Source organism: Aphis gossypii, chromosome 3 (assembly GCF_020184175.1).
Source record: "Aphis gossypii isolate Hap1 chromosome 3, ASM2018417v2, whole genome shotgun sequence".
In the NCBI taxonomy this organism is placed as follows: domain Eukaryota; kingdom Metazoa; phylum Arthropoda; class Insecta; order Hemiptera; family Aphididae; genus Aphis; species Aphis gossypii.
Window position 1 is genome coordinate 51,249,661 of NC_065532.1, and position 256,172 is coordinate 51,505,832.

General features: G+C 26.5%; 15 protein-coding genes and 2 long non-coding RNA genes across 33 annotated transcripts; 11 read left to right on the forward strand and 6 right to left on the reverse strand.

Annotated features, from left to right (window-relative positions):
• The first annotated feature begins 25,291 nt into the window (after positions 1-25,291).
• On the forward strand, positions 25,292-101,366 carry LOC114122455 (calexcitin-2). Its single transcript, XM_027985123.2, has 7 exons — positions 25,292-25,460; positions 66,565-66,662; positions 75,917-75,969; positions 93,135-93,254; positions 95,126-95,240; positions 99,022-99,119; positions 100,079-101,366. The coding sequence occupies exons 2-7, from the start codon at positions 66,602-66,604 to the stop codon at positions 100,193-100,195; spliced, it is 564 nt and encodes a 187-aa protein (XP_027840924.1). The 5' UTR covers positions 25,292-25,460; positions 66,565-66,601; the 3' UTR covers positions 100,196-101,366.
• LOC114122454 (myosin-J heavy chain) lies at positions 99,341-105,425 on the reverse strand. Of its 3 annotated transcripts, none has more exons than XM_027985122.2 (6): positions 105,034-105,425; positions 103,965-104,029; positions 103,646-103,903; positions 101,958-103,574; positions 101,349-101,531; positions 99,341-99,959 (listed from the first exon to the last, which is right to left on the reverse strand). In XM_027985122.2, the coding sequence occupies exons 2-5, from the start codon at positions 104,013-104,015 to the stop codon at positions 101,391-101,393; spliced, it is 2,067 nt and encodes a 688-aa protein (XP_027840923.2). In that variant the 5' UTR covers positions 104,016-104,029; positions 105,034-105,425; the 3' UTR covers positions 99,341-99,959; positions 101,349-101,390. The 3 variants fall into 3 exon arrangements, with proteins under 3 accessions (XP_027840923.2, XP_027840921.2, XP_027840920.2); XM_027985120.2 differs by lacking the exon at positions 99,341-99,959 and adding an exon at positions 100,043-100,191; XM_027985119.2 differs by lacking the exon at positions 99,341-99,959 and having other exon boundaries at positions 100,776-101,531.
• LOC114122432 (lon protease-like) lies at positions 105,425-134,368 on the forward strand. Of its 3 annotated transcripts, none has more exons than XM_050203245.1 (16): positions 105,425-105,532; positions 129,505-129,589; positions 129,661-129,838; positions 130,663-130,772; positions 130,842-130,998; positions 131,087-131,228; positions 131,317-131,494; positions 131,556-131,737; positions 131,823-131,970; positions 132,067-132,270; positions 132,346-132,454; positions 132,520-132,671; positions 132,733-132,963; positions 133,047-133,229; positions 133,298-133,408; positions 134,104-134,368. In XM_050203245.1, the coding sequence occupies exons 6-16, from the start codon at positions 131,161-131,163 to the stop codon at positions 134,224-134,226; spliced, it is 1,689 nt and encodes a 562-aa protein (XP_050059202.1). In that variant the 5' UTR covers positions 105,425-105,532; positions 129,505-129,589; positions 129,661-129,838; positions 130,663-130,772; positions 130,842-130,998; positions 131,087-131,160; the 3' UTR covers positions 134,227-134,368. The 3 variants fall into 3 exon arrangements, with proteins under 3 accessions (XP_050059202.1, XP_027840888.2, XP_050059203.1); XM_027985087.2 differs by lacking the exon at positions 105,425-105,532 and adding an exon at positions 126,105-126,547; XM_050203246.1 differs by lacking the exon at positions 105,425-105,532 and adding an exon at positions 129,141-129,171.
• LOC114122456 (dynactin subunit 6) lies at positions 116,115-117,984 on the reverse strand. Its single transcript, XM_050203249.1, has 5 exons — positions 117,810-117,984; positions 117,545-117,715; positions 116,798-116,925; positions 116,395-116,537; positions 116,115-116,316 (listed from the first exon to the last, which is right to left on the reverse strand). The coding sequence occupies exons 1-5, from the start codon at positions 117,818-117,820 to the stop codon at positions 116,227-116,229; spliced, it is 543 nt and encodes a 180-aa protein (XP_050059206.1). The 5' UTR covers positions 117,821-117,984; the 3' UTR covers positions 116,115-116,226.
• On the forward strand, positions 118,107-122,709 carry LOC114122452 (valine--tRNA ligase, mitochondrial-like). 2 transcript variants are annotated; one of them, XM_027985115.2, is made up of 18 exons: positions 118,112-118,374; positions 118,452-118,656; positions 118,722-118,968; positions 119,084-119,312; positions 119,376-119,555; positions 119,625-119,749; positions 119,842-119,987; positions 120,083-120,199; positions 120,266-120,500; positions 120,574-120,696; positions 120,762-120,869; positions 120,923-121,082; positions 121,142-121,419; positions 121,503-121,700; positions 121,768-121,882; positions 121,943-122,106; positions 122,238-122,390; positions 122,458-122,709. In XM_027985115.2, exons 1-18 carry the CDS (start codon positions 118,269-118,271, stop codon positions 122,536-122,538), a joined length of 2,970 nt encoding a protein of 989 aa, XP_027840916.2. In that variant the 5' UTR covers positions 118,112-118,268; the 3' UTR covers positions 122,539-122,709. The 2 variants fall into 2 exon arrangements, 1 of the variants encoding a protein (XP_027840916.2); XR_007604887.1 differs by lacking the exons at positions 122,238-122,390; positions 122,458-122,709 and having other exon boundaries at positions 118,107-118,374; positions 121,773-121,882; positions 121,943-122,088.
• A 742-nt stretch (positions 134,369-135,110) lies between the features above and the next one.
• Positions 135,111-140,790, reverse strand: LOC114122433 (RNA exonuclease 5). 4 transcript variants are annotated; one of them, XM_027985090.2, is made up of 9 exons: positions 140,642-140,790; positions 139,578-139,776; positions 138,303-138,445; positions 138,051-138,232; positions 137,626-137,939; positions 136,601-136,795; positions 136,342-136,531; positions 136,137-136,283; positions 135,111-135,552 (listed from the first exon to the last, which is right to left on the reverse strand). In XM_027985090.2, the coding sequence occupies exons 2-9, from the start codon at positions 139,743-139,745 to the stop codon at positions 135,212-135,214; spliced, it is 1,680 nt and encodes a 559-aa protein (XP_027840891.1). In that variant the 5' UTR covers positions 139,746-139,776; positions 140,642-140,790; the 3' UTR covers positions 135,111-135,211. The 4 variants fall into 4 exon arrangements, with proteins under 4 accessions (XP_027840891.1, XP_027840890.1, XP_027840889.1 ...); XM_027985089.2 differs by lacking the exon at positions 140,642-140,790 and adding an exon at positions 139,896-140,154; XM_027985088.2 differs by lacking the exon at positions 140,642-140,790 and having other exon boundaries at positions 139,578-140,154.
• On the forward strand, positions 140,671-151,952 carry LOC114122430 (ATPase family AAA domain-containing protein 2-like). Of its 2 annotated transcripts, none has more exons than XM_027985084.2 (19): positions 140,671-140,819; positions 142,438-142,521; positions 142,585-142,658; positions 142,727-142,849; positions 142,929-143,270; positions 143,337-143,570; positions 145,285-145,787; positions 146,140-146,388; positions 146,452-146,664; positions 147,989-148,170; positions 148,324-148,495; positions 148,686-148,871; positions 148,960-149,240; positions 149,603-150,003; positions 150,359-150,465; positions 150,570-150,633; positions 150,839-150,940; positions 151,072-151,274; positions 151,554-151,952. In XM_027985084.2, the coding sequence occupies exons 2-19, from the start codon at positions 142,445-142,447 to the stop codon at positions 151,617-151,619; spliced, it is 3,579 nt and encodes a 1,192-aa protein (XP_027840885.2). In that variant the 5' UTR covers positions 140,671-140,819; positions 142,438-142,444; the 3' UTR covers positions 151,620-151,952. The 2 variants fall into 2 exon arrangements, with proteins under 2 accessions (XP_027840885.2, XP_027840886.2); XM_027985085.2 differs by lacking the exon at positions 140,671-140,819 and adding an exon at positions 140,881-141,369.
• A 1,695-nt stretch (positions 151,953-153,647) lies between these two features.
• LOC114122434 (cytochrome b-c1 complex subunit Rieske, mitochondrial) lies at positions 153,648-154,661 on the forward strand. Its single transcript, XM_027985092.2, has one exon. It carries the CDS (start codon positions 153,793-153,795, stop codon positions 154,579-154,581), a length of 789 nt encoding a protein of 262 aa, XP_027840893.1. The 5' UTR covers positions 153,648-153,792; the 3' UTR covers positions 154,582-154,661.
• Positions 154,662-157,860: 3,199 nt separating this feature from the next.
• Positions 157,861-166,600, forward strand: LOC114122443 (glycoprotein-N-acetylgalactosamine 3-beta-galactosyltransferase 1-like). Of its 2 annotated transcripts, XM_027985107.2 has the most exons (9): positions 157,861-158,553; positions 160,136-160,187; positions 162,391-162,654; positions 163,282-163,434; positions 163,493-163,628; positions 164,728-164,846; positions 165,038-165,139; positions 165,647-165,804; positions 165,879-166,600. In XM_027985107.2, the coding sequence occupies exons 2-9, from the start codon at positions 160,178-160,180 to the stop codon at positions 166,083-166,085; spliced, it is 1,149 nt and encodes a 382-aa protein (XP_027840908.1). In that variant the 5' UTR covers positions 157,861-158,553; positions 160,136-160,177; the 3' UTR covers positions 166,086-166,600. The 2 variants fall into 2 exon arrangements, with proteins under 2 accessions (XP_027840908.1, XP_027840907.1); XM_027985106.2 differs by lacking the exons at positions 157,861-158,553; positions 160,136-160,187 and adding an exon at positions 161,880-162,027.
• A 3,732-nt stretch (positions 166,601-170,332) lies between these two features.
• Positions 170,333-173,800, forward strand: LOC114122436 (protein Red). Of its 3 annotated transcripts, none has more exons than XM_027985096.2 (4): positions 170,333-170,569; positions 171,428-172,099; positions 172,167-172,590; positions 173,267-173,800. In XM_027985096.2, the coding sequence occupies exons 2-4, from the start codon at positions 171,462-171,464 to the stop codon at positions 173,699-173,701; spliced, it is 1,497 nt and encodes a 498-aa protein (XP_027840897.2). In that variant the 5' UTR covers positions 170,333-170,569; positions 171,428-171,461; the 3' UTR covers positions 173,702-173,800. The 3 variants fall into 3 exon arrangements, with proteins under 3 accessions (XP_027840897.2, XP_027840896.2, XP_027840895.2); XM_027985095.2 differs by lacking the exon at positions 170,333-170,569 and adding an exon at positions 171,127-171,288; XM_027985094.2 differs by lacking the exon at positions 170,333-170,569 and having other exon boundaries at positions 171,147-172,099.
• Positions 173,716-176,120, reverse strand: LOC114122435 (GPI transamidase component PIG-S). The gene is made up of 7 exons (XM_027985093.2): positions 175,819-176,120; positions 175,593-175,699; positions 175,309-175,536; positions 175,080-175,250; positions 174,793-175,020; positions 174,554-174,724; positions 173,716-174,487 (listed from the first exon to the last, which is right to left on the reverse strand). The coding sequence occupies exons 2-7, from the start codon at positions 175,696-175,698 to the stop codon at positions 173,796-173,798; spliced, it is 1,596 nt and encodes a 531-aa protein (XP_027840894.2). The 5' UTR covers position 175,699; positions 175,819-176,120; the 3' UTR covers positions 173,716-173,795.
• Positions 176,121-176,388: 268 nt separating this feature from the next.
• LOC114122451 (CD2 antigen cytoplasmic tail-binding protein 2 homolog) lies at positions 176,389-179,539 on the forward strand. Of its 2 annotated transcripts, XM_027985114.2 has the most exons (6): positions 176,389-176,536; positions 176,615-176,823; positions 176,939-177,102; positions 177,178-177,495; positions 178,771-178,927; positions 178,997-179,539. In XM_027985114.2, the coding sequence occupies exons 2-6, from the start codon at positions 176,682-176,684 to the stop codon at positions 179,182-179,184; spliced, it is 969 nt and encodes a 322-aa protein (XP_027840915.2). In that variant the 5' UTR covers positions 176,389-176,536; positions 176,615-176,681; the 3' UTR covers positions 179,185-179,539. The 2 variants fall into 2 exon arrangements, with proteins under 2 accessions (XP_027840915.2, XP_050059060.1); XM_050203103.1 differs by having other exon boundaries at positions 176,389-176,823.
• Positions 179,540-180,739: 1,200 nt separating this feature from the next.
• On the reverse strand, positions 180,740-210,805 carry LOC114122440 (glutaredoxin domain-containing cysteine-rich protein CG12206-like). Its single transcript, XM_050205095.1, has 5 exons — positions 210,499-210,805; positions 201,801-202,789; positions 186,986-187,219; positions 185,917-185,982; positions 180,740-182,222 (listed from the first exon to the last, which is right to left on the reverse strand). The coding sequence occupies exons 2-5, from the start codon at positions 202,770-202,772 to the stop codon at positions 182,049-182,051; spliced, it is 1,446 nt and encodes a 481-aa protein (XP_050061052.1). The 5' UTR covers positions 202,773-202,789; positions 210,499-210,805; the 3' UTR covers positions 180,740-182,048.
• Positions 182,138-186,154, forward strand: LOC126551519 (uncharacterized). Its single transcript, XR_007605449.1, has 3 exons — positions 182,138-182,282; positions 182,775-182,880; positions 185,362-186,154. It is a non-coding gene; the product is annotated as an uncharacterized LOC126551519 (long non-coding RNA).
• Positions 187,115-201,471, forward strand: LOC114122444 (uncharacterized). The gene is made up of 8 exons (XR_007605450.1): positions 187,115-187,256; positions 192,319-192,386; positions 193,464-193,643; positions 194,823-195,014; positions 195,085-195,146; positions 196,227-196,551; positions 196,629-197,255; positions 201,408-201,471. It is a non-coding gene; the product is annotated as an uncharacterized LOC114122444 (long non-coding RNA).
• A 474-nt stretch (positions 210,806-211,279) lies between the features above and the next one.
• On the reverse strand, positions 211,280-246,335 carry LOC114119262 (guanylate cyclase soluble subunit beta-1). Its single transcript, XM_050205094.1, has 14 exons — positions 246,219-246,335; positions 245,881-245,954; positions 245,688-245,788; positions 244,997-245,115; positions 244,776-244,931; positions 244,515-244,668; positions 243,644-243,801; positions 243,434-243,571; positions 243,244-243,326; positions 242,950-243,120; positions 239,807-240,044; positions 237,157-237,294; positions 236,854-237,011; positions 211,280-211,615 (listed from the first exon to the last, which is right to left on the reverse strand). The coding sequence occupies exons 1-14, from the start codon at positions 246,219-246,221 to the stop codon at positions 211,465-211,467; spliced, it is 1,842 nt and encodes a 613-aa protein (XP_050061051.1). The 5' UTR covers positions 246,222-246,335; the 3' UTR covers positions 211,280-211,464.
• On the forward strand, positions 212,963-229,640 carry LOC126551518 (uncharacterized). Of its 4 annotated transcripts, none has more exons than XM_050205097.1 (3): positions 212,963-213,061; positions 213,962-214,304; positions 228,981-229,640. In XM_050205097.1, the coding sequence occupies exons 2-3, from the start codon at positions 213,967-213,969 to the stop codon at positions 229,636-229,638; spliced, it is 996 nt and encodes a 331-aa protein (XP_050061054.1). In that variant the 5' UTR covers positions 212,963-213,061; positions 213,962-213,966; the 3' UTR covers positions 229,639-229,640. The 4 variants fall into 4 exon arrangements, with proteins under 4 accessions (XP_050061054.1, XP_050061056.1, XP_050061055.1 ...); XM_050205099.1 differs by having other exon boundaries at positions 212,985-213,065; XM_050205098.1 differs by having other exon boundaries at positions 213,005-213,095.
• Positions 246,336-256,172: the final 9,837 nt, after the last annotated feature.

A 256,172-nucleotide genomic window follows, 5' to 3' on the forward strand; every position in this document is an offset into this window, starting at 1 on the left:
TACGTACATATACATATATATATATATATATATATATATATATTATGGTGTATAAAAGCTAAATATTTCAAGTTTCAATGCATTGTCTACTAAAAAAGTTGTATTGTTTTATTATTTCGTGTATCGCATTGCACCTTAAACAGAAAATATAGTAACTTATTAATTAAGTCGTATGTGGTTGCTATGTTGTCAACTGTCAAGTGATGCCATTAGTTACTTGATAAGTAGATGAATTTTTCTTTTTAAAACTCTATATCGTATAGGATTTTAATAAGTTAAGAGTTATAACATTAAAAAAGTATTAATACCCATAATATATAACATAATATTTTTATTACTTGGGTACTTATTATTTGCAGATGATTTTATTGTTATTTTATCATCATTAATATTTTTCATGGTCTTATTCAGTTTTAATTACTAATCTACTGTCGTTAATATTTTTAAAAATGACTGTGTTTAAAAAAAAAGAAGTATAATAAAAATCAATAACTATATAATATTATTTTATCGTATAATATAATATTATTAAATATTTGTTATAGTTTTGTATCATATATTTAACTGAAAATTTTTAGTAAATTATTATCAATGATTTTTCTAAAAATATTCAACAATCTTCAATATAAAAAAAAAAAAAATCATAATATTCAAATATAGTAAATTTAAGCACTAGCCACCTGGGACTTTCATAAACATTTGATAATATTTTCAAAGTTGTTTTCTCCTATTGATAAGACGAATGTCATAATCTAAGCATATGTACCAATATTCTGTCATAGTGTTGACATATGTGATTCATTATTTTTGTTCATCATTATTATTATTATCAACCAAAATAGAAAAAAAAATATTTGATTCTTGAATACCATATATTGTAATGATTTTTTTTCATGGCGAATTGATAAATGTGATTTTGAGTTTTGACATATAAATAAACACTAGTAACGATTTTTTTGCAATGAAAATATTATTCAAGTTACATATAGGTCATAGGTTATATCATAATATTTAGTTGTACGAATATCGTTTATTTAAAATTATTTCCATAAGAAAAGTGATACACTTAATCAAAGTAATATTTTTCTTGTCGGTATTATATTTTATTTGGCATAAAATAATAAATAGCGGCGGAGAAAATACTCCAGTGAATAAAGTTACTATAATATAGGTATGTATATGGCTTATCGTATATTATCATTTTTACTAAATCATAATTCTAGTACTTATGGTAAAATAAAAAAAAAGCTTTTATAAAGAGTTTTCCTAAATAAAGTATAATGGTTTTTCTTATAAAAAAACTAATTATTCTATTCTGTTAATAGGAATCACAATAATAATAATGACAATAATAATAGAAAAACAAATTTAATTAAAAAACTAACACATTTCTCGTGTTATCCGTGTTAACTCTACCTTTACTAAAATTCTATGATTGTTATTGTTTATACTTTAAATTACATTTTCGTGAGTCATGATTTCCATTTTTTTTTTTGTTTTCATAATTTTATTAAAATTTGGTAAGGTGACGTTTTTATTTAATTAATTATTATTTATACGTATAAAAGCATCTATAAAGGTTTCATAATATATTAATAAGTGCCTACAACCTACCTATTATTGATCGAAAGGTTTAATATGAATTTTCCTCAAAATCTTATATACTTAAAGATTAAATTTACCCACATGGCGATGGTTACTCGATGATATATTAAACAACACAAGTAACCTACCTATAAATAATGTTATGTTTTGCTGTAAAGTTATTAAGTTATTGAAAATTATATTGTTCATAGTGATGATCTAAAATAATAAACAATATACGCTATTTAATTACACTTTAGGGAGTAGAATCTTTTAATATACATAATACATTTTATAACGTATTGTTATTTATTATTTATACTCATTGCTAATATAGCTTTATTATACAATGGGTTAAAAAAAGTTTTAATAAAAAAATTTTTTCTGATACCTAATAAATAAAAAGTTATCTTCAAACTTATAATTTTACATATTGTAATTGTTAAATTACATTTTTTTTTTATTTTTATTATTCATAACTCATAATAGTTTGTTGATTATGTTCTATTGTTTATATTTCATTTCGTATTTTTATAAAAAAAAATAATATATCACTGGATTTCAATGCGATTATTATTAGACGTAAAATAAAATTTAGTTTGATCAATCATACGTTGTTTTCCTATACTGTCGTGTGTCTGTGTATCATGTTGGCGCCATAAGACACTAATAATTACCTCACATCAGTCCATATCCATGTAGTATTGTAGTGTAACATTTTCAGGGTCTTTATTGAACGGAGATTAATTAATCGTATTCATTTGTGAATTTGTAATATTGCAAAGTTTCTATCAAAAGGTTAATAAAACCCAATTGAGTATGGTTATGTCCGTTTTAGTAAATTAGTAGTGCATCAAAAGGAAGCTAAAATAATGTTAATACAAATGCGGTTAAGCATAAAAAGTAGCATATCGTTACTAGATTAGGTATTCTCATTTTACAATATCTATCCAATTAATTTGTAAAAATATTATAAAATGTATACAAATTTGTAATGAAAAAAAATCAAAAAATCATAGAACTTAAATATTTTACTTAGTAAACATAATATATGTGTGTATTTTTTTGTATCGTCAAGTACCTATTATGATAGCTATATATATGACAATTACTTATCGGATAAGCAAATAGAAATGATTTTAATAGCTTTATTAATTTAAATATAAGATGTAGAAATAAAAAAGCTTGATAACGAGACTGTTTGAGTTAATGAAAATCACTGAAATGATAATTGATAGTGAGCTGTTAAGTATTATGGTGACATTATAAGGACGTACATAAGGGTTAAAATTATGGCTAGAAAGAATAAGGATAACAGATCATATCGAAAGCGAAATACCATAGAAGGTGTAAGACATTATACGTATATAACGTATATAACTATATGGTTGGTGGAATTTTAAGGAGTGTAAAAATCCAAAATAAAGTGACCCACACTTGAACTTCATCTTCCACATATTATAGTAATACATTGCTCATTAATTATACTTAAATCTAAAATTTCATCACTCTTTATACTAGTTGATTTAACTTTTTTAGACATATTACTAAACCTATTCTGAAACATCGATGTTCTCAGCCAGATTTAAATTTTTCACATAGCAGAGAAACTTCTCTTACTAGTAGTAGAGCTGATTTTTGACCGTGAAGCGTGTGCTTTAGGGTTAAATGTTTGAATGTTTTATACACTATATAATAATATAATCTAATATTTTTTTATATTATTCAGCTTGGAAAGATGTTGAAAAAAAAATCAATGGTAGATCAAATATTTTGGAATTCAAACAAAATAACAGCGGTGTTGTTGAGGACATATGAAATTTTTGCCAAATAATGTTGTGCATGATTCTGTACATTTAGTCTTTATATTTCGTTTATATTCCAACCTAACCTTTTGTTATTATGTATATTATTTGTTATATTTATATATATATTGTTTACTCATGTACTATCTATAATTATCTGTACTACTGGGCACTTGCCCATTTTTATTCATTTGAATAAACGTTATTATTATTATTATTGAATAATTTTACCCTGCGCCAATATCAGACCCCATGTTTTGTATAACAACATTTTTCGTCACTGTCCATTTCACAATGAAGACATTATTTAGACATATTCATCGAGTACTAAAATATAAAAAGTAAATAAGTACATTAGGCCCTGCTGTACATTAGTTGTCGAGTGAGTTGCTAATATAGGTCTAATACAATTTAATTTAGAAAAAAAAAATGAATATGAAAAACGATTCTGAGTAAAAACCATAAATAATTGTTTATAGATAACGAGTTAAAAAAACATTTTCGATAAAGCTCTAATCGAAAAATACTTTTTGTTTGGTTTCTTTTCGTGTCATTTTTGTTTTATATTCTGTATAAATATAGATTATTGTTGTACACTTGTACACCCGGCGATGCTCTTATCGGTTGCCTTTTTGTATTTCCCAGTCAGTCATGAATATAATTCTGTAAAAGAAACTGCACCACTGACATTAATGTTCTGTTTTTAATATACAAATATTTATTATATGAAAGTGCATTTAAATTTATTATACTTAATTAATATTCAATCCACACCAGTCACCAATTCGAAACAATTTTATTGTATAATGAAAATGATAATATAAGCATTTGATGAAAATTTCCTAAAAGTATCTATTATTATTAATTTTGAAATACAACAAAATATAAAAATCGTTTGAGAAGAAATAATTATTTTACAGGTGAATATTGAATGTCGTTAACATTTGAACTTGAAATTCTCATAAAAAAATAATTTGGCTTTCCGGTAGGATGTTTCTTTCATGTATAGGTTGATAAACTAATACGAAATCATATATTACATTTTTAAATCTTAAGTAAGTATAGATACAAAAACATGTTATAAATTTCTAACCACAAAATAGTTTACTAATTTTTGTGATTTTTATGAATATTGTCGAAATTCTAACTTTAAACGCTTATAAAAAAATATTGTGCTTATAGATTATCAATACTTTTTAATTAAAAAATTAACGATTTATAAAGAGTTTTTTATTAAAATTTCAAGCATTTATACCGGGGAAATAATTTTTAATCAATTTAACAAAAAAACAAAAAAGATTAAAAATTTCTTATGTCTATATAAAAAGTTTAAAAATAATCAAAATATTTTAAAATTATTAATTAATTTATATAATAAAAAATTATTAATTATCTTAAATAAATAAATAAATAAATATTGGGAGGACTATTGCAATAAACTTATGAAGCTAAGCTCTCCTAAATCCTCCTCACTATCTTATAACCAATTATGCTTTTTTTCTTCTGTATAGTGTATGTAGACGAGAATTAAATCAACTACATAAATTGTCAAGTTACTTGGATAATTTTTTATGCCATCTGTCTAAACTTAATTCATACAATATAAAATATTCATTTATCGACAATAATATAGTATACTTCTATAAAAGTAATTTCCCAATTTTTATTCTGAAAATTTATCCACTTATATACAAATTAATAGATACCTAGACTTCAAAATTAAATTATCCACCAATGATAGCTCACTTAATAATCGTACATTTGATCTTAATTAATTTTATAATAATTGAGACATGAATCAAGTAGGTACCTATATAGTTTTAAATTGAGATAAAAATGATTTAATCTTGATTAATTATACATTTTTTTTTTTAAGTGATTGTGAACAATAATAGATTTATTAATAAATAAAATTATTTTTTATTTATTAGTGACTATTAAAATTTAAATGTATAATATAACGTAATATTTTGTTAGATAGTCACTTAGAATAAAAAAAATAATAATTTATTCCTGAGAACTTTTAAGTTACCATCAAAACAAAGTAAATATTTATAGTTCAAAACATGTACAATGTATACAAGTATTTTGATATTAATATATTTTTCATAGAAGTTCAATTTTTCTCAAAATAATATTTAATTAAATCATTTCATTGTTATCGACATGTAGACAATATTGTTTGCTAAAAAAAATAGTGTAAATATTAATAATATTACGTTCAAGTATTAAATTTTACCAACCTACATCATTTATTAAATATATTAAGTATAAAGTTTTTTAAGCCAAATATTTTGACATTTATAAAATTGAAAGTTTAAAAATATAAATTTTTGTAGGAAATTATAGTTTTTGTATCCATTGATTAAAATGTTTAAGATAAATGTAATTTTATGTATTAACCGTTTTTCAGATGGTAAATTCTTTATTAAAAATGATTTAATTTTTGTTCAAGTCTTGAAGCGAAAGTTGTATCGTAATCTTTTACAAAAATTAATAAATACATACTTAAATATAAATGATGAATTCCCCCATCGAAGAATGGTTGATTGTGTTGACTATATTTTTTCAAAATTTAGAGTTATACCATTTATAAGACCTTACCTAGTTCTAGACAGGCTAATGGCCTACGGTTTTTATTGCGTCAAATTATTCAAACAATGTATTATACAGAATGATTCACAAGCATCATGTTAATATCCATTTTTCTTTTAATAATGTATTTATTTAAATTCTTATTTTTGGAACTTTTAAATATACATTAAGAACATATTTTCAAGCACTTGAGATTTTTCGTACAATTTATGGCGATATAAACTTCTGTTTTTTTAAACGATAACTCCCTTTTTATTGGAAATTATTTTGTGGTTTAAAATAATAATCCTTAAAAATAGTATTACAAAAATTTAATACATTTTTATTTTTTTAAGAAAATTAAATCGTTATTATATTTAGAATTTAATAAATTTGTCTTTTATTCGATGAATGTGATTTGACGACAATGGCAGAGTCATCTACTGTCATCTTTTTCTCTTTGTCTACCCACATCAAGATTTTATCACTAGAGAGTGCTACCATTCACGATTTTTCGTTTAAATTATTTTCATATTTCCAATGATGCTAACGCTAAATTATAGTGTTTTATTTTTACTTTTTTTTACTGGCCTCACTGAGAATAAATTTATGGAAATTATCTTACTTTAAAAATATTTTTATACCTATAAACATAAATAATTAACACATAATAACAAAATTATTTAATATTAATTTCTATTACACCTATTTAAACATGATATATATTTTTAATTTATAGTTATATCAAATCCATTCTGAAGCCAGCGTGTTTCGGAAGATTGGTGTTTTATGGTTTATCTAGGAAGAAGTTATTAATTGCAAATTAATTTTTGTATTTTTTATGATATTTTAAATTTTTTAAATAAATTAATCTGAATTGACTTGTTTATTTAAATATGCTTGATGTGTTAATATTTATATTATACTTAAAATTCTGAGGAGTGATGAATGTATCGATTATATAATGATGCATGTATACACAATTAAATTAAATTAGTAGGTATAAAATTCTTCGATTCTTAACATTGTGATTGGTTTATTGAATCTAGTATATTTAATTTAGATCTAGTTGGTACTTTTTGGAAAATTCTTTATATATTACAAGGTTAGGTTAGGTTATAACTTATATTACAAAAAAAAAAAACAAAAAATAATGAAGAAAAGCGTGAATTTTTACGAAAAACAGCTTTTGACAAAATCGATTTTCTTCATATTTGTTATAATTATTTTAGATTCGGTCCGTAAAATGGTGTGATTTTATGACGTCATGGGTAAAACATAACTTATTTTTAAACACGGAAGTAATTATAGTGTTATGTTATATTTTCTTCATAAAAAAATGTTAGTATTAGTGTGTATATTTCATTATTTTTTTTTTTTTTTAGTATTGCAATATTTTTCTACTATTAGGAGCTGGAAGTTAAGAAGGAAATGTACATTATTTGGGAAAATATATAACATATTAGCGTATCGAATAAATGAATACGTTAAGGCAGCCATACCATTTGGCTATTTGGGCAAAATGAAAACGAAATTATAAAATAATTGCAATCGGCGATGCGCATTGCGAATAGTATATAATATTACTGTTATTATGATTGAATTGAGTATAGCTGCGTTATGTGTATTCTATTGTTTGACCATATAATTTTGACAACGGATGTTGTGTTTCATTTCCGAAGTATTACTACCCTAGAGGAAACTCCACCTTTCTTTTGATGAATGCTAGTGCAAAGTGTGCAAAGGAAAAGGGTTTTGTTCTTTCCTATGGACCAATGATTGAACATGAACTGATAAATTGTAGTTCCAATTTCTCATTATTACATAGTTGCCTCTATATATGTCGATTGTAGGTACAATGGCATTTTATGTCGAACATAGTAGGTTATTGTTTGATTGGTAGGATGGCATACCTAGTATATAATATATATATATATTGTATAAAATATCTTTAGTTACAAATTTTGCCAATTGTACTGTAAGTTACGAGGGTTTTAAATTTGATTTGAGTGACTTTAACACTATTAACTTGTTGACTTTAAATTATTCTTTCAATGTGTTTTTCAAATCATAATTTCAAATACTATTTTGTTAGTAAGACTTATAATTATGAACACTACCCAGTTTTCGAATTTTGCTGTAAGATTATTCGCAAAATATAAACAATATAAAAATTTGTATAATTCGATATTTATCACGGTAATGCGTTCGGTGTATATTTTTGGACGGATATATCGTAGATAAACAGTTTATTATTTTTGGCATAGATAATACTATATTATCTTCATTTTATGTTATCATTGTTTTTTGAATTGTGGTTTGGATATTAACAGCCGAATTTAAATAACGTTTATAAAAAAAACTATACAAAATAGTTAGTAATTTTATTTTGATGCATAATATAAGTAGAATAGATTCAATAAAATATTTTAAGCTTGGTTAGTTATGAAAAAAAATCAAATAAGAATTTATTATTTTATGGACAATTTAAGATTATTTTTAATATGATTTTTATCAATTATAAAATTAGTTTTGATGTGTTTTTTTAACAAAATTATTCATAAATCGTAAATATTAAACAGCCAATGTATATATAACATGTCAGTTCAATTTTATTAATTGATTACGTTAATGCATTATATATTATAGTTATTACCATATTTTTGATGGCATTTGCTAATAGTTCTTTGTATTACACTCGTATAATGCGAATTAATAATCTATAAATGTTAACCATCGGAACAGAAATATACTAGTGTAGTAGTGTGTGAACGAATACTATTATCGATAATGGATTGCTCGGAAGGATCAATCACAAAACTCAGTAACTCAAATATTGACTAACAATAAAATAATTATTTTATCCTTCACCTGAACGATGAAGGATTATGCATATTAATTTGTTTTTCTATAATTTCAACATTATTTATTTCAAACAGTTTTTATTATAGTCATTACATTATTTATTTGATTGTTTCTAACAATTTCCCTTGTATAAATAATGATTTTTTTCTTTTAATAAATCAAAGCAGCGGGTCAGATGATCTGGAATGTACGGACTTACTAGTTACTACAGTGTTTAATATCAAAAGATACATAACTTCTTTTGTTTTTTCTTAATAAAAATATTACAGTTAAACGTAAAAAGTAATTCTTTTTTTAGGTAAACATTCATTTCCTCGGAAAGTTTTAACGTTTCTGAAAATATTTTTTTAGACCATTTGCTATTTTTTATTGTTATATATTTTTTTAATTCATTAGTTTTTGAATGGATAGTAAACATTTTTGTTATATATATCCTAAAGCAAAATATTTTTCTGACAATTAAAATCATTTTTATTAGCTTTTAGTATGAAGAAAACTAATACAGTCAAACAATTATTTATATTGTTAAAAATAAAAGTAATGAAACTTACTATTAGAGTGCATAAATAACAAAAGTATTAATAATAAAATAAATAGAAAATAACATTGTGTTATGGTTATTAATTAAAACCTATACGTAATTAAAAGAAGTTGAAATATATTAGACATTATGAAAAGTATGATTGGTAATAGGTAAGATTAGTTGAATGTAAATAATTAAGGAGAAGTATATTCTTTGGTAACTATAGTATTTGAACTGGATAAAGAAGTGGAATTAGTGGAATGATAAGTGAGTTTAGGTTAGAAATGAATTGTGACAAAGTAACCGAAGTATGTTAAGTATATAGTTTCTGCAAAGGTTTTGGGTTAAAAGCGTGAATCCAAGATCTTGGATATTTGGGGTTTTTCGAATTTTTTTAAGCAAACTTAAATACCAGGCATTTTCCGAAGTTGACTGTGTGGCCATTTTGGTAATTTTAGCTGTTACGATTTTTGGTGCGCGTTCGAATGGTGCATTTCACTAAATTTTACGTATCGAGTGGCATAGTTGCAATAGTTTTGCTATGTTCGAGATATTAGCTGTTATGGGCCACATATTTTTACATGTGATTTTAAATTACCACTTTGGTATCGAATAATGACAATATTATGAATACATTTTTTATTGTCGTTCGGTAAGACATCTATCATAAATAGAAAGAAGCCGCATTTTTATCATGTTTAAAGTAATGCCAGTGCAGAATAAAAGTAGGAACTTAAAGCCAAAAAATGTAGATTTCTAATGACGATTGTGTATGAGCAAAAGCAGCAAGGGGAAAAAGTTCATAAACGAAGATTTTTGAGTTTTTTATCACCATGACGAGGTAACATAAGCGAACTTGATAAATTACGTTGGGTGTATTTGGTGAAATATAGCTATTTATCCGATATTTGTTTTTCAAAGACATTATTAATATTAGGACCGTCGATAATATTAGCTATAATAAATGAACGATCGTATTGTAGCGATAACAAAGCAAAAACGAAACGACGTGCGTCTGTTCATACTGAACTTACGGTCGAACTACAATATCAATAATTATAAATTAAACTTTAAACAAGTAGTTAATTAGTTATAAAACTTTTCGAGAAAATGAGAGTTTACCTTTAATAGAACTACTCTGTACAACAGTTCAATGTCTCAACACATTTATGTACCTATTTTGCCTGGACATTACGCCGTGTCATATTATATTTTAATTCATCAATAACATAAGATATATTCATTTTAAGTTGTTGGTTATATTATACAAACACTTAAAATGAATATAAATTTATGAAAATAATTAGATTAGTAAAAAGTTAGCAATTTTATTATGCGTATATATATCTGTATTCTGTGTTTTTTTTTTATTTATTTCAACAGTATTTATGAAATATCTTAATTATTATTATGTATTTTTGATTTCAATTTTTTTTTTTTTTTTTTTTTTGAATTCGTTTGAGGTGTTCTATTAATATCATTTTTAAATCGTTTATTTTTTTATGTTTATTTTATAATTCTAAATTTCGACAACAATTTAAAGTTTCATATTTAAAGCGTATCGTTTCCTTAAATGTTTGTTGAAATAATTATATAAATATCTAGTAATTAGCTAAGATACTGTTATTATAGTATCTATATAATATACGATATTACAGTTAAAAATCCTTGTATCTCACACTGTTATTAAAATATAGAATAAAAATGACGAGGGAACATATAAAATACGTATTTACATAAATATGATAATAGGTATATTTATTTACATTTTGAAATATTACAGATTTGTATCGATTATTCTGATTGTAAAATGTTTTATGTTTTACGTACCTATATAACATGATGGAGTCAACAAATAAGTACGGGTATTGAGTTTCTTATACAAATAAATGATTTTGTTTTTCAATCAACATATACAAAACCATACGGGTACAAATTGAACTGATTGATAAAAGGTAAAACTATCCAACTTAGTCTGTAATTGTTTATTTTTTAATGTCGTGAATCGAATTTGCAACTGTTTGATTAATTTGTAAAATATACAAGGTATTTTAATTTAAAATTTAAAATAGAGGTTGTTATAAAAAAAAAAAAATTACTTTACTGAAAATTTTTAAGAATTGTTTTACTTAATATACACTTATGTATTACATAAGAATAATAAAAAAAGATATTTAAATAAACAAATAATACTTAATATTAGAATAATAATATTTGTTTTGGTTCAAGCGTAGTAGTAAAAATATTATTATATAATAATTTAAAAGTGTTAACTTTAGACACTATACAGAATATCAAATCTCAAATCTCATGTTAAAATTGAAGCATAGATCAAAACATCTAATATTTATAATAATAGGATTAGTCAAAATAGCAGGATACATATATAAATTAATACATTGTATTGTTGCTGTTTACGTTTTTTTTTTTTACAAAATTTAATGAACATTATTGTTTTTATTCAACGAAATTACATGATTTATGAGATTATAATTTTATTATTCATTCACACCTACCTATTTAGAATGCTTCTTTTATCTTAGAATAATTTATATGAATAACAAAAGGATTTTAGATTTTTTTATCTAAAGTAAAAAAATATTATACTTAAACATATTTTCAGGAAAATTATGGCTGACAAGTAGTGGTTATATTATAATAATAAAATAATGACTATGTTAGCCTGAATATTATACCTTTTAACGAATACTTTTCTAGTATTAGTTATATTAGGTTAGGTTATATATATACACTAAATAGGATTATTGGTTTAGCAGTAAACACTCATTTTTTTGAAAATTATAATTTTATATAATTAATAATTATATAATTTTTTTTTAATATGTTAAAATAATAATAATAATAAAAATAAATAAATAATCTTTATTTCATCGAAGATAAATTGTATTTAGTCATATAAACTCTAAATAAAATATAAATACAATTTTATCAGCTGCACTATATATAAGCACCTATTAGTTGATTATTAATTCAGATTTAGAAATTAAAACATTGATGATTTGTTTTAATAATAAATAAAAATATATATGTTCCATTATTATTGTAGTTGATTAAAATCTTCTAAATTCTAAAAAAAAAAAAAGAAAAAACTTATTTTGTAATAAAACTCTAATTTAGATGAAATTTTTAATTTTAAAAGTGTTTGGAGTTCTTTCTCGGAAATTCTTTAGCTTAAAATCGTCATTATAATACCAATATATTTTTTGCTCTACTTAGAAAAAAAAGTTATATATTAAAATGATAAAATCGTATAAAAAGTACAATGGTGTATCTTTTTATACGTTTAAATGTTAAAACGAATACGAAATATGTAAACTGTTCGCAAACTATCGAATAACAGCATATAAGTATAAAACAATTAATATATAAAACTAAAAAGTTATTTCAAAATGACAAAAGTTAAAGTTTCTTTTCATTTGTTGTACTTACTTCAATAAAATTATTCAGAAGTATTATGTTTTATTAAGTAAGGTTGGGTTAGTAATACTTAAAAGAATAAGATGAAAAAGGCTGAAAGCAATTTTTAAGGTACGATGTTTTTATGTTTTTTTCGGAAGATTTGATACATTCAAATTTTAAATTACAATAATTTCTCAATAATTATCAAAAAATAAGTACCTGTTGAAAATATATTTATAAATAAAATTATTTAATAAATTGCTTCAATTTTTTGTTTCTAATAGTTCATTCTTTAATTATCTGACATTTTATTTTATTTTTTTAATACAACGTGTAATATTGAAGATATTATATAAAACATTATCACAAGAACATATTTCAATTTAATAAAATTTGAATATTTAGCCTTAACGTAAAAATGAACATATTTTAAACAATTTATCATTTCTTGATAACAGTGTAATACGTAAATTAATTTATAGTTCAGCCACGTTGTTTTAGAATTATTAATATTTTTGGTTTCAACAACATAATGAAAATCAATAAATTGTTATTTTTTTATTTGTCGGTAATTTATTTTTATTTTTATGTGCCCGTTCAGAAAATTATTTTGTTTATAAAAAAATTATTTCTATTAAATACAAACTAAGGATACAATTTTTTAGGTAAAAATCTTGAAACTTTTAGAATAGGTACTTCTTCAAGTACGGTTATAAACATAATATAAAAACCAGATTATTTAAAAATAATTTTAAGTTAACTGATCGTTAAAATAATTGGTTTGGTTTTCTGGAATATTATTTGTTTAAAATTAAATGTCAAGTTGGTTTTAAAATAGAATAAATAATACCAGAAACATGTTATGATTTAGAGTAGTTATTGTTTTACTGAATTATAATAATTGAGTGTTTCATATTTTCATTTAAATATAGGTATAATATATAGCTAGCAATTATAATAAATGAATAATTAAAATGTTTGTTTACAGTAATTGAGTGATGTACTAAAATACTGGAAACAATTATTTTAATATGTTTTGAATATATTGAAAATGTAAATATTCTTACTAAAAATACTTGAGTCTATATTGGTGAAATGTGTTGCCAAGAGTAATTTGTACAGGAAACGTTGAGTTAAATGAAATATACTAAGATAATCAATAGCCGTACAACAGTTCGGTAACTTGTATAACGTCGCGCGTCGTTATGCCGGACACGTTACAGGTCAACCCAATAACAGTATTATAATGTATTATATGTATATTATACACAAACAATAACAGTATTTATTACTAAATTATAATTTATTTTATACTTATTTTCTCATATTTAGACACAGTTAAAAAACTTATATAACATTTTAAAGCATAATTTAAGCTGGGAAAAATAATATTAATCGATTAAATTTAAAATTACTCATTTAAAATTAGTATATAAGTATATGATTGAGTGTAAATGATATGTTTAGACTATAGGTACATTTAAATTTACTTAACATATTTTTTTTTTAAATGAATCGTTTATTTCTATAAGTTTTCTAATAACTTTTTTTTTCAAATAATTTTTGTTTAACATGTATTAATAGTTATAATAGTTTAAGTTATGACTAAAAATTAGCTTAAAAACAGCTGATATAGGTTTGGAGTATTTAGCCATAATAGTGACATAGATGACATGTATATTTTTATATATTATATAATAATGATCAATGTATGATATTTATAAACTGTAATAGTTTTTATTTATAGAATAAGTAAATTTGAAAAACTTATATTATTAGTATTTCATTTAATTGTTTTTATGAATACTTAAAAACGGCATCATAATTTTAGATATTTATATGAATTATCATAAAAAATGTATTACTTTTTGAATCATTAAAAATAAATAAATAGTAATACCATATTTTCAAAATTAATTATAATGTTTCAATGATAACAGCATGTTGATAATTATAATAGGTATACCTAATGTATAATATATGACATTCAAAATTGAATAATATAAAGTATCCAAAATGTATTCTCAATAATAATCGAATTACTTTAAAATTAATAATTTTGGAAATAGAAATTACGAGAACCTGTGCGTTGTTACATATAACATAATACAGTTTTAGTACTTAACCTAATTGAAAATGTTATAAATGAATGAATCGTTAAACATTAAAATGCGCTGGAATTAAAAAAAAAAAATTAATAAATGTATTTATGAATACATTTATTTTTATTGGATTTTTAATAAATTTGATTTTCGAACGTAAATTATAGAGAGAGTTTCGAACTTGTAATTCGACCTTTGGCATTCCGCGCGGATGATAATTTATAGCAACATTTACCGAGCTGATAATGTCAATATATTTGTATGCACTAACTCCTCTATGATTCCATTTAAGGTAATCTCATTTAAATGGTATAGGTATAGTGTTCAATATTTCGTTGGCATAGAATTACATGGTTGATTCATTGAGCTTATCGGCCGTATGTCATTATACGCGAGATTTAACAAATATTAGGATAAGCTGAAGATAGCACTGTTTGTTTTTCGTTTTACTGTAATAGGTCATATGCAAATTTTAAAAGAACGAAAGAGAGGTGGATATATTTTTTCTTCAACAATAAAAATTATATGACAAGATAAGTAATGTGTACTTTTAAATGCACGTATGATAAGATAAGACAATGTATTTACATATATCATTAATAAAGTATTAAATGTATTTTGTTTAACAATTTTTACATTGAATATATCTTGGAAGACATATTGCTATTTTTATCTTCGTAGAAATATTTACACATTTTTATTGTTATACGCGTAACATATTTTGATGTTGCTATAAAATTTAATATTAGGTTTAAGTGGGTCTCGGGGTATGATTAAAGTTTATCACTTATAGATATTTTGTTTTTAGTATTCCGAGATGTTACGTTATATTATGTTTCCAATTAAAATAGTTAAGATTCTGAATGTTCCATCGAATTTATTGATTTTATAATGATGTGTATGTTTTTATTTTTACGTTTGTGTATAGACACAATGCATAGTAGAAAAATGTTCTAATTTTCAACTTTAAGGGTGATTTTTCGTAGAAATAATAGGAATTAATTGGCATTTTGTTAAGTTAAAATAAAAAATTCATATAACCTATTTTTAAAAATAATCAAGATTGTAAAAAGTTAATGATGAACGAGAATTTTTTACGTAAAATCGGTTGTCGACAAAATTGATATTGTTTTTTGGTGCAACTCAAAAACAAATTACTATTGATATTTAAAACTTAAGAAAAATGTTTATATTTGTCAATTTCTATTTATGATTAAATATATAATACATATAATAAAATTGATAAATTGTTCAATATTTACAGGTATATTTATAAAACAAATGATTTTAGGAGACATGTACCTATTCTAGTTAGTGACAAAGTATATATTTGATTAAATAATATTTAATACAATGTTTGTACGTAAGTATTACTCACCATTGTAAGAGTTAACAGTGAAAATAACCATAAAACATGAATTATGTAAGTACGTTTAGATATTATACCAACCTTGACATTAGATACTTATAAAATACAGATAATTTTATTACGTGGGCATCCAGTTGTATCAACATACGAAAATATTATCGTAATATTATCTTGTATGTAAAGATGCATGTGTTTTTGAAAATTGAAATTTATTAATATTACATAGAAAAAAATTTTTTTTTTTTCATAATAAATGTTACCACTTTTACAAAATTCTCGAATTTAAAAATAAAATATATTTATTATTGGTAATTAACGACTAAACAGAATAATTTTGTTAAACTTTAACTACTTACTAATACAATTTGAGTAGTTAGTTCTCTAGTTGGTATCTCAAGCTTCGATAACGATTGATTTTAATTTTTGATGGAAAGGTGATTTGACTCTTTAACGTTCTTATTGCTTATTTATGTGGTTATTCCAAGTTAGTTTATTGAGATAATATATTAGTACACCACATATATACTGTAGTCGATTTAAATAAATAAATTACAGATTGCTTTAGACAGTTTTACTATATTTAATATTATAATATATAATTGAATTAAGTTTTAGGTATTATAACGCAATTTTTCAATATATTTTAAACCACATCGATATTAATTAATATATTATATATAATATATATAATAATAAATTACTAGCTACGTATAAAAATTATTTATTTGCAAGGATATTTTGAAACTATTTATTTTGATTTTTGTATCGTATTAATCGGTTAACTGTTAGTGCTTAATTAACACGAGCGATAAGTTATTCATTAGTGACACTTTCAATATAGAGGAAGAAATAAAAATTTTAAATAATAATTTAAAATTCATGAGTAGAAGATCATTTAGTTACAGAACTTCGGATAATAAGTAGTTTATTTAGACTGTTTATTATAAGTATAGGTCATCATAAAATTTTTTTTTTTAATCGACGGTAGTTATTTATTTATTTTTTTTTTTGGTAATTTAAAAGCAGACTTGTTATAAATAATAGGGTTAGTGTGGATTATTAATTTACTGTGAAATCTTTTAAAAACTAAAGTGTTTTTTTTTTGTAAGCTCGTTGGCTGTTGGTAATTTTAAGATATATGTAGAGGTCAACATTTGTCACCCGGGACGGAATGGGTGGCTGTAAGTTGAGTCCCAATATACCTTTTTGACGTATAAATTATATCCTATATATTATATCCTGAGTATTTTTACGCTGTAAATTGTGTCCAAAAAATGTGTTATATAAATGGATAAAAGTGTTCAATTATGAATATAATGGTATTTTAATTCCTATTTTTTCAAAATTGGCACTGTAAATATTAATGTTATAATATTGGTGTTTGATATGGTTATAAATATTAGTTTTTTTTATCAAGTCAACTTAGACTAGAACTTAATTATATTTATGGTTAATATTTACTTCTATGTTATTAATAATTTATTATACAATGGATATTATGTTATATTATAAATTATTACTGAAATGGAAAAAAAGGAAAATATAATTACTACACAAATTCAAATTGAGTTTTTTTATTGATTGGTAACTTTTCCATATTTTATTGAATTCTTTTTTCTTTTTTGAGTTCTGACCTCGAACGTTATATATGTTTAAAATTGTATATATTTTTCAGATTCTTTAAAATCGAATATATTTAAATAATAATTAAATAAACAAATTAATTTTCTGAGAAATACTTAGTATTGTTTGTCATGCGAATTAGTGTTGCTAATACACATAACACATTTTACGGTGCAACGTCAATGTTTAATACTATTTTGAAAAAATGTATAAATTAGAAATTTGTACTCGGCAATCAATTTTAATATTTCATTGCTATAACTATATAAGTTATAATTACTTTAATTTGAATACAAGAATATTTACTCATTAATTCGCGCGCTTGGCTAACTATATTGACTAACTTAATAATATTTAGACTACGGTTTGTTCATCAACAAATATAAGGTATTTATCTTTAAAGTTATTTCGATGGTTTTCGGTAGGACACAATAAATTTACGTGTATATGAACGAACGACGGCTGACTTAACATTATATAGTTGTTGGTTTGACCTTTTATCGGACCGCAATTTACTATTTACCCACGGGCTTCTGTAATGAGGCGATGGACTGATAGATTGGTTTGATTGAACTGGTCAAAAGATTGTTTTGTAAATAGGTAAGTATTTTATTGTTGAGGCTTATAATGTTTGATTTTAAAATATTATAGATTTTATACAATTATTCATGGAAATTATATGCATCACGATGTTTCACTTTTAAGTTATATTCTATGATTAGTATTTTCAGCCTTACGTGATTAATTAAATAAACACATATTAAGTTACAGAAATCTCTAGAAGAGATGCCTTTTCTTATTAAGATTGGTGAAATTTGATTAGATTTCTTTGATGTAACAGTGTAACGTCTACGTAATTTACTGAATACTGAATGAATTTAAATTAAAATCTATGTACAGCATTAGTTATTACTCGGTACTCATTATTAATGAGTCATTAATGAATTGAACTATAGCAACGTTTTTGATTATAATTTCAAAATAATATTATCAGGTTACATAATTTTATTTTATTTTTACTCAAAGTATGTTACAATTATAATTTAACATCACAATTAATCTTAAATATACAGTGATCTGAAGGCAGTTAAATTGGTTACATAATATTTTTAGTAAAATTATAGTGCTATTAAAAATATAAATTAAAAAATTAGACAATAATATTTTATTTTATTTTTAATTTTTTTTATATTCACTGAGTTATAAATAAATTGTATTGCTTTAATTTTAATTGTAATTATATATATATTTTAAAATTTAATGCTTATTTATATTGTACTTTGTATGTAATGTGAAATTATAAAACATCTATTGAATATTGAAGTATTTCTGTTGTAATACATACCTATTACACATATAAATATTCTCCGAAGAAAACAGTAAAAAAAAAAAAAAAAAAGAAAGAAAAGAGAATTTATATAATTACTCTTGTACAACTATAGTGTACAAATATTTTATTAAATATAAATTCTTGAATTTTAGAAATAAAATATACATTTCAGTTATACATACGATTATTAATTTCAAAACATACACCTTATCATTGTTTTTCATAAGTGTATAAAAACCAATGAAAATACGTAAAAGGAATTGAGTGATTGTATATTTGATCGTTTATGTTATAATATTTATTTGAAAGCATCATAAAATTAAAAATAATATTAATAACTACCTATAATACATTTCCACATGGTATAAATGCAATAGAATTTTTTATACAAGTTTATATTTAATAAAATTACTTTAGAATCTTCACTTATTCATACTTATACTTATATTATATTGTAGTGAAATACAACGAAACTATGCAATTTATGGTGTATATAAAATGTACCGAACGCGTTATACTTAAATTTTATTAAAATTCTATATATTATTATGATGCGTACATTTTTAAATTATGACATTTAAATTTTATAAATATTCTGTATTACTGCTAATGATTTATTATTACCTAAGTAAAATAGTAGTATAATATATTCATATAGTTGTACCTATACTAGTTAAAACTAATCTCAACATTGATTCATTTTAACGTCAGATTATTACAATCTAAATTTATATTAAAATTATTAAACCTTTATACTATGCAAATAAGTCATAGTATGAATGTATATTAAAACAATTTTATCTGCGTGGCTGTGAACATTTAAAATTATTCGATTCATAATTTTTTTTTAATTATAATGGTATTATAATTATTATAATTAATTTATAAGAAACACCACAACAAGTTTTTTTTGTCAAGTAGGTATCAGTGATAGTGTTAGTAATTCAGTGTATACAGAGTTTTTATAGTAGAGTACCCAGTACTCGAAAAAGTGATGACGAACGAATAAATTACATTGAATTACTAATTAATTCCTTGCTTTTTTCATCATATAATTTGTAATGTAAAATTCATATTTAGTTATAAACGGAGTTAATAAAATGATATATTTTATTTATATAGTTGTTTTATCATAAACTAAATTTTAAAATTTAAAACTTTGGTATTTAGCTTTGGCTTGATTAAAATTAAAAACACCACTACTTACTAAATTTCAAACTATAACCCAATGTTTAATTTTTAATTAAGTTAGGAAAGAAGATCAATTTAAATTTTTAATTATAATAGTCAGGATTTTTTTAAACATATTTTTCAAAGTTCAAGATAGCTGAGCTGTTAGGAACAATTATTTGAATCAAATGATTGAATATTTCAGTCAATCACTGATTCTTCGACTTGTTTAGTCCCCCACATTGATATATCCTTTTTATTTTAATTTATCATCGAACATAATTCAAACTTTTACATTTAGGTTATTGGAGACAATTTGTTTTGTACATATGCAGTAGCAAATTATTTATGTTGTTGTAAATAATAATTTTTTTCAAATAAAAACCTTGTATATTCACAGTAAATAGAAATTAGTCATGTTTAAATCGTTATTACAAAATGTATAAATTTATAATTGTTTCATTTTTTATGTGTTGTGACTGCACCAGTCATATTTGTATATTAATATTTTAGAATAATTTCATTTACATAGGTATTTATACCAATATGAACTATCATTACTGTATATATAATACACATTTGCTTGAATCATTATAGATAATTAAACTATGAGATTGTTAATAAGAAATTATCAATAATTATGAAAAGTATAGTTAAAATATTTTCAATTATTTTTAAATCCCAACATAAGTTTTATGTTATAATTTATAATTAATACGATAATTAATAATAATAAATGTGTCAGCGGAAGTATAAATTGAGTGGAATAAAAACTAGATAATCTGTTTAAATGTATTATTACATTATACTAATACATTTAAAAGGATACCTTATAAAATCATTTATTTCTTATGAAGTTAATTTTCAATTTTTTTTAGCGGGTTTGTAACAGTTGGGACAAGTTCAATAAAATAAAGAAGTTGGTCACTGGGGACTTAGGATTACCTACAAACATACAACTCATACAAAATATAATTCCGAGACGATTGAAATAAAAACCCATTAGATAATGTATATGAAATATTGGGAAGTGAACATAATAATATGGCAAATAAGTACTGCACTTCTATATTATATATATTTTGTACTCCACTTTTACGTCAATGTTATTGTTCAAAAAATATTAATGTATTGTATTATTGTGTGGTTGAATTATTAAACGACGAAATTCGAAGAAACGATATTTTATACCCATGCACGTTTTTAGGGGATTACACGTTCCCTTTAATCCGAACGGCGCAAATAAATTATGTTAATAATATTAGATGAACAAGCGTCTACGTGATTCTGACATTGGCCTCATTTACTAGAACTATATACATAGGTACACGCGCATTCAACCATTGTTTAACATAATTAATACTAACAAACGTGCACTGTAAAAAAGATTCTACAGTCCGTCAGAGCGAAGGTCGAATAACGGACATTGTGCAGACGCACAGCGAGAATTTAAGTGTAGGTACGGTACGTATTTTAATTTTTGTTTGTACCATGCCGGTATTAATATAATATGGTACATAAAACCACGCAGCACTGCCAGTATTCACGCTAAATAATATAGGAATTATTCTGCTTTTAGTAATTTGGTAAAGTTTTTATTTCTCAACGTTTTTTTTTTTTTTTTTTAATAAAATCTCAAAAAAAAACCTTACATCGGCATTCACGTAAGTTCCGGCATAACATCTGGAATATCAGTAGAGTTAAATATAAATTTAGCAAAATCAACAATATTTCATTGTTTTTAAAACATTTGCCATCAATTCTTGCGATGAATAGCTAAATCTTTAATGCCATATGTTTTCTATTTCGCGTATAATATGCGTATTTATGCGCAAACAATAATAATAATATAATAATATTATGTTTACTAGAATATCTTGTATTGTACCGCTGTGCACGCGTATTATTGTAACCATACGCACTCGATCGGCATTTGTCATCAATCATCATCATCGTATTATTATATTAATACAATATCGAACAGGATTTAAACGCGTGTGTATTAATAGTTGTACGGATATATTAATATTAATATCAAATTTAACCTGCTCGGCTGACACGTCAATGTTCAAAGTCAAGTCCGCCGGATGTAGCGTGACATATCTCCTGTTATATAGTTAATACACGTGTGGCATAAACGCAAATTTGATAAAATTTCATAGGGAGAAAGGGGGTTACTATCAAATTGTTTGAAAATTATATCAAAGCCATTAGTGTCTATAGTGATTTACGAAAATGTAATTGTCGATAATATGACGCTTTGTATCGGTGACAGTGCAAAATATTAAGTTTTTTAAGGTGAAGCATTTTTATTGACATCCACTTCACACCGTGACTAGACTAAAAAAAGATAGATACTAACACGTACATACATTATTCATGATTAATATTTTACTACCTAAGCACCTATTCTATGTAACCATCCACCCTAAGTCTTGAGTACCGTGTCTTTTGATATTACTTATGCGGTATCACTGCGCTGTATTACTTTAATATATTATTTATAGTACTTAAAATACTTACATTATAGGCAATACATTTATTGGTTGACGATTTTCATAAAATTATGTTTATGAAAAAACGCATAAATTTGCAAATGGTAAAATGTATGTTTTCTTACTGGTGTAAAACGGTTGAGCTTTCGTTGAACATCAGCAAATGTAATGCTATGACATTCTTCAGAACGCGTAATAAAATTATCTATTATAACCTAATCAATGACCAAACTTTACGTCATATTGATTATGTAGATGACTTAGTATATTGATTAGAATTACACTTAAGATTTTATAATCACATAGAATACATTACTTGTAAAGCAATACGCATTTCATTTTAGATTTCATCCACTGCCGCACATTACTGGCCATAAGACTTTAATCAAATCCCTGCCTTATAGTATTGAATACTTCACTAGTAAAATCAATCCTACAATATGGATTTGTAGTACCTATATGTTTAAACTCAAAAAAAACATAGAATGAATTGAAAATAATAACAATTTCCAAAACCAGTTTTATTTTTTTGCTGGTTAGTATAGTAAGTTATGTTTTGAAAAGTGAACAATTTTTAGACGATTATGCTGTAGTTTCGAAAAAAATCGGAAAAAAAATTTAAAATATCTATAAAAAAAAAGTGTTGGGCATAAGATTTATTGATAATTTAATTAAAAATTGATGCTATTTGTCTATTAAATACATATAAAAAGATCTTATATCAACTACCAAGTATTGAAGAACTGAGTAGAGAACTAGATAATAGATATTAGATATATATTTAAGTATTTTATTACTTATGTAATGATTCTATTCAGATAATAATACGTTTAATTCATTCAGAAACCAATTTCTTAGACTATTAGACTTAGTACTTACCATTTATTAGAAAATCTTACTTTTAGACCACTATTATTATTTATGTTAATATAATATATTGTGTAATATACACCTATATTCGTGTATTATATATTTATATATTGTAAGTCTTTATTTATGCAATGTGTAAGAATTTCACCAGACGTATTAATGTACAAAATATAAACAAAGGTATTATAATTTGTATTACTCGTATAATATACACATTATTAGTGGAATAATTTTACAATCAATATACAGTGAAACTTCCATACAACGAAGTCTCGCGGGGAACAAAAAGAATTCGTATTATAGAGGAATTCGTTAAACAGACTTAACGAATAATTAACAATGAAGGTCATGATTCTCGATAATAATTCGTTAAACAGACAATTTCGTTAAATGGAAATTCTTTGTATGGAAGTTTCACTGTATTTTAAACGAAACGTAGCCACGTAGGTATACATAGGTAACTTACCTTACATGTATATTATATAGTTCAAACCTTACGAGACTATATAGTGCTGTATAGGGATCGAATATAATATGTATTAGACGCAGCAAAATATAGCGAAGTACCTACTCGTACTAAAATACCTACGTATTAAAATACGGAGAATTCAAATGTGAAATTTTGTCTTGCATATCTTTGAACATTTTCAGGAGTTTCGATAAAACGTTTTCGAAGTAGATTTAACCTTCACGTCGTGTATTATTTGTGCGACTTAACCACAGAACTGAACATTATACGTACAGTTGGGTATAATACCTACACCTATATATAATATATGGTTTTAAATCGGTGGTGCTGCCGGGCGCGCCGAGAGTCAGGAATGGGTGATTAGTCCACAGGAGGGCACAGACACCCCAAAATGTTCAAAAGTCCGTCATCGCGGGGGGTGCAGATTAAAACGTGAACCTCGGTGAAAGGGGGTGGTGGGAAGGGTAAAAACAATAATTAGGGTTTGCTGCGTCAGTGTCGCCCGGCTCTCTTCGGACGACGACGACGACCGATGATAATAATACGGTACGCGTTAACAGGTTTTATCCGCAGTCCGGCCGAGTACTATAGTGTATAGGTGCAAACCAGCTATTGTAGATAAAAAATAAATGATACACACGTCTAATGCGGCGGTGGCTGCGGAGTCGAGTTCTACTTTCTAGGGTCGGCACCAGATGTCGTCCCGTAAGCCGTAGTACCCCGAAACCGTGTGTTTAGGGGGGGAGGGTTTGGCTCGAGAGCACGCTTTTGATGTCCGGACAGGGTGTAGGTCGGCCGAGGGGTGTAGGCATTTAGACGGTGGGACGGGTGTGGAGGAGAGGACGGTAGAGACAGTTAGGCAGCCAGTGCGTACAGGTGGGGTGGTGCGTCCGCGAGACCCCCTCCCCTCGATACTTTTGCCCGGTGCTTGACGGTTGCTCGGGCGGCGACTTTGGCGCGCATACATACACATACCCACACAAACTCACACAAACGCACCCACAAACGCACCCACACGCACACACAAGCGCGCGCACCCGGACCCGTAAACGAATGAACGGGCGCGCGCGCGACGTTACGACACCGGATCACTGCAGCGCACCAAGCAGCAGCGTCAACCGCGTTTCCGGACACCGGCGGCTACTGTACAGCGACAGTAACGAACGACGACCGACGGCGGAAGAAGCGTCAGCCAGACCAAGCTCAGCGCAACAGTTATCACTGCCACCGCCACCACCACCCTCGCCAGCCCCGCATACAGGTAACGTCTATTTCCCGCCGCAGCCACCGAATTAATATCGTCATCGCCTGTAACGTTTTACTCGCACCGTTTTTTTCAAAAAAAAAAAAAAAAAATCCAAAATTATAATTATACGCTTTCCATCGTATTATTGTACAATAATAATATTGATATATATTATCTACACTTGTTGTTTTATAATATAGGTATTACGTTATACAAATATTATGCATATATACCTGTATAATATATATATATGAATAATTTTAATATAATATATGATTAATAAGGTACGTGTTATGTTTGTTGTGTCGTACGACGTGTGCATTATTATTATTATGACACACCGCCACGATTGATGTAGGCAAAATTTAATATTTTTATCGTGCGAAAAGCGAACTGTAACGGTTTAAACCGTTGAATTGCGCGCAAAGTACCTCTTTACGAGGATAAATTATTATGCATCTGTGCGGAACGTCGTATTGTATATTTTTCTAACGGTTATTTTACGACCGGCTTACGAATATGCGAAACGAGACCAAAAAAATGGTTTACGTAATCTTTAGGGAGGTACAGCGACAGCAGAATTTTATTTTATTCATTAATAGTGCGAACGCATTATGTCGATAAGAATCCATTTGTCGATGTCCGTGGTTTATTGTTTATTTGTTTTACGGTTCACGATGTACGAAATGTGCAGTTTATAATATTATTCGACCCCTTCGAAGACTAAGGCGGTGACTTGAATTTTACAATTTTTCACTTTTTTATATGCGGTTGTATTACATCAATAATTTTCATGTTGCAGAGAAAATATATTTTATAATCATATAAATTTACTATACTTTATCTAAAGTGGTACTATTCACTATATATATAAATTTCATATTATGTTTATATACATTTTTTCTGTATATTATGGTTTCGTTTTTTTTCTTAAAACAAGGTTTAAAAAAATATATAGTTATTGTTTATCAAATATATAATGTTTTATTCTCTGTGTATAGCTTGAGAAAATCATAACAAAATATTACATTATAATTTACATTCAAAATATTAAAAAAGAACAAAGTTTATTTTATTTATTCAGGTTAATTAATGTAATAATGTATATATATATATATATAGTTTCAGTAAAAAAAATAGTTATATTGTATTGTTGAAGTGTTTGAATTAATAATTTCATATTCAATCAAAACACAAAAAATATGAATTTTTACGACTATTTATTTATGCACATAAAATTAATCAAGAAAAAAATAATTAATCCATATTTTGTATTATATAATCTAAAAATAAATTTTTAATAATTTAAAACACAAGATTTTAATGGAAAATAAATATAAATAACTTACTGTGAAATTGAAAAATGTATTAAATGGGTTTATAAGGAGAAATTGATTAAAAAAGTGGTTGTTGTCTTTGTTAACTTAGTAATTAACCGACAACCATTTATGTTTGTTTTCTTTACAATTTTGTCTGCTCTACTTTTTGATTGTTATTTCCTTATCCAATTTAATATTTAAAAACAAGTATAATAAATTACTATAGTATAAAGTAAAACATATCGCGTTAATAGTTCATACTCAAAAACTTAAATCTTTGTTTTTATACACTACTCTTTTTAAATTTAATATGTAGATTATTATAGCTATTGTTATATTTTGTATCTTACGTATTATTTATTTTCTGATTCATAGTACCTCAAACAGAATATGTTTTCTATTATATATTTGTTCACGACACAATGACGTGGGTATATATGCATTTTTAAGCTGACTTTTAAGAAAACAAAATTTAATTTTAAAAAGCTCTTCTCGGAGCTATCAATCTAAATCTGGCATACAGAGCTTTATAAGAGGTATCAATAGTATTATATATATATATACATGTTTGGTGTTTTAATATCAAATATATAGATCTATTAGCCATCACTTGGATTTTTTTTTTTGAGTGAAAAATATTTTCCTTGAAAAATCAAGTACAAAACAGTTTTGTGGAACATTCCTTACATTTTCTCAAGTGAAGCAGATGATTGACCAGGGGTTATTTTTAAAACGGGTTGTTCACTTCAATAGTGTTGCAGTTTTTACCTTTTGTGTAGCGTAAAGAAGGTAGTAGTACCGTAGATCTGTAAAATATTCTTTTAAATTTGTTTAATAATGGTTTTATTATTAATTGCGACAGACATTTGTCACAAATAAAATAACCGAATTATGAAAAATGTTTCAAAAATATAGATTTATTTCTTATTTTATAAGTATATTTAATTCGTATTTTAAAATTTAAAAAAAAATATATATTTCCAATGAACATTAAAACTAGGTACGTTATTTTATGCTTCTGTGATTTTTATTTTGATAGGGTATAAAACGAAATTCCCTAAAAGTCGATTTAACGAGAGTACTCTGCGTATTTTTTTTTTTTTTTAGTAAGTGCTCAACTTCTAGTTTCGTTTTATTCTTTCACAGTTCATTAATATCCTTTTTTTATTGTCCTCATTTATTTCAGATGTACTGCAGTTATTGTAATCAATTTACATATAACTGTATTTTTTTAGAAAATTTATAATCGTTACAAAAGTTTTCTTGAAACAAAATTCCTACAAAGTATTACGATACAACACCATTTCTAGATAAAATATTGACTTCTTAACTTCACAAAAAAGTGTTAAGTGCTTCATACTATGTAGTTAAAAGAAACTAGTTATTCTGTTTAACATGTATAATCTATGTAATGTGTCTAAGAATGAATGTTTTACGCACAAAACATACAATACATAAATTCACATGTGTGTGAATTATTTGGTGAATTTCTATTAGAAGGACGAGTGACGATAATGTTAGTCGTAAATCATCAAGTGTCTACAGATTGTGAGTAATAGTGATATGCAATTTATGAATGAATTATTAGTATACCGATTGCCAGGAAATAATTGTTTTTGCATTATTTAACATGATGTGTTATATTTTTCTATTTTTCGATTTTAAATAGTTAAATTAAAGTAGGATTAAAACATGTTATGCTTAAAATGCTTTAAGTATAAAAATCAATTTATAGGCAAAAATATTTAATTTTTAAATACTTAAAAAATGTATATTTAAATAATCTTAAAGTAATAATAAAATAGATTTTAAAGCAAAGTAACTATTCAATTATTATAGTTAAAATAATAATAATTATTAATTAATATTATTATTTTTTTTTATGAGAAATATATTTAAATAATATATTATTTTACATAGATACATTTTCTAATCTTATAATTGCATTTTTTACTTTTTATTTACGGTTGGATTTGAGACCAAATTTTAATAAAAATATTATTTCTACTACTATTTAAACAAACCAATTAATTTATAATTAACTAAATTGGTTAAATATTAATACTTAACTTAATAATTATTATTATGATCCATTATTTAACATTTTAATTCATTTCACGTTATTTTTAAATTAAAAGTTTTATATATTGGAAAACGTCACAGTAGTTTATGTTTTAAGAATAATTTAAGAGAACCATTAAATAAGTTATGTTAATTTTTTAAAAAGCGATGTTTTAAATGAAATTCAAGTAATAGTATTTTGTATTTAGTATTATTTTCAAATTAGTTATTAATTTTTCAGTATTAAACATTTTTTAAAGTTAAGTTAAAAAAAAAAAAAACATCGTAAAACTAATAAATTATTTGTTTTGTTCAGAACCTATAATTGGTATACATTTAATTGGAAAAATGTTCCAAATAGAATCTAAAATTTGATTTTTTTTTGTATATAAATTATTAGTTAAAATATAATATTAGGTATTTACAAATTACAGTGGTTGTATAAAATTTACACACTATATAGGTATACATATTAATAAATCATATTATTAGTAATTTAGTTTCGGATAGTAAAAGATAGAAAAAGTCAAAGCATTGAAATTACTATTGCGGAATAGCTTTGGGGAAGCGGTTAGGGTCAAGCATTACGTATAGCGAAGGTTATAAAAGGATCTCCCTCTATAGTTGTAAAAAAAATTCACTCAACTCTAAATGCGTTTTCATTGAATTAAATATAGAAGCTAAAGCTATATTTAATTGAAATATAATTACAGAGCATTTTTTTAGAAATCAAGGAATTTTCACTTAGAGTTACCTATATTTTCTTCTACACGTTCAAATATATTTATTGATTACATTTTATGTATTGTATTTAATTTATAAAAATTATTTTGAATCATGACAATTTATAATAAACATAGAAATACTGTAAGAAACTCTCCAACATAGGATACATATTTCACATATTGAATAAAATATTATAAACGTGAATCGATTCAAAGCGATTGATTTTTTTATTTGGGAAACAAAGACGGTAAAAAATTCTTGTAAACTAACATAAACTTATATTTAATGTGCTGTAGAGTGCAGATGAATCAAAATAATTTGATAACATTTACAAATGTTGTTTGAGTGAAAATTGAAAGTAGTAAAATGATTGTTTTACATTATAGTAATTTATATACGTAACGCTGCTCACTGATTTCAATGGCATATTCATGTTAGATATAATTTTAATGTACAGTATAGTGGGTCATATAACATATAATTATGAACTAAGAAAAATAAAAAAGAATATTTTTAAATACAGCAATAAAATACGTGACAACATTATAAACATGCATGAACGGATTTATTTAATAAGCCGTTATTTGATTTAAACATGTCATAATGTAACCAAATTAGTTTATTATTTACTATTTAAAATATATTATAGTAGTATTGAAACTATTTAGCGGTAAGTTTATTAGTCATAAAGATAAACTATTTTTCTACAAACAGTATGAAAAAAAGTTAAAATACAATAAATGTATGTACGTAATTTTAATTTGTTTAATGTTATTTTTTAATTCTTCTGTAATATAATGTACAGTATTGTACACGTTTGTTAAAAAAGAATATTTAATTTCTAATTATTGTAATTTAAGGCACACGTACAATTATTATTATTGACGATTAATAGATAAAATAAATTATATACGTAATACCAATAACTATATTGAGAATTACTTTCTATTTATTTGACTGTACGTTTATAAAGCTAATAGGTAATATACAAAAATAATACTTATTATACAAATTTAAACCGATTACTGTTAATACTTGTTGATAATTAGCTATACACTTGATATTGAATGACATGCATTGTCAAAATAACAATAGTCCAATATTTACCTTTATTATAACATTTATGAAAACCTCTTGTGATCTATACATGCATGCCCGGTACATTAACAAGGTCTAAAACTATAAATAAAAATAAACACTAATTAAAATTGGTGAAATTGTTATTATTTGATAACAATGGGAGTGTTTAAATTAATAACATGAAATATCATACAGAATATAATGTATACGTAGGTGCAATATTAAAATATTATGTGTTTACAGTAAAAATATTAACGAATTCGAGTGAAATATACATTAAATAAATTAATATTATACATATTATAAAATATTTTTAAGCTATTATCGTTTTATTCCGATAAGCTTCTGTATTCATGGTATAATATGATGTGATAATACTTTTGATTATTTAATTGAACTTTATTTTAGTATGTTTTATTTAAACTTAATATTTCAATTACGAAATCCGGAATTTTAATGTTAAATTGAAATGAACAATATACCTATTATTAATAATTAATTTAAAAAACATAAATTATCTAAAAACTAATGATACATTAGAAAAATAAAACTATGTAATATAGTCTATCTACGTTTAAAAAATGATAAAATAAAAAATATTTTTTTCTTTTTGGTCGCTTGGAGAATATATATTTTTAGTATTGAAGGTGATTTTATGATGATTTAAAAATTTATAATATAGTTGGGCTCGTGGTGGTGATAATTTGGGTCAATTGAAAATGAGATGGGTTATGTCACAAATTTTGGAGTTGTTGTGTTGTTGCTAGAACTAGGATGATACATTAAGGAGTGTACCGATGGGAAATTGTTCAGTGAGAGTTTAAAGGGATGAGGAAAATGTCATAATGTTATTTCTACTTATATAATTCCTTAAAATACGTTTATAATGAAACCCTACTCAATACCAATAGCTTAATATATAAGATGTAGTATTAAAGCTACTTCAGTTAATTCTATTTTGTTTGTAATAAACGTGATATAATTTGAGCCATTAAAAAAACCCCATGTTCCAGCACAATGAATAATACAGGATGATTTTCATTTTTTTCATTTAATAACACATTTATTCATACTTTAATTTCTGACATTCTTAAATATGCGTTTTTATTAATAAAATGATATTTATAATCTGTATACAACAATTATAAAAAGAAAAATGTATAAAATATTACACGACCTAAGGTTTTAAATGAAAAGGGTGTCCAGAGACAATATTTTAACTTAAATATACTTAAAGATTTTATCTTCTTTAGATTTTATAACAACTTGTACTTTTTTTTCATCAAAATCATTAGTTAATACAAAAATTCATATGAGCTTTCTTTGAAATCATTTTTCCATAATAATATCATATATATACTAACGCCGGACGTATGTTATTTTAATACCTGCTATATTCATTGATGTCATCATTATTAATATTTAATATGACGACATTCGATCCAGTAAAAATGTATCGGTTTTCTCGTTACGCCCCAATCATTAGAATATTTAATGCTCCGTACATAATATGTATATATGTTAATTTTATTGTCGTAACATTATAGATTTTGGTTCGCTGCACCATAATTATCTATAATGACTGTACAGTATATCGATTAGTTGCACGATAAAAAAAAAGGTTGTGTAGTTAGTTTCAGAAACGTATATTGAATAACCGCAACGAGCTTACAACAGGTCGCGGGTGTTTGACCCATAGGATTTGATTAATTTAATTCCGTCGGGCCACGCATTTAATGGTGGCAAACCTAAAGCGGCCAAGAGTTTTAGCCTCTCCCCCAGATTACCCCCATTCTCTTATCGTTGGTCTTTCCCTCTCGCCCCTGTCACTGTGTCACTCACCCCTGCTGCATCTACCTACCCGTTTGGGCGCAACAGGTAAAAGTTTTAATGTTTTGACCTTTGATGGCAACGGCTTTTAAAAACACAAAAATGCAAATTCCGCCAACAGAGCCTTGGCGCATTAGGCTCTGCAATGTATTATATATAAAAATGTATTATCGCCGAGTGACGCGATCGTACTATACAATAAAAAGTCACTGGATTCACAGTTCCGAAGGCCTTTTTTTCCCGATGTTGTGTCGGTCAATATTGGTATACGGAGAGACGGCACAAACATGAATATATTATATTAATATTATTACCAACCGACAGACGTTCTCGTGTGACATTCACATCATATGTCATCAGTTGACCTGTACCTTCCTTCCTTCGGCATTCCCGAGGGATAGCTTTCGCGTTCTCAACGATTTTCCGATAAAATTTTTCACTAACCAAACGTCACTCCGCCATCGTCCGTTGGCCAAAACAGCTGCGAATAATAATAATGGTATGGTAGGTAAGTAGCCAAACGGATGTGGAATGTATCATTCGTGTCACAGTGATTTTCATCCTATTTCTTTGACTTGCGTACCTACACCTTTAAATTAATTATAATAGAAAAAATATTGGACTAATTTTCGTTATAATTTTTTTCTATTGTATATAAGTACAAACGCACCTTACGAATTTCCGATGACAGGTTTCACATATAGTATTTTATTATATTGTCATCTAAGTATATTAGAATATAGTTTTAAAATAAAATTTATTATGTTTGAAAATTCTTTCAAAATATATAAACAGAATATTTAGATTATTATTTTCTATTTTTGAATATATATACTATATATAAAAAAAAGAACATGTGTATTCAAATATTTTAAAAACTTATATTTCTTGTCTTTTATATTTATTTTTATCATAACTGATTTGTTGTATTTTAAAAATTTTATCTTATACATAATTTTAATTTGTGGTTCTCATGAGCCTATACGAAAATTTGTAATTTTTCAAAATGATGTAAATACTCAGCATTTTTAATTTTTTTTTTTTTTTTTTTCAAATAAACGTCGAGCCGCCGAGGCGATCCTGTGTATACGTTTTATGAGCGTCGCGTTGCATAAAAATCTTCACTTCTATCTTTTAAATTCGGAATTAAACCTGACTTCAAGTATGTTCAAAATCAGCACTTCCCATCTAAAATTACCGGACTTGATTCGATAGTCATGACTTTTTATGTTTCGCCCGCTTTATTATTTATTTGGCCCGTCGCGTGCACGCTGCTCGCCGATGTAATCAATTATGATGTTTAACATGCGCGTATAATGCGGCCGAATGGGCTGACGTGCCAGTTCTCTATATACGCCATCAGAGCCGTCTACTACTTCCGATGGCGTTCCAGTGATGGTCGGGGGGGGGGAGTGTGGTGTTTAGGTCAGGCCTAGTCAAATTGTTATTGTCAAGCGATTTATGAACTTCGGCTTTTAACGCCAACAGCTAGAGATTTATGTCGCCGCCCGTCACTCTGCGTCACGTCAGCAGTATTAAACTTACCAAAAACGGTTTTATAGTACTATAGTAGCAATAATTCATAGGTATAGTTCACGCCTTATTTTTTTTTTTTTTTTTTTTTTATTGAAAACGGGATTGATTTACATGATATAATATGCAGTGTATAATACTGGGTAATAAATCTACCTCAGAGTTAATATTTTGTGATAATTAATATTGATCAACTAGTATACAAAGTTGTCTTAGATCGAAATAAATAAATTAAGAATAATGAAACTGTTGATTGGTATTTATTAAGTTTTGGTATTTAATTTTAATTGAATGTACGAAACAACTTCCTATACTTACACAAAACAAATAACCGTAGCTCAATTTTAATTAATCATCAACATTAATTCATTTTGATTCAATAGTAGGTATACATAGTATACATATACATATATATATATATATATATTATAGGTATATAATTATTTATTGAATATTTAATTCTGTCAACATCATAATATATTACATTATTTTACGGATTGGATAGCGAAGGGTACTTTATATCATTCAAATAGTTACAAACTACTTGTGTATTTTTAAGATATTATATTTGCTTGTATTTTGGCATTTAAAATTTGAAAGGTTCGTTGCTCAGAGTTAAATTCACTGTACGTATAATGCAGTAATTAAAATATAACGAGATATGGCTCTCCTAAAGGGTACCGTAATTTTTTTATTTTCTGAATACATCCTAAATGAACAAAAAATAAAAGACAATCTTGGTGGTTTGGTGAAAAATAGTAATTAAAATAAATTTAAAAATAACGGCAAATACTTACTGACAATTCAGTGTCTTATAAATCGTAGAACGTTTTATTTAATTTATATTCATTTAATCAACTCAATTGTTCCTTTTTGAGATATTGAGTAATTTAACCAAATATTTAATACTCATATCGACACATAAAATATAATACATCACCAGCTGACACCATCAAGCCCGTTCTTTAAAATATTGAAATTAATTAATTCAATGTATTTTATTTTATTACTGTTCAATTAAAAAACAATATTATCTTTACTAACTTTTAATTGGACCGTTAACGATTTCAAACAATAGGAATAAGTACAAAATAAATTATTCACATCTCGTGTTAAATTACATATCAGATGAATATTTCATATTCAAATAAAAAAATTTGTCTTCATTTTGTGATTTGAAAAAACCGTTTTATGATTATTGGTGTATAGATCCAATAAATCATAATAAATTAAACTATTTAACTGGTTACAACATTTTTATATCATGTATCAAAAAATATATTAGTGCTTATATTTGTATACCATTACGTATAAGGAATTGTTAAATTTCGTTACATCTCAATGAAACATCAGTTCACTCAAGTTAAATACAATAATATTATTTTATAATACTTTTAAAATGAATACAATACTTAGATATTGCTTTATAGTATAAAATATCCAGAATAGTTTTTTAATGTAATATATATCACCAATGTAAAGAACATGAGATCCATTGAATTTACCTCAAGGATTTTTTTTTTACTTTTAATTCATTTTTCTTTATAACATGCTTGGGTAGTTTTGTACAAGAGATTGGTACCCTATAGGGTAATATACACAGGGTACGTAGTATTATAAGTCACTTCCTTTTTATACGTACAAATCCAATTGAAATCCATTCGGCTGCTTACATCCTCTTGTACTGTATGCTCGTCAGCAGAGAATGTATATTTTCAAAGGTTTACTGAAATGCCGAGAATCTCATGCTGCAACGAGAAACATTTAGGTTAATTTAAAGGCTCACGCGCTGACGTGAAATAAGCAATCTGAGCACATATAGTAATGTATACACTTAAAACTGAAATTCCAAAGATCGGGTTTTATTTTTATGAGATATTAAATACACAGCTATTAATAAACGTTGTGTGCATTTATGTCTATCGGCCTGTAAAATCGTACGCGAAGGAAGCATCTTTTTTAATGTATATAGCTGGAAACCTAGAATTTGTTGAATAAAAAATAATGAATTACTTTTTGAATAAATACTGAAAGTCAACATAACTTCTTTATTTATTTAAATAAATAAAGGATTAAGAACGTTATATTGTTTATGCGCAAACTTATATTAAATAAACAAAAGTATTGCGTTATTTTTATTTAAAAACTAAACAGAAACTTCAACATATTTTTGACTTGACTACATTATTAAAAATATTTTATTATAGAATTAAAAACTTGAAAGATATTATATGATATTTAAAACTATAATTTAAGGTAATTTAAATTTTAAAATGATGGTAACATAAAAATAATTTCTTTAATATTATAGATAAGTATCAAATTATATATGTTTATTACCTCGTGTTAAAATATTATGGTTTGTTTATATTATTTAAATAACCTTAGAACATAACATAACTTGTTAAATAAATTTTTGTAAGTTCTATAAAAATTGATAATTTTAGTTTATTATAATATTATTACTGTTTTTACTAAGTATTCAAATTTTATAGTATAAAAATTTAAAAACTTTTAAAATTGATATACCTCTATATATATTATGTATAAAATAGAATATAGACAATGTATTCAATCTCAAATGAACAATATTATAATTAGATTGTTTTTAATTTTTAGTTTTTAATACTAATTAAATTTAATACTTTCTAATTAATTTTCTTTATTACTATAGTCCTTAAATCGAAATTCTGAGTTGAAAAAAAAAACAGATTTTATTATAAATACATTTTTTTAATTAAAATTTTAAGGAACAATGAGTGTTAAGAAATTTAAACTTCATTAAATATAACTTCAAATTTTTTTGTATAAAAAAAATGTTATTACATTGTTTATGAACTATCAAGTAATTATAATTTAATTCTAGTACCTACATACATAGATAGGTACAATGTACATTGTACATAATAAATACATAAATAATAAATATAATTAAAACATAATAATAATCAGAGGAATTGAAATTAAGAATTAAATAAATTAAATAAATAAAGATTAAATATTTAATAACAAATCTAATAAAAATTCAAGAGTAAAATAAAATAGTATAATAGTAAAATAATAAAATAGTCTTAAAAATATGACAAAAAATGATCTTTTATGTTAACATTCGTTTCGTATCTATCTTTTCAGTAAAATATATTTATATTATTAAACAAGAAATAAAACAATTAAATATATTTAAAAAATAATTTTTATGATATTTTTTAAGAATTTTTTATAATCCTTGATTATACTTTTATAATTTTTATGTTATTTTGTGAAACATCTAAACACTAAATTAAGTTTGTGATTCAAAAAAAATCACATGTATAAAATACAACTAGGTATGGTATTTACTATTTAGTTTAAATTTTAGTTTCTAAACTTTGTTAAAAAAATTATTATCTGTTGGAAAAAATTAATTTTTTTTTAATAATTTAACATTATTTACGTATTTTTTCATTTTTAATTCAAAATTGTATCTTATTTAGTACTTACGTTTTTACTATATTTTTATCCAATGGTCGTGTATTTAAAAACTTAATTAATTTATATTATCACTATTAATTAAATAACGATATCTATATCAAAAAAATATTTTTTTTCTTATTTTTTCATGTAAGAAACAATTCAATTTTCATAAAAACCATACTTATCAATATAAATATCATCTATGTACATTGTACAATTTATAAAGTTATTTTATTAGTTAATAAAATGTAAACACATTTATATACCATTAACTTTAAATTCTTATACTTCTCGTAAATGACATATATAATAATTTACACATAATTTATTGTTAACATGAATTACTACACTAGTTGTTCATGCATGTTAGTAGTTAGTATGTTAAAATACAATAATTAAAAAATATCTTGTAAAATAATTTTAAATTTAAATCATTCATTCAAATTAATTGGATTAAGTGAAATAAATATACTAACGTAAGTACATACATCTCATATTAAAATATAATATGTCTGTTATTATGAACCTTAGATATATCTTAAAAAAGAAACTGATATTTAAAATTTTTGAAGAGTTATATTATACGCTCATAAATATAACAAAAAAAGATATCAGTTTTCCGCTTTTGGAATAGTTTGTTGCGTTGGAAGAAAATATATAGTGATAAATCATACGGTTCCAGGATGGAGAAGGAAATTAAAAAAAGGATATATTTCTAATTGTTTTTTTCTGCTCGTCTTCCTTTTTTTCAACCCTAACCACTGCTTGCGGCTTTACGAAATGAGACGCACTAATTACAGAGAATACCAGTTTAGATGTCGCTATATATTTTAGTCAGTCTCTGAATATATGGTTCAATCGGAAGGAAAAACTATTTTATTTGGCAAATGAACGCAGACGGTGTTGTTTAAATAATTTGAGTACGGACGGTACTAACCCTATCCCTTTCAAACGAACGCTTGATAAAATATATTTTCGATTCGTTGGTGTTTTCTCTAATTTTTTTAATTAAATCTCTGTGCGTGTCTTTGTGACTAATGGCCCGTAAAATATGCGTCAGCCAGAAAATTATTAATCATTTTATTCGTTTATAAAATTTTTCAAGTAGGGCACAAAAACCGTCAATTATTTAACTGGTAAGGAAGGATAAGGCCTAACCCTTTAGCAAAACATTTCTAGGGATTTGTTGTCCAATTTGTGTAGAGATTTACAGCCAATAAAAATAAAATTATATTTGTATCGTACAGTGGTATACAATTTTATATTTCCGTCTATTCTATTAAAAAACAATATCACTGTAACTTGTCATATCGCTTTAGAAATTCATAATTATTAACATTTTTTCGAAATGTTTTTGTTAATGTATTCATGTTAAACATAGTGCAAGTATGGGAAAATGAATTATACTCAATTAATACAAACATAACGTTTTTTGAAAATGGCAAATTCCTACCTAGTAAAAATTTTAAATACAAAACTTTTTGAAGCATTACTTTAGATACATAGGAAACAAAGTTGTCACTACCAGATTTTTGTAAATTTTTTTGCATACTATACTAACAGTTTATTTTGTAAATGATAAATAAATAAATGATTCATTATTTAATATGTTATATATTATAACTATAAGGTTTATGCATCTACTATAAACATTAAACATATATATAGTTAGGGCTCAGATTTTAAAACAAATTTGTTTTTTAATATGAGATATTGATCTAATTTTTATACATAAATTCGTTTCACGTTATTGTGATTCCAAATAAATCAATTTTTTTAGGTAAATACTTTAATATTTTAGTTATGGATTTTTGTATGTTTATTATGCTATTATGATAAAAAAAAAAAAAAAAAATGATTAATAAGAACTGTAAAAACCCAAAATGTGGATATTCGATTATCATTGTTTTCGTTATCGGCTTGTTTATTGAATATATAAAATGTATAAATTATCGATCTATATATAGCCTGCAGTACTTATACGGTTAGTGTGCCTATAACATCGATGTCGATCGTTTCAAAATTTAAGATTTAGTGTTTTAATTTGAAACCATTGGTAGGTATGAAGTTTGTACTGATCACTTCAGTGGATATAAATAGTTCGTTTTCTATGTATAAACAAATTCTGTTGGAAAATAGAGTCAGTTTTACTACTGAAAATCTAAGGAAATACACGGTAAATAATTATTATTTATTTAATAAAAATTAATTTTTCAAATTTTTTTTCGTTTTTATAACGAATTTATGTTAATTTTTGGTCATGATTTTTATTGCTTTTTTAAAACAATTGAGTGCTTTTTTAGTGCTTATTATGCTTTAAAGTTCGAACCCTATTATACATAATATATATTAGGTATGAATTTATAATAAATTAATAATATCTTCATGTACTTCAAGTTGAGGGAAAAAAACTATTTTAGTCATATCTCTCCCTCAAAGAAATCTTAAATTATTATAAAAAATATTTTACACGGTATATCTTTGTATTATGTAAGATTCTTCAGTCGTAAATATCTATAGTTCTCCATTAATGTAGCAAGCATTCTTGCTATACCGAGTATAATAAACTTGAAATAGAATTAAACTCGAAAATTTAGTACATGTTAATAATATTAATTTTCAAATATTACTTTTATGTATATATATTTTTTCTCAGTAAAAAAAAAACTTGTATTTTGACTCGATTTAAGTATATTAAGTATTAGGGCTTAGGCACAATATATTCCAAGTATATGAAAATTGTATTTTAATATTTCGAAAGTTTTGACACTTGCATATATTCAACTTTTTTATGTGTATTCTAACTCTGACATTTTTTTGTCGCAGTAATTTTTGTAATAAGGTATCAGATATTGTTCATTTAAATGTTATATTTAAAAAATATATATTATATTTTTTGAGTTCATACAGTTCAATATAATATTACTACATATTTTGTACTAATCTACGTATCATATTTGAATTTTATTTTTATACACATATAAGCCAGTTATTCTGATTTATTTACGTATTCAAAAATATAACATTTTATGTAGGCAGTAGGTAAATCACAGTGTTTTTAATCTTTAAAACAAAAAAAGAAAAGAAAATTATGTTACTTTTTAGTTTTAATTCATATTTTCTAGTTTAATTATTGTACCTATTCACTCGATTATCAATATTTGTATCCTACACATATGTTATTTTTAAATTGCTCAAACAATTATAATTTTATAACCGTATAAATTTAGTGGTAGGCATTTAATAGTATTGGTTATTTACATTACATTGTTATATGATTTTAATATTCAACGTTCTGAAGTACATCGTAGAAAATAAATTGTATCTCATAAATCATAATAAATAATGCAGAATAATATAACATAATATTCACTTATATTGTTTGAGAATGTGCGCACTTGTTTTTTCTCTTAAAACTTTTTTTCAATGATATCATGCATTTCAATGTACAATTTAAAGTTGAATTATTGTTCAAGAATACAATTTTCAAGTTAAGTATTACTAATATTGAAGCACATTCGTTTTCACGTAACTTTAAAAGTTGTTTCGTTATAGACCAGAATAGTGTATTGCAGTGTACCTATATAATAATATGGCCGACCGGCATTACGATATTCATTTTTTCTTTTTTTTTTTTCATCGATGTTTTACCAACAACGTTATGCACAGGGTTTGCACAATAATATATTATAAAAATAACAATAATAGTATTGTACTATTATATATATATAAATATAAATCCTCGTACATTATAAATATATAGGTAGTTCATGTCATATAATATGCGTAATATATATATATATATATATATGGCGTGTATATAGAAAAATGTATACACGCACACATTTACAATAATATATGTTCTACATATTGCACACATCTCGATTCCCGGACTCGCATCGTACGCACATCCGACGTGCTTACTTTAACCAGCTGTGTGCTTTCGTTCTGGATGGCACGGTCGTGATAAAATCACATTCTGTTCGGTCGTAGAATGCACGAGAGTTGTCGATTCTCGCATTCAAATATTTATTAAAAAGGCACATTTTTATGCGTCACGCGTGTCATTTTACATGGATGATAAAGTACGCGATAATGTTTTATTATTATTATTATTATATTAAAGGTGTACAAATCTAACGGAATAATGTACGGTGAAAAATTCGCACGTATCTAGGTACGCGGTTATATTTTGTGGTGGTTTGTATTTCATTTATTTTTTTTTTTTATCGAAGAGCTAGATTTTATAGACGCCCGCCGGACATAATATATCGTTTCTCCTCCTTAGGGGGGCTACAATGTTATACGCGAGAATAAAATACCGATTCAGATTTAATGTGAACAACATTTGACATGTTTAGGATTTAAATTTCAAGCACGTTTGATGCACAATTTATACTGCAGAGTGGTTGGCCGTACCCGTACAGGCCTGACGTGTAACGTCGTGGTGTTATGGGATTTCCATTATGTGCTAACCATCACGGTCTGGCAGATATTGTAAAAGTTAACTTATCGTCAATTTTATCAACTTTACTTTTTTTCACTAACGATACAATTTACAGTGTTATTATGTATATGTATTGATATTATATTCTACGAAATATTTACACATTTTAAAGCTACGTATTTTTTTTTATTTCATATAAATACTTTTTTTTAATTCCAGTATAAAGATGTACTAATATTTAAAATGGTCAGTGACGTATAATTAAAGGTTAGTTGCTTAAGTTGAAAATATAAAATTAATAATACAATAAATTAAAAGAGGAATGTTAAAATTAGTGATAAAACTAATGACGGATCATATGCTATGTACAATAAACATTTTAAATATCATATTAAAAATAAGTTATAAGTAATAGAATAAAAATTATAAAATAAAAATAATATTTTTAGATGCAATCTTATGCCATTCATAAAATGTATACTGCTAGATTCCATACGATTTTCGTTATTGAATTTTACACTTTCTGGAATTTAATTTGGGCCTGTTACTCAAGAATGCAATTTAATCTCGAGAAACCACAATGTTATTTTTCGTCTTAAGCATTTTCTGACAACATATTGTTTAAAATAACGTTATACGCATTTATATATAATATTACATTGTAACTATTTCATAAACCAATGGTCGTATATTTTTTTATTATTTTTTTCACTTGTTCTAAACGATTTGTTGACAAGGACTTCATTTTTATCACGAGAATAAAAAACATCTTGGTATTTTTTTTTAACTCTTCAACTCTTCTTGTCAAATACATAATTCGGTATGGACGGTATGGTTGATAATGCTTACACTCCATATATTGTATTGGACTTAAATAGTATATACAATTTTATTCCGCATTATAATTCCATATATTATTTCATATTTTAATCATCGACATATATTATACTATTTAGGTTTATCCATGTGTTAAATAACGCAATACAAATGTTTTTTATAATAATCTTATTAATATACATTTATAAAAATTTGTTTGAAATTAATTTTTATTATGATTGAAATTGTTTGTACAACCATCGTATGGATATAACTTCGTGTTTTTTTTTGAAAAATAGAGATTAATGATACAAAAATCACACAAATATAATCAAGTTGATATTATTAAATTTAATGTAGCTAACTATAAATTTTTATATACAATGATAATTATAAAAATTTAGATTAAAAAAATATAATGTATTAATATTTATTAAAAAATAACATTAGGTACACTTAAGATCTAATGAATTGTAAACTATGTTTTTAATCCTGCATAAAGTTTTTTTTACTGCAATGCAGTCATTGCGAGACGAAAAATTAGTCTTAAATTAGTCTTACTACTATTTTTAACCTAAAATTTTCACATTTCCACAATGAAAAATAAGTAAATATTTTACAGTTCTTAATATTCTTAGTTAATATATAAAATTTAGTTTTAAATTTAACTTATAATAAAATATTTTTTAAATTATGTTTATTACATATTATCATATGGTATAAAATATATGATATTGTTCATTAAGTCAATTTAAGTGAATTGTATTCGTATACCTAATGATTTTTTTTTTCTAACAAAATTATTCACTAGTTAACCTGTATGATAATTGTTGTAGGTACCTTACATTTTAAAAATATATACATCATTAAAAATTATCTAAAAATTTCAGCATTTAAAACTTTATTGTATGGATAAAACATGAATATAAATTAAATTGGTCATGAAAGTTATAAAATTAAAATTAATTAATTTTCAATGATATATATAAAATTTAATATTTCAATTTTTTTTTTTTTTAAATTTTTAAAATTAATCTAAATCTATATACCTAGATACAGTTAACACAATAAATAATACATAAAAAAGATACAGGACGGCTTGAATGAAGGGTTAGATTAGGTTGTAACTTGTAACATTAAACATCATTTTTATATTAATATAAATTATTTTACTAAATAGTAAATATATCATTATATAATATAAAGAACACAAATTTAGAGTAAAAAAATTATTACAAAAAAAAAAAAAAATTTCATATTTAGTACAACTAATATAACTTGTGGTATTAAACTATGTATTTAATCATGTGGAAAATAAGCAACTCAAATAGTTCATTCACAGTCATTATAAGAATTTTACCAATATGTTTTTATTTTTTGTGTAAGGAAGAAAAGTATTATCGGCCTACAAAAAATGAAAACATAAATTTTGATTTATTAAATAATATAGTATGTGATCACCAAGTGGAAATTTAAAACTTATTCAATTGACCACATAGAGCTATACCATTATAAATTATATAATCTAACCCATTAGTTTTTATTACTCAAACTATTTTATGTAATAAAACACACTACACTGTAAATAATCAGCATGCATCTCTATCTAAAAAAACATGTAATTCTAAAAACGTACGATATATTTTGTTGTATATGACCTTAAATTTGAAAACGTTCGTGCTTAGAATTTTACTAAGGGGTAATATTTTGAATACAAACATAAACAAATATAAATATATATTTAATTGCATTAGAAGTATAACTTAAAAATATCAAAATCAGTTTTAAGATATTTATTTTTAAATTGCTGCTCGTTAAGTATTATTATATAAATTCCAATTTTTAAGCAATTCTGCAATTCTACGTTGTAGTAAAAAAGTTTAACTAGATAATTTTGTTCACCAAAACTATTCACTTTATTATGTTTTTGAGTATAACTACTTAAATTATCTATTTTAAATGAGTTTCAATTTAAAATAAAGAACAATAATTAACGACCCTTCAAAAGTTTATACAATTATTCTAAAATTAAACTAAGTTGATGAAAATATAATATTTTTTTACGATAATAAGATAAATTTTAAAATGTATTACGTTATTTTTACTATTTATTATTTTAAACATGTATAGTACATATATAACTTTATAATGTTTCCTAAATCGTATAGGTACAATCTAGAAAACATAAAAATTGTATGACTTTTAGTGAATTTCGTATCGAATTTTCATTTCTTATTTAAACAACGATTATATAAATTCCGATGTTTAGAAAACGTTTTAATAAAAGTTTGTTTATTGAAAATTGTGATTAAAACTTTAAAATACTTTTAGTAGCATGTGAATATATACAGTTCTAATTTGAATACTTTTGTAGGTACATATATTTTATTTGATATCCTTTTTAGTTTGATCACCGACCCGTTGAATAAAACTATTCATTAACTGAACCGTTGTCTTCCTATTCGTTTCAGTATTTCAATCCAATTAACATTCTCTCTGGGTCATGGCTTCAGCTTTTATGTCAGCACGTTCTAAATAGTAAAACTATGCCAATGGAAAAAAAAATATTTTAAAACGTTACAATATATGTAGGTGTCACGCACGGTAAAAACATAATATTATATATACAATCGATACTCTAAATGCGTTCATTAATATGTATATACGTACATGTATTTAAGTTTTTTTTGTTCTTAGAAAGTGACCAATTTAATAATATATAACTAGTCAGCAATAATGTTACCCTTAGAGAAAGTTCCTTATGTATTGGAAAATAATTCGTTCTTGGCAAGCATATCCGTAGGGAAAACAATGTTTTCTCTGGTGAACACCAACTCTTACATATAGAAGAAGAACTTGAAAAGTTTTTACTGCCATCGTATGTTTACACGGGATATATTCTTAAAACCCATGTTTATTAGTTCGCCAGCAGTGCGTATGCAGACGGAAATTCTATCTCGTAAAATACAAGCACCTATAATAATAATGTTCTCAGAAGGCTCTTCCAGACCGCATAATATACACGCGTGATACGAGTATACAAGTCGAGATAAATAAATAGCCACTTTTAGGATTGCTCAATATGTATATTAAAATAATATATACATAATATTTAATGCTGCAAAATATTCGTATTTTATTGTTGTTATTATTATTTTTTTAATGCCTATTATTTTTTTACATCTCGAACACTATGTGCATTACACGTTTCGATAAAAAAAACTGCCACGTAAGGAAAAAAATCTTTATACATATATATACTCGTATGGTCTTTGTGTATACCCAACACGCTATGCATAGTGAATATTATAGCCCTGTGTCAGTTCTGCAATGTAACACAATACTCGGTTAACGTGTTTTTTTTCCACCTAACCGTTTCACCAAAGCACATTTTAGAAAATACGATATCTACCACTGGCTGGTATCCTTCAATGATTAGCGTACATGTTATATACTTTCATCTGTTTATACAACTATATAAGTATAAATATATGGGATTCCATTGATATTTTAATATAACTTTTATTGCAAATCTTAGAGATTTAATTTTTTTAGTAAGTAATATAATCCTTAGTTTTTATTTCCTTTAGTTCAAATAATATTGTTACTATATTATACTAACTATCAAACCTATTATAATAATATTACGTACATTTTGCCTTCAAATTATTATTTATCACGTTATTTTTAAATTATGAAACTATTATGAAGCACACGTTGCGTTATTTAAATCGATTTTTTTTTTATCTGTTATCTATAATAAAATTGTAGTCATTTCTGGTTTCCATTAGCAATCTAAAAATCTGAAAAAATATGTTTATAAAAATGCAATAAACAGCAGGGTCAAATATTTCATTTATAATAAATTATATAAATGTATTTATTATTTATTAATACATCCAAATTCCGAGCACGTCAATTTATTTCATACTATAACTAATCAAAATGACAGTGTTTAATTTTTATTTTCACAACCTTAGTTTTTTGTATGTGTTTTTTTTTTTTTTTTTTTTTTATTAAAACGATTTATAAGCCCTTTAGTAATGTATGTTTAATTTTATGTCTAGCCTTAAAATATTAACGTGTTTATCATAATCAAAAATATATTTTAAACAACCTCGTTTAAGTAATGGAGATATAATTTATTTTATATTTTTTACAATCCTACAGTTCAGTAAATTAATAATGTTTACAAAAATTAAAAATAAATTACTTTATGCAATTAAATAAATAATATTATACCATAAAAATAATGATATATTATAATTAATGTATTATTTAAATATAATATCATTATTATATATTATGTTTTATAAAATAATGCGAGTACTGCAGATCTATTTGTTAACATTAACATAAATAGCACGATCTTTATTTTATACGTCACAAAAATTATTGAAAGAACAGAAATTAATTGTAGGTACTATAAATATTTGAAAGTAACCAACAATAATTCGATTATGATTCATATTGAAAAATAACAGACCATTTGCAATTAATTAAAAATTTGTTACACCTTTCAGTATTCGCATCTAATACAATTAGATTGAAATTGTATTTAAATAAATTTATATTTTGAAGTTAGCTCGTTTAAAATACACTGTATATATTTTTAACACGGCGTGTTGAATAGGCAAAATAGGTACATGACAGAGTATAAAATGTATAATATAATACAGTAAATAACTGATATTAATTATACTAAAATACTGTATATACTTTATAACATTAAAATAGATAGCATATTGTGTTTGTTAATTAAAATCTTTTAATTTTATTATTTTTTAAAGACGTTTCATCGTGGTAAAAATTGACAAAAATAAATGCACGAGTATTTAAACTATTATATGTTATTGAAATTAATAAATATTATTAAATATTAATAATTATCGTGACTGTAACATCCATAATATTTAATTTTAAAACAAATATTATAAATACAAATTAGAATGAATTTGTTTTAGATAACATTAATTGAGTGTAGTGAGTTGAGTGTGTTAAAGATAGGGATAGAAGATTAATTAAAAAATTATGAAAAAAATATTTTAATATCAATAATAATTTTTGATTTCATTAAGTGGTTGTATTGTTAAAAAATCACCCAATATAATTATTATAATTTACCTTTTAAAGTGTTCGTCATTAAAGAAAATTAATGAATAAATTATTTCAACTTGGTACTTATAATTTTCATGTACCTAATGCTATCTATGATACTAAAATTTGAAAGATTCATATTTTTATACTTTTGTGTTTATCCATAGAGAATATGCGAATGACCAAACAATTTTTAGTCATAATCCACAAAAACTTTACATTTGAAAATATTTTATCACTTTTTATTTAACGAGCTTAGAATGAAATTATAATACAGAAAGAGTTATAAAATATTCATCTATTAGATTTACCAAGAGAATGAAAAGTTTATGTAATTCTAATTTAATATGTTGAAAAGTCTTGTTTAATGTGCTTGTAATTTATTTCGATGCATCTACGTTTTCCCTTAAAATAAATTTTAGTTTTTTGTAGAATCAAAAAAGTTACATTTAAAATTGGAATAGTACATTTATATATTGTTATATAAATTTTAGACATTAGTATATATTTAATTATCTTATATCCTTATTAATAATGGTCTTTTTTTGGAACCTTATAGTTATAATTTTAAAATGAAATATGTTTTGTAATAATGTTTGTTTAAAATACCTTTACATTATTTTTGACCAATAAATAAAGTCTACACAATATTTTTCTTACTCTGCTCAAAAACCATAACTTCGTTGGTCCCAATTATTGCATCGGACGTTTTTATAAAATAAGTATATATTTACTGTGACTTATAAAAATATTGACGTTTTTCTCTGCCAAATTTATTATCAAATAATAATTGATTTAACACTTTATGTTTCTATTCTTTTATATACCACACACATCCTCGATAATAAGACGAACAAACGAAAATTTTGACGTCACGTCTCTGGGGGATTTGCTAGTCGACGAAGCCACATAATGTCGCAGTTACTTACGAGTTCAAGCTCGTGAGCCAAAGAATACCGCATTGGTTACCGAATGTAAGGCCACCCCGAATGTAGGGCAATCGTTTCGTCAAGCCATCGTGTTGTTATTATTATAATAATCGTCACAAAAGCTCAGAAGTTAATCCTTTAAACAAATTTAAAATGTGTATTTAAACATTCACTTCAAAATCTTTAATTATGGACTATCGATAATAATCTACCTTTTCAATGAACCATAAAATTATAATAGTTAAAAAAACGTAAAAACATATTTTATTGCTCAAATTTAATAATAACTCAAATTAACATTCATTTATTTATAATACTTGCATAGGGGAAAATATAAAAAATAAATTTCGTCTATTTATTTAATTAAAACATTTAACATTTTTTCTTATTAATTATTTGAATTATTTATTAATTATTTTTACAGATATTTATAAAAAAAAATGAATACCAAATATCTTGAAAAACATTTGTATCGAATTAAATTTATCTTGCTATTTACTTTCTCAACAAATATCTTTAAGTTCCAAGTCCTCGTCATCATCATCATCATAATCATTATCATTTAGAGCCTCATTGGCTGTCTGATATAATATAATTCTGACACTGCACCTACCCTGACTCAACCATTTCCGCCACATGCACACTGGCAATCGTTCCAATGCGGCATTTACAACAGTCGCAATATGCGTAGAGCGATTCCCATTCCTTAATTATCATAGTACGCAGGTTGCACATATTATGCAGTAGGTACTCAACTATTACTGCATCGCCAACACATTTGGTCCATTTTATAGCCATTGATCGGGCGGTCCCTGCCGTAAATCACACCAGATAAAAAAATAACTTAAAGTGCACACCTAAAGCACACATTTCCTCTGTACACGTACATCTAAAATTATTAAGACTTTCTTTATTAAGACTTTTGTTACTTTTGAAATATCAATGGTTCAGTACAAGTGCGTGTAACGAGTCACGAATGAAAAATCAAATACAATCATAAAAGATTCGATAAACTTTCTTTTATTTATTCTTTTTTTTACATATAATATAATATAATCTATAATCTATACCCAAATGCACAATCATTACACGAGACACGATTAACAAGATATATCATTAAAAAACAAAATAAAAAAAAACCATAAATAAATAAGTGGAATAATTTTAGAGAACCTACTCCATTAATGGCGTTCGCAAATATATATTTTAATGTATATACTATGTACCTATCTAGCAGATAAAAACATCATTCACGTTTTACGTACTATGTGTCTTGGAGGATTACAAGAAATTGTGAAAGTGGCAAAATTATTCAATTATAAAATCTTTCATGAATATAATCTATATTTTTTATAAATTGTTTAGCTTGTATTCGTGGACAGTTATTAATTTCAAATCAGAATGAATTATATGGTTAAACTGGCTAAAGACTTAGTGAGGGGTATTAATGTATTCTCATACCACAATATTTTGGAAAATTTGTCTTTCATTGAATGCATTTTTCATAAACTTTAAAAAAAAAAATTCTAAATACTCTAAATTATCAATTTTTTTTTCTTTATAATAATAATTTTTATTAAACCATTGTCAATTAGAGTGTAGGAACAAATTATAAAAAATAAAATTTTTACTATTCTGAATTATATTTTGTTTTATAAGCTATAAAATACAAATAAAATAGAAAAGGCATATCATCAAAATGTATAATCTAATATTTAGGTAGTCTAATAATTAAGTTATAGCACAAAATAGAATAATACTCCATATTCTATAAATATAAATATGATTAATACAAACCGGAATTTACTAGAATTTACACTGGGATTTACATTATTATATTTTTTTTATATAGCGAAAATATGAAATATTCAGACTAGAAATACAAAAAGGTTAATACATTTTTTTTTTTTTTTTTTACTAAATGATTAATTATATTTGATATTCATTTAAATTTTTATTTCTAGTGATATAATAATCTAAAACGTTTTATGAAAAAATAACATTTATTTTAATTACCTATTTATAATTTGTTTTCTTATTTCTGAAATTCAATTTAAATGCTTGCATATAAAAAATAAGTTGTTATTGCGATCGTATAATATAAATATATATTTATATATATATATTTGAGAACAGAAGTTACATTTTGTTCTAAAAATAATTTAAGTTATGGCCATTTTTATTCCGTTATGGCGTCGTAATAAATCAAGAAATATATTGAATTATTACATCCACTACAGTATTATTTATTTGGGCCGGAAAATACAAAGTATAGAAACTATAAAAAAAAATGAATAATTTATTTAAAGAATATTCGTATTAAATAACAATATAGTTTGATTTGTATACATTAGTGTTATAAAATATAAAGTATCAAACAATTTGAATATTAATAAAAGTCAGTTAAACTTTACTTGTGATAAAATAAAAGTGAGCAGATGATGGGTACCAGAAACCCTCCACAAGTTTAAATTCAGTGTTTTTACTAAATTAAAAATAAATAACAAATAGAAAAAACACATATTTTTACATAATCAATATATTTATTGCTCGGCTAAGAATTTAAAACTTAAATATTGAAAAGTTAACTTTGAACGCTTAAGTAATATCAATGAAGGATTTTAAATTTGTTAGTTCTTCCGTCATCTAATTTATCACAAATTTAATCATATGATTGTTTTAGATGAATTAAATTGCATCTATTATTTTTTATTAAGTTATCTTTACTATATATATAATATTAATGTGCAACTAACACCTTTTTTTTTAATCAATTTATTTCTTAATAATTTTGAGACTTTGAAAAAATCATGTAATATACTTAAATTATTAATTATTATTATTTTTTTTTTAGTGAGCACTATTTTGTATATAAACTATTAAAAAGGTCTAAACATTTCATGTATCACGTTTAAAGATAAGACATCTATTCTTTATAGAACTTTAAAGAGGTAATTTATTGACTCTCTTAAAATAGTTTGTCTAAGTGTAAAGAAACTACCGACAACTGTTAAACATTTTTGAAGAAAGGATAGTAATCGTGGTTTTTGAAAAATCGTTTTTTGAACGCGAAGATTTATCGTTCTTTTAAATTTAATATTAAAATACACCACTATACTGTACTAAAGTTTTTCTTAAAAGATTTTTTATTTCTTTTTACACTTCTGTAGTACTTATGTAAAATATCTTTCAAAGTTAATCAGATATACAATAAATAAACTAGAAAGAGCAATGTTTTATTAATTGAACCGATTAATTTTATATGTTTTTTTTCTTGACATTCAATATTTGACAAATCTGGATCAATATAAGATATTTCTTAATTATTTTCTATCAATAAATGTTATTTTATATGCTCATTGAAAGATATATGAATATATTACACTTTATAAATCGATATTCTGCAGTTAGCAGTGTTATAAATTTTCAGCTCATACACGCATAGTATTATAATATATGTACCACTGCAAACATAGATTAATAATAAGTACTGATATAGGCTAATTATTCAGTCTCGTGTGATATAATGATACCGCGATCATGACTATTTTGATCCGGTATATTATTCACGTTGTATTTCGCGGCCATTAACGACTTCCATCCACTTGTGTGGTTCGCTTTAAACCCCAACACGTACAGTGTTCATTACCCGATCCGTCATATCCAGCCAGCTGGAAGATAAATATGGAAAACATTTGCTGTGCGGCGGCAAGACACGTTTTGACAGGTTGCGAAATTACATTAAATGAAAACCTCTATGCTACGAGACAAGACAAAGTACCGCGATACTAGTGTTAGCGCGGAAGTATGCGTACAGATATTACATATCATACGATCCATTCATTTGCTCTATCATTTTATACGTAGGTAAGTCTGAATAAATATGTAAGTGTGCGCAGGAGTGGGTGTGTTTATACATATGTGCACACATTTAGACATGTTTAAGAATTCATCAGAGACAAGAACGAGAGCTTTTAAATTTTTAAAAAATATTTGGATCAGTGAAATATACCTTGTGGCGATAAAATAAAATTTATAACGTATGTTCTGAATTTATGTAAAAACTGTATTAATATTTAACGTTGTAGCAGGATGTAGCATATATTATGTTTTAATCATATTCACTTATACATGTTTAGGTATTGGTCAATAATATCCCTTAAACCCAAACTACCTATACCTATATAGTCCTAATTTAATACTAATGTATTTATAATATTCAACTAAATTTTTACAGGTGCATAATAATAATATAGGTTTTGCACTTAAAACTTTTCAAACTAAAAATTTTATTCAATATTTAATATTTGTACAAAACAATATCAATAAAGAAAATTATTAAAAGTTAAAATGAAAATTTGATAATATATTTTACTCTTAGATAGACAAACAATGGGTGCAGTACTATTTATTACATAAGATTTTTATACGTTTCGTGAAATAAAATGTATTTTAATTACATACTTATATTACTTGTGCTTAAAACCATAAAATTTATTTGAATATTTTTTGAATCAAAAGTTATCTTAGAATTGTAAAAAAAACATTTTTTTTTTTTTAGTGAATTCGTAACGTTTTTAATTTAATGACTTTCAGAAAGTTAGTTAATAAAAATATTTTAATGGTTTAAATTATGTCTTACGAGTAAGAATTCATATCATAATACTTTGCCAAAATTTATGATTGGAAAAGAAATATCGAAACTGACATTGACGAAGTAACACAACACTGGTGTGAATGTTATGAGACATGGAGTTATGATGGATCGAGATGAAAATATACGTTCACATTGTACACACGACAACACGCTTTACCAATTGCGCCAGATAAACCGGAGCTTTAAAATATGTGTGAAACCATAGTGTGTTGATGATATCTTTGTGTTGGCGATGTTCATAAACGTGACAGCATAACCGAATGTGGGTAATTTTGTCTGAAATACCATTTACATGTTAGTATGCCTACTTATATAAATGATATACTCTATTTTGATATTTGTTTGGAATTTTAAATTCTGAGTTTTGACTACATAACATTTTCCATCATTAATAATTTTTTATAAACATTAATGCAGATAATCATTTTTTTTTTTTTTCACAATTTGTCAATGTATTACATGTCCTTGCGCTTATACGAGTTGTACGTAAACACGTACATAACTTGATTATAGTTTAATAAAAAGGGTGATAAAATCAAATTATGTTATATTTAACAATAGAAAAAGTTGGCGGTGTTTGATTAAACCGAGTACCAACCTTTGATTAAATTACCAAAACTATAAGAAATATTTCAAAATATTTTAATCTAATAAGATTTTATAGTTATATTCTTGGTCAGTTTATTAGTTCTTAGCTAATTTAATAAATGAATCATTCAGCACTCGTATTCTTTAAAAGATTAGTATTATACATTATTTAAACAGTATAGATTATTTTTTACGAAATAAAAATAATAATATTAATAAACTACCTAAGACCGGTGTCACACTTGCAGAATATCTGCAGCGGATTTTCCTCGGCGGAATAATCGTGACATGTAATGATTTTATTTTTTCTGTGCGGAAATTCTGCTCTAATGTGTCCAGTAGTATTTAAATATATGAATTTCGATATTGCAAAAATTCCGCCGTAGAAAATCCGCTGCGAGTATTCCGCAAGTGTGACACTGGTCTAAATGTAAATATAATATGAACATATTTTAAAAATATTTTTTTGGAAATATCAAAATAAAATACTTAATAACCATTACAGAGTACAATTTATTTGACTGTATAAAAAATATGTATTAAATAAAAATAACACAATTAACTTTTAAAATTTGAATATGCGCCAAAACAAAATGTAAAAGAATTTTACAGCGTTGGTGCTTGATTTCTTATTTATATTTAAAACGTTATTATCCTATTATTAATATTGCTTAACTGGAAGAAACATATTTAACCACATTGTAATTCGATAAAAGTTTTTGTATAATAATTAATGTTTGTACTTTGTAATCAATACATCTTTGTTTATAATAAAATACTGAGCGTAGTATTTTAAAAATATATTTTATAAAAATATTCACCTGTAATAATATAGAGTGTTTAGATTTATTATTCAGCTTTTACTTATAGCTCCCTAGCTTCGTAAAACTAATTCAGTATAAGTAAAACATTTAAATAAATTATTATGTTAAACTTATAACATTCTAACACTATTGCGATTGTTATCAAAGTCCGAACATTTAGAGAAAGTGACGGATATAAATGTTTACATCTAATATTATAGTTGTTTAAATTATATATAATTTTAACACGTACTACAATAGTAACATTCTTGAAGTTATATGATATAATAATAATTAATGCTCGTATACATAACTTTTGAAACTTAGCTCTTTGTAAATTGTGTAACAACAACCCACTTGGAGTGAAATTAACCACAAAATGCTATGTTCTCATTAGTAGACGAGCATTGTTACAGTAATTTAGTCATTGGGAACACTTAAGGATACTGAAGTATACGTTACCAGTGAGTTACAACATTTTTATAAAACTTAATACAATGTTAATATGAAAATGAAATAGATTCAGAAAATCAAAGACTTCTATTAAACCCCCAATATTATTTATAAATCATAAAAAAATAATTAAAATCAAATTTTATATTTTAGTACTAAATCATTTAATTTTTTTTTAATTAATTAATACAATTGTATTTGTTTTTATCTTTTAACAAATATTTAAATGACGTTCAATTTATTATTGAAGTTACGTAAGAAAATGATTTAGTGTATTTCCAAGTAGTTTATTTTAAAACTTCTAAAAATAAAGAGAATAATATAACAATGAATGATAAATGATAAGTTATAAACATGTGCGGTGTTAATACAGAGAATATATTATGTTTATTAATGTATGTTAAAGTTCAACTTAGGATCGTCCCATCATAATTATAATAACTAATAACAATTTAGGCAAGTTTTATAGAATTATAATGATGCTAAGTTTTATAGGAATAGGTTATTAAAGTGAAAACACACTATAAACATTATTATTGGGGATACACAGGAAAAGTGTGTAGGAAATTGCGTTATAGGATAAAGTTAAACCATGACCCAAACTATCCCTTTTCCGAATATTCGCTATTTTTCCAAGCCAATTGAATTACAGTTTCAGAGAACATACATATTATATTTATTTTATAAGCATAATACACAATGCATTGACTATTCTTCAAAATATAATAATAAATTATATGAATAAAACAAAATTGTAATAGAATATTTAATGAAAAAATATGATGATAATTTTTTAAATCAGGGGGTATAATGCTTTTCAAAAAAATAGCAATCTGATTGTTCAGATTTAATAATATATATAATATTGCATAAGCTAAGAGTTCTTATATATAAATAGAATTATTATAGTATTCAATTTTTATATGTTGTATACTTGTATAACATTTTTTGATTTGGACATTTCTCAAAGTATTTTAATTAATATGATCATTTTTAACAAATATTTTTTTCCAACATTTGAAAATAAAACTTAATCGATTCATTCTAAATTATAACTATATAGGACATAGGTACTAGATTCTGAATTGAGCAATTAATGTATTGGTTAGCACGAACCTACGGATCACGGTATCCACTTAAAATAAGATTTAAATATATTAAACTATTATATTATTTTAACTGATAATATAATATAGTTTAACCAACTGTGAAGAAAAAATAAATAACTAAATTCTAATAGTAATATAAATAAAATACAAAAATCCTTGGAAATAAAAGCATCATACGCTTACTCAGCGCAGAATTGTATGCGACTGACGACGGTTTATGATAATAATATGCAAATTTAATACATCTCTTATACAGAGTGATCTCCTCTGTATAGGTATTTCTACCAGGTATAATACTTAAAAACTTTTTATAATGCAGCAGAGTGACTTTTTTTGTCTTTTTAATTGTTACTAATTACCAAAGTAAATATTTATGTACGTAATTAGTAATTTCTAAAAGTTTCATTTATAATATTATCGTTTTATCGTTGATACGAATTATTAATACACGGTTTACCAAAAAAAAAAAAAAAAAACGTAAATTGAAAAAAGATGCAAAATTCAATAAAATACGACCTTCAATATTTACACATTAATACTATTACAAGTACGCAGAATTCAATATATATCGTCGAAAGTATAATAAAATATATTTTAATTGTTCTATTAATTCTAAAACTTAAATACATATTGTTTCCGAAACCGATTTTCTTTACATTTAACGTTTTTTCAATCATAATTGTATAAAATTGTTTTAAGTAGGATAATTAGAACAATAAAATTAATCAACAATTTATTATTAATATAATATATTATTATTAAAAACTATTTTATATAAAACTTAAAATAATGATAGCTATAATAGCTGATGATTGTCTATACCTACTCATTACAAAAATTTGTATTCTACGATATTACGTGAACATTCTATACTTAATAATTCTTCTTTTATTTCACTTACACTTGTATAAGATCATTACTAATTCATAGAAACAAATTAAATATTTTACATTACTTATGAAATTACTATATAAAATAATGTAATTTCCAATAATGATAATATTATTACATTGTTATTTAATTGAGATATTTTACCACAGTTTATAATTCAATAGAAAAATGATGTTAATTATCTTTCAAAATTAAACGAACAATACTAATTTATGTAATATTATTTGATAATATTATATTATTTTATACTCATTCTACATAAATCAACAATACTAAAGAGTAGGGACAAAAATAATGATAAAAAACGGTTATTTCATTTTTTTATTTGAAAATTAATAATATTAATAAGTAAAAATGTTTCATTTTTAACTGAAACAGTGACACGTTTTCATTAATTTGAGTTTGTTGACAAATCAAGTATGTATGTATAATCCAAAATGATTAATTTAGATTTACACAAATAAAATTCAAATTATTTAAAATACTGTTTCGATAGATAATCAATTGGTTTTTATCATGTCATTCAACAACAATTATTTACTCATAAAATATTTTTAAAACATAGTTTTGGAAATAAACAGTAGCGATGTTCAATATAAGCGAAAACCCCGAATTATCTTGACGTCTCTATTTTTAATTTATTTCAATAATTTTTCTTAAAGTTATAGGTACTCAATTGTTTTTATAGCTTTTTTAATTAATGAATTCATATTTATAATTACTGTTAAAATTACCACACTCTGAGTTAATGTATGTTAGTTTATTTATTTTATTTTATGTGTGTTACAAAATACATATGTAATATATATTATTAACACAAGCATTAAATATTACATATATTTTGTATACATTTTAATTTTATAAATGGTAAATTTCAATATTCGATAAATAATTTATTTTCTTTGTATTTTATATTTTGTGTGTTACGTCTTTTTAATTTTTTTTTTATTTCAATGTACAACCAACAATAATATTATTATTGAGCAAATATTTTCATATTTTTAATGGTAAACATTGGAGAAACAACGACTTGATGTTTTTAAAATTCTTAAACTTTATTAATTCGTACATTTTGAAAATCGGTAAGAATAATAAAAGTTTTATGGTTTTCTCATTAATGTTTTGTAACAAGTTTGAAGCATTACTTATTTGATTACGCACAATGTTCTTGTGAAAACAAAAAGAACATTTTCTCATTTTCCAACTTACATCATATCTTTTACGTTTTTGTTTCTGAATAAAAATTATTATATTCATAAAGGAAAACGGCAGAAATTATGAAGGTATAATATACAATAAAATAAATTAACCAAATCGATGACTCATAATTGTAAATTGTGAATACTATATAAGTAATAATTATATACAACTTAGTCTGGCGTATGGTTCGACATAAATTTAGATCCCTAAATTATATACACCTAAGTCGTACAAAAAAAAACATTAACTATGATCATTAAAATATAATATATAAAGTATAAGATATTTTCAAATATAAATTTTAATGAAAAAAATACAAAACCAAAATAATAATATTATTATCATTTACTATACGCAATCATTAATCTCTTTTTAAACTAAGTAATAAAAACATACACATTCTCATGATCAATCAGATGTCACTTAATAGGATATTATTTCGTTATAGATTTTGTCAAATTAAACATGATTTAACATTACGTATTTAAGCTCTCCATGCCAAATACGATCAAATGCCTAAAAAGCATAAGCTTTGATTTTAAGTTATAATAATACGACTGCATTAGAAATAATTCATGTTTTTTTAGTGAATGCTTTGGTCACTTTTAAGGCGCTTAATGTTTTGATGGTTTTTAGGGCATTTAAATCTCTATCCTGAAACTAAATAATAATCGTATTATCATATAAGCCGCACTCCTGCAATGTCTGAAAAGTAATTGATTTGACACAAAAAACGATGTCAACATTTTCGTTCAATTAGATATGAAAATTATTTATTTATCTACGTAGTCGGTTTTTACATCGACGCATATTTTATATTACACTATACCCGTACATAATGTTATTGTTACCTAGTACACAAATACCTATATATACACGCGGTCTGCGCAATAATACGTACTACGACAATAGCCGTAGTAAGTACCTACGGTCGACGTGAAAAGCTAATACTCGGTACAACATAATACACTATACATATTCACATATTATCCGCATTAATCCCGAGTAATCGATGAACATTTCGTCGGTGCCGCGAACGTGACGATATTCGGCCATATCGGCACAATAAACGGGTCCCGGGGCACGTACCTATATGTAATTTGTTGTACAAAACACAGCGTGCGGCGGTGTTAGGTACCTAAATATATATATATATTATATATGCAAATATATATATAGGTATACGTATATATATTATACGTCAAGCCGGTCAGCGAAATTGTTTAAAGACAAAAGACCACCACCGCCGCCGCCGCCTCCTCAGCTACGGCCTGGGCACACGTACGCGTGTATATATAAACACGTCATCATTATTAGGGGATGAAGAGTGTGGGTGGGACGTTAGCTGCGGGTTGGCAGGTCGGTTTTGGAGGGGCTAGTCGGCGGCGATCGCATCGATAAATATTCCCCGAGCGACTTGTTCCGGCCGATGACACATAACAAGTGTGCGTCCGTTAAAAACGATCATCCTTCAATACGTACACAATACATACATTATATGTATATAGGTGGTGCTCGTTAATCACGGGCGCTCGTCTGTTTTTAATTTTCTCCGTCGGTCTCCGTAGCTGTCACGGTTTGGCCGTCGGCGGCATTTGCAATAACCGTGAGCGTAAAGGTTCCGTTTTGAACCGCACGGCCGTAAATTGTTTGTTAAAAACTGTTTGCCGAGAGAAAGAATCACTCGGACTGTTCTATAGGTATATAAGTATAGTCTTCTATTCGAAAGACACAATTTTCACCACGGGAAGACAAAAAGCTACCTATACTATGCCTGCGCAACATCTTTTTAATTTTTTTTTTATACATCACCGTTTAGAATATAATTATAGCTACTTAATATTGTTTCGTTATTTTTATAATCTGAAAACTTGAATAACTTTTTTTCAAAAACGCGATACCGAAAAATAAAAATGATATCCCACGATCCAAGTTCATTTCATTTACATTTTGTTAACTGTTGCTTATTTGGTTATTTTGTTTCGCACGAAACCGTTTCGTAATGTTCATATACCTACTTTTGTTATTACACAACAACTAACAACGGTACTATTATAGGACCGTTAATTATAATTTATAAAGTTCTGAATTTATATTTGAATAAAGGTACCATTTAAATTTTAAGTTTTCTTAAAATTACCAGTATTAAATCTCTCAGGTATACCCATGACTTTATATCGTTGTGTAATATTACTTATTATGTATCATATACATCGGTCGTTGTTGGATTTTTTTTAAAATTCGAAATTGGTTACCGAGCCATGTTCTACTACCAATTGTACTACGAGATTTTTTCAGCGGTAAATATATTAGATTAATAATATACCCTGTTATTATAAAGTGTAATTTAAAAGCCATTTCGTTCAGTGAGTATAAAAATAAATAGGTTTGTATAGCTGGTGAATAAACAGTTGTTCTTGAACAGTGAACCATAGCTCGCAATTTAACTAACTCGAACAATATTATTTTTAATTATTATAATTTAATATACACGACAATACTCAAAATCATATAACCGTTTATTTTTGTTATGGAAAAAAAAATACGGGAAATTCACATTTTTTCGAATTTATACTCTATAAAAATAAAATAATTTATTAAGCTTATGATGATTGAACTCCAAATCCGTTTATAAATTTATTCACCTTTACAGTACTAAGTCTAAAATACTTTAGATATGTATAAACTTGTGGTATAATTTTCTAATTAGAATGCTAAAATATTCTGTATACTCTCCTTCCACTCATTCTACCTGAAGTTTAAATCCATATTTATATCCAGATGCATTTGTTTCAAGACCCAAATTGATGTCCCAGACGTTTTTAATCCCTACTGCATAATGAATATAATAAGAATTAAAATTTAAGATACTTTATAATAAATAATGTTTTAATTGGTATACTTTCCGGATCATTTTTTCTACACGTTTTATTTTATTTATTACATTGTATTAAGTTTATGAATCCCAATAGTTACATTTTATTATGTAATAATGAAAATACTTTTTGGATTGTGTTCGTAAAACTTTTAGAATGTGGTATAAATATTTTAGAAACCTTAAAGTGTATTTCAGTCTTTCAAGAATATATATATATATATATATATATACACATTATGTTTGATATTCAAAAATGTCTTTTATACGTTATTTCATAATTCCTGAATAAATATTTCAACATAATATTAACAAAAAAAAAAATATTTTCACGGGTTTTTTTTATTTTTGTTAGACTTTATGGTCAAGTATTAAATATAATATATATTCCAAGTATTATATTATATGATTTTATATGGTCCGAAATAAATTGATGGATGTTCTTATTGATACTTCTTATATATTTTATTCTATTCAAAACTTATTTCGATTTATCTCCAGAAAATCCTCTCGTTAATGTTGGAATAAAATCATATATTCTTATAAAAACCTAAATTTACTTTTAGTATTTTATACTTGACAACAAATGAGATTGCTTTACGATTTTAGTTCAATATGTGTAAATAACACTATTTATATGTCTACATTAGAACACAATGTATTTTGTTTTTATGCAATATATTATAATACAACAGAGTGAAAATAAAATAAATTAGCCAATATTTTAACAAAAATAAAAGTGTCAGTATTACTGGATGATCATTTCATATTTTATATTTATCGTGACCTATTATTAGAAGTACAAAAATATTATAAGATGAATGGTTAACGTTTCAAATTTATTAAAATATTTTTTATACCGATTTTAACAGGAAAATATGTTTACATGATTTTTATTTAAAAAATGAATGTTTTGCTATTGGTAATTACTTGTAAGTCAAAAATATTGAATCGTTTTTTCATATATTTTACAAAAAATAATGCCCAACTAAAAGATTATAGGTCATAATTTATGACAAACATATTGTTGTCTTATGTATTTACATTCTATAAGTGGGTTCTAACTCCAATAAAAGTATTGTCTATATAAATATATAACATTTATATCCTATAACGGCTATACCTAACCCATATCATTAAAGTTTTATCATTATAGTTTCGTATTCTTTTTACCACCAAATATTTGATAATGTTTGCATAGCTTACACGATTACACGTCTATCAAATAATTGATACATTATATACGTTTTAAGCTTTTGTATAATATTCATAAATAAATTCTATACAAATATACCAAATATACATCATAAATATTTGGGTATAAAAAATATGTGTTATTTAATATTTTGTATGGAAATCAGGTATAGTATTTTTGTACAAAATTCCTTGAAACGTAATTATAGGTAGTATTTGTATATCTACCTACGTATAAAACGTAGCCTACGTACCTACGTATTGTAAATGTTCAAAATATTTTATGATTAATAATAGGTATGTCCCATAAAATTATGTTCAAATCGCCATTGTTTTCTCATGTAGGAATTCGCGTGTGTATGTGTATTTAATATCGATATGATAATATAATTAATTTTGTAAATCAACATACGAAACGTGTTTAAAATATTTCCCTACTAAAATATATATTCCGAAAATGTTTTATACACCCAACGGCTAACACACACGTATGCGTTGTATAAAAGGTTAACGGGGTTATTGAATTTGTACAAAAACAAGGACTTACGTGACGAGCTCAATGATATTCGGTAGGGCGAAAAACCCCTGATTACTCATTATTTATTCAGACCTTACTCAAAATAATATGTACAGGGTGTTATCGAGAGAAATAACTAACGAAATAGGTAGGATCTTGTGATAGAGGCACGGAAAATGAATGTTACCCGGACAAAACGGATGTACTTTATTTTAGAGTTTAGACAGTTATTGTGCCGAAGCCGCATTATAAGAGAGTTACGGCGATGGGGTGGATAAAAGATCAAAATTTCCCCGGGCGGTAAATTATATCCAAGATAACAATATTTCTGACCGTGATGTATACAATTTTAGACATAAGACCCATAAATTTGAACTTTACAAATATATTATTATTAGCCCGGTTGAACAGAAAATAGAAATATATAGTGTATTATGGTGCACACATTATATTTTCATCATACATTTATTATATAACATTATACAACTTATAAAGAACTCTTTTTTATATTTCAATTAATCCAAAAGTAATTTATTACCTATTTTTAATGATTTATGTAACGTATATTAATAGAAACGTAATGAAGATACATTTTTTTATAAAAATTTTATTTGAACTTGATTCTGAAACTATACGAAATATATATATATATATATATATTTAAATAAAATAAATACAAATAAAAAGTTTATAACTCAATTAATTAAAACTTTTAAAAATATTCAAAATATAATATTTTACGGTGACTGGTATTAAAAATTAATTTTCAGTACCTACCTATAATTAATTTTCTTTGAAATAAAATTATGTCATTAACATTCACCGGAGTTTCTTCACAAATTGTCCAAGTAGATATAGGTATATTACATATCTTTTCAAAGTAAAAGTACTTGTAAAGGATAATTATTTAGAATAACATTTATAAAGATATTATTTATTATTTGTGTTAAGACAAAATTCAAGAAAAAAATTTAAATTAAATAATTTTATTTCGTTCTGAATGAATATATTTATACATAATATATAATATATATATATTATTATATTATATTATACATTTATTATAAAAATTGTGATATTACTTAATATTTGTTCTAAATCAGGATCATCTGCAGACATTTTTCTCACTCGCTAAGTTAAACATATAGAATTACCTTACAATGTTATGGATAAAGTTCATATTAGTTATATTTCTTTTCAATAGGTACTAAGAAAATTATAATTGATAATTACAACTTATTGTTATTAATTAAATGTAATATAAGCACTTTTTATTGAACAGATTGAACAGTGAAGTAAAAACATATATTTTATTAAAATCAGAAAAAATATATTTTTTGTTATTATTTCATTATTTGCCAGTTACCATTATTAGTTACAATTTTAAAAAGTTAAATTATTATATTGATTTGAAAAAAATAAAATGTTGCTTCAAAATTGAACTCCATATTATTGATCTTTAAAATTTGTGTTACGAATATTTTTTTCATGTATACTTATTATTACCAGGCATTTGAATACTATAATATTTATATCATTTTTACCATAATATATAAGGTATTATATTTAAAAATTCAAAATTAAATTAAAAAATCATAAAATGTATATTTATAAATATATTAATTTATAAATTTTACCTTGTATCTCCTTACAGGCAGCCCTGTTGTATAAATTATTTAATTTTGGTGTATTGTGTTTTTTGTTAATACTTTTAATCAATAAAGATAAACAGGAATAAAATCAATTGACAATTTATACATCATTATGATGAAACTTTCTAGAGATTGAATATTTTACTGACACCATAAATACTTATCAAACATTTTAATAATATTTCGTTTTAACTTTCATCCTCGACAGCGTTATAAAAGTCACTAAATCTCTTATAAATGCTAATATTATTATAGAGCCTTTCGACATGCTATTTTTCAAACCTGTACTGCCAGAAGAATAACCACAATGAATCTATCATACAGCGTGAAGGGTGAATATATTTTTATTAATATATATTACCTAACGAAATACACAATGACATTTTTGTTATACTGGAGGTCGAAAGATTGTTTTCCGACGAATTTTGCATACCGGATGTCCAAACACGTACCCTAGAGCTAAACGGAATTCGGAAGTGAAGGCTTCGCATCCGGCTGTCGTGAAATTTAAAATTCAAAAACACTACCTCATAACCTTTTGGAAACTTTTTTGTGTTTAGATGACAAAGTACTATTAATGAATTTTGCATTAGCTACCAAAAGTTTTGAACGTGTGTGGTATGAAACACAATATAAACTATTTGCACCATTGTGCAAATCTTCACACTTTTGACATTTTTAAAGCGGATTAGTAAATTATGTTTTTAGTATATTTTAGGAATGATATTTTAAATTTTCTATAATATACTATTTTTTTTAATATACCAGTGATAAATATTTTGGTTGTTTTATCATAATTACATTTATTTATAAATTTTTAATTTGTGTCCGTGTTAATAAATTAGTTGGCTATTTGTTTTAAGTAAAATAGCTTAAACATTTAAACTATTATTTTTTATTAAATCTCATAGCTCAAAAATATAGTTGTTTGTATTAAATTTAAACTAAATGCATTTTAAATTGGAAAACTAATTTTGACGAATGATACATAAAGATAAAAGTTGCAATGAAATGATTTAGGAAAAAGTTTTATTCAGAGCTTAAACGGGATAAGTCTACTACGAGGTTCCTGGATATATTTCCAGTTCTCAAAAGTAGTAGGTGAGAAGTAATTGTGGGCGATACATTTCTGTATCCTAAAGCGAATTTTGGCAGTGATAACATCTATTTGGCTTGGCAGACGTTTCATATGATTTTGTGGAAAATTGGAACGGGGTCTGAAAAAGTTATACTAAGAGCTTATAATAACTGTATAGAATTTGAAAAAATGAGCAAGGCAAAACATCAGTCTCGTTGTTGGGGCAAAACCAAAGTAACTTAGAACCAAAATAAAATGCGAACTTTAGTTTCTATAATTTAATTCTATTTTCTTATGTACCTATAGTACGATAAATATTAGCGGGTAATATAGACATTTGTTAACTTTGCGCGAGTCAGAATAGTTAGACAGAGAAAAACTTAAAGTTCAAATTAATGACATGGTTTTCAATCACATTAACAATCCGTAGAAAATATACTTAACTGCTTTCTTACTTATTTCGATTGTAGAAAATATTTTGCAATGTACTGTATAAAACAATTTATAAGATAAATAGATATTTAAAAATTCAGGTGTTACTTTATAGATATCTCATAACCAAAATACATTTTACATTTATGAATAATATTATATTAAATTAGTATCCTAAAAATATTTATATTTTATATTTTTTATAGAAAAAATGTCAACTGCTCTCTTCTCTGTTTCTTTCTAATTTATCTTTACTATGTGATACTACAATAATGAACAATGGTCTTATACTTGAAAATATTAATGAATGTACTAATAAATATTGTATTAAATTCTCTATAAAAATAATCTACTGTAATATTATGTTTTGTTATTTTAGATAAAAACCCAAGAAAATTTTCAAAAAGCAAACAATAATGTCTTCAATTTCACAATTCAGAAAGAACAAGCTCATGTATGTCTTCAATGTCTTCTTCGGTAAATATGTATTTTTGTTTACATTTTATTATAAATTTATAAACTCTGATATTGATAATATTTTACACAATCCAGTACTTAAAATTGAGTAAAATATTTTATTTTTCAAACCATTTATAAGTTTACTAAAAAATATAACAAATTATTTATTTATTAGTTAACCATGTGTAATATTTCAACCTTGAACTGAAAATAATAAATCATTAATTTTTATATATCGATATAATAATATTATATTATATACAAAAAATATTTTTTATTCTATTTCGGTCTTGTCCAATTCATGTTACAAATACAAGTTCAAAAAAAAATCATATTTAAATTACTAGTAATATTCAATTGAAACATTTTGATAAAACACATATTATAGAATCTTAACACACAATTGATATTTGAGATATCTTCATATTAAATTCATTCAAATGATTCTAACGAAACACATAAACAAGTTATTAATAAAATATTTAATTATTAATATTATTAATAAAATTAGATGATTTTACATTTTAAATTATTAACTTGTCAAGGTAATATTACGAATATTATATTACATTTTATTAATAATAGCAATCATCTATAATTTATAATCTATAAGTATGAATTTACTGTTTCTAGAACTACTCAACTATAGTTGTATAAATGTTTAATTTAAACTTAATGTGTCATATTTAGATATTGTTTAATTTTGATGAATATTGTAACTTAAGAATTCTTGTGTCTCTTTCAAAAACTTTCTTAGAATTCTTAATTACATGTGACATAATACGAGTTAAAGTTGGTTACCTTACTCGTAATATTAATTTTTAATATCATAAACTAAATGTAAAGTTATCATTGCTCAGAAGTTATACAATATACATTATAGCTAAATTCTGTTAAATCTTAACGAGATGAACATTTCTCTTGTTTTATAATATACAATATTATTAACAAATCTAACTAATAACTAATAATATATTTTTATACTAATCAAACTATCAGATATATTGACATATTTTCAACTAGTACTCTATAATTTAGTATCTCTTAATAATTATAGTAAGTGTAATTTTTACTTATTTCTTACTAATGAAAGTATGCAATATGGCGTATAGTTTTTACTATATATGAATAATATAATTTATTATTTATGTAGAATGAATATATGATATCTACTGATCTGTTTTACTCTATTTGGTGGCTTGAAACATTTGGATCCAAGTTTTGAGTTGAACTGAACATAGTATAATTTTTTTATTATTTTTACAACCAATGAATTTATGTACAAATCACTTTTAACCTAATGTAGTAGGAAAAATAAATAACGTTTTGAACTCATACAAATACTCATATAACTAATACGTATATTATACGTATAACATACGTAGGTATTAGGTAATTAAAATAGAATAGATACAACTTATAGCTTTAGATATGGTCATATTATATACTAGTTTAGACTATAATTACTCAATACGTGTTTAACTCGATCACGCCCTGACACATCCAATGGGGATACAAACCAAAAGCCTCTACCCCCCAAACAAAAAAATTGTTTTTGTTTATTAAATTATACACTATTATAGTATATTGTCATGAATATAGATTATTTTTTTCCAAATTTTATTGTAATGTTAGATATAAATTAATAGGTAGTCCAATTATTAATAGTACGTGATAAAGTTAGTGACAATCATCAGACACCGATCGCTATTTCGTTGAAAACTATTTTTAGATTTTAGATTATAGGTATTAGCGATTACGTGGGATCGACTTTGATTGGTAACTACGATAACAATAATAATTACGACTGAACTACTGAAGGCATAAAATTCTCGTTTGGACAATTCAGTTCGTTCGATTTTGCCGTTGTGATAGTATTGTGTGAAATACGTGCGTGTAATAAATAAATAATAAAATGAGTCAAAAACGAAGCAAACCCGCTGGTACTAGTAGCACTCTACTTACCAAAAATTCTGATAGGAATTTGTTTAAGGAAAGTAGGAAAATGATTGCTCCCCCCCCCCCTCCAAAGACAAAAATCTTGGATGTGCCTGAATTCGATTATTAATTTATATTTTAATTTCTTAGCATATTAATTTTGAACACGTTAACTTTCTAACGTCTAATAACTAATAAGTAATAAGTCTTTTAATTATTTATAAATCAAATTATTCTCCAATTGAAAAATTTTAAATAATCAGTTATAAGACTACAATAGTTAACAAATACTGTTTATTTTAAGTTTAAAAGTCCCACTGGTTTAATAATTTAAGTTTTTTGATAAAATAGAGGGTATTTCGTGTCCAAAAAATATTGTAGTCTATTTAAATAAAAAGTAAAATTAGTTAACGGATATTGGATTGTATAAAAAAACATTACTTACCCTTCTTTTGCTCAATAATACAAAATTAATAATACTATAATAATGATATTTTATTGAATTAGACTTGTTGCAGAGTAGAATATTCAATACCATAGTAAATATTATATTACGTGTTAATAACTAAAAAAATTGAAACTTAAATTATATAGTATTTAGTATATTACAAAGAAAATTGATAAAAATTTACTGCAAAATAATACAATGATTTATTTAATAAAATTATTATGCAAAGCTGTAAGAAAAAATAAATTTACAATACAAAGTAAACAAATTACCTAATAAAATATAAACATTATTCGCTGATACAGAACTGTTTTATACTTCATATATTTACTAAAAGCTATATTGAATTTCGCAACGTGTATGTATTCATAATATAATTTCTTAACTAACTTCATGAAACTCAATTTAAATAACAAATAAGTAACTACCTAGTTATATAAATTTCAATAATCCATAAATATCAGTATAATGAATACGATATGTTTACACAAAGACATTTTTTCTCAAATCTACAAATACAAACTTATTGTATCGAAAACTAAGAACTGTAATTTATTCAAAACATAAGGTATAAGCGATAATTAAATAACACAAACACCCTCCCACACAATAATACTTTATATTTTAATAATTTATAATATATCCATCTAGTAACTAATTAGGTTTTCAAATTAAATTACATTAGGTAGGTACCTAATTAAGAATTTTATATTTAAAATTAAAGCATTAAAATATATATAATAAAAACATGAAATAAATTAATTACTAGTACCTTAGGGATAAAATAAAAATACTAAGTTAAAAATTATGCCAGACACAAACAAGATTCGAATTTTTATATTTTATTATATATACAGGGTGATTTACTAATTATGATCGTCCCCTCCCCTAATTTCATAGTCTAATAAATAAATAAAACAGAAATATAGTTTTTGTTCTTATAGTTATTGATTTACACAAAACGGACTTATTAATTATATATCACGTGTATACTGGATATAGATTTAAGTCTTCCACTAATAAATATTTTGTTTAAATTTAGCTTAAAACCTAAGAAAATTAATTCAAACATTATAAACTTAACGTGACTATTCAAATACTAAATGTATACAGTATACGTTCAAATTTGTTTGCAAAACTTGAAAATAAAACTTAGCCTATGTTTTAAATGCGCCTTATTATAGTTATCCAACTAGCATATTTTAACCAACAATTTCAAACTAACATATAATTATATAGGTGTAATGGTTTCAACTTTTAATAATACATACTTAATAAAGTACAAACACCAACTCCGAGTATACAAAATACATAATAGTATAATTAGTATAAGTGAATTACTATTACAGTATTACAACGAATGAGCATTCATTTATCAATTATTAACAACCTATAATTACGTAAAAGTAGTGAAAACTCCAATATAAACTTTTCAAACATAATAAAATAAGTACCTATTTCGAATTGGCCCCGTATAAAGCTGCTTTATTACGGTATAATATATGATAATCTAAAACCTACTCAAAAAATCATTCATCCAAAGTTTTATGTGAACGGTTTTCTCACACAGTATAATTTAATATTGTACTAAATCTGTATTTTATATTTTGTTTATTAAAATAAATATTACACTTGAACAAAAGGTACAATAACATTATTTGAATACTATTAGTTATACTCATTTCAATTTTTATTATACTTGTTTCATTATTTATATTATTCTATAATATCTAATCTTGCCTATACATATTACTGTATTACTATATAAAATTGTAAATTAAAAAAAAAATTTAATTTAAACAATAAAAATTCAAGTTTCAAGTACAATAATGGCGTCTATCAGTCAATCTGCGAATCAAATAAATAATGATCATTTATAGTCTTATAATTTTTCATGGTTTGTGATAGGTTACGTTAAGAACTGCCAAAATATTTCCAACAAAAAAAAACTTTTAGAGTAATGCTTAATAAATTTAATGTTGAACAGAAAACGAAAAAAACCTTATAAAGTCAACTTGTGTAAACCAAATGTTATAATTTATGTATAAATACTAAAACATTAGTCTAAGGTTTATAAAACTGAAACTTTCCCTAGAGATTTATTTAACTGTCTGTTTACTTGCAGTATTTGTTATTAGCAAAATTTATACTGCCAATATAATCCACATTCCCAAGTGTACAAAAAAGTATGGAGTTTATGTTGGATAATTTTGAAAAGCTTTAAATGATTTTATTTTCCTATTTGGTTTCAAAACTTATAAGATATTTAACATAATAATACAATAAAAATGTAATATTTGATAACAATTTTTGAAATAACTAATGTAGCGGATTTGAAAAAAAAACTTTTTAATTTATTGCAGGATAACCATTCATCATTTTTATACATATATAGTATATACGTATATACATGAAAGGTTAACTTTTTATACATTAATTGCATATATATTATTTTTAGACTTTACCATACAAACGAGATAATTAAAGTTATAAAGTATTTAAAACAGGCATAAAGTCGTCTAATCATCCAAAAAATTATTCAAGTTATTGCGTAGTCTCCGTAGCTCATGACATTGATAAATTCAACCAAGATAACGACTGAGAGTTCAGAGTTCTACGGTTACAGTCTGGAGAGGATCTTTTCAAGTTCTTTAAACGATCATATCTGAACTAAAAAAAAATCATCCAGGCAGGACACTATATTTTTCTGAAGTCAACAGTCAGTGACGCATGATCTCTGTATATTTTCGATCAATCGGCAGTGTAATTCGCCGGTGACCGGTGATTGAGAATGTCTTATGTACATTCTAAAATTAGTCGATCAAGGAGAGACTATTTCAAAGTTGAACATTAAACATTTACGAAAAGTACATTGGGACTGAAGTCGATTAGTTAGCACCCCAATTTTTTTAGCGTCTCTCAGTAGGTAGCATTAAACAGTATTCGATTATCGTTACCTACAGTATTTACATAATAATATATTATATTCTTGTACTTGATAACTTTTCTTAAACAATTTTATTCCCATACGTGTTGTTCAATTAATTAATTAACTAAACTTATTTATTTTAGATACAAAATGTTGGTATAAACATTTAAAATAGTAATACGTATTAAATACAAAAACATTTTTTAATAACTTATATTTTAGTTTATAAATAACTTATTGTAAGTAAAAATATATAATTTATTAAAATTAATATCGTGTTTAACCAAAGCATCGATGTTTACATACATCAAACAAATGTTTTCTTAGTCTAATCTATAAATAAATTACTCCATGATTTATCTGCGAATTTTTTAATATTAATGTAAATTTTTTTTTAAAAAAGAAATAAAGCAGTAAAGAACAGCTTTAATAAACTTGGAAGGAAACTAATTTTAATACAATCTAACTATGTTCAATCCCATAGATTCTTTCCTCTCCAAAAATTTAACTTTCTAAAACTTAATACCATGGCTAATTTTAGTCAGATATAAACAAAAAAATTTTCTATTATGGTGACAACTTTTTTTTTATTATTTGAAAACATTCTATGTACACTGTTATAACTGTTATAAGTATAAAAGTTGTATTTAAAATACTTTTTTTTTAATTTATTGTACACTTGTTCAAATACTTTTTAAAATACTATCAGTCATATTCTAAGGTCAACTCTGTCTAGAATACATCAGTTCAATTATATTATTATTTTTCTCGTCCACTATTTGCAGTCGTTCGACCACTTAGTGAATTTTATCGGGATTGTTCCACACTCGGTCGAGTGCTGACTTTCGACTGTTGTCGTCTTCTCTGGTTCATTTCACAATCTCATATTATATTAGTTTCAACAAAAGGTTAAATTTTGGGCTAACACACAAGGAAGCCAGCAGATGAAAATCCAACAAAAAGAGATTAATGGACTGGGTTAACAGATTTATCGTTATCAGTAGTTAAACAGCTTTTACTGAAGAAAAGGTCAATATTTACAAACATTTTTATAGCGTATGGTTTTTGATGTCTCGCGGTTAAATTATGTTAATTTTAAAATGAATGTACTCTATTATCTTAACTAATTTATTATATCGTCTTAGAGAAACCACAGTAGCCCGATAACAGTTTTGTACGAAAATTATGTCAAACGAAGAGTAAATAAAAAAAAAACACTGTTAGTCTGCTTATTTCGGATGCATTAAAAATAATGATACATAGAAATTGTTTAGTACCAGAATATGGTAAAAAATATATCAATTTAGCAAACACAGCAGTTTTTGATGTTTATTCGATCAATCATATTCAATGAAGCATAAATATTTAAAAAGTTTATCATTATACTATAGTTTTTTTTATATATTTATAAATATAATATTTACATTCAAAAATCATAAACAAAACAGTTCATAAAAAAATATATTTCTCGTTAATGTATTACTATAATTCTTTAAAATTTAAAGATAGATGATTGTTGATAATATATTATCTTACGTATAATATTTTTTTATGATGAATAGTAATTAATTAATTTCAATATTCTTGTATATTTAGTATAATATATTCATAATTTCATGATTGAAAAAAATTGACAGAATAAAAGAAAGTTAAAAACATCATAAAATACTTTATTATATAAAAAGTTGCTCCTTAAACTTTTCTATTTTCTGTAGAATTGTTACAAAAATTACAAACCATACAAAATGTTATAATATTTAAACAGAAAAGTTTAGCACTTAGTTTATTAACAGTTTAACAGTGAATAATGTACATTATACATTTTATTATTTTATTATAATCTATTAATATATTTCGTAAAGTAATTTATGCATAAAAGCAATGAAACTAATACATTTATTTAACATAAATGAACAGACAGTATAGTATACTGTTGTATTGAGTTCTTATTTCGCTTCGCTGACCGTGTACCTAAGCTTATATCCTTCCGTTATGTATTAAAATATATAAAATAATTGCGGTTTCAAAAAACGAGTTTAGTTAGATCGTCTTATTTTATAGAACTCAAGCATTGAATTTTCAATATTAAAAAAAATATTGGTACTTATTGAAAAAATAAATGGCCTATTATTACATTTTTTAAAACTTATTCAACATAATATTTTATAGTTCTAGATTTTTTAGCATAGTTTAACTATACATTACAATATAATATAATTAATTGTGAGTTCAGTTTAAAAAAAAATGTATATTTTATTGAAATAATAAAATTTAAACTAAAACCACATAAACATACATATTGCTCAATAACATTCAGACATATATTTATTATACATTTTATAAAATATACCATATTTATTACATCGGTAGTATATGTTTTTAATAACCATTAGCCATTATGTACTACTATTAAGAGGACGCTACACTGGTCATTTTCAGCAGTAGGTAATAATAACTAGGTAGGTAATAGTAAATGAACATGTCTCTTGTTTAACTTCTATAAAAGCTATATCATGTTAATCTAATCTAATTATTAGATTTGAATCTTAACGTGCTCGCATACGTAATTGATTAATCGAAAACTGACAATCAATGTATTGTCAAACTTAATTAGATTGAAATGTTAAATTTACAACAAGTCGCTGATTCAAATTAAATTTTAAATAATTAAAACATATTTTGAACAATACTGTATACTTACTATACTTTAAAGTGTGTTACCTATATATTAATCTATTAGCTTTTTCAATGATGTTTGTTTGTTATTGTATTAGATACTACTTTTAAGATAATACAATAGGTACTTTTTTACAGTTTTACATTTTTTCTAAGCATTAATCCAAAAGCAAAAATATTATATTTAGTATAATATCTGAGATCAAAATAGGTTAAATATACAATTCAGTAGTTTCATAAATAAAATCTTGCTGTTAACATTCTCACTATAAAATGTGTTGAACTAAAACAACAATATATCGCATATACGGTATATTTATTGTAAAATACATTACCTATACATATATACTTTTATAAGTACTTATATATGATTATTTTAAATTTAAAAATATTTGATTAATATATTTATTGTTTAGTAAGTTATAATTATGAATATAATAACATGTTTCTATAATATTGCTATGTATAATCTGTAAAATGAAACTTATATACTTGTTGTGTTTGTCCGTCGCTATTTTAAATTCCATGGTTACCAGTACCATTATTGATTATATAATATAAATATAAAAATACTACAATTTTAAGTACAGGACACAGGTGCATATTGTTGCTTTTGGGAATAATTTATTTCCTTAGTGAAATTATGTAATTTATAGTTAATTGATGCTTCCATTGATATTTTGTTTAGCAGACACGATTTATCACGTGTTATTTATTGTATATAAAAATAAACTTTAATAGGTAGTGTTAAATATTTAACTAACTAACTTTGGGTAATTATTAATTATATTTGATATTAACCCCTGTAATTACGTAATTACGTATAGTTTTCAAGTGACGATCTTACGCCTACCCACATAATATGAATCTAATTAGGTACATTAGTTTATTACTTTGAAGTTATTTAAATAATGAATTATTATTTCAACCTAAATCCGATTTTAAATATTAGTAAATAATATATATATATATATATTATATATTTAATGCCTACAGAGTAGATTATAATAAAATAAGTTTAAAATTAAAAACAACTCATGATAATAAAAATATTGAATTACGAAAACAGTATAAATCGTTTTTCTTAGAATGTCGATAATAATTTTTTTCAAGCACACACTCGTATCCTCCAGCTGTTTCCGCATATGCGATGGCCAACATTGAAAATCTTTTTCCATCGTCAATCTTTCATTATGACGTCTATGGGCTATCGTATAACTGTCAAACACTTGCCCGATGTAATTGGACGATTATTAACCGTTATTTTTTGGTATGTTTCAGACGTCAACTCCAGCGGCACTATCGACAAGAAAGATTTCGAGATCGCTATCGAAGTGAGTGATTACTATTCAATTTTACAATGATAATTTAGTTATGTCGTTACATTTATGCAATATCATCGTGTATGATGACTTTAATAAGGCTGTGAACGAAGGTGTTTAATAATAAATAATTAATAACATCGTGTACAGTAATGTATATTATCAGCAGTACAGTTTTACGTGTTCATGACACTATTCGAGATTAAAAATATAAATATAGATAGTTGTATTTAATTGCTTTTAAATATTGAAACTTTATAATTCGAATAAAGTCAGGACTTAGAACTATAGAAATAATAACTCAATTGAAATTATTAAAAAAATTAAAAATAATGAAAACAATTAATTTAATCCTTCAATGCATTTATGGATTGATAGTAGTTTTGCTTTTATTATTTACACATATTTTACTAATGTTAGTATAGTATATTTTATGGTACATAATAATAATTTATTATTTTAGAAAATGTATTGTCATCTCTCAGAAATATTACATGATCAAGATTTAAAAATCGAATAGAGAAATACGTATAAGATATAAATTTAAGTTTTAAATATTCCAAATATGTATAACAAAAAAAAAATATAAAAAAAACATAAATATAATATGTTAAAAACTAAAAAGTATATATTATCCATATTTTCCTGTAGTAAAAATATAAAATATCCATCATGGATCTAGGAACACCTGGGCAAATAACGTGCATCGGTGGGTTTACGGTAGTTTATCGCAGTTTCCTGATAAACCACAAGAAAATTACAAAAATTACCTCTTTAAAGTACTATTTGTGTAAAATTTCCAATCAATATAGGAGTATAAATTACGAAACTTTAGTAACATTCTTTCTACTTGAAAAGTTTTAACAGACATTGGTACTAAAAAAAGGCATTATTGTAAAATCAATTAAATTTATTGAACCGCACGGAAATTATTAATTTTAGTAAATATACGTTGTGTATTGCTTGCACAATAAATTAAAAATATAAGATGAAATAATGCTACATGGAATATAGTACAACAGTTTTTATATAGATTTAGTATGGAAAATCTCAATTCAATACAAAAAATATAATGTAGTATTTGACTCCATTTTTAAAAATATTTACAATTTTATTATTTGCACACTACTACCAACCAAGCTTTTTATTATTGCATAACTAAATTTATTTCAAAACTTAAGAACTTTTAAATCTATTGTGTAACTCACAAATTAGTCGTTGATTTACTTTTTTAATTAAAAAAAAAAAACACACACACCCAACTGATTCCATGGTGTGATTAAAATAATGAAGGTAAGATTATATACCTAACAATAATATAAACTTTTCAAAAGATAAATTAAGTTGACATATTTCTTTCAAAAAATCTATTTTTATTAGCAATATTATGTTATGACGACTCATTTTATCTTTTACGGTTGATATGTGACACATTAATAAGTGCTTAAATATTTTAACTTTGGTGGTTTATGCTCAACAGATTAATTTAAATTTCATAGTATGTCAATTTTAGATAACTTTTTTATAAAACTCAATCCAGACTCTCAACTTAAAGTTTATTTTTCCATCCATAATATGTATCTCAAAGTTTAAGTTTGAAGGATTCTTGGAATAAAATGTATTTATATTATAGTTTTACGCGTTCTTATTATTTATTATACACTTACGTATACACCATATGTGGCATCCCAAACATTTCAAATTTACGTATTGCGGACATTATCCTCGAATCCAGCTAGTTGAACTATCACGTCCCAAGATTCCATTTCAAATTTAGCTCTAACGTCATGTATAGAATGTCCATATTTGTATTGAAATAATAATAATGTACAATGTACTAAAGTTTTGGAAATTGAAGTTTGATTTGAAGAACGCATGTCATATATATTTTTCAATTGGATATATTTTTTTTTTTTTGAATCATAGAAAATCACGTTCGTCGCATGTGTGCTTTGCTAGACCTTTTTTATAGTTTCGAATGTTACAAAAATAGTAAAATTGTCCGAACAATCTTATCGCAACAAATAACAAACTTGGTATATTTCCAACAAGTCGGAGGTAATCAGATATACCATTACCTCCATAAATTACGTAGTACAAACATATTTCATGGTTTATCACTAATTGTTAATGTAATGTTTGCAAAACAACTTTTAGTCATACCCAATCATTTTTCAAATATTCTTCAATTAGAAAAGTAATTTCAACCTAAATCTAACAACAATCGAATTGTTAAGTGGAGTTAGGGATGTCTATTGGCTTTACAATGATTTGTGTATTGTTTTTATGTTCATATCTGTCATTACGTCATTATTTTTTTTTTATCTTAAATTTTGAAATTTTTTTCTGGAAGCAAATGTAAGCTGGTTGATATTTAAGATAAAATAGAAAGATTAAACCTTAAAAAGAAAAACAGTAAGAAAAAGGCTAATGCATTCTTCTAGCTTTCTTTTTAATTTAATTCCAGTATCTCGGCTAATTAAAAAAATTAAAAACTAAAAATAAATTGATATTTTATTGTGTAGTATGGATTATAAATATATTCCATTAATCGTTAAACGGAGTTATCCAATTTTGTCGTAAACTTTACTCTTTACATAGGTATATAACTTTATATACTTATTCTATGTTGTTTACTTTACTTATACATTTATTCTTTTCAAAATAATCCTCTTCCGTCAAACCACATCGCCATCACTTATCTAACTTTTCCACACACTACCATTACTGTCCTTTTATATTTTTCTTTACAAACAACTATCGTAAGCCTCTTTCCACCTGTATATTACGCAATGATAAATAAAATGCTTGAGCTATACATATTTCACAGTATTTTCTTATAAACGTATTTATTTATAAGTTCAAGTTTTCATTACTTTAGTACACACTACACTTAAAATGTGAAAGTTCATCATTATATTTAACAGTATACAATTTAACAATTTAAAAACTAATAAATAATTGAAAAGTTTCTTCAAAAACATAACACATTTTAAAAATCTTGTCAAGGCAGATAAATAAATTTTATTATAAATAATAATTCTTATCTCAAGTTCAACTGAGATTATAATTTACATAAAACGCCGCAAGAAAACACTTACCTTTAGAGACAATAGTAATTGGACTATGAAATTCTTAACCTTGCAAATAATAATTTAATTATTTTATTGTTTAATTTCTAAACTGTTTCTTTATACTAATCTTTGTGCTAAAATTTAATTTCTTTAATATCTTTGAAATACTTAAGTAAACATTGCAAGTATTTAATACAGAGTATTAAATTGAATTATATAGAGGTTCTAATTACACTGTATTTTAATGCAAAACATTGGTGAAAGTAAATAAACAATAAAAAATAATTTAACAAAACCTTAGATTATAGTTAATTAATTTGTTTAAAAAAAAAATAAGCATACTTACTACATAATACGTTTTATTATAGGTATTTATAGTATATAAAACTCTTATAATAAACAGATATACAATAAAACTTAAATACTTAATGCCCATAATATTGTATACCACTGGAAATAACTTTGGCTATGAAAAATAAATCCAAGGTAATATAATACCATTAAAATTATAGTTGGTAGACATAGTAAGAAATCCAGAAACTTATCGAATAATAAGATAATAACTGATTAAAGTAAATGTTCATTGTATATGAATACAATCTGGTCAATATTATACATTTATACATGACCTCTCGGCTCTCAGAGCACATCAACTGATAGTTTGAAATTTTGAATAGATATTAAATAATGTGGTGAAAAGTATAATTACTTGAAATAATTCAGAACATTTAAAGGCTGCATACGAACTGAGTCCCAGTAAAACCTTTTATGACGAATTGAGTCCCGGGTTGTTTAGGGTATATACCTACCAATTGAGTCAAGTGAAATTTTAGGTATAAAACTAATTGAGTCTATGTTTTAATACTAAGTCCTGTCAAATTAAAAAAAAAAAATACTTTCCTTCTCATTTTTTACAGACTTTCAAAAAATTCTACAGGTATGGTTAAAAATGTTTTTTTTTTTAATATTTTATAATATAAATATATAATAATTTATTATTTTATTATTATTATTTTCTCTTCAGGTATAGGAACTCAATTAGTATACAGCGCATTTAAATATTATGTAATTTATACCTAGGTATACAATATGTTTATGGTGTTTAATTTAAGAAAAAAAATGAAGTTTTAGTTGGATATATGTTTGTAAATACTGTATGTATCACAGGATGACCATAAATCTCGTTATTGATATGTGTACAAAAAAAGTAAAACTTCTACACAAACTAAAATAGCATTTTTATTATTTTATTGTTAAATATTGAGTTGTAAGCCATAACCAAAGTTAATAACTCTATCATTTATAAATAACAATGTTTGTAAAATGAGTGTTGAATGATGACAAACAGTTGTCAACAATAAGAATGTTCTTTAATAGCGTATTGCACAAAGTAATATTTATTACATGTAAATACAGGCGAAAATTGTATCCAAAATATTAAACAAAATTAAAAATTACTAAAATATTTGATTGTTAGTTTTCAGAATTGAACAAAAATTGTTCATTGGGGGTTTTTTTTTTTGTATGTATAATATGTAAATACGGTCACCCTATAATATAGCACTGCAATGCGTTACAGGATTTGCCTTGAAGCAGTTGTTTCACTCTTAAATAAACACCATGTTGGTGAAGAAACCCTGCTGCTTTTATGGTAGACGGTCGTCAGAAAGATAATTATTACAAAAATACAATCTTATTTTATGGTTTTTTTAGTTATTAATGTATTTTCATACAGCATGGAAATGAATAATACAACGGTGTTTACTCATGAAAATAATCGTAATACGGCTGGGGATTTCCGTTTTCTGCCCAAGTGACCCTCACTTGTTATCATCATAATACCATATCTATTTTCCGCCAAAGGTTATATTCCGATTTTTGCTAAAAAGAAAAAAATAAGTTTAAGATATTTTTTGAGAATTCCGTATTATTATTATTATTTCATAGCGGCCGGAAACCGTTAGATATAGGGCATATTACCGCAGACGCTAAAGAAAGCTTCAGACAGTTGAAACCGCAACTATACCGCGAAAAATGTACTCATTAATTTTTAAATTCATTACTGAACTGTGTTGATTTTATTTTTTTGTATGTCTAAAAATATTGAAATAATAACGAGTAAGGAGTAACCGAGGGCATATTATGATAATTTATAAAAATGTGCACACAGCTTAAAATGACTTTACGCGGTGCAAGTACTACTATATACTTTTATAATTTAAAGTATTTTAAAACTAAACTATGTATTATAGTGATGTTTGTAATCATTTAAATTTATATTTTACCTATTGGTGCCGTTTAATACTTTGATACTTTGTTTTATGTAATCTATAGGGCTCGGATTTTAAAACATATGCTTCTTTTTTTATGTATGAGATAGAAATCTAATTTTTATACATAAATTCGTTTCATGTCATTCTGATCCCAAATAAATCGATTTAGTATGCTTTTTTCGGTTTTTTTTTTTTTATGTAAATGCTTTTTTGTTGCTTTTTTCAGTTATTTCAACTGTAGAATTTTTAAATGTTTATTATACTACTATAGTAATAATAAAAAATTGAATAAATAAAAAAAAAAAATGTAAAAACCCAGAATGCGGACTAAATGGTGTGGTGGTTATATTGAATTATTATTGTTTACGTTATCGGGTTGTTTATTAAATATTTAAATGTATCAAACGTATAGATTATCGATCTACATAATATAGCCCAAAGTACCTATACGGTCAGTATGCATATAACATCGATATCGACCATTTCAAAATTTAAGATTTAGTGTTATACTTTAAAACCTCTTGTATGAAGTATGCATCGATCACTTCATTGGATGTAAAGAGTTCGTTTTCTATGTTAAATGTTAAATACTCTGTCAGACAAATAGAGTCAGTTTCATTACTGCAAATCAAGGGAAATACAAGGTAGTTAATTCTTTTTTTTTTTAAATAGTTCATATAACTAGTTACAATTAATTCATATTAATTTTTGGTATTTTTTTTTTTTTTTTTTGCTTTTTTAAAACAATCGCCTTTTTAGTTACTTATTGTGCTTTAAAATTCGAGCCTTAGTAATCTATTATTTCAAGTATTTCGACGCTAAATTAGTGATCTTGATATAATTATATAAAGACTACATGAAATAAAGTAAAGTGAGTCAAATATATAATAATTATTATAATTTAATGGATGTATTAATGGATTCAGTTGTTCTCAAAAAATATCTAAAATAATATATAAATTTTTTTTTTATGAAAATCGGAATATTTATAACGCGGAAAACGGTCATGGTGGTTACCATAGAACGGATTTATATTCAAATACATGTATGTATTGGAGTAAGCTTTTTAAAATCTGATGAGAATTGTCCCCAATTTAGATTATTCTTATTAAAATAACACTAATTGTATTTTGCATATTTAATACATGTTAAACTACACATTTTGTAGTTTTATAGTGCATATTTTTATTCATACAGCACATAAAATGTTTGTTTTATTTTATATTTTCAAGTCCATAGCCACGTAATATCGATAAATTTACGACCGGTCGTTATACCTAAGTATAAGATGACATACTCATATATACATATAAATTATATTAATATACGTAGATAAAGTCATATGAAAGAGTTAAGTGTTCGACGGAAACCAATCAGTCATTTCGTGCGTTTGTGCGTATTATTTTTACGTCTGAAATTGTGTAAGTATTTATGTAATTTTTGATATTTTAGTTCATAACTTAAATAAAAAACCTAAAGTAAAAACTTCAACGAGGAATTGTTTACAGATTTGTAAACAAGCATAAAAATATTTTTAATACCGATAATACAATTTTGTATTGTAATATTTGTGAAATTCCGGTTAACGGAACTACAAAGTTTTTGGTAAACCAACATTTATCACGTAACGTGATAAACATCACAAGAACAATAAATAAAGAATAAAATTTAAAAAAATATAAAACAAAGTTTCATTTCTAATGTGAACGTGGATAACTTTAATGTAGATTTTTTATTTTTGCAAATATTCCTTTATAAAACAGGGCTAATATTTTATAAATTGAAGATAAATTATGTTATTGATAAAGACCTTAGGAAGATGACGAAATATTATTTCTTAATTAATTTAATAAAACATTTTATTTTATTTTATGATTACATTTTAAGTGCATATTTTGAAGCATATCGATATTAAAGTATATTTAAGAGCATATTTTGAGGATTTTTTGTGCATAAAAGTTCCCTGCAGCTGATAAAGGTCAAAGATTACTTTGGCAGAAAGTGGTTACGACCGTACGGGCTGATAGATAAACCACGAGTGATGTCGGTTTAAAGGGTAAAAGTCGACTTAATATTTTGGATAGGTGAAGCCGGCCTAGTGGGTTTCACAAGAGTGTGTAAGATTCGGGCATTTCAATTTACATAATATTATTTTAAATCATACGCGTCAATAGCGAGGGTGATGCGTGGCCTAAAACTAACCGCCGGGCTAAGTTTACGAACTTAAAACAATTTATAATGCAATGCACGTGTGACCTTAGATCGAATTGTTTAAAAAAAAATGAATTTACAACAGGCACGTTTTAATTTATATATTTTCTATACGCGTATCAGTTGAAAGTCTTTGATGCACTTGTTTATTTCCATTAATATTTATGCACATTATTCCGCTATACCTATTCGTTAATACTTAATGTTGTATTTTATATATGATACTTGCCAATGAATAGTTTTCATTTATTTTTTAGTTTCTCTTCGCATGGTTTTATGCTTAAAATCAAAATATTCATAAATCTTTTGAGATAATAATATACCAGCTATAGCGTAACTCGAGGATTAAACAGGATTATGCAGTATACACACTATTATAGTAACAAACAATGTGATTAATTTCATTATTTTACACAATAGCCATTACGAACCTTTTTTTTAACTTTTCCGTGAATGCATTCCGCTATAAGTAATGAGGGTTAGGTAGTAACCATAACAGTCATTATTCAATTATTTATCCAATATATTATTTTATTATTCAAGGTGTAATATTATAATTATTGTTTTTACTGATAATTACAAGTTACTATTTATTTTTGAACCATTTATTTTATTATTGTTTTATAATACCTAATGTAAAGGTATTAATGTGCTCATATACCTTGCCAAAAGCCCATGTCTGTGACACAAAATATTATGTGGCACTGGAATAACATTTGTAAGCACAACCATTATAATTTTATGATTATTATCAATATCAGACTACTCAAAGTTTAGCAATAATGTTGACATGACATATAAATACCTACATAACTATCATAAATAATAAGTATTCAAAACAATGGAGAAGTATTGTATTGTATTGTTGATGATTAGCGACTTGGTGTCATAAATAATAGAAAATAATAACAATAAAAAACTAAAGTTCATTTTACTGTATAAATATATACTTAATAGATTTAAAGTGTGATTTGATTCGAAATTGAGGACACTACTTAAGTATATGGTTATTAATTATTTATTGATATAGATACAAAAAATAATAAATTTTTAAATCTTCTTGTATACATAACTGGGTGAATCTGAAATTTTTAAGTTTGTGATCGTATTAAAAATGTTGACATACAACAACTGCAGGTAACAGCATTAAATCTATTTTAAATAAAATTACTTGAGATATTCATTCAAAAATTAAAGTTATAATTTAGAACTTATAGTTTTATATTACTAGTACATATATTACAAGTAAAATTGCAAACATACAAATATTGTAAATATAAATAAAAATAAAAAACCGTTTAACAATAGTGATTGCTATGTTTAGATTTTTAATTATATCGTAGTAATGCCTAAAGTATTTTAATTCCGCTCAAAAAATGACATTATAAAAAAAAAATAATATGCTTTAGGATATAAAAGAAAATATTAAAATAAAAACTCTTTCATCTCTATATCATAATAACCAGAAAAATGTTTGTCGTTTTATATTTATTTTTAACATATTTTTTTTTTTTTTTTTATCATCTCCCTCTTGCTCTTAGCATTTAATCTTTGAGACATTTCGTAGATTTTTATTTTCTTTCATTTTTGCCCTTTAGCCCACACCACAATCATAACTGTTTCACTGAAACTGTCTGTCACGCAAAGTAAACAACGTTGAACGTTTACTCCAACGCATTTAATATGGTCTTTAACGATTTTTTTAAAACTAAAATTCAATCATTCTGAAATTTAAGAATAAACTAACTTTTAACATGTCTAAGGTAAAAAGAATATAAAAGCAATAAAGTAGAACCATAAAAATCATTATTTAATAAAAAATATCAAATTTTAATTTAAAAAAACCCCGTATTACTAAAATAATATAAATCATTAAGTTGTTTGACTTTTATTTTGCAACTACCAATCATAATTATTAATTGAATTAACTATTAGTTAAAACAATGTTAAAACATATAGAAAATAATGGTTCAATTTTTACTCACATCTATAATTAGAATCATAAGAGATACTCAAAAAAAGTAGATTGAATACTAAGTATCAAGTTTAAAAACATGCCTATTTGTTTGCCATTGTATTCGAACTAAACATTTTGATAGAAAATTGTTAAAATTGTATGATTATATAACTATTGTTTTTAAATTTAAAAAAAAATTGCATGAATAAGTTATAGATACATAATATCATATCTAACTAATTATAACACAATAATTTTAGAAACAAAACTTTTTGGATGGTAAACAGAAATTGCCTCGAACTTATCATTCGAATAATATTAAAAAAATATTGAAAATAAAAAGCAAACAATGTTTAAATACTATATTTTATTATAGGTATACTTAATTAAAAAAAATTAAGACTCGACTTCACATTCAATTTTTACAAATTGAAAATGTACATAATTTTAACACCCCTTAAATTTGTTCATATAACCGAAACCAATAAATGACGTTCTTAAACATATATGTTTTGGGGTGAAGGAAATAACAAAAATGGTAGTAAATTAAATAAACAATTTATCCCCATACAATAGCTACTATTTCGCCCTATGGCTAGCAAGTATTGTAATACTACAACTGACGTCAATACTATTACTGTTACACTTTGGTAAGCTTTGAGCGAGATTCACTTGTATCGAAAACCTATTCCTATAAATGAGTATTATCGTTGAAAAAAAAAGTCCGTGGGGAAATGTTTTACAGACGTATAGCAACTCGGATTTCCTTTTTTACGATTTCGTTTACTATAGTCAAGAATGCGTCGATAAACAATGCTTAGTTTTCTAAATTTCTCCAGTAAGATCAAAAATGGTGGAAATACGGAGTGACAAATTCACGATAAAAGAAAAAATAACAGTTTATCATTATTATTAATATTATATATATATATTTAGTTACAATTACTGAAGAACGCTGAACCCGACAAAATAGAACAAAAATAAAATGAAAATAAAAGAACCAACTCGTTAAAAGCATTTACACGCCCTTTTTCAACGTCGACAAATAATTGTATGTGTGAAAAAAAAACAAATGAAAAAGCGTAGTGATGTTCAATAATTTGTCACCATCTGCAGTATATTATTATACGTGGTGTTGCGATTATTTTTATAGGATTTTCGGTATTACAACACAGTCGAAATGATATCGTTCCGAGAGTATTATTATTGTTATGATAATAATAAATGGGAATTTCAAAACCGCCGCCGGTTAGGTTAACGTTGTATATTTTATTTTCGAGAGGGGGCGTCGGCGCCGTGCGTATTAGGGGCGAAACCTCTTTTCTGTGCAATATACGTGTAAATTCGACTGTAGAGACCCGCCCTTAATACCGGGTCTGCTGTCAGTATTTAAAACAAAGTTAATGAGCTAAACTTCACTACTGCGCAGCAAAAACGTCTACGTGAATGTGCTGTAATGTAGCTACAGTTGGCACTGTCTATCTCTCTCGATATAATATCTTCACGAATATAGCGCAATAAATTGCAATAACACACTTGTGGAATTCAGTAATAATGGCCCGATCGACTGAAAGAATATCGACGGATCATCATTCAAATATATAACGGATGTCTCTACGTCTATAATATGTTTTTCGTGATAAATGAGTTTTTAATGGATTCGTAAAGCCGCGACCACGAGAACGTACATGATATATTATATTAGAGCAGATTCAGTGTTTCGATTGTTTCGTCCGGATCAATATACTATTATAGATAAACGTTTATTTCGTATTAAAAAAAAAAAAAAATTATAATAATAAATACCCAATGTTTAGAATTCTAAAACCACTCGAAGAAAAATCCTTGAAATGTCAAGGAAGGTTTCCAGAAGAAAATTAGATCTAGTTGGCAATTCGGAGGTTAAAAGTAAAAAAAAATTCCAGTACTTTAAAATAATCGAGAATATTTACGCAATACTAGTTTATGACAACATCGATTTTGTTTTATCGTTGTAGTCCAAAAATGTAATTCTTAGAGATACAATTATAATTTTCATCAAATACTTGTAGGTACTTATATAAACATACTATTCACACGTAATACAATTTTTGAAATGTTATCCTTTTTTTCAATTTGTGTTGATAAATTATTTATTTCTAGGTAAAAAATCTTGAAAATGTAACACAAAAATTCTCAGAAGTTTTTTTTACTACAGTTTAAAATATACAAAGTACAATTAATGGTTTCTTAAATGCTATTATTTTAAACATTTAAACAAAAAATAACGACTTTTCATCTAAATGTACTTATAAATATATTGTTTATCAAAATTTAAATATTATCATTTTATCTGTACATTTTATTTAACGCTTAAATATTCATAAATTATATTGTAAATTTGTAAACTAAATATAACTTAATATTATATTCCTATAAACATATTATAGTATACTAAAAATTAAAACCATTAAAATAATACTTGCAGTTATAAACACTCTAACTACAATCATCGTTTGCGTATTTAAAATAAATTATAAAGCTTTAATTATCATTGTTAAAATTAATACAATTTTTATTTTAATCATTTTATCTATAGAAATATTAAAATGATCATCAAAAATGTTTCCCTGTTACAAATTATTCACTTAATTTTAATCTTCTATTCATACATTTTACTGGCATATCATGTTAAAATAAAAATATCAACAATGGTAATTTAAACAGGGTTAAACCCTTGTCAGTAACTGGTCTCCACAATCATTGGATAAATCTAAGAGCTGAATTATAATTTAATTTAATTCCCAGTAGTAGGTAGAGAAACTTAAAACTTTGAAGTGAACTGGGTTAAAATCTTAATTAGCTTTGAAACTATATGTATACAATATACCGAAATAAAACACTATCAAACTATTGTCTGAATTAAAAATGTTAAGTATATTGAAACATTCAACCAAAATAAAGTACTACTATATTATGAGTGGAGATAGTTTTACAGTGTTTTTAATTATATTGAATAGCACAAAATAGATAATATATCTATTAAATTTAATTATTTGATTTTCTTATTGACTATCTATAGATATCTATAGACCATAGAATACTTTCGAATGGTGCTTTTAAGATATTTTTGAGAGTACTTCACAAAATTAGAAACGATTGAAAATTTTATCGAATATCAAAGTTTTTTTGGGATCTCAATAATTTTCATAAAATTAATTTTAGAAAATTGGAAGTATATGAAAATAAATATCATTACATAAGCATTTTGACATTTTTTTGTATTATATAAAGTTATTTTATGAATGTTTCAAATTTTAATTACAGTGAAATATTTTTTTCCACGATAATTGTATTTATTTTTTTTTATTACTGACTACTAATCAAAAATAAACATCGTCAACACAGGGTATTTTAATTTATAGTTATGAATATTACAACAACAACATTGTAAATTAAGTTAATTTTTTTTTTTTTTTTAATATACAAATTGGTTTGTTTGAGAAAATTGATCAAATCAAAGTTTTGTTCATAATTGGGTCCAAGTGGAAAAAAATTATTTATATAGTTATATAGGTACCTATAATATATATATATTTATGATTAGTTTATTTTAATAGTGTTTTTTTATAATTATGAGAACTTTTTTATCAAAAACTATAACAGAATAGTTATCATGGTTCTATATCATTGTTGTTATATAGTATAATGTACAAAATATATTATATTCTACAACACTTTTTTCATTATTTTTTTTAAATCATTTATATATGATATATTGATATATTATCTCTTTCAAAATCTGATGTCCATTGATCATAAAAATTGAAAACTATCGTTTTTTTTTTAGTTTTATTAAAAATCCCTTTATGTTTGAAAGGACGTGAAACGTAGACGTCGTAGACTGTTGCAATTTCCTGTATATATATTTTAAAGATACCATGTCGTCAGCACTATATTCATTTACGTCAGTTATTAGATTTCAGTAATCTGTCGACTTTAATTCAATCGTTATATTTCCAAATCTCAAGATCATAAAATTGATTTCACTCAAATATGGTTGTATGGACATAACAAGACACTCATCATAAGACAATAATTGTGTTATAACTTATAAGTAGTCACCATGGTATAAAATACATTGAATGATTCATTAGTGTGTTTATTGTTCGCCTTTTTCCCCCTTAATAATACATTTATTAAAATTCTGATTTTTGGAATTTTCTAGGACACTTTGACATTATTTTAAAACTCTTAAATAATATTTTATACCATTTAAAATATTTCTTGTAGTAATCATAATTCCTTTCTTTTTTAAACTAAATTTTTTTTTAGGAAGGTTGATGTACCTTAATGAAAATTACAAACGAGTCATTTTCGATTTTTATATTTAACATACCTATAAAAATATGCTTGAAAAATATAAAAGCTATGATTATTTAAACATTTTATTTAGCTTTTTATGGATTTTTCTTAATGTTTAAAAATTGTCTGAGTATTTTAAGTATAAGAATAAATATTATATATTTCTTATATTTTACGTTATTAATAACTAATGCAAAACTGTTATATTCTACACGTACAGCTTAATAACTCTAAAAAATCTCGTTAGAATTTCAATTTAGATGCAAAAACAATTTCAAAAAATCATCTGCTTGATAATTTACTATAAAAAGTTTGGCACTCATTTAAAAAAATAAGTTCGTAACACACTTTCATTATATTTTGATAGGAAAAATATTTTTTTTAAAAAGTAGATATAATTGAAAATTCTAAAAATCGGGATTTAAATAAATACATTTCTAAATATAAAAATCGAGTTAAAATGCTTGGCGTATCAACCCGTATGTATATATATATATATAAATACATAGTTATGCGCACAATATTTATACAACCCACTCTCGGTAACTCAAACTTTGATACCTTAAAATATCTTGGATGTATAAAATTCTCCTTCGAACGCCGTAACATTAAATTGGTTTTTGACATCTCAATATTTTTAATAACATTTTTTTCTCCTTAAACTTCGAACTTCCGAAAGTTGACTTTATTGTAATTTTTCCAATATATTTATTAACAAATTAATATCGAAAATTTAAACTAAATACACATATATTATGTATGTAATGTTTTTCATTAAAATAATATATTATTATGATTAGGTTTTGATAGTAGTAAAAATATTTCTGCATTTGTCAATTCATTTTTTATGTCATCAATTATATAAAGTAAACCAATATTTTTACTGTTAAATTCAGTTATTCTAATAAGCTAAAAAGACTGAACGCTATATTATAAGATAACTGTTACATAATAAAATAAGAAACAAAGGAAAATAAAGACTTTGATTTTAAATACACCATTTACCATTTTAAAAAGTCATTCCCATTGCTTGGCATTATTTTATGTTAGAAATCAATATTTGTACTTAACAAATACTATAATTAAGTATAAATTGATTTGATACATTTAAAATGTGATATAAAAAAACTAAAAAATTTACCATAGACCATATTCAAACTTGATTTTACCTCAATACTTTATTAATTAGTATAAAAACCCAATAACTCTATGAAATTATCTAACAGTTAATTAAGTAAGTAATATACATTTTTCGAATAAACTTATAAAAGGTAAGAAAGTTTTTAAATTAGTATCAAATATAAAATAGAATAGCAAACTTTCTTAATATTTACTTATCAAATTTGTTGGTACAAAAATATTACAAACTTTAACTATTTTTTTATGTGTATTTATTTTTTCTTTTAAAATTCTCGGAACAATGTTAGATTGCCGACATAATTTTTTAGATAACTCTAATATTTTATACTTTATATATTTTGTAGTTCAATAAATACCATGTTCAAATAATGTCTTTCTTATTAAAAATAATAATTTTTATTTCATGTTTTATTTTTAATGTCAGATAGATAAAATTAAAAAAAAAAAAAAACAAAGATATAAAACCATAATTTTTCTGAATTGTATGAAAACAAAAATCTTTAACATTATATAATACTAAAATCCTAAAATGATTATGAAATAAAATATAATTATTTGTAAGTATATCATTTAATCCTAATAAAAATATAAAAACTTAATCAATGTGATCAATGTTTATCTTAATCAAAATAAATAATTACTTTTGTGGATTTTTATCGTAAGCTTTATGATAAACAATATTTTAAAATCGCTTAATTGAAATAATATATTGAAATATTTTAATAAGTGAATACGTACAATTAAAATTAGTAAATATTCTGTTACAATTATGATTGATTTTATTTTTTATGTTTTCCTAAATCATGTTGTGAAATATATAAAAGAGAAAAATTAAATCTTGCGGCTTTTTTATATTTCATCTGAATATGAAACTATAAATAACGCTGCAAAATTTTTGTTTCACATTATTTCAATCATACTATTTTATTTCTAAATAACTACTTGTTTTTTTAAAAAATCAGAATGTATTGTTTTTATATACCATAATGTAAACATACAGTAAATTTACGATTTAAATTAAACCAACAAAAAATAAACACATGGCTTATTGGTATAAATATAAAAGAAATATATTGTGCATAGTATATTAAAATGAAATAATAATACAATACAACAATAAGGTAAACCTTTTTGCGTAACATCAATATTTTTTGAATTTTTCATTAAATTTTTATTTTGCTTATTTATTATTATTTAACATTGATCTAAAATAATTAATAAAACAAACAAATAAACTTACGTCTAAAAAAATAAAAGCGGAAAAAATAAAAAAGACAGCAAAAACATTTAAAGTTAAATTGAAAAACCATTAAACAAAATACATTATTGAGTAGTTGAAAGAAAGGTGCTGAAACATTAGATTCGTATAGTAAGTACTTTATACTTGATATAGATATATTGTTATAACTTATATTTCAAACCATCAAACTTTAAGCTTAAATAATTTATGTGCTTAAGTGATATTTGAATTTATATTTCATTGAATTGTCTCTGAAATGAAAATAAAGAACATCAGTGTAATACCTACCAACTATCGTTGGCCTACAATCTACACAAATTTAATTCATCTAACAATTTTTTTTAAATGTGTTTTTACACTGTAAATATTTTTTAGTTTATCTTGTTTCAAATCAATCAAATATTAAAAGTGAAAATTGCCTTTTCTAGACATAATTCACTAGACTTATTTTAACTCTAATACAAAAATAAAAAAAAGTTTTTTTTTAATATTAAGTCTTCTGTAATTAGTAAGGGCATATTGACGCTCTTGCTTCATTTGATTTATAGTCCCAAACTTTTTAATTCACACTTTGTATTTTGTTTTATAAAAATCGCCAATTTTAATTGTATTATTGTGTTAACATAGTTTTTACTGTATTATCAAATCTTTTTTTTTTTAGTCGATGATAATTTAACTTGTCCTATTTTATATTTTATTCTCTTGAATTAATCATATGCTAATTATTTCTAAACTCTTATCACATAATTTTTTTTACCTAAATTCAGTTCCATAGATAAGAATTTTTATTTATAAATTGTGTAATAAAACAATAAGAAGTTTTCTTTATTTGACTCATCTCAAGTTTATTTTATTTGAAATACTCTTTGTTGTATCCATATAATATTTATAAAAAAAAATATTAATATTATTTGTACAACTTTGATTTTATTTTTCAGAGATTTTGTAATTTGCGAGGCTGGAGCGGTGACTCGGAAAAAGTAGAGAAGACCCGATCATGTCTGCTCAAGGTTTGGGATGGTTTACAGTCTGGTGCTGATAAAGATCAGGACGGTCAGGTTAGAAAAATACTTCAATACCATTTCTAGTTAATATCACAATAAACTAGAAAATATTTATAAAATTAGAACTGTTATAGTACTGCAGAGTACGTATTGTGTTTAATTAATAACCATAGCTTAGCAAGTAATTAAATAGTTTAATATTGAATTAATAAACAGATCAAACAAAACATTAAAAATTAAACTATAATCTCATCACTTATTATGATTGAAAAAAAAAATCCATTGTTTAGGTCACTTTAAAACAAGAAAAGGGTAATAATAAAAGTATAATTTTATTAACTGAATTAATTTTTTTAAAACATAATAAATAAAAATAAAAATATAGTTTGAGCTTCAGAAATAATTTTTAAGGCATTAATTATTACAAAATACCTACTTATATTTAAAACTAGCAAACTATCCAATTTAAATTTTACTTCTTTATTAATAAACTACTATTTATAAAATATCAATTTCAATGATAAAAACATTTCCTAATATTTATACGTCATAATTTCATTATATTCTATTTTAAGCAATATGTTTTACTATAATGGATCTATTTAAATAATTTATCAATTCGTGTATACGAATTTATAAGCAGAAAAGTGCTAATAGAAATATTTTATACTGTTTTGAAACTTGCCCTTTACTTTTTATTGTATGTTTTTTAACTATAATTTATTATGAATTTTACATTCATTTTGTTTTTTTGTGATAAAAACCGTATAATGATACATTTTATTTATTAACTTGAAAAAGACAAACAGATACTAATTCCAAGTATCGATTACTTGTTTCAATTTCATTTCCTTAATATGGAATATTATAATTTAAAATTTTTCAATTAAAAATAATGAGAAATCATAGCTCATAACATTTGACAAATAATTTTGAGCAAACAACATTAACTATATAATATTATGTATATATTATATAGTATATTATAGTTTTCGTAATACAATATGATTCACCAAGCTTTCTCATCCTCATACAGCCATACATCTTTAATTAATTAATTAGGTACTTTAAATTGAATTTTTAAAATTAAATAGTCTTTTAAAATTAAAAATTATTGAACTGTATGTATTAAATAGTTCATGATAATAAGTTTGAATAGGGATGTGGTTATTGGAAAGTTTAAAGTTAAAGTAATTAATATTAATATTTTAACATTTTCTATTTATCGAAATAATAATTAAATAATTAAATTTGATAAGTACTGCATATTATACGGTGTAAAGTTGTATCAAATCATAAATCAGTTAAATATTGTTTAGATTTCAACTGCTTTAAGTATATTTTATTAAACTCATATCAACAAATAAAAATCAATTAAGAAACTTAACCCTATAAATATTTAATACAATAATTTTCATAGTTTACCGGTGCATTTTTCCTTATACTCACTATAATAAATAATAATTTTGAATTATCAACAAAATGTAAAACGGATACTTATAATTTAAAGTATAGTACCAATAAAATGGAAATTCATATAACTATGGAGTACTCGATATATATTTTTCCAATAAAATTTACTAAGTTGACGATTGAATAATATGACTTTAAATATTTGATCAGTAGGTACGTACAAATACGACAAATACGAGTATGTAACTACATCAATTCCTAAGTTAGAGAAACCAGAAAATCTCAAGGGAAGTAAATGGATATCGAGTTATCTTCACAATAAATCGTGTTTTCAGTTTTCCCTAGGTAGTCAATCCCAATAAACGAAAGAACAATCAGCAGTAAAAAAATACATATACATACAAATGCAAAATCACTCCATTTATTTGCTCACATTCATTTCATTGCACATAAACATAGCTTTTATATGTATCGGTTTATTTTATTTCTTAATATTTTTTTTCTACTTATAGGTGACACAAGATGAATGGTGCGCAATGTGGGACGAATTTTCTAAAAACCCAAGTGCACCTCAAGAATGGCAAACACAGTATATGAACTTCATGTTTGATCTGGTCGACACTTCAGGTAATAATTATTTGTAATAATTTTAGATTAGGTAGTAAACATTAAATTAATTAAATTAAATATTTTATCTAATCTTTGATTTGACTACATTATTGGATTTAAATCATTGTTAAACTTCTAATTCAGACGTTGAATACTATATATATATATGACTAAATTATCTAAGTATAAGCTATCAACTCGTATTGTTTAAGCCTGATTTAAATGATAAAATAATTTATTAATATTTGATTAGTAACCGTTATTTGAGGTTTTTCTTAAAGCAGAATATTTTTTATTTTAATTTTACTTGAATAAATATAAAATTGTTGACAGGTCATTTTTTTGTTATTCATTCAAACATTTAAAGTTAAGTAGAGCAATAATGAAAGAACAAACAATATTATACAGTAACACCTTATTATTTTCACTTTAACTATACAGTACATATACACGCTATACAATCTAGAACTGCAATCTAGTACTTTTTTCTATTGTAATTTAACTGTGATATGAAAATCAACTTATTTCACTGTAAAATTACAGTAGAAATATATGAGAAAATTAAAGTAGATATTCAATTTACAAAAATATATTTTAATACTTACATTACATAGAAATTAATTATTTGGTGTATAATTAAATCATTTTAAAAAGCCTAAATTTATTTTCATCAAAATGTTGGTCAAAAATATTTATTTGAATGTTAAAAAAAATACGAAATTGTCAAAGGAAAATCATCATTCAAAGTATAGAACAAGTTTTTCTATAATCTCACACATTTCTTTGGAGTGGATCTATGATGTAACTGTCATTTTGTATGCCTTTTGAACTGTAAATTATGGCATTATTTAAACGTGAAACAACAAACACACAGAAATGATAACAATGTAAAATGAAACATTTGACCTTTGTTTGTAAAGGAAAGGATTTAAAAATATATAACTTTAGTATGGGGTGACAGCTGATGTTGACAGAAGAAAAATTATGTTATACAAACATTAATTTATGCATAATATAACTTTTTGTCAAACTCGCGTGAATTTACACAATTCAGTACAAACACATCAAGTCCGTTAGAATTTTCATTTTGTTAACACTGACAAATAAACATTAAAATTATTTCTATTACTCTCATCGTACTGAACTAATAAAAAAAAATACTTTTATTCTGCTTTTTTCGACTCTTGTTATTCTATGAATGCACTAGTATAAAGCTACTACGACAGTATTGGTTACCTTCAAATTGTTGATAGATTTTTATAATTTTCGAGGACATTTCTAAATATATAGCATAGAATATAATATAGAATAAAAATTAAAAAATAGAATAATTTTTCTGTTAAGTGTTGAGAAAAAAAATTGAAGCAGTGAGTAATAAATTGAACTACTATACGTGATCTTTTTACACTTATTTTTTCACTGAACTGACATCGACTGTCATATTTCATTACATTTTATTATGAATTTATGAATAATATATACACAAATTATGTAAACTAGTCACGATGTAATAATTTATAGTTTAATCTCTATTTTTTTTTTATCTTAATAGTTGTCAAAGTTTTATTTTTTTTTAATAGTATATACCTTTTACACAATTTACATATTCTGAAGCAAATAATTTTTCATAATTGATTACCAATACTATATATAGTTTATTATTTATAAATTATAAGCATTTAAAGTTATGGGGACTAGAATAGTGTATGAAAAATTAATGGAATATTCCTTACGATCTTACCTTTTCACTAAATATCTCTAATAATACTAATATATAACAAATTATTGAGTTACATATTCAATATATTTTAAATATACCTATACAAATATTCAAAAAATATTTTCGTTCGTTGCCGTATAAAAAAAAAAATTATACAATCCTTTAGAACTGTTGGTATATGATATTGTATAATATGAATACTGAATAATACGAGTACAATATGCTCGAGAAAAAGATTTTGAATGTTTACAAATTAATTATATTTATGAATATTATTTACTCATATTAGATTTTTGGGTGTATTAATTATAGTATTAAAAAAATAATAATACAATGCAACTAGCCATTATACATTGAACAAGTTAATTCAGTTTGTTCTTAACATAAATATTTACGTTTTTTTCGTGATTCTTTCTATACGAATTGAATTCAATTAAATTGAAATTCTACTTAAGACTTTTACCTACCACAAGTTAATAAGTATTTACCAGTACTATACAAATATATCTATGGATAGCTTTTAGGTACTCTGGTACTCATACTAATTATAAATTTCAGACTCTCTGTTTTATTTTTTTAACATAAAATTTTATTTTTAACACTTCTGTTAATTGTTAAATTACCTCTAAAATATTTGAAAGTGCTTATGTAGAAATACCTACATTAAATAGTTATACAATTATATATGAATATTATTAAATTATAAAGCATTAAGCTTATATGTAACTTTCAAAAAATTTAAAATTTATGAAAATTGTAATAATATGTTATCTAAAATTCATAGGTAAGTTATAAGTTTTAAAGAGAGAGAAATAAGTTGGTATTTTTGAAATCAATTGCAGACAATTATTTTACATTTAAATCGAATAACCATTTTAAACATGTATGAAGTCACATGTTCACTGAACTTACTGCCATTCTTAATCTAATATATTTTATTAAACAAACGTGAATGACTTCAGACATTTGAGTCGTCTGCCGTTAGTAACTGAATGGCTGCTGGATTGATGTGTAGTCCTAGTTTTATGTTAATATGTGCAATTTAAATTTATAAAGTTAAAAATATTTATTACAAAAATATAATAAACATTACAATTTTATATTTTTAATTAAGTATAAAATATTATAATATATTATCTCAAAAATAAAAAAACAAATGATTTAAATATTGAAGACCAAAATATTTAATGATAAAATAAAAATAATAATGTAAAGTATTGGAAGTATTAAATTACAAAACTTTGCCAATAACTTTTTTATTAAAATAATGTTAATTTGTTAACACATTTTATTTAAATATTTTTCTTCACATTTCGACGAATTCTGATTGTATTCGGCATATGAAAAGTCAAGTACCTACACTTTGTAGAGTTCCAAACCTCTTTTCCGCGACACTGCACTCATTGTCAAGCTGAACAAAAAAATCTTATTTAACATTTATTATAAACTCAATTGTTCATTATTTACACCATTTATATTATTTATAAATTAATTAAATAATTTAGGTAATACATTATGGATATATTTTTCAATTTATATACCATATTAATTATTTGTGTTTCAGAATCATTATACCAATTTAAGGATACTAAAATTAATGCAATTGTTCCTTAATACAAGTCAACAAATGTATAATTGATTTTAAGAATTCTTTTTTAAATACACAATTATATAAACGATTTATAGAAAAAAAGGATATTTAAATTATAAAAATTCTTAAAATGGTTAGTCAATTTTTTTAACTATGTTAAATATGGAAGTATAAACAATTTAAAAAAAAAATAAAAGATTGATTAATTATAAAAACTAATATAATAATATTCAATATTGCTTCATTCGTTTAAATTTTAAAGATATTTAAATTCCTAGTATACTAATTATACATATTAAAACAACATATATTTTATTCTATGTTCAATAATAATAAATATGCTTTAATTATTTATACGTTAAATGCACAATTATATTCATGACGTATATTAACTACTGTTTACAAAAAGCATTTTGTAATTTAAGATAAGAAGCTTTCATAGAATTTGACAAAAGGGTTTTAAATAATGTTGTATTTTTGTTTTACAGGCGACGGTTCCATCGACGAGGCAGAATTTTGCGAAGTTTGCCAAAACAACGGCGTGCCTGCTGCGGAAGCTGCAGACGCATATAAACGATTCTCAAAGGTTAGCCTACTCCCTTTAACGATTTAATCACTAACTTTATAGTAAGCAGTAAGCCTTACTCCGGTCGTAATCTTACCGTAAATCCGGATAGAAATTGATGTGACCGGTGTAGCACTATCTACATTGATATGTCACAATGTTCGAAGATAATATTCTATCTGATTACCCTATATTAACTCTTTCCACTCTCAAACAAGAACAAAAAGATTTGACAACAGAAAATTAATCAAATATGTATATTTATTAACACGAATTAAACTTTAATAGACTACATTGTGTAAACTACTACACTTCTAATAATAATAATAATAACACAATGAATTACACGCATCTGTGTATGCGAAAATAACCATAACAATTATAATATTAAAATGTATTTATATAGGTGTGTTAGTTTTACAAAATTATGATTTATGTTGTCATTCAAAAGAGAAAAAACTTAAAAAATGATAACGATAAAAATTACAAAAAACATAATCTTTTCAAAAATGTTGTACCGCATACGTCTATGTAAAAATAATAGGTACTTACTTAACTACAAGATATTTAAAACTTTTTAAAATAATAATTACTTTGTATAAATGTATATAATATATATATATATATAATTCCCTTAAAATAGTTTGGAGTTATTTTAATTATATTAACTGAAAGACAAATATTAATGACATTGACCCTACTGAAAATAATAATATGCGGTCATTTAAAACAATAATTTTAACTGCGCAAGAATGTGCAACGTAACTGCGCTTTAAAATAATATGCCAACTTGGTAATAGGTTTTTATTTTACACTACAGCTTTCATATTCATTATTTTTATAATGACTCCAACTTTTCACCTGAAAATAAACAATTATTTTTTTTAAGTTCATTTCCCAATGAAAACAAAATAACACTTTTTGTCATAATTAAAATCCTGTAACTAATTAAGTGTGTTTTATTTTATACATTTACACAGGGCGGAACTGTTCAAGTCGCTCGCGATGAATTCGCTAAATACTGGGTGGAATTTTTCGCATCCGAAGATCCATTGGCATTGGGCAACTTCATTTTTGGCAAAACATCGTTCAACTAAATTACAAAAAATTTGAACGCGTCATATTTTTTGTATTATTTTTTTCTTTATAAACTAATACTTAAAATTGTGATAAAAAAAATCACATACATCAAGGATATTCAAAACGATAAATCTTCATTAGATATCATAATATAATATATCATATTCTATTTAAATAAGTAGACTACAAGCGTAGTAATTAAATTTTATCTAGTATTTAAATATACTATCTTAGTCAATTCTTCGTACGTATTTCGTTTAACTATTGTGATAAGATAAAATATGATGTTCAATAATATATTATTATTTATAATATAATTAATAATTTTCGATAATTCATATTACAAGTAATATTAAACAACAATTATTATTATTGGTCTAGACTCTAGATTAAAAAGAATATTTGCATTCTGTTCGTGACTTATTCGCATAAAAATAAAATCATGTAATATCATGCGTATTCATATTTAATATTAATAATTAAAATAATAACAACTAGCATATCGTACGTTGAACACATTTTTTTAAACTTTTAAGCTTATACACATTTATAAACATGTTTTTATAACACGCAATTGGGAATTAATTATTACGTCAATAGTAAAAATTTAAAAATATATATTTATATATATATGAGTACCACAAACCTCAAAAAAGTTGACTACTTTGAGTCAGTAAAGAAACAATAGCAATTTTATTCTAAAATAATCTCGTTGCCAAATAACGTTATACTATATTAATATAGCGTAAACTCAGGGTAACGATTTAATAATACATAATACAATATATTTGTATAAAATCACAAATCTCATAAATCACACATTATTCAAGTAACAATAATATTATAGCATCATATACATAATCATCATAACAAATATCATTATTAAACTATTGAATGGAAATATAAGTAATACGAAATCGAAAACAATAGTAAAGCTAATATTACTCCATTATATATTAATATTACGTATGGCCAACTATATAGAGGCACAGTAGAAAGTTAATAATAGTATTGAATTTTATGAAACAGTAAAATAGTAGAACATGTTTGTGCGTATTCATTATAATTTTTTTTTTTTTGTAATATTCTTTGTATTTCTCGGAAATGTTATACGTTTTAAAATGTATTGGCTGTCATTTCTGTAGTTTTTGATTCAAAAAATATACATACATAAATGTAATATTTCAACCATGTGGTTTTACTATTTTCTTATCATAAATTTTCAGGTGTTTCGTCGGGTTGAACAGTAGTATTTGTTGTAGCCTGCCGATCATTGGATCTAGCTACCTGTCTAGCATGCACCTCATCCAGTCGATCAGATATCATATCACTCCTGGCATTAGTCTCACTAACCTAAAAACAAACAATTTTATAAAAAAAAATAATTAATATTGATATCTTACTTTATAAATTGAATGTATTTAAATTATAAACAAATATGAATAATATAAACATATAATGCCTACACGATGAAAAAGTATTCACATACTTTTTTTCTTATTTGGTAAAGTGAAAAATATTCATAAAACAAAACGTAACATAATTAAGGTGAAAAATTAAAGTTTAAATAATAAATGTAATCTAACGTGGTATGATTCTATAATTACATATTTTAATATTTACATAATTATATGTAAACGTTAAGAGTGGACTTTCTAATTTAAATTCAATCTTTTTTACCTATAATGCATATTGTATAGAGAATTATGTAATATCATTAGGTAGAATAATTCTAATTTTATATCTTTTCTAATACTAAATTTATTGTATTTTACTTACTTGTCTGAATAATCCCAAACACTGTTCTTCCAATCTTTTTAATCTAGCTGCTCTTCGTTGAAGTCTTTCCTCCTCGTCGGGTCGTAATACAGCTGTAGCTGTATTTTGTTGCAGTCTTTCTTCTTTTTCAGTTCTTATAATTATTTCATCGGTTTGTAATGTATTGTTTTCGTTTGGTTGTAAAATTATTGATGTTGAAGACGTCGAAGTACTAGCTCCTGGTATTTCAACTAAAACTTCTGAATGATCTTCATTCTCCGATGTGGTCCGTCGTCCAGACCTTCCATATTGTCTTTGTAATTCTTCTAGCCGCTCACTTATAGAGTCACTGGTTCGAGAAGTACGTACCATTTGATTGAGCAACGATCTACTCTGTTTCTCTAATCTTTTAATCCCAGTTGCTTCGGTTTCTGACTGGGGTTCGTCTATTGCTTCTGTCTCTGAGGTATCCAAAGATAACGTTTTCAACCAACTTTCATCATCATCGCTGCAATCTCCACTATCGGCAATGGCCACTCGGCTCTCGTCATCTTCGAATCCACTCTCTACTGATGTACTACATTTTCTCCGAGCAAATTCTTCTCGTAACGACTGCCAATCTTCCTGAGATTGAGTATTCTTCAATCGGGCTTGATCCCATTTCTCTCGACAATATTCTAGCTCCTGTTTAAGTTCAGTTAATACAGTTCTCTTATGTTGCAATTCGTACCTTAAAATCTTTTCATGAGTATGCAGTTTTCTATGTTGAGCATTAAGCTTGGCTACAGCATTCCACGCTTTACACAATTCAGCAGATACAGTTGAAAGCCTTTGTTGCTGATGGCCAAGTCTTGATTCCAAATGATCGTTGAGAGTCTTCAGTCTACCGATATCTTTCACCAAAGAATTTTTTTCAAGGATAAGATCTTTAAGCTTCAAAAATGTTCTACTTACAGAAGCGACCCTTGATTCATTTGGGTCGTCTGGCTTATCCTCAATCTCTGTTTTATTGTCATAATGACCCAACAATTCAACGAGTATTCTCCAAACTTTTGGCAGATTTGAAGCAATTTTTTCTCGATTTGACGTACATTCTACTTCTTCGGAACGTTCCAATGTATCACCAGCAATATCCATCAACACAGAAGCTGTTTCATTAATATCCCCGTTGAATGTCAAGTCAGATATCAACTCTCTATTTTCCTCTAGCATCCGAGCGAATCTATCAAAGTCCGGTCCCTCATCACCAGATAATAAAGTAGAGAATAGATTATTAACTAAAGACATTTGTGATGCAAGGCTCATTCTATCTGCTGATGTAGTCATGTATTTTGCTTTCATTTGTTCATATTCGATTTGTTTACCTTGAACATCTGTTTCGAGTTTTGCTATAAAATCATTCATACCCTGCTTACTGTTAAGTTCTTCTGCCAATTTCGCTTCTAACAAAGAATTTTTAGCTCTCTCTTTATTAATTTCTCTTTCATGTCCCATAGCTGCTGCTTCTGCCCTTTCTTCATAAAGCCGACGTAAATTTCTTATATTGTCGATTTGCTTTTGGTACTCCACACGCAAATCAGCCAAACATTCGTCCGCGTGTGATTCCATTTCTTGTAATCGTTTTTTTAAGTCAGTCACCTATTATAGAGGTAGTTATCAAAGATTGTTCAACAAATTATGGAATTCCATAAATACTATGAATTATTCACCTGTGCTTCTCTGATTTTCAACATATCATTGCTGATGTTTGCCACTTGCTTTAGAGCTTTGACCTGTTGTTCTAATCCATCTTTTTCTTTTCTCACCATTTCCAATTCTTCTTTGCACTCCCTCAATCGATTCATTTCTGCTTTAATCGACGAAAGAGCGTCATGCCGCCGTTCGCGTATACTCGCCAAATATCTGTCGAACTCATCTGGATCTTTGGCATCAATAGCAGTACTTTCAAAAGACTCTTCAACTAAATCCTAATAATAATTATATAATAATAATTGTTTGTATGAGTAGTAAATTAGTATTAATTATTACTGGTGCTGTTAAAGCTGGCAAATCTGCCGGACGACTCCATATTGCACCCATCTGAGATAGTTGCACTATAATAATAAATAAATAATATCTTATATCATAATCATTATGCAATATTGAGGTTTAAATTTATTAGAATTTGATAGGTCACATAAAAAGCATAGTTCAAAATCTATTTTTATTTTTGACCTAAATTTAATAAAGTGTTTATAATAGTTACCTATTTAGTTCAACTACACAGTCTACTTTCGATCAAATGTTATAGTGAATTATATATATATTGAATAATTTAATTAAAATGTATATACATCACTACCTGACTTATTTAAAAATACATATATTTTAAATGTCTTAGGGTTAATATAGACTTAAAGCAGGTTGTCATATTACATATTTTTAAGTAAAAGTTTAACATAATTTATTAATAATATAAGAACATAAAAATTCAACAGTTAACAATTAATTATCTATTCTGTGCCAAGCTACCTAAAAGAATTCAATGGCATTCATTTATTCTAAAACATCAAATAAATTATTTTTACTCTTTATTAGTATATAATTTTATTTTTTTTACTGCAGTATATAAAACTTCAAAAAAAATTAACTACGTAATTTATTGAAAAGCAATTATCGATTTTCCTGCAATAGAACCGAGAAATACTAACAATCGAAACCACGGCTGAAGATAGTGTGTAATGTATATGTAATGATGTATAAAACAAAATATTACTCACCGGAACATTAAATAATAATACTAATTAGTAATTAGTAATTATACAGATTAACTAATCAACATAGCAAAACCAAAACCAAACACATTACCTACTTAGTAAAACATTGACGACGCGTGAGTTTTCGCGGGATACGGGTTTTAATTTTTAATTTTAATTTTTAAAGCGCAAAAACGCGCGCTCACACCTCGCATATCATGTACGATGTGTGTAAATATACCGACTGTAATATACTGTATTATTATAGCTATACCTGCATAGCATAAACACAATTGTAGCTATACCGATTTATCATATCCGACGTGTAATTACATAAGTAAATAAAAAAAATGTCACATTACCTGGTCGGACAATGAGATTTTCCTTACAATCGTGCTCAGGCGATGCTGTATATCCGGTCGTAGTGTGATGTCGTGTGGTGTGGCGCGCACACGGTCTATAATTATAATAAGTATATGTATCTGCCGCAGTAGGTACTCAATCCGTGTCGGACTGACGCGTGCGCGCGTCGCACGGGCAGTTACTAATCATAGCCAGAGGTCTATTTTTACGTCTAAGACGCAATTCTCCGGCCAAATTATAAATCGCATTTCGGTCGGTGTGCGCTTTTTCTTGAAACGCACGCGAGAGTCCGTCCGACGCGATAACTGCACGCCGGCCGATAAGCCAATCGGTGGGACGCGCACAAAGAAAATTCATATTATAAAGAAACAAAAAAAAAATAAAATAAAAAAAAAAAAAACGATCTCACATAAACAAGTTAGAACAGCCGCCTTCATGGCAAACCAAATTGAACCAGCAGAAACTGAACAGATGGCCGACGATTATTGGCCAAAAGTTGTAAGTCGATTTTTTTTCCAAAATCGTTTTAAAAATTAGGTCAAATTACTCAAATTGATTATTTTTCTAGAATGTATACTGCATACAGTATTGAGAGTTCGGATCCATTGTTTCAATTTTTATAATATAATATAGTGCTTAATTAGCTACTTAAGTGCACCAAGTCTTAAAATATTAAATAATAGTAGTTTAGATAGAATATACAACAATATTTTAACACGATACCAAAATGATAATAGATGCAATTTAAAATAAAATAAAAATTTAAAAGCTTTTAAGTTTTTTTGGTAAAATTTTACTTAGGATAACCACGAATATACAAAGAAATACATCACTTACCTAGAAAAATCTTGTTAAACCAAATGTCATGTCTCTCGAGACAAAGAAAAAGTATAGCAGATGTCAAGCAAACCTTGTAATTTTATTAAGTTAGTTACACTGTAATAATTGTGTTAAATTTTAATTCAATGATGAATCATTGTACTTAAATGAAAAGCGATTCTGAGACAAAACAATGCGTAAGCCTCTATATATTTCTAAAAAATATTTAATAATATATTTAGCATATAGGTAGTAATAAAATTACATAGTTTATTTTATTATTATATAAATTATAATATTATATTATTGGTAATAACTTAACTACCAATAATAACTAATAGGTAAGTCTTTAACGATGGAAAACAAAGTGAATAAGTTTGTGGAATAAATAACATAAAATAGTTCAAAATATTTTAAAAATTTAATTGTGTACCTATAGAAATTATTATAGGTACAACGTTTCAAATTTTTCAAATTTCAAATTCAAATTTCAAGTCCATTGTCTATTGATGAATATTTTTTTGAAAATAAAAAAATATACTTGGTAAAGATAATAATCTCTATAGGTAGTTATTTCTTTATGGATCACAATTATGCAAAAAATATAGTGAATTTTTTTCCTAGTTTTACTTTTTGTTAGGTATATTATTGATAATTTATAAATACATATTGTACATAATAAGCAGTTTTCAGAATTAATACATAAAAAAATAAATATTATACTACTCCTATAAGCTTTATCTCGAGATGAAGTAGTAATTTTATATACAATATAATACTTTTGTTAAAAAAAAAAGTACAGTTGGTTATTTTATATAGTCGTATATTCGTATGGCAACATTAAATCCAGACTTTTTTTGTAGGCTGAATAATCCTAAGAAAAGCCACCTATAAACTATTTTCCCCACTTAATACCACGCACAGGTAATATTTTTCTTATCGACAATTGGGATTTAATAGTTTGTACCAAGATGGTGAACGAAAAATTTTTTGGTACACTTAATCTTGACAGGGATATCATAAGCTCTAAATTCTCTTACACAAATAAATTAAATTTGGTTAGTTTATATTTTAATGAATTTATTAATTATGAACATTATATTATATTTTGTACAATAGGCACCAGCCATTAGAATTCCCAAAAGCGTATAATTATTTTTGTTGAACCTCATTACACTAAAAACATAATGCTATACTCAGATTGTTCATGTTCCCGTGTACTTCTCTCTCGTTATTGACGAGTATAAAATAAATGGACCAAGATGTATACCAACCTCGGCTATAAGTCCATTTCTTGATAGGTTTAATGAAATAATACAGTCAAAACCAATACATTCATGGCTTTTATCAGAATCTAAAATACGTTTCAATAAGTTATTTACAAATCGTATAGTAAGTAAGTGATTAAAATTAATAAAATAATGATAAAAATAAACAATTTAGTTTACATCTTTGATTTAATGACAACCAATTTTGTATTAACTCACTGAGTGGGTCAAGAAATATTACGTAGATTGTAGGCAATAGACGTTTAGCTGATTTACTGGTGTATACTATTCGTGGAGATTTAAATAATTTACGAGGAAATTCCAATTAACTAAGTAAATATATGCATTTAGAATATTGAGATATATACCGTATTAAATTATAGTAATTTGCAATAAAATGACAGTGCATTGGAACCACATAAGATAATATATGTTTTGATGGGACCAAAAAAATGGTTCGTTTTACGATGTTTTAAACTTTATACCGACTACCGAATACGTTTTAGCTATCGATTTCGCTGTATAATATATTATGTTGAGTTATTATATTGGCACGCGGCCCATCCGTTGTTCTCTTCCGGGAAAACGCAATTATTATTATCATTATTAATCGTGTACTCGACACGACGGCTATATTTTATTATTACCTACGTACCAACTACCAATTATACGTATGACATTATTTTATATTATAGGCACAATGTATCATATACATTTGATAATTCGAGGGCATTACGTGATATAATATGTAATTTGTATTATAATATTGTCACCAATATTTCGGAGATATGAGATCTACTTATAATAGCTATAGCCCTGTTTTAAATTAAAAGAAAATCACGCCTTATGAAAATTCAAATACGTTTAATATCGACTATTCATGGTTGAGATGAGTGTTGATCAATTACGTTGAAAATATTTACCGATGTCATTACACTATAGGTACTATAGTTATTAAAAAACAGTAATAAATAGTATTCATATAATCAATGTTTTTACCTATACGTAAAAATGTACGAATTTCATTCAATTTACACTCATTGGTTTAAGACTTTGACATTATTTAAATATTAAGATAATAATAATAAATCGAACGAAAAATGGTTATAAACGGAAACAGTTTGTCAGCTAATATTGGATATCGGTAAAGAATATTTTATAATAAATTTATTTTTATATTAGTAATACGGCAGACGGTAGGTTGAACTGATTTTTTACAAAAACTCAAAATATGTAATATAATACAGTGAGTTTTGCTTAATGTGATCAAATTGTTTCAGGTCATTTTTTTTTTAACCGGTTGATTACATAAAATATTTTTTTAACGATTCATACATAATATGCTTAAAATAAAGTAAAGAAACCATCTATTTTCAATTGTGCTTGAAAATCTACTAATTTCATTTATTAGTCTTAAATTTTAAATACATATTATATTAATTATTAATATACATTTTATTTTGGTGAATTATGTCAAATTTTGGAATTCACACGCTTTAAAAAAATTGCTTTTAATATTTTCTATACCTATTTTTAAATTTAAAAAAAATAACTTAGGGATTTCGTTTTAAATCTTCAAATTTGTTGATAGTCTAAAAGTTCTTATAAGCAACGAAAATGCTAAACACTTTTAAATAATGATTTAAAATTAATCTAAACATTTTCATGAAAACTGCATTGTGTATAGGAAATAATAATTATAGTTATAGGTACTAAAATATTTCAAGTGTCCATCTTAATTTCTAAGTTTGTACAGTAAATATTTTTGAACCAAGTATCAAAAATTGTTATTTTATTTGTTATTTTATTATATTTATTGTCAAAATTTGAAATTTTCTCTTTATTTAATCACTTACAAAAAATTGATATGACTTAACGCCACAATTGTTTGTTTAATTTCAATTAAAAACCTCATGAAGAATCTATTGTATTAAATTATATTCTTGGGTATTTAAAATCTTTGCTTCAACTCTCATGCAAAAAAAAGTTGATAAGAGATTGTTCAATGAATTTAACCGCATTGTAAAATCACAAGAAGTCGAGAAATATACGTTCAAATATCCAAAAATGTCACATGGAGCAATAATAGCCATAATATAAGGTCAATGAAGTTCACATCATATACAAACATGCTATTTATATAAATCTCTGTTCAGTTCTTTGACTTTTCGTTTACGCTCGTGGTTACTGCTTTGTAATATTATTTTATAACAATACATATTTTTCAATATCTATTCTATTCGCGTATGATTTATTGTTGAAATAGATATATGTAAATTGGTCTCAGACCAATTTTTTTTTTTTTTTTAAAAGAGTGTATTTTTGTAAATCGTAGACTATAATATTAGTGTACTGCTGTATTATAGCGTTTATGTTTGTACTATACCTATCTATGATGGTATAGTATCACAGCTTAGTCTGCATTGCGTTACTGTTGCCGCCTTGGCAATCAGCCATGTTATTATTCTATACATTTCTATGCATAATACTGTAAACGCGCTTTTTTTGTTTAAATGTAGCAAAATTAATTCTAAAAAATAATAATAGATTTGTCCTCGAGACTTGACTTTTAGAATATGATGAAACCTTGATCTTGAACAAAATTCATATATATTATATACTCTACATGACTACATTTTTGTATATTTTTTAAATTTATAGTTGTACAACTGAACAAAGGCTTATATTATTTAGTATTCGATAAATATCTTACAATATTTCAAATAAAGCATACTAGCTTTACCAAAGATCGTGGTAAATCATAAGATTTAAAATAATCGCATTGCCCTTCATTACCATAAAACCCCTAAACCAACCCGACTCGACCGCATTTCTTTCCTAACACTTATACAGTAGTTATACTTATACCTAAACGATTTCGTATACTTTTGTTTCGCAAAACATACGCCTGAATCCTGACTCAGTACACTCAAAATAAATAAGCATTACGCAGGGTATACTTATTGTAGTAGCAACATAATATATTAATATATCATATCTACTGATACTCTTTTGAGTTCATTTATATGAGCTATTTTCAAAACCGACTTGCACAATAGATTATACAAATAATATGAAATTGTAATTTGTATCTTTAAATAATTTTTAAATAATCATATTTAGATACTATGGCGGTCCATTAAAAATATTTTAAGAAATAATTTATAGTATTATGCCTATTATTATTTTTTATTATTTGTTCCTTTTGAACTAAGCAAAATTACGTGTATTTTATAATAATAAGCGTATTATAATTTTATAAATTTGTAGTCTTATATTTACATATATTAAAACAATAGTAAAAATAATAGGTTATACGTATTTAAGATCTTAATGAGTCGTATTTGAGCATCTCTACTGCGCCAAATAGATTTTCTATTTTTAACCAAACCTGAGATAAATAAAACAAATGATTAATAACAAAATATATGCATATTAAATCATGAACTCATTAAGTATTTTCGAGTAAAAATTTATTCAAATGATAATTAATTTTATATTTCAACAGCGCTTTGATCTTCGAGTTCTAACTTCTAAAACATGTAATTATATACATATAGTAAAGTTAATTATATTATCGCTCTTATATACAATTTTAAATCAGAGACACATTTATTATTGGATTTGTTTTTTCACATTTTCGTACACTGCGGTGTGTTACATTAGGTACTTAAACTTGCTGGATACGAATATGCCATTGGCGATTGACAATTCAAGGGTTGTCACGCAGACCCGACGAATAATCATCGAATGTTTAACAGTATATTATACAGTTGACGTTCCTATACATAAACTATATATTATATAGTGACTCATTTCGTATACAGACCATTCACTACGACAAATATATCTATATTATATATATGTATAATAGATGGGTACATAATAATATATTATATGCATGTACCATTCCGTTTGGCCGCTCAAACGAGTTGAATAATGTCACCGTGTACATAAAGCGGTGACGATTTAGACAGTGTTTTATATGCACAAGTCGAATATACAAATGCATTCAAATTTGTTTGTATGTACATACCTGCACGGTTATACTGCAGTATACCTATACTGTTACTATACATATTATGCAATAGCTTTATTTGTAGGTACCTATATAGATGATGTGTGTATCGATTGACGTTTATTTTTGGTTACTCGGGTGTCACTGTAAGATCGTTTTTTAACACGCTTACCATATTCAAATGACTATATATATTATTATCATGCAATATACGTGTAGATAAAATCTGTGACGCGACTACTCGTCTAAACTCTGAACCCTTAAAAAACGAGCAGTTCAGTATATTCGACACACCCCTCGACGTTTTGTAAGTGATCAATAAGATTTTATAAAAGCATTCGACTACATGAAATTATAATTATAAATATATTGACTGGGATTTATGATCAAAAGCCGCTGTTACGAGGATTAATACCGATGAATGTACTTATAACTGTATAAGAACATCAAAAAGTATAAATCATGTTAGAATATTGTAGGTAAATACCGAACTTATAATTTTTCTTAAAATGTCAATAATCTTCGGATATATAATGAGAGCTTTGCGCTTATTGTTAAAATAATTTATTTAAAATGTATATAATTTATTATAAATATTCACAGTAAAACTCTACCATAAACTGAAAATACAAGAAAACGAATTTTTATTGACAATATAAATTACAAACAATAGTATTGAAAGCCCATTAAGTCAAAACACTAAATAAGTATACAAGAATAAGTACCTACTTAAATAAATTAATAACTGTAGATAATCCTATATTGTTCCATTTATCATCCTATCTTTCTTAGATTGTTTATATATTATACTAATCCACATTTATACATATTATTCTATTCAATTATTTAATATTCATGTCATATCTACATAAATCCAGATTAAAACTGAGATTCTTGTATCAGTAAAGACTATAAAGGATAGACAATAGGTGTGCAGCATACTGTAACTGACTTCAATCTGGCATATTATTCAGTGCTTAAATTGAAGAAGGAAATACCTGTTTTCTTTTTTAAAAATGTTTTAAAGTACACCTTATCATTTTTTTATTAAGACGCTAAGAAGACTCTTTTTAAAATTTTATAAACTAATGGTAAAAGAAGAAAATTCTAATAAAAATGTCAATAAAAATAATAGTTCTTTACAATGACATAGGTAAGGGTGGCTGGGGGGTTAAACCCCGCTATCTATTACCAAAATCCTAATTAGACAAAATAAATAAGTGAAAATAAAAATCATTTCTAATTTAAAAAATAATATACAGGTACATTATGATAAATTTTAATAAATACTCTTCTGAGTAAAGACAGAACATGAATATTTTAGTGATAAAATTTTACAAAAATATATGTTTATTATGCTATTGTAATAAAAACAATTATAATTAGGTAATAAGAAATGTAAAAACCCAGAATTCGGATAATCAATTGTTTTCGTTATCAGCTTGTTTATTAAAATATATATTAAACGAATAGATTATTGTTTTACATTTACCTTGCAGTACCTATACGACCAGTATGCTTATAACATCGATACCTATCGATCGTCTCAAAATTTAAGATTTAGTGTAGTCATTATTTGAAACCTTTGGTACCTATGAAGTATGCACCGATCACTTCAGTGGATATAGAGAGTTCGTTTTCTATGTATAAAAATATTCTGTCGGACAATAGAATCAGTTTCACTTCCACAAATCTTGGAAAATGCATGGTGAATAATTCTTTTTTTTTTAATTTAAATTAATTTTTCAAATTTTTTAATTTTTGGTCGTGCTTTTTTAAAAATAAATATGCTTCTTTTTACATTTTTAAAACAATCGTGTGCTTTTTTGTTGCTTATTTTGCTTTAAAATCCGAGCCCTTTATATAATATATGTATTAGGTATGAAGTAATGAATTGATAGTATCTTTATATATTTTGAGTGGAGGTAGAAAAACTATTTTAGTCATATCAGTCCTCTCAAATAAATCCTAAATACACCACTACAGTACCTACACAACTTACAAAACATATTAACACTATTTAATTTCAACTATTACTAATATACCTACCTAATTAATAACTATATCAAATTTTGATCCATTTTTACATCAATATAAATTATTTTAATTTTTCTAAAAGTACCATTAAAATTTACAAGACAATACCTCATCAACATATGTTGTGAAATTGGTTTCAAGTTAATTTAAAGTAGGTACTTAAAAATATTTGATTTTTTTTTTTACAGTTATAGTTTAGGTAGATATATTTGCAAAATATATTTCCATACTCTATAAATTGTAAGGAACAAAAGTCGATTTTCATGAAAAAACTTGAAAATTCCAATATCACGTTTGGATTTAAACCCCTCAAGTGCTAATAAAGGAATCAAATATACATAGATATCTAATACTATATACTGAAATACGGGGCGGGACTTTATAAAATAACACAAGTACACGATAATGATAATATCTTTATTACCATTAAGTGTAAATAAAGGTCATAAATGTTACCGTATTCATAACACTGACGCTTCAAGGGGATGTACTCTGGTATCATTAAATTTATTTTTGTTTTACCAAAATAGGCAATAAATTATAATTATTGGACTTATATGTATAATATTATCATAATTTATAACATGATATTTAAATGCATGATAATAACAATAATTTAGGAAATGAAAATAAATTTCTTTACTGGACCACATAAAAAAAATATAAACCGGAAAAAAAACTAATGTATAGTTACTTAGCATAACTCAATAGCATTATTTTACATTTTCCCACGGGAATAGTAACTATTTTCATAAGAGGTGTACCTAAGTCCTATGTACCAGAATTCATACATTATAATGTCATATCATTAAATATAATACCATATTATGATTAATAAATAAAGTTACATTTTATACTTAGTACTTTTGGGTTGCCAAATAAAAATGAATATTTTCGAAATCTAATATAAAAACCATGGCTAAATATTTAGCCATGATAAAAACGTTAAACAAAGATGAACAAATGGGATCTAGATCTAGATTCTTAAATTTTACGGGTTGTTCTCATTTCTGAAAATTTGACGTCTACCGAATTATAAAAGAATGATTAAAAAATAGATTAAGTCTAGAAAATCTACAATATTGTTGATAGGTAGCCAGGTAGGTACCTAGGTACTTAGATAAAATAACTCGTCTTTTGACAATTGAAAACAATGTGTTTTAATTTTATCATTATTCATTAGGAACTTAAAAAATTATTGAATATACCTACTTATAAGACTTAAGATGCAGTGAAATTCTAAAATCATAATTTATATTGTCTATAGGCTATATTCAATATTAACTGTTTCTTCAAGTACCTAATTATTCATATTATTTAATACATTCTAATAGAAGATACCTATGAACCTTATATCATATTATATCCTTAAATCCTTTGTTCTGACAAAATATTATTTTTAATATGTAGCCGTGTAGGTTTTTTCGAATTGTTCTGAATATTTTGTGGGGGAGAGGCTGTGTATAGTATACAATTGTTAGCTGAAAATTTAAACAAACAAACTTACAGTAAATTTAATTATTATTTCACCTAAATTAAGAATATAAAAATATGATTTTATTTTAGTATTTGTTGTGTGATATCCCGGAAATTCATTATTATTATTATCTTAAGCCATTGTCACTATGTAGTTAGTCACAAGTCACAACTCAGTATTCACTATTCACTACTTCAATACATGATAAAATAGATTTTGTTGTGCTTCAATCACAGAATAAAGATTGACTTCAATACCTAGTCAGTACTCAGTACTCAGTGGTGGATAGTGGTGTACTGGTGTAGTACTCCGGCGATACTGTACCCGCGATCGCTCGTCAGCATTTTATTTTATTTTTTTTAATTATTTTACTTATGTACGATGTGATCCTGATAATAGCAACTGGCAGTGTTGGGTTTTTTTATTGATTTTTTACAAATATATATGTATATGAATGTACTTGCCTGTTTTATACACCTACTAATTAAATCATACGTTATTTGAGTGCAAATAAGTCCTACAAATTATAAAATTATAAGTTATAACATAAGAGTAGAACTGTAGAAAATAAGACTTATATTAATGTGAAAAAAATGTTATAACAAACTATATAACATTTTCTTACTTAGCAATTATATTATGAATCGCACAAAAAATGATTTTTTCATCATTTCAAAGTGGAAGATGTTTAATTAGATTACTATTTCTATTACAGATCGCTATAATAAAATTGTATTGAGAAGTGATTAAAATGCTTTCATTTGTCTTTGTCAAACAATTGGTTTTATTTGGGTGTAGTACATATACTTATACTTTCAGTTAATATAAATATAATAATAATATTAATTTTTTTAATATTTTATTTATTAGTTTGAAAAAAAAAAAAATAATATTACATGAAACATTTGATAAGATAACATTAATTAATACATTGTTTAATGCCTATTCCCTTTAACCAAAGCTTATGTATTCTAATACGTTAATTATTACTAATTAATTAAAATCTTCAAATACTGAGCAATTTCAATAGACACAACTGTTTATTTTAAAATAAAATAAAAATGTTATAAAAAGAATTTTAATTTCATAAGAACTTTACTAGTTTACTGATTAGGTTATATACTTAGTGCAAACTTTCATCCACTATTAATATTATTAAACTGAATATTCAACTTTTCAAAATAACAATGCTGTCTGTATATCAATATCATAAATAGTATGAACATACATTTTTAATACATTTTGGTCACAAGGTATTTGGTGTATATAATTTAAGTACAACTCTTTTCTGATTATAACGATTATATCAACACATCATAATATTATTATATGAAGTATAATCATTTTTTCATACTTATAACTCTTATTTGATATTTCTAAGTGGTATATTTTAGTCTTACCGACGTCTAGACATCTGTATACTAAAATTAAGATGTATCGAAATTATTTAATAACAATAAATTGAAAATAAAAAATATATATATTATTTTAAATAAATATACAAGATTAATGAAATATAATATAATATGCAATATGAAAGTGAATATAATACAATTTTGATCTGAACATAGATTTAAATTCCTTCAACGGGGTTTTTATTTTTTCTTAACAAATGGTAACTTGGTAATAGTTTGACCAAAAATTCACGATGACCTCCGGGAACCTAAAAATATATAACAAATTATTGTTTATCAAAAGCAAAATATTGAATTAAAAACAAACTAAATTTGTTTTTACTTACTGATGGTTTACAAAAAGCTTTTTGTCTAGTACAATTTTTACCATACACACAAGTACCATCTTCAATAGGAGCGGTAGATGTTAGGTGGCAACCTGCTCCAATAATGCAATCATTACCTATGGTTAAATTACGACCAACATAACCTAAACATTTTTAAAATCATGTTTTTAATTGAAATAAGAAATAAGATTTAGTATAATATATTCCATTCACATGAAAAAGGAACCTTAGTGGCCAACTTGAATACAAGAATATAGTTTTAAGGGATATAAAAGGTTGGTTAACCGAATTGGTGAGGAAGACAAATGGATGTTAACTGACCACCCCTGATAAAAACTGGCCACCATACCACCACAGAGGTACCTTATTAATGTAAATGGACTATGTTGAGTTATTTCTATACTTTTTGATTCAAATATGTTATTGTCTCCAATAGACTTGACTCCTTCAATAATTGAATATACTTCAAATACATTATTAGAACCAATTTTCAGTGTCACTGGCTCAGACTGTTCTTCTCCGGGTAAAAATCTATTTATAAATACAATTTATTGAATCAATATATTAATATTACATAAGTAACTATAAAATTATAATATTATATATATTATATAATCATAGTAATCATACATTTATTTATTTTATCTTCGTAACATAATATTAGAGATACAAATACTTAAATATTAATATTTACTTTTAAAAAGTTACATTATTATTATTTAGTTTGTATTTTATTTATCTATCTAAAACTGACTTTTATTATCTACTCTATGAGAGTTTTTATCATCTCCATACCTTTTCTCCTGATTATGAATTATAACTTTAATTGTTTTTACTTATTAGGACTCTTTCCAAGTCCTTCTCAACCACATCAAATTACCTAATTATAATTTCTATATAATTCAATTTTTCTACACCCATAATTTTTATAAATTACACAAAATAATAAAACAATTCATTAAAGACTGATTATCTTATATATAACAGTATTTTATATTATTGACTTAACACAAAAAGTTTTTTTATAAGTGAAAGGTATTTTTACCGTAAATTTGCAAATTTAACTTTTCAAATACAGTTTTATAATAGTGGATAAAAGTATCAGTTTAGTCGTAAATCAGATTCATATTTAATACCTAATGACACTCACTTGTGAATAATATTGACATATTCTTCTATAATATTATTTTCTCCTATTTCAATGGGTCCAGCTTCGGCAATTAAAGTTACACCAGGATGAATTATTGTAGATGCGCCAAAACTTACTTGACCCTTTACTTTAATTTCTTTACAAACCATAGCTCCCTGAGCAATTTTAATCCTGAAAATTCAAATTATCATTGAGTGACTCGTTCAAATTAAGGAAAAAATAATAATTTTAAATTTTAATTCTACTTATTTCCATATTTACTTACTTAGATGACATTTTGTAACAAAATCTAGGAATTGAATCAATACTATTATTTGTTACCTAATTGTTGCTATAATCCAACGTCTAATATTTTTTGAAATTAAATGAATAAGTTTAAAATTAAAATTATAGCTAATAATATTATAAAAATATTAACTATCATTACTTACAATATTCTAAAAACAAATTGATTACATTTTATGATAACAAAACAAAATAAATATTTATCAATAATTGATAAGTGATAAAATTAAAATGATAAATTCGCACATTTTTACATATTATTTAATATTTTGTATTTTGTATTTTTGTACCTACCTATTTAATTATTAACAAAAATGTTATATAGGTACATTAAACGTCTAACTATATTACTACTATAATAAAATAATCCTTAATGCTAAATTCAATTAAATAATTGAAAATTAATTCTATAAATCTATAATAATATAAAATAAATGCAATGTTTATTATAAAAAGTGATATGAAAATAATATTATTTCATAGCAAACATCTGAAAAAATACAAAAGAATTGGATGTTACTTCTATTCTATAGACTTTAAACATGGTAAACAACATTATTTTACATTATTTTACACAGTTTCTTGCATTTTCTTTTGAAGTTTAAAGGTTTAATATTTTCAGGAGAAAATCAAATATTACCCATGAAGTATGAACCTAAAATAGTTGAAAAGTCCAAAAATACTGTACCGCCCAATTTTAATAGTTTAAATCATATTACTGATAATCCAAAGACTTTTTCCATCATACTGCCACCACCAAATATCACTGGATCTTTGCACTTGGGCCATGCACTTACAGCCACTATTCAAGATATTGTTGTTCGATGGTTTGTTATTTAAATTAATTTAATTTTAAATAATTTTTTTTTCAAACAATTTTTTTTTAAATCAGGTACAGAATGAGCGGTGTCGATGTAGTATGGGTACCAGGTACTGACCATGCTGGTATTGCCACCCAAGTAGTTGTAGAAAAAAAATTATTTGCTGAAAAAAATATTAACAGGCACGATATTGGTAGGAAAGCTTTTAACCAAGAAGTGATAAAATGGAAAGAAAGCAAAATATCAATTATTAGAAATCAATTAAAAAATCTTGGTGTAACATTAGATTGGAACAGAGAGATTTTCACAATGGATGAAGTAATTAATTTTTATGGGTATTTGATTTATTTATCCCTCGTTTTTTTTAACAATTTCACATAACCGATATGTTTTTTTATTTTAATTTATTTAAATTCAAAAAATATATTTTCAGAAGCAAAGCAAAGCTGTCAATGAAGCTATTATTCGATTATTTGATAATAAACTTCTATACCGAAAATATTCATTAGTTAATTGGTGTTGTTCTTTGCAATCTACAGTTTCTGATATTGAAATAGATCATAAAGACATTTTTGGAAGAACTTATATTAGCTTACCAGGAAGTAATACGCCGGCAGAATTTGGAATTCTCACTGACATAGCTTATAAATTTCACAATTCTGGTTAGTATCTACATTATTATCATATTAAATTGGTTTAAAAATACTTCTTTTATTGATTATTAGATCAAGAAATTGTTGTATCAACAACTAGACCAGAAACTGTACTAGGAGATGTAGCAGTTGCAGTAAACCCTGATGATGTTAGGTATAAAGGACTTAACGGTGTAAAATTATGGCATCCTTTTAGGAAATGTACTATACCTATAATTTATGATCATTCTGTTGATAAACATTTTGGAACAGGTATTTTTATCTAAAAGGATTTAAATGTTTAATGTTTAGATTTTATAGTTGTCTTATCTTTTGTTTAAGGGGCAGTGAAGTTGACTCCTGCTCATGATATTTTTGATTATGAGTTAGCTGCTAAACATAATCTTCCTATTGTCAATGTAATTGACGAATCTGGAAATATTAACTGCAAATATGATGAATTTAATGTAAATTATGATGAATTATAAATCTAATATATTGATGAAGATCTGCAAAGTATAGAAATATATTTGTACTGTTTATGAATATTACATTTTAGGGTTTACCAAGATATGAAGCTAGGACTGCTATAATTCAAAAATTAAAACAAATGAATTTATTAAGAGACTCAAAAGAACATAAGATGTCAATACCTATATGTAGCCGCACTGGTGATATAATAGAACATCTACCAAAACTCCAATGGTATTAATTTAAAATTAATTTTTTTTATATATGTATATATAGTTTACTTTTTATTTCTGAGTTCAGTTAACATCTACTATTTTCAACTTTTTAAGGTTTATTAATTGTAAAGAAATGGCCCAAAAAGCATCAGAATCATTTAGAAATGGTAAATTAACTATTGAACCTAGTCATTATCAGAATCAATGGCTTTTATGGCTTGATAATTCCAAGTATATAATTTAAATAAAATATGAATATATATTTAATGAAATTAAAAATTGTAAATATATTTTTAGAGATTGGTGTGTATCTAGACAACTCTGGTGGGGACATAGATTACCATTATTTGAAACTAAATATGGTTGGATTTCTGCACATAATACAGATGAAGCTATTAAAAAAATTGGAGCTAAAATTAAATTAACTGAAAAAGAATTGGCCACTTTGGATATTCGTCAAGAAGAAGATGTATTAGATACTTGGTTTTCCTCAGCGTTACTACCTTTCTCTTCATTTGGTTGGCCCGACAAGGTTAATAATGTTAATATTGAACATTACTATTAAATGTTTAAGTAGCAAAAATTATAATGCTAAATTATTGTAGACTGAAGATTTAAAAAAATATTATCCTTTGAGTGTTATGGAAACTGGACATGATATTCTAACATTTTGGGTTGCCAGAATGGTGATGCTTGGAACATTTTTAACTGGATCACTTCCTTTTAAAGTAACTATATTTATTGAAATATTAATTTACATTTAAGAATTGTTATAGGATTTTTATATGTTTAGAATGTGATTTTACATGGCATGATATGTGATAGTCACGGTAGAAAAATGTCCAAAAGTCTAGGAAATGTTGTAGATCCTGAAGATATTATCAATGGAATTTCATTAGAGGTAATTACCAAGATTATTATTTTATTTTTAATTTATTTCATTGAATATATTAGGATTTACAAAACAAAATTAAAGCCAATGCTAAATCTGGTACAATATCATATGATGAATTAGAAAAAGCCTTGGTGGGACAAAAAAAACTATTTCCAGAGGGTATTAAAGAGTGTGGTACAGATGCCCTTAGACTAACTCTTGTTTCTCAAAACATCAAAAGTAAGTTAAAATGATTTTAAAATACAAAATATTATATGTAGGTATGTAAATAATTGCAGATCAAGTAATTCACTTTGATGTGAATGAATGTTATCAGAATCGTATGTTTTGTAATAAAATATGGCAAGCTACAAGATTTGTACTAATGTGGGCGAATGAGAAAAAAGTTCATGACTATATGTCACTGGCTCCCAATAATATGATGCAATTTTGGATACTGAGTCGTTTGGGAGATTGTGTTCATACAGTTAATAAATCATTCCAAAATTATGATATTTACATTGCTACAACTAAATTGAGAAAATTTTTTTACAATGAGTTCTGTGATGTTTTTTTGGTACTTATAATTTTAGCATATTTTATCCAATTATATAAGTATAATGAGTAATAAATAAATTTACCAAATTATAATTTTTTTAGGAAACATGTAAACCTATATTTGAACATGGTACTGATGAAGAGATTCAAACAACTTGCAAGGTGTTATTATATGTTCTAGATACTTCGCTTAAACTCATGAGCCCAATTATGCCTTTTTTATCAGAAACTCTTTATTGTGCCTTACCTGGGAAAAATAAATCACAAATTGCATATACTCAGTTTCCTGAGCCAGATGAAGTATACCTATTAAACAATATTGTATTCTATGTAATATTACCGTATACTACAAAAGGTAAATTTTTAGTTTAGGCAATGGCGTAATGAACAGTTGGATGCTGATATGAAAACAGTGAGAGATATAATCACAGCAATACGTAGAATTCGATCAATAAATAACTTTAGCAAAAATCAGTCTGAAAGTTAGTTAAATTAACATTCTATTTTTTGATCTCAAGTTATATGATATATTGTATTTCTAGTTATACTACATTCAAAATGCCATAAATTATTACACAAGTATGAAGATATTATTCAACATTTATCAGGATCTACATTATGTTTTTTAGAAGAAAACTCTAGTTCAAATTTGAATTCTATTTCTGATATAGTTGGTGATCATACTGAAATTCATCTTCTTTTAAAAGTATTATATTAGCACATAAAATATTTTGTTTATCTTAAAATTACTATACATGCATATAAAAACGTTTACATGAATATTATTACCTGCCTGTATAAGTTATAAACATTTTGAAAAGAAAATGTATTTTTCAGGGTGGAAGTTTAGAATATAAGAAATATTATAGTATTTTAAATTCAAGACGTCAACGTTTACAAAAACAAGTTAAAAAAATCGAAAAATCACTTTTATTAAGTAAAAATGTTCAAAATAATACTGAAAATGTAAGAGTAACACGGGAAGATAAGGTATATAATTTTATCCAAGATTATATATATCTATTAAATATATATCTAATACATTATTAATTTTCAGATGCATTCACTGTTGCAAGAAATAGATAGAATCAGCATGTACATGAAAACTATCAAAGACAAAGAATTAGTTACTGAATAGGCAATTTTAACAATGAATAAAATGAGGGTTTTCAACATAATACTTTATGCCAACAATTCTAGTATAAAATTTAAATGAGCATTTATTTATTATTACAATCTACCAGTACAAACTGTTTATTATTTAGTTGATGTTTTATTTTTGACTTAATAAAGTTCTGAGTTAATTAACTCTTAGTTGTTTTTAATTATATTGTATGTACCTATTTATACAGTCATTTGTGTACAGAAAATTAAAAAAAAATACATACAATACAATCACCTGCTTGACCATAAAATAATTAACTATTGCTGAGAGAATTACTTAATAACCCATTTATGAGAAAATTTACATAACCTATTAAAGATAATAATATAAAAAACCAATAGATCAAAATTCCTATAGCCAATAAGGTAAAATAAGATATGAAATAAAGTATATAGCATCTTGTCATGTATAAATCTATTTTTATTAATAAATATTTAGGTAGTACAAAATTTATAAAATACCTATTTGTGTTCATAAAAATTGTAAGTAAAAAAAAAGTAAGTACATATTTCTATTTTGTACTATTATAAACAATAAGAGCATCTGAGCATGCATATTAAGTACTTTTTTTACACTTTTTTGTGTATTGATTTTCAAGCCCTAATTATTACATACTAACAAAAGGTATAATATACACTTTCAAATTTGTTAGTGATTATTAATTATAATTATGATTGTAATTTTTTTTACAAATCGAAATAAATTATAATTTTAGGCATAAATGTTTGTATGTCTGAAAATACTGATTTTTTCAGAGATTTTTTACTGTTCAGTGTGCTTTGTTAAATTAACTGATTTAAAATAATAATTTTTCAACCTTGTGTGTAGCTAGTTTTGACCTCCTATCTGTCAACACCAAGCTAGCTTTTAAAAATATCCGTTCGCATAAACAGCTACAACACATAATCTTCTTCAGGCTATAGGTATAGTCTTGGGTATAATAATTTTCTTTCATGCCACCAAACTAATGGATATTCTGTTATTTTCAGGAGTGGTTCAGCCAAGTACCAGTCAAGTTCCATAGCCACAGATGAATGTCCCCTCCAGATAATTTACTCACTTTTTTATCAACATTTTTTCATATAGTTTCTGACCCAGAAAGTTCACTATACTGTTTATTCATCACTAATTCTTGATTGTCTTTCCCAATAGATATTCCCTGAACTTGACATGATAGAGATTCATATTCTCTTAAGCAATGACACAATGTCATATTCTATTCTGTGGTCATACATTATATCATTTAAAAATCCTTGTTTTTTCTTAAACTTTGGATTCTGTAGAGTTGATTGTATGACTACTTCATTATCTTCCAAGTGATTAAATCATTTAAATTTTTGTTGTAATTTTTCCTACAAAATATTTGCCACTGAAGTTATTTCATATGGCATAGGTACTGTATCACTATAGTACACTGAGTAGATGTGTCTGGACTTGCTTTTGAAAATATTAAAACCTTTGATATGGATACATATTTATTGCTACTTATTTCAATTTTTATATCATTAAATATTTTTTAATAACTTGCATAAGTTATGTATAATATCCCATTCATGGTATAGTTATATTATTAAGATTATTATTTAAAGCTGTCAATGTGGACAATACTGGGTCTTTTATTTTTTAAATCTTATTTATCATATCTTAAGTAGAATTCCACCAAGTTGGATAATTTTATTTTAATTTTAAAATGGGACGACCTCCTTTTACTTGATCGTCATCATTGATTATATAGGTAGTCAATGTCATCATTAAAACAAATTAAAGCTTGGTTGCCCTGTTTGAAATATTGTACAATGGCCTTTACTTTTGCAATAATATCATTTACATCCTTATGTTCCAAACCATAGACTACTACTAAATTTATGCTGTAAGTGAAACATCTAAACTTCTCCACTAACACAATTTAATTGCTGCAATGATGTTTGATACATTGCCACTAATAACCATTGTCTAAATTCCATTTTTTTCAAAAGAAGACCACTGTATGTCTTTCTAAAAAATGGTGACTTCCTAACAGAATTAATGACAACTTTGTATTATCATCTATATAATGAGCAGTAAGAAATATAAACAATTGATTATTTAAAAATGTCCATGCATCTGTAGTTAAACAAATCGATAGTACATTTTTAATATTTCTTTATTTAAATTTATAGAAGTCTGGGCTGGTTCAGAATATGTTGATTTTGATAATGCTGATGCCTGTTCAGAAATAGTTGTTCCTAAGCTACCTACTAGGATCATCAATATTTTGTTTGGTCACTAAGTTTTGAGCTGGTCTTCGCACGTTCTGTTCAAGTGTCACTGTTATATGTTTTATTTTCATATGACAAGTCAAGTTACTACTTGAACCACCACCATAACTAACTTTATTGGTACAATAACTACATTTTGCGTAATGTATATTATTGATATATAGACTATTATTGTGTAATGGTTCCAAATATGACTTCTTTTTTTGGAATATTTTGGTATTTTAATAAGTTTTACCAAATTAGTTAAAATAAAAAACATGATTGTTAGGTGTTTCACAATAATAAATCTATTATCTATATATTAACGTTAATAATAATATAATAATTTTTTTCTAGTAAGGGACTGCAAGAATAATCATTTTAATGGTTTTTATAAATATAATACAAGTTATGTCTTACCTATTTTTAAGTAGGTAATTAAAGAAATGTTAAATATTATAATTATTCAATTTCATGATTAAATATTTAAAATTTAATTACCTATTATGCATTTAAAAAAAAAAATTATTATTACTATTATTAACTACTTATCTAAACCTAACGGCTAACATTACAATTATTTTAATGCTTACCGTAAAAAAATGTAATAAGTATCAATTTGAAAAATAAATTGAAAAATTATCAAAATAAAAATATAAAATTTATAAATTTACAAACACATTACATAAAACACTCTGTACTCAGTAATAGTCAATACTCAATTGGCTAATATAATATGAAAACTAAATAACCAAAAAATTATTAAGAAAATATAGTTTATCTTAATAAAAGAAATGATTTTCAGATTTAGTGAGAATTTTGATAAACTTTCTAAAAATAGATGGGAAAATGCTCTGGGAATTCATGAATAAACTTGAGGTAATTTTACTATATTTTTATAGATTTTTAATCATTTGTCCAAAATTAATATCTTAGAACACACTGCCAGTACATTATAGGCACATATTATAATAGTCCATTACCTATTAACATCAATCGCCATTAATATATAATAACAAATGCTTTGTTGTGGACTGTATAATAAGAGAATAATTAATGCATATTAGTATTTACTATTTAGTATACGAAATCAAAAACGAATCAAATAACCGAATCCCGAAATCATCCCATCTCTAAAATGATCGTTTTTGATAAGTTTGCCAGTGGCGGGAGATTCGTTATAAATATAACTTACACACGGTATTGCATTTAACCTGTTCCTGTTTCCATTTACCATTCATGTGGTATCATCATATTTTATCAGTTATCAAGTATAGAATCATGATCGGTCCGTGACCAAAAAATACGACTCATGTTCTGATTTTACCTCCAATAGTCCAATAGTTCAGCAAATAGCAATCCAGCATTTTCGTTCAATCGTTTGCATTGTAAATCATTTTCTGCCTAAAGTCGATCATTCAATCATTGTTATTTTAGTTATTTGTTTTTGTATTTTGTTCTTGAGTCTTGACAGTGCACAGTGTATCGGAAATATCTGTTTTATTACTCGATGTTGTTTATACCTAGTGATTTGAACGTTCCACAGTTTCTGTAGTTAATTATTTCATTTTAATATTTTACTTACCGTTTAACGAATGTCATATGGCGTTTTAACTGTTAAAATTTTATTGTTCTGTTAATCCTAAAGGAACAATGGATATCCCCAACGAATTACCCATTATTTATACAACACCAGTTTTGATTCCCGGTTTTATTTTGAAAATTCGATTACAAGTTGAAAAATAGTAAGAATACTTATTACCATACATTAATAGACAATCAATGCCTAATCTTTATGTACCTACTTAACTACTTTTTAAATGTTTTCTAATTATCTTTGTATAAATATTTATAGATAATTAGAATAAAAATAATAATAATAAATGAATATTCTGCTTCAATCTATTTTTTTAAGACACTCGATTATTATGTGTTATGAGATATAGTATAATATCAAAATTAGTTAGATGTGACAGTGTGCTGTAGCATGCTGGGACAGTTAAATACATGTAACATTTGGGCCAAACGGTCCAAAAGGTTAACCAAACATTTGACAAGACATATTACGAATACGTTTATTTTAAATATAAAAACAGTTTTAAAGCACAGCTATTGAGCTAATATGAATATTAATTTGATTGAGCTATACAACTTATAATAGTTATAATATCATATGTATAATTGTAGTAGGTAGGTACCTTATGTATTATATTGATCACAGATTATTCATCTTAAAAATTATTTAATTAATCTGTGATAAATGTATGGAACTATTGAAGTAAGAACTCTAGAGATTGTCTAGAGCATAAAATAGGTATTTCAAAGGTGCTCAATATTATTATTGCTTTTTATTTCAATCAAAACATATCTTTTTTATGTTAATTAAAATATTAATCATATTTGTTGTTTACTTTTACAATTATGTCTGCTGATGATTAAAGTATAATATTTAAGAGAACGCTACATGTATACTCTTGTCTCTTACATGTATCATTTCCATATCATAAACGCAAAACTTAGCAAATTATACATACTGAATAAGTAATCCATTTAACTCTTTTTTGTTTATTTCAGTAAAGTGATTTTAATATAAAATTTAAATACAAAAATAATATCTAGGTAGTGAACTACACTAATTTTTATAATACAGTACTCTCGATAACTCGAACCTTGATAGCTCAAATAAATAAAATTCCCTTCCAAATAACAATAATAGTTAATGTTAAAATAATCTTGTTAACTTGAAAATTAATTGGACAAGATTTTGATATCTTGAATTGTTTTATCCTAATTTAGAACTAAATACATGTAGTACTATGTGTGTAAGACGATGATATAGAAGAAGTCAAAGACTCGCAATTAGAACCCTGTACCATCATAAGTAAAAAAACGACATTTGTTTTAGAAAATTTATATTAATTATGAAACCAATGAAGGTATGGAAGATTTATTTAAACCACTCGATTATTTAGAAAATAGAATAGAGAACATTGTTTTAAATAAAAATAAACAATAACCTTTGGACCAATTCTCTAAAAATAATATATAGGTACTTCATATGTATATTTTATTATTTGTTTAATGTAAACTATTAAATTAATTTAAACTTTTTTTTTTTTTAAATAATACATTTTTTGATAACTTGAAATATTTAGGAAGTCAAATTTGTTTTTTTCCTTAGTGAACTTCGAGTTACCGAGAGTAGATACACTGTATTTTAATTGTGAAGCAAGATATGAACATTTTAAGATTCTTGATTGTTAATATATTTTAAAATATGTACATATCTCGCTTTAATACTAAAATATTGAAAATACCCATAAGGTTTAGGTAATCACATTTATAAAGAATAACATTTCAAACATAATGTAGAGGTACCTACCCCAATTGTTTAGTGTACTTCTGTTTTCGGAATGTACCATTCTGCTGCCTTTACAATAGTTTTGGTGAAAGGTTGGAAAATAAATTGAATGCCTTAACTATGTCTAATAAATATCACGATATAAGATAGTAATATATTAAATCGTGATATATATAGAAAATAATGTCTTAAAATAAACAATTTCTAATTTAATTACCTATTATATTTTGCAATAATTAAAAATGAAAAAAGTATTTTTTTTAAATTTATTTCTTAAATAAACTTTTAAAACTTGTATTAACTGTTTTCCATGTGTAATAATACAGTGATAGGCAAAAATTCCCAAAATGTCAACACTTTAATCTAGTACTGTAAAAGTTTATAGTATTTAAAAATATGAATATGATAAAATGAAAAATATGAAAAATATGAACCAATGTGGACTTCGGGTAAATGAATAAAATGCTTACCTATTTAAATATAGGTACCTATTATCCAACTTACTATTTATCTTTAAATATATTAGTATATACTTGAGTAGAGATTAACTATTTTATAATTATTTAGGTATTTACTTCCTATAAAAAGCTTTATAGTTAATTAAAGTCGTTTTGTTTGTAAACATAATGTAATAACTTACATTTCTGGTAGTAATATTATTTAATCACTGTTATAATCCTTAAAAGGCATTTAGTATATTTTAATAGTTTTTATAAAAAGTATGAGTATATAATTTATTGTTTAAATTATAAAATTATAGGTGTTTTATTTTATAGTTATTTATTTTTAAAATCAATAAATTAAAAGTCCAGTATAAAATGGGTTTAGGCTATTTAGTTTTTTAGAATACTGAGCCGTCTGATCCAAATACCTCTCAGTTCACCTTTGACAAGTACCTATTATAATATTATGCAAATCCTTAGTTTATTTGAGAATTATAGCAACTAGCAAAAATGTGTAATAGGTACGTGCCACGGGATCTAAAGATAAAAATTTGCTTACAATAAGGTTCGACATACCTATATAAATATAAGCATAAACATTTTTATTAATAAAATGTAACTTAGAAATCACATAATTCTAATACTTTCCTTAATAATACATGATTGTATTTTTTTTTTTAATTAAGTTACCTATTTAATTTTTTTCGAAGTTTAAATCATTTATTAAAGAAAAAGTAAAAAAAAAATCTTATTTTGGTTGTGTTTTAGTTAACCAATAACTAAAACCATACATTAAAAAATGAGAAGTGAACTGTAGTAGTTAATTAAATTGGTTATTCTTTAGTTTTAAGATACGTTATAAATACATTTTGATAAACAAATGTTAATTATATTTCAGCTCTAATCTACTGAATTATCTTCAAATTAATCATGACTCAAAATCAAAACATATAGGTGTCATACCAAAAATAGATTTTGAAAAGGTAGTTAATATTAATAATTTACATTGAAATACAAATGACAGTAAACTCCTATTAATATTTATACATTTTAGGTTGACAATGTAATTGGAATCGTAGCTCGGATTCGAAGTATAATTACAATTAATTCTGTTCAAGATTTTGTTTTGGTTTTGGAAGGAATATGTCGTTTTAAACTGGATGTGAAGATAACTGATGAACCATTACAAATTAATAAAATCATAAAAATTGAAAATTTTAAAAACCTCCAAGGTAATTAATATTTTATACATGCAGGGTTGAGCAGTATCTTGAATCTTTTTACAATGATATGAAGTATCGCTTGTATTGAGTATTTCATAAAATTTTTATTGATACACTCAATATATTTATGCGATACTTTGAAAAATTAATTTTTACAATTATTTTCACTACCAACCACGACTGCTTGACTTTGTTTTAGTATAATACCTTAATATGTATAAAAAACACGGCAAATGTAAATTTATAAATACCATAATTTTAATTATTTTTAAAAAGAAACATGACATTATATTATATTAAATAAATAAACTATTAGTTTTTTAGATACTATGCACAATATAAATTAAATTAAACCCTGATTAATGAATATTACTATACCTTTATACAATAACAATACACATTATATAATTAAACATTTATAACTTATAACATAGGTATTATTGATTATAGTATTATAATAATCAGTATTTACGATTTTTATCAATATAATATATAATATTAGTTTATTAATTAAGTTATTACTTATTTCATATGCATTATTATTAAGTTATTAAATGTTGTGGTCTATACTCTATATTAATTATTAACTAATTAATATGTATTATAATAATATATACCTACAACCTACCTAATTATGCGTAAATACAATTTTTTAAAATCCTACAACTAATTTTATTCAAATATATCGAGAATCGAGTATCTAAATATTTAAAATGTAAGTACCGAGTATCTAGTATCTAGTTTTGGGATTCTGATTTTTGAGTGTCTTGCCCATCGCTGTATACATGTATACTGTAAATTATTAACTAAACAGTAAATATATATTTATTTAGGCGACGAAAAAGTAATAAATAAACTCATATCTGAATTTAATAAAGTGGTGATTGACTATTCACAATATGCCGAAGACAAGTTACATGAACCTGCGAAACGATTCTTAAAGGTATAATCTAATATAATTTAAACTGACAACAGATCTATTGTGTTACCTAAGGCTTTTATTATTTTACAGATTTTATCTAATAAACTTCCATTGTATCAAATTGTTGATTTATGTCTAAAAGGTTTTGTTCATTTAACTCCAGCTGATGCCTATGAAATTCTTAGAGCTACAAACTTAAACGATTTATTAATATTTGTTACAAATCGGTTAAGACAAGAAACAATTAGTATGTCGTATTAAATAATGAATATTTTTCTAGGCATTGTTTACCTAAATATGAATAATTTAATTTTATGTATATTGTTTTATTTTAGAAGAAAACAAATATACAGATTCTGATAAAACTGGTTTAATTCCAGTTATACATTTTAATGAGAAAAATAATGTTATGTTTAACTCCAAGATACCTGAGGTACCTGCTTCACATGAATTAAAACAAATATATAAAGCAATTAAGTCAGTATGATCTAGATAATATATTGTATCAATATTTAAAATAATTTAATAATATTTATTTTATTTTATTGTCAAATGTATTTTTTAGAGGTTCTGGCATGCCAATTCCAGTACATAAAGAGATTATGAAAGAATTTAAAAGACTTAATGAAATGAGTACTAGCAATCCTGATTATTCTGTATTAATAAATTATATCAGTTATGTTGCTAATTTACCATGGAACAAACGTACAGAGGAAACCTTAGATCTGGAAAAAGCAAAAAATGTAGATATTAATTGAAATACTAGTATTTAAATTTAAATTAAAATATTTGATATGCTTGTAGATGTTAAAATTAAATCATTATGGTATGGATAAGGTCAAAAATAGAATACTACAATTTATTGCTGTAAAAATATTGAACCCAGATCGGCGAGGACCTATTCTTTGTTTTGTTGGGCCACCTGGTGTTGGCAAAACATCTATTGTTAAAGCCATTGCCAGTTCTTTAAGTCGAACTTTTAAAAGGTATAATTAACTAACATAAATATGAATAAAAATAATAATTGTATTTTATTATAAACAACAATCAAACAAATTTATTTTATTTCAGAATATCATTAGGTGGAATAAATTGTTATTCTGATATTAAAGGACACAGAAGAACATACATTGGGGCTATGCCTGGTTGTATAATACAAGCTATTAATCAATCAAAAACAAATAATCCTGTTATTTTATTGGATGAAATTGATAAGATGGTAAGAAATAAAAATAATGCTGTTATAATTAAAAAAAATTATTAGTCAACATAGTGTGTTGTAGTACATATATATACGTCTTATGTTTATACTTAGTATAAAGGTTCAAATGGTGACCCCGCTGCAGCATTATTAGAAGTTTTAGATCCTGAACAAAATAATTCATTTGTTGATTCATATGTTAACTTGCCTTTTGATGTCAGTCAAGTGATGTTTATTGCAACTGCTAATAATGTTTTAAATATACCTCGGACATTACGTGATCGAATGGAATTAATTTATTTAGAAGGATACACAGAAGTATATCATATTAATAAACAGAAGTAGATAATAATACCTATTTAATTGCTAAACATTTTACTAATTTTTTTATAGGATGAAAAAATGCAAATTGCTGAGCTTTATTTAATTCCCAAGATACTTAAAGATCATAATATGGATGAATTACAGATAACTATTTGCAATAATACTATAAAAGACATTAGTATGTTTTCTTATTCATTTTTATTTACAGCATTATTTAAAGTATTTGTGTTTAATTTTTACTAGTTCAAAAATATACTAGAGAAACTGGCGTAAGAGAATTGCAGCGTAAACTTGAAGCTATTTGTCATTACATTGCTGTTGATGTTGTTGAAAATAATGATAAAAAAATTAAAAACTATGTGATCACACCAGAATTATTGTTGAATATTTTTGACGTAAGGACTTAAAGAAAATTATTTTTTTATGAAATTTGTTACGTAAAATTTAATATTTCAGGGTGAATTATATTATGTGAAAAACACATTGGTAGAAGAAAGTTGTAATAGAGTAGGTATTGCCATTGGATTGGTATGCACCCCAGTTGGTGGTCTAGTTCAAATTATTGAAGCAACCAAATTGTATTCGAAAAATGAAAATAATTACCTTATCTTAACTGGTTTAGCTGGCAAGGTTCTAAGAGAATCAGTTATAATTGCACAGAATTGGATTCAATCATTTGTAAAAAATGTAAATGACCAATAACAAAAAATCACTAACTTATTTAACTATAGTTTATTTTATAATTTTTTTTATTTTTATTTATTAAATAGAATGAAGTTGGCATAGAAAATTTCAGCGCTCATGTTCATTTTCCTACTGGAGGAATTCCAAAAGATGGACCGTCTGCTGGGATTACAATCGTTTGTGCATTAATCTCTCTTTACTGGAAAATACCTTTAAGGCCAATGATTGCAATGACTGGTGAAATATCATTGAATGGAAATGTATTGCCTGTATGTAATATATTCAATTTTGTGTTTAATTAGTAATTTTTTATATCATTTGATTTTTGCATTTAAAGATCGGTGGGGTGAGAGACAAAATTTTAGCGGCATACAACTCAAATATTAAAACTGTCATCATACCTGAACTTAACCTGAAAGATTTAAAAAAAATACCCAAAAATATCAGAGTAAGTATTCTTGAAAAATAAATAATAATTTAATTTGTATATCCACTTAGTGTTCAGTGGCATATTTACGGAGGTGGTTTTCTGGTCAAACTCCCCCCCCCCAGAACAAAAAAAATTTACTTAATGTTCAACAAATATTTTATTACAGGTTTTCTAATAATTTAATGATGTAGATAAACTGTTTATATAACTAATCTAAGACAGTTGGGTTATTTTGATATGGATTATCGCTGAGTTTCCTTAATTCCAATTTGTGTTACCCAGATAGGGTTTTTAAAATTTTAAAACCTGCCTCAAAAAAATATTGAAAATACGTCACTGTTACAATGTATCTCTGTATCAGTAAGTTTTATGTAATGAAAATCAAGTTGTTTTTGGTTTGAAAATAATGAGTTACCTTTTTTGTTGTGCTCATCATTACTAGTAGCATTTTTAACTTGATTTGTACTTTAAGTGTCAAAGATAGGAATTTTTTATTTTGTCTGTAATCAAAATATTTTCCAAGTAAACTACTCATAACTCATTACTTAATTTTTATTCTTCAGCAATTTAAAAATATCAAAAATTCACTCTTTAAGTATTAAATGTTTATTTCCTTCGCATAAAATAGTTATTAAAAAAAAAATCATCTTTGTTCTTAAAAACTAAAGAATTATTATGCCGGTTGTTATTAATAAATATTTTATTTGCTTTAGGAGAATTTAAATATTATTCCAGTGAAAAATGTAGAAGAAGTATTGGATATTGTTGTTCCTGGAGGATTGGCAAAACTGCAAAATCCATCATTTTCAACTACAATAGAAACATGTAAACTTTAGTTCTAGTGTGATAAACTATCATTTATTTGTAATTTTAATTTTATTCTTTCAAACAATACTATGTTATACATGAGATACATGTTTTAATATTAATAAGTTACTTACCTAATCAAATAAATGTAATGGACCAATTTAAAATATCTATTAGGTGCTTATTATTAACTATAATATTTATTTTACTCTTTGGAAGTTGTAGTTTCAATTAGTATTACAACAATAACAAACTCAAAGAACGATATTTTTCAAATATTGAAAAAAGTCAAGATTAAGTTTACCTCACCAACCATACTAGTAATAACCTTATTGTTGATTGATGCTGTACATTAATAACTATGCGTGTTAATTAATTAATTGATCGTAATCTTTTTAGGGTCAACATTTGCATACACATTTTATCAAGATCATCAATTAAATTATTTGCCTTTAAATTATTGATAGGACTATTCATACACTATTTGACAGTCTAATGGAACTTGTAACCAATTCTACTAATTCATGTTGTTGTAAATAACTATCAAGTATTCAATTAATAAGATTTATAGCATATTATTTTTTTTATTTTATTATAACTGAATGCTCATGAGTTCTTTTTGAAACTAGTGTTACATCATCATTCAAATCTCATAAGTTGTTTTATCAATAAAAAAATAAATGAGAATAGTCCAAAGACTTACAACAGTGTCTGCACATGGATCAGTTCCACCAACTAAGGCTCTGTTCGGTTATAGAGAATTCAAGAAAAAATCATTATTATACAAAAACAACAAAAGAAAACTTTATTTACTACAAAATATTTAGTACTGGAAGATATGGTAAACCAAGCTTATAATAGTAAAAAGTGGGATTAAACTTATTGACAAAGCTCATAAAGGAAAAAAAAACAATAACCATTATAAAGTATTTTATTTACTTTCACAAAGTTTGTTACAGAAATAATAATAAACTAACAATATTAAAAAAATAAAATACATAGTCAATAATTATATCAAAATTTATCTTGTAAATTATTCAAAGGTGGCTGCTTGACATTCAACAAGCAAACAGAATTCTTGCCTTCAGCACCACAGCCAGTAAATAGCACAGCACAAAGTGCAAATGAAGACATTGCTGCCCAATATTTTTCACACCAACGATTTACTAGGTCTAAATTATTTTTATTTTTTAGTTGCATATGTGCCATGCAAAACCGATTAGTTGTGTCTTCCATAGATTTACACACAGATTCTAATACAAGTTTGTTGGTCGAATGCTCTTCAATACTTAATTTTGATGTTGAAAATATATTATCATATGCTGCCATTAGGTTCTTTTTCAGATGAACTTTACCTGTAAAATATTGAAATTCATATAAGCATAACCAAATTGGATTTGTTAATAATGAATTAAAATTATATATATATATATAATACATTAGATTGATAAATTTGGCAATACCACAGAACTTCAATAGTTGATAGACCTAATAATGTATGGATTACTGGAGATTTATTTTAAAAGGTATACAAATTTGAAATTTCTAATACATTTTATTTTGCCACTTTTGCAGTTCTAATACAAATTACTAAAAAATAATTTTTTTTAAATTTAATTCACAATAAGATTTAACAACAGGTGTCAAAAAATGGACCAATTTAATTAAACTAAACTATTCATTGGTAGATAAATCAATGATTTACTTTTTAATATAGTTCTCAAATTTCAAAATACTTAAAAGAATATACATAGTACAGCGTAAATGTTAGAGAAATGGAGAGGTAACAACATTAATTTAAAAGTTTAAAAATTATTATGTATAACACCAGTAGAAAACCATTTTGAATTAAGTTTTTAAGTTTTTAATGAAGTTTTAGGCTTGATCAAATGTGTTTAAATTAATAAAATAATAAATACTATATTAATATGATAGTCACCTTTGGCTGAACTTTCTGAAACACTCTGCAATAATGCTAAGAATTTTTTAAATGTTTCTATGTGCTTGACATTGATTTTGGTTTTTTTATTTACAAATTCAGCTAATCTCTTCTGACCAATTAAATATGCATCCCCATAAGTTAGGGCTATAAATAAAATACAATCATTTTAAAATTGAAAATTAATTTTAACATTGAAACATACATTTGCATAGTTTTAGTTGTACAAGTAACATAGTAGCACGACTATCTTCTATAGAATCATGTCCAAGATTACCACATTGAATATTCATATCCAAAAAATACTTGGCTAAAAGTTTTAATTTACTTTTAGACCCTTTATTTCCATTCAAGTTGAAAATAACACTAGTGTCTATTATGTATGGATGGAATAACTGCAACATACATATTATTGAACATAGTTCTTTTAGATTAAACAATTTAAAAGTAAGATTTTTTTATACCTTTAATGCGTCCAAGTCACAATTTAATGATTGTCCAATTAAAATTGAATCTGGAGTTAATAGTTTAATTATATCTTCTTGTACATCTGCTAAAGTGGTTTTGACATTCTTAAGTTTTGATGCTGTGATTCCGGAATATACAGTTAAATAATTAGTAATTTTGTTTGAAGGTTTCACGAAAGATTCATATATTACCTAAATAATAAACATAGTAAATAAATAAATGAAAATAGAAAGATGTTTTCGATATTTATATATTTAAGCAAAAATACTGTTAAGACTAGGTAATGACAAACATAAAGCACACGTAATTTTTCAAATTTTAATAGCACGCAAAAATATTATTGTATTATCATTGTCCAATCTTGCATTTAATAGAAAACATTATTTATTATTTTAAAATATATAGTTATTCACAATATTTTGTATTTTGAAAAATGTGGCTCATTTCAACCAATTCAATATTTACAAATATACATGTGAAAGTTCATTTTCTATAATAAAATAGAGGAAAATTAATTTTTTAATAAAGCTTATTTCTTTAAAACGTTTACATAATTGATATTATAAAATTTAAGTGATTTTGTTTAAAACTTTCATTAACGTGAGAAAATTGTAAACCTAATTAGGTCATAGATTATGAGGATGACATATTACTGGCATATGCACTTTTATAAAACTGATACAATTTTAGAAGATAACTTGAAAATGATTTGCCATCACTTGTATAAACAATATAACTTTTTTGATGAAAAAAAAAAATAATTATTTAATTTTTGTATAGATAATTAATTAATATTTAAATGTCTAATAATAAATATTACATAAATATATATAATATTATTAAAATTATAATAAAATTACACACCCATCAAAATATATCTATAAATACTAACATTTTGGTATCCTAAAAGATTCAAATGACATAATGTATATACCAAATTAAAGTGTGTATAGGTAATTAAATTAACACCCAAGGTGGGTGAGCTATAGGGCAGAGCAGATAATTATTAAAAACAACTTACATCTAATTGTTCATTAACAATGGAAACTCTAGTAAGTTCATTTCTACCAATAGATGTATAGCACATTTCACAATCAATTGCAAACATTGGACTATCATCAGTAACTGGCAAGTAATGACTTTTTGTAAAACGGAAGCCATCCATTGTAAATTGACGTTTATTTGTAGGTAAAGGATAATTGTGAATCATCATTTGGTTTAAAGACATCAGTAAGCGTGTTCTTGAGCAAATTTCTTTTTTCTCAACATTCTCTTTTTCTATTAATTTTGACTCTGAGGCTATATCATCGGTTATTGAAGTTGTAGTGTCGGTATCTAGTAAAAAAAAATAATTATATAATTATTTGTTACATTATTTTTTAGTTGACAATTTTTTTTGACAAAAACCTAATTATAAAAGTTCCAAGAACACAATATAGTATTTACCATTATCAGAGCACCAACTTGGGGGTAGCTCAACTTCAATAGGTGGTAAAAATTTATACTTTGAAAACATTGGCAATGAACTATTAAAATTTGATAAATCTTCTTTAGTTTTTACTTCACATCCATCAATTATTAAAACACAAGTTTGATTTAAATTACATTGCATTTCTAAACTCGACCATCTACATTTTTAGACAATTTTTTTATAAAATTATTAAGTTACTACATTTTCATACAAACTTAACTACTTACTTTGGAACATATTTTCCTGGACCATAAATAGAGTATAAAATTAATTCATTTAAGTCAGTAGGTAATAACGGACATTCACTGAAACCACTTTCATTCAATTGAGATAAATGTCCACGGGCATTTAGTAATATTCTTGGAAAAGTCTGAAAAATAAGTTAATTAACTTTAATAATGTAATAATTTAATTTATGTTAATAATGAAAATGTATTAAAACAATTAATACTAGTGTATTCATTTTTAATTTGTCTTTAATCTGAGTCAGTTACAGTAATTAATAAAATATAATTTTATTAAATACAATTTTGATGATTGATATTTGGCTATTAACATAAAAAAATATTTGAAAGTATCACACATTGTAATTGGTGCACAAAAATATCTGATATGAATTTTTAATAAATTTAAACATAGAGTGTACAATTGCATTTTTTGATATACCATATTATGTAGGTAATTTATATAATTATGATTAGGTAGATAATACTTTTTATTATTGTATAAATGTCCTTTGACAAAAGTTAATTTAATATTTTAATAGATTGAGTTAAATATATTTGTTATACTGTATGAAGTTGTGATATCTTGAAGTTTAATTAGTAAGGCAATATATTAAACTGTATCTATTACCAATATATAGTAAAACTAGTTCATTGGCTATTTTAAAAACAACCGTTCTTGCTTGTATACATAATTTATTTTGATTTAAAGAATACTAAGTAGAGAAAAATAATAATTGTTATAAATCCATTCACTACTGTGATGATAAAGTAATACTATTAGGTACATTTAAGTAAAAAAAAGTACTTATGTATGCATAGTTAAATACATACATTTATGCCTTTTGTAAACAAATAATGTAGGAGTCTCATTGATTATTATTCTATAGATATATAAAATCTATATTTTACTGTTTTTGTGTACCGACACAAAAATAAAAGGGATTTGCATTAACAGATCTATAGAAATTTAGCACTGTTTTATTTAATTACTACAGAATAAATTTAGAAAAAACTTTAAGCTATAATTATTTTTAGAGAAAATTTATTTTACACAATTTGATTAGGTACTAAATGTTTACTAATTCTGCATTTAGACATTTAACTCAATATGAGCATACAGAATATTGTATACAATACTACTGACCAACATTAGACATATTAGGTTATAGGCAAAGTGTTCAAATTCAATTAAAAAATATTTCAATTTAGTTATTTGTCATTACAATTTTGAACATCATAGATGCAAAAAAATATCATTTTTTAATAGGTACTCACTTTTAAAATTTTTTTTTTCTCTTTTAAATAGGTTTTAAGTTTTAAGTACTCTTCTTCAGTAAGTGTATCGTTGGTGGACTTGGGTTGCTGGCAAGTACGTTTATGTTTGATGGCTGGTTGAGCACTGGGCGACGACGACTTATCTGTCAGCTTTCGCTTGGCCGTCATCTTAATTGCCTAAGACCGAACAGACTACGAACTAAAAATATAATCTGTATTAGGGTGTTCTGTGGTATTATAGAACAACAATATAACAATAATAAGTTTATAACACTATAATAGTAATGACTGTAAATTCAATAAATTCAACACTCGTACCTCGTGCATTCCAGCACTAATAATTAACAGGGCTAGACTCTATAAGAATCGTGGGGCCTGATGTAAATAATAAATAAATAATGTAATGTTGTTGTCAAGAGTTAACAGAGATAACGACCTCGTGGTAGTTAGTAGAGTGGATTTTGATAACAACGATCGTGCAGTATGACCGATGAAAAGAATATTGTAAGATATTTCGCGACCTCAATGTATGTATGACAGCTGTAATTTCAGCTGTTTTACCAGTTTTATTTGACGAGTGACAATTTCACAAGTTGACGACAAATCGTTATTATATAATAACAGTAATATCATTGTTTGGTTTTCATTTCAACTTTTCCATTTCCAGCCTTCCAGGCTAGCTACCAGCTAGGTCTTTACTCTCCTACAAGTCTCACCCCGTCAAAATCTAACCCTCTCACGACATCTACCGTCACCTCACCCACTCACTCGCCTGTCGCAGCAGTGCAGCACCTACTACACTACAAGTCACAGCGCGGCTGGCTATCGAAGTATCGAACCGTTTCACTCGTCCTGTCGACGGCTCGCTCTCGCGGTGCTCAAAGACAAGTATTACACCGACGTGCAGATATTGCGATTTGCGACTGAACTCTGAAGTTCTCTGAAGTCCAAACTCGCCAGTATACGCGCCACTCGTTTGTCTTGCCTCATCCCAAGATCCAAAATTCTTTTCCGACGACGACATCCACGGCATGCGACCGTCGACATCGCCGTTCACCACTCACCAGCGCCCAGTCCGCGAACACCTGACGTAGAAATCCAAGTTCCAACTTAACACGAAGGCGAGCTACCCCATCACTACTGCGAACGGACACGCGGCCTCCTGTCCGGGTGGCGTTTGCTGCTGAGCTCCCTCACCCCCGAACCTGGCCGCTCAGTGGCCGGTGAACGGTCAAACGACTAGTGAGTTGAAAGAGTTTGAAACGGTTTTTGGCGGACCGATTTCGGGAATCTCCCCCCCACTCCAGTGATGCATTTAAACCGAAAACCACTAGACCACGACTTGTCGTTGTTATTATTATTATTATCGGGTAGTTCGTGCGAGTGCGTGCGCGAGTGAACGCTACTGAACACAATAGGCAATAGCAAATTGGCGGAATTTCTTGTCCGACGTGCGTTGTACACCAGTTATAGGTACCTCAGTGCTTTATTCTCTGTCGTTCTCTGCTTCGCGTCACTTTTTACTTTGATCGATCGATTTAAGATACGTCTAACCATCGTTATTTGCACGGGGTTTTCTTTTTTTACTTTGAATTCTATTTTTTACGTGTTGTTATCAACGAGGTCGCTGGCCGCTTAATAAAATGCACTCGGCACCGTCATCGTATCTGTTGAGTGCCCGAGTGATTGTAGATAGAGCACGAATTTCCAAATAATCACTGCAAATTGCAATTTGCATTAGTAGCAAGTCGTGAGTCGTGACAATTCTTCGTGTGACTGCGTTGGTACATTGGTAGGTGTTTTTTTACGGTTACAGAATGATCGATTGTTTTGATTAACGACCTCGTCAGTCCAGCGGTGTTGCGATGATCTTATGTTCTTTACACTGATCTGCCGACTACCTGCTGCTTTTTTACTATGTTGTTTTTTCGCTATTGTGTAGTAAAAGTTGTTTTGATTTCAGCATAACATCATGTATACATTGACCAAGTTAAAATATTTTAAAATTTATATACAAATATATTAGGTAGTTAATATAATAATTGATTATCCAATTGGCTTTAACACAGCTAATATTATAACATTATAGATTTCAAACCTAGATATCTATGCAACATCTTGCTACCATATTACAAAGCTTTAAAATATAATGTCTATGTTTTAATAATAACGATAATTTAGTGCCCGTATTATAATCTCTAAACCGGCCGGTAAAATCAGTAGGTTAAGCGTAACTGAGGTTAAATTATGATTATAAAACGGGTCCTTAGGGATTCATAAATTCCATAGACGTATATTATACATCTATGATCCATGATATATTCTACTTGTTAATAAATAATAACTTCTATGTAATTTTGTAAATGCATATATAATTTAAAAAACTGTTGCTTAAAATTTCATTGATTGAACCTTATTTATTTTTAGGTATAAGTCATCTATTGACTTAAAAATCATCACTCAAATAAGTAATAAATACATAATATCAGAGGGCTATTAATGGGTTACTTCTTCATATCTTCATCTACCCTGTTTATAATGTATTACTTGTAAAATCATCAGATATACCTACTTAATGTGTAAATTGTTATAAATATATTGTAAATATTCTTTTTTTTTTAAATAAATAAATACCAAATTAACACAGTTTGAATACCTAGTATAAAAATTATAATCACAGATAGACAGAAATGTTGTTGATGTAGTAACGTTAGTAATAATTAATGACCCTAAGAAAAAAAAATTTTTGAACTAAGCTTTCCAACAAATTATGTAACTAATCTGTACATAGTTTTTTTTTATATATACATACCATACTAAAAATCATTTATTTAAATACTTTATTATAATATTTTTAAAGATACATAATGAGAAACCGGAGCAGATTTACTAGTCAATCTGATCAATCTGATGATCAAATTTTCACACCGGTGGTTCACACAAGGTAAAGTATACCTATATTATGTAATATTACTAAATTATATTTATTGATATATATAATGTTAAGGTCTAAATTTTCATCCATGCATCATACTCGAGGAAGTAGTGGACGCCATGAAGGAGATGATTCAAACAATATAGGTAAAAATACAAGTATAATTATATATTAAATAGCTTCTTAAAAATATTATTTTATTTTATCAATATAGAAGGAACTAGAAGAAGTACCAGAAAACGAAAATTAAGATATGAAAATTATAGTGACACTTGGATTGTTGGTTCCCAAGCACTTAAAGGTTATCCAAATATGGTAAATGAAGTTGATAATGATGGTAAATTTTATTTTATTTTCATAACTTTTATTGGCTACAATATTCAAACATATATTTAATAAATATGATGTATATTTAGTTGATCGTAGAATTACCAGAAATTATAGATTAAAACAAGTGGTAGATGATGACGAAGAGGACGATGAAGATGATGATGCTAATGCTGATGCTGAAGTTAATGCAGATAACCAAGAAAATGAAGAAGAAGAAGAAAAAACCAATCATAACTTATCACAAAGTAACGATTCTAAACAAGAAGGTAAACATGTGTCTATATCAACTGAAAATAATGATAGTCGTCCAAGAACAAGGAGAGCTGTAGCTGAAGCTAGTGATAAATCGAATGACCAAAATATTGATAATGAAGATTTATATACTCGTATAAAACGCACACGGAATAAAAATCAAGCTAAACCTAATAGTTAGTATAATTTATACTGTACAATTATTAATATTTAATGTATTTTGTATAAAATTTAATTTATAGTTGCCACAGAACAAAGCAGTGATGAATCCGTGAGTTCTGAAGAGTTGAATAATTTAAATATTGAAGACTATTTAACATCTATTAAAAAGTTAAATGGCAAAAAGAAAAGGAGGACTATAAGATTAAGACAATGCAGCATCAGACAATCCAATCGACCAAGGTACTATAGATACAGTTTGCGTAAAATTAAACCTACTGTACAAAGGTTTCAAATACATTCTGAAAAAAATACAAGTAAGTTCCACACCTACCTTTTATATTTTATTTTGATAATGAGTAGATATATTTAAAAATTGTTAAACTTAATTATTTTCTAATTGAGTAATCTTTACTATTCAATTATCTTCATATTCTAATTGGTACTTAAACTTTTAATAAATAATTACTAAATCAAATCTATAAACAGGATTGGAGGCTGTGACTTTCTGTTTTTTTCTAATACACATGCAACATAAGATTATAGGCATGCTCTATTTCAAGGTACCAATTGATGTACTGAAGTGGTAAGAATTCTGAAAACGGTTTTGAATTAATTATCATGTCTACTTGAGATAGACTTCCATATTTATTTTGATTTTAACTTCTCCAAAAGTTGAAATATGTGCATTTTTTATTTACTTTTTAGTATAATATTTCTAGAATTTTGAATAAAACATCCTGCACTTAATATAAAGCAGGCCTACTTTCCCAGTTTTAAATTAAATTATTTTATTTTTTTCATAATTGTAATTATGTAATTTTATCATATTTATTTAACTTTTTAATTTAAGAATTAACTTATATTCTTTATAATAGTAACATTTTGTATGTGTATTTATGTTTGAAAGATAAAATTTCTGGCTGTTGTAGCTTAGTAACTATGTATACTTGTTTAATAACTATTTTTTGAATATTAACTAAGTAATTTTTGAATGTGTTCAATGTTATTTTTGAAAAAAAAAAACTTTTATAGCTTATCTAACACTATCTACTATCTGTGATCACTAAGTAACAATTTAATTATTAAGTACCTGTTATCAAATTTATGTTGACAAATAAAATTAGGATGTTGATGATTTTCGTATTTTAATTTTTAATAACTATCAGACATTGTCGTATTTTGTTTAAAAATATCAGATTCATAATTGCACAGTGTAACAGAAGGTAGGTATGCAGAATAACAAAATTCTTGTTTTTGTTCTGAAATAATTTGTTTTTACTATAAATTAAACTTAAAATTTAGATGTTTACTAGCTATTGTCTATTAAAATTTTACAATTAATATTTTAAATTACTCTGGAACTTATCATCACTCATTGTATGTATTAATAATTATTATTTTTAAATTAAATTGTTTTCATTTATTTGAGGAAATTTATTTGGTCGTTTTTTAAGAGCATTTTTGCATTTTTTAGAGTATTGTTGTGTTTTTTAGGTCATCAACATCCTATCTCTATTGATAAATATTAAATATATTATTTTTAAACACAATAGTACACATGATTTTTTTCTTAGGTAAAATATATTTATTTAAACAAGTGATATTTATAAATAAGAAGCCATGTGTTGTATTTATCTCACAAGGTACATAACAAATTTAAATTTAGCAGTAATATCATTATTATGTTGTAAGTTTATTATCACAGTAAATTAACCAATAATACATTTTAAAAGTATTTATAATGCTTTCTAGTGGGGTTTTTAAGTTTTTAAAAAATATTTTTTAAAACAATATTTGACATTTTATAATTATAAAATGCTCATAATTTGCTTTAAAATTACAATAGTGAAAAAACACAGTTAATATTCTTATTTCTCATTTTATGTCAGGTTAATTTGCTTTTATACAAAAAGGATTCTGTTGGATTCAAATTTGTTATGATGTTATTAGACTAAAACAACACATGCAGGCATTAGGTCTTATTTATAATATTATTTAGTTTTGTATGTTTCTATTATTTATTTATAGGAGCTATAAAAACTCCTTCAAAAATGGTGAATGGTCCAAGAAAACGTCGTTCTTCATCTTCATCTGATTCAAGTTCCTCTGGTATATCTGATAATGATTTAGAAACAGCTGTAAACCAAACTCAAGTTATTAAAAAACCCAAAGGTCGAGATGATAAAAATAAAAATAAAACCTCTCTAGAAGATATAAAACCAATAGTAGTAGACAGTGGTATTGGTTTTCATAATATTGGCGGCTTACAAGAACACATAGACTGTCTTCGAGAAATGGTTGTTTTCCCAATGATTTATAGAAATGTTTTTGAAATGTTTGAACAACATCCAGCAAAAGGAGTGATTTTCCATGGACCACCTGGAACAGGTAAAACACTGCTTGCCAGAGCATTAGCAAATGAATGTAGTAAAGGTGGACAAAAAGTATCATTTTTTGTACGTAAAAGTGCTGATGTATTATGCAAGTGGGTTGGTGAATCAGAAAGACAACTTAGACTGCTTTTTGATAAGGTAAATTATATAATGTTATTTTTCATATAATTTGATGATAAAGACAATATTATAGTTAGGGTTAAGTTTTTATTTTAAAAATAATCTATTTTTTACATTTTTTCCTGTTAAATATAAGTAATATTTATAATGATAATTGATAAATTATAAAAACTTATTTTATGATTTATGAATTGTATATGAACTTTTACCCTGCAGGTTTTTGAGTCAAAAGTTTTTTGTATAGGAAATAAGCTTGATACTATTTCAATTTAATTGCTATATTTTGTAAACAGCGTTGTATAAAATTTTTAAAATATGATAAATTTTAATTATTTGTTTATTATTTTATTATATATTTTTATATTTTTAGGCAAAAGAAATGAAACCTTCAATTATATTCTTTGACGAACTTGATGGATTAGTACCAGTACGTTCAGGAAAACAAGATCAAGTACATAATAGCATTGTTACTACGATGTTGGCTATGATGGATGGATTAGAAAACCGTGGCGATGTTATTGTTATTGGCGCCACAAATCGTATTGATTCTATTGATCCTGCTCTTAGGAGACCTGGACGATTTGATAAAGAGCTTTATTTTCCTCTTCCTACAGACAAAGTAACATTGAGTAATTCCATTAAATTGAATTTTTTTCCTTACAGTTGATTTTTTTTATTACAGGACAGATTACAAATATTGCGTATTGTAACTAGCAAATGGAAGAATGCTCCAGAAAATGAAACATTAGTAAAACTAGCTGAAGAAACTGTTGGCTATACAGGTGCTGATTTGAATTCTTTGTGTTCTGAATCAGTTTTGCAGGCATTAAATCGTACATATCCACAAATTTATAAGACATCAAAAAGACTACTCTTAAATTTAGATAAGATTCAGGTTTGTTTATATTATTTTACTAGCTGAACCCGTGCACTTCCGGCCCATTAAAAATCCTACCTCTTATATGTCTCAAATTGTGTGTTAAATTTGTTATCTGTGAATATGCTAGCAGTATACTTTTATACATATCGAAATATGACTGTTAAAATTATACTAAGTAATAATCTTACAACAATATTCAATTTGGTATATCATTATGTCATTTTATTCATTTTATCGAGAAAATTCTGACAATTCAAGTATTCAATTTTGCAAAAAAAAATTCCAAATTCAATCCACACATTTGTAGCGATTGTCCTTGTGCTTTGTCGATGGTCATTACAAAGGCGAGTCACACCGAAAACTACAAACATTTGAATTTGAAAGGCATATTTAACTTTAAGATACATGGCAATAGTACATCTTCGCCTTTAAATTTTTCGTTTAAAATTGTAGGTTCGATAATGTTGTTCATCAACTTTTTCACTGAAAGACTGATACTGTTGTAAAGTCGTGCAGTGGCATGCCAGGCATATCAAGTGAATTTAAGAATTCAGTCAGATGTTTGACAACTTCATTTTGATTTATTACGGTATCAATAGTCTGGCAAGTTGTTGTATCGCTTGTAATTTCATTAAGTGGGAACGTTTAAACATTAGGAATTGTTGATACTGTTTGTATATTTTACAACAACGTTTTTTGCTGCTAATATTGCCCGTGCACTGAGCCACTGACGATTTCTGTAATTTTGTGGTAGATTTGGGAAAACTTTGTCATTAGTCTTTGCTGTTATTTTACAGAAATTTTTAGGAAATGTCATGCATTGTATTAATTCATCAATCATTATAGAAACTAATAATCAAAAATATAGCGAATTTAGGGATAATAATTTCTTTTGCTCTAATTATTATTATTATTGTAACTAATATACTATAGCCATCCTAAGAACGCTACTGGGCGGCGACCAAAATTCGTTCAATCTCGTACATTCCCACTACTAAATTTCCCAAACACTGGCAGCCGTCAATGCACATTGCCGACACCATCGCCACTCTGTCTTCGCCCGCCTATTTGTATGTGCAAACGAGTAGTGTTCTTAGAGTGGCCGTAGTATAACAACCATACCTATCTTTTTTTTAAAGTATCCTATGTCTTTCTCCTGGTTCTAAGCCTACCTCCCTACCAATTTTCTGCTAAATCGGTTCATCCATTCTTGAGTTATAAATAGTGTAACTAACACAACTTTCTTTTATATAATATATAGATTAAATCTAATTTATTAACCATTTTGGTATTTAATCAATTTTTAATGAAAAATATTCTAATACAATATTAATTTTAGGTAAAACTCGAAGATTTTGAAAAAGCTATGAGTAAAATTGTACCAACTACTGAGCGCAATATTGTGCTCAATCCTAAAAAGCTTCCAAATATATACCGTCCATTATATGAAGGTGTTCTGAATGACTTTATATCCTATATATGTAAAATCTTTCCAGAACTTAAATCTCAATCAAATCAAAGGTAATGTACAAACATATATATCCATTAATATGAAGATATAGGTATATTTATTATACTGGTATTAATATACATGTATAAATATTTATATTTTTAATTGTAATTTTGTCTTATTAATAAAAAATTTTAATTATTATTTTATTATTTACATATTAGACTGAGAGTAGCAAAAGCTCCTCGCCTTCTGGTTCACAGCTTATCGGATTCAAAAAATGTTTTGGTTGTTCCAGCACTTCTACAGCATTTTGAAAATTGTTATAGACATACATTAAGCTGTACAACATTACATAGCAATTCAGCATATTCTCCAGAGGAAGCTATTGTACAAGTAATACTATTACATAATTACTTTAACTACCACATAATTAATTTTCAGAATGTAATACAAATATTGAATAATATAATAAATAATAATCATGTTTTTTTTTTAATTTGATTAAATTTGAATTATATTGTTCTTTTACATTATACATTTTATTTCTTAATGTTTTACTGATTATTATCTTATTTTGTTACAGATTTTTAAAGAGCTTCCTAAACATCTTCCTGCAATTCTATTTATTCCAAATATAGGTGAATTTTGGTCCAGTTTAACATATTCATTACAAAAACTGTTCTTAGAATTATTGGAATCATTAGATATTACTCTTCCTGTGTTTATATTCGCAACATCACTCTATGATTTTAAGGATTTACCAGATGAAGTAATAAATATTTACTATAATATAATTTATATACTTCTATAAATATTAAATCTGTAATTTAATTTATTATTATTATTTTTTTTTACAGTTATCATATTTATTTTCTAGTGATAAAAAAAAATATTCTATTCCTAATCCATCAGAAAAAGCTATTCAATCGTTATTCAATCTGTTGCTTGATAAAGCCCTTACACCACCTATTGTAGTTAATGAACAATCATTAGAAAAATTACCTCTTGCCCCTTTACCTAGTCCTCCAAAACTAAGTGAATCCGAATTAAAAAATATTATTTGTCAAGAAGAAAATACATTAAGAGAACTTAGAATATTTTTACGAGACATTTGTGCCAAACTTGCTCGCAATAAACAGTAAGTATTTTTTTCATTAAAGATTATTTATTTGCAATGTTTTAGCTATACTTTTTTGAGAAAGTTATTTTTAGTATTTTAATTATTAATTAAAGATAACAAAATAATTACCATGTTTTTTTTATAATAACATTAATTTTAACTTTAAAAGCAGGCATGCTTACTCACTTTAAAATGTAAATACTTCCTTAAATATGACATGAAAATATAATATTCTTAATGCTATATTTTGTTATCTATAGTTTAAAAAATGGCTTCCATTAGATTAAATAATGCATTTTAGAAATTATATTTATAAAATTATTATAAATTGTTGGTTATTAATTAAATGATATTGACTAATCTATTTATAACTGCTTTAGATTTTTCATGTTTACAAAGCCAGTTGACGTAGAAGAAGTACCTGATTATTTAGATATTATCAAGGAACCTATGGATTTAGAAACCCTTATGAGTAAAATTGATAAACATAGCTACATATGTGCCAGAGATTTTTTAGATGATATTGATCTCATCGTAAGAAATGCGCTGGAGTATAATCCAGATAAAAGTGCAGAAGATAAACACATTAGACATAGAGCTTGTTCTTTAAGAGATAAAGCATACGCTTTTATCAAAGCAGAAATGGACTCTGATTTTGAAGATACTTGTCGCGATATCAGAGATAAACGTAAAAAGCGTAATGCTACTGAGATTGAACAAACTTGTGTTCCTGATTTCGTACATACAATAAAGAAAGAACATCAAACAGCAGACAAAGATGGTTATTACTTATCTATATTTACATTTTTTTAAGTTCTAAGTTCAGTAATATGACTTAATTTCAGTATGGATAATTTTTCCCTCTATACCATACTATAATACATATATTTTTCAAAAATATAATTTTCTTATGATTGTAATTTTTAAATTTGACACTGTTTTAAACATAATTATAAAGCTAAGTATTTAATAAATACACAATAATAATTACTGTTAGTAATGTTACTATAATAGTAAAATTATCTCGTTATTAATAATTAATACATGAATATTGCCATCCACAACATCCCATGTTTATATATCCGGTTTCATGCATTGTTATGTAATAAACAAATAAAAATATTTATTTTTTTCAGATCATAATGAAGATACCAGTAGGAAGAAAAAACGTCGTAAAACATGGCAATCGTGGCAAAAAGGTTTTTTAACCCCTAAGAAGAAAAAATACTCAAAAAATTCAAAAGTAAATCATTTTTATTTATTTATTTAATTAATACTTAGTATATGGCATTTTGTTATTATTTTATTACTTAATCACATTCTAATGTTATATTCTAATTAATTTAGGAACATGATGACAATACAGTCAATGAGAATACTAGTAATCACACCGTTAATGGAATTGAAAGTCGTAAGTACTAAATAACTAATAAATATACTCCTTTAAATAATCTGTATATAACATTATGGTTTTATAAATGCAATTTTATTATTGCATAATTTTGGCTTAATGGTGTTTTTGTTTTTTTATTCATCTTTTGCTAAACAGTTAAATATATGTAAATATATGTATATGTATGTAATATATACTTATATATGTGTGTATGTATTTTTAGTTAATGGAGTTGATGAAAGTAGTAATGATAGCAACCATTCTTTGGTGTGGGTGGACCGGTCAACTTCACCTAGTCCTACACCTAATGAAAGTAACCAATTAGGTTAGTAATATTTATAATTAAAAAAACACATCATTTTGGTTCTTAATTTTTTTTTTTTATTGGTAACTTATTATTTTGTTATAAATTATAATTATGATACAATTGTTTAATTAATTATTATTTATGTATAGAATTATCATCACCAGTCATTACCAAACAAGAACTTAAAATTGATAAAAATGCATTTAGTGCATTCATATGTACAGATATTATGACATTTTGGGAAAAAATAGATAATCATAATATTGATGATGGAATTATTGATTTATTTTCATTACTCGATAATAAAATTAGTCAGTATTTACAACTGTGGGATCGATCCAATCTAGTTACGGTATTAGTTTGAACTTATTATATTAATACTAATATTTAAAAAAAATAATAAATAATTGTTTTTTAAAAATCTTCAATCATGCATTATTAAAGTACAAATTGTAAAATTTATGTAACTATACAAATACAGTTAATGTTGTAGTACAATAATGTAGTGTTTTATAAATATTTAACTATTTATAAAATACGTTTTATTTCCAAACTTTTGAAGTGTCAAGTTCATTTATCCGATATAATTTTGTCTTAATCTGTTATTAATCATTTGAATTAATTTTTTTAGGAATTAAAGGCAGAATTTGAAGAATTTAAACTTCAATACATTAAAGATCTTGAAGAAAAGAATTAAATAATTTATAAATATGTCTTGCATCTTACTGTACCAAACTGCCAAAGACGTTTTTAGTTAAACATCATATTACATGGTAAATTATGGTAAATAGGTATATATTTAAACTGTATTAATTTTTTATTGGTCCTGAATCAGTTTTAACTGCCATTTTATTTTTTAATTTATCTGATTATTATTAATATTATGATAATTATTTTATTTTATTTTATTATTATTTTTTTTTTTTACCGAAATATTAAATTTCATGTTTCCATAAATAAAAACTTGTAACTAAAATGTTGTTATAATTTTAGGCATGTTATAATTTTTAATAAACTAACTGTAAATTAATCTGGATTGTTATTATTTTGTAAATCTAAAACAACAACTCTAATAGTTGTTAAAAATTGGTTTTTATTCATTGAATTACATGAATGGGAGTAAAAATATAGTGAAATTTCAAAACCACTCAATAGCTGATGGATCTTGATCAAAATATTTTTTTTAAAACAATGGTACAACCTCTGCTTTATAGTAAGTTTTGAATGTGAAGTGTCATTGATTATGTTTCACTAATGAATATATCTATATGAAATATTTATTCAAATTAGCTGATAAATAAAGGTTAATAATTAATAATTTAAATATTTTATTTTTTATTACTAATTTTTATGAAAAAAAAACTAATAAAATAAATAAATAAAATGTATGTTTTATAAACATTAGAATGTACCATATTTCAATGATTTAATTAATAGTTATAAAGAGTAGCAGTAAATATTCACCAAGTACCAGATGGGTACAATATGTGAAAAAAAAAACCACTAAGATTATGATTATTCTGTTTCAAATAATTGATGAACTACTATAAAATAATAAACACTAATTACGTTTACTCTATGCACCAATGCCCAATACAATAGATGAATAAAATATCAATGCCTATCTTTCCAGAAGTGAAATTACCAGAAAGACAATGCTATACAACATAAACTTCATATTGTAAGTTGTTTCAATACTTGAACTTGATTAAATGACTTATTAAAACATTAACTTGAGTAATCATGTTAAATCTTGCAAATCACAATTTATAATACCTATAAATTATAAACTTCATACTTAAGCGGTTGTAGACAGTAGATACAAGCTGAAATATGAGCTAAGGTCATAGACAAAGAAAATAAGGGCTTAGGTAGAATGGTTTATAAAAGAAGTATTTTTATATTTCTGAAAGCACAAACCATGATTTAAGATGATAATCACGGCACAAACTAAGATATATTATTGAATATGAGGACTGACTGGACTGAGTGAGTAAGAATTAAATCTTAGTTGGTTTCTAGATTTCTATCAAACATACTATTCGACGAATAGACTATGGAGTGGACTATAAAGGCAATTCTAATTTCTAATATTTGATTCTATCTTTGGTAGGTCTATGAGAGAAATATATTAAGTTATTCCAACACGCGGTCACTATCATAGAACTGTTGGGAGGATGCGCAGTAGAATTTTTCCATTCCAACTCGCCTAAAAATGCAAACTCAAACTATCAGATAGTTGTTTCCAACACGTTATTAAACCAGTTCTATGACTGGTTAATAACAGTCAAAATAATCCAAAATTGACCGGACTGGAAGTCCGAGACACAATTTTCATACATTTATCTATTATTTATTTGATGTGGACAGTCAGAAATGTGTTCAAACAGTGGTCAAAATCCATGATCAATCCACATTAGCGCATACGCTGTAAATTAATCATGGATCAATAGGAAGCTAATCCCAAATTCCGTGTTGGAACTTTGGAAGTTGGAAGTTGGAAGTTGGAACAAACCAGCTATTGTAGTGGTTTTGTGTGTATTAAACTAAAGCAATGTGACCACATACTATAAAATAAATTATTTTGTATCTTAAATCTTGTCCCATAATACGGTCCAATCAATCATCCTTGGCACTACTGTTAACGTGGTACACGGCAGTTAATATCAATGTTACCAGCTTGCTACCATATAATTATCATAATATCATATGTATTCGGAGATAATAGATCGAAATATCTATAGTAAGGTCAGCCTAGTTTTCGAGTTTCGACCTTTTTTTTTTGTAAGGCGACGGTGGTGAAATTAAAATTTTAATTTCGCATCCAGTATTCTAGTTATATTACTCAACTTAACTTAATATTATAAATCATGTTCCGTAATATTTCTACTGCGGTGAAGGGATGTACCGAAGTCGTGGCGACCACATCCACCAAGGTGCCGTGCGCAGGTAAACCGTCTAAACAAACTGTGCCGCCTAGGCCTATCTACCTGACAAACTTCACTCTACAAAGTAATCTGTTATCCAAGAAAACATTAACTCCAGTTACCGCGACCCAAATTCGTTTGGTCCACACCGATTTTAAGGTCCCAGATTACAGTGCTTACCGTCGTAACTCTGTGAAGGATCCGAATGCTTCTAACCGCGACACCTACGAAAATCGAAATGCCTTTACTTACATGGTTCTGGGTACTGCTGTTACTGGCTCAATGTTTTGTGCTAAGGCAGTCGTTCACAAGTTTGTCTTGTCAATGGCGCCAGCCGCTGATGTCTTGGCTTTGGCTTCTATAGAAGTTAACCTTAATGAAATACCAGAGGGCAAGAACGCAACCATCAAGTGGAGAGGAAAACCATTGTTCGTTAGACATCGTACAGCCACTGAAATTCAAGCAGAGCAAAATACCTCTCTGTCTGAGCTCAGAGACCCGGAAGACGACTCTGTCAGAGTTCAAAAGCCTGAATGGTTGGTAATCGTTGGAGTATGCACTCATTTGGGTTGTGTGCCAATTGCCAATGCAGGAGATTGGGGTGGTTATTACTGCCCATGTCACGGTTCACATTATGATGCAGCTGGTAGGATTCGTAAAGGACCTGCACCAACAAACATGGAAGTACCACCTTATAAATTCATTAACGATAATACACTTCTTGTAGGTTAATGTGTGTATTGAAGTTTTTGTCTTTAGATGTTGTACGTTGTTAACATTTTTTTAAATATATGTAATCCTGCTATCTGAAATTTACTTTTGTTTTTAAAGTATGAACATGAAATCTTAAATTAATGTTCAATAATATATATAATTTGTGATAATTATTTCATGTAATTTCAAAATCTAGCTACCTAAATATTACTCCAAGCAAACTATTGTATAATTTATCAAAAAATTGAAGTATAAATAAAAAAAATTATCAACACCAAAATTGTAAATGTTTGGCCTAAAACATAATTTCACAATATGAACTGGTAAAGTCGCTCTTCTGTTTTGAATATGTCACTTTAATAATTTTAATGGTATGTTGAATTTTAATCCAATGATTCCAATGGTAAATCATTGCATAATATGTTATAATATGAAAAACGATTCTGAGTAGACAGTCTATCATTCTTTATTAGTATATTACTACAAATATCTTTATTTTATGATATATTTACATATATTGATATCATAAATATTTATTTTACTTTAAGTAGTACACTAATAAAGTATATGAATTATTGAATTAATTTTATTATATTATAGTGTTAATATTTAATTATTATAATAGTATATATTTATAAAATTTATGATAACTTATGACTTTTGAGTCTTACCGCAGGACAGTGTAAATTGATAATAGCTTAAAATGAATTTGCTTAAATATTTTTCAAAAGTTATTATATATTTATTATTAATTATTATGTACTAATATAGATGTAAAAATATCAAATCCCCTCCAAAAATATTTTTAAATTAGATACAACAAAATGAAATGGTTATTTTTGTTTAAATATTTAATTTTGAGAAAAATTTACAATTTTTCTTTTGATTCTGACAAAATATGAATTTTTATAAAAAAATTGTAAAAATGTATATTTAATATTTTTGAGTAGCTTAAAACAACTTATAAGGAACCTCACATTTAATTTTCAAGACTTAACCAAGCAAACAATTTTTATCAAAATTTATGTTTTGAAAAAATATACCTATCTAAATGGCAATGTCTATAAATAGCTAAAATGATTCCATAATTAGAAAATGCTGGTATAAAAATTTGGTATTAAATATTTTTAATTGTTAATCTTCTATACTTTTAATTTTTAAATACAACAAATTATATAATTATATACCTAGGTAAAACAATTTATTTGTATTCCATATTTGTCAATAATTTTTTTTTAAGCTTTTTTAAAAATTTAAAAACTATTAGTTAATAGTTTTTAATGAGCATTTTTTAAATTTTGAAATTATTTTGCGATCAACAATTTTAAACAGAAATTCATACCTTAGATTTATAAATTAAGTACAATACTACATGTGCTATGTTTCTCAGTGGCGTAGTTATGATTTTGTTCTGGGGGGGATATACAATTTATTGGTTAAACATAAAGTGGGGGGGCTCAATAAGTCAATGATTTAAACATTAAAAAAAAAGGCTCTGGGGGGGATCTATCCCCATATCCCCCCTATAACTACGCCACTGATGTTTCTCACTGTATCATACGTATTTTGAATGATAATATCACATAACAATACCATAGAATAACACTTGTGTAACTTTTTTTATAGGCAAACAAACATTAGTCTCAATATAAGTCTCGTCATAGGCGCCCCCCCCCCTTAGCTTTTAAAAAATATGTTTTAAGTTGAATGTATAAAGATAAATTACTATTTATTATAATTTAACCAATCCTAACATTATACCCCTCCTAGAAAAAATTCTGCGGATGCCTATGAGTCTCGTGTTATTTTTTTCTAATTATAACTTATTATTAATAATCATTAGATTCTGAGGTGAGCGATTATTTTTACTTAATTTTTATACTACAAAAAAAAAAAAAAATACCTAGGCTTTAATTTTCAACTTCGTAAGTGATTTCTGGTACCAATCTGAATCTTATTAGTACTTGATAGGTACTATTTAAAAGTAAAAAATGCTCAGTATCAACTTTTTTTAATAATCTAGAGAATAAAAGTAAATAGACAAAAGTGACATTTTTCACTCAAACAGTTTTCAAAAAAATCAAAATATTTTATTTGTAAAATTCGAAAATAACTGTTAATTTGGAATAGTACAAATTCATAATAGGTATCTACCATTAACCAGATCTGGTAAATCATTTTAAAATATTTTGGTCATTTGTACTATTTATAGATATTTTTAAATATTTTTTGCTCATTTTTCTATTTATATAATTTGTTAATTGTAAGTAAAATAGTAAATTAATTTCTTTTACGTTTTTCTTACTAAAATTTAAAAAAAGCTCAATATATTTTATCTTCTTAAGATCGTTTTAAATTCAAATATTGATCTCATAAATTATTGTATACAAGACGTTTAGAAGTAAATGATATTTAAATATCTAGTTCCTGAATTATCTTAGTCTAATGCAGTTATGGGTAGGTAATGCATTAATAATTGCATTTTAAGTATGCTGATTAGTATGAGTGGTATGGAAAATTTCAAAACTGGATAAAAAAGCGTATAAAATAATTACTATACAAATACAATACCTAGGTGTATGTATAGACAATACTATAATATAGTAATTATTACTTACTATGGAAAAGATACACCATACATAATACCTACTATAATACGTGCGGTATCTGCCTATTATAATACGTGTACTTGTTTAATCTTTTATTTATGACTTGTAACTAGGGTACTAGACAATTAGTAGGTAATTACTATATTTAGTATATTTGCTTATTTAAGTAGTTCGTAGTATAATCATAATTCATATAAACATAGCCTCGTAGGAACTATCATCTCGCATTATATATTTACACCACGGACTAAGATTAATCTTAGTCCGTGATTTACACTTTATACATAACACAAGATTGTCAATGAAAACAGAATAATATGGGCACTGGGTAATATATTTTGGTACTAGCTAACTTGATGTGTCAAGTCAATATATTATTGTGATGAGCCGGAGAAGACGAAACCAAGTCGTGAATAGTGAGAATCTACGTCTTCTTCGGCTGTATAAATGTTTTGAAATAAACCCATCAAATAACGAGGAAAAAAAACAAGCCGTGTTAAATTTATCAATATCAAATGGTTTAATATTTGTCTACGAAACAAACAATTCATAAAAAATAATTTAGTATCGTAGTAACCGTTGTACCATTTAATGATTATAATATTTATAGTAATAATAAACGTAGGTATAGAACATTTTACTGTCGTAAACTCGTAACTATCGATATTATTATCGTCTTCGGTAGTTAGGTGTCTGCGGGTCGAGAAACACACGAAAATTTGCTGTCGATAATACTTTAATAGCAGTAATTTTAGTGCAAGTACTGTTGTCGCCGTCGTTTTAACTTTTTTAATTGCCGATAACGAATAACGGCGGCGGGGCTATGTGTTATCGTTTTCAGCGGCGTTGGCTGTAACGACGATAAAATTAAAAATATATAAATAATATAATTAACTTCCCGTGCGTGCAATAGCTCGGTTTAAGTGTATCATAGAGATAATGAATAATTATGCTATAACGATGTAATAAATTATAATAAAAAAAAAAAAAATTATCTTAACCAATAAGCATTGCGAGCTCAGCGACCGGACGGACGAGAAGCGCTCCGTTGTTAAATTCGATAATAATATGTCAGTGTCGTAAAGCACTTCAAGTTCATTACAACGTAGGGTTCGTGAAATTGGGTTCGATTCCTCTTTTCCAGTGCTCAAAAATATCGACATTCGACGTCGTTGGTCCGGTCAGTCTTCGAGATCGTCATGCACGTCGTTTGCGACGGACCTAAACCGTCGACAAACGCCTCCAAGCTGCCGGTCTTCAATCTAGTCACTGTCTGTCGATGTCCCGAAATTTTGATCTAGGATGGATGTGAACGGTCCTCATTCACCGACGAACGACTATACCTATGGACGGTTTGCTGCTCGTCTACGATACTACTATGGTAAGTACCGGACGTTTGTGATTTGTGAATCGAGTCAAACTCCTGTTGTAGTTATTATAATTTTATTAGATAGGTAGGTATATAATACATTGAAATGGCATACGACAGGCTTGTAATCGTTGTCGGTTCCGATGCTCTATGTTCCATGTAACAGATTTATTCTATTTGCGGTGTGAATACATAACTTTTCTAGTTTATGTCAAAAATATCTGTATAGATAAAACATTGTCATTATTTGCCATCAACGCATTTATGAAATGTGTATAATACGTAAAATAATTAAATTATCTGCTGATTAAACCATTACAGATATTAATATTATTTTTTATCAGGACTTGGCCACTTGAAATTTAAAAACTACTTGTTATAAATATCTATAAGAAATAAATGAATAATGTTTAAAGTATTTCTTATTCAATAAATAAATACTTGGAAATTTTTGGTTAATAATTAATAATTAAAAACTAAATTATAAAATAATTAAATAGGTACCTACTGAATTTCTATTTAAATATTAAATTGTTATGATTTACTAATTACTTATGATTATATGAGAACATGCATATCGTATAAAATAAAAGCTGTAAACACAATCAAGTAATAAATAAAAAAAAATTTAACTTCCTAAAGATTCTATCTATTTGAGTATAATTTCAGTTACTTCTAATTAATTTAAAATTAGTATAGTTATTAGTGTATTTAGTTGATAGAGTTACATAATTTTAATATTATTTTGTGTAAAATAAATTAGGCAATTATAATTACTTAGATAAATTAATTATTAAATTATTTTGTTTATAACATCTAATAAATTGTCTGTTAACTTTATTATTTTAATAAGCATTTAAGTGCTTTAAATTTATATAATTTTTATTTATTATAGGAAGTTGTAACAAATTAAAATATTTTAGGTAAAATATAATCCAATTGTAATTCAATTAAAAAATCAACATTTAGCAAGCAGACATTTGTAAGTAAATAAAGGTCAAAACATTTGAATAGGTAGGTTCTCCTCCTAGTTTAATATTATTTTAAGTGGTCTTTTGTGGTATCCCCTGTAACTATTTTTAACAAGTAGTTATTAAATATCTTGTTGGATATTATGAATTACCTATTCAGTTTGATAGTTCATCTCAATAAAGTAAAGCTTTTATTAAACAATAATGATAATTATTTTTTTGTCATCATTTGATGAATAAGAAGTTCTAAGATTGGGTTCAAGACTGTTTATGTGAGTAATTCATCACAATATTTGTATCATAATTGTACAATTATATTTGTATTGGTTTAATTAATTGTTATTACTATATCTTATAGTATTAAGTCTTCAGTTACTTAACATTATTTAATTTTTATTTTTTATACTTAATTATAGCTTGTTTATTTATAAATTAACCACCGATTAGTCTAGAACCAACCTTTAGTTCTAAATTAAATTAACTAAAATTAAGAAAAAATTAGCAATACACACAATCTTATTAGTAATAATAATTTGATTACTATTCAATTATTTGATGTACATTTGATTTTATATAATTTTAAAACAAAATAAATAATAATATTGTAAATTAATATTTTTCAGAATTAGCCAACAGATTAGGAAAGTGATTTTAAATTAAGAGCAATGAAAAGTGGTAAGACAATTTTATTTTTTATGTATTATATATTTTTAGTTCCTATCTATCTAACTCTTTTAATCGATTTATGATACTAAATAAATAGTGATTCAATAAATAAATTGTTGCTTATACAATTCTTTAATTTAAGATACCTTATAGTTTGGTAAAAAACAAAATATAGTTTTAAATATAAAGTCGTATTAAATGTATTTTACTAGCTCAGGAATGCAATTCATAGAAATCTATTTATCAATAAAATAAATAATAATATTATGTTTACAATAATATGCTGTTAGAGAACAGATTTAGGCTCGGATTTAGGTATTTTCGCTTGTATCAATTTAAAAATAACTTACATTTTTTTCTTCAAAAAAAGCTACTCAATGTATCTTTGATAAATTTATGAAAGTTGTTTCATCATTTAATAATTTATATTTATTATATCAAAATTTTATTTTTCATATGAATAATATAGAGAATTTCAATGTTTTATTTAATATTAAAATAAAAATGTCTTCAGTGATAAAATATAAAAAAATATTAAATATTTTTGTGAGTGAAAAAATTATTAAACCAATTGTTGGGTTTTTACTTTTTTAGTCCAATAAGCCGTAAAAAAGTAATATAAAAACTGTATTAATGCAATTAATAAATTGATTACACATTACTTCAAATTATTAAATTTATTACAAATTAATATACTTTATTTATAGATGTGTAATATTTATATATATATTATTTAATAATACTATTGGTATGTATGATTTATTAGCATTTCCTAATGTGTTAGTTATAAACATAAAGATAAAGTAATGTATTCTGATAAGCATTCTGGGTAAACTGTTTGTTGTTTTCACAATACACATCTAAGAAAAAAATGCTATTGCATTTAAAAATCTATAATATTTATTCCTGTATTGTTATACTGTTCAGTAGTGTTAAACTACACGAGTTTAAATAAAGTCTAGTACGTGCTTATATTCTTATTGGTAGTGTGATACTAAAATATTTTATTTTTTACTAACTCATTGAATGAATAAATAATTTGTTTAAAATATTCTATCTGTTACAATATTATAATAATACTTAGGTTAGATTATGTACAAAAGGGTCCTGCCCGTATATTTTAAAAAGTAAAAAATAAAATACTATATTTATCATTATATTTATTGGAAATTAATACATTTAATCCTTATAGTTTACTTGTTTAGTTTGAATACTGAATAGAAAAGTGTTTATGCTTAATTAAAATTTATTTATGTCAACCGAAAAAAAAATTAGTAAAAAATTAGCCTTAAAATATATCTATGAGTACCATATATTTTATTATACTACAGTAGGTATATTTGTCTTTGTCTTTTTCTTTTTACCCCTTAGTTAAGTTTAGTATTACTTATCATTTTTATTTTACATCATAAAGCAATATTTTATTATTCTATTGAAAATTACTTTTGAAATACCTAAATGTTTTTTTATTTTGCATATTCTTGAGATTCCATCTCATCTTTATTGTTGTGTGTTTACAAAACCATAAAATAAAAAAAAAATACAAATAATTATTTTCAAACAATTTGTTTTTCATTTTAGCTTAGGAAGGCAATTTAATGTAACCCCTCTTTAATTTTTTCCTTGCTAAACTACAATCAACAATATTTCATGATGAGTTAGTTAAATATAATATTCTGGTATTTTTGTTATTAGCTTAGCACTAAAAAGTGAATTTATAATTCTTTAACTTTGATATATTTTAACATGACATTCTTAAATATATTAAATGGTAATATGTTGTTTCCAAGATACAATCATCTAGAAAAAATTCATAAAATAAGAAGAGTTTATCCATCAGGAAAGAGAGGTCAGTCTTATGAAAAATTGAGTTTTTGAAACAATTCATCTTCCATTCTTCTATTATTAATGCATTTTTATTTTATTTTTTAATTAACTTTAATATTCATGATAGGATATCTTAACTAATTTCTAATGTATTTAATTGTGTTCTTATTTTTATGGGGCTATGTTAACTGTACATTTATAATTTTATTTCTTTTAATTTAATTAATTTTGTGTTATCGCAAGGATGTAGATTAAAAAAAATTAATAATCAAATAAATAAAAATGAATAGTACTTATTTAACAATAATCATACATATTAAATAATGTTATTTACATTTTATACTCCTTTATTATTAATAATATTAATATAATTAATTTTTTACAGATATTTTATATTTTAGCCGACCGGGCATTAAAAAAAATGCCATATTAACCTTTTGTATTGGTGTAATATTTGGTATATTTTTTGCTTATACTACAATATCCATTACTGAATGCCATTTCAAAGATATTAAAATACTACCATCGAAGTTTTCATATGATTCAGTTAGATACCATGATTCTCATTCACATGGACATGATAATGAAGGTTCATTCAATGATTCAGTCGTTATGAAAGACCATGGGGAAAATGAAACATTGCATTTTCGTAAGTCCAATTAATTATAATTTGTAAATAATTGTTGTATTTGGTTACAACTTTTTTTTTTTGTAAAAGCAGAATAGGTTTCACAAAAACTGTGATAGTGATAGGAGGGCAAATGAGGAAAACAGAGTATTTAAAACACTTAATAATATCACAAAAACAAATCATAGGCAGAGGACTGCAAGGTTCCTTCAGAAAATAAGCAACAAATGATAAAAATGTGTGTAGAACCCTTTCAATCACTGTCGAGGTTAGATATAATTGAAGTTCTCAAATATGAACTTAAATTTGGAAAATCTGCATCTAATAAACTTGATAATTTTTAGTATTTTGTAACATATATCTTGGATATTATGTAGTTTATGCTATGTAAATGATAGTTTTTAGAAGAAGAAAAAACCTAAGTCTTATACAAAATCACTAGGTGTAATTGGAATATCATGGATGATTTATTTTACCTATGATTTAGTCCTCATTGAAATTATGAAATCAGGTTGATAGCGTGACACTTAATTACAATTAATACATTTACTGTCTTGACATAAAAATTAAGTGGAATAACCATTTAAATATTGATACCTGTTTAAATTGGAACTTCTGATCACAAAATATTTCATTATTTAAATGTAGATGAAGATCTTGTGGCTCAAGAGCTCAAAAAACGAATTAGAGTTCTGTGTTGGATCATGACTAGTCCTAGTAATCACCTTAAAAAAGCAAGACATGTAAAAGCCACATGGGGTAAACGTTGCAATACATTACTTTTTATGAGTACTGCTGAAGGTTTGTATTAGTACTATATTTCTGATTTTAATTTAATTAATTTAATCTTATAATTTAGATAAAAGTTTACCTTCTATTGCATTACCAGTTAAAGAGGGTAGAGAATACCTCTGGGGCAAAACTAAAGAAGCATTTAAATACATCTATAAACATTATCATGATTATGATTATGTATTGAAAGCTGACGATGACACGTATGTGAAATTGTATTTTTTATTTTCAAATTAAATATAACATGTCTGTATTGTGCTGGTAAAAAGTAGACTCCATTTATCATTATTAGGGTTCAAAATATAATGCATTTGAATATTTTTAAGAAACTGCACATTATAAATTTGATTTAACACAATTGTTTCAAACAATTCAAATTCAAAAAAATAATAATCTAAATTTTTAAAATTTTATGAAATATAAGTGATTTTGCTTATTTAAAGATTTCATTTGTATTAACTCGTAACTCGTATTTTGTTAATAAATCAAAAAAAAAAAAAAATGTTATTTAATAAAAATAACAATTTAGAAATCTAATTTAAATATAATTATCATCAATATATATAGATTTAATGTTTTTTTTTCTTTGCTGTGCATACTTAGATTTCATATTAATACTTACAGTTAAATTAAAAATATAACTTTTTTATAATAATGAATAATAAATAATTCAATGCTCAAGTATTTTTTAATATTATTATTATATGGTAAATAATGATACATTAATTCTTTAAGCATATTTCCATATAAATATATCATTTAAAAAAATTACACATGTGCTACTTATTTCAGATATTATGTTTTAATTATTATTTTTTAAATTAATTAATTTTATTATAAAGTTTTGATTAATAAACCTCTAATTATAACAAAAATAATAGGCTCATGTGATATTTATTAATTAAATTAAAATTTAGACACCTATAATAAGTTATATAATATCACTAACAACAATTTATAATATTTATAATTATTAATTAATATTTGAAGTACCTATATACCTATTAATTTATTATTGGATAGTAATTTATTGATAAAATAATTATTTATTATTATTCACTAGTAAAATGTTTCATAAATATAGTAACTAATATAGTATAGTAGTATAGTGACTTGGTAATAATATATTTATTTAATATTATTTTAGATTTATGATGTTAATGTTTAGCTTTCAAATATTACATTAACTCCCTCTACTCTTTAACTCATGTATAAATTCTGTTTTGTAGCTACCTAAACAACTAGTTAATGTCAAATAAAAAAAAAACCTTTTAATACTTAATTTTGTATTATTATTCACAGGTATGTTATTGTTGAGAACTTGAGGTATATGTTAACTTCATTCAACCCAAAAGATCCAATTTTTTTAGGTTGCAGGTTTAAACCTTATGTTAAACAAGGATACATGAGTGGTGGTGCAGGTAATTTATAAATACCAAGTATATTTTGTAAGTTAATAATAGACACCTATACTAAAATATTAATTATAAGTATTGTAAATGTAGTAAATTTTAAAATACATTTAATTTTTTGCTCTTTTATTTGTTAAGAATTTTCAAAATTAAAATAATTTATAAAATTGTTATAATTTTAATCATGCAAATCAATTTAGGTTATTTGTTAAGCAAAGAATCAGTTAGGAGGTTTGTTGAAAAAGCTATACCTCATAAACAATGTCGGCAAGATAATGGTGGAGCTGAAGATGTAGAAATTGGTTAGTTAATTTTTTATTTTTTATATTAGCTACTACTTACTAGTATAAGCTATTATATAAAATTAAGTTTTATTAATAAATAATAATAAATGTTTGATTAATACTATTCTGTAGTATAAGCTATTATATAAAATTAAGTTTTATTAATAAATAATAATAAATATTTGATTAATACTATTCTGTAGTATAAGCTATTATATATAATTAAGTTTTATTAATAAATAATAATAAATGTTTGATTAATACTATTCTGTAGTTTGCATTTTTTTTTTTTCATTGTTTGGGGGTTTTAGACTTATTGATATAAATTATGTCAAATTCTTTAAATATTTGTAAAACGTGATACATTTTTATTAGATAATAATTATTATTTATTAAGTCCATTATTTTAATCTTAATAAGATAAAATTATGATTAGGATAACTGTGAACAATATACTTAACACGCTTAGTGTGCAAATTTGTTAAAAATATTTTTATGTTATATATATATATTTTTTTTTTTTAGGTATTTGTCTTCAATTAGTTGGAGTAAAAGCCGAGGATACTAGAGATAGTTTGGGTCGTGGACGATTCTTTCCATTTATTCCAGAACATCATCTTATACCTGGACATACAGATCCAAGTTTTTGGTACTGGAAGTATATTTATTATCCAATAGTAGAGGTAAAAACAAAACCATTAATAGTGCACTAAATAAATTAGATATAGTCAGCTATATTTTTTTTCGTTATTTTTAGGGTATGGATTGTTGTTCAGATACCGCCATTTCATTCCATTATGTTAATCCTAATAATATGTATGTACTTGAATATCTAATTTATCATTTACGACCGTATGGAGTGACTCAAAATATTGATCAATCTACCATAAACAAAATCTATCTTAACAAAGAAAGTAATGCTACTAAGACTGATCAGCCAATAAACAAAACACAAAACGTATAAACTTTAATTACATTTTATTGTGATTACATTTGACTTTAATATTGTATATTATTTATTATTATATTTATATACAATCTAGAATAATTATTAGTTCCGTGCCATTTACACGTTCTGTTTTTGTACAGAACATCTTTACTAGTCAATAACTTATTGGCAAATCCTAGTCAATTTGCTCATAAAGTTCTTATTAATGGAGCTTGATTTCTTGAATTTGTTCTTATTATCTAAATGAACAAAATAATTATGCACCATATTTATTTATTTCTGTGGTCATTTTTTGTTAAATTATAAAATAAAATGTTATATTATAATATTATCTTGATTAAATACATTTTAAAATGTTGTAAAATGAACCAAAGATATTATTTTATATTAGCTTATAAATGTCACTAATAATATTTTTTTGCTATTAGTGAATTTTTTGTTCACTAATAAATATTTGTTCTTAAATGTAATATATAGTAACTATACTACTTATTCTTGTATTGAAAATAAAGGGAATTTATATATTTAAATGAACTGTGATTTATTTTAAAAACAATGATTATTAGTTAAGTTAAATCTGGCTTAAATATAATTATATAAATAGTTAAATAGTGTAATCACTAGTTATAAATGGATTTAAACAACTATATAATTTTGTATTGTTTTTTTTCATGTATATAAACACTAAAACTTAAAACTAATTTTCATCTAAATTAAGTATTTAAATGTATTTATTACACTTGGTAATATATAGTACATAGTGTGTGCATAGGCGCCATCAGGAATTTTATCAAGGGGGTGCATTGTGCATAGTATACGCTGATTTCTAATTCTAATGTATGTTATATAATGATTTATATTATTATTATTTAATACCATTCAATTTATTTTATTTTTATTTTTTTGAAAAGCCAGGGGGTGCAAATGCACCTCCTTGCACCTCGAGGGGGAGCCTCGACGTCCATGAGTGTGTGTGTGTGTATGTGTTCTTATAAAATATTACTCTAATCTGCTTATTTACTTACATTTATTTTTATTTTTATTTTGAAAAATAATTGTAATTTATTTTATTTGCAGACCTTATGACTAAGTTAGAGTAAGACATAGTTAAACTTAGTTTAAGGTCATTGGTTTTGTCACTGTCACTGAAAACCTCGATCTGCACTCATAATTTATTTTTGTGTTCTTAGAACAGTTGGTAAAATCAACACGTAGTCAATTTATCTGTATGAACAATAAAAATCGATTTATATCGTTTTACGTACCCATATCTAAAACTATTATTTACAAATGTCTTAAAGTTGATTTCGTTTAATATACGGACTTTCGTCCTCGGTCCTGTCGAGTCCGAATTAATCAGACTACTGTACGTAAATAATGTTATGAACTCGCCTTAAATTGTCGCCGTTTCTACGGTGACTCGCTTGATGGACCTGCTGTCTACTTCTTGGCGCGTGCGGTCCAATGTGCCGCGGTGACGTCGTCGTCGGACGAGCTATATAGAAGAGATCTGGAAATCTTGAAAACCGGCGAGTGCATTATTATGCTGCTGGATGACACGCCGATCGTCGACGAAGACCAGAGCAGTCCACACTCCGACCAGTGGTGCACCCGGTGCAGCACCACACCGGATTAGGTTAGGTGTTAGGCCGAAGAAAACGTAAGATTGGCGATGTGAGCTTTGCGCGGGATCCCGAGTTTTACGTTGCAATTAATACGATCGCACGCGTGCACTACAGCGTCTTTGGCGTACGGATAGCGTTTAGTGGCCGTCGAATACGGTGTCCGCAGGTCATCTTCGACGATCAGCGGGTCGTCCAACAGCGTCGCGACCGACGTCCACAGGTCCCGACTGCGGGTTTGCGATCGCCGTCATACAGCCGTGTCCATGATGTGGTCTTTCGATGTAATATTACGTATAGGTGGTAGGTACTTACACTGTTATAAGTCGAGTATTTGTCAATACGTTTATATTATATTTAGTGTTGGATTCAGAAAATTTCTTTGGGGGAGGCTCACTTTTTTTTTCATTGGTGAATGGTGATGCAGTCAGTAGATAGTTCCTAATTTCCTATACTGGCAATACGGTATAAACATTGATTTAAATAAATTATATTTTATATTGAACGCCATTAGGTACGGTAATCGTAACGAGTGTTGTGCATTTAATAAATAAGTACATCGTACATTTTGTTGAAAGTTGTACTTGTCAAGGGGTGCGGAAGAAATTTCAAAGTGTACCTGGATTCAACACTGATTATACCAGTGGGCTGCAGTGGCTGACGGAAACTCGATTGTGGGTGGTTAATTATAATAATTATAAATGATATAATAATAGAATAATAATTATAAATTGCATTCTGTAGCTTGCAGTAAGCACACACACACACACAAACAGAACAAATCTTCTATTTTAACTTGACCTTGTTAGATCGGGTTTAGTTCAAGTCTCCGAGTATATTAGAAACAGTGACTAGGTATTAGTCGTTAGATCGAATTTTTATGAAGACAAGTGAATATGGGTACATTAACATCATGTAGGTAATGATTTATGCTCATATATCATAATTGTATACTGCTAAAGTATACAGTAAATAAATAACGGCCAAGTTGTCGCACGTAGATAGTCGTAAATTTCATTATTTTTATAAACATTTTTATCATTGATGAAAGGGACGATTCAAGATGGATACATATAAATATATATTATATAAGTATAAATCCACCTTGGTACGATTTAAATTGTAACGTCACATAGAAACATATACGTGTTTGTATGACAAAGTGGCGCAAGACTTGTGACTTATTTATGTGCCGCCAGAGATAAGCTATGGCCCAATGAGGGTCTTTGCCACCAATAGAATAGAGTTTAATCTTCGGAAACGCAGAGGCCTCTGATGTGGGGCTTCTTCGACTCCGGCCGGCTTCGCCTGTTCACCACGACGGCACGACGTCTCTTCTCGCATCAGTGCATGCGGAGCAGCCACGCCGACCACATCGGGTTTTGCTTACGACAACTTTGCCTTTATAACATTTATCAGTGTTGTATTTATTGGGTTTGACAGCTGCGATTAAGGTAAGGTGTAAGAGCATAATATAATTTATATTATTTTTTATAATTTATTTGTTAATATATTTTATTATTTTTATTACACTGTGTACATAATTCATATCTGATAGACTATATTCTCCAGCACATAGGTATAAGTTATAAGTGTATAGGGAAGTGTCCCACAGATTTCGGCATTCATTCAAGGCATATGTCCCTTGTGTTTGCTACATTAAACGTTTTATTTAAATTACTTTATAGGTATAATTTTTATTTTAGCATTATTACAGATTTTCAAAACAAAAAGAAAAGAAGTTACCCAGCATATTATTACCACAGAACACTCTTTAAAATATGGTATAAAAATCTAAAGAATTTAAAATATGGTGATCAGGTAGATTGACAAGTAGGTACCTATACATTTATACTTGTAAATTAAAAATCAGAAATCTGATGAATTCATTACTTAGGTATAATTTTATATAGGTATTGAAATTATTGAATTAAAATAAAGATGAGCAATGATGCTTGTTATAAATCAACTGTGTTTAAAATGTTATCGAATATATTTTAATATTATTCAGAGATATGGATCGTTATTCGTTATTCTTTTATTACTAGGTATTACTATTGGGTATATCGTATATATTTACATTTAATTTAAATATTAAGTACAACTCGTTAAATTTTCAATTTACAATATTTGCTTATTGTCCATTGGCGTGCACTGGCCTGTTTTGCAAATGGTACGTACCTATAGTGCTTACAAAATTTTTAATTCCTGAAGTCTTAATAACTAACAAAGCTATAGTAAGTATAGGACATATATAGGTTATAAGTTTATAGGTAACATTGGGTAATAAATTATTATGAATGTTTTAAAGTATATTAATTTAACTTTTTTTTAAACTTTTATTTAATGCATAATAAATAATAATTAATAATGATAGCCAATAGACTTATAAATTATCGAATTCATTTAGGTATAATTAAATTTAAATCGGAATTTCTAAAATAATATTTATTCTAAACTGTTTGAGGTTATGAACTTAGAGTACATTGATATTGATAGGTATGTACTTTTCTTGTTAGAAAAGATTATGGTTTTACGCGCAAATCTAACATGTAAGTTGGCTAGGTACATTATTTATACCTAGGTAAAAGGTATTAACAATGAACATTTAATTATTAATTTGTTTATCACATGTTTTAGAAAAAAATACATTTTATTGGTATTTAGTTACAACTAGTAAATACAAGACCATGCAGGCTTATGGGACTAATTCCTAGGGCCATAATTACTATAAATGTCCGGACTCAGGATGTGCTCAGAAACCCCTTTCTTCGTATACCTATTTCATCATAATCGTCAGACGTCAGTCATCACTCCTTGAATAATGAAAAAACCCACTTAGCGACTACACAACGATCCACCGTCAACGAATAAATAGTAAGTACTTAGTAGTTTACCTACCTACTATTTGTATACATCATTCTAAAATCAATGTTATAACGTACTAATCGTACTATTATAATAAATAGAATATTACTATCATGGGCGTAGGTAGAAAATATTTTCGGAGGGGGTTTTGATCTAGATATTATACATTAAATTTAATTCAATAAATTTATTTTAAAATTTTTTTATCTTTAATTTTGGGGAATGTTTGAAACCCTTTTTTAACGCCCATATGATTACTTTATATTATATTTAGATTTATTATAATTTATAAATGTGCTCTTGCATCTTTCTGAGTTTATCACATAAGACATAGGATTTAATGAAGAGTGGGAACTAAAGTAGGTAGTCAAAATTTGAAAAATTTAAAGTTCATAATATTATTATATAGGTACCTACCTAATAATTATTAATAAAATTGGATCTTACAAAAACTGTATACGTTAACGCTATCTAGCAGGATAAATTTGACTTATCGCGGTGGTTCTTCGTAAATATTGTAGTAGACAGTAGCTGCACTGCTGCAATCTTTAAAAATCTATCTAATCTTTTTTTTTTAGAATATTGTAATATCTGTACGTGTTGGTCGTGTTGTTGTATTGATGTTTTTTTATCATTGTGTGTAATATTATAATATAGCGTATTAGCGTTTTAATTATTATAATAGTTATAATATGGTTAATGGTCTTCAACACGAATTAAGTCTTAAGGTACCTATATTCAAATAATAAGTAATAATTTACTCGTTGTTTGCATACATCGTACTATACATTGAATGTACATGAATCATATATTCATGAATTAAGTTATTTAACTAGTTAAAATATTTTAAACTTAATTTCTATGAAGGTATAACAAATCTCAGCAAATTACAAATATCAAGATGCCAGAAACAGAAGTTCAAGACGGGAGTCAGACTCAACGGCTGACCAATGCAGATTTTAGAAGATTACTTATGACCCCCAGGTCAAGTCATCCATCGGCCACTCCATCACTCGCCAATGCAAGCGAAACACCATCTTCCAAAACACCATCTACATCAAAATTTGAAACTGGTGGTTCAAATGACAAAGCAGAGCTTAGACGTAAAAAAAAGATATTTTATGCTAAGCTCAAAAAACAGGAAGAAAATAAAATGGCTGAGCTTGCTGAGAAGTATCGTGACAGAGCCAAAGAACGTCGGGTTGGTGCTAATCCAGATTATCAGTCTCAAGATCCTGTTGCTGTTGCCAGTGGTTATAGAGCTGTAGCACCAGATATGAAATCTGGTTTGGATGCTGCTGAACGTAGGCGTCAAATGATTCAGGAATCTAAGTTTTTGGGTGGAGATATGGAGCACACTCACTTGGTCAAAGGTTTAGATTATGCTCTGTTACAAAAAGTCAAAAGTGAAATTACTGCAAAAGAAACTGAACAAGAAACTGAAATGGAACAGCTTGCCACTAATAAACCGATAAAAGAAAAAGCAAAGGAAGAAGACGATATGCAGTTTAAAACAAGACTTGGAAGAAATGTTTATAGGTGAGAAACAGTTTATTTTTTAAATTTAATTAGGAATTTTAATTTTTAATTTTTTTTTTTTTTTTAGAGTTGCATTATCTGAAAATGAAATGTTTCGTAATCCATCATTTGCTCCTGGGCGTATGGCTTACATAATTGATTTAACTGAAGACATTACAGATACTGATATTCCAACAACACTAATTCGCAGTAAATCTGATGTACCTAGTATGGATGACAGACCCACATTGACCACAAACGACATTGTTATTAATAAATTAGCACAGATCCTTTCTTATTTACGAACTGGACCAAAACATTTAAAGAAATCAAAAAAACGTGATAAACAAGTTTTTGATGATAACATATACCCTGAATTACCAGATTATGAACCATCCACACAAAAACGTTCTGAAGATAACACTAAAAAACAATCTAATTACTTTAAACATTCAAAAGATGAAGAAAAAGAAATAGAAACTGAACATCATAAAAGAGATGAAATGGGATGGGTAAATATATATATTTATTACAGAGTTTATTACTTTTTATCAATGACTAATAGTTATTAATTATTACCACGACTCAGAAGTTTTATAAGATTGATCTTAACTAATAATTATGACCAAAGTGTTGTGGGAAATTAATTGAATAAAAATAACTATGTGTCATTGTTGCAAAAGTATTCTGTGACTTTCAGGCTATAATAAAAATATCGCATTATTAAAATATCTTATTATAGTGAAAACATTTTATTGAGTTAACATATCTGGTTTTTTCTTTAATTCAAAAATTGATAAAAATGTATTTAACATTTTTGTTTCTAAACTATCAATTTTATAGAATTAATATCCAGCTTGATCTGATATAAATCAAGAGTGTAGGACAAAGGAATATAAAACTCAACTTCTGTGCCCTAAGTAATACCTCTATGACTCATGTCGTATAAAGTAGATTACCTTACTTGAAACTGCAATTTATTTAAATATTTTCATTTTCTTTGTATAACTTTTAAAAGTATAAATATTATTGAGTTAGGTAGATTTTATCATTTTTAAATAACATTACCATACAATAATAATTTTTTTAATGTGTAATATAATTAAAATAAAAACACTACAAAACATAAATCATATTTTATTTTTAGTTTAATATAATTAATGATATTTAAATTATGTGTTTTTCTAGGAGGCATTGAGTAAAACAAAATTTCAACGCAAAAATCAAATGGGCTTATTATCTCGGTTGGCTGCTGAACCCACTGGCTATGCAGAATGTTATCCAGGTTTGGATGAAATGCATGACGCAATTGAAGATTCAGATGATGAAGCTGATTATACAAAAATGGATCTGGGTAACAAGAAGGGACCAGTTGGTCGTTGGGATTTTGATACTCCTGAGGAATATGGTACATACATGAGTAACAAAGAAGCATTACCAAAAGCAGCTTTCCAGTATGGTGTTAAAATGACAGACGGACGGCGTACACGTAAACATAATAAAGAAAAGAATGAAAAAGCTGAACTTGATCGTGAATGGAACAAGATTCAAAATATAATTCAAAAACGTAAAATACCAGCTGGTAAAGACGAAGGATCATCATTTAAAGTACCTAAGTATTAATTTGTAACATAATATGAAATATTGGACAGTCAGTTTATTGTTTTATTTATAAAATAATAATAATAATAATAATAATAAATTAAATATCATTAAATTAAATGTTGTACTTAAAGTATATCCATTTTCTAACTCCTTTCAAAGACATTAGTACAGGGATCATTACAGGCAAAAACAGTGGAATATAAACAGCATATTTTTGATCATCCGGAAAATAGAGTAAAGCCAATAATGAAGGATGAGTGAATGCAAACTCCGATGTTTCAAATGCTATTTTACTGTATTCCAGTGCTTCTTCCAATTGTCCTCTTTCTAAAAAGTGTAGTACTTTAGTAGCCGCTTCTACAGATTCAGTTACTGCTTTTCCAACTTCTTTAATTATCACAATATTACTAATTTCACCCAAAAGTCTTGACAATGAGGTTAAAGTAATACGTGTATTAGTGTATTGTTCAATAATTTTTAGTCTGTACATTGAATCCAATTGCCATTGGCGCAGAGTAGATGATTTTAATGGTATTAATGACATGTGTTTGGACATATTTGGCACACCAATTAGTGAATGAAATTGGGTGATAATGGGAGTCATAATACTGAGATCATCAGGTATGAAGCTTACTGATTCATTGCATGATATTTCATTGGCATTTAAAAATTGAACTCCACCCCAGCGAGCTGACATCATAGCAGTAGTTAACTGATCGTTTTCATGAAAATATAAAGGTATATAAGAACAAGGGGTTACATATACGACAAAATGTATACATGGATTTCGAGACACTCCAGAACCTATAACAAGTAAACCAAAAATTATTAATCTCAACAAATCATAACTATAATTAAACTTAATATTACCTAATTTTTTTTCTAGTGGAGTAATTATATATTGAGCGTGATTCTTGTCTAATACAAATGTGGTGTTCAATTTTGGAGGTTTTTGAACTAAATCGATTAAATAAAGCCATTGAGATTGCACAGAAAAGTTTGAAATTAGTTTTAATTGATCTAGTAAAGGTTGAAGATAACCTAAAAATAAGTTAAAAAGCATAAAATAATTTCATATTAATAAAAATTCATGTTTCTGTGAAACTAACGATTTAAAGGTATTTCTGGCTTCCAATCCACATGTAGTTTTTCAGGTTCTGGATTCACAACAGTAAGGAGTACATTATAATCCGATGATGGTCTTACTCGACGCTGTCTATCAGTAACTACTTGCTGGTCATCAGAATGATTACCAGGATTCAACATTGATATCATTGAATCAGACAACGCATCTGTTTGTAAGAGTCTTAATAATGAATCCATTAATAATTCAATGTCTGAAATAAATTTAATATAGGTGAATATGGGCAAAAATGGGTAAATATAATGAGCTTACCTGTATTAGGAGGGAAATAAATATTGCGTCCAATACCAACTATTATATCATCCACACTATTGGTTTCAATTAGTTGTAATGATCCTAATGGAGTTATAACTATCTCTAATTCATTCAATGAACGGTCTGAATTAATGAGAGTGGAAGGTTGAGCATTGATTTTAAACATAGCTATAAAAATATGTTTTATTACACCCACATATTTTTTAAGTATTTATTTTAGAATTACTTGAGTTGAATGTAGTATACATTTGTTCAATAATACGGTCTGTTACATATGGATTTTTGGTATATACAAATATGTCAGTAGAAATAACTACATCCACGGTACCCAATTGTGAGATCTCTGCATATGGTAGAGGGTGGCGTTGTACTTCTGTCATTCGCCACCATAGTGGTATTCCAATTATCAATAGTATAAATGCATAAACTCCAGCAGACAAATTCCTCAGGTCCTCTATAAAATAGCATTAAAAATTTGTCTGTATTTTTTAAAGCACAGCATATTATTACCGTCATCTTCTTTATCAATTATTTCCCAAACTTCATCATTACTGACATCATTTTCCAATGTTTCAACAGTATCAGTAGGCTGCTTGTCATCCACTAAAGTATCCATTCTATGTAAATAATAAAATAATTAACTATAATTGTATTTTAAAAAATAATGTGTATCACAGGTGCAACATAAGAACTGCAGAATATAAAATACTTTTGGAATTGAAAATTGAAATCATACTTAGGTAAGTGAAAGACGTAGAAATGTCCAAAATTTCAGGATTTGTTTTTAATTTTTTAAATGTTCACAACCATGTATCAAAAAAACTTAATAAAATGACATGAAAAATCAATGATTTATTGTAAAACATTTTAAAGATTATTATTGATAAATGGTTCGATGAATGAAATTGTAAATATAAGACGCATATAAATATACACAACTATGGAATTTAACTTAAAAACTAAAAAGTCGCAAATTTAGACAAGTGAATAAGTGAATTCGTTATTCGTTTACTAAGCTCGTACTTACATTATTTATTTTATAGTTTGATAAATGATAAGATATAAGCACAATATAGATATCAAGGCGTATTGATACGATGTGGATATTATAGGTAATATACGTATGTTACTACGTTCATAGTACATTGTACATTGGCTCAATCGACAATCATTAATCAATATTTAATGGTTATTATCTAACTATATTAATTAATCATGGGTTTTACATTGTTCAGAGCATGATTTGTCTTCAATCATCATTTATTTTGAGCTTAGAAAAATATTAAAATAATAATAATACGATCAAAGGTTCTGTGGTTATAATATAGGAAGTGGAAGGGAGATTATAATTGTTTACCATCATTTATCAGTTATTATTTATCACACTGAAAAACGTTTTCTTCGAGCATTTGAGCTCGTTTATGAATTGTTAACTGTTTACTCAAACTGTTAATGTAAATAATATTTTATATAATTTCTATCATTCCAATAGCTTTATTGTGGTTAACGATTAAACATTTTATTTTGTTAAGGCATTACTGCATTTCCAAGCATTGAAAATTGTTGTATTTTCTTTTTTCTGCTGAGTCAAATTAAAAAATGAATAAAAGAAAAATAGAGGAAGAGGTTTTTCAACAGAATAAGTTTGAAAAGTTAAATAATATAGCTGATTCGGAAGACGACGACGATGACAGTGTTGATGAAAATAATTATGACGTGATGCAAGAGCAAGATATTGAAGGTAATTAAATCGTTATTTATGCATCAAATAAAATTTACATGAGTAGATAACAATATGTAACAATTTTGGCACACGTCGTACAATTGTTTACCAATTGCTTTATTAATCCATTTAGGTCAAGAAGAAGGAGTTGTCGGTCAAGATGGTGAGATACGAATCACACCTTTTAATATGCAAGAAGAACTTGAAGAAGGACACTTTGATAAAGAAGGAATGTATCACTGGAAAAAAGAAAAAGATGTACAAGACAATTGGCTAGAGAATATTGATTGGTGTAAAGTAAATATACCAACAGTTATAATAGTTTCACATTTGGTCATGTTATATTTTTTATAATTTGTATTATATGTTTAGATTAAAGATATGTCTAAAGAAAAGAAAAACACTGATGAAAATGAAGAGGATAATGTAGAATTTAATGTCATTGCTGCCTATAAAGAAATTTTAAGTATGATGGAACCCAAAGAGACCATTTCAAAATCATTAAGGCGTTTAGGTGGAAACAAACGACTTACAACTGCTGAAAGATGGAAATTGAAAAAAGCAGGGTTGAGTACTGATGAAGGTTCATCTTCAAAAGTTACTAGACTTACAGAACTAGCTAATCAAATTTTAACAGCTAATGGCAACATGGACGTTTATCAAGAAACTCATGAGCAGATTTCACAAATTGTAAGTAGAGTTCTTGAATTTATTTTTGCTTTTTACACATTAAATTATAATGTTTTTAATATTTTTATTAAATTTATAACAGTTAAATTTTTTTGTAAGTTATGTTATTTTGTCGTGTTTTTAATGTGTACATACATAATATGTTCAGCTTTTATTAAGCCATTTTTATAGGAATACACAAGTCTATAAAATTATTTGTTTACGGGATTTACAAAAGTATTTGGGAATTTGGTAAATTTTTATTTATAGTATGTGGCTTATAAGTAAAACTTAAATTAACTTCAAGTTTAATATAATTTAATATTTTTTTTTAATAATAGTTTAAAAACAACTATTGGACCTTCAATAGAATTTGTAGTTTTGAGTAAAATTAATTTTAAACTAAAGTATAATTTTTCTGAACAAAACTTCTTTACAAAATGACTCATTTTTAAACATTTTTTTTGAAAACATGTGTTTTTATATGCTGAAATCAGAATTTTGTGTAAACTAAGTTTTAATGTTATAGCTATTTGAAGTTTGTAATTTTATAGCCTAGGAACCTAGAGACCTCAGTAGGGGTTCACCTGCTTGTTCAAATGGTTTATGTAAAAAACCTCCCTTAATTTGTTGTATAAAACCACTTTATGTAGATTTGTAAGACTGTAAAAATGACAACTTTAAATAGTTATACCATTGAAAGTTTCAGTTAAATTTTGATTTCACTATAGTTTATAGCACACAAAAATAAAAAAAAATGATAAATGTCTACCTGTAAAGTAGCATTATATCAATTTTTAAGTTATTTTGGTGATGAAAACTAAAAAGCTAAAATAGTGAATTATAAATTTAGTCAATATTATTTGAAATGTGTTGGTTTATTTAATACTCGAAATTAAGCTCACTCAAATTTCAGATCATTAGTTATTAAGTTGCCAGTTATGCCACACATTTTATGATATAATTCTGTAATAGTTTACAAAACTATTGTAAAATATAGAAATTGGGAAAATAGTAAACTGCATACTATCTTATTAACTGATGTAGACTGTTATTAGAATTCAAAACTAATGAAAGTTATAGTTTTTTACCGGTATCAACAATTAATGAAAAAATTTTGAAACAATTTTCATTACTCATATCTTAAATAATATTATACAACAGTCAGTGTTTTAAATTTGATTAATTATTGATTATTTTTTTTTATATAATATTAGAAAATTGATATAATATATACATTATACATAATATATTAATACCTAATATTATATATTTATGTATATATTTTTTGCATAGATTTCAAAATCAGAAAAGAAAGGTCAACCTTCAACTTCTCTGGCATCAGATTTAGACATGTATGCAGAAGATTTTGATTTAAAAGAAAAAGAAAAATTAGAAAGCACAATTCAGAGTGGTAAAGTAGAACCAGAAGAATCAGAAGAGTTGTTAACGGGTAATTATATAAATATTTTTCAACCATCATTAAATAAATATTTTAATTAAACTTTTAAAATTTCGTTAGGAGAATCATTACAGTGGGAATACAAATTTTCATTAGAAAGTAATGAAGTATTTGGTCCATATAGTACTGAGCAAATGCAAAAATGGAAGGTAGAAGATAAATTTAAGGAACCCATTTGGGTTCGTAAATGTAATTCAAACAGTGATTTTCATTCATTTATACGGGTTGATTTTGAACTTTATTTATAATTATTTTTAGTGTATGTGTTTATTTAATTTACAAGAGTAATGTGTATAATTCAAATTGATTTTAAACCTGGAATTGTAATGGTTATAGATATATATCAGAAAAAAAGAAAAATGTTTCATTATTCATTTATTCTTGGTAACATTATCAATCTCTGGTTTAAAGTCATCTAATTTGTAAAACTAACTGTTCATTTTCAAGGATTTAAGTTTAGATCTAATTTAATGTACTTATTCACAATATCTATATAGTTATTTTAGTGTTTATTACATTTATTATGTTAAAATAGTTTACACTTTGTTGAATATTAAATTGGAAATTGTACAGTTAGTGAATTAAATACATACATGCAATATATTTTGATTATTTTATTTCTTTAGCATTTTATACAACATGATTGGTGGACTATGAAAACATGCCTACACTTTAGTTGCTGCTACATCTCTTAAACCAATAGATAAAATAATTTTAATTTTATTTAATAATTAATTATTAAGTAAATTTATAGGTCTATTTTATAACACTACAGAATTCTTTTTCTCTGGCTATTAACTTAAATTTTATTTTACATTATTGTCTGATAACTACTAAAAAATTTAGTTTAAGTAGTTTTATTATATATTATGTTAATAGAATATTTATAAATAGATTATATAACTAATTAGGTTTTGATATAGGTACTCTACTATTTTGGTAAAGAGAATTCTGTACATGATTTATCACTCAACATATAACTTAAATATTTTTAGGAAAAAATGTTGGATGCTTCACTTACAATGTTGATTATTTCTTAATGAATAGGTTGACTGAGATGGTAGACTTTTAAGTTCATGATTTGGTCATTAATGGTATAAGTTCTGTGTGATAAAAAGTTCTTTTCACAGTTTGTAACTTGGTGTTACTTTTTAAGTATTAGTGTCCATATCCATCTTGAGTTTATTATGGTTTTCTATTTTAGCATTTTTGCTATAACCATGACCAATAAATTATAAATTTTAAAGTTGCATCATGAACCCAAATTGATAATAATTTTTGGTAGAATGAATGTCATGAAATAATGTCATAAATAATAATTTATTTTTAAATTATAGTTTTGCCATTAAAAAAAAAATTCTAATTATTTTATTTAGTCGCTTAAAAGTTAAAATTGTGTTGAGTATTATTATTCTGCCTTATTAATGAATACTGCAATAAGACAGAGATGTATCAAAATAGCCTATCCGTAACGCCGTGTGATCATTATTTGCAGGTATTTTGATTATTGAAAAGTGTATTATATACTTATATTATGATGTATAAAATACATAATTATTACTGAAAAATACTTACACATGAAAAATTTCCACTTAAACTTAATTTATTTTCGGAAATTTTTTGTTTATACGTTTCAATTTATTTGTCTATGCTGAATCTACGTTGTAGATGTAATTTTAATTATTTAATTAAATAACACATTAATAACTTTAATCACTTATTGCTGCTTTTATTAAAAGATAAATACAAGAAAGCAAACAAACGAACAAATTATAATTTTGAAATCAAAAAATAAATCAACTATTTTAATAATGATATAAAATTGATGCAATTTAATCTACTTCAGTTATACATACGTACATAATATAATAACTGTTTATATTTTTACTTATACATAGTAGATAAAAAATAGAATAACATATTCGATAAAAATAAAATACAATATTGAGCATTTTGGTATTTAGTGTAAAAACAACATAGTGTATAATATAAATTTAAAATTTAATAAATAAAATAATAAACATTTTTTCCCAAATAATTATAGTGAAATTCATAGTTGCATGTCGAAATAATGAAATTAAATAAAAAAAATCTTGTTAAATTTTTAAACAAAATTGGATGCACATTTTAAATACATGCTATTAAAATCAAATTTTATACCTAGCAAATAACATACGAAAGTAAGTATCAAGTTTTAAATTGTTATTTATAGTAGGCAGATAATAATATATTGTGCATCATTTTAAGTACAAGAGTATATCCAATTTTGTTTTAGCGTATATTATATCAACATAATATCACTTAGGTATACATAATACATAACACCTATTATATTACTGTTTTATACGATTCGTATTCGGTATAGGTTCTTAAAATAGTCTTTAAACAAATGTCAATTAAGTGTAGTATCGTAAATTTGTATAAATAGAATATTGTATGGAAATTTGATTTTAAAGAAGTTTAATATCATATTATTGTAAACTATACATTTAAGAAACATGTACATCAGCTTTATTGTATAGGTACAGCTGGATATCACAAATAATCGTTTCGTCACAAACATATAGCAGCTGTAGTCTATATTCTGTGCTGGTTCCTACTCGTACGCATATCATGTACGGTGCTAAACAGTTGATCGCTATATATTAAAATTACATAGAAATGGATGTCGTAGTAAAATATTATCATATAATAATATTGTACTGTTTCGTTGATAAATGATTTATATAATATATATTATGTGTATCATTAGATTACAATCGAATAAAAACAAGCTTGGTAAGTGTGTGAATGGTTTTCTAAATATCTAATGGAAATTTAAAATTTTAGAATTATACCAACAGCGTCAAAAAAACAGATAGCAGTACATCGATTAATAGCACATATATAATACAGGTAGGTACCTACTTATAAGCGTATTGTACATATATTATAACTTATTATATTATATAAAATTCAAACTACTATAACGACAATTATTAAACACATACATTATAATACATATAACCTACAATTGTAAATCATAATCGGTATAATATAATAACGATACACATTGCGTAATCAATTAAACAAAATAATAATAATACTGTATAATATTATGCGTGGTTGTCATTCAACAAGCATAGCATTGCACTAATCCCACTTCATCGCAGTTCATGCACTTTAGGGCGATCATTTCGGTGGTAAAGTGATTTCTGTGCACGGATTTCTTGCTACCGTTACACATTGGACAGGGCAGCAGCCTGTAGCCTCCGCAGACTTGGCACGTCGTACATGCATCCGGACTCTGAAATCATTGGATGAAATTATATTATAACGCTGTCGAAAATCGATTTATTTATAACATGTAAGTACATTTTGATATTATATAAACTCTTGAAAATTCTAAGGACCAAGTTCAGTTATAATACTAGGGACGCGTCATTTGTAGTCGAGATATTTTTTCGAAATAAATTATTGATAATAATATATGATATTTCAGCGGGAAAGAATTATAATTTTTTATTTCTGGGGAAGGGAAGAAGGAAATTAGTTTTTAAGGGGTCTGGATAATAGTTATAAAAAAAATATCAGCATTGGACTCTTTGTCGGCTCATTTATTTTCCCTCTACGATTTTTATTGCCAACTTTTTGCTGTACATGTAAATATTAATTCCCAACCCTTTAAATGTCATACTATATAATTTTGGATTGTTTAAGACGTTAACACTTTTAAAGAGAGGCAGGAAAATGGCTTGACCATTAATTTTTGCTATATATTTTTAAAATATCCACTTGAGATTATTAAATTTATTTTAAAATTCACTAATCGGTGTTATTTTTAAAAATTACATTATAGAGGGATGGAGGAGAAATGTCTGTGCGGAGCATATTTAAGTGAAACTTGTTAAGTTAAGCTCCACCTAGACCGGTGGCGAAAATTTCAATACTGGATTTTTGAGCAAGTATTAATAATATTTTATATATTATATTATGTTCTATCTGCCATTAGGTTAGCAAAGCTCACGTCTAGTGTATATCGATTTTTCGGATACAACAATAATTTATAAGCCGCACGCGCTATAATGGGGGACCGGTACTTGTCGTGTAACACACGTCTGCGTCACAGTTGTAGGTCGACGTGTCGTTTGTTCCGACGAATCACATCCACACACACACAAATACGCACATTGTACACAAACGCACTCTTTGCTTATTGAATTCGAGCCAAAGTCGTCGCACGTTAATGGTCCAAACGATCGCCTACGATTTTTTCCACTCGTTTTCATCGTCACTTTCTTCCATTCAGCAATACATTAATAATCATACGCGTGATTTATGACATTATAATCCCACGCGTTTAATTGTTATGAATTGTATTGTAATTATATAGTATTTTATTCCGCGAGGATGTTGCGATTTGAAATGCATAGATCATAGATATAATATTACTTCATACACCGCTATTTCCTATCATAGAAGGAACTTGGTAAATATAAACATGGAGTGAGCGTAGAAATAAAATATAAAAACGAATTAATAATAATATAATAAATTATGTAGCGTTAATATTATAAATATAAAAAAGGCATATTATGTCGTGTTTTAACTATGGCAAAGTGCGATAAAGAACAAGATCCCCGTACTTTTTCGTAAATACTATCTTTATCGCACGGAATAAATTATTATTGATAGATTAGAATTTATAGCAATAGTTGTATTTTAGTTATGGTTCTAAAATATAATATAATATAAAAAATACGTTGTTATCTCTTCGCGTAATATCAAAATTTATTTTATAATTGTTTTAAATTTTTTATTTCGGTCGCGTCGGGAAAAAGGAATTAGGAAAAAAGATTTTGGTTCTTAGGACTTTCAATCAAAACACCATTCGGGAATTTCAATTTGAGAAAAACGGCGAGTACCATTTCTAATGTCGGGAGTGGCAAAATTGTTGTTTCGCTCTCTCTAATAGTCTAATAATATCAGTGTTGAAATTTTAAAATAATATGTATATAAAACGTATGTTCACTTCTTTTACTTAGAATTTTGAAACTTCGAGTACTCGCATGTTGTCTTTGATATTTTTTATTTACGTTCTAACGGATTTGGCTATAGTTTATTTTATTGTCCCATGTCTATTGATAGCGCCGAAAAATATTAATACCCGGTTTTACGCTTTTTGATTGCTGAACAATGATATTTTTATTTTTTCTCGTAAACTGAGACATATAAAACGTTTTGTCAACAGATGAAAAATAATTTCATTGTTTTAAATTGTTAGGTGGGAACGTTTTTTGATTCTAAAATAAACAAGTACCTTAAATCTTATTTATAACATTGTCCTTGCAATAATAGTAACATGGTATACATTACGTGTGATGGACTGTGTTATTAATTGTTATTAGTCATAAATAAATAGAAGATTTGTATGCGACACTCCTGGAAAATTAATTTATTCTTATTTTTTATAATATATTATAACATAATATATTAAATTATGTACATTATTGTTGCAACGACTATTACGTTAATACCTATCTACACGCGTGTTAATATTGTTATTGCATTATAATGGTGGACGACAATATTTAAATACTTATTCCATTGTACATAATATACACCTATAACAATGGTAGATACTGGAAAATTAATATTTATAACGGGGTAGTAGAAGTATATTACAATTTACGTGATTTTTAAGAATAAAATGTAAATATAATAGTATAAGGTCGTTGTCCTTTAGAAAAATAAGGTATCATATACTTATAAAATGTATTATTCGTCGCATAAACATTATAAAGCTTTTTGTATAATGGATGGGCAAATTTTCTTTTTTTTTATAATTATTTATAATTTATATTAGTTACCATAATGTTGTGTATTGTTATTACTACGTTATTATGTTGTACACTGAATTAGTACATAAAATTTTGTTCATAATGGATTAGAAAGTGTGGTATAGATTTTACCGAGAAAAAAAATGTTTAGATTAAATTATTTATGAAAATTGGATCTGTCGATCAAAATGTTATTGTAAAATAAGAACAATATAATATAACCATTTAAAATAATAATGTTTCCGAAAAAATATTCCGATAAAATTAATATTATTAAAATAACAAAATAAACAAAACTGATGTATATCAACATTTATTAGAGATTAGCATCTATACCGTGGATTCAAATTGCTGACATGAGATTTAAAAAAATAAAATATTCATAATGCGCATTAGATATTAAAAAAAAAAAAGAAATATGGCCACATTCCTACATACGACTATAGTAAGAACTAAGAGTGATCTTAATCGATACACTATATTGTTACTCTATATATTAATGTATTTACCTGTATTAGACATTAGCGTATAATTTTATAGTAATTATTAATTTCAATATAAATAGATTTATATTAATGTGAATAATTATAAATTTTATTGATTTAGAAAGATGCTGGTGCCTGGTTCACGATTTTAAACTACAAATGATTCAAAAGCGTGATTCAATCATAATAAACGGTACATCCATCATTTTGAACCGTATTTGTTCGATGGTTCCTTTTTGTTGTGTTATATATTAGATAACATCGTGACTTGGGTTGTGAAAAGTGAAAACATTAAGCATTGAACAAATTTGAAATATTTACATAATCCACACGTAAATTCGAGTACATTTATATACATACATAATATATTTTATTGTTTGTTATAGCCGGCGGCAGTATGATGGAACAACAATGGCATGGGTAATAGATAGGTGGAGATGCAATGAAGTGAGAAGTGAGAGAAAGAGAGAGACCTCTGTCAGAGAGAATCTTTTCATATTAAAAAAACTATCGAGTATATAGTAGTCCGGAATAGGAAAGTTGGATTTTGTAGTGTATATGTGTTTGTGTGTGTGTATGTTTGATGGCATCGGACAACAGGATATTCTTGTCTGCACCGGAAGGAACGTTCCGAATATGAAAACGGATTAATGAAACATAAATCTTTTGGCTTTACCTTAAATGGTTTTAAAATCGATCGGAGTTCCCCAGATTCGTTCAGTCTGTCTACGGCTGCTGCATCCTGAGAACAAAATCAAACGTCGTTTAATCTTTAATCATTATCATGAACCAATGGCTATGATTATTGTAAACGGCTAATATGAAATATTTTTTTTAATCGTTAGTTTGAAAAAGACATCGACGATCATTAAATTCAAATGTCGTAAACTTTTAACAACATCGTTAGATTGTTATTTGTTTAACGGTATCGTACATACATTTATGTTATGATTGTAGTGATTGTACGCTATAATAGTATGCTATTAAACAATTACAAGTATTGCGTACGTCCCATCTATACGAGTACATATATAATATAGAAGTGAATAATTTTCGAAACATGAATTTACTTTGCATTTTGTAGTTTGAGAAATGTTTGTATGATTTTTTTTTTTTTTAAGGTACCTACACAAAGTCACTAAAAGATAATAAAAGAAACTAAAGCGTTTTTCCACAAAGTTTAAACTACAATAACATTAAAACACGCTTAAGTTGCAGTATCTCAGACGAAAGTTCGTCGTACAATGTTGGTTTATCTTGCAACAGAACATGAAATTCAATTAAAAATCTCATACAATCATGATGTGGACTGTGAGTTATTAGTTCCTAGTTATTGTTATGAAAATATTGTGGGTTTAAATCCCAATGCGTGAAATTAAATTTCGGAGCTTAGTGATCTCGTTTTAAATTTTAAACAAAACATAATTTCAAGGAAAACAAGTGTATAAAGGTTATAATATTAATAAAATTATACAGCAAATAATAATATTATACTCGTAACCGCTTGCGTTGTGTTAATGTGAATTTGTTCAATTAAATGCGAAAATTAGATTATGTAAAGACAATGTTGTCAATGTTTAATTTTAATCTATAAATTATAATAACCTAATCTTGAGCCGGTGTAGTGTGCAAGGTTTTCAGTTTAAAAATCTCCGCACACTGTGCGTACACTATGTAAATTGTTAGTACATAAATAATTAAATTAATATTTGTTAAAATTAATAATTTTAAAAACAGAAACTGACTCCGATGAGATTCCCTTCGACAAACAGCTGCGGCACTGAAATCGTGTCGCCGCCCAGACGTTCTCGGATCTCCTTCTGCACTTCTCGGCTCATGAAGACGTCTCTTTCCACGTACTTGACAAGATGAGTCCTCAGTATTTGCCTGACTTGAAGGCACCGCTGGTACGTGTCCCTGACTATGCCCATAGTGGTCGTGTATAAAACCACTTTACCGGCTTCTTTTTCCTGCCATGTCTGAAACAGCAAAATCGGATCGAATATTATTGGCACCGTGAGTACAAAATAACATATTTTTATTTTTATTCACATAAATAGTATGTACGGCGATGATACAAATTATAGGCTGTGGGCTGATACTAGTTATTTGTACATTATTATATTATTATGTGTGCCTACGGATCGGTACACGAACTTCGTTCATTTAATATCAGCTGTATAGTAATTTATTGTGTTTTGTTTTTCGGTGAAAGTATTATAATATCCCGATACAAGAATAATACCACTTAAAACGTTTAATATTATTAATTTTTTTTCTCTATATGACTTAAATCGCGCGCGGACTGTTTATTCGGTTGTCTTAAAAGACACGACGTCGACTGCTGGAACCCGCGTTCGGTATTCAGGTCAAGGAATGTGCGAAAGGTGAAGGTTCCGGCATGTGCATGAGCTTAACCGTTTACCGTATTTATATTATATGTTTGTCGGATTGGGTTCATTTCGGAGAGGTTAAATTACCAAAAGCGAGGTAAAAACGCAGGTGTAAATATTGCCGTGTTCGTAAACTAAATATATATTTATTATATATTGAATATGACTCGGTGCCACGGTTTTGTAACCTCCGGACAGCCGGCGGTAAATGCGCAGTCGAAATTAAACGCTATCGATTCGACAATTTAAATATCTAAGTTCAGAAAATATTAATAGAAACGTGTTCGTGTCGAAAAAATCAACCGTAAATCACGGTGAAAAGTTGAACACGATTGCCCTATTGATTCCTTTGAAATCTAAATACTCGAGCTCTCATTATCTAATTTAAATGTTAGAATTATAATGCGGAGTACGACACGTCTTGTTTTGTGCCGGGTGTTGCTACTGTTGTGTAAGTGAAAATATAATAAACTATGCGTGTATTTATAATCGGAAAATAAAAAAATAAAAAATATTCGTATTACGCTAAAGACTATGGTAGATGATCATAAATATACATTTATCACATTAACATGAAGTACGAATCGGTATAAAAAGTATACATACACAAATTCAAAAGCTTTGACGTTACATTACCTAAATACAAATAATATTATACATAATATTATATTGTTACGGTATAATGTTTATATAGCTGGAATTCCATAGTACATTATGTATTCCAGTTTTGTTATGCGTGCCGACTATATTTTTATTAATTATAATAATCACAAGAATGATATACCTAGCTACACATATTATTATTTATATTAGAATGTGCGTGTGTACGTGCGTTTACGGTATACAATATATAATATTATGCATATCGAATAGGCTCACATTATAATATTATTAACTTTATAAAATATGTATATAATATGCATGATACATTGATGACCGATCGACCTCCACAAGGAGATTCGAGCGAGTGGGCATGTGTTAGACGACGACAACGAGTTTAAAAAGAAAGATGAGATAAAATTGTAGCGGGGAGAATCGACCGACAAGGACGTAGATTGAATGACCCGTTTTGCAATTAAAATATACTCACTAGTGTGTATGTGTGTACCTATGTATATAATGATGATAATAATAATAATAATAATAATAATAATAATATAATAGCGACAACATCGACGGCGGTCTGGATAAAATGGAAGGCGATTTGCGCCCGGAGGCTGTACCCGATGTATAATATGTGTGCGAGAGGAGACCGCTCCTTTATATATATATATGCCTACATATGTGTGTGTTTCCTTCTTATTATTTTTTTCACGTTGGGTATCATTGACCCGATCGCGAGAGCAGATATAGGTATACGCGAAGATTTCTGTTCGCACACGAGCGCGCGCGATCTTTCGTTTTGTAACATCGTTTTGCATTCCTCGCGACCGATCGAACATAACAATAATAGTAATAATAATAATATTTATTACAATAATAGGTACACGCTTATCTTTCGTTTTCTCTCTCTTTCTCACAATTCATAAACATCATATAAATTATTGTAAATCATTATTAATGTATTATTTGTTCAATGCACAGCTATATTATGATCCGTCGAATATAAATAATTCATGATGACGAATAAAATGGTTTAGAGAGTATTTGCTATTATTATGTTAAATAGCTATATATATTTTTCATTTCAAAACATATTAATATTCATTAAATTGTAAATAAGGGCTCCAAAAACATATTATAACACCTAACTGAAAAAAGTGAAAGAAATTGTGAAGAACCCCGCTGGTTAAGCATTTTGAAGAGTTAAACAATTACATTTCGATGACTAAGTACGTGTTTGTGATCATCGATTTTACTAGATTAACGAAGAGATGGATAGAGCTGAGGAATATCATTGATATCAATTTAAAGAGTGAGTGAATCTTTTTTTCTAAAAGTTAATGTATTAAATTTAAAATTAGAACGATTAGATTAATATTAACATTTTTAAATCACCATAGCTCCCGTATTTTCCGAATTTTTTACCAAACTTTTAGTACAAACTTTTTATTCTTAGTACATAAAACCATATGACTTAAAATTTATTTATCTGAATTTTGATTTTTGTATTACAACATTTTATAGTTGAGTTATAATCTATAGTAGTACATATGGGTTTTCAATTAGTTAATAATAGGATGTGGAACATACAGATTATTCCATAAGTAATATAGATAGTTAATACTGAAAATCTTAAGGATTTGAAAAGATTCGAGTTTGTTAAGAATTCCAAAATATCATAAATCATAAAAAAAAAGAATGATTCACTCGGGCAGTATAAAGATATATTATAGCTAGCGGTGTTCGACATTCGATTCCGGCGAATTTCCAATAGCCGCGGGCATTTAAAACTGTCTGTGAACAATAATGGCTATAACATATTATTTATAAAATCATGCACGCGTAATGCTATACACCGTATTAATTGTTGTCGAATTGTATGATAAATTATTATATTATTATTTTATAATATCATATTGTGTCGAAAAGTTAGGTCGCCGGGCGCGTTTCTCGCGGCGGAGAAAAAAAAACACACACAACACGCTGAGCTCCGCAGCAGTCTTTTATACTTGCGCACCTTTATATAGTTCTCATATGACGTATTATAATTATTTGTAAATTGTAATAATACAATATATACGGTACAATGGACGGTTTAAAAACAAGTCGGCGTTCATTCGGTTTTGGAAAAGTTAAGCGGTTTTTATTCTTTCTTCTCGTTGGTTTTTTATTTCGTTTTAATAGTCGCATAAGTACGCACATACGCTATAGCTTTTTGTAATGTACCTATAGTACTATTATGGGCGGGGCGTATATCGCGTAATTCATTTGGAAATTTTTTTCTTTTATTTCTACCTTCTGTGTGTGTTCGCATTCATATACTTGCACAATGTTTGAATAATGCGCGATAAATATGCCATATAGTTTTGTTTCGTACGCAATGCGAAAACTTAAAAATAAGTCTAAACACTTGGAATATTTACTTTAAATTGTTGATTCGTTAAGACCGGAGAGCGTTTAATAATATCGTACACTTTCAATACATAATATTCCAACATATATATATATATATATGCGTATTGTAGACTTGTAAATGGTTTATCAAACGAGATAAATGTCATAACATTTTGTTGTTTTACTACGTCATAATTCGCAATGATAAATTATTATGAATTATTAGCACATGACATTACTGTGGATCACGTTTCCACTCGGGAGGTTCAATAAAAAATAAATATTTAGGACAAATAAATTGTGCTAGGTTTTTTTTTTTACAATCGAATGTTAAATAAAACAATATCGTAATCCACCAATATGTAACTCCTTGAGCTAAATAAAAAAATGTGCATTTTAATTAATAATTACATCATTTCTGAGACGAATTTCTTTTCGGTGGCATAAAAAAACTCATCCATTTCACTAGTTCCGCCGATACGTATTCGGCATAATTCACCACGAGTTTGAAAAAAAAACCCATTCGTTTCAATATAATAATGTATCGTGATACGTGTGAAGTAATTTATTTTTTTTATCGTTTCACGACATTGTAAAATTAGTTTTTCTAATTATTATATATGGACAGTCGTCTGTGTCTTTTTACAGGAAGAAAACTTCACAGATTTGTCTTTTTTAATTGTAAAAATTTCTCACGCAGTGAATTGTAAACAAATTTCTCTACTATCCAATTCAATTAGGTTACAAATGATGTGAATCGAAATTTTATGTATTATTTTAAGTTTTTTAAACAATTTAAATACGAATCTGAGTTACCTAAGTGTGTTACACAATTAAATTATATTTTTTATTCTTTTTTTATTCATAATTATGTAGATGTGTAATTTTTACCTATATTACATAAAATACATACAATATTCAGAACACATCACATAAATGATTATGTACTCAAACATACATATTTATTATTATAAAATAATGTGATGTAATATCCATTAGGAAATTAATTTTCTTTCAAACTATATTTAATATTAAGTCTGTGTAAGCAAATGTTTTGTATTATAATATACTTAGTTACTTAAATCACAACTAAAATATACATTTTCACTAGTTTTATACACTACATAACCTATCTGATACTAACCCATTTTTACTCGACACATTCCATAGAATATATCTATAGGGTTATATTATGTACTAAAAAACTATGAAATATTATATAATTTAAAAATGAATAATCAATAACCATAATAGCTACTTTAAAATTTTATAAACATTTATATTAGGACCTTTTAGATAATGCATAATTTAAAAAAATTTTGGATTTTTTTTTTTTTTTTGCTACATTATTGTTTTTTTTTCAACTATTAATATTGATAAAAATGTTTATGTTAGGTCAAAAACCTTGAAAATTGCATTCAAGGTTGATTTTAGAAGTTTTTCTTTTTAGAATTAAAAAAAAGTTGACGTGAGATCTTATTAATTTTTTTATGACCGTTTGAACTTAACATTTTGACGACATAGGACATTCAACTAAGTACCTATAGGTATAGTATAATAATGATTTATCCTAAAACGATTTTTGTTATTTTTTTGTGATTCGTAGAATATTAAATCACATGTAATAGTGACCTAGGTTACAGGTTACCTATATAGCAAAGATAATTTCCTGTTTTTTTTTTCTTTAGGGTTCAGACGTCGATTTTTTGGCTGTCACGGTTACATGTCTCTGAATGCAAATGTACAACGTATTCGTGTAAGTATTATACTCGTTTTATTATTATTTCATATTTCCTAGTATATTATATATACAATACATATACACCATATCGTTTTAACGTTTGACAACTCAATGACAGTGTATGTTTGCTTACTCTGGTTTAGTTCGCGAAAACAAAACAATAAAAAGGCGTAAAATCCATATGGGAACACAAAGTAGTCCGCCTAACAATAATATGTATGTAGGTCTACAAGAATGGTAACCCTGTACTTTGAGGTGATAGGCTATAATTCCTCGTTTACACACAAAATATATTGTAAAACTTCGGTTCCAAAGAATAGTGATATGCTATTGTTCGTTATTTTAATTACATACCTACGTGTCGATTATAACAGCAGTTGTAGTATACAAGAGCAAATTTGGAACGATACATACGCACACGTTTATATTTATATATATATATATCGCGTAATTATACAATTTAGGCATACTCATATCGAAAATATAACGGAAACGTGAATAAATTATAATGTTGTGTTATGTTATAAGTGAGCAGTGCGAAAAATGTATTAATATATGGAGCACGCGGACCAGTCGCGCTTGGAATGAAATATAGGTAGATATCGACGATACTATATAATATATATTACGACTAATAAATGTACACACGCGGTGTACTAATCACGCGATTGTTAGTATATTGTGTTTAACGGTAAAATAAAAATGTCTTTAGATTCTTATGTAAAGACCTATTTACGATGATCAAAAACGTGTCTCGTGAAATGTCATGGAATTCAAACCGAGGTGAAGTGTAGGTAAAATTTGATTTTAAAGTCAATAATTCTTAACTATCCTAAACTAATAGACTGTTTGGAATGCAGTCGTTGAAATAAATAATATACCCAAACGTTTTTATATAAAAAAAATACATATATTTTGAGAACGAGGTGAATATAATTATACTATAATTCATGTTTAATATGTAAAATTCAGCTAATATTATAATTTTTACGATTGTTAAGAATAACGTTAATATTGTCAGTAATACCTATTTTTTTTTTTTTTATCAAACCAATAGTAACATTATAATAATATTTATTACTTATATTATAGTTTAGGAAGATTGCGGTTTCCGGATGTGTTAAATGTTTGCCTCATTAAAAGTTAAATAGCAGAACGAGTTATAATACGATGATTCACGAATAAAACAATTTTCAAACGATTAAGATAAATATTATATTAGAAAAGTATTTTCATGAAATAAAAAAAATTGTGTGAAGAATCGAACAAAAGGTAAAATTTCAAGTAAATTATATTAATAATTTGTAAAAATAAAATAAATTCAATAACAGTTAATAGGTACATAATTGAGTCATGTGCAATTACATGATCATTTATAACACATTAATGATTTTTATTGTTAAAAATCTATAAAGTGGTATATTATTATTATTAGCTAAAATAACTAAGATATATGTCCCGATAAATATTATTTTGCACATTAAGTACGATAGAGTCACGATAAATTAAAATTGCTTCATGTTGACAAAATGATTTAGACAATTTTCTTTTTGAAGACTCTCGTACCAATTCTTGAGTAAATATTTTTACTCGTGTTTGAACTTTAGAGATCGTATTCTTAAATATATGACGCAACCACTGAGCACTGAATGAGTTATAACCTTATAAAAGGTAATCGAATAAAAAGATATCAACGTTTTTGAATCGATTTGAATATTTTTAATAATATAATAAAAAACACACTGAACGATTTTGTACACACAGTATACAATTTTATAGTATTATAAAACGATCTCTTTTCATTTCGATTTTTCTTCTTCATACACGCGCTATAAATTATAACACCGCGTTATCGCGACCAATATTCGCGTTTGTGTATTCATTTTAACTTCTTTTCCGCATAGCAGTTAGGTCAAATGTTTATTACGGATATATTTATACGAATAATGAGTACTCGTGTATCTTCCGCGCGAGCGTAAAAGAATTCTCATCTTGTCAAAATGTTATAAATTCTGAATACCATTATTAGTCCAATCAGGTATCTAATTGGAAAGTTAATAATATCGGTCGGTCTGTAATATAATCAGTTCCATGGCTGTGCGCGTATCTATCTGTTCACAGGCGACCAGTCGGTATTATACGACGTGCGACGTATACATATTATAAGCTATAACGTTATGCACATATTTTACGATGTTCGAGTAATTCGTATGTTAATTTTCCAACTCGACTGTATAATATACTTATTATGTGTATATGTCACACTGTGTCGGATATAATAATAATACGGTCTATGTAGAATAAGTCGATTGATGCCAAAGCAGAATGCATGTAAACGATAACCATCGAGCCCGCGTCATCGGAAGTAAAAGAAATAACGACGACAAAATGCAGTTTAAGACTTTTTAAACGGACACATACATTTACGTATGTATCGTTATTACATTATAGGTAAATGTGACGTGATCGGATCTGTCGAATTAAACGACATGGTAAATCGTACGTTTTTCTTAGAAATTTTTAATGAAAATTTCTGTCTATCATTACGCACACGTAATATATTATAATCAATAATTCATCATGCAACAATGAATAGACATATTTTTCGCAAAAACACTGAAGTCACGCCTACAGTCAAATTACGTAATGTATAATGTTTATTTTTTCTTCTCAAAAAAAAAAAATTATACATAAATATACTAAAATAATTTAGGTATATTAGTTGTGTTGCAGTTGAGGACGCAAACATTCTTTTGGAACAAAACGAATTGCATAGTACGTACAATGTTCATAATATATAAATTATATATACCTATTACCTATACCTATAGTCTTATGTTTCATTAAATCGGTACACAAAATTATATTTCATATCGCAACAAGCATGATACGTGCTCGTAAACGACCAATAATTATAAAATAATAATTAGCGTATCGAATATTAACGTTTCGATACGAATTAATTTACGCCCAATTGCAGGACAATTTCGATAGTAGTTAGGCTATATTATTATTATATATTGGGTCGACGGGTCATCGGCCCACGAGTGAAAGCTTACTCATAGAGTTTTGATAGGCTCGTAAAGAGCCACACACTTAAACACACACACACGTATAATTTATCTATAAATACTCGCGCATTATTCACTCACAAACATGCGTATAAATATGATAATATACATATGTATATGCAGACGAGCGAACACCACCAACAATATTTATATTAATCTCTCACGTTCCGAATCGACTCGGAGATGTAATATATATCGCGTATCGTGTACGAGTATTGAAAAAATATAATCACCGAGACTTCGACGTGTGTGTGTGTGCTGTACAGGTATTGTGTAGTCGACTAGGCGGCTTGTTTGCACGAGAAGGACGAGAAGTGAGCACGGCACTTGACGAGCGAGTATGATTATAATATGGACTTTCGCATAAAGAGTCTGAAGGTATTCGCGCACGCTGTATTCCGCAATCGTTATTATTTGCCATAGGTATTCGGGTTATACTCTAGCTCGTCATAATATCGTTTTGTTCCCAAAACGATAATTTTTTTTTTCACTTTTTCATCGACTTGCTGCTATCGTGGTAGGTGCCGTGTTTTGCGTTCTATTATACCCATACGACATTGTTAAAATAATATAAGTAACAATAAACACATAATACGATATGTTGTGTACACACAAAGGTATATTGTGTTATACATATATTATATAAAAACATTGAAATATATATAGGAGGCACACATATTGTACGCGAAATCACTTATGGATTGATCGTGGTCGTGATAAAATAATTTATTGTACTTACATCTATTATTATGTATAGTACTTATTTATGTTTTATACATTATAGGTACACAGGATTGTTGACTTGGAAATACTTGGAAACCACGGTCTATGTAGTGTGTAGTGGCGGTCGACTAAAAGTGACTCGGGAATCAACAGTAATGGTTATTATACTTAATCATCAACATTTTAATGGCAAGTTCTACCAAAATCATATTTATTTTAAACTTTAAGTGTATTATAATATGCTTTGTATATGATTATTTGACTTTTGCACAGGTGAGGTGTAATGATTTAGCCATAAAAATCATAATCTAATGCTGATATACGCCCATATTCGTAGTTCACTGCAGCAACATGTGTCATGCACGTTATAAGATGTATTTAATATGGTAATATAGTTAAGTGGTAAATATAGTAAGTGTAGTTGTTGGACCATTAAAATACTGGAATACTGGTTTGTTTGCAGAATATTAAACATTTAGATTGGAAACGTCAACGTACGAAATAATATATTGATTTGTATGTATATAGGTGTGTGATATTGAAACGATAACTCGGAATATAAAGATATCTTGGACGCATTTGGAATTAAAAGTGATTTTTTTTTTTTCATTTTTACACCTAACGAAATTGAAAACTTTCATAGGTACGTCGTTTAAAAACACGTTGCACTAGATCCATATTATTTTCGCGTGTCTTGTTTAATTATTGTTATCATTAGAGCATATATTATACTGGAAAAGCGACGAGAAATTTAGTCGTCCGTACTTTGTTCTATACTCGTAAAACAATATAATTATTTGTCGTAACTATATATGGATGTGTACGGGTTTACGATCTATAATTTAAATAATAACATAATATACTGTTTTAAAATAATTGTGTGTTATCATTTATCGACTATATAGATGTTTGTTTCTACAACCGCACTAGAGTGTTGCCGTTTTACTACTTTTGACCACATCTTTTCGAAAACTACGTCGTATATATACAGTACAGCATGCAGTCTAGAGGTATATCTAAACATCACGTATCGATTTCGAAAAAATTATTACTGTCGATTGGCCATCATGTACACACACACATCACACAGGTAACGGTTATTTTACTTTTCTCCATGAAAATTAATGATTTCCGTTTTTCCAACCATCGCCGTCGGCGATTTCCACACCGCCGAAATGAATAAAATATTAAACGAAAATATATAGTGAACAGTTGCGAAACTTTCGGACATATTGCTCCGTGTCCCATTGTTACGATTTTTCGCTAACGCCGCCCAAAGGTGTATATACTCGACATTATGCAGGTACCTATATATATATTATACCGACATGTATATTTATCATTATGCAACCCTTCGAGTGCGCGAATTATCACGGTCGGAGATATTGTTACGTTATATTCTCGATTGATCGACGTGCAGCGTTCCGTTCGGCGCGCCAAATAGATTACAAGTCTAGCACGCGTGTACACAGAGACAACACTATATATATATTATATTATATACATGAATGAAAATAATAATAATAATAACTCATAAATATAATATAATATAATGTATACACATTATGTGCTGCACACACACACACACACGAATTATATGCTATATTATGCGGTAGACACTGTACAGACTCGTATTGTATTCGGGCGCGGGCGTGTGCGTGTTCACGTCATACACGAAATAAAAAAAAAATCAAAGATCAAAACAAAAAATAATAATAATAATCATGATAAATAATCGGCGGAAACGATGATAGGGTTTTCACGAATTTTCATTATGATATATATGACCGGTGATGAATGCAGCGACGATAATGTCATAGTGCAGTACACGTAGTTAGGTATTGTTAATTATTATTATATTATTATATTTGTGTCTCGTGCTGTTTGAAGGCGCGACAGACGCATCGTGTAGTAGGACACACGCAGTCCTCCTGCAGGCGGAACAAACGGAGCACACGACGAAACCGTGTCACATACCTACCTACTAATCCAATGACTAAAATGTAAAAAATATGAACACACGCGCTGACGGTATACGTTTTCTGGAACCGTGACACCGTTGGAATTGGACCGCCTGTATTTTTATGATTTATGATAAGTACTTTGCCGAGACGCATGAAATTATATTTTTTACTCTCACTTTGGCACGTCATAGGTGGTATATAATATAATACTTAGTAGCACTTAGTAGTACTTTTATTTCCCAATCGCAAACACTGTAAAGTGTAATGACGTGATATCGATGTGTGTACTGCAGACCCGAAAACATATCGATTGTGGGTCTTCCACTAGGAGGATAATTTTTTTCTGATGATTTTCTGGTGTGAGTTCTTCCGTGACGTAGTGGACGTTAAACAAATATATACCTAGTAAAGTATGCAAGGCTCGAATTCTTCAAAGAAAACTCCGGTCTGCACCCGACCATACCATCACGTGGGCGAGGTTGAGATGAGATTTTTATTTTTTAAATAAATAATTTTCGTTCGTTAAAAAAAGTATTCGTTTAGCCGGAATACAATAGAAACAATTTCAGTCTTACAGAATAGCACGTGTAAAAAGTCTACGCTGTAAGCAAGAGTATTTCGTTATTTATATTTTGTTTTGTTTTAAAAAGTAATTCCTATAATTAATCTACAGAAAAAAAGGGGTTACAAAAAATTTACAATCTACGTTGTAAAGGAAATAACCTATTAATTGGTCATACCTTTTTGGACATTCATTTTTTGTTAAATAATACATATATTATTTATAAATATCTATTTTTTAAAAAATATATTAATTAGTCGGAAGGCTGTATGTCACATACCTAATGTTATACGTAAAGATTTTTTTATTTATAATAAAATTATACATTAACATTTAGACAAAATTAGTTTACTAAAATCCAGAAGGTGAAATTTATATTTATGAGCATAAATTAGTGATATGGCTTTTAAATTACTACACCCAGTGCTCATAACATAAAATAGCTTAGCGGATTAAAGTATTTAGTACAACGATAGTCTATACGTAAATTATTGTGAAAAAAAAAATACATTCGCCAAATGGGAATATATGAGTCTATTGTGCTAATTGAGAAATTGACCTATACTCTCACAAAGTTATTAAGTTATAAACGTGTATTTATTTTTTATTATACCTTATCGTTTACTTTAAGCGATATAATAAGGACATTTTTGTAATAACAAATTATATTTGCTAATGATTATATGAAAAAATGTGGTAAATATATTTACCTAACAACATAACCTATATAATTAGTAATTATACCTGTATAACAATACAAGGTGATTGTTTTAATGATTAACAATCACTTTTTTAAAAAGCATTAACGTTTTTGGAAGTATATTTTATATTTTTACATAATATAAAATAACAAAGTTCCTATAGGTATAAAACAACAGTTTTGAAAAAGGAATTGTTTAGGGATAGGTGTTTTAATTGTTCATGAGAGGCGTAGAGTAGCATAAAGCATTAAAGGTTCTCTAAAAAATGTTGGTCCACTACTCCATTAATCAAATTTACAATTACTTATAAAGTTGTAACCGATCAACTAATCTTTTGAAATTCTATTTTTATAGGCACATTGAAATTGTAAAAAAAATAATCTGGTTTAAAATGTGAAATAAAAGATGTAAGCAAAAACTTAAAAAATTACAACGATAAAAAGACATTTTATTTAATAAAAACTTCAATTACGTGAAGAAAAATAAAAAAATCATTAATATTTACGTAAAAACGAGTTTTAAAATAATCTTGTATAATAATTATAAAATTATATAAATATTATAAACCCTATAATGTTCGATTATAACTCCTCTGAATATTCAATATAGCACGGGTATATTATGCGAGATATTACGAGACTGATGGATTTGAAAAATTTGTACAATGAATTGAAAATAATAATTCGTGTACGATACCGCAAGTTACGCTCAATGACTTTTTAATTAAACGATCGATAGTGAAAAAAAATCATTAAAAAACCGATTATTATTTTATAATATGTTTTTATATTTTTCCGATTAACTGATAATATACTACTTATATAATACAAAAGGTACTATCGAAAATTTTTTCAAAACGAATAAATAAATATATAAATAATTAGCAAAATTTAATCGATTCATCCAACGAATCATAATATTTTGTTATGTAAATTTAAATAATTGTTTTTTTCTTTTATTTGTCTAGTATCGAACTGTTATTATTGTTTTCTATCAAAATAATTGATATTTTATTTACATAATTGAGTGTTTCGCAGACACGTGCATATAATTATTGTGTATTACAATACCTATTACATATACCTACTTTAAAATATGAATAATATTATATATATTATAAGAACTGTAATTATGTAATAACGTTTCGAAAAAAAGTCGATTGGTATAGATAAGATTACTACATGACTACAATATTGCTCATTAATCATATTATTAAGTTGCCAACCATTTCAGATGATACGTAGTTTGAACACTGTGTACCTATATGATGTCTATCCCGACGGTGTGAAATTCAACATATTTTTATCCATTTCTTAATAATTATATTGGTATAAACTCGATTTGAAAAAAAAAACCTTTAATGGGATGGGTTTTTTCTCTGGCAATATAGCTGTCATTATTCTTGTTCAAACGAACGAACGTCGGGTTCGACATGCATATATTATTATTAGTGTCGTAAAACTGCTTATCTTCTCGTATTTGTTATGCAACAGAACAAAAATGTTCCAAAACTATTCCACGAGGATTTTGCAATGCCACCGGGCGGCTGCAGATGAAACGAAATCCCGATGGAGTGTGTGTCACATTCTCACATAAGTAGTTAATGATATTATTTATTGATTTCTACCGAATGAGAACAGCTATGTCACGTAATAAAGCTGATGATGTGTTTTTATGAAAAGACACATTTTTCGTGTGTCGTGTGTAGGTATCAAATAGTTATTATAATATTATATCTAGGTCATTGTTTTGGGCGAACAAATTGGTCGGGTGTGTCTTTGTAACGAAATCGTCAGTCGTATCGTTCTAACGAAATATATTTTAAGTTTCAATCATTGAATGCTGTCTATTTCATCAGAAGATGGTTTTCATTTTACTAACAACGTAAAAAATAATTCTGTTTATTGAGAGAAACTCATGATGTGAGAGTTTATTGTTTTCAATTGTTTAAAAAATATTTAACTAATTTAATAATTGCACACGAGTAATAAAAATATAAATTATTTCTATTGTAGGTAAAAACTGATTTTTTTCTGTAGCATGAAGAAATGCGTTTGATCAGAAGAAGAATATTCGTACCACGCCTAAGCTATTGATAAACGGGTGGAGGTATTTCCGACTAAAACTACACTAGCCGTCAACGCGACGTACGTAGTCAACCATCGTCTGGGCCTATAAAATTATACTCATCACCACTTTTAAAACAACTAACACATCGCGTTGGAAAATTCGATAAGATTTCTACCGGGAAACCGGTGTACCTTACACGTTGTTATATTTAAGCCCGCACAGCCACCACGAAAAATAATATCATACTAAATGTTTAAATTTGACATAGTCTAACCCCTTTGAAAAAACAATCATCATTTAAAACGCGAAACGTTATTATCGGATTGGGTTGGACTAACCTTGTTGGTCTTGGGCTGCAAAAACGTCGCTATTCCGGCCCTGACGCGGTTCTTGACGCCCCTGATGGTGCCCTTGGCGCTGCGTATCGTGTCCGAGGTGGCTGCAGCTGTCTTGCACCCCGCGAACGTGTCGTCCGACGGCTTGGCGGCGGCGGCCACGGCTGCCGCGTCCACTTCGTCGAACACGTTCTCGTTCATGTGAAAGCTGTAGTACTGGTCAGTGTTGTCCATGTCGATGATGCGCTCGGCGACGGCGGCGGCCGTCACTGTGGACGCGTCGCTGTAGCACCGCTGTTGGACGTGGACGACCGGCGGCGGCGGCGGCGTCGTCGAACGCTTCGGCAGCTCTTCGACGACCGTGGCCACGACGGCGGTGGCCACGACTCCGGCCGCCGTACAGGTCTGCGCGGCCGGCGGTCCCGCGGAATCGTCGTGGGACGCGACCGGCGGCGCGACGACGGCACCGGAGCCGATGGTGACGACCGACCGTCCCGGTGCCGGTTCCACGGCCGTCTCGGGATCCGCCGTGCTGCTCGTCAGCGAGTCGCAACTGCTGCACGTCCCGTCGTCGCTCTCGTCCCGGCGGCTGCCCGTGTCCAGATCGCTGCCCGTGCCGCTGTCCAGCGGCGATCGGTGGCCCGACGACACCGATCGTTCGTCGTCATCGTCGTCGTCCACTTCCGAGTAGTGCCGGCGGAACACGAACGGGTCCACGCAAGTGATGTTTATCTTGACCGTGCTGGACCGGCGGCCCACCTCGCGGCGCGTCCCGTCGTCCCGTTCGGCGCGGTCACCGCCGCCGCCTCCGCCGTCGACCATCATCGGGTCTATTCGGATTTTCACCACGTGACCGTTGGACTGCAGGATCGTCGCACCGCCGCCACATCCGCCGTCCACGCCCGTCTTCAGACCGCGTCGGGTCTTGGGCGGCAGCGGCGGCGGAATTTTCTTCTCTACGACGGTTTCCAACATTATGGTTGCCGCGAAACCTGAAACACGAAAATTTTGGTTAAGTATGATATTACGGAATTTGCGACGAGCCCGACCGTATCTCTCTGACGATATTTGAAAAAGGACTAATAATGAAAACGATCGCGGCTTTTGGTTTTTGTGATTTATACCTTTTTTTTTTTGAACGTGTTTAACTCAACACATAATGTATGTGTTGGCGGTGAATTATTACAAGACCGCGAACGAGTTTCAATTCGTCGGTTTTCATATATTATAAAGAATAGTGTACACGCTTATGAGCTATGAATAAGTCATGACAGTCGTTTCGGTGTCGGTAGATTTTTTATTTTTGGCGATTTAGTCGGTTCGCGGGAGTGAAAAATATTATATTGAAAATATCGTTGAGACGCAACGACGTCTTTATATCGCCATTAAGCGAGCTCGTGTATTGGATGGCCGCGATAGTACATATTCATATGATATGCCCGTCACCATGCCTTAAATACGTTAATAATAATTTACTTCATTAAAATTTTCGTACTTAGACCACAACGAGACTACGATTTTAAAAAAAAAATTAGTATTCATTATATTTTGTCTACCCTAAGCGCGCCTTCCGTCGGGAAAAGTTACATTACATATAGATTTATACAAAAATGCCGAATGACGTATTATGATTTGTGATGAACAACGTATTTATTAGAAACGACTTCAATCAAAAGTATCGAAGAAATACGTGTATTTAATATCATATGATACATTTTATTTAGGTGAAAAATGTATATAATATGTATAATATATCATATTATGTGTTGACAGGATATGTATTTCACCGAGACTATTAGATAAAACGATTAATTAATTACATGTAGAATTATAGTTTTATTATATTATAAAATCAAGATTTAAAATTAGTAATTATTCTTTAAAAATTCAAAAAGTGTATAGTAACACAGACACTTATATGTATATCGATTGAAAATAATTTAAAATAATTATAGCTTACTGTAATTGTACAAGAATAATGGTATAATTATTCAGTATAATAACGTAGGTAGGTACCATATTAAATCATTTAATTATTAATGTATCCTAATATTATTCTTTTTACCTTCGACATACCTGCAAGGATCAAAATTAAGTCAACCTTATTTATCTAATGAAAATAAATTATTGCATACTTCTTATGAACGATTTTCCTAAGCTATAAATCTAAATAAATCATTTAAATAGTTTTATAAGTTGGCATAAGGTCATATATTTTTTTTACTATTAGGGCGTATTCTTGGATATTTATTACATATATACATTATGTTGTGTAAATGGAATTTTTAAATTTTAAACTCCATAAGTTATAGGTGTGTATTAAAGTAAAACAATAAAGGAAAAACGTAGTTTGTCCTTAGAAGTATAACTATTATGTATTATGTATATAAAATTGTATGTAGTTCTTATTTATTTTCAACATAAGATACACACAAAAGATATAATCTATATTGTAACAGTTATAAATCTCATTAAATTAAATTATTATAATTATTACGGAAATTAAAATTTCTTATATCATGTTTCTTGTTTGAATTTTCATTCACTTATATAATTACAATGTAATCAAGAATTATAAAGATATAATATTAACTTATTATTATTTAAACACTCGTTAGCCGTTACCTATAATAAATACCAACGAAAAAAAACTATTCAAACAAAATATTATTGAAATAGATAATAAATTGTTCACAAAAATAAAACAATTCGTTAAATAACCGATATACATATGTATAAAATAATATATATCTTCAATTAATATTATTATCTACTACATTTAGGTCGACCAGAAGAAGTATCTACTGTATTATGAACCATGATGTAAGATATTATTGTAATAATATTATTAATATTATGATAAAAAAGTATATACCAAGTCATTTTGCACTCGTGTGTTGATGGTTTCAAAATGTTATGTTCATATATTAATTTGCAATATGCAATTAAAAAGAATAATATGGTATATTAATTTTAAAATCATTGTAGAATTTAATTAATGCATTTTTAACTTATAATAAGTATCATTACATAAAAAATACCTGGTTGTCGTCTTTGTCGTATATTCATGGAATTTTGTGTCAGTCAAAATTTATACTAGCATTTTTTCTTTTTCTTATAGGCTGGGCGATTTCAATATAAAATTTATAAATATAATTTAATTAAGGACATCGGTTATTATTATCACTTTTTAATTTGGTCTATAGATTATATTATATAAGTATAACATAATATGATTGCCAATTAATAAACATGTTATAATTATTGGTCATTAGTTAAGTGGAAATATGCTTTGAAGTAAAAATGACGTGTTAATAATATTTTAATACTATAGGTTACAAAATGTCTTAGGAAATATGAGTAGGTACCTTTCTATATAATTATATTAATGCATTCCGTTCATATATCAAAACCGTTCATCCTACGATTAATTTACTAAAGTATACTATTGTTTGTTTATTATATAATATTTCGTTTTTGTTAATTGAAAATTATAAAACGATGAAATATGTTACTGTATAATAAATTAAATGTTATTAGTTAATAGTTATTACATATTATTATATTATGGGTACTACACAATATGTATATAACCAATTTCAAAATTTAAGTTGATTAAAAATTGATACAATTTTATATTTTTCGTATTAATTAACATAATATTCATAAAAAATACGTTTTTTAAATTTTTTACCGACGTAATCACATGGTTATATTAAAAATTAACGTCAATTAATGGTTATATAAAAAACTCATAATTTGTGCATGTGAAATGACGAGAATTCATGTACGAGAGACTCTTTTATAAATAGGATAATATTTATGCCAACGATTTCATTAGGTACGCTGCACGCTGGTCAATTTTATACGTATTATTAAGTATATTATATTTTGAACATTATTATCGAAACAAACGTATTCTTAGATTTAAGGCGCACGGAAATTATTGCCTTATTAATTAGGTAGCCTATAATGGTAAATCGTCTGACATAACGATTATTAAAATTATGATTTTTAGTTGGCGTTTACATTTCAAATTACCTAGGTGAATTCAAAAAAAGTGTCTTAATACTCGTGACTTCTATGACACGATATTATATTCGCATAACAGCGTGTGACAAATAACATATTATATCCAGTTAAACGAACGTTGAATTTATTTTACGACTTATCTGAATCTTTCGTCATTGATTTAATATTATTATAAAAAAATAATACGTACACATTCCTGGAAATATGCAATTACTACAACAGTAATGGAATGAAACCGGTTTAATATTTCATTGATCAGTTACAGTAGTCGAAGGAATATGGTATATGGTTAAGATAGGATCTAGGTTATCATTCAGTATTTCTGTCTTATATAACAGTACCTCCTGCATAAAATAACTTTTATCCGCTAATAAATTGTTTATAAAATCATAATAGACGTACGCGTACGCAAATGTTTTTAAACAATTTTCAAGGATTTGTGTAATATTTAAACGTTAAACACAGTTATAGATTGACTAAGGACATAATTTTGGTGTATATAATATATAGATAAATGTTGGAAAATTTGTGAATACGAAGTAAAATGTCGATATGTTTAATCGATATCGAATCGTTAGAATCATAATCAGATGAAAAGTGTTTACGAAAATAACGACTTTACGTTGATGGGGAGGTTCATATTTTGTTTGTTATATTTTACCGTTGTAAATCGTCCAAAACATTAAATTCGCATAGAGTTTCGATCCTCGAATTAATTTTAAAATTATTCTTATTATGTTATTGTCATACGCGTTAGAATAAAACGATCGTGTAAAATCGCATGAGCATAAAATATTGAAAAATATTCGGTTCAATAGTCGTTGAAACGTACAAGTCGTATAGTACGCGCACTATACAACCAACCATCATAGAAGACGGGGTTCCGGAGAGTAAAAATATTACTTAATCGAGTAATATTATGCTTCAGACTAAAAAAAAAAATAAGATAAAAAAAAAGCAAACTTAAAATAATAATATCTATGCGATTCATGACTTGTAGAGTCGGAGAGCCGTAGAACAATGGGTTTTCTTCATTGTTTGACGGACCATGCGTGTGTCTGGTGTGCGGAGAAGAATAGATCGACGGCGAGACGGTGCGGCGGAGCGTCGGTCCGAGAAACAAAAACACGGCGAATAATAATTCTAATCTGACATCATATTATATCAAACACGATGTTATTATTGCGATTTCGGTTTGTCGTCCATGCACCGGTGACCAGGAGAGCAAAATTCAATAAACTATCAACGAGAAAAATATCAATACACGCGCGAATGGCTGTCTAATAATAACATATGCAAAAATGGCATTGTCTCTAGAAAGCGTGTCTTCGCTGTGGGACACGACGATTTGGTCCGGCGATGTTTGACTTAATAATAATAACATATTATAAGATATGCCTTTTTTTTCTTTATTTTTATTTTTTGACATCCATTCATCCCGAGCAGACGCGGAGCGACGACCATCCTCCGCAGTGTGATGACTGATGATTGATGTTTATTTGATACGACAAATGACCAGGCAGATCTCGTCGAGATTAAATAAACAACAATAACAACACGTAAACGTTTGTTATTTTCGGATGGCACATATACGCGCCTATAACGACTATTTGAATCCCGTGTAATACTAAGGAGCTTAGAACCTAAGCGAAAATCTGTTTATTTTTTTTTTAATGTAATGTCGTCCTATACAATACCTATAATACATCAGAATACATTGTACGTGTTTAGTCGAAGGATGTAAACTATTTACGTATTTTTTTTTTATGATTTTTAACACTTTATATTAATTATATGTTATTATTTATGAATATGAAAATATATGGCATTATTACACGTACTTATACATGTTTATTTATTTATGAAATATCCTATAACTAAGAAACTGAAATAAAGAAATGAAGATGACTATAGTGTAACCGTATAATAATACAATTATTCGTAAATGTATTATTATTCATATGATTACAAACTATAAGACATTTTATGATATATAAAGTAAAATATTAATTATGGCCCTATACTTGCATAAGATTTTAATTAAATTTCAAAACTAAAATATATCATTTATCGCAACATGTTTGAAATTTCGTATTTTAAAATCATATTATTTTATTTATTACCTATTTTTAAATATACGACGCCGTAGACGCACACTGATGGATTTGCATACTAAACATGCTTTCTTTTGATGAAGAAATCATTCGTTTCTTTTTAATCGTTAAATAAATATTTAAATTTTAAATTGAACTGGTATACAGACTTCGTTTCATATTATACGTGTTTTATTCAATCATTTATGAGATTAAAAACACTATAACTTGAAGGATTGCTCTAAAAGAAAACGACAAAATTATTAAAAAGTTATAAAAAATGACCGTCATAATATTATTTATAGGTTTAAATTATTTACACCAAAATCAAATAATCACAAGAAGGAAAATAACAAAAATAGACAACGCATAAGATGGAAGTAGGTAAATTGAACTTTTACACAGTAGAAAACAGTAGTACCTAAACCATATCATACTGTATATAGCGTGCGGTGTAATTAGTAAGTCGTAATAAGCTATACGCGCGGGAAATATTCGAAAAGGAAAAGTAGTAATTTTATTGCAGACGTAATAAGAATTTGAATTATTTAAAATTGCTCGATCGACAGCTATGTCGTGTCTACGGCTAGAAAACAATTCGAACGAGTCATCATTTTGGAAAGGATTTCGTACGTTTTACGCGTCTTACGAGTGTACCTACATAATTCACGTATTATGGTGAGTATAGATCGTAATGTGCCACTCGACGACGGATAATTTTATGACTGTACATAATATGTATGTGGCGTGTGTGTTTGGTTAGATAGGTAAAAGTCATTATATTATTTCGTATATCGCACACTGCTGCTCTGATCCGGCGCGAAGTTCAGACCCGCAGACATAATATTATAATTTCTGTACACGATAAACGTGGACAACTTATTGGAGCGTGTAAAGACTGGTGCCCATTGTACGATACCGCGGTATAGGTAAAAAAAAAAAATAAAAAAATGTGCAGTAGAAAAAAAAATTGAATTTGCCACACCATTACTATTACTATATTATTATTATTATTATCAGCATTACTGGCTATTATTATTGTTGTTATTATTATTATTATTCATGAATCACGGATCCGCATGGTACACATTACTATCTTCGGCAACAGGCGATTATTATTTCGAAATGGTCCGGTAGTTTGTGACACCGAGCCGTGCGCGTTCTAAAAACGCGTCTGTGACACTTATTAATGAAAATATAAATATGACGAAAAATAATGACAATAATGAGAAAAATAAAAGTAGATTGACGTCGCGTGCAGTTATTATTATACGTATTAAGTACCCGAGCTTGTTTTGTGTTTACACAACTTTTGAGGTAAAGTATATAGGAGAGCGCGTCCGTTTCGATATTTTACCCGGTAATTTATAATATACCAACCTATACCGGCTACCGTGGTAGTCCGAGCAAAATCATATTATTACCGCGCTCGTGAGAACGAAAATGACATTGTTACCGCGCTATAATATTTTCGTTATTACATTTTCCTATGTCACAACACGAATCTCTCGAAATATATAATACATATCATAAACATAATATGAGGCCAATTCGAAAACGAATTCGATTTCTTTCGTAAGTCGTATCGTATTCTACTTATCCATACATAATATATATAATGTATATATATTGTATATGATAATATTATGCTCAGTGGATATTGTTTCAATATACTATACAGTGTCTACGTGCGTCTACGAAATCAACCCGAATGTCCCGAGGCGTGTTTTAAAAATTGTTTTTATTTTTATTTTTTTCTGGACGATTCCTACTCGTTCACCGTTAGTTCTCATCGCGTGCTAACGCGCCAACAACATATAATCCAATTCAAACTATAATTATTATATTATATCCGAGCTGGTTACACACGTTCTCTCGGATTCGTATCATATATGCCTATTACGGTTTGTATAACTATAAAACATTGAGTTAACGTTATACTCAAGACCGCATACTTCAAGAAGCCTGCGTGCGTACGTAAATACATTTAGTTAAAACAGTATTTTATAACGACGTGAAAAATCAAAATATTCGTCATTTAACGTTTTTACTAGGAGAATATACAATATATTCAAATCTTAAAACCATAATTGTGTTGGCCCTTGGGCGTGAGTTTCTTAAAACCCGTCGATAGTCTATAAATCCGTGTAAATAACAACAAAAATGTTAAACAGTTTGGGATCCATTTTTTTTTCTTTTCGAAATTCGAAAACAATCTATACAGTTATAGGTAACAAACGTCTATTTCGGAAGATGAGGGTGTTACGCCGAGTTTGTAACGCGGCGGGGTTGTTGAATGACGTATAATTACAGAGAAACATTAATTACGAGCTTCAAAAGGGATGAAAGGGGACGAACCTCCCACACAATGCCGGAGGCTGTGTGTATTGTTGTTGTTGTTGTTGTCGTAGACGTTATTTTTTTCTTTAAGAATTCCAAAAACCGACAGACGCGAGAATTTTCAAAGGAATAAAGAAATCGAGACAAGACTTATCACAGCACACACGATTGTTTGCCCGCCCTTACCCTGACAAATCTTTGTTGCCATTTCGAAAGCGGGAAAATGTACCATTTACCTTTTTCGTCCGAAGTCTGCAGACGATATCCAATTGACGGGAGTTTGATATTAATAACAATAAAGATATTTAACAGGTGTGATTTGCGTATTAAAAAAAAAAAATTAATAAATAATAAAAAATAAACAAAAAATTACAAAAAAAAAAAAACCACAAACAAAACCGTTTACTTGGGAAATTAAAATCGAAAAATCTCGTTTTTCGGTAAACAAAACACGAAGTTAAATAATAATAAAAAAAAATTATCGGTGTTCGACGACCAGAGAACGCGCGCGACGCGATCTTCCAAGAACAAGACTGTCGGTAGGTAACCAGTCCGACGTGGATGGACGAGATCGCGCAAACCAGTTTGTACACGCCCCACCAGACCGGTGGAAACACGCGGCGGACAGGAATATGAGGTACGTATAGAAAAAAAAAATAAAAAATAGGTAGGCAAGCAGGTATCTTGGGCTACTTTTTTTTCCCGCACCGCCGCCGTAGCGGTCTTTCAACGAGAATCACTTATAAAAGTTATCATATTATTATGTTGTGCCCACCCGTTCGGTATTCGTGTTTGATGGCGATCATGATGATGATGATAACCATCGTAATAATAATAATAATACTTAAATATTGTTAAGGATAAGTCGGCCGGCGGTGTACACAGTAATAATAATAATAATGTGGAATCTGACATTCCGGCGCCAAAATACCGAAACAAAAAGCCTGCAGGAGAAACAACGAAGGACGATCGATTTTTCCGAACTAAAAAAAAAAAAAGATAATAATAAACACTGAATGTTATTTTTATATAGTTATTTAATATATTCTATTTTTAAATGTTGTTTGCTTTCGATGACATACATTTGCAAATATTTTCAACTACGACAGACAAACGGTACAGGAAAATTAGAAGAAAATTGAACTATAATTATAATTATATTATTTATGATTATTATATTGTTACTGTTATTATTATTATTATTATTGTTTTAACGCTTCGGTGTTTTCGACGTCTGCACGTTTCCTGGTTAAAATCCAAACTTTCATTGGTTCTGGTTTTCCTTTCATTGGCACCAGGCCCCTGTACGTGAACTCGAACTGCGGGTCCCAGTTGTTGCTTTGATTCAGAACACTGCAGGAAATAAAAGCACAATAATAGTTACGATTTAAATTCACAATATTATTTTCACGTTAATTGGATTAATAATTATTAATTACACACAGACACGTCATTATATTTGTTTGTTTGTTTATTAACAGAGTTTTTTCTTAAAAGTTTTCACTCCAAAGACAGGTTTTTCCATTTACTTATTTTTGTAAATGGAACAAAAACAACAAAAAAACTATTGTCATGAGACGACGTCTTTTTTGTTATCTACTCGAACTTAATACTACCGCGCCGGACACGGTACATGCACGTCATGTATTGATCGTGCAACTGTTTATATATCGATCACATATACCTATACTAGTCTCGAGGTATTCTATTCTTTCTTTATTTATTTTAGCCGACTAAAAGAATTTTCTAAAAAATAACCGCCTGAATAAGGTAAAACTTTACCTGCATAGTATACGAATTTTCGTATTGTTTATTGCTTTATTTAATGTGTATAGCTTAACGAAGCTGAAAAATTGATTAACGTTTTATCACAGTGTCGGTCGATATGAAAACAAAACAGTAGCTTAAGGGCATATGAAAATAGCGAAATAATATATAGTGAAACTAACTATATTATTTTTTCCTACTTATTTTTTTTTTATCTTTCATTCATATATGCACTCAAAGTCTTCACTGTTGTCATCCGTGAGTCACGAGAGATTTAAGTATTTCCGTTTGAAGCTTTCTCTTCGATTTTTCAACTTCGAAACAACAAAACCTATTTAGTCTATGGACACCAACGCTCTTTAATTACGCTTAAGTCATAAATAATTATTATTACAGAATAAAATACTCAATTTTTATGTTCGAAGTGTATTTAAAATGCAGAGAAAAACAGTTTAACTAGACACGTATGTTACCTGCCTACTCGTATGTACACATATTATATTCTATACCGATATAGGTGATTTAGTCATTAAAGTACTCATATTTTCCTACATATTTAATTTTACGGTTTATTTTTATTGGAAACTGGTTCGATTAAAATGTGGTTCAAAGATTAATAAATTTCTCGTAGATAAAAGTATAGGTTTGTTTGCGACGATAATGCGTATATTATACATTAAAATATACAACAGTGTTCAAACGGACCTCCAACGATTTGACTAGATATTTTTTTTTCAAAATTGAAATTATTATTCAAGTATGGTATCGTTAAATATGGGTATACCCACCTATTATACACGAGGACGGTACAAAAAATAATGTATGTTTTTTAATCATAATGGGTTTACTCGTCGTTGTTATTATACCCTTGTCGTTTCTACAAATGACTTAATGTTATTTTTTTCGTCCATCGCTTAGCAATACGTAAAACATACAATGTTGATTACGTCTGAACGCGCATTTTCGAGGATCGGCTGCATACCGTCATCTTCGTCGTCCTCGTCATCATTCAAAGCGTTAAAACCGTCGTCGGTAGGTATAAAACAACACACACACACCGGACAGAGTATTATTATCATTATTATTACTTATACGTATATATAATCCGAACGAACGACAAACCGTATATTATATACTTGAAAACACCGATCGTTTTACTCGCGTAGGCGCGTCCGTATCGGATGGCGCCGGTCAGCTGGACACCGGAAACGTGTTTGTCGCACAAGGCACATTCTCTACAAGCGCGCGACGACTCGGTGACGCGTTTTCGGAACGTTTCTGGTTCCTAGATGACCGGTCGCCGCCGATAAGTACCTACGTTATAAATACGTAATACCGGAGTGACGGTCAAGGGTACGAGTATAGCGTTACGATATACCTATGTATATAATACCTATATACGTTACATTCGTAGGCTTAACCCGCCGCGTTAAAAACACGTACTGCGCCGTATCGATTAAGTCCGACTTGGATGATGATATGTGTACAGGGTGACCCAACTCCGATGTATAATAATATGTTTATTAGGTATTATCGAGAAAAAGATTTTTTTTTTTTAACTTTTTAATCGCCAACGAAATTCGAAAGAGTATATTATTGGACGTCGGGTCTTTGAACTATTGCGTTCCCGTATCGTTTAGTTATATCGTGTATAAACTCGTAAAGCGTTAGTCAAACGTTTGGAAATTTTCAAAAATCAAAATTTTAACAAACACGTGATCGGACGAAGGATAAAATAGGGGTGAGCACTGCAGAATATCACCCTGTGCATAATAATAATAATATGTCACTACGATATTATGGCTTCCGAGGGCGGCGGCGAATCGACTACCGTAAGTCGTCGTCGTCGTCGTCTGTCATTCAGTCGGTCGGTCGGTGGAGGTTTGTCGGTCGGTCATTTTGTCGTACACGTGACATACGACCGCGTTTCAGGAACCATGACCATGCAGGCAGTGTTGGACGAATTTTACGCGCAGATCGTAGCAAAATTGGAACGTGACGAGCTGATTCCGGCCTACAAGCGGTCGATGCATCGCGAGTACCTGGCCACCGTGGTGGACGGGCTGTGCGGACAGTGGTGTGGCCGGAACAGGCGTAGCGCGAGCGAGGCCGCGGTGGCCGGCGCCGTGGCCTATCACGGCCGCGTGGTCCGGGACAACGGGTCCGTATGTCCGCTCGGCAAACACCACGACATGTTGTACGTGATGGCCCGCTTCGCCATGGACGCGGACGCCGGTCCCGAAGCCGTAGCCGCCCTGTTGACCGCCATTTACACGTAATATTTTTTATAATATTTTCATTTTTTTGTGCGCGCAACGGTCATGATAATTCGATTAGAGTCAATGCGAGATTATACGTGAACTAGCATTAAAGATTTAAGTTCAATTAAATGGTGGGAGGTTAACGCAAGTCTAACGATAATAATAATAATATTGCAGTTGAACCTCCATAACTAAAATCAAGTTATCGAATATTCGACCTATGGAGGTTCCACTACAATAGTATAATGTAATAATATTATAATATACGATTTGAGATCAATGTGTCGAATTCAATAAGAGACTAAACGTGATGTCGTGATTTATTGAAACTGTCTATACGATACATACAAGTCTCATTTGGTCTGTCTACTGGTGAATGTCGTTCGATTATTATCGAAAAATAGTACAATTATATGGACGACAGTCGGAAACAAAAATTCTAAAAGCTTTCGGATTCTCAGAGTGGATATTAAATTCTTTGTCATCGTGTCCCTTTCTTTTTGTTTCTAAAACGTCTTGTGGCCGATTTCGAATAAATATTTGTGTGTACGTGATCCTCATACACTTGTATAATTATTACTATAAGTGATTTACTGATAGATAAGATTGTGTGTAAAAAAAAAACAAAAGCACTTAAAATAATAAAAATTAATTACGTTTAAATTGTATTATGTACGCGCGTGTTTACTATATTCCGCTATTGGAATTTTTGGCGGTCAGAGGTGGTGAGCATAATATTATCATGTGGTATTAGAGATATTTAATACTATTATTACGTGAGATATTCTGGCCGTCATCCAGTCAATCCGGATTAAGGACCCAATGGACCCCGGAGCGTACACGAATAATTTATGTCTCGTGTTTTGAAAGACTACAATTTAACCTCTGTTTAAACGACCGACTTTTTCATATTTTCCATATTTCCTACAGACAATATTGTAAAAATAAAAACTATTAAATCCTATACATTTAATCACAAAACAAGATGTAATTACATTTATATATCGATTAATTAATAATCAATAATTAACGAATCACGTTAGTCTAGCTAGCACAGTTTTCCTATCACAGAAACTTGAAGATTTAGTGATTATAAAAAGTTACATAGCAGACACAAGCTTTATTTAGCGAACATAAGCGTAAAATGTACGAAAAAAGTGTGTTTGTAGTCCCCACGTTTAATTTCTTATGCCGAAATTGGCGAATTAAGAATACTAATTCACATTATTGATAGTTAATTTATCCCAAATTCTAATTTTTCAAATGTAGGGGCATATTTTTAATTATTTAGATGATAAACATCATTAAAAGGTTTACTGTGGTGATACAAACTTCTTTTAAAAAAAAATAATAACCAAAATATCTTATTGAAAATAATTAGGAAGTTTTTTTTTTATACTAATGGATCTAAAATAAAATTTGTATTATAAGAAGTTTATCTCAATTATTGTTAGAACTAGAAATGTATTCACTAAGAACACCAAAAAACATGTCTTAAATTTTTAATACCCCAAAATAATATTCAATAGTTAATTTTATTTATACTCTGAACGAAATAATGTGTGATAATAGTGTGAGTCAATATTATATTGTTTTTTGTTTTTATGTCTGTGTACACTGTACAGCATAACTTGTCGAAAAAATGTTTCAATTTAAAAGTTCAGGGTTGGTTTTCGATGGCAAAGTGAATATCCTTGGTGCATTATGGAGGTCAAAAGTAAGAATATTCTAATAAAATCAGGAAAAACAAAAAAAAAAAAAAATGAAGGAGAAACGTGGATTTTTATGTAAAACCAGTTTTCGACTAAATCGATTTTTGTACATGGTTGTAGGTAATTTCAAAAACTAATCACTGTGAATACATGACATTTTCATCAAATGTTTCTATTAGTGTTAAATTTTCAAAATATTTTGGTTTTATTTTTGATTTTCTGAGTCTTTTTTTTTTTTTTGAAATGTCGATAAAAAAATTTTAGGTACCCAAAAAAACATGAAAATTTAATACAAGGTTTCTTATAAGTTGCTCTTATTTAAGTTAAAAAAAAATAAAAAATCGTTAGTCACAATTTTTTTTCTTAAGCGTTTAAAATTCAAATGTTAACGAAATATGTTAAAATTTTGTAGTTAAAAAAAAGAGTGGTCAAGCGAGTAACACTAATAACGAGTATTATAAATACATTTATAATGTATTAAATTTGAATTCGACGATAGTTATCCATTGTATATGAAAAACGATTCTGAATGGGAAATATTTGTCAGCCTAAGATATATATTTTAAATTGGGTGAACTCATATTAACTAAAAATTTTATAAATTTTAACTACAAAGCAAATTGCAAATATTCATGATTTTGACGAATTTCTGTCAATATTTGAACCTCAAACGCTAAAAAAAAATCGTGCCTATGTGTTTTTATAATTGTTGAATCACTATAGGACTAACTCATTAGGAACTTTATATTATATTTTCAAGTATTTTGACTTAGCAAAAAAAATTTATCAACATTTATAAGAAAAAAACGAATATTTCAAATGCCTATAAAGAGCATTAAAATAAATTAAATATTTTGAAAATTAAATTATGTAAAGAAAATGCCAATCTAAATAACTGGTAAAATTGTCAAGTATCTATAACTTATACTTTTTGAATAATGACAAATATTGAAAACCGTTTGATTTTTTTTTACTACAATAAGAAAAACTTATAAGAAACCTTGTATAAATTTTCAAGTTTTTTTGGACACCCAACATTTTATTAATGATACTTCAAAAAAAAAAAAAAAAAAAAACTAACTAGAAAAATCAAAAGCTTCAGTTGTCTATCTCTATACAGTTAAAACGCTAATATAAACATTTGGTGAAAATTTCAAGTATTTACAGTGTTTAGTTTTTGAGTTACAAGTGTTACAACTATATAATATAATATAGTATTGATTTTGTCAAAAACTGTGTTTGCGTAAAAATTCCCGTTTTTCCTTCACTTTTTTTTTGTTTTTCCCGATTTTTTGGAAAACTACTGGAAAATGTTGACCTATAATGCATTAAGAATATTCACTTATCCATCGGAAAGTACCCCCGAAGAAGTTTGAAATTGAAGCATTATTTCGACTTAAGTTATGTTGTACACAACAAATAAAAAAAAAAAACTTGAAAATTCAATATTAAATTTTCTATAAGTTTTCCTTCAAATAGCTAAAAAGTAACCTGAAAGCTTCACTATACAAAAAATTATATGACTTATGAGCGTTTAAATTTTAAATTTTTACGTAAATTATGTAACGATAACGATTTATCCTTAAACGATTTTAAATACTTATTATTATTAAAAAGTATAAGTCGTAGATACTTGAAAATTTCACCAGTTATTTAGATTGGCATTTCCTTTACCTATATGATTTGATTTTCAAAACGTATCGCTTATTTTAAAGCTATTTTATTATATTATTTATTATAATAAATAAGCTATTTTATTTTTAGACATTTGAAATATTTGTTTTTGTTTAGTTTTTTTAATATAAATATAGATAAAATTTTTTGGCTAAGTCCAAATGTTTGTAAATTTAATAAGTTTCTCATAAGATATTCTTATAGTGATTCAAAAATAATTATAAAAACACATGGGTTCAACTTTTTATTTAGCGTTTGAAGTTTAAATATTGACAAAAATTCATAAATACTTGCAGATTATTTTGTAATTAAAATGAAAAAAAAATTTTGTATAAATAGCTAAGATTTGAAAATTGAAAACAACATTTTTTGAGTGTGGCTTATAATAATTATAAAAGAAGAAGTTGAGAATTGGCCAATTAAAAAAATTTTTATCTAGTTTAAATTTTTACGAAATCAAAAATTCATGCTTAAAATACGTTCATTCAAATAATTAGATAAAATTAAAAATTACTAGACGTAGAGATATGAGACATACACCAGTTGTTTAAATTTTCTGTACAAGATTTAATTTTGGCATTTAGGTCATTAAAACATAAACCACCTTTTTGAAATTTGAAATATAAAATATTTTATATATTATTTATATCATAGGTTGACAAATTATATCTGTTCAGAATTGTTTTTTGTACACAATGATACTTATCATTGGGTTCAAATTTAACCCTCCTACATATTATATAATAACGATCCACACGGAACCTAATGTACAGTTGAGTGGTACTCACATGACCACATCATTTTAAATATGATTAAAAAAAATATGTTTTATTAAATAAAAAAAAAATGTTTTTGCAGGACTGCATAATTTTTAGACTTTAACGCGGACTTTTAATTTGAAAGAATTATTATTCTCGTTTAAGTTTTTGTCACCACTCGTAATCTCGATTTTTACGTTTATGGATTAGTTAAACAAATTACGATTAAAAATATTAATAAGAATAAACTTTGTTAGCACATTACTAAGTTACTTTATAAAAGTAAAAGTCTTTACTTAAAATTCAAAAACCGCATTTTATAGTGTTAAATGAATTAAAAAAACTACCGCGATGTTATAAAAAATGAAAAAAATAAAACTTTGTAATCTCGTTAAAAACTACACGAAACGTTCTCTTAAAATTCAAAAAAAAAAAAATCAGTGTTTGATTAGACGATTGTATATGAGATTTAGTTTTGTGTGTAAATCGTATAACACTATATTTTGTGAGAGTGCCGGTATATTTTTTATTTTTAAAAGTTATCTTATATTAATGACTACAAAATAAAAGATAGGTACTCACAATAGATATTCGAAAGGTCGCAAAGACCGACGCACTGGCTGTGGGGACGTATTGTCGCGCGGAACTTGGATTTCAAACTGTGCAAATGCTGGAAGTACTCTGACTATTGCCTTATGGAATTCGAAGGGACAGTCGACCGATGCAATATCGGAACACTTCAATTATTACATCATTAGCCGACTTACTAACCCCGATCGTTTAAGTCCACGAGGAGAGGTCTTTAATCTGAACCGCGTAAGTCTGCCCGGGTGGGTCTTACTACGGCTCCGATGAAAGACTAAACGGCCAGTGGTGGTCGCGCGGCCTTTTATACCCTCGTTATCGGAGATTGCGAAACCGCAAAAGTGCAATCGCCGATAATAATGAAAAAATAATAAAATAATAATATAAAATGCTTATGAGCAAATGTAAACAATAACAACAATAATAATAATAATAATAATATTAATATTAATTATGAGATTAATACAGACACGGCGTAAACATAATACATTATTAGAGAAAAGCTGAGTGTTAGCATTTTTTGTGTATCATTTTGAATATTAAATTTTACCCCCATAGACTACAAAAACCCTCCAGCAGCTATATATATAGTATATACTCTAGTGATTAGTTCGACGAAAAACATGGGCTACGATCGTTCCGCGTAATACTTAAAATCGGAAGTGACTAATATAATCAAATTCGATCGAAGTTTCAGTCTCATAAAATACTTATACCTCGTTATTGGCTTGACGAATCACTCGATTTGTCCCACTTCGACTTAGCGTAACGTATAATAGTCAACGAGACGCGCCGGCGCCGCTGCAGCGGAATACGATTCCGATTAAATCCGTGAAGGAATAATACCATCGACAGTTATGTAGAAAAATTATTATTATTATTGTCATCAGACAAATAGAAATCTCATCGTTAGGAGGAAGTTTGTGGATAAAAATGTCTAATAAAAACTCTCTACTGTTCTATCGAACGCGTTTACGTGCTTTTATGTGATTAACATAATACCGTTTGAAATCTATAATTATTGAAATATATAAATCACGCAAACACCTAGAAAACATTCGTTTCTCTTTTTTCCTCTTCTTCAAACCAAATTATTTAAAAAAAAAAACATTGTCATTGTTTATTTTTCATTATGAAATTTTCAGACATCAATATTCAATAATAATAAAAATAATATTATTCTTATTGTCATCAATTTCTTTTATCGTCCTTATATTCAGTATATCCTATCGTATATTCTATTTGTATGTATTTGCTAGAGCATAATATGTTTGTTAAATGTTTCGTCGTCAGATTAAAATTCCAGACTTATAAGCAGCACATACAATTTTCGAATAAATTCAATTTTTGAAGGTCGAAAGAATTGATTGCTTATATTATTTATATGTATATACAGAAAATAGTCTGATTGAATCTCAACTTGAAAGTGTCTTATATTATTCAAAGGTTTTTATTTAATCAATAAATAAATTCGATAAATAGTCTAATAGCTCAATATTATTTAAATATAAATAATAATTAAAAATAAAATATATATTATAATAAATATAATATCACAGAAAATAAACCTAGGTGTATAATCACAATATCAACTGAATCATATTTCGTTTCTTAAGTCTTATTTGCTCAAACACACCTGATTCAAATTAATAAAAAAGTTGAGAAAACAAAATAATATATAAATTATCATGATCATTACTTAATAATATTATGTTATACTAAAATGTAAAATAAATGAATCCATTACTTATTATTTTAATTTTGTTTTTATATTAGTTAACAAATTGTAATAAAATTACACCGAAAATAGTTTTAATCAACCTATAGGTTAACTTTCATTAAATAATTTAATGCTTGAAGTAATTAGTTATTACTTTATCAGTTTTGGTTTAATAGTTAGTTTTTGTTTTAAGTTAACTGTAGGCCGCCTGTCTCACTTATTGAAAATAAGTAATAATTTATCACAACAAAAACAATGAACAATAAATTGTAATTATTTTTTTTTTTTCATCAAGAAACTTCTTATAACTTTATGGTGGGAATACAATGTTAACCCAAAATTAAATATTATTGTATTTAATAAAAGTACCTAGTTATAAAGATATAAGGAACTACTTAGTAATTGAATAATTACGAATAAGAAAAGGAAATACTTTCTTCGTGCTCATTATTAAAAAATAAACAATCGTATCCGTGTATATTCATTGTATTCTAAGAACGAAATGAATCGTCGACAAAAATAAAAAGTAAACAAATAAAATAAAATATTTTATTATAATTTATTTATGTTCTTGAAATGTAAACTGGATTTTAGTTGGATTAGATATCACATAGAAAGTCTTTAAAATTACTAAAAATAACTAAATCATTTAATACTTATGTAATATTGTTAAAAACAATAAAAACTTTACGACACATAGTCACGTATCATACGTATTACGTATGTAAAATGTATACGTGAATACATTTTTACGGAATAATTTGTTTAAGGTCGTTTCTTAATAATATCATATTAACAATAATACGTTTTAATTAAGAAAAACCTTTTAAAATCATTAGCTATTTGTTCGTAATGTCCGTGTTTTGGTACGCACAAGTATAATTATTATAAGATTTGCTTCGTTGAAATAAACGCTATTTAACTTAATAATATGTATGTCACTCTAGCAAAAATGGTATTTATTTACATTCTAAATAATATGTTCTCCGTCCGTGTATAGATGGACCATATTAAGTATTATACTTTACAAAACGCACCCGAGCATTATAAATTAAAAAAATTATAATATATGCGTAAATAGGTAGGTCTGCATCGCGAAAATTGAAATGACTGTAAGTGGTAGATTATGCAAATAATATACATTTGTCGTTCCAAGAATAGTAATTTATTATATGTTTCATATTTTAATATTTAGCTATAGTAAAATATAAAAAAAAATTAACATAATATATAGTTTTTACTTTTAAGTAAACAAACGTCTTATTACTATTCTGTTAGTGTAGGTATAACAATACATTTCCGGTTAAAAATATTCAGATTTTTAGATTTAGTAAAAACCATAAATCGTAAAGAGAACACTACATACCTAAATATACATAGAGTATACGAGTATATAGTACACTTTAGTACTTATACCATGTATTACCGTGTTATATGTTTTATTATGTTAGGCATTTTGTATTCAAACGTTTGATTTGAAACGTATTTCGAGTATTTAAGTCGATAACGACGATGATAAGTAAAATGTTAAGGATTTCAGGATCACGAAAAAAAATTTATGTACCTACATGTTATTATGTTGGAATAGCATTAGGTAGCAATACGCTGTGAAAACCATGACGAATATTAAATGCTATTGTGTAATGGATTGCTCGTTTCAGAATGTTTTGTTGTCGGGATAGGTGTTTGCACTATAGTTAATTTTTTTTTAATCGTATTTCTAATTCGGATTCGATGAGATATTAAAAAAATACAATTCGTTACGTCATGTTTTAGAATTAGGGTATACTACGCACATTTGATTTTTTATTCCGCAAGGTCAAGCCTAACTAAAACGTGGGAAAAGGACTATTGCACTTAAAAATACTTATTATACATTTTAATTTACACGAAAGCTGGGCCATTAAACATTTAAAATGAAAAATAAATTATGAAAAATATATAAATACTTCCAATCCAGCGTACTTATATTATTGTTTGTTAGTATTTTGGTTTGAATATAGTATTCTGCATGTAGGTATATAGTTGATGTTAGTAATATGAATTAAAATATTAACATCTCATTATTATAAAATTTATTTAGATTTTAGATTTAATTAAGCTATACATTCGATTATCAAATTGTGGTTAAAATGATTTAAAATCAAACCTGTAGTTCTTAATATTTATACGTCGTTGGCTATTCATAATTAACTTGTATCTATTTCGAGATTTTAATCTGTATGGATTAGAATGAGTTTGATTAAAAACTTAAAAGTGGTCTTTTCATTTTAAAAACGTATTAAACCTATATGTTAATATGTTATATTATATCATGTTAGTTTGAAAATACAATTTAATTTTAAAATGTTTAAAGATCATTTAAATAATGTTTATAATTTATTTTGTGTATAACAAAATAGTAAATGAAGATTTTAATAAATACAAAAAATTTTACATTTTTATTGATGATTTTTCGATCAACTTTTTTTTTGCTTTTCAACAATTTTTAAGAAAATTAACATTAATAATATTGTATTTATATATATTTAATATAGTTGAAACTCTTCCAGACGACCCGAATGGTATACCATAATATAATACTTTATTTGAAATTACTTTTGATTTTTTTTGTAAGAAATCCAGCTAAAGTGTAAAATTATGTTTTTTGTTAATTTATGCTTATTTCATATTATGTATTGCTTATTATTTAAGTTTTGAATAGTTTTAAATTTTAATAAATTATAGGTACTTGTATGCATCTCACGAGTGGTAAGGGATTGCTAAATTACCGCATTAAACTTTCGTGTGACGGGAGTTATAAAATTAAAGTACTTTAGTTTTTAAATTTGGTTTAAACTTGTAGTTGTTTAAATTTTATTGTACTCGTTAAAAAAAAAAAATAAAATAAAATATTTTAAACGTTTTTTAAGTAACCATAATTTATTTTATATATATCATACATTGATAATATGCGTTTTGAGTATTATAACAATTTTTAAACTATTAAATATTATATTATTATCTTAATATAAAACAGTCTAAAAAGAAAATGTATAGTGTTAGTGTGTACTTTAATAAACATTGTGTTTATATTATTATTAATATTTTCCAGTCACGATATTTTGTTTGTTTACACATTATTATACTAACCTTGAGCCAAAGAAATAAAATTTAAAATTTGCTCCGATATATTTGATATCTCTTTCAACACGTAAAAAATAATTAGTTTGCAATATTTGTATTCATACGACCATACGGCACAAATGCCACCAATTAATATCCGGAGTTATTGTTATTCTATTGTAGCACAAGGACAGCGCAGCTTATGTGAGGTTCTCCCTAATGCCCCAGGACGTCAAGCCTATAAATACGTTCTGATCTGAGAGTGGTACGTTTTGATTACAAGTTTGTTGACTTTACTTGGCCTAGTTGGAAAAAATATTCATTGACATTCTATAAGCGGTATTAGCGAAATCATCATTCATAGATAAATAAAGTATTTGTATTTATTTATTTATTATTATATTGTCATATTAAATTTCAACTCACGTGTATTATATATATATATATATATATATATACATATATATCATCACGAAATAGAAATGATGGGCATTATTGCCAAACGTTTCTTTTTTACGAAAGTTCGATGGGAGCTATCGGAATGCGTAGTCAAAGATGAGTTATTTTGATCTGTGTGAGACTTGAATATACTTATTAATATTGACTATTGAGTATGAAGTATGATTTTTCTTACGCACGTATATTATAGTATTATTTACTGTATGTCAATGCCAACAAAACAGGTGTGGACATGTATAAAAAAATATAATTTTTGACAAATTATTAATATTTAAATACGTCAATTACAAATGTTCATTTCAAAATTCATTACTTTGAATGTACTTAAATAAAATATAATATTTTGTTGTGTATGGCTTAAAAACTGTGTCGCATAACATATAAGTACCTGAAAAGTAGAAAAGTGCTAGTTGACACATGTCCAAAACAAACACCTTAACGAAACGTCAGAAGACCGCTGATGTCTATAATTCTGTGTATTATAACTCATGGTCCGGAAGTGCATTTAGAATATGACCTACAATTTCTTGAAATAAATTAATGCTAGTATTTCTGGTCTTACTTTCGTTCCCATTCAGTTAAAAACTTAACGTCATATACATGAATGTTTTATTTAAATTGCGTAGAACTCAAATATAGGTCAATTTTAATTTCAATGTACAAGCGCCTTATTCATCCGAGTTTATTGGTTACCGGTTATTGCCTACTGGTTATTACTATAAAAATACAAAATGTTTCTATATACATAAATAAATATATATACATAACATCATAATAAAATAATTTGTCGAATGTTAAACTTATACAGTACTGATAGCCATGGTAGTTATTAAAAAAATATTTAACAAATGTATATTATATAGGTACTCTGATCAATTATCAAAAAATATTTTCATATTATTATTTTTTTTTAAAAAAAGAGTAATAGTTATTAGTTATAAATAGTTAGAGTTGGTGGTATTTTGTGTTTTTAACAATAATATTTAAATCCACCCAAGTATATGTGTAATACACTTATTCTATGATTTTAAAAGCATTTATTAAGTACAAGTTATAAGTTAGGTAGTTTGTAATACAATTTATACTCGTGTTTAGAGGCTAATCTAAAGTATTAAGAACATTCATACACTTATATTATGTAGGTATAATAGTGTTTTTTTTTTAAAAAATATGAACACGCTTAATGAACTATATCCTTGGATTTATGATAAAATTCAACTTAGCTATTCATCCTGCGTTAAGACTAATGAAGTATAGATACTATTAGATATATTCAAGAAAGCGAAATCCTTGAAAACGATAATCATCAAAAAATTATATAGGTATTATATTCTATAATATTATATCCCACAGTTAGGTACTGCAATTTAGAACTGTAACTAGGATTCGGACAAATGTATACAATCATAATGGTTAGTTTAGATTACATTACAATTATGAAAACCGCACGTTACGTACACGAGTTGGGTTGGCTATGTTTGGTATTCGATTATTATTGTACTTGACTTTGTTTAATTTCAATTACAAAATATCTGTAAAGTGCAAATATTTTGATACAATTTATTGTAGAACAAATCTAAATTTAGACGATTTATCGTGCTCTGATTAAGAAAAATAATAATTTACATACTTGCATACGTATATTATGTAGAATAACTAATTAGTATTTAAGTATAAAAATAAAAACAATAGTTCTGATCGACAAACGTTTAAAACTTTTAGTAATTAAATGTTATAGGAAATTATATTTAACCAGTTAAGCTAAATTTGTTGTATTAATATATAATATGATGACATTGAACCTCATATTATAGCTTAAAACCTTTTATTATATGATATATATACATATATTAATTTAGGTATTAAACTTTAATTTTTAATTTTGTACTTCTGGAATGATGCCATAAGATTTATTTAAATGTTAGTAAAGATTGATTACAATGATTAGTTATAAGTATAAGTATCTTGAATTTTGCATGGCGTTTTGGTATCAACGTATCGTTAAATTATTTATGTTTGATGAAAAAAAATTTATAAATGTAATTTTAAAGCGTACTTTAAATTTTTTATGAATGTTTTAAAAACAACTTCATTAATTACACATTCTAAAGATTTCTCATTGGTTAGTTAAATTTTATGTACCTATACGTATATTGAATTTTTTTTTTTTTTACATTTGTAATGCATTTTATGATTTTATAATAACTGGATTCTTGTTCTACATATTGCATTGGTACCATTTACTATTTTACATATATTTATTTCATTAATGCTATAAGTTATAATAGTACAATATATTAATGTTTTTATATGTCAATGTATATTGATCGTTATTTATTTGAATGTTCCCGTATTCAAAGTAATAATTTTTAACAAGAACATAAATTTAAAAATACTAACACTAAAATCCAGAAAAATATAATGTATACACTATACGCTATACACTATATTTATATTTATTTTTTGTAAATATTACGTTAAAAATACCTTTTATCTACGGTTGACCGTGATTAAACAAAAACGTTTTCGTGGAGTTGGATTTGAATCAGTTATTCGGTCATTGTTCTTCCTGTTTACTATATATCATTATACCAACGAACTACTGAACGGTAAAATACTTAGAATTTGAGTTATTGAATTTCACTTTTTAATATTTACTCTTCGTTTTATTTACTGGTCTACAGCTTATTTTCTATTTATTTTTAATTTTATTATACTGTATTTAACAATTTAGCATAACGACTAATAATTTAAATCTGTTAATTCATCTTAAATTTCTTATTTTTTTATGATAATATTGTAATCAGAGATTGTTATTGGTTTCAGTACTGATCATTGATCAACTTGTAAATAATATTGTAACATTCGTTGGAGGATATTTTAATCAATTTTTTCTAATCCAGTGGATCATAATATGGCCAAGGAGAATTCATTGTGATTATATACTAGATTTTCCTCTTCAATCAATATTCAATAATAATGATATATACTAAGGATTTATTCGAACGTTGTTACTTATCGTTCACGCGCACTCGCAAAATAGACGAATAGTCATAAAAATATAAAGCGATTTTTGTGGTTTGGTTCCGAGTCACTTATAGAACAACAATTGCAGTACCTATAGATGGATGCTTGGCAAGTACTGAATACTTGTGGAAACAAGCGTGATAATATAATGACGATATTGTAAATGCATAATTAGTTGTAATAACTTCGTAGAAACTGACCATTTTCGATTGGCACTATACCGCACGCCAATTGAGTTAAAATTAGAACCAGGTCCTGAGTTGTGACCACCGGACTATCACCTATTGACCCACTGGCCCAACACCCGTAACGACTTATATCATAATATTATACGAATATGATAATATAACTAGGTATTATTATTGTGGTATACGTGTATTATGTATTATGACCAGGCTATGAGTAAAGCCGTAAAAATGCATATAGGATGTGAAATAAGGTTAGGTTAACAACGACGTGTTAACCCTTTCTCTCCAATCCAAAACACAACTCATGTACACTCACGATTTTTTTACGTAAAAACTTGCGTATTACACTTTACCGGTTTACCCTAACATAATAATATAAATGCAGATGTGTTTATGTTAAATATAATCCATGACTTAGGTCGGTACGTATAATTTATAATGCACTGTATAGATATTAGAATTTCACGGTAATCTGCTACAACTTATGTCCCACAGTTATACGACCTTAATTATTGTTTGCACTATTTTAATGCCTAATTCAGTCTATTGATAATAATTATTCAGATAAGCCTACTATAATATTAGTTCATATTTACAGGTGGTTATACAATATATATAACGTGAAATGCTATAAAAAAGTATATTTTACGATGTATATTATGTTATAAAATATTGTAAAAATTAAAAATGAATAAAGTTCAGTTTTTACCAAATTAGCTAGCTTAGTAAAGCTTATTTACTTTGGTTCTCTGTTACCATCCGAAAATCGAGAAATGATTCAAGCTTGTTTTAATATGAATATTATTAGGTTAATACTTTGTTAAGTTATAACAAATAAAAACAGAATAATTATTCAAATATTAACGATCAACATTTAAAAATATTTTGTACGAAATAACAATTTAATGGGTAAAAATTAAGTATTATTAGAGTAAACAATATTATTATGACTTTAAAATTAGTATCAAAGCGTATAGTTTTCACTAAGCACAATCTTGTATTGAGGCACAAAGTTCAACGTACTTCTAACAATTATCTCGAATGTTTACGACGTACGCAACTTTTTATGTCGTTATTATGCAGAATAAATGCTATTTTAATGTGGTTTTTACTTGGAAATATGCAAAAAAAAAAAAATGCAAAGATAAACGAAAGAATATTATTGAATAATATGTTAATAACATATTGTATAATACACAAGAATATTCAAGACATTATGAAATTTATACGTTTTAAAACAGAGACGTTCCAATAGTCAAATGGTTTATACAAAAATATGCGTTTTTATTTAAACCCGATATATAGCCACTCACACGAATATATAATTATTATATTATCGTTATATCATATACGCGTCTAACCCGATCGTCACAGCGAGAGACCGAATAATAATTATTATTATTATCGTATAATTATTATTATTATCGTATAGTTATTATTATTATGACGCTTGTCGTTACAGGTGCGAGAAAACGTTGGAAAAGCTTTTCGAAGGCGCCGTGGTGGGCAGCAAATTGGCTCGCATGATCAGCGGCCGGTGGACGGACTTCGGAGCGTCCGTTGCCGACAACCAGACGGCGTTGGACTTCTATCTGGACCGGGCGACGCGCGCGCGACTCCTGCTCGACGGCCGCCGGATGCAGGACGTCCGGATGCGGTCGTACCGGGCGGCGCCCGTCATGGTGGCCACGGCCACGGGAGACCTGGCCGCCGTGGCCATGCTGTTGCGGTACGGCCCGGACGAGCGGTCGGTTCGCGGGGCCATCCAGTACTTGCGCCGCCGTTCTGCCGACCGCGACCGCGGCCCGTCGTTCCCCGACCGCGACCATTCGTGTCTGGAACTGTTGCTCAGGGCCGTGGCCTGCGAGCACGGCAGCGTCGACGGATTCGGTAGCTTCGACGAGTCCGGATATGCTGTCGACGAGTCCGGCGGTAACGAAGACGAGTCCGGCGGTAACAAAGACGAGTCCGGATGTGGCGTAAACGTCGTTCCGGCGCTGCTGCACCTGGCCAGATGCGCGGTGCGCAAAGCGTTACACGAAAACTTCAGTCTGCCTCACGGCATACCGCAGTTACCGGTGCCCAGGTCATTGGTATCGTATTTAGATCTCGAGTGTTGATCCGTATAGCGCTTCTACTCGCCCCCCTACCCGCCAGGCAAGTTCAAACCGTCAATACACGCGTTATATATTATAACTGTATAGTGTATATCTTTGTCGAATACGATCACAATTCGCTAGTCAATCCGACGAAATAACGATGTTCAATTCGGTTTATCCAATAAATTTTTATCTCGCGAATTTCAAGTGCAAATATTATATTTTGAGTATATTTGTTTAAAAATAATGATCGATATGTAAATATACTTCAATGATATCCAAAAAATGTCTTACTTGTGGTATAAAATATTGATGTCATGCGTTGGATAACTCTTTTAATAATATTACTTAGTATTTTTCTAAGACGTAAATGTTAACGGTTATCTATTAGCACTGGAAAGTTGTTTAAATTCTTTATTTCGAAATTTAGACCCAGAATACGTCCAGCATCCATCACTAAAATAAATGATTTGGATTCGAAGATCTGCTTCATACGTTTTCAAAATAGTTTCACGAGGTCATCCGCAGTAATCTGAATGCTTGTAATACTTATATTGACTATCGTTTGATAATTAGGTTAGTGTTGACGCCGCGACCGCCTCGGTAACTATAAAAACACCGCAACTGTGGTTTAGAGGCGCTCCGCTGGCATATTATAATAATATATTATAGAGAGGCGTGGAAAAAAGAAGTTATTGATGTACATTAGTCTTGTAGTTTTCATTAATTAAAACGTCGATTTATTTTGCCAAGTGTACGGCTGCTCCTATTGGGCTCTTATGAATTTATACAGCGCAGTAATAAATTACCCAAAGACTGAAATGGGTAATAAACTAATAACTATGGTGACTTTAAAACACGGTTTAAAATAAATAAATAATTGTTTTACTTGCAGTCAATATTGAAACAATTAATTGTATTACGCTCGTCGCTGTTAATACTTTCTATTATTATTTAATAAACCTCGAAGATGAATAATGTAAATCAGTAAAAGTGTCCTGTGTTCTAAAGCTTTGTGCGATGTATAATAATATACTAATGTATTAAAATCGTGTGTATTGTACAGCTTTGGTTTCACGATTAAATTAATTGTTTCATTGTGTACTTTCGAAAATGATCGTGTTATTGATAAGTTATTATTATTTATTTATTTATTTTTCCTTTGATATGCTTGTTTAAAATACTAATATAATATATTTTGATATTAATTATCAACATTTATGATGTAAAATATGGTAGGTAGGTAAATTTTTAGATATTATTTATTATGTGCGATATTCAGGGTAATGTATTAGTCAATTAAGTACTCATTAGCATAGGAATTGATTTTAATAATTTATACATTAAAGCATCATATTATTTACCTATGTACCACCTGATGATAAAAAAACATAAACATTATTATTAAGATATGTGTATGTAAATTACAAAAGATTTGATTTTTTCTTGTTATTTAATAAACGATTTGGTTTGTCATAACTATAATTTATAAAATTATTTGATAGAATGAATATTTATTTTCTAATCATATTCTACCTAATTGATCTATAAAATATTGGGTACGTATGTTACTACAATAATATAACCGTTTAACATTGAACATAATTGGTTTGTTTTTTCCAGTCAATATATAAAATTAGATCCATAAAATGTGAAAGTTTTACTACAGAAATTTGAATAATATTATTAACGGTTGTCAATAGGTGCATTACGTTAATGTAACGTTCTTAGGAAACTGGAGATGAACCATTTTTTATTCTTGTTTTCTCTTTACATATTCATAATTTTACCTATATTTACTCGTATGTACACATTAATTTTGAAAAAATGTTTATAAGTTTTATACAATCACGAGATGGTCCGAGAATCGATGATAAAAAATTTATTATACTACATGGATAATATTTCATTTTAGTATGTCACTATATTATCATAATGTTTTATAAGTTAAATTGTAATCGAAATGTTATCAAAATAAATCTATCAAATAAAATTATTATGATAAAATTAATGATACTTGTTGTATTCATTTATGTACACGTATTTAGTCAAGAGTTATTAACAGATTTTTTTTCATATACATATAAATATAAAACAAATATTGGATATTAAACGATATTTGTTATATCACGAAAATCATTTTATAAAACGATAAGTACTTAGTTAAATGCCTTTACCGTTTTCTGTAAGAATACATATTTTGTTTTATTTTCTCGGGAATGAAACTGGCTGTTTGAAAGCTTATACAATCCAGAGAAAATGAAAATTATTTGAACGTATTTAACTGAATCTTAGCTGTCGCCCTTTAAAAATACTTGTAATTCAGTTCATTATTAGATTATCATTAACGTGAAATTGAGCAGTAGTTCGTTAATATTTTCCCGGTCGTTGCTCATTAGCACAGCTTACTGCAGTAATGGTTTAACGAGATGTAACGTTTCTTTAAAAAAAAGTATCATCATCTTATAATGCTATATTATCAATGGAAATTTAAAAGCTTAATACGATAGTGTAAGCACAGCTATTAAATTGCACGTTATAAGTAGATACTCTCTGCAATAGGTTGAAACAAAAAATAAAAATTGAAATGTACACCGTATGAGTATTATTATTGTGTAATACTCTATTAATATATTCTATTGTCTTCCTAGTAACTAGTTGTTCACAGCTGTGATTGTATAAATTGGTATATAATATATAGTTTTGTGTAATTTTTGTCATAAGAACCTGTGCGTGTAATATTATGTTAAATTAGTATTACGACAAGGTACTGTCAACTCAAACTTAGAGATATAAATTAATTAAAAGGCCGTATAAATTATTATTTTTTTTAGTGAAAGTGTTAAAATATTAAATGAGTTCAAAATACAAATATATACGTAGTGAGAAGACTAAGCCTGGTCCTTCTTTAAGTTAAACATGATACTAAAGAAAAAAATATAAATAAATAATTATTGTATCAATTAATTATAAAAAAAAACCAATTCCTATAATAATATGAAATACTATAAAAAATTGAAACGTGTTTATTATTTAATTTTTTTTCCGTGAAAACGTATATTAAAAACGACTTGAACGAACCTTAAATTAACATTAATTTTTATCGAAAAGAGACTAACAAAACTACTAAAGCTTTAGGAAGCTAATTGCGAAAACGAGAGTTATCAACGCTACATCATCATTATAAATTTGTATAGAGGTATTAGATTACAATAGAATAGGGTTGATATAAAAAATATAGGTACTTATTATTCAACTTTAAAAACGATAATGTTTAGCAACTCCAAACAAAGTTTTGGATGAAAATTTAATATTTATTTAATTCTTATAATCACAAAACTTAACGATATCGTTGTATATATATTCGTGCACACAAATAAAATATTGACTTATTAATAAAGTAGCAGTAAAACATATTTACTCATTTATTTTTATACTGATTGCTAATAAACCATAGCTAATTATATATGACATCACCTTTTTTTTTCTTTTTTTTTTTTTGAAGTCATCAACCGTTCACGAAATGTTACGTTTCTTTACTAACTCTGAAATAATTGAACATCTCGGCCAGCAAGCAGTGTGGCGTGCAAGTCTCAAGACGTGTTATATATACAATACTTTAAAAAAAAATAAGTAAAAATATGTATTTATTTGGTTTAATTATTATTGTTTTTTCTCTATAACTTCAACGCGTTCAGTTACCATTTAGGTCACGATCACCTTATATCTATAATAATAAGAGGTATTTTCAAAAAAAGTCTCGTCGGTGGAGCGTTTTATTGGTTATTAGTAGTAATTTATTACACAATTATTTGTATATTATACCTCCCGCAGTGAGTATTATTATCCATTTGTTTTTCAATAACAACAACAATTGTCCTTTTGAATTCGGTGTCTGATAAATGAGGATCCATGCACGATGCATGTAATTTAGTCTTGTAATACAAAATTTTGACAGTAATAATTCATTTTATTAAATTATAAATATTTAAAAAAAATTATAATAGCTAATGCTAATAATTATATATGGATACTTAATATTGATGACTCAACCTCAACTTCAACCTGGTTTACGAAATAAATAAGTCACTATATTTTATTATTCTAAAGATTATTTAGAATTATTACCTACCTATTTATTTATTCAGTGTTTACTAGAATTTCGATTATAATTTCGAAGTATGACTGCTTTCCATCGATCATAGTAATATATCATTATTATATAATATTATTATATAACTATTATCATCATTTATTAAAAATAATCAGAATATAATACTTTTTATTCTTCATCAATGTTTTTTTTATAATTATTAGTAATATTATATGCATCACAAAATTTTGCATGCACAAAAGATAATTTGTTTGTATTCGTGAAATACGTACATTTTTCGTAACATAATTTATTATAAATGTAGTGCTCATATAAATTTGTTTTAACATAAAAAGTCGTCCAACGAACGATAAAAAATGTATACAATATTATAATATAGACACACCTCAAAAAATGTAAAAAAAAATACGAATCGATCGAATAAAAAATAAACATAAATCACAACAATAACTTAAAAAAATAATTAAATCAATAGACGTTAATACACGATTAATGGTTAACATAAAAATTAAATTTTGCAGGACGGCCGAACGATGGTGGCAGGATAGATAATATGGATGTGTGCGTGATACGCATGAATGCATATGATATGATGGTAATAACGTTTGATTCGACGCAGAAAGGTATATACCGTAACCGTGAGCATCATATCAGTGGAGGGAAAATGAAAAACGATGATGGAACGCGCAAGGGATGACATCGTTGATAGGTTCGAACGTGAAAATGTATGTTGGTCGATGGTGGGTAGGCGAGTGACGACACTAGGGTGGTCCTATAGATATATATCGTGCAAGACGAATAACAAGAGTATAAAGGCGATAGAAATGGCTGTTGTCAAACGTACGTTTCTGTGTAAGGCGTTTTTATTTTCGAATGCAGAATATTTTTTCTAACCGAAAAGTTGAGTCGAAATATAATCTCGCGACGTATTTTGCAAAGATTTTTGCGTCTCCTTCTGCAGCTCACTTCATGACGTCATCACCTCGTTATCTAATCGTACCTATGCGTATGCGCCGGACTATCACGCTAAACGACCCGTACGATGACGCCTCCGTGACCAATTATTATGCGATTTATTTATTTTTTCGTTTATTTCGCATTAAGATTCGGTACTGAGAACACGGCGGCGTACGCGCAGGGCGACAATGCTTTGTTTGCCGTGAAGTTAAACGACCGTGAAGTCGGCTGAACGAAATCGAATTAATACGATGCCGCGAAAAAAAGTACAGTCGAACCCAGCGTTAAAACGAAAAAAAATTTAATATTCTACAGACATAACAATAATTTATCAATTTGCTTGCCTTTTGTCAATGTTATGGAATGGCATATAAAAGAAAATATTTTATTGATGAGCCGTTGTCCGTGGATAAGATACGTTATTGTTCTATGTGGATAATGTTGATAAATTCGTTTAACGTTACTTAATTGACATTTTATTTCGTCGTACTACAACTAAGTAGCCATATTGTTTAAATTATTCATGAATACATGCAACCGAAAAAACACTAAAATATTTGAGAGACGTAGTCTTATCACGCAATATCTTAACACTGCAATTAAATAATGTATCTGGTTACCTATTTTTGGAACGGCGTTAATTAAAAGAAAGAGTTGAGTAATAAAATTGAAACCATTAAATCAACTAATTGTGCTAAGTATACATAAGCTTATAACGCATAAATTAAGTCTAGTTAGTCGTTATTGTGATCATTATTCGTTTATGTAACTATATATAAACCTGTACGTATAGTAATAGTATCATCAATGAATTTAATTCACATAATGAGATGTGTTATAAATATAATCAAAATATGATGTCATAAACATGAGATAATAACTTTATAATTTTGAATAGATATTAAAAAGAAATAAGGTTTGGTTCGTTTAATATCACATTAAATTATAAATTGACGTTTATATAAATAATGTACTTTTTAAATTAAAATTATTCGTTTCGGCTCTATTGTTGATAATATTGTTATTTTGCAAAAAATATTACCGTCTCATGCCACTGTGATAATATTATATAAATTATGTATTTTGCGTGTTGCAATTATTAGTTTAATAATCGTCTCTAAAGTAATATTTTATTCATCCTCACGTTCTGTTCAAATAAAGACTTAATTTATTTCTATTTAAATTTATTATGAAAATATGTTGTTATACACACAAATATAAGTATATTAAGTAAATACTCGTACTATATTATAACACTCGAAAGTAATTTAAACTATATTTTATTTACTAACTCGCGGTATTCCGCTTCATAAAATCTGGATTTATGATAAACATCATTATGTATAAGCACTTATTATACAATTTTTTTGTACAATCCATAGGTCCACAACCAACAGATGCTCTCTCAGAAAATAAAATTATTCAGGAGAATAATCTTAAACTTTTAAAATATTATCTTCTTTCATAACATATAATTTTAAACGATAGTCATATTTAAATTTTACCGATAGAACATTTTGGTTGTTAGTGTTAGTTTATTTTTTCATTCAAGTAGTTATAATTTTTTTGTTCTGAAATTATCAAATGTGTTTTTCCGGGAAATAAAATTAGGTTAAATAAAAGATGATGGTTTAAAATTTTAAAACCAAAATAATTATGAATTATAGAATTATAGAATTATAATTTTGTCTATAAACGAATAATAATACCATAATAATAATAAAATATTATTAATTATTTACTAAGTGTCTTATTACTATTGTATGGTCGACACAACGAATATAAAATAATACTTTTTGGTATTGGTTTTTAACATTAAAGTTAAGAACCGTATGGTATCATAATATATTATAGATCACTATTAAACAGCTAACGAAGTTGTTAATTATATTCATTAAGAACCTTTTAGTGTTAGATAACTCTAAATAGTTCACTTAAACAGTTGTTTGCGAGCTAAAACTACAAATAATTAATAAATAAACCTATATATATATATAAAAAGTAGATTTGCAAAAAAATCGATTTAGAACCTTTTGGTTTCGAGCACACGATTACTTCGATAAGATGTATTTTATACGAATGACTATGATAGGTATCATAGATACCAGAAATTATTATCATTATAATATTACATAAATCAATATCTATGCAGTGTAGGTACTTACTTGTATGCGTTTTCTGAGACGTTGATTTTTCCCGGTATGCCCGTGGTTTCGGTCCTGCTGGTCAGATTTACGGTGTTGCCGAATAAGCAGTACCGGGGCATGCGGTGACCGATTACTCCCGTTACCACCTCGCCGCTGTGTATGCCTATTGTCAGGCGCTAGAAAAATTGGTTTAAGATTATTAAAAAATCCTTTTTGGTGCAGACTTATATTATGTAAATTTATGAACTGAGTGGCTGTATACATTTATCATTGAATGTATACTCCACACGATCCAGAGACACTATCTACCCATATACTTACAACGGGCACACCGTCCACTACGACCGTATGACTGAGGTCCATCATGTCCAAAGCCAATCGAGCAATGCACCGGACATGCTCTTCGCAAGGTTCAGGAAGTCCGCTGACCGCCATGTATTTGTCGCCGACAGTCTCCACCTGTATAATACATAAATATAAAACACTATCCGACTATCGGTTTTTGCGAGTACGCAATATTGTTATTGTCCGTTGTTGATAATTTTTCTAGTACACGGAGTGATGTTTCACATTGTTGGTAAGTATCTACTAGAAAAAAGAGTATTTTTGAAAATTTTAATTGCTCGGATTCTATAATTATTGCACCTATTAATTAAACTTCGGCACATTAGTGCGATATAGATTAAATGCACATCGCACCGTTCTCGTAAAATTCGACTGCGATAATGACAAGAAATACCTATAGTAAAATTATATTGAGTTTTTTTTATTCAATATTATTTTAATTAAATAGGTTTGAAAAAAAAATATTAAATATGCATAATAAAGCATTCACAAATCAATGAAATATGCCAAACATTAATGTATATCAAACATTTTACGAAATATGTAAAATGTGTATTTTAGATTTTAAATGTTTAAACTTATTATAGAGTAGTTTGAAGTTCTAGCTTGGTCTGCTATGAATTGAGAATATATATGAAATAATATACAACACCTACAACTTTCGAGTCCTATAATCGAGTGGAGTAGTACATTTATATTTATAAGTAAGACATAACAATACAAATACGCAAAAAACTTTGTAAAAATGACTACCTTTTAATAAAAAAAAAATCGTAAGCAATTCACATTAATTAAGTTCAATATTGCATATAATTTATATTATTTGTTTTAAACAAAATTGTTTAAAATGACTATTAAACAACACGCCATTAGAAACATGTCTATGATCTTGAAAGTTTTTAAAGATTGAAGAGTAAAACTTTTTTTTTATATCCGGGTATCATACGAAAAAAACTTTATTGAAAGTTGTAACAACTTTTACATTTTGTTCACAAACTAATTTTAAACATATATACTTCCTGAAATAAAATGAGACATTTAAAATAAAAAATTGTTTTTCTTTTTAAAAGTTTTTAGAAATTGAAGATAATTTCATGAAATTCATTGAAATATTATTTAATTATTTATTTCTCTGTCAAATTTGTAAAAACAAACGTTTATTTTTCTCTTGTATTTTAAAATATGTTTACACGTGAATTAATATCGTTGTAACTTTCCGGAATAAAAAAAAAAACAATGCTATTTTCTTCTACAGTATTTAGAGCATAATACTTTAATTTGTTTAAGTGTTATTAAAATAATCAATAATAATCGTTCAATTGTTTGGAATTTATTCCATAAGGTTTAAGAATACCAACGTATTTTAGAGTATTATTGTAATAATAAATATCAAATGCATCCTAATATTGTATTTTAGTACAAACTTCATAATAAAACGGAATTCTACGACTAAAATATACTTTCTCTATAAGTTTATTTCGTATATTTAATAAATTTTTTTTTTTTGCAATTGTTTATTATTAAGTAAGTATTATCTTGTCTTTTAAAAAGTTTATATACTTTATACAACATACATTATCTATAAGGTTCACCAGCAATTTAATATCATAAAACACGAAAGTTTTATTTATTAAAACGGATGGTTTTAAAAACTTTCACGAGTTTTATTCTACTATCAAAGAAGAAAACTGTTACGAAATGTTATAAACCATGTAAAATTATTGAAGAATCGACTAAACATTTTTTAAATTTTATTTTATTTTTTATTCTTCACGGAAAACCGAATTATTCCGTTTTCAAACATTTTAAGTATATTTCATATTTGTTCTTCTCGTATACGGCATTTCTAACCGGTCACGTAATATTATCTTCCCTAAGTCTTAACCGATCGACTGAATTTACATCACAGACAAACGTAGTTTCAATGTAAACACGGCGAGTATTCTACGAAATGCATTTTTAGTAGCGATTTTTATTTTGTTCGTGGCTAGTCGACCGTGCCGATGCACTGCGGCGCGAATTATTCTCTCCGTCATACACCGCGATTTACGGTAATAATAACATCATCGGAGCCGTTCGACGTGTTTCCGATACAGATTTTCGATCGATCGAATTCGCGTCTCCACGACGGTATCATACATCATTGCGGATTATATTATTATAGTAATGCGTCCGGAGTCGTCGGGGAATACGTCGGAGTGGATGACCGTTTCGTAACGGCAAAGCGTATATACAAAATAAAATCCGTCTTATATACAGGGTCGTTCACCAAGTATATTCACGCCACTCGGTTTATTCGAAAATTCGCATATAATATATTTGAATTCGGATTTTTAAATTTTATTTTACTTAAAAACTAAAATATGGTCCTCGAGTATGTTCGAAAAAATTCCAAATACCAAAATATAAAAGAGTAATTATTAACAAAGGATGTTCGGGGATGTGAACCATCACTCTGTATATACGATACACCTACATTGCATTTGCACACGATATCCGGCCAGACGTGTAAATTTGGATTTAAGCTCCGACCTTTTACAAGAGTACTTTTACAGGAGTTAAAAGCTGCTGTGAATGTGTTGGTTATTTTCGATCTTATACCTGTGCGTTATAGAATAGTATATACCTTGTAGACATTTGGATTTTTTTTCGGATCGGTGAGCACGTCGAAAGCCGTGTAGAGCTGGTTAAGCATCCGGACGATTTTCATGGCGCCTTTCGAGTCTGCGTGACCGGCACAATAGTCACTGAAGCCGACTATGCCGGAAAAAAGCAGTGTCACGCATTCGAACCTTTTCGGCGGAACCGGTCGCTTATGTCGCAGCTCTGTGGCCACGCTGATCGGCAGCACCGAATACAGCAGTCTAAAAATAATATTATTTAAGTATCGAAAACTCCATCACACCGAATGTTTCAAGCTGAACCAGTATATAAGGTTAATTTAATAAAATACATATTCAACATTTTTAGAAATAAGCTTAGGATTATATCATTGTCAAAATTAAAACATCGAAAAATAATTGCGCGATAACACAGGAAAGAGTTTATAATAATTATACAATTTAAAGTTTTTTTTAGAGTTAAATATTTTGATTCATTCTTTATGGTACATTTTTTGTTGTTTTTAAGTACCTACTGTACCTAATCCCCTTTTTATGTTGGCACTATCAATGATAAACAGTCAAAAAATGATCTTAAATTTTCATAACATTAAAAAAAAAAAAAAAAAAATAGAAATAACAAGTTAAAATCATACATTGATTCAAAATAATTTATTTTTTATTCATAAATTATTTTATTTTATTTACACTCAACTACCGTTAACTACAATGTAGTCATCAGTCACCGTAATCTCACGTCAAGACTGTTTTATAATAACATTCATTTTTTTACATATTCGAACGTTAAAGATTGATTTATTATAATATACCTATCACATAAGTAACATTATATGTATTTTACCCATACTAACACTAAATATCTATTATTAATCGTGTATCGGTATATTAAAAAAAAATGTTTACATTTCATTATAGAATACCTTGTCAAGTTTCAATAGCTTATGCAGGCATACCCCTTGCGCATGTTTGTACTGTACTTTCGTCATTTCGTATTGTACTAAGTATATTTTATACTTAAATCGCATATTTGTATAAAATACACGATTTTAGTTTTCGGTTTAACGATATTATATAATATTATATTATACTACAATAATATTATATTATACATTAGTTAATAATTATATTATAATCCTATATCAGTCGTACGATTTAGAATCGAAAATATTTACTCAGAAGTCTTGATAATAGTTTAAAAACTAAGTTATTGACTACTAACAGTATTTTTAATTTATTATAGCTTTTGAAATTTAATATTAATATAAATAATTTTTATAGATAAAAGTCAATTTTTATTTTTTGTAAGTTTTTTTTTCCTGGATTCAGTAGTGTCTATTTAATTATATAAATGTGGTTCGTAATAAAAATATGCGATCAAACGTAACTGCTTATTTCATTTTGTTTGCAACCATCACGTCACAGTTGTGTTGTAAAATCATTCTTGTTTCATTTACTATGTGTGTGTGTTTGTATTATTATATAGTAAAGTAGCCTACGGGGGCGATTTGTGACGAAAAAAGCTTTGCGAGCGAAGCTGAAGATTGCAATCCGAGAAAGGAAAAGAAAAAAGTTAGCCACAATGGTTTTACTGCTACTATTTAAATTAAATTGGTTTTTTTTAAAACTCTGTTTTTATAAACATTTATTTACAAGTAAAAGGTGGAACGTATATAACTAACTTTTTTTTTATAAAATAATAAATTCTTATAATTAAATTATTAGTACGCGTTAAATAATAATTATTATTCAAATATTGCATGTTCTTTCACCTAACGAAAAAATGTTTTAATATTTAACCATTTTTATCATTTATGACACGATTTACGAGCCATACACATTTGATACCGCACTTATAGCTGTTAAATATTAATATAATAACATGTCATCAATAAAATATATTATAATAATATATTGGCCATTGGAGTTATACAAATTTTAAAATTTATTGTAATTAACAAATTGCATTATAGTATGTACCTATGAACAATGAGATGACAAGTAAAAGAAAAAAAATAAACTCGCTGATCACTATTCATGAATCTAGATATCTTTTGACGAACAAAGAGTATTAATATAAAAATTAAAGAATTCAATTAGATCGAGATGACGTAGTAGTAGTAAGCAAAAAAAAAAAATAATATTTTATTTCTAAGAAAAATTAGAGTGCTTACACATTATTTCATTATTTTATAACTTTCGTTTGGAATTTTTAATATAAACATTTATCTCTTTTGTATAAAATGAATCCAATTAATTTTAAAATTTTATAAATTGTTTACCTGGTACGGTTAAAAGTTAAGACTACCCGAAAAATTAATTTGAATTTTACATTTCACCCCTCTATAGTCTATGATCTTAAGATTTTTTAAATATTAAATAAACAAAACTAATTAAATACAATAATGTAAAAACTTTATAGCTTATGAGTTTATTTCAAAATGTCAAGATAATTATGGGAATTTAAATGAAATAAAAAGTAAAAAACATTCAATTTTATATAAATGTCAGTATCATCATTATTATAATTCTGCATTTTTTTTTTTTAAATCCATAACAGTTGAAAACTGAAATCATTGTGTATTTGTATCAGACTTATATAAATACAATATAAGTATCTACAATCCACATATTTATATTTTTACCAATTAATTTAAAACTTTTGGATCAATATTTTTATAAATGATGACGTTTTAAAATCTATAGCTTTCTTGTTTCACTCATAGACGGCAGACGCATAATGTATATAGCGTTGTAAGTAAATTGTTATTAATCTCATAAATTAATATTTTATTGATCGATTAAAAATATTTTAGGCATGACGTAGTTCTAATATACCTGCACAAGCGCCTTTCATAGAATCCGCAACTTATTTTAATTACGACATTTATAATAAAATATTTTTTTTTTTGAAATATACTACATATTATATTGTTATATGGTTTGTACTTAGTTTGCGTACCTGAAATATTTAAATACATATTTTTTACATGTTATTGAACAAGATTCATTTAATATTAGATGAACTTTTCTTTAATGTTTTTCTTAAGTTTGCTTTTAATTTTTTTAATACTATTTATTAAGTAAACATGTATCGCCAAAGGTACACAACTGGGATTTTTTTACTCGAACATTAGCTATATTAAACTACCTGTCGGTTTTTTGTTTTTCACTCTCCAGCTCTCTGTAAGTCTGCTGGAGCTTGTCAGTTAAGAATTCCAAATCTCTGGTCAGTTTGTAATCAGCTTCGAATTGTTCAGACATCAACACCAAATCCCTAGTGGCATCGTGCAAAGGTATATCACTGATGTACAAGCCCCGTCTGGGACAAACAAAAAAAAGTACATAATGTCAATATAGATATAATTGAACAACCTAACCCAACTTAAGAGAAGGTCTTATAATCAAAATATGAATGTATTAATATAAATAGATTTGTATTAACTTGGTCAGATCATCGAGATTCACGACACTCGGATAACACAAAAACAACATTAGATCCGTTTCCGGAACATACAGCATTTGCCCCTGTAAAACAAACCGACGTTTTAACCATGGTATTATTTTCAAACCAACGGTTTTTAAACGTATGCGGTCCATAAAGTGTCCAAACTTTGGACCTGTCAGTTATTTACTTTAAGACGCAGAGATATTGAACTACCATCGCGGTCGTTGGAGTCGCCGTTCATGATTCCCGGTTTAGTGTTAAGAACGTACACGGTGTTAATGTGCGCTAGAATGTTGTCGAATGTCAATTCCAAATGAGGTCTTACCTGTCCAACCGAGTCAACATTATTAATAATTATTTATTATTCTTGGTTTTATGTGTGTGTGTTAACACCTACGGGGTATAAGATTTGTGTTAATTTGCATGGTTCTGGCCCTTGTACCATGGGTATTACTCTGGTGATCGTGCAACCGGTTTGAAGGACGTTCAAGTCTCTGTCGAACATCAGATGGAATGGGAACACATGGCAAAACGTGGCCGGACTAATTTTCGGTTCTACAAAAACACAGCAAAGTCGTTACATTATATACGCTTATGATGTCGTTTCGCAACGCACTGATATATATGTATAAATATATCAAAAATAATAACCCATGTTCCGGTCGATGAAGCTATATTAAACAGATATTTTATATATTTTTTTTCTATAAAAATGTATATTTTCATTGTGTATTTTTTAATTACCTAATCGAACAACGGGTATGATTTTTTTTATTTTTACATTAATTTTGTTTAATGGATTTACATGAGATACAATTAAATTTTTTACTCAATTTCAGTTTAATGTGCTTTGGATTTTTGAATATTTGGAGCTTCTTTTATTTTGTTTATTCAATACAGTACAAAAAAAAACGTAAAAATATTTTATAGTTGTGAAAAAAAAATATCACCTAAGTTTAATTAGAAAAAATATACATATAAATTTAGGTTTTGAATGGATTTTGTTAATTCAACACACTTAAAAATAGTAACTGTCAATGATTTAAATCTGGTATCAAATATTAGGTATAAATATTTTTTCGAATTTGGTTAGAACTTTAAGCTGCATATATTATTAGAATATGACAAGTATACAACGATTCGAATATCTCATATTTAATGACTTAATCGATTTAAATGGTAAAGTTGTTTACTATTTTATTTTTTATATAATATACTCGTATATTATTCTTGACGTTTATATTAAAAATAGCATTTTTGATGATGACCTTGTGATAGTGTCTCGACTTCGGCTGTTTGATCGCTTTGACGTTGACCTGTTGTGTTTTTATCGGTTATTAAGAACTGCACATGATCGCATTCTTCTTTAGTTTGTAATATCTCCACCTCCACCTCGGTGTTATGAAGTTTACTGGCGACGGTCTAAAAGATACACACACAGACACACAAAATATAAGTATAACTTTGGTACACTCACTACGTCGAATCGTTATTTTAACTTTTAAGTAATAGTATATTGTTTTTATAACCTTAACAATTCCGATGACAATGTACTCCAATCCGGGACGGTCTGAATAATAGTGTAAAACAAGTGCGCCGTCCTCGGTCCTTTCTGTGCACCGGAAAGACGGTGCTCTCATACCCGGATACAGTGTACCCAAGTGATCGTGCAAAGCGTCCAGATTCTGCAAAAACAACGGTGATAACAGTTATCGTATTGCGCAAAGGATGTAAGTCGAACAATGCATACTTGAAGAAAGTCCCGGGGTGTGGCTCCAAGCACCTGTAGGATTTTGTCGTAACCGGAATCCTGACAGAACTCGAAAAACATCTTCCCAAACAATTCTAATATGCTACTGGCGGGCAGTTCTAATGCATAAATACACGACATTATATAACACTCTAGATTGTGGTTCATTAACATATTTCAAACATAAATTTCATACGGTCTTTTTTTTTATTTTATTTAATGAATAATATATTAAAATAAACGAGGCTCAAATAATATTATTATACACACTTTTTTCAAAATTGAATTCTATAATAAATATAAATGCATTTCTATTATATTTACTTCTTGCCGTAAGTACCTTACATTGTTTATTTATTTAAATTGCTTCACACTGTACAACCTAATATAATGTTCGTCGAATATATTGCGTTTATGTTTCGCATAATCGAAAACTTTTTTTTATTAAAACTAAAATTACATATTTTTCAATCACATATTTTACATTGTATAAAATTAATAATTTTAATATAAATAATAAATGGAATAAAGAAAAGTGGCCATAATAGTTAAAAAATCAAATAGAACGTAAATAATATATTATTTAGCAGATCAGAGTACCTAATTAAACACTTATTTATTTTTTAATCTTATTCATTCAGGTGATAAAATTGAAGAAAATCAAAAAATAACGTGAAACAATCATACTTACCGAGGATTTGTGCGGCCGACGATACCAAATTATATGTAATTTCGTCATCGTAAATTTGTCTGACTAAAAACTGACCATCCATTGTAACCTCTGCATCTTTTCTGTAAACATACAGTCATACACGTTTAAAAAAAAGATTATGACAAATTATATAATAGTCTACTGAGATTTTGTCTAACAATGTAGTACTCACTTGATTTTTTCCCACGTCTCTTCGCCAAATGTTTTCAACACGAGCAGCTCTAAAGCGTAATTCACGAATCCGTACTAAAATATACAGAAATTATCATATACATATAAATAAATTTAAACCGCATGATACACACACATACACACGCACATACATAATTCATAGCTAACAAGTCGTATAGTTCTATCATATTAATTAATTAAAACGTATCCGTAAATCTCGTTATATCTAAATAAAAAACTAACGCTCCTTCATCATAAAAAAAACATATCGTCTCGATAGTCTCTTACGATATTTTTAAACAACTCAAATTATTTGTTAGTGAAAATTGCTGTACTTACCATTTTGATTTTTTATGTGTTTTAAAATCTCGCCCAAAGATCGACAATTTCCCGACGGAACGGAGCGAAACACATACGTGCAGTTTTGTTGGCCGAGCGTATACTGACGAGGGGTACGAACATCGATTCATTGGCACGCAGTTGCCGTCACTAGATGGCGTTAACCAGGGTACATTATAATAAAAATAATAACAATGTTACGATGTTATTATGCCCAATGTATTAACGTGGTTATAGACAATCGAATTATTGTACAAATAGCGTAACGATTTAATATTGAAAAAAGTTATAGTTTTTTTAATTATAAATTCATAAAATCATATCGATTTACTTTTTTTTGTTTTTAAATATATAATATTCGAAGTTTACAATATATTATCTAATTTTGAGACGTTTAGGAAGACGATCTTCTGTGTAGGTATTATGATTTAGTATAACTGTAAATTTTTAATTACAAGACGTAAAATATTTCTTCTAAAAAAAAAAAACAACAACACGTGCATTTTATAACTAATTAATAATATTATGGGTACATAACTTATATATTAAAATATTATAGACAAAAATAAAACAATTTTTTTACCAGGAGCTTAAAAATGTCAACGAAATAATTCCCTCGAAAGAATTGTGTATATAATTGTAATTAATGTGTTAAGTTTATTGCAATATTGCATATTAGTTTCATTTATTTTTTCATTTTTGACAACAAAAGTCCTTTAAGCCAATTATTCTGAAATTAGTTCACGATTACAATATAAAAATTCACATTATTTACAGCCTTGTGCACATCCAATACAGTAATATGATTTACGAGTAGGTAGGTATAGTAGGTATAGTAAGGTATAAAAATATAATATGTTATATGCGTATATGAATTTTTTTTGTTGTGTTTTAGTTTTATTTTTTTTTCATAAAAGCCCATACAAATTACAATACGTTTTTCATATACGGGTTTCCTGATACTTCATCCCGTTCTAAAAATATAATTTCATATTACTTTTTTTTCAAAACCATAACGTTATTTACTTGACACATGACATAACAGATACGACTCTTTGTTTTCTTTACAGCCCAAATATATATTTATAGTTACGTTTTTTTAAATATCAAAACAATTATTATTTATTATTGTTTTTAATTAGAATTATTTTCGCTGAATTTTTGAATTTAAATCATAGAAGTTTTACTTATTTACAATTTTTCAACTTCTTTTTAAAAAGTACAATAATGTTATGATGATTAACATCTTTGAAAATTAATAAGACTAAGGATTTAATATTTTCATAATTATAATATGTAAATGTATATACAAATTTGACCAAAACAAGTAAAATTTTATATTATGCGATATCAACAGGCAAATGCACACTTTTATAATAACTAAAATTACATTTGTAATGACGTTACTATCTTTAGATAACTATTATCTATTTTAATGTTAAAGTCGAAAATATTTGGAATCATTACTTTTCAAAATTAATAATAAGTACTTACTTTTTTAGTTATTGTATGTGTCTATGAAGATAATAATTAATCATTTCATTAGTATGTTTAAGTGTGTAAAGTATAACATTATAACTTACATAAAATATATTTTATAATGTCTCGTGCTTATATTTAATAATATTAATACATACTACACACAACTAAATCACTTATTTAGTATTGTTATTGAGTTGACATATAATTTACTACAATATAAGTAATGTAATAATTTATATTTAATATTATTCCAGTTAAAAAAACATGTGATATACGTCATGGTATAAAATAATAAATTAATAAAACAATTCTTCTAATAAATAATAAATATATTATAAAATAATTTGATTAAGTTTTAACTAATAAAAAGTTATGGAATCATCACAGTTTATGACAGTTTCGAAAAGTTATTAGACGCTCTGTTAAGAGTATAAGTAGTATATTTTATAAATATATGTATAGTGAGCTATTGTGGTTTTCAGCATAATTATTAAAACAATTATTTAAATAATTATTTGTACTGTAGATAAAACATTCAATGGTAGAATATCATCTAGAAAACCTTTTTTAATTTTAAGAAAAAAAACTACATTGAATTAAAAATAATCAGATTTAATTTTGAGTCTATAAAATTAGTTCATTAATATAAATACTAGATTTTCATAAAACTATCGATTTATTATATCATTTAAATATTCCAAATTTCATTAATTTACTTTCTATTTTAATATAATATTGTGAAAGTAATATAATTCAAATTTATACGAATAAACCATGATTTAATCAGAAGGTATATTGCTTTAAAATTGTCTAATTATTTTCTTTGTTTTTATGTTATTTACGTTAAATTTAAGAAATAATATTAAATAACATTTTTTGGTTTTGTAATGAATACTGTTTATTCATAGATCAAATAATAGTAATAATAAGACAATTTTTTACATATAACATTATAACAACTATAAGAATAATAAATTAGGTAAGTAAGGAAATTTTTAATTTTGATTTTGAAGAAAATGTATACAATACTTTAACTATCCTTAACAAGTCTTCTTCATCTAATTCAAATCATTTTTTATAGAAAATATTGATCAATTTTGCATTTCCCCCCCCCCCATATTTCTTATATTTTTCCTTTTAAATATTATTTTACTTATAAATCATAAAATATATAATACTATACATTGCATCTTATTTATCTAATCAAATGAAAATATTAGTCTATGTTTGTTTGTGGGAGTGTGTGTGTTAATTAGTTAAACATACATAGGGATGCCATTAATCACTTATGTATCTTGTCTATTTCAACTAATTCAGTTATAAAATGTCACAAATGAACCATATACTCCATACCTTTATATATTATTTATATAGTAAATTAGATCTCCAGGGATATTAAAAGTTTTCTTTTCAATTATTTCGAATTGAAATATTAAATTCATTAACATTAGGTAACTATAATGTATGATTTAAGAAAAAAAGAACAATAAATAAAATAATAGTAGATATCCGTAGTTATACTGAGATATGATTTAAAATGTTCAGAAATAATTTATTATTTTTCTTAAGATAATTTCACTTATTTATAGATGTTAAATAAAAAGTTTCGAATTATATTAATAGTTAAGTTCAAATATACGTTTTTATGTGTATCTAATATTTTTGTTAAGACTAACATCAATAATAATTTCTACACATACATTATTAGTTCATGCTTCTAATAATATATAATTTAATGTATGGTTATTGACTAAACTAATATATATTTGAAATCAACCAATTTATTGGGACAATTATGTATATTTTATGCATATAATTAATGAATGTAACATTCTTCAAGTAACTTTTTTTAATTGGCGTCTTGTAATTTCTCGTTTATTTAAATTTTTTATCAGTTATAAAAATAAATGAATTATAAAAAACTTTAGACGCAGACATATATAATTTAATAAGATTTTTATTTGAAATATAATTTTGCTATAGTTTCTAAAGGTTTATTAAAAAAAATATATGTTTATTGTTGTTTAATTAAAATTATGATTAATAACAAATGCATAGTTACATATTTTACAAAACCTTTCTAGTTAACACTAAATTTTACCATCTCATATATTCTCAAAACAATTCCAAAACTTAATGAAACAAAAACAATGACAATTTTAATGAATAGTTTGTCATTAATCATTATAAACTATAATTAAATAAAAACAACAAAAATGATTTACTATTATAATTTAAACAAATTATGATAGTCAATAGCCACTCAACGGAATATATACATACATACTTGAAATTAGGACACATTTAAGTTTGCACATCTTACTTAGATAATTTACACTTTAAATAAGTAAATTCCCAGCGTGATGCATACTTTATACTTATACTTCTACATACGTGAAATGGGACACATTTAAGTTTGCACATCTTACTTAGATAAATGAGTAAATTCCTATTGTGATACATATTCTATGTTAACTGCGATAAATAATATTTCTGTTAAATATTTTACTAAATAAAATTTATCGATTTTCATTTATTTATTTTTATAAAGAAATATGGTTATGAAAAGTTGTTTTATGTAATACGTATTTTTTTTTAACGAACATTGATTATATTATGAACAATTAATCCATGATCATTTTAAATATATACAAGATATATTCACAGTTGTATTTAAAAAAAAAAATTATTACGTATCCGCTTCGTATAATTAATAAAACCTATTTCACGTTATTTAGGAAATATTATACTATTTATTTATTTTCTTCGCTAAACAAAGCAAATGTTCACCTACTACAAAATTGAACGTGCAAGAGTCTCCAGGGATTTTGAGATATAATCTTTGAAAATGGTTTTTAGAAACTCGCAGAGCACGTTTTCAATATCGTTATTATAGTAAAATAAACCAGAAAACCAAATCTCAAAAGAAAAATCTTTTCTAAAGGAGCATACGCCTATTTTTTTTTTAAATTTATTGTTTATATTTAAAGATTAAAAATACTACAGTATATTATATTATATATACCTATAATATAAAATATATATTATGAGATAATTTTCAATTATTTTGTGTACTATTTATTTAATTTTTCTTGTCATATAAAATATATTGCAAATGAAAAAATTGAATCAAAGTACTCAGTTTATAATACAATTAAGAATCAATCAGAAATATTCTAATTACATTACAGAAAAAACAGTTTATACGATACAAAAAGTGACACTTATAAAGATAGTAATGAAAATTGATAATCATCGAGCTTAAGTTACAAAATTTAATTTAATCTAAAATTTAAAAGAATTGGTTTTTTCTTTTCAAAAACCTAAATCTTGATGTTATTATGTAAAGAATTATGTCAGTACAAGTTAACTAATATTTGAAGTATAAATGTTATTAATAACTAATAAATAAATAATGCTGTAAAACGGTATTATAATAATACATTTTATTTTTAAGCTTTAAGGGTGAATCGTGTAAAAGTATTCTAAATATAGGTACTTGGTAGGGCTTTAGAATTATTGTCGTAGTTTAAGAATAAATTGATCCTGAGTTGACAAGTCATCATCTAAATCCAAAACCATAAAAAAGACGTGAATCATTTTTTTTTCTCATAACCTACTGATAAATATGTATATTGTATAATTTAAAGAGTCTTTAACTTTAAAGGGAGCTAATAATAATGTGGCATTTTTACATAAGTGGTCTACGGGTGAAATATAATTTCTCGAAGCGGTAAAGCTTTTAGTCTTTTAAGTTTTAAAGTGCTACATTTAACGCTAAATAAAATATTCTCTCTAATGTTTCTATATTTGATTAACAAGTCGCAATTTAAATAGTCATTGTAGTGTATTACATTTTAATAAAACCATGAATTCGATTGATGTTTCAATGCATTATTGGTTTAGGGGCAATTCAACAAAGTATAGTGAAAAGTATGTACTCAAATAAATTACATTTTTTTTAAACGTTATATATTATACTTTTGAAGGTAGGAGTAAACTTTTATATTTATGTATATTTTGTCTTTTATTAGGATATTATTATCAATAAATGGGAAACACAACTTTGTTTAAATTTTTGTGATATCAGCCATTAGTATAAATAGGAGTCTTGGATGACTTAGACGATTAATTTATTGCACTAATAATACATACCATATTGAAGGATATTTTTATGTTTGTTTTTTTTTATATTCTTTCATGTTATTGTTTCAACGGCTGCTGTTCATTTGTTCGTTGGGATATACTGTCACTATTTGAGTCAATGTGTATGGATGCTTCTTTTTATGTTATTATTTGGTTATATATTGGTTTGAATATTCATATCTTTTATAATTTGTGTATGAATATTATCGTTAAATATTTACGTATTACAATAATAATAAACAATAAAATACTTGAACTTGTAAAATATATAATGTTTTTTGGGCATTCGAGACAGATGGGTTTCATGGTTAATTACACAATTTGTAAATGTTTACCTCGAGTGATTAAAATTATCGTATTTTAGTGAACATTTTTTGAAATTTATTGTATTTGACGATCAGCGTTGTGATGCGAAAGGATTACACCAAAAGAAAACTACGTTCTTAGTGTATGCCGCTGTTGTAATAAATTGTGGGATAGACGTGTATTGGATATGGACAAGTTTGCGGCATGTACTAACATTAATAAAACTATACTCAAGAAGAAAAAATGTAATAATTATTAAAATTTCCATTGAATCTATTAAATATGATTAAATTTAAAATTTGATTAACTATAAAATTCAAAACATCAATCGAATGCCAACAGACGGCTAAATAATTTCAAACGTAGCGGTATATTGAAATACTAATTTGAATACTAATTCAATTTAGTGAATTTTATATGATTTATGAAGGGTTGCATAAACAATCACTTAACATTCAATAAATCAATAGTGAGCTAGTAGTCTCTTAAAAACATGATTTTGTGGTACATGATTGGTCCATCAAATTTTAGTCAATTATTAAATAAATCTAATTTAATGTAACTCAATCAAGATTTTAATTTTTAATAAAGGTTATTTTTATTTTTTCAATGTACAGCTAAATAGCACATAAATTAATTATAATAAAATGTGTAATGTTTTTCTGTGTTGTGTAATTGAATTATAATTTAGCTGTAATTTATATTTATATAAAACCAAGCGATTAGTGATAGTATGATATATTTACATACTTAGTGGATTGTAAAATGGTACGATAGCTTATCAATTTTTCAACTTATTTGAATTGTTGTCGTTCCATGTGTTTTTTCTTGGTCTTCGTTCAAACAGCTAAATGAAAATATTAGGAAATAAAGACATTTTGAAGTATGGTAATTAATTGTTAATTATTATTATCATTGGTAATTGGAAAGCGCAGGGCTGGTGCTACCTATACAACTTTACAAGATACCTATTATAAACTATAAGTTATCGTCGCTATTGGTATACGAAAGTTCTCGAAACATTCCGACCAAATATTACATAATAAAATAACTCTCAGAATTGTTTAGTGTTTCTAGGATTTCAGGAATAAGTAATTAGATACGGGATTACATTCAAAAGGGCCATAAATAGTATTTACTAAATACCTATACCTAATTCATGATTGCAGACGTCACTACGTTAGTGAGTCTGTACTCTTTGTACTGTACCTACTATTGTGTCATTTTTTGTTTAGCATAAAGTCAAATTATCGTCAATTCAATTTTTTTTTTTATTATTTTTATTATTATTATTGATGAATGCATAACAATCAATACTTATAAGATAAAAAACTAAGAATATTTTAACAATTAATAAAATTATAGTTATCGAATAATCCAATGCCTCTTTTTAAAATTCACTCCAAAATCCTGTGTGTGACCTAATCTAAATTCATTGAATTGATTTCAGTATTTACGAAGAATATGTTTGGATTTCAGATCCGATGAACTCATCTTGCGTAAATATTGAAATAAATTCAATAAATCTAGGTTAGGTTTCACTGAATTTCAGCGTGAATTAAAAAAAAAAAAGGATTAGCTCATTCGATGGTTATAATTTTATTGTTTATTATAATAATATTCTTATTTGTTATTTAAAAAGTGATATTGTTTTACATTTATCAATTTATGAACGTGTAAAAACAGTGACTATTTCTTGTTTTGCAAAATATCAATTTAATGATGTATAATTACTATTATTAGACAAGATGGAAAGAAAGTCATTGAATCATTCGACGATTAAAATAAAAGCGATACCGTATAAGAAACTCCTTATTGTCTATGGCGCAGCCGCAACAGCAAACCGCTCTGAAAATATTCGATACCTAAACGTTTTTTGTTTCTTCTCCAGAACCACGTGGTTTTTTTAAATTGTCTTCACACGCCTCCTGATTTTCTAGACATTCTCGCTGTATCATCGGTGTATTCAACGATGAGTGTAGCTTTTGCAAAGTGCGATACATCTATAAAACGTTGGTCGGTGGTGGTAATCCGAATGCGAGTATAATGTGGTTAACCTCTAAATCGAGACTGTCGATAAATGATCGACACCAATTTTCGTGAGTGTTCATTACTGAACCAGACATTAGGATACTAACCATAAAGGCACGATATACGTATATACGAATTGTTCATATTGTAGAACTTTAATAAAATGTTAATGATTTGAGACGATAAAAAAACTATTGTTTTTTTATTTTCTAATTTATATTATCCAGTATAGTTAAAATTAAATATTAACACATTTAATTTTTATTATTAAAAACCCGTGAATGTTTTTCAAATTTCAAATTATTATACAATAAATTCTCGAAATAGTCCGTTTTTAAGAATTTATGGTATATAATAAGTGTTACTCAAAATCCTAACCTATTATTAATGGTTAAAAGTGATTTATCGAAACAAGCTACCAGTGTGTCTTTATTGCCTTAGAACAAAATAGAACACAGTTATAATTAAAAAAACTAATAATTACTGATTACGAGACAAAAATCTAATAATGCACAACCATAAAATGTTAACTGGTCCATTAGTGCAAACATTATCCTAGTGATTGTGCATGTAATCATATTTTTAACTGTTATATAAATGTTTAATAAAAAAAAGTTACAAACATTTTAATAACTCAATAAAGACATTTAATATGTTTTGAGTTAAATCATTATATTTTCACTATCTAAATAAATATTTTTGAATTATAATAAATTAATATGATACAAAGTTTCATATAAAATATTCACATTAATTTTTATAGCTCTTAAGCACGGATTAATACATACTTTAATATTAATTAATATTTATTAATAAATATATTAATCCGTGCTCTTAAGTTTAATATTGTTGTATCCCCGGTACTATAGTCTATAATACTGGCCGTGATTATCAATTGCCTATACTTACGGCACTGCAATACAAAACAAAATTAGAGAACCCGGTTACACAGGCTTGAAACATCAACTACGTTTATTATAATAGATAGTTATAGAATTATTATATTATACATATTATTATTCATTTTTTAAATTAAATAATTATTTCAAAATTAGCTGTATTCAAAATTGATTTAAGAGCATATCAATATAATAAATACCTTTTACGGTTTTTTATAAGTATACACTTTTGCCTTTATAGTGAATCATAATAAGATATAATAATATAATATATATATGTATATTATTTCTACGTTTTTTACTATATTCACTTCGTATAATTGGCATAACCGTAGTTCATATTATTATTTATACCGTCACATCATCATATATATTATATGTTGCACCGTATTAACTCATTTTACCTAGTTAAGCATATTTTTCATTCGAATGCATAGTACAAAATACGAATATATATGAACATATTATTCTAGTCTTAAATAATATAATAAGATGTGGTCATAATGGTGCCATTATTGACACGTCGTTATTGTCAATGTGCAGTGTCGTTATGTTATACAAACATATTATAGTAATAATATGTATTTATCTTGAGGGTATTTCAACCAAAACAAATATTTGCTGATCATAAATTCGAAATATTCTCTTAAAAAAAAAATGAATATTTCTTATATTTAATGGTGCTATAAATGATAACAATTTTCAGAGAATCGTTAAATATTCGTTAAATATATCGAATAATATTTTTTTTTGTAATGGGAATTATTTAAATCATATTGATTTTAGTAATTTATATTATTAAATAAACCATTTTCCAGTTTTTCCTTGAAGTATTATTAGATAATATATGAAAATATAATACCATAAATTATGTATAAATGTAATGGTGTTATAACAGCTCATGTTATTACACATATTGTTTTTACAATTGCGTGTTGAAATAACTATGAACTTAACATTACTCTTCATAAATGTGTGATAAAGTTAGGTTAATTTAATTTAATTCTTGAGGTAATTAACTTGTACATAATGTATAAGCTTGTTACAACTTGAATACTACGTTTGTATTATATTTTTACAAAAAGTTACA

Bases quoted from the DNA above. Each gene is read 5' to 3' on its own strand.
- LOC114122455 (XM_027985123.2), top strand. From the start codon at position 66,602: ATGTCTTCAATTTCACAATTCAGAAAGAACAAGCTCATGTATGTCTTC. The intron at 75,970-93,134 runs GTGAGTGATTAC...TTTATTTTTCAG, and splicing joins ATTTCGAGATCGCTATCGAA to AGATTTTGTAATTTGCGAGG. The intron at 95,241-99,021 runs GTAATAATTATT...TTTGTTTTACAG, and splicing joins TGATCTGGTCGACACTTCAG to GCGACGGTTCCATCGACGAG.
- LOC114122454 (XM_027985122.2), bottom strand. From the start codon at position 104,015: ATGGGTGCAATATGGAGTCGTCCGGCAGATTTGCCAGCTTTAACAGCA. The intron at 103,904-103,964 runs GTAATAATTAAT...AATTATTATTAG, and splicing joins TGCCAGCTTTAACAGCACCA to GATTTAGTTGAAGAGTCTTT. The intron at 101,532-101,957 runs GTAAGTAAAATA...GTTTGTTTTTAG, and splicing joins GTTTGGGATTATTCAGACAA to GTTAGTGAGACTAATGCCAG.
- LOC114122456 (XM_050203249.1), bottom strand. The intron at 116,538-116,797 runs GTATAGAAATAA...AAAAATGTTTAG, and splicing joins TAACATATTTGAATCAAAAA to GTTATGTTGGTCGTAATTTA. The intron at 116,317-116,394 runs GTAAGTAAAAAC...ATATATTTTTAG, and splicing joins AAGCTTTTTGTAAACCATCA to GTTCCCGGAGGTCATCGTGA.
- LOC114122452 (XM_027985115.2), top strand. From the start codon at position 118,269: ATGTTTATTATAAAAAGTGATATGAAAATAATATTATTTCATAGCAAA. The intron at 119,556-119,624 runs GTATTTTTATCT...CTTTTGTTTAAG, and splicing joins TGATAAACATTTTGGAACAG to GGGCAGTGAAGTTGACTCCT. The intron at 122,391-122,457 runs GTATATAATTTT...ATTAATTTTCAG, and splicing joins GAGTAACACGGGAAGATAAG to ATGCATTCACTGTTGCAAGA.
- LOC114122432 (XM_027985087.2), top strand. From the start codon at position 126,456: ATGGATATCCCCAACGAATTACCCATTATTTATACAACACCAGTTTTG. The intron at 130,773-130,841 runs GTATAATCTAAT...ATTATTTTACAG, and splicing joins CTGCGAAACGATTCTTAAAG to ATTTTATCTAATAAACTTCC. The intron at 132,964-133,046 runs GTAAATGACCAA...TTTATTAAATAG, and splicing joins TTCAATCATTTGTAAAAAAT to AATGAAGTTGGCATAGAAAA.
- LOC114122433 (XM_027985090.2), bottom strand. From the start codon at position 139,745: ATGACGGCCAAGCGAAAGCTGACAGATAAGTCGTCGTCGCCCAGTGCT. The intron at 138,446-139,577 runs GTGAGTACCTAT...CTTATTTTTCAG, and splicing joins AGAAAAAAAAAATTTTAAAA to ACTTTTCCAAGAATATTACT. The intron at 136,284-136,341 runs GTATGTTTCAAT...TTTTATTTATAG, and splicing joins ACAACTAAAACTATGCAAAT to CCCTAACTTATGGGGATGCA.
- LOC114122430 (XM_027985084.2), top strand. From the start codon at position 142,445: ATGAGAAACCGGAGCAGATTTACTAGTCAATCTGATCAATCTGATGAT. The intron at 142,659-142,726 runs GTAAAAATACAA...TTATCAATATAG, and splicing joins AGATGATTCAAACAATATAG to AAGGAACTAGAAGAAGTACC. The intron at 149,241-149,602 runs GTAAGTATTTTT...TAACTGCTTTAG, and splicing joins AAACTTGCTCGCAATAAACA to ATTTTTCATGTTTACAAAGC.
- LOC114122434 (XM_027985092.2), top strand. From the start codon at position 153,793: ATGTTCCGTAATATTTCTACTGCGGTGAAGGGATGTACCGAAGTCGTG.
- LOC114122443 (XM_027985106.2), top strand. From the start codon at position 161,925: ATGACATTCTTAAATATATTAAATGGTAATATGTTGTTTCCAAGATAC. The intron at 163,435-163,492 runs GTTTGTATTAGT...CTTATAATTTAG, and splicing joins TTTTATGAGTACTGCTGAAG to ATAAAAGTTTACCTTCTATT. The intron at 163,629-164,727 runs GTATGTGAAATT...TATTATTCACAG, and splicing joins TTGAAAGCTGACGATGACAC to GTATGTTATTGTTGAGAACT.
- LOC114122436 (XM_027985096.2), top strand. From the start codon at position 171,462: ATGCCAGAAACAGAAGTTCAAGACGGGAGTCAGACTCAACGGCTGACC. The intron at 172,100-172,166 runs GTGAGAAACAGT...TTTTTTTTTTAG, and splicing joins CTTGGAAGAAATGTTTATAG to AGTTGCATTATCTGAAAATG. The intron at 172,591-173,266 runs GTAAATATATAT...GTGTTTTTCTAG, and splicing joins AAAGAGATGAAATGGGATGG to GAGGCATTGAGTAAAACAAA.
- LOC114122435 (XM_027985093.2), bottom strand. From the start codon at position 175,698: ATGGATACTTTAGTGGATGACAAGCAGCCTACTGATACTGTTGAAACA. The intron at 175,251-175,308 runs GTAATTCTAAAA...ATATTTTTATAG, and splicing joins GTATACTACATTCAACTCAA to CTATGTTTAAAATCAATGCT. The intron at 174,488-174,553 runs GTAATATTAAGT...TACTTGTTATAG, and splicing joins TCCACTAGAAAAAAAATTAG to GTTCTGGAGTGTCTCGAAAT.
- LOC114122451 (XM_050203103.1), top strand. From the start codon at position 176,682: ATGAATAAAAGAAAAATAGAGGAAGAGGTTTTTCAACAGAATAAGTTT. The intron at 177,103-177,177 runs GTAAATATACCA...TTATATGTTTAG, and splicing joins AGAATATTGATTGGTGTAAA to ATTAAAGATATGTCTAAAGA. The intron at 177,496-178,770 runs GTAAGTAGAGTT...TTTTTTGCATAG, and splicing joins ATGAGCAGATTTCACAAATT to ATTTCAAAATCAGAAAAGAA.
- LOC114122440 (XM_050205095.1), bottom strand. From the start codon at position 202,772: ATGTTGGAAACCGTCGTAGAGAAGAAAATTCCGCCGCCGCTGCCGCCC. The intron at 185,983-186,985 runs GTCAGTTTCTGT...TTTTGTTCTCAG, and splicing joins TCGAAGGGAATCTCATCGGA to GATGCAGCAGCCGTAGACAG. The intron at 182,223-185,916 runs GTAAAGCCAAAA...CAATGATTTCAG, and splicing joins CGATTTTAAAACCATTTAAG to AGTCCGGATGCATGTACGAC.
- LOC126551518 (XM_050205096.1), top strand. From the start codon at position 213,829: ATGGCTTCCGAGGGCGGCGGCGAATCGACTACCGTAAGTCGTCGTCGT. The intron at 214,305-228,980 runs GTAATATTTTTT...TTGTCGTTACAG, and splicing joins CTGTTGACCGCCATTTACAC to GTGCGAGAAAACGTTGGAAA.
- LOC114119262 (XM_050205094.1), bottom strand. The intron at 237,295-239,806 runs GTATATACTATT...TGTATTATACAG, and splicing joins AAAATCCAAATGTCTACAAG to GTGGAGACTGTCGGCGACAA. The intron at 211,616-236,853 runs GTAAGTACCTAC...TATTTCCTGCAG, and splicing joins GTCTCAGAAAACGCATACAA to TGTTCTGAATCAAAGCAACA.